The sequence below is a fragment of the Haliotis asinina genome, chromosome 2 (assembly GCF_037392515.1).
Source record: "Haliotis asinina isolate JCU_RB_2024 chromosome 2, JCU_Hal_asi_v2, whole genome shotgun sequence".
Lineage (NCBI taxonomy): Eukaryota > Metazoa > Mollusca > Gastropoda > Lepetellida > Haliotidae > Haliotis > Haliotis asinina.
Genome location: NC_090281.1, coordinates 68,503,029 through 68,791,386, shown reverse-complemented (window position 1 = coordinate 68,791,386; position 288,358 = coordinate 68,503,029). Strand labels below are relative to the sequence as shown.

Here is a 288,358-nt window from a genome sequence, read left to right as displayed (position 1 = left end):
TTGTACTCAACGTAGATGTGAATATTAAACTTACGCAGAGTGCCATGTTTCTTTCTTGGGACAGAGAGCATACAATCTCAGTATCTGGACATCAGTGTTCCATGTGTCTGCATGTCTTACACCATCAGCAGGTACATGATAATTTGTTAAACAACTTGTTTTTGTTATTTTATATCAATGCAAACTTAGATCATGAGTTGGTACGGGAAAACAATTGAGACAGATGTGAAAATTATTGACGAATTTTACTTGTAAGGCCTTGTAATTAGTAATTCATCGGTACAATTTTGGAGGAGACGGACTATAGAGGAGGTTCTGTATTACATCTTGTCCCATATAAAGTTATTGTGATTCTTAGTGAAAGATTGTTGTCACATCTTGCTCATTATAAAGCTTGCTTTTTTTAGTCCTTGTGAATATTTCCTATCACATCTGATACTATATTAAAGTATTGTGAGTACTTTTAGTCTGTACCCCAACAACATGTACCCCGGCGTTGCGTCTTCGATGAGAGTTTTCAGGGCATGAATGAACAATAAATGCAAGGTGTTTCCCATGCAATGAAATACCTGTCTCGGATGAGCCATTCCCCCGTCCGAAGAATTAATGATATGACTTAGGTTTTATCGTCCACCCTTTTGGTCATCTCCGAGGAAAGGACACGCATACACGCACGCACGCACGCACGCACGCACGCACGCACACACACACACACACACACACACACTGTAGCGGACACACAAGGCCACAAGACCAGTGAGTATTATTGGTCAAAGACCTTAAGAGAACCACAAATCTTTGGATTTGATTGCTTGTTTGTTTCTCATTTAACGCTGCACTCAGCAATATTTCAGCATATTCATATGGTGGTGGTCCTTAAATAATCGAGTCTGGACCAGACAATCACGTGATCAACGGCATGAACATCGATCTATACGATAGGGGTATCCTGGCATGTCTTGAACCCGTTAGTCGACTCGTGCGACAAGCTTGGGTTGCTGAACACCAATTCAACACAGACCCTTACGAACCTCAGTCCCGTGACAGCATATTTTCTTTACATCATACTCGTATCACTGGTAATACAATCTTCTGTATATGCTTGTAATTTAGAGAATGTCGTCTTTCAGATCGGTGTGCTACACGTAGTCTAATAATCGTTTTAGTTCTATCAGTTGTTTCAGGATTTTTTTTCTCCAAAATTACATGCTGGCAACCGAAAAGGATATAACGTTCTTTGTAAGGATGAGAATGTCGAAATGCAGTTTGATGTGTGTTATCGCTACGTTTTCTAGGTATCTGGAAAAGAATGAGAACGTTACTGACACTCGTGGTCATGCAAATAGCAAAGGTCATATGTATGCAGGAAAAGATGACGCCGTGAGCAATCTTAACTCGGGACATGAAATAGAATCCCATCTCTGTATGTTGGTGTTGTTCCAGACTAACTCTTTACTTTAGATTGAAGTCTCTTTAAGCGCCAGTGGGAGAAAACAGAAAATTACTTCCAATCTAACATCAGAAAAAGTACATTGGCCAGAAACTATCTACAACCGTGCTGTCTTTCATCAAACAATGGAATGGTAATCCTGGCAGGGCGATTCGTGCTTCTGGTACTGAGAGGACAACCACTAAGTGAAATAGGAACAAGCTAATGTCTTCATCCATTGAAAATACGGGTCGATAGTGTTAATATTTATGTTGTGAAAGAAGGATACTTTCTTTCTCGTCCTTTGCCTCTTTATACCATCAAATTGGCAAGGCCAGTAATGGCCTTCACTAATTCATATCGGCCGTTGGAGCTGCTGCATACCCAAGAGAGATAACTCAGATCACATCCCAACTGTGATCCCATTCCTACTGGTCTAAGCGTTTTATCTGTTAATCCAACCAATTTTCTTAAGTCTACTCCCGTCAGCCAACCTGGACAGCATATACGTTAATACATATGATTGGACAACGTGTGGATCTGCGACCTGGTGAATATGTGATTGATATATCATAGTCAGTAATCGGAACCAGATGTGATGATAACGAGTAATGGCCTTCCCAGCCACACGTTATGACCGAGTCTACATTCTAGACAGACTGATGCCTGATCTTGGTTAATCCGATAGGATGTTTGAGGTCACGGTTGGTATTTTATATATTGGGGGAAATAGATAGTTATCTCGGTACCACACCCTTGGAGCAATTCCCTACATTCCCGACAGATTGTTTTAGGCTAAATGGACTGGACTGAAATATTCTAGTGCAAACGAAGGATCCTTCATATATTGGATGGTAATTGATAGCCATGTCAATAACAAGTCCACATTCTTGACAGGTCTGTGGCTGTCTTCAGGGATAGAGTGTATGTCTAACGATGTCAACGTGACCTATCCCGTTTTAGTGTATATCCTCAACAGGTTGCGTGGTTTATATAACAAGGGATGGCTAAGGCAACAATCGAATTATCAAACATGTGTGTCGACAGGGCGGTGTGCGATTCTGGGATAAGATTACAGGTGGCAAAGCCCTTTTCACTTTCATAAGAAATCAGGTCTCGTGATCATGAGTCACTATCAATTAGAAATGAAACATGCAAGCCATCCTGGATAAAATTGTAGGTATGTTGTTTCTGTTTGTACCCAAAACACTTTGTCTCTCACGCGTGTTAAATATAGCATCAAACGGCTTTTTATTGTTCAATTAAACGAGTGTATCACTAAATGAACATCTCCTACGCTCGACCCAGATTTTCGAAGCTCTGTTAGCTATAAGACAGTCGTAAAGTAATGTTAGTATTAATGTTAATCTTATAGCTATGAGAGCTTCGAAAGTCCAATACCTGGTTCGTAAAGGTTATCACACCACAACGGAAGTTCAAAGAAAGTAACTTATATGGAGGTTCATCAATGTAAGCCTAGGTATAACAAGAAATAAACTGTCTTCACATAAATATTCACTTTCACCGATATATTCACCCCGCCTAACGGGGTAAGTGTACTACAACAAGTATGAACCCCCACTCAATGGGAGAGACACTGAACTGCAGAATAAGTACTGAGTTGTATTGATTAGTACATCGATGGGTCTAGACACAGGGGATACTGGATCATGACTGCACAACAGTACCCCACTGCGACTGTATGACCTCAATGACGAGATCACGTGTTCACTCAAGTGTATTGGAAAACAGATCGTAGATATCGGCGAACGCAAGCTCCGAGGTCTATGAATAATAAATGCCTTATTGTCATTTTTTGAATTGACATTCGATATCATTACTCGGCATGTGTCTGAAAAAAGTGCAGTTATTCACTCACTTTCACTTTCCATGTACATACTTGATTAAATCTGCAAAATCACACTGTTTTCAGTAGGGTCTTAAAATGGAATCATTAAGGAATTGGTTTGTCCGCCAACATTTGTATGATCTTTCCATTTTTCAGTTCACACAAGATACGGCAGGGGATTTTGTACCGTGTTGGGTTCGAACCCACCTGCGACCGGGTGTAAAAACCTTGGAGTCAGCTTTGTGTGCAGACTCTTTCAGTGTTGTCACAACCCCTAGTGTACAGCAAACAATCCTGTGCACTTAAAAGAACCCACGAATCCGTTGGTATATACTTGCAACGCAAATTGTACTAACGCGGCAATATGTTGTAACATACGTGCATACACCTAGTTGCGGGTAAAGCAACAGGTAGTAAACTTGGACAAAGTACTGTGACTATGTGCGCCTAGTCGCAGCAAGAGTTGTATACTCCCCAGGGAGTTGAGATTGATAATACGATGTGACGCTGAGACGGACATCCAATGATCGAGGAAAACAATCCAGCGCCTTCAGCAAGTCATAGTTCCATGGATATGTGCGCTTTATAAATTTCTTATAATAATAATATTATTATTATGTTTTACAGATTAAAACTGATATACACCAGAGAGGGCTCGGGTTATCCTGGCACAGTCAGGCTGGTAAGCTCATCATCAGCTCAGGGCCCTCGCTCCCTCTACACGCAGCCCAGACAGCGAATAGGACTTCTCCCAGGAAATACTGCCTTGTCGAACCAACCCAAGACCTTTTCGGAGAATATGAAGGCTCCCCTACACTGCAGCCTTCTGCATTACCCAGATTGTCAGAAGGGTTGTGCTCCCGGTGGAGAACCCGGGCACTCTCCTGATCTGCGGCCAAGAGATCAGGAGTACCAAACCGAGGGCACCGAGAACAATGGGGAGCCTAACGACAGTGTACTTGGGATACAAGCGACACATTTCAAAGGCGAGGTCCATATTTTTCATGCTTTTCCTGAATCTTGCCTATCACATTGCTGTCAAAAGGGACAGATAATTCAAGATATAAATAATTTCATTGGCTTTATCAAAAAGGACAAGATCAGGTTTAATGGCTGGAATTCGTCTCAGAGTACATATTGGCCTATTCCAGAGGTATTATTATTATTATTATTATTATTATTATTTTGCTCAAGATGAGACCTATGCCCAGCATAAGTTAGAGTGTGGGAGATGTTGGTGAAAACTGATACAATTTCGCTGCCTTGTACAATTTCTCGTGGATCTGGGACACATCATCCTTTTGGTGATTTCTTGATCAAATGTTGCCGGAACTCGTGCTCTTGAAATAAAAATTGAGACTGAGTGTCTTGTTTTTATTTCCATAGGGGTTAACATTTTGTATCTCCCTTTCGAGTGAGATCAAAGAAACAAAAACGTTTTATTCTTCAAAATCATTAATGTAATATTGATATAACCATGAAGCAAAACCCTAAATGATTTACTGTATGTAATATACTCAGTATACCAATAAACAGTGTATACAACCGTGTTTACTGTGAGTACAGGTTTGACGGGATTATGTCGCAACTTACTTTCGAAAGTCCTTGTATGGCATGTGTGTGTGTGTGCGTGCGTAATGTATCGCATATTGTAGTCTGGTTTGGGGCGGATATCTGCCAGATTGGTAAGGCAGATGCCAAATATTATATCCTGATGTTTTGATGTCATATTGTTGTAAGTATTCCACTTATGTTATCGAACAGTCTCTGTTTTCGAGGACCCTGTGAACAACTGTTTTACCCTTACAATCTCAGCTCACCAAAACATGTACAGGGTTTTCTAGCGCTCCATATAGTCACCTGGACACATCTTTTTGTGTCGAAAGCAGGGATTTCCTTGCTTATAGATGAAGGTGAAAGTGTTTAAATCTTTCAAACACGTACCGATATTTTCCATCAATAACAAAATCTCTGTAAGACAGCGCCGCATAAGCCGGTTTACCAACGTAGTGAAGGGGTCCACCTAACTGCTGCGACCGATTATTATATAACGACACAAAGGCAAGTCTGTAAATAAGAAAGGTACAGGTGAAAATGGATTTCTTTCCAGCATTAGTTATGTCACAAAGGTCATATTTTGATGTGTACTCAACTTCATAAAACCTGAAATCTTTTCAGAGATCGGACGTAAGGCTGGTTAAAAAACGTTTGACGATAAGCCCCATGAGGCTCTTTGACATGTTTATACACGTAGGCAGAGTATGGATGGTTGTGCATAGAAAGTTTGAACTGTATATATCTTGGTCTTGAGCTGCTGGAATGCTGTTCAGCATAAATGGAAAGCTGAAGTCATCTCTCTTGACGTTCAGTCTTGTGGATAGTGTTTTGTCAGTGTAAATCTTTCTGCTCTGCTTTCGTGTCGCCTTTATGGTCGTTAATGCAGGTAAATCGTGAAAGGAAGGAGAGTGACTATTTCATGGATATTAATCGTGATCAGGTCATTGATGTACTTACCATTACTATCACATTCCCCTCTATTTATCTTTAACAATGCATCATTATTTCCATTTTTTTCAAATCGTGTCCTGAACCAGTAAGTTATAATTATTCTCAACGGCCTTGCTTAGCGCCAAATACCCTACAGCTTGAAGAATGACGTTCGTCCTGAAATGTATCATAGCGGTTTAAAAATTTAAAAAATCAAATGATTCGCAGAATATAAACGATTTTTTTCATTTTTAAGTCCTTGAGATTTTGAGAATCCTCATTGAATTAATCGACCTGTTTTTTTCACTTTCTGTGAATATAAATACAGTCCTTATTTGATTGTTTTATGATTGACCTATAAGGAAAGGATTTGTTGCGCATATGATGAACTTTCAGCATTTAAATGACTGTGTATTCGTGGACATTTCCCAATGCGTATTACCGACATGACAGCCCTCTGAATAATAGAAATGCAAAATATTCGCTAGAATGTAGTAGTCCTTGCAACAACAGCTGAGTGATCTGTTGCAATTCTTTTATAGAATCCATTTTGAATTCAACAAACACCCAGATGGTATATCTGCATGATTTCCAAATGGTGGACATCTGGTTTATACTCACAAATCCGTGCACCGTTTTGGCAAAGTCTCTATGAAAAGCATATGAACAGCTGACATATCAGTTGTTGTTGGTCATGTTAACAGACAATATGACTGATGAATTTAAAAATAACATGTACCAGATACGTTTAAGAGATCCGAAACGTTTACGAAAGGATCATTATAAGGCTGTTAGTTTCGACACAATGACATTTTGCCAGTTACATGAATACTGAAGTTACAGTTCATTGACGTATGGGCTGCACACATAACCACATTTAACAGTACAAGCGTTCTTGTTTTACTGCAATAAACGGTAATCAAGTGGGTAACTATATATTTGAACTCTGTACTTTGAAAGTGGTTCCATTAAGCATTGCATTACATTTTCTGTCAAACAGTTCTTGTAGCTTTCTTCACCATAAATGTCATCTCTACATATAAATACAGACTGACTAGACTGTAATTACAAAACCTTCATGTAATAATATAGTACATAGATATCTCTTTAAGAGAGAGGAGAAAGGTCAATAGATTGTTAAAACCTTTAACTGTTACAGTAATACTAAGATATTACCTAAACTTTATCCAATTCTATTGTGCGGCGGGAATGGCCTTCGCTAATGCATAGAGAGTCGTGGTAATCAAAGGTCAGTTCCTAACTTCATGAAATTAAAAAAAAAAACCAAACTAACCTTGAGCAGAAAGTCATTTCCTTTTAACACATATAACCGTTAAATAATCACTGTGTCATGATACCTGCGTCTGACCTTTCTTATCACATGTACAAGATCTCGTCAACATGATACGTTAACTGTCTCCTCTCTGCAGCACCCTCCAAACTATTGAAAAAGCAGACAAAATGGCGACATCTTCATCTCAAAAACATTGATGAATGAGAAAGGACTACGGCCGCCATATTGTGATTTCCAGACACACTTCCGGTTTTACAGAAGCCCAAAGAGCGAGGAAAGCACAGTGGAGGCTCCTGTAACTCCGTCCTCATTATAAATTGTAAGTTCCGATTTTGATGGGATAATTGTGTTCTCACTAATCGGGGAAGCAGCAACCGTACACCGTCATCATGAAGTGAGTTTTACGGTCTCTGTCCGGAATAATGGAACGGAAAAATATACAGATCTTAAATTTCTCTTTTAATTTCACTGACACCACTTGCCATGTGAAGCAAAAGCATAAAGACGTATTTATGACAGGGTAGAATTATTCATTTCCAGATCAAGAACCACAAAAGCTAACATTCGATCGCAACTTCACTGACATGTCGTCTTAAATCCTTCTGAAGGCTTATGTTCCCAAGACTGGTGATTTGTAAACAGTCTGTGGCCAAAGGTTCATGCAACAGTTAAATGATGTCCTGTGTTTGTATGTCTTTCTTTAGTCACCCCTACAGTGTCACTTGGTCAGTACCAGTTGTAGGTAAGTGTAAATAACACCAAAGAGACACATTTTTGCGACACAAACCACCGACGTCAGTGTCTAATTCAGAACCAAAATGCAAATGTAGTTGTGTTGAAGCAGTTTGGATATTGATGATGAGGTGTTTCAGAATCTGTTTTCAGTATCTAGGCTGTACACAACCTTACTAGAGACTTCTGCCCAACCTCCAAAGTGTGTAATGTAGTGAAGGCACGTAACATCATCATTCAATCATCAGACGCTGTGGTACCAAAATGTCGCTAGAGACAGCAGAAGACTTTAGTCCAGATATTGAGGTATATGTTAATAACAGAAATCAATGCATATTTTGTGACAATGAAACAAGAAGAACAGCGGGAACTTAACCTACTATGTGCGATGGAAAATATACACCTTGTCACGGTTAAGAATTTACCGTGACAAACTATTTAACAAATCCCCTTGTAAACAAGCAAAACAGAACAAGACAAGTTGTTTACGTTCAAATAATATATTGTTAAACCAAAAGAGCGAGATATACAGAGTCACAAGTCAATATATCAATGCTGATTACAAATACATTTCAAGAGAGACAAAATCTAAGTCAGTGGGTCACAAAAATACAATACATCAAACTCACCAAAGTCTTGATGTGAGAGGGAACAGCTACGGCAAAATGTAAACAAAGCAATCGGTGCGACAGTAGATAATGTTGACAGGATTTCAAGTGGCAGAGAAGTAAATCCAGCAAATATAAATGAATGTCAGTGTGAGTGTCGCCCTCCACACGGCAACCAGCCTGTTTATATGAACTAAGCCACTTCCCGAAAGTTCGGGCACAAACTAACATCGTGAACACTGTAGAATGATCTCGAAGCAGTATTCCGGAAGTGAAACATTGAAAACTAGGAGCAGGTAAATTCCGGAATGCCAGAATGCAAAAAGTGTTGACCAGATATTAAAACGAAATGTGACCCATAATATTTAATACTGAATTAATAACAAAATACACAGGAAATACGTACTCGTAACAACCTGGAAACAGGATTTTACACACAAAAACTACATACATCGTCACCACAACATTAATTACAATCAACTACAGGAGCATTGAGTAACACTGGAAAGACTACAAGGAAGGGGGGATTAGGATGGCAGATACTCACTCCTCTATTGATTCACTTAAAATAGCTAATAAAAAGATGTCTATAGAGCTAACTGTAACAACCCTTACGGCATTCCTATTAGATCTTTATTTCAGTTAGGAGCTAATATAGGTCGACCCGTGAAGGTCCTGGGTTAGAATAGGCCCTCAGCAACCCATGCTTGCCACAAAAGGCGACTATGCTTGTCATAAGAGGCGACTAACGGGATCGAGTGGTCAGGCTCGCTGACTATGTTGACACATGACATCGGTTTCCAATTGAGGAGATCGATGCTCATGTTGTTGATCAGTGGATTGTCTGGGCAGACTCGATTATTTACAGACCGCCACCATATAGCTGGAATGTTACTGAGAGCGGCGTAAAACTAAACTCCCTCACTCACTCGCTAATATTGATCAGTTCAAGAAAGCAGATAATCCGTATTGTGAAGATGTATTTCAGGCATGGAAGAATACAGATCTTCCTTCAAAATTAATCCAGGTGATTTTCAGAAAATATTATTAGGGATTACCACCGGCTACCCTTTTGTTAATAATATCATTCTTGCTGGAAAACGGTTCATATATCTAGCCAATATAAACGAGAGAAAGCCTACGCTTCACAATTTTTTACGTGAGTTAAAAACATTTTATCAATCGAAAGATACGTAACCAGGAACTATAACAATTTCCAGCGAAAGTGGCCCAAGGAACTACATAGAATACTTTAATTGGCAGCCTTGTTTGTTTTAGAGGTGCAGTATATATTGCCCACTGCATGTATCATCTGTCGTAACTATGCCACTTATTACCCATTGTACCTGTTATGCTAATGTCATGTTGACTATACCTATATTACACCATATTACTACCTAACCGTCATGCAACCTGAATGTACCTTTTCATTCTGGGTGTGTTAAGAAGTAGTTTTCATGTTTCGAATATAGTTTACTTGAATATGTATGCATGAATACTGCCTTTATGAATGGAAATATACTATGCCAATATGGTGACAATATCCATGTACATCCATACTCCCATACAGTTACAGAGGTAACTACGTAACTGCCTCTCTGAAACTAATACTGTCTATATGCTATAGAAATATGCTATGCTAATATCGCTACAGCATCCTTGTACATCCATACTCTCCCACAACGCTAATAGCAATTGTGTAACCGCCTCTCTTAAATGAATACTGCTTATATGCTTGTGGTAATACACGATGCTATTATTGTTACAAGTCTCTTGTACATCCATATTCTCATGCAACGGAAGATGTAACTATACAACTGCCTCACTGAAATGAATACAATATTGAAAAACAAAAACAAAACACAACTATAGAAGCATCGAATAACAGTGATTACAAACACAACTATAATTTCACGGGTGGAAGACTGGGATATGATGTTAGAGCATGTCCTGAAGACTAAATAAGTCACAAAACATCTCCATCGTTAGACCTTCTTAAAATTCAACTCAACCCTGTTCATATTCTATCTACTTAAGCATTAACCACCTCAATTTTATCCCAGGCCATAAACAGATGAAAACGTATTACCGTTTGGTAATCTGTGTATTCCGGTGGTAATAGTGAATGAATGAATTTAGTTTTTCGCCGCACTTAGCAATATTCCAGCTGTATGGCGCCGGTCTGTAAATAGTCTGTAGTTGATTCACTGATCAACAACATGGACATCGATCTGCGCAATTGGGAGCCGATGACATGTGTCAACGAAGTCAGTGATCCAGTTAGTCGCCTCTTACGACAAGCATAGTCGTCTTTTGTGGCAAGCATGGGTCGCTGAAGACCTATTCTGTCCTGGATCCTCACTGGTCCAGGTGGTAATAGGTCTTGCGTCCCTTAGTGCAATGCCATCGATCGTAACCACAAGAGGTTTCGTATTCGATGCCATTGGCACTTGACCAAATATTTGTTAATTCATTATCATGTTTTCTTTCGCCTTTGTGGTTTGAAATCGGTACTCGTGGCTTAGATCAAGTGTTGCAGAAACCATTAGTTTGATTCGTTAAGAAGCCAGATGTGCGATGTCAAGGGGCACGTTTTTCACTCTTGAGAAACCCATAAAAAAACCTGTAAATTAGGAGTAACGTACAGCCAATCAGTTATAAAACGCCCCTGCCAACGTCAGTGAAGAGCACTCACACTGACTTGGTTGTCTAGCCGCCAGCTGAATGCAATACAATACAGTGTGATTACGCTTGTAAATTCTCTCACAATAACTCGTGTCAATACTCATCGTTAATAGTTAAGCTATGTTTGTTTTCATGTGCAGTTGTTACTAATGCCAAGCCTGGAGACTTGGAGAATACTGATGTTTTCGTAATTAATCACAGTCATTCACAGTCATACTTATGATTTAGTCAGAAACATATTAAGGATGCTCTCTAAACTAGTCAAAATCAGAACCATTTATTAACGGATTGTTATCTGAAGTAAGAATAGCCAAGGAACAAGCAATCGCAATTTCCCCTGGAGCTTGCCGGACAATTTTCTTTTATAACAAGAATTTCAGTCATTGCGTCACGACTCCATTTCACGTGTTAATTGTAGTTAGATCTGTTCATTTGACAACCGCAAGTACACACATATATGCAGAAATGACAGACAGCTTTTAGGCTTGGAGGGATTGACGTTGTGTTAACTTCCTCATTTGGCAACCGCCAGCGTTGTAATTGGACGGTAGTTACGAGGAGTACAAAAATCATCTATTTCACATGTGGCCCAGCAAAATGTAATTTGTAGAGGTGACATAACCACAGCAGATCAATAAGGTATCATTACTGAATATCATCAATTTTGCCACTTCAATCATTTCGCAGACAATCTCATTTCGCACTTACCTAAATGGCAACAGATGACAAACATTACACAAATGTGAGTTTGAACATGCATTCTGAATTTAGTTAAGGGCTTTTGGTATCTATCTGTTGTGAATTGAGGCTGGTCGGAAGTGTTGTGCTGTGCATGTGCAGGATTGATAAGTATTGAAGGCCACATTGTGCCTGTTGAATCAGCGTCACATATATTCCCGGGAATAACAACGAAGGTAAGGCAAGGGGCATTTTATAACTGAGGAAGATGCTTTCCAGATTCACGACAGTCATCCAATATCACCACCCAAACTAATGTGTGACACACACCGGTATAGATTCCCAACATGCGAAGTCCTCTTCTCGTGAATACATCTTGTAAATGACTTTCAAGTGGCGTACTATGCCCTCGTGTACAAGTTATACTTTCATGCCTGAAGTAGTTTGAAATGTGGACATACTCGATGATTAGTGGTACATAAATAACAAAATATCTATGTGGAAGAAACCGATACTGTTTACCATCTGCATGGTCTTAATACATATATGGCCTCATATGTATTGTTGTAGATGGGATAGAGACAAAGAGAGACTATATTAAGACAGCATTTAAATTTTGAAATATCAGAACTCATTAAATCTGTATCTAATCAAATCTAATCTATCTAATAGGTTAATTTTAAACAATATTGTCTCCCATGCCGCACGTTCACACAATCAGTGTACTTTCGTCGAATGTTGCTTTTGATAATGATAATGAAAAGAATTTGATCATATCATGGCTCGTCTCTGACTGATGAATCCCTTCCTCGGGAAGGAGTGGAAGTGAAGTTACCTGACTAAGAGAAGCCACTGACCAGTAGGGATTAGCCCTAGTCTTTAGTCCAAGATTTTGTTTCGACAAAACAAGATGACTCTGAAATTCGAAATAGGAGTGAGCTTCGGAAGACTTGAAGAAAAAAGAAACCCTGTAATTTGTAGCCTCATACATGATGGTTAGACTCAATACTGTGAATCGAGTAAATATATATATATTCTTATAATTTCTGAAAATAATTCACTATTCAAGCATATTCTTTGAAAGTGACCCAAAGATTCAAAACGATCTTCAAATTTTAATTTTTGACACCAAAAAATGCAAAAGACGTTGGAGGTTGAAACATGTCTAGATAACTTCAATGGCCATATTCATCTGTAATGGTCCAAGCGTTAGCCGAAACGAATACCTTTTATTTAGGGATTAGTATGCTTAGTGCCATATAGCTATAAATGAAAGTAATTGCCATTAATTGCCATCTGTTTCATGGAATAAAAAGGAACATTATGTCAGTGAGGAAAGATCAGCAAATTGCAGGTTTTGTGCAAGCATGCTGACCTCTAATGGATGTCAGACAGATGACATAAGCCCTTTTGTACTCAGTTGTATCGAGTTGTCAACTCGTCAGTGGATGTATTGTGCACAATCAGTATTGTTTGAATTCAGACGATGACACAATATGTGTCCACCATGTGAATCTTTAAAAAAAATGACAAATATTTGTTTCGTGAAGGAGATTTAGAACAAACAAACAGTACTTGGAATTCACTGTCTAAGTAACCAGCATTGCATTAAGAACATACAGGTCCTTCAGCGTCTTCAGTGAGTTTATCTGACTTGCGTGACTTGTTCACCTTAAAATCAACCATATTTTGTCAATTTACATCACGATTGTATGGTTTGCTTCATCTAAAAATGCAAAGTTTTGAGTTTAAGAATAATGTGTCTTTAATAGCTAGAAGTTGCTTCAGACATATAATCGTGGCTGAAAATATCCTAAAGAGGTTTGATGATGGATACAAAACAGTATTCATCGCGACATTCAAGCCGAAGAACATCTGCTGGAAGAGACGAATGATGATGATGATGATGATGATCATCATCATCATCATTAAATATTTAGAGGAGATTGCTATGTAGAATAAATCCCACGAACGCTCTGTTCTTAATGCATGCAAGATGATTTCTAAACTGAATCTGAAACGTCTCATCCAAAGGACGGGTTACACTTCCACAACCATGCCCCGTTAGAGTGGATTGTTGCTCATGTTTCCGATCACTGATTTGTGCGTAGTTGTTGATGATGTTGTGTGTGGTGTAACTTCACGCATGTGTTTTCATCTAGCATCTATAGTGAGGAAGGATGGAAGCAAGCAAGGAAGGAAGTACTGAATATTGGCTTGACACATTGAAGTGTTGATGACCGGTCCTGCTGTGTCTGGGTTCACACTGTATCTGAGTGCATATGACAGAATGGCTAAATCCCAAAGACAATATTCAGGTGTTAACGGAAACTAATAAAAGACATTTGTATAGTCTAATAAAGGTTTGCCGCTGTGTGATTCATTTTGTAGAACCTCGAAGTTTCGAATTGATTTCTGTGGACTTGCCGTTCATCTGGGATGCCCTGAATTTTCTTCCGTTAACATTACGGATATACGAAGTATTGATTATAAGATGGTAACATCTATTTAACTCAAAACTGAGAAAAGAAAGGACATCCACGCATAGTGTGTTTCTCATCTCTACTTCCATCAAGGTTACTCAGTAAACATACCCTGCAATTCCCATGCATGACGCTAGGTCTTATACATGAAATTAAGTGACGATGCAAGGAGCATCTAGATGTTGCTAAAGGATGACTAAACATTTTAGAACGATAACATACGCCCTTTTCATAATAGAGAAAACTATCGGAAGAGGATAATGATTGACATGAACATCCAGTTTACAGCAACATCACCATTTACCATAGCATTTGGTGTTTTTGCCTCATAAAGGATAAAACGTTCTACAAATTTACATAAACCTCACACGTCTACTCCTCATAAAGGATAAAACGTTCTACAAATTTACATAAACCTCACACGTCTACTCCTTTTTAATAACATACAGCCTATACTCGAAGTACGTAGTTTGGAATGTTACTGCGCGTATTGACGGTTCTCTATCCTTCCCTCTAACATGTTTGTGACGTCCATATCATTGTATGTAAGGAAAACAGATGTCTTTGTAAACGTGAACGATTTGCGGAAACCACTGGATACACGCATTGTGTGTCGGAATTAGGAGATGGCATGACCTTGGAAATGTTCATGTTATGGCGTCAGGTTGAATGATATTCCAGATATGGTGACAATTTAAAACGTTCCGGCCAAATGTTATCACTTCCGGATTTAATTATTTTTTGCTCGCTTCTCAGGACAAAAGAAACTTATGCCAGGCCACTATGAGGTTCCCAAATATCCATATCAATATCCGGCAACTCGTCTGACGTCCCTATTACAAAAAGCTGCTTCCGCCCTTGGCGTCAATAAGAGGGAAAGCACGAAACCTCACTCCTTCCTAACATATTGTAATCATATTGTAACAGTAGCATCGGATATCTAAGCTCGTGGATATCTACTGCATCTTTGGTGTCAGATATGATCCAGTTTCTCCAGCGAGAAAGTATACTGACTGCTTACTTGCCCTTTTGATCTGGGGAACAGTCTATTCGACATCTTCCTTTATAACAAAGGTACTATAGAAGATCAGGTTGTCTGCTACAGGTTACAACACCAAAAATAGTGTTTTCCCAATGGGTGTGTGGAGACGTGATGTGGATAAAACAGATATGCTTAACGGTTCTGTGCACACGACAGACTATGTTGAGTAAGCAGGAGAATGAAATGGTTCACATTAAAGTGTCCCGAGAGTTACTTGCCACAAAAACATCCCTTCTGTAATGTGTGAGTTCTAACATCAAAAAGCTTCTAAATGTTCACAGAGAACGTCTGGCAAGAGGATCATCTCTAACGCTGTGTAAGAGCATCACGACTCAACCACAGTTCAAAGAGTGTGATTTAGACAGAATAACATGCATAGAAGCCCAAGACTGTCCCGGACAAAGGACTGTCGTGATTTAATTATACTGTACATTAATTTACCGTCTGTCCGCCTTATTACCAAAGTGGAAAAGAGGCATGTGATCATCCACCATATTTTCAGTCAGTAGGAGAGATATCATACATGCTGTGAAGAGTGTGTCTTAAACAGCTAAAAATGTATTGATGTATGTGCCGAATCGTCTAGACACATGTGATCCCAGACATGTTAAAATCATGCTTGTATTGCTGTACGCTACTTCGATAGTTTGACTTAAATGGCTAAATCCAAAGTGTACAATCACCAGTATTGTACAACCGATTGTTACCATTAGTCTTGACATACGATTTCGAGTTTTTCTAATTCATCCCTCGAACAATTTTTTATGAACGGTTAAGTGTGTGTGAAATGAACGTTTCACTACGTTAAATTCACATAAATGATCGTTATTATTCGGTGTATTTCGTAAAATGTCGTGATCGTGAACATCGTCTTCATCCCCAGGCCGGGATTCATTCACCTCATAAGACGTTCTTCAGTCTTTGAGCGAGAGAGTGAGGTACAGTCAGATTTCAAATTACAAATGACATTAAATAAAATTCAATAAGAAATTGTTGACGAATGACAGGAAAACAGGTAGAATATCACAGAAACATTATTTTAAACTTTCTATCTTTGAAAAAAATGTATGTATCAGAATATAATATGAAGCGGACTGGCGATCGCCAGCAACAGGGACCACGAGGACTTGCAGTATCTTCTTACTTTCTCTTTCTGCAAGAGTCATTGTAGGATTTACATCATCCCTTCAGCCTTTGGCGATTGTACTCCGATTTAGCACAGATTTTCTCTCATTAACATTCTTGTAGGCTTAGATGGTCATTAATTCCAATTGGTTCAATGTTCATTAAATAATCCAGGGCCGTAGTTAACTTTTCTCCATAAGGGGCACTATCAACTTTTATAAGATTCTTTTGTCAATACTTTGATGCATAAACATTAATCTATAAAACAATTAATATTATATTGTAGGTGGGCAGCTGCCCACTGCCCCCTGGTCTACACACGGCCCAGATCAAGATCAAGCAAAACAGAAGCTGTGCAAAATGGTTTGAGAAGAACTTTCATCAAAATACTTGAAACTGATAGAGAAGCCTCCGTTTACATGCGACCTTAAATGTGATTTATTTTTGTCTTAGAGACGTTTCTTATACATTTACCCAATTACAGAACAAGGTGAGGTATAGCTGACTTCATTTTTAAGGCTTACTTGCACTGTCCTTGGACACACTTACCCAGGAACCGGTAGCTACTTTCTTTTCAGCTTTGGCAATATGCTCAACACTTATTTTGTCTGGCTATAGATTCTGTGAAACGTTATTTAATTGCTTCCCGAGGAACACTTCACTCCTAGTTTTACCCTTAACACCACTCGTAACATTATTTCCAGCATCACGCAAGCATCACTGTCGGCATCACAGCCATGTTACCCATGGCATCCATCAGATCCCCTTACCCGTTGTCCTGGTAACCTCACGCCAAATATGAACGAGCATCAAGTTGTTTCGAATATTGAAAAAATGGTTTTATGTAACAGTCCTAGGAACAACATTGAGTGAGTGACTCTAGTTTTACACTGCACTTAGCTATATTCCAGCTACATGGCGACGGTCTGGAAATAATCGAGTCTGTGCCGGAAAATCCAGTGATCAACAACATAAACATCGATCTGCGCAATTGGGAGTCGATGACATGTGTCAACCAAGTCAGCGAGCCTGGCCTCCAGATCTCGTAAGTCTCCCTTTACGACAAGCATAGTCGCCCTTTGTGGAAAGCATGGGTTGCTGAAGACCTGTTCCACCCCAGATCATCGCCCTCAACAAAATCAGGTGAATTAAAGACGTTTAATATTTACGATTTCCGTTATTGAAACATTTCGCTACGATCTTTATTACATTTCGTTACCCTGTGGATATTTATGAAACGAGCCCGGTCCACCAATGCAACTTGTTTGCTCACGAAATACTGACAAGAACATGCCATCACCAGCTCTTTAAAATAATATATGAGTTCATAATATAACGTTCTGAAGATTATGGATATTGGCCCCATGGGCACGTTCTCCACACTGTGTTTCTGATATTAAACAGTATATGATGTTCAGTGAAAACATAACGTGGACAAGAGACATCACGATTTGCTGTAATTGTTTGTGAGCTAACAAGGATTTAAATTGAACATGAATCATAAGTTATGTAGTCATCATAATGTTATGACGAACCCGCCATCCAAAAGAGCCACCGAATCAATTTAGTCAGTAGCTTTGTTTAGAGAAGACGAAATTAAATTCTCCGTGATATCGCAGTCAGTGACAAATCTACGTGTCTGATGAAACGTTCCTTCTGATAATTTGCTACTCGCGCAAGTGAAAATCTAGATGTGGCTATGTCTTTACTAGACTTGCTGAACATGTCATTGTGTTTGATAATTGTGCACACAGTCATGGGACTAAATATACTGTGCAACATTCTAAATGTCCTCATCACTTTTAAGCTACACGTCTTATTGCTATTACTCAGTTTTGTTCCCATGTAATGATCGTTGAAATGTGTTAGTTACGTATATGTTCCGCTTCAGACCGTTTATCATTGACCTTTAAGACCGCGAAAGGGAACATCATTCGAGGTGTGAAAAAGTGAGTCAAAGGAATGGACGTTATGTGAGCTGGAGCATGACACTTCATAGAGTGATGGTCACTAATCGAACAGCTGATGTCTGAAGTTTATCCACCGTGCTTCGCCCAACATCAGCAGTCAGCATCACGTTAGGCATTCCACCCACACCAAGTAGGTAGTCTGTGTGGTTCAAAGCCGTGTTAATGCACTTACTCAATTATTCGGAGAATCTATGCATTTTATAGCAATAATGCAATTATTTAAGAGCTGTGTATGAAAGAAGTGTTAATGTTTTAGACGCTAAGTAGGTTTCCGTGTACAATACCTGTATGTCACTAAACAATAAAATGGATCACAAGAGTACAAACAATCACCCCACCCAACACTCACAGTCTGTTTAGGTTTACAGGTGACAAAAATATGTCAAAAACACGGAAAAAACAAAAGTTGTTATTACCCCTACAAATGTGCAATCCGTGAAAAAACTGTTGTCTGTGAGGATGAAGACGATTGTTTCATATAGAAATTTGTCAAATCATACAGTTTTGACAATTTGAATTGTCAAATCAGAACCGGGAGCAACACAGATGTTGCACCCGCATTTGGGTGCAGTAGACAGACAATTCACAACCTCAGGACACTCCTGCTTCGAACAGGATCAAGAGCAGGGTCGCTCCGTGTGACGTGACAACGAGGGTACGTTGGAATACGCCTGCGTCGTCTTCGTAATCGATCTGTGACCGTTACTTTCACTAACTGAGAAATCATAAATGGTGGAGTGACACCACAGACAATAAGCAATCCTTTAGGACGAGCAGGCATTAGAACCCGGACACCATACACTGGACCCATTTTCACTCCTGTTAATCAAGTCAACGTTCTCTCTGGCAGCGATTTACCCAAAGACAATGGAACAGAGTAATCTTTAATGATGAATCACGTTTCATATCGCGTTTTGCCAACGGAAAAGTGAGGGTATGGGGTCGGAGAGAGGAACGACGTATTCACTGCTGCATTATTGAAGTTGACAGGTTCAGGGGTAGAAGCATCATGGTGTGGGGTGCCTTCATTGCAAATGGACGTACTCAACTCAAGATTGCTCAAGGCAACCTAACTATCAGAGAATACACAGATCAGATTCCCATCACCGTTCTCCTTCCTTTTAACAGGCAGCATGGTCCAGGTAATACGTTTCAGCATGATAAAGCTACACCTCACAGAGCGTTTTTAACTAGCCACTTCCTGCCAAATGCTGATGTTGACGTCATGGAGTGGACACCTCGCTCACCTGGCCTCAACCCAATCAAACACATCTGGGATGAATTGGGCAGGTGATTACGCATTCAAAAGATTTTCAACCACAGACGTTGCAGGATCTGGTACCTGATTCGGTGAACCAATGGCGGCGACTTTCGGTACGATTCTTTGTTCACGTCTTGAGGTCAATGAGGAGACGTTGTGCAGCGGTACTAGCGCCTGACGGGGGTCGCACACGATACTGACATAACTTTGTCTTTCATACCGATGTGATTTCCTTACCTGACAGTCACTATGTCTTACCCTCTTTATCGAGTAAACATGCTCTAGAGAGTAATATTGTGTGTATCGTTATCTGTGTAAATGCTGTCTTAAACGCAATTTAAGGTGAAATCATAATACCGGTGTCAAGTTTCTAATTTAGTTATTATACATTGACCCCACAGGGAGACCCCGCAATGGATTTCTGATTCAAACCGACATCGCCGCTCATTCCACTTACTGCAGAACAGAGATAAAAAAAATCAAAGAGAAACAATCCAGTAGCGAGATGAAGTGAAACCCTTTTGACTTGTAGTGTAAAGCCTCGTGTTTCTGCTGTCAAACCAACAAGCCTAGCGCCTGGTGTTGTGAACATGTTTGACACTAACGACTGACCTGATGTATGGAAATCATTTATCGTATTTTCATTACTACACTGGTTTGAAACCGGAATATAAGGCTTAAAATAGTCGTGACTTGTATTGGTCGGTTTGACAAAACAACATGGTCAAGGTTAAGCGAACCAGATTTACGTGTTGAGCAAACTGCCTTAAAATATCATACTTATATGTTAGCCGGCACACCGACTTGGGAAAGGTGCCACTGAAAGCTTACTATTGGCAAACAAGAGTGAGCATCGTGACTTTAATGACAAGTCACCGGTGGGACGTCCAGTTAGGTTACGTTAAACGTCGCTCAGTGACTCGGGATTCATATTCGCAGTTCATCATAATTCCAAACACGTTCATTAACATTTATGGCATTGCGGTATTCATTTGCTACAGGTAACATAATAGGACGTTTGGAATGTGTTGATATCTGGTGATAACTGAATATTCACCGCCATACTTCAGACAGAAACTACAGAAGGGTGCTCTCTGAGACCAAACGATAAAAACGGCAATACATGATTTGTTCAGCCACTTTCTAGCGTAGACATATCAACAGGGTTATAAATCTGCTTTACACAGCAGAAAGTACATACCTTTAAAAAACTGTCCATCTGACGACATGGTTTTGATGCGCACTCCTAAACGGGATTTGAAATGTTATGTTACAAGATGACAGATACGCGAACGAGAAAAGATCGCTTTAACGTGTGGTCTTGGACATAGTAATTTGTGGAAATGATACAACTCTGGCAGATCAGTAGGATATCATTATTGAATATTACCAACTATTGGCGTTGCAATCCTTTGGCGGGCGATTTTATTTCTCTGCGATGTAACTTGCCACAAATTTGAGCCGGAACATGCATTGAAGATACCTTTGAATTAACTAGAGGGTTTGGTCTGATGAATTGAGGAATAGAGACGGTTAGATGTGTTTTATCCTGCAAATACTATTGTGATTGCACATGCAGGTTGCAATGTGTTTTATAAGCAGCGTCAGATGATCTTTCATCCAAACTTCATACTATGGTGACTGAGGGGAGTATTGATTTCCCGCCTTCAATTAGAGGCGATAAAGCGAGACGTAAAAGTGCAAAAACTTTTCTATGTCACTTTTGTGAGTCGTTTTGTTATCCCGTTTTAACGCTTTGTTGCTTTTTTGCACATGTAATTCAACGCGAAAACGCGAAGTCCATACAACTCATCGAGGTCCGTTAAAGACCAGTGGTGGATTCAAATGTGTACACGAACTGAATCAGTTGCATGTCGCAGTAGGTAGCAGCGTACATGGAATATTCACTCACCAACTCACTCATCTATAATGCCCATCGCCCACCCAACAAAATTCTATGTATTTCGTTCGATTTCAAAACATTGTTGTTTTGATTCGCTTGTTGCTGAATGGTCACATTTATAAATTTTGTTTGCTCGGCCGGTAGTTTTGCACGGTAAATAGTGTATAAAGCATTAATTTTAATTAATGAATGGTAATTACTTTGTAAACGTTCAGGAAATAGTGTGTCAGAAAACATATTTTTGTGTGACAATCGTATTATTGTTTTTTCTAGGCGATATATACGTGAGTATGTTTTTACCAAACTCTCAAAACAATAATGACAGGGTCACCACACATTGTAACGCTGTGAGGACCGGAAACCAGTTCCTAGTGTATTACGTACTCATAGTAAATCATGTTTTTCAGAATGAATTATGCTATGTGCTGTCGTTTCGAGTCGTCATATGGTTATTCCTTTGGACACAAAGCACTGGTTAAGCCACATTCTGTAACAAAATAAATACAGGATTTACATTTCAAAGCTAAATCACATTCATTCGCTCAACAAGGCGTACTTCGTACTAGTCTCCCAATAACGATTTGTTGCAGTCAGTTTGTTTAGAAACATGTGATGTGGACAAACACGTCTCCTTATCATGTTCCTGACGTGTTTATTCCCGCAAAGTCTTGGATCTTTCTTGGCATTCTATGAATGTTGTCCTGCTGAAGATTCGTAGAAAGAGGGCGTTATCGTCACAAAAGACTAAAGGTCAACCCAAATCGAACAGCAAAGGGTATGAGTGTATTGTCCTTAAACCATAGCGTTGTCATTCAACCCCACGACCAATACATCTTCAAAACCTTTTGTAAGGTTGGTAGGTAGATATTGGCTTGACGTTCATCTCGATGTCGTCAGAAACTATCACGCCTATTAAGTAGTGCAAAGGGAACCAGGATTCATCTGAAAACATTAACCACCAATTGCAGCCTCAATACTAATTTCGACGTTGTGCAAACCAGTGACGTCTGCGGTCAGTATGAACTGGGGATTAACATCGTGTAGACGATGTACAGTTCAGCTCGTAACTCATTCTTCAGTAGTCTGATAAACACAGTATGATTCGCTGTTTGAACTCGATTTCATAGAGTCTGGTTTGGCATCATTTAATATTGTAGACTTGCTCATTTGGGATGCCCTGAATTGGGTCTTCCATTCTGGTATCATCAACTTCGAAGTTTCATTAACTGTATTTGCCATAAACGGGCACTTTATTTATACGTTTAAAGTTTTAAAGAAAGCTTTGGATTCATTTCTGTCAGCATTGTTAAGTGAATTCTTCTGACATGTTTTCTTAAGAAATGTGGTAATCCATATTCCAATTATATCTTTCGAAGAGTATTTTTAAAACTTTACATGAGAGCTATTTAAACCGATCCTGTTATGCTTCATTCATACGAATCGGTTCGTCTAATCTGAGTGCAGTCACAGCGTCTAATTTAGGAGTATCTGGTATATCATGCCGCTCCTCTCTATTTTGGTCCTTCTTAGTTTGTCACAGGCCACTAATCCTATTATTTCATTTCCATTGTCGATACTAGTATTTGAAAAATTGGTAATTTCGTTTATATGAGTACGTTTCTTCCCAACCACACAAATAGTTTGCTGATTGGTCTTAATTATAACTTAATTTTCTCGACTTAAAGAAATACCTATAAATTCTTTGTTCTTAAATGTGCAAATTCTCTGCAGATTCGTTCATGTTTTCGAATAACTGACTATACAAACATGGTTGGCTTGCGATCGTTTCTGTTGCCTTATTCACTTCAGTATTATTGTTCATTGCTCATTGATCGCGTGTGTCCTGTTAATGATGGCATAATTTACTTCTGTTCGAAAATGTGTTGATTTTGCATCCGTTTACAACTAGAAACCATCTCCTAACACTCCTGTTTCTTGTTCTGGTCACGAGACATGATGTCCAGGAATGGGAATCAGCAGGAATGGGAATCGTCAGATTAAACAAGGTTGATTCCATCATTTGACCAGAGCACCAGCTTGAAGGAAGAAGCAGAATGAAGGAATGAGTCGAATGGGTGTCGTATTATGCTCCTCATTCGAAGGTCAAGATCTCACACAAAATAACATCAATGGTGTTTGAAATGTATTTCTGTATTTCTAGGACACCCGCATCGCGCCAGAAAGACATGAGGAGGACTGATTGTGAATTACATCAAAACTTAAACACTTCTACTACTACTACTACTACTACTACTACTACTACTACTACTACTACTACTACTACTACTACTACTGTCGATTTTGCTTAAACAGTGGTTTGATTAATTTAGAATCATCTTGAACACAAACGCTTCAGCTGTACGGTAGAGCAGATCATTCCAACACTAACATATTCTGGACACACTTATTACGAAACATGATGTTATTGACAGCATTCAAATTCTCAAATACAATAAATCCCCTGAGACTGATAAGATTTGGCCAGAACGTTTTGAAAAGTCTTTACATATATTGTTACGAAAATCTAAATCTGTCCTGGGGGTAAAAAATAATGAATATTTTCAAAGAAAATGGCCATAGCTAAGTATATGAGTAGTACTTACTTTTCAGCAACCTATGAATATGTAAATGTTTGTGTTGGAAGCAGCATGACATCAACCTTGGTTTTAGGCAAGGTTGTCAAGCAATGTTTCACTTAACCAAGTTCTATTCCAATGCTTTGCTAATGAAAATTACACGAACACATTTACATTGGTGATGATGTTGTGTTGAGATCGGAAACCAGTTCTGTTTTTGTACGAAATCATATAGAAAAACTGTGTTACTTTACTCATTACTGTGTAATGAGAGGAAACTAACTGGATTAGTAGTAAACCATTAAGCAATTGATATAAAAGTGGAGATTTTACAAACTATTACGCAAATGAATATAAATATTAGGGTACCTAATTCAACATTCAGCTCGATTAGAGTTATGAGTCTCCACCTCGACAGTACTCTGTGTATATATTTTAGGTGAAGCCATTTGATGTGAAAATAGGCCAGCTATAAATTACTAAAGTTGTAGACGTATGGAGTTTACGTAAATATTTAAAATGTTGTATGTTCATAATACTTTGGCACTTCTTTGATGTTGAATATCTATATTGAAAATGACTCCATTGACGTTTCCAAAGGTGTCTTATGGCGTTAATGTTTTGTTCAACTGTTTTCCACGAAACATAAGTAAAATATAATTTTATGACGTCTTCCATGCACAGGTTGAAGGATGGGTATAGACAACATTCACGTCAATCTTAATTTTTATAAAGCGACGTAAAACCCAACTAACTTACTCTAAATAAATGTCTGCATCATTAAAAGCAAGTATGATATTACTGTAAAAGGTTTATGCATGCTATAGCACAACATTTACGTGTTCTTTACAGTATCATTTGATTCCAGTTGGTCGACATACCGGTGTGCCTGGGAACTGATCAATGAATATGTTCACTGAGTAACCTTAATATGATTGGAGATAAGAATCTGAAGCATATTCTTCTCCGATCCGCAGTTTTGAGTCACATATGTAACGTTATAATCAATACTTTGCTTGTCCATCATGTTGAAGAAAGACCGAATTCAAGGCATCCCAGATGAACGACAAGAGTACAATAGCGTCTGATTCATAACCTGGTTCTAAATCGAGTTCAAACAACACATATTGCTGTGGGAAATATGTCAAGTCAAGTCTCGGGTTAGATTGGAAATTGTCTTCATGCTGTTACTCTCCAGTTCATACTCTCTGCAGATCTCGATGCTTTGTACGACGTCCAAACTGGCTTGTTGTAGTTAATAGTTTCATATGAGTTCTGATTCCATTTGCACTACCATAAAAGGTGTGGTTGTGTCTGACGAAGTCATTATTAACGACAAACAAATGCCTACGCACGGTCTTATAAGGCTTTGGCGGTGGATTGCTTGTTGAGTTGGGGATGCGTCTCTGACTGACAGACAGTACGTTGATTCCCTTTGTTGGTCGTTTTCGTGGCCGTCAGAGTGTCAACGCTCACATATAACGTTCATATAATGCTACCAAAGAGCAAGACCTTCCCCGAATGAAGACGTCTGGGACATGATACAGAGACGTGTCTATCAACACCACATACCTCTGAACATGGCAGGGCGCTGCAATGTATAATCTGTTTTGATTTTGTTACACAGTGTGGTTTATTCAGTGTTTCAACTGCCTATGCTCCCTCTAATTTTTGCCACAGTTCGAAAGAGATATACTACGAATCCATACAACGGCACAAAACTCACACAAATATCGAAAGGATGAAAGATAACCTGACGCTGCTTCCAGACACACTGCAGCCTGCATGTGCAATCACAATAGTATTTGCATGATAAAACACATCTAATCATCTCTATTCCTCAATTCATCTAGTTAATTCAAAACTAGTTTTCAATGAATTTTCGGGCTCACATTTGTAACAAGTTATGTAACAGAGAAATAAAATCGCCTGCAAAATGATTGCAACGCCAATAGTTGGTAATATTCAATAATGATATCCTATTGATTTGCCAGTGTTGTGTCATTTCCACAAATTACATATTGCAAGGCCACACGTTAAAGCGAACTTTCCTCGTTCTCGCATCTTGTAACAAAACATTTCAAGTGACGTTTCGGCGTGGACAACAAATAGAATGTCAGGTGGACATTATTTTGAAGGTATTCCTGCAGTATAAAGCAACATTATAACCCTCTTGATATGTCTACGTTAGAAAGTGGTGAAGAGTAAATACCGTATTCCAGTTTTTGTATAGTTTGGGTTTAAGTGCGTTGAGTTTTACGCCGCAATCAGGGAGAGTCAAAAGAAGCACTGGCGTGTGATGTAGGAGTTGCTGGATTTATTCAACGTGTTTCGCGTCTAAAACGCCTGCGTCACTTTGGGATTTCCTCGGATCAGCTAACACGGATAAAACGGCGTTAATTATAAGATATAGACACTTAAACGGGTGAGTGAATGAGTTTAGTTTTATGCCGCACTCAGCAATATTCCAGTTAATTGACTGCGGTTTGTACATAGTCGAGTCTGTACTGGACAATCCAGTTATCAACAACATGAGCATCGATCTGCGCAATTGGGAACCGATGACATGTGTCAACCAAGTCACCCGACCACCCAAGCCTGACCACCCGATCCCGTAAGTCGTATAGTTTGGTCTCAGTGAACACCGTTATGGTTGCGTGAACATGGAATGTGACTCTCCCACTATAGTTATGGTTGCGTGAACTTGGAATGTGACTCTACCGGCTATAGTTATGGTTGCGTGAACATGGAATGTGACTCTCCCGGCAATAGTTATGGTTGCGTGAACATGGAATGTGACTCTCCCGGCAATAGTTATGGTTGCGTGAACATGGAAAGTATCTCTTTATTCAGATCACAACAGGTTTTATTTCTATAATCTGCACAATATAATATACTTATAGGTATATTATACATCATACCGTTACATAATATTTAATCTTAATCTGTAATGATATTAATAACGGTTTAGTTTTTGTTTCCGTGTGCACATTGGCACTATTTAGAATAACGTTTTTTCGGTAGTTTGCTCAACCCTACACCTAACCTGACCATCTTATGTTTTGGCGTATCAATCAAATAGAAGTCACAACCATTATAAGCCACATATTCAGATTTCAAACCACGGTGTTCTACTAGAAATTCGATGAATGATTTGCATTCATCAGGCCAGTCGTTAATGTCAAAGATGTTCACAGCACCAGGCGCTAGGCTTGTTGGCTTGACATCAGAAACACTAGGTGTTTTGTAATCCCACTGAGTCAAAAGGGTTTCATCTCTTCATCTCGCTACTGAATTGTTTCTCTTTGATTTGTATCCGCTGGCCTGCAGTAAGTGGAAAGAGCGAGTGCGCCGGTTTGAATTAGGAATCCATTACGGGGTCACTCGGTTGCTACGCTTTAGTCTTGAATGAAAACTTTTCATCTGATGTCATGAATTCCAATAAATTGACTGTATCTGAATTACGACATAATTACGTCGATGAATACCAGACTAGACGTTTAAAGAGTTCTGTCCCATGTATTTATGAAAAAACAAAAATCAGAATGTCCTACATTTCGATTGTGTGAGGCAGTTTCAGAGTAAGACACTTTGACAAGAATATTGACATATATTTGTCACCTGCAAACCTAAACAGACTGTGAGTGTTGAGTGGGGTGATTGTTTGTACTCTTGTGATCCATTTTATTGCTTAGTGATATATAGCTACTGTTCCCGATAACCCACTTAACGCCTAAAACATTAACACTGTTTTTGGAAACGGCTCCTAAATAATTATATTATTGCTATAGAATGCATAGATTCTCCGAATAATTGAGCAAGTGCATTAACACGGCTTTGAACCACACAGTATGATTGCTTGGTGTGGGTGGAATGCCTAACGTGATGCTGACTGCTGATGTTGGGCGGAGCACGGTGGATGAACTTCAGACATCAGCTGTTTCATCTGTGACCATCACTCTATGACACACTCTAGCCCACGCTGGAGTCCAATCTTTTGAATCACTCTTCGAATGATGTTCCCTTCGAGGGTCTAGAGTTCCACGATATCATATTTTTCGTGGTTTCAAGGTCTGAAGTTAAAGGTAAAATACATGTATATCTCAAACGGACCATGCACGTATCTAGCGCAGATCTGAACAAAACTGAGTGATACGAGTAAGACGTTTAGTTTACGTGACAAGGACATTTAAAATGTTGCACGTTATGCTTAAGCCAATTACTGTCTGCACATTTTATCAACAAAATGACATTTTCAGTACGACTAATAAAGAAATAACCACAACTAGATTTTCACTGGTGCGCATCGCAAATTGTCAGGAGTTTATGGAAAATTTAAGTTTACCACGGTTACCCAAGGTTTAGACTCACTTAAAACACTCACTGTATATTATGTATCTATATATGGTTACACGAACATGAATTTCTCAGGTAACCTTGGGGAAACAATTGCAAACTTTATGCACATTAATTGCACGAAGATCATAAATCAAATTGCTGAAAAGCATGTGCCAATTTCATGCATGTGATCTGCTGCGTTTTGATGTAACGTTTTGATAAGAATTCGCCATTTCATGTATAGAAAGTAACTGTTAAGAACATAGATTATTTTGCACAAATGTAGCATTGAAGAGCTGCCTCAAGTAAGTGGCTACATTTACACGAGTGAGTCTAAACATTTCATAGGTAGTATTTGGTCCCATGGTTCCCAGTATGGCGATTTACCTTCAGGGGCTAGTGTTTAGTCTGTTTTTATATTGTATTGTCCTGAGAGAAATTAAGTTGTAGAAATAGATGATAGTTCTAAATTTTGTCTATGCGAAATTCTAGGTGTTTTTACCATCCTTAGCCGGCAGGTTAACTGCATGTACCATTAATTTGTAACTTGTTTCAGTCATGATGAGGTGATTGAAATACTGCTGAGGTGACTGTGCATTTTAACTAACCCTCTCCCTCACAAACCAATGAACATCTTGAGATGTGAATGAATCCTGGTAACATTTCAAGACGATGGTAACAGTCAGGACACGAAATAGACAGAATAATAACGATCATTAACGAGAATTGCTAAGCACCAATCACATCGAGGTGAAACTTTCATTTCCGACACGTTTAAACCTTCCTAGTAATTAGATCAAATCGTGAATTAGAAAGAAAACTTTGATCGATTCGTGATTTGGAAAACAAACAAACAAACAAAAAACACTGTTAACAATACTCGTGATTGTACACACTGGATTTAGCCATTAAAGTCATACTGCCGGGGTAGTGTGCAGTAATGTAAGAATGATCTTAAAATGTCTGGTATGACATATGTCTAGACGATTCGGCACATATATCAATACAATTTAGGAGCTGCTTAATACACACTCTTCGCAGCATGTGTGGTATCTCTTCCATTGACTGAAAATATTGTAGATGGTCACATACCTCTTTCCCACTTTGGTAACAAAGCGGAAAGACTGATAATTATATCACGACAGTCCTTTGTCTGGGAAAGTCTTACGCTTCTATGCATGTTATTCTGTCTTATTCACAGCCTTTGAACTGTGGATGAGTCGTGATATTCTTACACAGCGTTAGAGATGATCCTCTTGCCAGACGTTCTCTGTGAACATTTAGAAGCTTTTTGATGTTAGAACTCACACATTACAGAAGGGATGTTTTTGTAGCAAGTAACTCTCGGGACACTTTATTGTGATCCATTTAGTTCTCCCTTTTACCCACAACATGGTCTGTCTTGTTGAAGAAACGTTAAACATATCTGTTTTATCCACACCCGGCTTCCACACACCCATTGGAAAGAACACAGTTTTTGTGTTGTGACGTCCAGCAGAACACTACATCTTAATTGGAGGCTTCAGTATTAAACACAGAATTATGTCGAATAGATTTGTTTCCATAAAGACAAGATTTGTTTTATGGATGACAACGTCTTTCTTTCTTCCATCCCTCTTCCTGCCTCTCGTTTACTTTCTAGCCACCTCTCCCTCATTATTTCCATCCCCTGTCTTTCTTGAATGACTTTCCTACTTCATATTAAATTGAGGTTCAAATGGTGTTTGAAGCAGACGGTGATGAAAATCGGCCAGTAGCAGGTGTTTTTACGTTATATTGTCATGGACATTTTTCTAACACCAAAGAGCTATTATCACGGTATTTACGACATGCAATCAGCATTTGATCACAGCCAAACTAAAGCTGTAGGTGTAGGACGCCAAAACCTTTGCCGAAAATTAGATTCCGTTAGGTTCCAAAATTGACTTTTGCAGTTTTATCGGCAGCTGTCTTTGTGGATCAAAGTTTATACAGCATGAAAATCTTCAGTTAAAGTCTTTCTAAACCGTGTTTCTACATCCATCTTATGGAACAATATTCATGGCGGAACTATTGTTAGACAGTAAATAACAATAACGACAAGCAATGACAACATCCATGATGATACCACTCTGGAGGATCGCAATGGTGATTATATCACACCTGATAATGTGTCTTGTTGTTTGACTGCAATGTTCTACCTGTGTAAAGACACACAATGGATCATGAGATACGATGAATTACATTCAACCGGGTCTCTGGGTTTGCTCACCGCATCTTCATTCAGCAAATAACGGTTGTACCGAACTGAAGTGATTACGCATTTTGATTGTCAGATCACGTTATGTGACTCACAACTGTGTTCTGTATCGTATTTAGTTGACAGTGGTTGCCCCGAACAAGCATGTGTTGAGGACCTACTTACTATTGTTATTTATAGCATCAGTCACCGTTTACCAGGTTTTAGAGTATCGTTATATCCCCTTTTTCGCTTTCAAGGAAACTTGAGTCCACCAATGGTGATCTCTAGAGAGCGATGTCCGAACCTGCCTTCCCTCCCCCTGTCTGCAAGGAAGGAATAATCAGTCTTTGGAACAGATTGATTTCATCGCCATTTGACCAGAGCATCAGTTGGAGACATTAGATTGATGGGGCGCACGGAGTGTGGATGTCTGGTGCATCCTCTTATACTCTGACAAGTTACCTGTGTAGTGCAGATAGAAGGGTTGCTGAAACAATGCAAAATGATGTTGGATTCGCATTTGATAAGTTAAATATTAAATATTAAATATAGATGGAACACAATAACGATTAAGAATATTACCAATCTCGGGACTTCCTTTGTCTCTATATGTATGATGCACATTTATTTATTCAGGTTATACTTCAGATGACCGAACAGGTGAACCCTGTTGATGTACATGTGTTTATTCAGGTTATACTTCAGATGACCGAACAGGTGAACCCTGTTGATGTACATGTGTTTATTCAGGTTATACTTCAGATGACCGAACAGGTGAACCCTGTTGATGTACATGTGTTTATTCAGGTTATACTTCAGATGACCGAACAGGTGAACCCTGTTGATGTACATGTGTTTATTCAGGTTATACTTCAGATGACCGAACAGGTGAACCCTGTTGATGTACATGTGTTTATTCAGGTTATACTTCAGATGACCGAACAGGTGAACCCTGTTGATGTACATGTGTTTATTCAGGTTATACTTCAGATGACCGAACAGGTGAACCCTGTTGATGTACATGTGTTTCCACAACCATGGTACGATTGCACCTTGGGAATACTTACAATGGAATATAACCCATGATCTCCAACAGTTTACCATAACAAACGATTATTAGCGTAAATCGTGATTAATTTGGAAAACATCTTATCAATCCTAGCATAAACTGCTTTTGTGTGATCTGATTTAGGACCTACGTAAATGTGAATCAATTCAACCCGGCACGCAAATGCTTTTTTCCGACAAAAGCATTGAAGAGTCAAATTTCTGGGTACCATACCGATTTCGATTCAGCTGAGTGGGTAGGCAAAATGATAAGTAAGATCATTTTATAAAAAAAAAACCCATCACAACACTGTTGCAAATCCAGACAGAACTTAACTGGCGATAATGAATCATTTAGGATGAAAACATATCAGAAGCGTATTGTCATATAGAATGCATGCGTCGTAAAACTAAACTCACTCACTCATATAGAATGATAACCAGCCTAGGAACCACATTTCCTCGCGTTCAGTGGATGTGCCACGAACCGCGTGCACTTTGAGGTGAGTAGTTAATAGAGTTTGTTCACATGAGATTACGACAGGAATTATTCGTAGTAGTTAAATTCGTTCCAGTTACTCCATAACAATTACCTACAAGACGAATCGTGTACCTGCGGGGAACAAGATCCAATATGGTAATCATTATTGTCACGCAACGGAAAAGTGATCTGGATTGATTTGCGCAACATAGTGTGTGACAGTGCGTGCTTGAGTATGGTACACCGTGCCATGGCTGGCAAGAACCTATGTTTATAAACAGCATTAAAGATTTATTATACAATCATAAATGGGCCATTTGAACTTCAATACTTAAAAAGAAATTGTAACCGTCCTTGAATTTCGATTTGCTTGAACAAGTCAAGACGTTCAGTACACTAAAGCCTAAATGCGTCTATTCGACACTGTGTATTTGCTTAGAAGATTGAAATAAATTGGTTGATGGGATTTCACCACACGATAGACGTGCTCCTTCGTTTCTTCTATCGGGGAAGGTCAGTGTATTCGGTGCATGGAAAATACATAAAATTATGTGATTGTAATACTTTTGATCTTGGGTCATCTCGAAACCCATCAGTCCTGACTAAAATAATAAATGATATGCATGTGCAAGAACACATAACCTCACACTTCTATAACAATATAAAATATACATGCACACATCATTATATAACCACATACTTATATAGAAATATTTAACTGTGTGTTTGTGTAACAATATGTAATCATATATGTATGCATGTATACAAAATCATTTGTTAAACCCTAAATACGCATGTTCATGTATGACAATATATAGCTACACTAAATAAGCATATACATCTATGACAACATATAACCATATACATGTATGACAATAAATAGCCATATGTGTCGGTTTCTCCTCATGACCATCTCCTAGTTCTCATTCTAAAGACGGTGACACACAGTTGTGTTTCAGTGGAGGTCAGATGAGAGTGGGTGTAGCAAAACGTTCATCACAGCCACGATGTTGTTGCGAAGACCACGTGTTTCTACTTAATATACTTTTTGGCATTAACACAGTTGACATATTCTCCGATATGCTTGCATCGCCGAAGTCCATTAACAAGAGTGAAAGTGCAATGGTGTGATATTTTACTCCGCTTTACAAGAGCTACCTACAGTAATCACACATGTATGGTCATCCTCTGAGAAACAGGGAATAATTGCAACATTGATTTCATATATACTACGATCCCGTATACCTAATCACACTTACTTTGCCTGATAAAACTCATCAAACCTGATCTGTTACACCATTTTCAAAATCACCACTAAATTTTCATCTTCAGGAATGTTTTTCACTACACTTTGCATCTCATGTTGGTTCAGTCCTGTCAAAAAACATCTCAGACTCTAGCTGATGCATTGCGCTTTAACGAAATGGAAAATTGATCATAATGGCGGGACGGTGTGCCATTGACCATATTTAATAATAAACCTTTGACAGCATTACTACTACTACTACTACTACTACTACTACTACTACTACTACTACTACTACTACTACTACTACGAATGCTACTACGAATACTACTTACATAAATACTACGAATACACTTACAACCAAATATAGTTTGGTTGTGTTTAAAAAATGTAAAAGGTCATGTATACTTTTTAGGAAAAATGTGTTTAAAAAAAAGGTCGCTGTTGGGTAGGAACTGTAACTATCATTAACAAACATCTTAACTATTTTGGGACGGTTTATTGCGAGGGCTGTATAAACGTAATTAAACTGTCCGAAGCTGCAACATCAAACTAGTAGCTAGACATTTCAGTCACTTTGAAAGTTCTTGATTGACAGTCTACCACACGCGAGTACTCTTTCCCAAATCGATCTGCTGTACTTTCACCTCAATTTACTGTTATTCAGTGTTACGCTCAAGGATGAGCAATTTCTCCCTTGACGCGGATCCTATTCTTTCCTTTGTGAATCGCCCAATGTTTCTAAAATACAAGAGCCGATTCTAAACCATTGTGGCGCAAAGAAAATACGATAATTGATTTACAAATATTAGGTCAGTCTTCAGTTGTCTTGACTGTCACAGTAATGGGCAGTGCGACTGTGTACTCTACACCATGAAACACGAGGCTTAGGAACGCCGGAATTCTTCTGAGACTTTGTGGTTTTATTTCGCCATCTCGCTAATGAATTGCTTCCTTCAGTTTACCTGCTGGCAGTCTTGAGAGTATTTCTGGAATCCTTTAATGCTTAGGTAGGAACAAGAGACTCGGAGAGCGCCGGTTTGAGTTAGAACCTGTGACTGAAAAGTATTAGACAGATGGTCGTTCCAGCATTTAATGCTATGTCTTGAATACGTCGTTCAACAATGCGGCTAGGAACTGTTTCTTGAAACTCGGACAAGGTGTCAGTATAGTGGTTTACAATATGAAATCATTGTGTCTTCAGTTACTCTGTATTTCCCAAGATACTACATATCCATACTGTTGTCCATTGGAGAAGCTGCTTTGAAAAACGAAAAAAAAAGAAAATCGGTAACACGAATCATGTACCAAACTGTCAATGCGGACGAAAGTAAAACTGGTTGACGATGAGGGTTTAATGGCCTTCGGGTTCAATAATGCCACGGCCTTGGTCCAACAATTATGAAACAAAATTCAAAAGATTTTTAATACGTTAATCACAATGACAGCTGGAAATGGAAATGACAGGGGGTGTAAGATAGCTGGCATCCATGACAAGAGAGTACACTTTCAATTATCTCATTATCAAACCTGGAACTGATAGCCGCACTCGTCCTGCTGCGGAGTCGGACATCCAAGGCCATGGACGTTCCGGTCAAACCGGAAGTTCGTCTGGAAGCAACAAGATGGTAGCGAAATTATTTCTTGCAAACAGACTGATGTTCTTGAGATGTGGAAATGGCTATTTCATTCACATTGGCAACAGACTAGACGATACTGTAGCCAGGAGGCGGACAAACTACTAACATATAGAGCGTTATCAAGACATGTTACAAGAAGTACCAAACACACTTTAGATATTCAGCAAGAGCAATGATCAGAAATGGATTTCAGTGAGGTTAAGAATTTTTGAAAATGGACGAAGTTTACTTAAGTATGTAAACATTATCTTTAGTTTTTAGGAAATACACCTTCACCCTTTCTGGGAACACTAGTGTTATCAGTGGTCAAGTTATTCACTCGGGATATTGGTTTCACTGCTGTTTTAACAGCCCAGTGGGTGTTTTTGAACAGATACGTGTGACGGTATGCCCTGACGTTTGATATTCGTAGGTCTGTCATAAATCTACTGTACCCCCAACATGAATTGGACATTTGTTTTAATTAAAAAGAGTGACTAGGTCAGGAACCTCTGTCAGTCCAACCAGTCGAGGTCTTCGCCTTTTTGTTACCTCGCATGCGGATGAATGGTATTAAACCTAGCCTGGAAACTGAACATATGTGTGAATAAATGTTTTCTGGTTTTTAGCTTTACCAGACTTCGTGGATATAACCTCGTTTCAAATGTATTATTTACAAATATCAACTCAGTAATACTTGCCAGAAAGGGTTGAAGATTCAGATAATGATATGTTTTTTCCAGAATAGGAGACCTTTCTGAACATCGGTGTATTCATATCCCACTATATATATGTTTCAAGCAACAGCACGCTAGTGATATCGTTGGCGGCTCAGTGACTGTATTTGTAAGTGTTATCTTGTAAATGTGATCTTCTAACTGGTATTTCAGAAGTTGGTGAGTAATAAGAAAGTAAGATACTTTAGGGAGAGCAACGTCATTATTGTATAATGTGCGCTACTTTTCGTAATAGTCACAATTATCCCCCATTCCTGAAAGCGTCTAGATCCTCTGCGTTAAATTAGAAAATGTTATTCATTGTATCTCTAATATGAAAATTGGAAGCTTTTTGTTTTTTTGACTTGTTACGTGTCATATGCTATATACGTCAACTCTCCCTTAACATGCTTCTGACAGCAAAGATGGCACATGCATGTACGCGTTCATAGGGTAGTTATTTAACGCTTTAAATTGCAAGACGAAGGGAGCGAAACTGTAGCATTATCACAATGTAATGTATTAATGGCAATACCCCAATAAAGATTAATAAATAATGATAACAACACGTCTTGTTACAGTTTGCAAATGCTGACTACATTACCAGGCAAGGTATATCATTGGCATAATCTGCATTCATAAAACAGTAAACAGGTTTGTCTGCCTTGTACTTGACATGGCCTACTGGAATCGCCAACAGAAAAACAGGAATATCCTTTTCGTTTCTTTCTAAGTCTAAATTATAAACACTTTCACACCTAGGAACATGAAGTTAGAAACGGATTCTGGATTCTGGATTCTGGATTCGAATCCCGAATCTGAATATTTTGTTCGGATTCGGAGTTATGAACAACAGTGTCAATATACATTATCTCACCCCTTCTAAGGTACTAGGGGCCGCCAGTAGACCTGGGTTTCGTAAAAACATGAACACCCAAACTAACATTTTCCCATATTTCAGCCTCAACTTACACTTTTCTTTATATTTTGTTCGGATTCGGGATTCAAATGCTCAAAGTTGAGGCTGAAATATGGTAAAATGTAGGTCTGGGTGTTCATGTTTGTAAGAGTATAATCCCGAATCTGAAAATAAAATATTGATAGATACATAGATAGATACACAGATACATAGATACATAGATAGACAGACAGATGCATAGATAGGTACACAGATACATAGATACAAAGAGACATACACATATACACAGATACATTTATGATACATAGATACTTACATAGATACATTCATAGATACCTACATTGATACATTCAAAGATACCTACATAGATACATTCATAGATACCTACATAGATACATTAATAGATACCTACATAGATAGATACATAGACAGATACGTAGATACAGAGATGCATACACAGACAGATATGTAGATACAGAGATGCATACATACACAGATACGTTCATACAGAGATGCATACATAGACAGATACGTAGATACAGAGATGCATACATAGATACGAGATGCATAGATACGTAGATACGAGATGCATACGTAGATACATGATACATACATACATGATACATGATACATATATGATACATACATACGTGCTACCTGATACATACGTGATACATACATACATGATACATACATACATACATACATACATACATACATACATACATACATACATACATACATACATACATACATACATACATACATACATACATACAACTTCAGGATTTAAATCTCGAATTCGAACAAAAAATTCAGATTCGGGATTCGAATCCCGAATCTGAATATTTTTCCAGATTCGGGATTCGAATCCCAAATCCCGAATCCCGAATCCCGAATCCCGAATCCGTTTCCAACTTCATCACCTACACAAGTGGTTGAGGGTTTGAAATAAACACAGATGGCAAACATTTCACAGCTGCTTTGACCCACATGCGAAACCCTGACCAACCATAACAATGAACCAGGAAAGGCTATACTATGAAATGTTGTGGTCCTCATTATAAAGAAGTTGACATCGATACAGACTTTCTTCCTTATGAACCGGGAAGTCATTATTGAAACATTCAGGTCAGTCCACGAAATCACCAAATGAAAACAACACTGTGCAGTTATCCAGTCACAACACGCATACAGCATAGCCCATGGGCAAAACACATAATGAGTCTTAGCACTAATTGGGTTACTTCCCCCGTAACTAGTTGGAGGCAAAACAGATTGTTTATGTCCCATGGAGAACCACTTGACCTTATATGATGATTCCTCTGCAACATCGACGTTATTGAGCATTATTCTGATCACGGCGCGATTCCATAAAGCAGACATTGCATTGTATGTTTTGTATCAGAGTTCACGGTATAGAAACCAGTGAAGGTCCCGGGGTAGAATAGGCCTTCAGCAACCCATGCTTGCCATAAAAGGTGATTATGCTTGTCGTAAGAGACGACTAACGGGATCGGGTGGTCAGACTAGCTGACTTGGTTGACACATGTCATCGGTTCCCCATTGCACAGATCGATGCTCATGTTGTTGATCACTGGATTGTCTGGTCCAGACTCGATTATTTACAGACCGTCGCCATATAGCTGGAATATTGCTAAGTGCGACGTAAAACTAAACTCACTCACTGACTCACGGTATAGAAGATATCATAAGATCATAAGGTGACTCGTTTAGCGTACACACTGCATATATAAGCATTATTCCTGTCAGATCACGTTTTCAGATATTGACCGTAAAAATATTCGAAATGTACAAGCATGACAATAAGAGTATACACCAAGTAGACAAGACCCATCACGTATCATGTTACCAAAAGAATCTCCTAAAACATTCACCAAACATTTAACATTTAATTACCTTTGTAAATGTAACACTTTACACTCGAGTTATATTTTAGATATATTTCATCATAGATGGTTGCAATGGAATAAACCGGACTAGACTGATAAAGGAGTAATGCATATTCAATATTGAAGTTAGGAGCATGTTTGAATGAAGGCTATTTTCCTATACGTTTATAGATGAAAGCAGATAAAGGTCCGCTTGTTGAGTATCTATCTAATATTTCGATGGTAATTGAAACTAATGGTAACTTGATAATTTCCTGAAGCTATTTGATATTACTACTGAAGCCATATGATATTGCTACTGTTAGATCCATAGGAAACTGACTGACATAAGAGCACATGATGATACACTAGGTTTTACAGACTTATCCCAGGAGCCAGTAATATGAGTTGTGCTGCGGATTTGCCTCCGAGAGTAAGCCCATTTCAGCATACACGTACGGGTGTACCCTTACTTTGAACTTCCAGTCACTTGTAATATACTATCAGAAATTCAGAAACTGACAATGTATCCACTGATAAGCCAGTCGATGTACATTGTTGTCAACTTTTCCCCTGAACTGCTGCCTGAACACGTCGCTGGTGTGAAAGTACGAGTGAACTACCCGTACGACAGAGATGCCAGCAACTGTTAGCTATGTGGTACTTTGTATGACAGAGACTTTGAGGAATGACAGTAATTATCAGTAACCTGCAGTATGGATGTGGGATGTGAACTAAAATTAACTGTAAAAAGACAAGTGGCATTACACATTGATTAAATGTTACGTTGCATGATAAGGCTAAAACGTACCATGTTGGATATAAAGAACCCGTTTAAATGAAATATTTGTAGATGCAACGAATGCAGTTGCTGCCGAGGAAGTACTAGCGTATTATATTTAGCATCATCCTCGATAGTTTCCAGTGTATATGTTCCGACTAATCTCCACTTTACCCTGGATGCATGAATAATTCTATTACCTCCCTTTGCTAGTCGCCGTAATAATCGAGCTTGCGGTCTCGGCCGCGAACGTTTGTTCGCAGTGCGACTCAGATTTAGGGAGGTATTGGGGTGGGGGAAGAGGAAAGCATACAGACATATTGACAAATCCGAAACTTCTTGTGTTGCCAAGTTGAATCCGTTAGATTGTTCAAGAAGCGAAGGTGGTTTTCAAGCCAGCCAAGGGAGGTAATAAAATCATCGGGCCGCACCGTAGATGCATCCTGGGTATAGTGGCGATTTATCGAAACATATTCCCTGCTGATTATCGAGGATGATTTATCATGTTTTATTCTTTGTAGGAGAAAGGTTCACTAATATTCCCTGATCGTACACAACTTAAATGACATTTCGAACACATTACGTGCTGACTATGAAGCTGTTACATGCGATAAAATCAACCACGAACTCACAACTCCTCTATCCCCCACAATAGCGACATTAAACATCACCCCCCAACACACATATACACGTAACAAAAATAAACAAATATAAAAATACAATAAATAAATAATAATAAAAAAATTAAATCAACCATAAGAAAGGATCCCAACCAAATCAAAAGCAAAAATATCAGCAACAAACAAAAGCAAACCAAAACAAAACAAATTAAAAAAAGAAAACGATCCAACACTACAAAGCGCAATACTACGTTCATACACATACAAATCCTAATGTTATCAGCATTTGGATTAGTCTCTCGGTCGGTCTGCATAACGGTATGTGGTCACAAATTCTCCATCATTTAAATGTCAGAATCGCAAGTGAAGAATAACCCGTGTGGTAATCTGCATGAGTGCTACAGCTTTACTGATCTTAACATTACAGTTTTACTGATCTTAACATTACAGTTTTACTGATCTTAACATTACAGTTTTGAAAATGGAACTTAATGCTCGACACATTTTTGTGAGTGAAAAAGGACACTTGGGATGGCGTAAATGACGTTGGGAAACATTTGTCCTTGGCATCTATGCCTTTGATGTTCTTGTTCACAAATGTTGGATGGACATGCCAGAAAACCTGGAGTAATCAATTTTGATAGCTTCCGTCTCCGATGCATACCAGCAATACAATGTCATCTCAAGCGATGAACATATGTACTTAAGAATGTTGTCATGAAAATTTAAACATCTTTGATTTAAACGCATTTTATTCAGTGAAGAGGTTAGGAGCAAGTTATGCAACGTAGCTAACTATCTCCCTAGAATTTATAACATCAGATATATACAACAACATACATGTAATATAGGAAGAAATATAATACAGAAATGGTACAGGCATGTATACACTTATAGTTATATACACATATGAAGATATTTACATCATTGATAGCTGTAAAATGTTTGAAATATGAATTCTTAGTTTAGGTCCTTGTTCCGATACAAAGATGTTATAGGTACTTACTACAAATGCATGACACTCCAACCTTTCACAATAGGAAAACTGTAATTGCAATGAGCCGCTTGGCTTCATGAAATATCGACCGCCGTAGAACAGCCTGGTCTCACGTCATTCACCTAAAGGAAACAAATGTGAACTGACTGAATTTTCATTGATAATATCTGTTTGAAAGTTTGTTATAAGACATTTAGGCGTCACTACTGGACACCGTCTGTGCCATAAAACAACCACTACTTGGATTCTGAGATCCAGTCAGCTAAGACAACACCATCCATAAAATATATCTGCGGTATTTCAACGTGGATACACTACTGACAAGCAGAAACCAGTCTGGCTTACAACGAACGTATCATACCATCAACTCACAACATGTAATCCAATCCAAGTGAACGTTTGGAACCCACACTCTCAGAGTCAGGCAACTAATCGCCAGCACACAAAGGGTGTGGATTCAAATCCCGGTTGGGACTCAACTAAAAATGCACCAGCATTTGTACTTTACTAAGAAAATGTAATCCCAAATAAAACATATGTTACGTTTGGCAACTGTCCAAATGGCACTGTGTAATCCAATGGGACTCAACTCAAGAAGTACTAAAATTTGAACTCTACTAAGGAAGTCTAATCCCAATGTACCCCGCTGCCATTGGCAACTCATTTTGTACTTTGTGGTAGTACTATTTATCTCAAATAACACTGAATCACGCATGATGCACGTAAATTACTGATGTTTTGCGAATGCAAATCTATAGAAGGGAGATAACTCTAAATCTGTTTTTCTTGTGTCGACAGGGAAATCTAGCGATGGCTACGAGAAGATTTGCCTCGCATCCCAATAAATAACTTTTGACAAAACGTTCAAATGTAGTCTCTGTAAATATTGAGAAGGGGAATTACACCGCGACGGCTTTACTAAGACAACACCTTAGGGAAAACCAGCAAGATGCAAGATTCGAATCGTTTAAATCACACAGGTTAACTAGAGTGCACGATGCAAAACCCATGCTTCAAACAATTTAAAATTAACAATGAGGAGTTCGGTAAGATAATTACGTTGTTCACTTGTCCCTCGGGGCCCATGGGTTGATGTACCCTCGGGCTCAGGGAACATAAACAAATATCGATGGTATATCAGCCCATTGTCCAATCGTGACCAGTGAACAACTTATGCTATTAATAATAACATATGTTACAACGTTCAGTCAGTTTAGTTTTAAAAATTCGAGCAATTTGAAATCAAACTACTGGCATTTTCCTACGATAATGACAGAGAGTCTTTCCATGTTTAGCTGAACCTGAAGACCGTCGCAGACAAAGGACGCAGCAAGACAGTACATGATCCTGAATACATGCTCCCAAAATAAGATCAACTGAGGCGCCTCACACGGAGCACGTATGTGTAACTGATTACAACAGTTTCTTGCTTAGGCTTTTCTAACAATATGTCTAAATTTAGAACACAAAGATTGTTTTTTTTCAACATAAAACATAGTTTTGGGCGCCGCGTTGGTGCCTTAAGGTTTTCTTGTGATTCTACTGTAATTAGGAACTAACTATAGCATCAGATTCTGTATCATTATGCGCCGACTGCAGCTTTTGGTACACTGCCGCTCACGTCACAAATACATTTAAACCAAACACAACATGACGATTTTATATTTCTGCCTTAAGTCCAGACCAAGTATTACTCTGAACATGTACATCACAATATAATGTAATAGTGCAATGATTTCAGAGAAGTCTTATTTATCGGGTGGTCAGGTTCGCTGACTTGGTTGACACATGTCATCGGTTCCCAATTGCGCAGATCGATGTTCATGTTGTTGATAACTGATTGTCTGGTACAGACTCGCTTATTTACAGACCGCAGCCATATAGCAGGAGTATTGCTGAGTGCGGCGTAAAACTAAACTCATTCACTCACCCGTTTGAGTGCCTATATTTCAACGCCGTTTCATCCGTGTCAGCTGATCCGAGGAAATCCCAAAGTGACTCAGTCGTTTTGGACGCGAAACACGTTGAATAAATGCAGCAACTCTTACATCACACACCAGTGCTTTTTTTGACTCCATCCTCTCCCCGAACCACGACATCTCATACCATAGCTGTAAACTTCTGTTGATATTGCCTGTGCATTAAAATACATCTCCTTCTCCAAAGGCATCTCCTTCAGAAACAACTCAAAGATGTCATCATCTCTCTTATCTCATAGGCTAATTGGCAGGTAGCCTATCGAGACAACGGAACGGATTACATGCCTGTCTTTGTAGGCTGCGCTAATCCGATTGCCACAAAAAATAGCAGCTGCCACATGCGTCTCTCATTCCTTAAATATCTGCTTCCCTTTCAAAGTCAGGAATAACTGTAGTCTCGGAAGCTTTGTCCGCTGGAAGTTAACAATATAAAACCAAATTTACCAGCTCAAATTATTCAAACATGCAAAACGTGAATGAGCGATTTCTTGTGTGTATCTGTGGATAGATTTTAGTGACCACCTTCAGTTGTTCACAGTGAAAAAGAGACAGACATTTGGTGTCATTATTGATTTTCATTCATCTGGTCAATGAAATTTAGGCAGTCTTTCAAGACTTTTTATGCTATATAATTGACCCATTCCTGCATGGGCACGCCCATTGGTGTGAGAGGAGATACATCGAAAATACCACGAAATGATTGATTGATAATATGATAATAAAACATATTTATTATAACGAAGTCAATGTTACAACACACCACACATGACAGATCTTGTTTCTTAACTTTGGTGACAAACATTATATAATAATCTTCTGTACAGGATAATGCCAGACGGGTTGCGGGAACGCTTCTTCCAGAAACCACAATACAGTGTATGACGCTGCAATTTCCTGCTGATAGGTTGCGTTGGATAACACATCATTCAGAAAAGATGTAAGATGTGTCCTAAACATTCTTTAGCGAACAGCAAGAAATCTCAATGCAATTTTATTTTACATTGGTTGCTGGTAAGTGGATAAATAAAAACCGGTCGTTGTGGTCGTTGTGTCAATTCCTACAGAGCGCGAAGAGGATATCACGGACAGATATCAAATACTCCAAAACACTGACACTTACCGATAATCAGCGAGAGTTACTTAAAGAACAAACATGTCTTTATGGCAACATCCAGCTTTATGTTCTCCTTCTCAGACACCTCTCAGTGTCTGCAGTGAAGATATCGAACATGTCACTTCATTAAACGACCTAAAGGAATACCTATCATCACAGAATGGGGTGGCACTATTTTCACAAGGATGCATTACTCTCCTAATGCCTGTAACCGGTTTTCCAATACACTTGAGATAATACTTTGGACTTATCCATTGAAGTAATACGCTAGCAGCAGGGTATGGCTATAGGGGTCTGACCTTAATGAAGCTTGTCTTATATACCATGAATCTGGAAACTTCAGGACATAGATCAATACAATCTACACGCTGACGGATGCTTTCTCTGCACAGCAGGTATCCCTGTTATTCAATGGCCACACGATAGATGAAGCATTTTTGATAGTACTCTGACCCTCTTTGACAATAATCGTTGAGACTGATCATTAAACCAAGACGGTCCTTTTTCTTGTTGAATCCTGGGCTTTCATTCGTGTTCTTAATCACACTCTTTGAACTTGGGTTGAGTCTAGATACTCTTCACGCATCAATGTTGATGGTGATCCTCAAGCCAGACGTTGTATGTGAACATTTAGAAGCTTTTTGATGTTGTATTTCACACATCGTGTGGAAGAAATGTTTCTGTGGGATATTAGGCTTTCATAATGTTGTCTATATGTTCTGATGCAATAGATTTACTTCTTTATCTATTTCATCAGCTGTTTATATTTACGGGCTTCTGCGTGGTGGGAGGAAGGCATTTCTTTCTTGACCCTGTCACATTTGCAAAGAAAATAAGTTTTGATTCGCAACAAAGATACATGCAGTATACGAGTGACAAATATTGCAAACAGTTACAGTTTCAGTAGGTGCTATATCTTATTCACATAATTTTGGACTGTTTTCCAGCATTCAGTCATGTGGAACGTGATAAACTTATGGCAAGGAAACCAGTCAAACATTAAAAAATGAACACAATGAATTGAGCCTCAGGTACCTCCGAGATTGGCTGGACTATTTACCCACTTGAAGACCGGACTAGGCATCCAGATTGATAGGGTACGAAGATGTAGTGTAGGTGTAGTGCTGTAATACCCAGAAGGAAGTTGTGTCCCTTTAGCAAACAAGACACCGGGAGTGTTGGTACGAGTTCCGACCCTGCCTACGTTTTTGTCTATGCTTTTGCCAGCTTCATATATAAGGTCAGTGGTGTCTCCAAAAGGCGGTTATCACTTTGGGTTATCATCCTATATCCCGTGATACAACAACTATCAGGGCTACTATAAGAGCTATTAAGCCAAAGCGAGTTCAACCCCACCCATTCACTTCAGATTTATATCCACACTGAAATGTTCAAATGTTCAATGGTTTTTTTTCACGCTTCGGTGTCTCATTTACCTCCAGCAGCGATCGGAATGATTCCATGATTCCAGAAAAGGAGAAAAGAAATGAAAGGAAACATTTAACAAATCTTAGATGTCTAATTGTGCCAGGAACTCTCACTGATACAGGAATTGCACATCAGAGTTTGGCGTTTTTGTAGCGAGGACCTCCTCCTATCTAATCCCCTTCCCAAATAGATAGTACCACTTTCATGTTTAAGAAGGACCCAGTTTTGCTAACGTGGAGTCGAACTAATCCTGTATGAAGTAATCACGAGGGCAACTCTAATCTGGAAGTCATCTGAACCTCATCTGCCACTTCAATTTTTTAGAAGTATCCTGGTTAGTGGAAGATTGAACTAAACTTGAGTCACCCAGGGGTAATCTGTAGTGGCCCATATCTTCTCCTACCCACGTGACATGACTGCCCCCTGTTGGCGAGGAGGGGAATCATCAATCAAACACGAACCTTGATTGGACCAGATTGATTTCATCGCCATTTGACCAGCGCGCCATCTCGAGGGAAGAGATTGATGAAAGAAATGGAGGGAAGAAAGGGGTGTCTGGTTCATCCTTCCCGCTTTGGCAAATTCTGAGATGACAAATGTGTGGGCATGTTTGTGTTTATGGAGTAGATTTATTCTAAGCTGCTTGTAATCATAAAAAGAGGTACAAATGATTTGATGATCATTTCTTCATGATCCCAGTGTCATAATGTGATACCACTTTGAGATCGATATCGTGTCTAGGGTTACCTCCCAATTAATTAGCTCTAGTATTTCTGATTAGTAAGCCACGGAAACAAATCGCAAGTGAAAATCAAACATATCCCAATACACATGTGTTAGTTTTTGAAATTTGCAGTATATATAAACAGTATGAAGCAGGTCTGGATCAAAGATAACTTTGTCAACTAACGCATTAGAAATAACGATCCCGAAATTAGCTCATTTGTCCTGATTTAAGATCCTATAGAGACACGTTAAACCAGGAACGCATGCACGTTTGCCTACTGGAACTGAAAGGTTTCCTGAGTACAATGCTGTTTCTGGTAAATAACAGAATTGGTTAATGAGAGGCTGGGTGGCTGGATGGGTGGTGACTGAGGGATATTATGATGGAGCGGTTTAGTGTTCTGGCGGATGTGTTCCAGGAGAGAGTGAAGGTGGTTGGCATCAATGGGAACTGAGGACATGGTTGCGTGATTGAATCATGGAGTACTGGTGCATGTTGACAGGCGAGTGAAACAACATCTTGAAATGTTTGTGAGGTATGGAAATGATCATATCCTGAAGATGTTTTGAAGAAATGTCCATGAGGGTTCAAGGATGAGAGAATAAGGATATTCATGTGTTGTGAATGTTTTCATGTGCTTTTGGTTCAGTATGATGTTTTAGGAAAGCTGCCAATTGTGCCAAAATGGACTGAATGCCCGGGTACAATGAAAATTGGTAACATGATTTTGCCTTTGATCTTGTTTCAAAGACGATAGGCGAATGTCGTCTGACCCTGTGACATCACTACATCCAACGTCTGACGTCACTACATCAGCCTAGCTTCACAGCTTAAGCTGATCGGTGCACATTGTTGCCATAGATTATTGCTCGATGCTACAATATTTACATTTTGAACACTACAAAGAATGTCCTTCAGTGTGAACATGACACCGTACTGATTCCCTCAACTATATATTGTAATTGTCCTATTATATATTAACGACCACGATCACCACTACCCGTATCAAACTGCAATAAACAGAACTTTCAAAACCAGGCAGGGCATGACTTGCATATCGTCTTTCTATGTATTAAGCCATACCAACCTTACAACAAGGCATGAATTATGCTATGACTATTATTGGCTGATCTATTGCGATGTTTACCTTGATTCAGCGAACCACATGAGGATTCCATATTAATGGATATACCTTTAAAGAGACCTTAACGTGGACGTCAGGGTATTTCAGCAATTTCCGTATTAATTAGTAAACAATGTTGTCTTTGTTATTGTTATTCTTTTCTGTCCTAAGATGCTCCGCCAAAAGGTTAAAGGCACCGGTAGTACTTAATCTTTACGTCATACAGAATTGACGTCACTATTATAGCCTGTGCCCTCGTAGTGAAACATAACGTGGTAGCCATTCCGAGTTATGACAGTTGCGATTGCCTAATAAGTTTCCTACAATGTAACCAACGACCCTGCTTCGTGGTTTGCAGTTGCGTCAGTTGGCTAAGATCCCTGACAGAAACATTAGGTTCAACGTCGTCGACAAAAACATATGCCTCATAACTTGACGTGACACGACAACTCGACTTTCCACAGTCCCATAGTGCAGCCAAGGAATCCAGATTACTGATCTAAGCTTATGCTAGAAGTCAAATTCAAGATTAATATTGTCCCACGGATTTACATGAACAAGTATAAAACTAAAAAGTGAGCCGTCAAAAATCATTTATTTTATCATTTGTTATTGGTAACTTGCACCCTAACGCAAGGAGGCCGACTCGTCGATAGCTCATCACATCTCTTAGCCCTGAACGAAGGTGGTTAACTATCAAAATTGTTTTCTGTTTGTTTTGTGCCTCAAATTAACCATCATTGGTCAGATCTGGCATCTCGGAAAAGAATTACTATTCGCTTTATCCTTGAACTATAACTTTCTCGTGATGCATGTTGTGGGAAATAGGCATAGTGTTTTTATGCTTGCTCTGGATAATGTCAATTACTTGTATGGAGGAAAGCTTGTTGTAGTGCAGGTCCAAGACCAATACTCCTTGAACATCTCAGAAAACTGGATCATCGTGAACCTGTTCTTTACCACAATTATCAGGTACCCCCTGCTTAACACAAATTGTATTATACTAACAATTGTTTAGCGTCGATACCCAGTTCAACTGCTCAATGTCGATCACAAATGCACATTGTATTTTCAATCTCAACTCATTGGACTTGGACACAGAGTCGCAGTACTTCGTCCAAGTTCACTGTACGCTTCTGTACCCAAGGCTAGATGTTTGCACGAATTCATGTGGCCACCATCTAGTCATCTACTAAATGAATTCGCGGGTTCTTTTAAGTGCACAGGGTTGTGTACTGCACACTAGGGGTTGTGATAACTCTGAAATAGGCTGCACACAAAGCTGACTCCAAGGTTTTTACACCCGTCACGGGTGGGCTCGATCCCGGCACCTCCAAACTCGCTGGATTATTAGCCTGGCGCCTCACCGATCATCAAAATGATATCAGTAAAATGTGAAACATTATGACCAGTCACCTAACCAAGGCGACGAGATCACGCAGTGAAAAGATGTTCCTATGTAAGACAGCACATTTCCCATGTCATGTGGGTCTTAGTGTCTATAATTGGCAGGTAGCTTATGAAGACAGTCACAAGCATTACTTGTCTGTCACTGACAATCCGCAGGCGCTGAAATGCTACACATATATCTGTAAGTACTTAGATGTTATCTTTTTGTCAGAGTGAACAGTTCCTATAATCACGACACACATTCTGTGGAAAAAGTCTGTACAGCAAAGTTCTCATTGTTAGAATTCAAACAAAATATACATATCACGTAGTTGGGTTTTGGAGAACTGTGACTGACGAGGGTTCAAAAGCATGTCTTTACAAGCGAACACCATAGGTTGATTCTTCCTACCTTGAATACAGATCAGCATAATGATTGCATTTGGGTTGTGAACATATGTGGTGCTGACTCAGTCTGTCAACCACAGAAGCAAGTTTCAAGTTGCATGATAAAACTCATCAAAACAACCCAGTTCCTTAACAAATGGGAACAACGCTTATTTATCCGATTATTACATTAAGATCTCTTGCACGTTGGATTAATGAGAAATGGAATAGTCTGCACAACGACTGCAGTGCCAGCAGCTGAATCGTGTCTTGTTTTCAAATTAGATATTTTTGTGTGGACATGAAGGATGTTTTCTCGCCCTCATAACCACCATCTTGTGCTAAGCGCTCGTTGTGGTTATTGCATTGTTCGTCTCTCACAGGAAAACAGCACAACAGCTCATCATGCAACGTGTCTTTATAAACTCCTATCTTCTAACAAGACATCGTTTACAACAGGATTATCTCCTACACGAGCGAGTTAACTTAATATGACCCCAATGCGTACACTTATTTTTCAGAAATTGTAAGTTGACTCCTCTGAATACATTTATTTTGAACAACAATGCAAAATCCATTTTCATACTTTCACTTGAAAGGAAAAACAAAACAAAACAAAACAAACAAACAAAAACAAACAAACAAACAAACAACAAAAAAAAAAAAAACAACAAAAAAACGGCCCTTGACCATTCTATCTTAAAATCGGGTTAATTTCTCGGTTACAAGTCGGAGTGGCGCAGCATTACACAATAGCAGCGAGGGATGAAATCTGGGGACATGTGAAGGAAGGTGAAAAAGGTACTCAGACTGGCAAGATGATGCGTTTATTTATATTTCATATTTTAAATTATATTGACTAATTGCAGTTCGTACGAATGCAATAGACAGAGTATTGTAGTTTACATTCTGGATATTCAACATCTAGATGTTGCTCCTGACTGAAGAATGACGATAATGATGACTGAAGTGTCCAATGAACCACTAACAACTAACTACTCGAAGTTTGATATCATGCATCTAAATAGAAACAGAACCAGAATTATGCCACTTTGACTTTAGGCTTAAACGATCTTAATGGAAATCTATTCTTTTTGACACACGAAGTTCAATCAATTGAAACTCTTTTATTGCACATAAGATAGTTCACACGATATATTTCCGTGCCAGGAACCATGTCTCATGTTCATTACTTCAACATGCATAATTCAGTGTCGTCTTTGGATGCTGTTAACATGTCCTAACACTGCTGCTATGCAAACCCAGAAAAATGTGTCCGTGCACAGCGAATTTTACACCCATGAACATTCCCATGGGCGCCAAGGCTGGTCTCTTTCTTGCTGATACATTCTTTTCTTCTTCGTGAATATGACTCGCTTTATCAACGCAAGGGAATTTGTCCAAGATGTTTCTGATATCGCTCTGTACCCAACAAAAAAACAATTCTTTCATCCTATTTACCAACTTGAAATAAGGACGATAGTAAAGAACCCTCGTCGTTTGAATATTTACATCAATGTCCAAAGACAACACTTTCTAAATGTCTGGTAATAAGGTAGAAGGCTTCAACTTTCCAGCTGTCAGTCTTCCCTTCATCTCGAGGTATATTCGTGCAGATCCATCCTCTCGTATCTTAATTTCTGGTAATACCCTTGGAGTTCGTCCGACCTTTGCTCAAAACTGTTTGATCACGGTTTCAACATCCTAAATCTCGATAAAGTTTTCACAAAAATGTAATCCCATGGGAAAACTAAACTCTTTGAACCTACATCACGTTTTTCACAGCAGTGATATGGAATTAGAAAGGGATAATCATGGTGCAATGCAGCTATGTAACACTGAGAACACAATTATCACATTACCAACATTGTCCTAATAGTTGTATCGATCTATCGATTTTTGGCAAGTTTAAGCCACCCATGTCAGCAAAGGCTTCAGTCAAACCGGAAGTTCGTCTGGAACTAACAAGATGGCGGCGGTATTCTTTTCTTGCCAAACGATCGATGTTTTTTTCAGAAGAGGAGTAGTTACTTGAGACCACCAGGCAAAAAGAGCTAAATGATACTGAAGACATAAGACGAACAACGACACATATGTGCTGAAAATATATTATTTCATAGCATAGATTTGTATACTCGGCGAATGCCACTGTACGTATTACATCGACAGTGTTGGGAACGTGTTACCTCAGCGGGATCTGAAGCTGCCCTTCAGTGATACTTTGACATTTGAACCTGAAGCTGCCCTTTAGTGATACTTTGACATTTGAACCAATGTGCGAATTAATCATTTCTCGCTTTTCAAGGGACGAATATGTTCCAAAATAAATATTTGATTTTGAAATGAAAGATGGGGTTGTTAAAGAGATGGGATTCGGGTAGTAATAATAATAGGTATCTATAAAGCCTTGTATCCATCAAAGTGCACATGACGTTCATTCAAACCACTTTATTCTAGGTATTGCTGTTAAGTTCAATATTATTTTGTTTAGAAACGAATAATGCAACGTTTAAAAATATGCCTGTTTCATGGGTCCATGGCATATCTATCACAAACCGAAAATTGTTAAGGTTTAATAATATAGATTCAAGGCTAAAAGATAGCATCAACGATAAGTCATTGATGGCACAGACATGTTTGATTATATTATATGTGAGAAAATTTAGAATACCGAAACTACTTTTTATCGTTTTCCCCAGTAGTGTGGAGGTAGTTTCTCCGATTGGAAGATCTGGATTGGCATCAGTTGACATGACTCATCTATGTTTGTGAAAGGAACTTTGGCCAACATTTCGAACTGACAAAATGTCAGTCTCCATGATATAGGAACAGGACGTGATTACATGCAGCCTCAACCATACGACCTTTCTTTTCAGTTCCAAATTACTGCCAGGTCACTTTGATGGCAGGTCATAAACTCTGACCATGACCTTTAGCCGCTATCAGATTCTGTGATGACTTTACAGAGATATATTGTGTCATTATCCAGTCATAACACACTAGCGGAACTTAGTGTCACGGCCGGACGGAAGAGATAAACAACGATGGCACTTTATTTACTGACCACAGGCCTGAGTGCTTCCGAAAGCCTGATTACCATCCATCAACTGAGGGATCAGTGAAAGCTGGCACAACCCTACCAAGTGTCAGAATGTAGATGATGTTGTTCTTGAACTACATGATTCAAAAGACTAAAGAAGCATTATGATGTTTACTGTTTGATACACAACTAGATATTTGGGAAACCTCCAATTCTGGTATTCTTAATCGCTTATCACGTCTTGGTCCATTATTCGCAAGATGGGTCATGCAAATACGATGTTTTGCACCAGCCCTCCCGTTGTAGAAGACTGAAGGACGAATGAAGTCTAATACATTATTTTCAGCAAGACCTCAAGGGTAGTACACAAACTTGCCTGGAACTGAACCTGGGGCGAGTACATGTGATCACGTGTAATATTTAATGTAAGAGGCACTGAAGATGCCACTGACGGGATCGGGTGGTCAAGACTGGTTGAAACATGTCAACGTACTCCAAATGCGCAAATCGATGCTCGGATGTTAATCACTGGATTGTCAGGTCTAGATACGATTATTTACAGACCGCCGTCATACAGCTGGCACATTAAAACAAACAAAGAAAGAATCAAGCAAAAACCATATTAGGAGGATTGCCCAGACTCTGAACCAGCCAATGATTGAGCACCATGTAACTACTCAATGCCACTGTCATATGCTAGTACTATCATCATTCACATGGGCATCTGTATTTCCTTACTGCTATTATGAGTGAGTGAGTGGGTTGTACGCCATTTCCGCAAATTTCTTGTAATACCATGGGAACCCTAAAAATGCTTTCATCAGTCAATACATTTACAAGTGTGTGAATGGCGGATGCTACTGGCAGATAAGGATATGGTTAACCCTTCACTCGAGATCTACTGTCATCCCTGAGTTTATGGCGGCGGTCTGTAAATAATCGAGTCTGGACCAGACAATCTAGTGATAAACAACATGAGCTTCGATCTGCGCAATTGGGAACCGATGACATGTGTCAACCAAGTCAATGATCCTGACCACCCGATCCTGTTAGTCGCCCCTTACGACAAGCAGTCACCTTTTATGGCAAGCATGGTTTGCTGAAGGCTTATTCTACCCCAGGACCTTCACGGGTAAGTATGTTAGTCGTAAAAGACCAAATGATGATATTTCACGAGGTTTCGTCTTTCGTCTCATTAAAATATTCCTCTATCCTCAACTCAGTCAGATAAACTTACACTTATCAGTCATTCTTTACATTGCTAAAATAATAGATTAAGCACATAAAGAAACTGTGCATACAAAAACATACAATCTAATATGGCTGCACATTTCCACTGCCACCGGAACACCATATCTGCACTGGTGAGATGCTACCAGAACATAAATGACGTCATTGATCGGCCACGTTCTGGCCGTCCACGTCTAACAACGCCTAGACAGGACAGATGGATAAGGGTGACCCATCTTCGCCACATGTTTCAGACCGCAGTGATGACTGCCCGGACCATCCCAGGACTTCACCGTATTCAACCCAACACAGTTGCACAACGTTTACGTCATCACTGGATCAGACCACGTCGTCCCGCCCTACGACCTATCCTGTCACAGCGACAAGCTCGCCGAATGTGGTGCCGAAATAATTTCCACAGACTCTTGTTTTGGTGGAGAAATGTTGTTTTTACTGATGAGTCCAGGTTTAATATTTCCCATAGTGATGGACGTCAACGTGCCTATAGACGCGTGGGAGAACGTTATGCATATGTCTGTGTCTTGGAGAGAAATCGCTTTGGTGGCGGTTCCGTGATGATTTGGAGTGGAAAAACAGCACAGCAAAGAACTCCTTTGGTGACTGTTCAGGGAAACGCAACTGGTGTGGGCTACAAGGATCAGATTCTTCGACCTGTGGCAATTCCTTTTCCGCAACATCTTGGCCCTAGGCTAACATTCCAACAGGACAATGCCCGCCCTCGTACGGCACCACAACGTTGTTACTGCCTTGGCCTGCAAATTTACCGGATTTCTACCCAACAGAGAGCATGTTTGGGACGAGATGCATCGACGTCTTCCTCATCCGCCAGATAACGTCCTTGACCTTCCAACAGAACTTGGGAGAATCTGGTGTGACATCCCCTTCCTTGCACGCTTGATAGGCTCTATGCGTCGTAGATGCACTGCTGTTTTCAATGCCGATGGTGGATAAACCCGCTGTTGAGCTTGTGACATGGTCGTTTGACCCCTGATCCGCTCGTGGACTCGTCACGTCATTGTGACTTTTCAGTTGAAATTCTCACCGACTTGTTATGGTCTCATGATCCCTCCATTAAAGTTTATATGTATCTTAGACATTGTTATCGTACTTATCGACTGGAATAATATTTTGACAATGCACAGATTCTTTATGTGCCTAGTATATTAATTAATACTTTTCTTAAACTCTACTTAAACTGATTCTCACCTCTTTCTCTACTCGTCCTAAGCATGGAAGCATGTGTTGTGCTCCGTTTCCAGCAGTCGTTGATCTTGGTACATGACATTTCTTTACAAAGGCCAACTTGAAAATATCCTGTTTGGATTCAGAATGTCAAACATTTATGTAATTGTCAGCAGTGAACCTGCTACCTGCCAATTTAGACCTGAATGTAGAATGCCACTTGTTATTAATTGTCACCAAAATGGTGCCGTTGGACACCGAATCTTAAGATTAAACTAATTAGTGTCACATTAGATTCAGTTTGATTTTAAAATCGAAATGTGAACTATGGCCAGGCATTAAGTAATGGAACAGTTATATTCTAACTGGCAGTTTGATTCGCAAATCAGCTGATGCCGTTGCATTAAATGACGGTAATGACCCGAATATTGCTTTGTGATCAAAACAAATAAATAAAATGTTTAGGTTGTTCACTTTCATTGTTTGCGTTTTGTGCGTCCGCAATTGTCTGATAAACTATAACTGGTAATCGAAAATGTTTTTTGTTTTCAAACAATGAAATACCCTGATGTTATTTACTAACTTTGAACATTATAACAAAAAGTTTCAAAAGCTGTAGAAGAAGTGAAACATTTAAAATGAAACGGACCGATGACAACCGGTTAGATTTAAGGATCCTTTATAGGCCAATTCCCTTATAAAGGCACCACATATGTACGTGGGTGTGTGAGTATGGTTTTACGCCGCTTTTAGCCATAATCCAGCAACATCACGTCTAAGGTCACCAACAATGGGCTTCGCACATTGTACTCATTTGGAGAATCAAACCCTGGCCTCCGGCTTGACGAGTTGACGCTTTAACCACTCCTGCCGTTATATACATGAACTACTCATATTCACACAATGATGTTGGAACACGAGGGGAATTAAATGTATAAGGTAACAGCTTGGGATGATTCTTTGTGTGCACCCAAAAACACGTCAACATTGCTATCGCTGATATCATATAGAAGATGTACTGACATATTATCAGATCCATATTTCCATTTAGAAAGTAGTCAAATGTACAGATTCTACTACTTTGGGGGGACTAAGTCCCATGGGAGTCCCGATCACACAGCGTGTGTACCCCTCTGACTTAAGGCGTTTTTTAAATAAAAACGTTCTTTTTGAAGATATCCTGGCGCCATTTGAAAGATATCCGCAGGCACTGACTATAACTTGAAGTCCACGATGTTTGTGTTTTCAGTTTGAAGCGTTCCTACAAGTACATCTTGATATCTGGAATGGCCTATGTTTATAGATGTGGCAGCAGGGTTGCAAAGAATATGGCAAACCATTGTTCCAAGATTTCACTGTCCGTTGGTGTTCTCGCTGGTCAAGATTGGTATACCGTTTCTGAGCTCTGCTCCACATCTGGAATCGAAATATTAGAGTAAACAGCATAAAAACATGTTATATTTGAAAAGTTAGATTGCTATACTATTAAAGATATGTACTTTCATTTTGTGGCAGGTGTGTGTAAGCGATTTGACACGAATGTGGGAGTAGAGATTCCCGATTGGTGTACCCGTAGTCATCCCAAACGACCAGCCACAGTTATGTCCATTAAGGAACTGTAATTCTACGGATCAGCATTTTGACAAACAAGTTTGATAAGACTGTCCTGGTAAGTTCCAAACTTTGCACTTGAACCTGTTTCAAATAAAAGAAAGACCCAAGTGTATATTTAGTTATTACCTGAAAACCCGAGCCAATAACACTGTAATTTCACGTAAACAACACCTATTCAGGAGACAAACTGAACACTCTCGACAGGAAGATTCTTACAGGGTTGCATTTGGGAGGCGTCACTTGGAGAGGGAATGGCTGCGATCCGTGAAGTTATCCTTCAGCAAAACCTGCGTGTTAGGTTCTCTGACCTGACTTGGTTTACATGTTAGCGCATTCCAATTGCTTAGATAGCGATGCACATGGTGCTAATCACTGCGTATTCAAACAATCAATCAACAAACAACCAAGAGATCCGTTGTCTTTCATGTACTAGTCATTTTGGTCTTGTTATTTTCAAAACCATAAAAGAATGAAAAAACCTGAAGTACCACTTTTGATTTGAAAGCCTATGAAGCTCTTGTCATATTTTGGTATGTTTTACGTGAACTTCAATGTTATTACTTTCTCACAAAAACAATATGTGGCTTCGTTTGGGTATAGAAGGGCCACCTGAGATCGTCGATAAAAAACGTTTACTTCGACTACGTCTAATACACGCGAGTCTTGTCGTAAAAACCTTTCTATTAATACGGCGATCACTGCACGGTATTTTCTATTTAAGAACATTTTTCATGTTGAATTGCTTATGAATAATTTACAAGATAATTAAAACAAAAATATAAAAGCACCGTTCTACAATAGATGACCCTCGAGAGCGCGAATCTGTTTCATGTTTACTCGCGAATGATTCTAATCAACTCCGCACTGTTTCTCCCCAAGTGAGAGAACGAGGCTATCGAAATAATTCACACATTTCACGAAGTCGACTACAACACATCTGAAGACAAAACACGATAAAACATGATCACAAGTTAACCTAATGGCTCCAGAGGCTGCACATACCACTCTATGGAGCAGAGCTCTTCTACCGGAAGCGATCAATGAGCCGGTTGTCTCCCCTGTGTAAATATTCTCGTCACTTCGATTCAGACGGATGTCGTCAGGATTCAGGTTAATAAACCACGACGGCATAAACGACAAGTTAAACTTGGAACGTGAGCTGTTCGCTATGAGTTCGTATAATGAGAACAGATCGATTCTTTCTCAATAGGAGCATATATTTAAAGGAAAACGGCAGATAATACCGGTATGTTAGTATTGGTACGTTTGCGCATAGAAAATGTGATATCCGGTTAATTTGTGAGACCGGAAACTAGTCATATCGCGCAGCTATTGTTTGACGCTTGATTTCATCCCGAATCGGAGACAAACTAGTACTGGTCTTAAAAAGACGACTGACTCAGAATGAAGTCCTCACACAACAATATCGATGACAGTGACCGAGCATATCGTTATTGAAGAATTAATCATCTACTTGGAACAATTGCATACTGTAGGATGGAAAGACGTGAGATGCTAGTCTAACTGTAATAATAATAATAATGAAAATAGACAGCAACAAATTAAACAACGACGACGACATATTGAAGATGACGACGACGACGATGTTGACGACGACGACGACGACGACGACGACGATGATGATGATGATCATGATGATCATGATGATGATCATGATGATGATGCCAGAATGATTCATCTGTTGTCTTCTGAATTAGCCTGTTCTGGGCCAGGATGTACTGACTGTTTGCCCCTTCTACCTGTCTAAATGTCAGTCTTTGTAATGTGAATTCACTTTCTTCGAATTTTGTTCGATCACCCCTTGATGATGCAATGTTGTTCTTCAACACCTGGAAGGTTACAATTACAGTGTCGAGGCCATGCGTCCGAGTTCCACATCGTACTACCACTTGGGCTAATGCTGATCCTGTAGGGTTTCACTAGCGTGTATTGAGTAAGTGATCCATCCATATCATGTCCATAGCTATTTAGCCCTTCACGCCCAATGGGACCTGATTTGGTCAGTAATTGAGCCTGGTTTCAATACCGGCTTTGATGTTATATATTTTCTTTAACGCCACTTTAAACCACGAGTTAGTCAAAGCACAGCCTGTTCCTAAGCGGGGAACATCCAGTGCGGCATAAGCTTCAAAAGATGTGACATTGTGTTTTGTAGGGCTTCCATTTCCCCCAGATCCTTTGCCAAAGTCGGATTAGGAACATATGAATGATATGAATGTATGTATGTGTAATCTTGACTGATTGGTATTGATAAATTTAGAGGTGCCTGGAAAACACGTTGCACTAGTGGTAAGTGTGATGATAATGTATGACAACGTTCATGAGCATTTTTCTTTATGACTTTTGTATACGCGAATGGCGTTTTTAGTGCAAGAAACAAATTTGGCAGTTCAATATATAAAAGTTTAGATTTGTACTTATTATGGCTTTTCGGGACCCTAAAATATATTCGACACAATCAGAAATTCTACATATCTAGTTGTAGACAGGGTAAAAATAGTTCTAAATACAAGGATATCGAAATTGACCGTGAGGTGAGTTCCACACATTCGGGAATTCTAGCTCGATCTAGACAGGGTAAAAATAGTGACACATATAAGGCAACCGACAGGGACCGGGAGATGAGTTCGGCTTTACCCCAACCAATTCACCCCAACCGAGTTCGAGACATTGGGGTTCGACTGTATGAATAAATAGTGAAGAATCGTTTGAATTCAACCAAAAATGTCCACTGGTATACCAAATGTATTCTCTCGTTAGTAGGCCATACAGACATCATCTGAAGAATTGTCCATGTTAAACTATTTCATGAAGAAAACCTAAGTGAAATCTTGATGACACAAATAAGCCCTACCGGTACATTAGAGGATCAAAACATGGCAGGGTAGAACAAAACATGATCCGTATTTGTATCAGTACATCTGATTATGTTCAAAGAACCTACGAACGGATTGTTTATTTCTTCAGTTCCCTGTAGGCCAAAATGTCCTCTTCATACCTCGCTCTTACTTCGTGTTGTTACCAATCCAAACCCTCTTACATCCCACAGCACTAGATACAGATTAAACATTTCACGGCGCCGGGAGGTGATGTATTCAAGGTCTAATATACAGCCAATTAACTTAATCAGTACTTCGTAAACTCTCTGTGAGTGGATCAATGCTTCTCCCATTCTATTTGTTTTGTCTATCTAAACATCTAAATCCATTTCATGGTGTTTATACAGTACATATGCTCGGCATACTTAATCTTGATTGTTTAGAGTCCTGTTTACACAGTGTTTCTATAAAGTGGGCATGATTAAACGCATTTACTATTGCGAGTAATATGACCTTTTGTGGTTTGAATGGAATAATATGTTCCCGACGAAGATCGCCAAAGGTAATCACAAACGTCAGTTACATTAACAAAGATATTTATTGCAGAGAGGTTTGTTCATTCCAACAAAGGCATACTCGTGCACGTCTGTACGTGATCATTTTCCTAACACATTTGCGGCGATGAGATGTTTCTAGCTGTACAACATTCACTACAGTCATTGATCTTAGAACCTCAAACGACTACTTCAGTTATTCCCCTTAGACCAATATATGGAGAGTAATTAACTCAGCAAGAAACTGACATCACACACGTCGATCAATATGAATCATTGAAGAAGCAGTTTGCGCGTAGAGAGGCGGGAGAAGTGTAGCGTCAGAACCAGTCAGAGACATCTCCCATCTTCCATCTCTCTGATTGGTCGGTTTCTCCCTGTGATGGCTCCAGATCTGGGCAACGTGCAAAGACGAATTGTGTCCTCCGCAACAAGCCCATGAAAACTAGTTACTCCTTCGGAGTGCATAGTGATTGAGATATTAAACAGTGGCTTGACTACATCGACAGAACTGAAAATCACCAACTAGCCTCATGCTTTAAGCGTTTTAATTGTTCTTCTAACCAAGTTGCAAAGTTTATTCTGTGTTCGGACAGCTCGGATACCTTGTCTTTAAGGACTTAGATGTTATTCCCCTGTAACACTTGGGATTGTGTGACCATATTGTGACCGTTTCACTCACTGATGCATGGATTAAAGTCGAAGGGAATGTCTAACGGTTTGCTGATGTTTGGTCGATGAGACCTCCAGATACTCGAGCCGTTATTCATGACCTGGATCATTTTAAACTTTTGTAAGGGGTATATTCGAGACAGGATTGTTATCAACGCGAGGATGTAAATCCTCTCTGAGCTTGTACAGTTCACTTCCGGGACATTTTGGGACGATGACCCACAGAATGCTGCCAGTGCCCCACCTCGACATCACATAATGGCAATAGGTTTGAAACATGGCGTCTTTTTACATTTTCTTCTTCTTCTTTACACGGAAAACATTCGCGAGGTTTTCGGTTCAGGGACAAGCTCTCACAAACCTTACCAAGTCCCTTACGTTCTGTCCCCGACCAAACTATCCTCGCTCTACACGGACGCCATCGATAAGATCTACTTAAACAAGCCATCCGGAACACATGAAGCTCATCCACGTCACCATCGTATGTTTAGTAACAAGTTTCACAGCGGGAAAATTAAAGATTGGAATATCCAGAAGGAGTTAGCAGCTGACGATGTTTTGTATATTGGTGGTTTGTTTGAACTGAGCGGAGCCACCAACGCTGAGAACGGTCTTTCCGAACTGCGAGCAGCACAGCTTGCTGTGAAACACATAAATGAGTATGGTGTTGTCCCCGGATTCAATTTGGAGCTACTTTATAAAGATACACAGGTAAGAAGGTCAACATATTATGCTATTTAAATGTTGATGTCGGTGATGTGGTGTGTCGCTGTAATCTTTGTGTATCCTGCTTGAATGATGGAAAGACAATGACTTTTCTTTAGTACTCTTAAATTCCTTGAAACATCACTAAGTGTCTTTTCTGCTCTTGTTGTCCTCGAAAACCGCGAAATGTCAACATATTTTTTCCATAGAAATCCGTGACCTATCTATTCGACCTGCACATTCACAGAAAACCATGGCGTGTCCATCTATTCATTTTTAATGACACAGGAACTCATTCGTGCGTCCTGTCGTTTTTATCGATTCTCCTGAGTCCTCAGTCCACTGACCTCAATGTCGACTATGACTTTCCGTATCTCGAAGTTATGGTTATGATAGAATTAGACAAGTGTGTCCACTTTAAAAGCATGTTTATCGATAAATATCTCCTATCTTTTGTCTGCAACCTACATACTTATATATCCTTTATCTAAGATGTTTCTACCCGATGGCCATCTATGTTATAATAAACGCTACCGGTACCAATTATCTACCATACATACCCATCCCTAGTACATCACCTGTGTATGGGGCTTTCTCTCGTCATGTCGTCATTCGATTCCCCACATGAGTACAATTGGAAAACTCCATTTCTGGTGTCCACCATTGGGACATTGCTGGAATTTTTCCAACAACGGCGTTTATCTACTCACTTAACAGTGTATCACTCAGCACCGATCTATACTCGCACACTCACATCTACACATGTTTTGTCAGTTACAAACAACAAACAGACAACACTTGCGCTTCCTTCTTCTCACCCATGGGGTCAACCAGACGCAAGGCGCTCTGAAAGGTCTTGGCAAGTATCATTGGTGTGTTGGTCTCACTTTACGAAGACATATACGACATGAATATTCCACCTCCAGCTTATTTCAGCTACAAGATGATTGTCAGGTGCGTCTAACACATATTTTAGTAACCACTGTCCACCTCGGACAATTTGAGAGGAGAACAAACGTAGCCAAATCCATTTTCATTACCAACAGACGTGAGCGTATGATCTTTGGACGGGAGGCTATCCATCTTGTTTAGTATGAAAGGAAACTGCCATTGCCCTCTTTGTATAGCTATCAGTGCTAATGCCGCAAATACTAACTAAATGGCCAAGCTTTTTGTCAATTACATGCTGTCTTCCATCTATGGCACGTAAAGGTCAGTTTCTGTAAGGAACGCTTCTTCTCAAGTGGGAACACTGCAACCGAGGTCAGGTGTTCAAGAAGCCTCTGAAAGCAATACCTTGATGTTCCCAACGATTGTGATTGACAAGTATGTCTCGAGAACACTAAGTGTTCATGTTTACGCTACGTGATGGCCGTCATCAACGTAAATTATACGTCATGGAACGTTATACTTTGCTCAGAGATTTGCATTAGCGTCAGGTAACAGCAACGTCTACAGACTCTCTGGTGGTGCGTGTGTTTGGTTTATAACTAACAACGTCATCTCACACGCAGACTGGGTTCTGTCTAGCTCAGTGTCAGCAATTCCAATGATTGGGCCAGTTAATGACGTCAGTTGTGTGCTTCCGCTTTAGAATATTGTATGGTCATACGACGTTATGACACATTCTTTGAATAATGATGGGATTGTTACTGATGACGTTATTCACTTACCACTTCCATGAAAATGACGTCAAAGGAGTGGGTAAGTGAAACAGGTGCCAGGTGAAAGGAACCCGTGCCAACGGGAGAACGTTTTAACCATTAAAGAAACTGCAAGACTGACGAGGAAGTGATGGCTTTATTCGCTTCTTATTCTTTCACAGAAAATAGATATCACGCCCATATGACAAAATGTAAATACATAATCGAACACCTTTATCACTTTATCATTTTGTCATAAACACATGATCGGACATTCACTGCATTGATTTTATTTGTCGTCATCATTGAGGAAACACTACTTTGATATCATGTCTGGACTACCGAAGCAAAATCATTATCGCTCTAAGGAAATGATTTACATCAGTAAGTAAGTTTACATCATCACTTCCTCGTCAGTACATTGAAATCATCACGTCCTCATCAGTCGGTCATTGTAACATCATCACTTCTTCGTCAGTACGTTGACGTCATCACTACCTCATCAGTCGGTCATTTTAACTGCACCACTTCCTCGTCAGTACGTTACTATCATCACTACCTCATCAGTCGGTCATTTTAACTGCACCACTTCCTCGTCAGTACGTTGTTATCATCACTACCCAATCAGCCGGGGATTTTAACATCATCACTTCCTCGTCAGAACGTTGACATCACATCACGTCCTCACCAGTCGGCCATTTTAGAAGCATCACTTCCTCGTCAGACAGTCATTGTACCATCACTCTCTTCGTCAGTCGGTCATTTAATGTTTATCACGTCCTCATCAGCTATATAAATCATCACGGCAACGTTGTATCTATGGTGACATCATGCATGCATTTAAATCATCACTTTACGAGCAAGCAAAGTAGACAAAATACAAAAGACTGTGAAAAATCCTTTTTCCAGTAGCTTCTTCGTGGACACGTCAACCTCACCTGTGAAGCCACCCACAAGCCAGACACGAAACAAAAACTCTACTCCCAACAACATGTGAGACGCCCTCACATCTTCACTCTTTGTTGGCATAACGTCTGTCTTTGTCTTCCCTCCTCAGCGTCACGTCGCACACTGCTGTCCATACATTGATTTTCACGTATGCCTCTTTATATGTAAACACCAGCTGATAATAGATCTGTTGACTGCTGTATGTTACGGTGCTGGTACTATATTTAAACACTGATAGACGTCTTAACGATCTCTCCCTGAAGAGAGTTTCTTTCCGAGAGGATTATTTTGAGAGATAATGGTTAGAAAAAGGATTTCGAACTTTTATTCCCAAGTGGTCTTTGACGGCAGTACATTGTGGGCACGTGAACCTAAGCTTCGTTTGTACAAGGATACATAAGTAAATTGTGAAAATATACTTACAGAGCAAAACATATTTTCCTGCAGGTTCGTCTTTGCATGATGTTACAGCGATTTTTCAAAATTGCGCGCTTAAACCATTTGATGTATTTAGTCAGCGGAAGAACCTCACATGGGAAGGTTAGAAAACAAATACAGATTATTTTGAAAGGTAAACAACAGTATTTGGGGGAGTGGAAAGCATATACAGAGTTGTCCTTGCCCCAATGTTATCACTGAGGGCAGAACGCACACAGGAAAAGCATATACAGAGTTGTCCTTGCGCCAAAGTTATCACTGAGGGCAGAACGCACACAGGAAAGAAGACAGGGAGGGAGGGAGCAGTGAGTCATTGAGCATTACGTCGAAATCACGCCCACAGTCATCGTAAGGCCAACGTCACGTCAACGTCACGGAACCTTGTGATGTCGTGTATACGTGTTAACACTATCTGATCTACGCCGGTGAGCCGTTTTGCTCATGATACAGAGTTTCATAGCGGCTTTATAAAACGATTTGAATGGCCTAAATGCGAACATTCCTTGTCACTGCTCTTACTAAATAACGAAATAAAACGCCGTGTACTACTGACGAAATAACCCCCCTTCGGATTTCGGTATAGGCCTGGTGCCTAGGACATGGTTGGAATATGTTGCCGAACTCTAAGCAATATTCCAGCAAGGGGAAATGGCTTCAAACATTGTACCCATATGGTGAAACGAACCGGGTTTTGGGTGTGACTAGCGAACACTTTTATCAAATAGACAACTGCGCCCCATAGTCCCGAATTAATCTTCATGAATGCAATTATTGACATGAGAATGGACCTCCAATTGTTGTTATATCCACTTGGTGTCAACCCCTTATTATTTGATTCCTCCAGATTTAATAAAAACTAAGACCTCTTAACCTTTTAGCTAATATAGCCAGCCCCATCCCATCATTATCTATGATATAATGAAACAAATGCATCTGGCATAATAAATAAGCGAAATCGTCTAGAATACCAATCCCGTTGATAACCCCCTATGTTATCAGTTAATGTGTCATCAATGTACCCGTGCACTTCGCAGACTGTAGGTTCTTATGATCTGCTCACAGTTATATTACTTTTTACATTTATTTCCATTGTGGATCGGTTTGATATATTGTAAGATATTGTAACAAACTTGCAGATATAGTTTATCACGCTTTGCTTGAAAGGCATAAAACGCTTAACAAAGTGTAATCTCAATAGTGATGAGGGGTTTGTGTTAAGCGTTACTAAAATACATTCCGAAATCAAAATAAGTACGAAAATGAGAATTTAATAGAAATATGCAAATTGTCTTGACATTCCATTAAAAAAGAACAAATTTGTTCTAACACCTTGATCTTCCATTTCAATCAGGTGCCATGGTATTTGTATTTACCGTAGTTACAGAGGATAACGGCGGACGGCATTATAAATTCCCATGAAACACCCGGTGTCAATGGAGCTCGCAGTGGTTTTTCTGACCTAGCATTTTATGAGTTAATTCTTAACGTTTGATAAGATGCCGATGCATATTGAGTGCAGAATGTAACTGTCTCCACGTCATTGATGTTGGAGATTCTAGCATGTAATGCGTTTGAGGACACCATGGTCGTATTGTTGGATTAATGCTATTACCGTCACAATACTGTGGCAGGTTACACATTACTTCCGCCCTGCTGCCTTGAAATGGTTATTTTTTACTGTTGTTAATGCCGACATTCGTACATTTATTACGTCTGGAGGCGCAATCATTTGTCAGTGATCAGGTATTTAAAGTAGATTTATCGATCAAACTAAATTTAGATAATTCGCCTGAAACTTCTTTGTCACTTGAACATGTAGAGCACATTTCACGGACTCATGTGTTCTTGTTGTATTGCGGCAATATGGCGATCGTCTTGGCAGTTGTCAGACATATTATGAAAGCGTTGTGTTTTTATATTACCTTATTCTGTCTAGAATTAATGGAATTGTACGGTTTTGCGGGCTGTTAATATTTATTGATGCGAACAGTATTATGTTGTTTGATATCAAGGGCCAATGGGGTAGCCTTGTGGTTAATGCCTTCCCTCGTCACGCCAAAGACCCGGATTCGATTCTCCATCGGGTACAATGTGTGAAGCCCATTTCTGGTGTCCCCCGCCGTGATATTGTTGGAATATCGCTAAAAGTAGCGTACCCAGCTCACTCACTGTTTGATATTAAGGGAAACAAAGAAGTGATATGAGTGACATTGACAGGAATGATCAAAACTCGAATTCGAGACTAGCGGACCACTGGTCAAGCTAAGTACATTATTGCAATCACTGTTTCATTGAAATGTGTTCGAATCAACGATGTTTTGCTTATTTCACTATCAACCATTTCCTTAAAGTCGACATATATATCTTCATTATATGTCCAGAATTTCAATGGTTAATTGTCTCCTGGATTTCTGGTGGAAATAGATAATTGTATTGGAGATACCTTGATTATTTACCCAAGGTCAAATGCATATAGGTCAAGGTCATCACGAGATCGTAATTCTCATGGGAATACTGTCGTAAATGTCAATAAAGAGTTCCTTGCTCGACTCTGATATATTTTGCTGCGCAATATCCCACAGTAAGTGCATTGGTCGATCGATCGATCTCTTTAACCACCTATACAATATTTTAGGACACACCAAGCAAACACGCTGTAATGGGTGTCAAGGATACGTGGTTTAACAATTGCCAATATCACATACACGAATGCGGATAAGATCTGTTAGTGGGATCCAACGCTAGTGCTGTCTTTGTAACATAGACCTTAAATATGGTCTTGTTATTTGAGCATCACTTGACATTTGATCCACGTGTCCTAAGCAGAGAGCAAAGAGGACAAAAAGCATATTGGAGAGTATAGTGTTTGAAGACGGTATCTTTCAAATCTGAAGGCCACGAATAACTACAGCAGTAGTTCGTAGACTACACGTATTGAACTGACATTGTTTTGTAAGTGATTTGATCAACTAGCATACTTTGGATAGTAACTGCATCTCACTCGTACCTGGATGAGTCAGAGAGGGCATTAGATCTATGTACCTATTACTCACAACGTGTTAGGGTGTCAATGACTTTTCAGTCCATCGATAAATCACCCAGTGACCATAGGTCAAGCTGAACTATCTGAAGTTACATTAGGTGCCATTTATTGAAATACGTAACAAATTGTATAATGCATTTACTTTTCATTTTACATTTGTAATTCAGATTATGCTTTGCATTCGCCCTGAAAACACTGATATCACAACAAATAATAATATGAGGTACTTTCCTCCCAATACATCGAAAGATATCGCCGGAACCTAGGACATGCCATTGCGACATGCAGTCATGGAAAGCTAGCATGATGGTAGAAAATCTAATAGACCGAACTATAGGCCCACTCTTCTAGCTGTTGTGTGGTAATCCGGAGTATAGTGGTGTATTTATAACAATACTATTACAATAGTACTATTGATGTTTAAACATTCCCTCCGAAACGTCGTAGTATTCACAATAAAGAAGTTGACATCCATAATTTTTCTTTGCTTATTTATTATAACACTACTAGCATATTATAAACAATGAGGTAAAACAACGTACACTCTTCAAAATTGGATGGCACAAAATTTATGGTCGTTATCAAAATTAACGTTATTTAGCTGAAAGCAATCGCCCCAAACACGACACACTTAATGTCCAAAACCACTATGATACCCATATCAAATAATTCACAATCATCTAACGATTTCTTGCGGTTATCTCTTTTTTTGCCACCATCAAACACCATGCTGCTTACCTTTGCCCAACTGTTATGTTTTTCATTCGACATGTATGATTAGTGTCTAAACATAATCCGAGTCCTCGATTCATAATTCGTTTCAGCTGTCGGTAACAATTTAGTAGATCTTGGACAACAAGTACTCTGAAATCAATAAACGTCATGCTTCTGTTAACTGTTAATCTGATGATATTTGTAATCGTTGCTGTAATGGTGCAAATCGTAATTGTTATTTTTGACAAAAACTAGATCAATGAAGATGTGGAATATGTTTAACGCGGTGTTAGATGGCAGTCGGAACTGACGTCGAACCACTGATCAAGTGATTGAAGACTAGGCTATTGTGGCAAAAGACAAATATTTGTCCCCAGGCTCACACAGCGATCATAGCGCCGGAACCAATCATTGCTACTTTAGCTCGACGTAACAACTTTTCTGAATTGTTTAGGTTTATAATCAAGTTTGATCATGCAATATATGAACCATTGCCCGGGAGACTATCTAAGTCTGGCAAGTCCTTGGTCTGCCAAATGCAATTGGTGACAGTCTCGGTTCATAAACCATGGCAAAATAGGCTGATCTGCAAAGAATTTTAACGTTTTCTGGATCGGCTCATCCAGAATTACTCATTCCTTAGTAATTTGTTTTAATTGTTTGGTGTATTTATATGTTGACATTGTTGGAGGTTACTGTTCATTGTGCCCAGAGTTGACGCGCACCTTTGTTTTTCATCCGTGCGAAGAGCAGGGAGAAATAGCGATAGGTGATTATAGTTCGACGTTTCTCATTACAGACATTATAGCGTCATATCACGGATGGGGCAACAAGAATGGATGCTATTCATTTCTCCGGCAGAGGAATACAAATTAGGTCTTAGAACGAATAATTGTAATCATGCAAATTTGAATCGACCAATGCAGCCTGTAAGGATTGAATTATTGACCAGATATACATGTAAATGATTTAATGTGAAACAGAGTGTATTTTATAAGTTGTTTACTGGTCACGAGGGGAACATGGGTTGCTGTAGCCTCGATGTTGGTGTATGTTCCCTGAACCCGACATGAACAACGTATTTATCTTACCGAACACCTGAATGTTAATTTTGAACTGTTTGAAGCATGGGTATTGGATCGTACACTTCAGCCAACCTGTATGAGTCAAACGATTCGAATGTTGCTCCCCGAAGGTATTGTCTTAGTAAAGTCGCCGCGGTGTAATTCCCCATCTAAATATTCACAGGGACTATATTTGAAAGTTTTGTCCAAATATATTTATTGGAATGCGAGGCAAATCTTTTCGTAGTCATGGCTAGATGTTGCAGAAGACACAAGAAAACCAGGTTTAGAGTTATCCCCCTTCCATCGAATTGCATTCGCAAAACTTCAGTAATTCCCGTGCATCATCCGTGATTCAGTGTAATTCGAGATAAAGAAGTACTACCACGAAGTACCGAATGAGTTACCATTGGCAGGGGTGAACATTGAAGTGTACCTCGCTTGTAAGTGGGGTACCTTGAATATGAGAGGAGAGCACTTAGGCAATCAGAAGACGAAATTTATGTGTGAGGTAAGATAAGGGCAAATATACGACGAACGTTATTTTGATAATGTCCTTGATAATGAAGCGTGTCCACCAACAGCAAACTTGTGAGGTCAACCTACGTAGTAAACGTTAAAGGTCCACCTTTGAGAATCGCTGTGAGGCAAACAACCTACGAACTTGTCAATTGAAAACAATAGCTGAAGATATACCAGCTCTTACTATATTGTTATAAGCACAAACAAAGCAACTCTAGACTAACTTACTGGCGCTGCTTCTTGGAAATACATATATTTGTCAGAGGCTCAGCGTTAGTCTATCGTGCACGGGTACTCGTCAATATGATGTTCATAGGTTTTGTGGTTCCAGGGAAGGTGGTTCACTGTTAACTAGCAGTATTGAGGTGATTTCAACGGCGTGACCATTAACCATTTGCAAGGAGACCCGGCCATTTTTCTATAGGCTTGGCAAGTGACGTCCTCTGCATGATAGATGGTCATTGAACCACAAGCAATATGACCCGCTTTGAAAGGCTTTAGACCAAAATACACTTAGAAGAGCGTGCGTCTTCAACATATTTAACACGAGGTCGTAACAATAGAATGTATAATACTATCACTGTGAACGAATGAAGTCAAGCGCTGCTGGGGATATCAGTTGACGGAACCTCATATTTCGCAGTATTCGTGCACGTGTGTTTAGCAATATTCAAGCAAAATTACGGGATGAAACACCGGAAATGCGGAATCGAACCCGGTGCTTCGGCGTGACGAGCAAAGGCTTTAACCTTTAAGCTGCCCCACCGCCCACCAGATGACTTGGTTGGTTTGCCGACGCTCTCAGCAATAATCCACCTGTATGGCGGCGATCGGTCGATAATAGAGTCTTGACCGGACAATCCAGTGATCAATACCATGAACATCGATCTATGCAGTTGAGATACGACGACGTGTGTCGACCATGTCAGCTAACCTGACCACTGATCCCGAGTCGCCTCTTATGGCAAGCATGGGCTGCTGAATACCAATTCTAACCGGATCTAGGCCACGACTAGATGAACATTTAGTTAATTTGTATCATCCTTAAAGCTGCAATGGTGGAGCGTTGTCGCACGCGTCAGATGAGGTCGACTCATCTCCTGTAGTGCTATCTACAGAGTGAATGCATCCATGCTTCCTAGCCAGTAATTAGATGCGTTATCAGAAGCAATGTCGTTACCAACGTCCCTATTACCCCCCACCTCAATACATCTTCCTGTCTCACACCCCTCACTTATGACCCCACCAAATGTCTTGTATCTTATGCCATGTCTCCCGACAAAATATCTGGAATCAATCTAAAAATCGTCAGCAGAAAAGATACCAGTCCCGTAACATCAGCTTTTGTTTCCATTGTGGACGTATTAGCTGCATAGAAACTCATTTGATTCCCTGGACAATGTATGATTATATACAATGGCTGTCCAGCCAAATATGCACCCATCCTTATCAGGAAATGATAACTAATTCTGTTTCAATACCAAGATGTGATTTATTTTCAATTCTCGCGAGATCTCATCTAAGTCTCGTGTCGTCGCGCGCCGATCCTAAGGCAATCGAGTGAAAAGATATCAGGGAAAAGTGTGATATCTCTATTATGGCAATAACTAACGGCTTTCTTTCCATCTCCCACTGCTCGCTCAGTTACACCGCGTCTGGGAGAGGGGAGGGGGGCAGATTTTATAACTTCACTTGAGTTGTATGGATTTAATCATAGTGTAGATTGAAATTAAAATTTCCCGGCGCTCTCAATATTTCTCTTGACTTTAGGGAAGTAGGATTGAATATTTGCACCGTATGTTTGTGCCATTGTCCTGAAGTATTATCCTGATGATGGAAGAAAAGCCACGGTTCATCCAATTCGCCGACACATGGACACAGGATATTCAGCAATTCCTCTGTGACACAAATTGAAGGGTTCAGATTCTTCATGACTATTATGTTTAGAATATATGCTTCTGCCTCGATCTATATTATTATCGTACCACAGCAATAAATTTAAGGGGCGGTGGGGTAGGCTTGTGGTTAAAGCGTTCGTTCGTGACGCCGGAGACCAGTGTTCGATTCCCCACATGGGTACAATGTGTGAAGCCCATTTCTTCTGTGTCCTTCGTTAAGATGCTGGGATATTGCTAAAGGAGGCGTAAAATCATACTCACTCAACTTGAAAGAACACACCGTATAGGTTCGAAGATAGCACTTACGAGTTTGAGCATTTGGTGACGTCATCTACCTGAACGGACCAGTTGTGTGACGACGTGAACACTGCACTGGTTTCCTTTGATCGGCTTACACATTTCTTTACAACCGATGCTAATTGCTGAAACTATTCTTCCGTTGGTGCATTGCTCTGTATCAACACACCCAGACGAAGTCCAATAAGCTAAAACGTGATCGCTTCCTATAAGATACCCTTTGAAGAAACAATCCACCATTTTTATAACCACAAAGACGTTATTATTCCTTACACCGATCCTTTAACAGATCAATAGAACTCTTCAGTCATACACTGGTCTGTTCTTGATTTACCAGCAAACGCCGCTTACCAAGCCCGCCAAAGGATTAAAACGGTTGGCTTCTGAGTGTTTCCGCCGTATACAATCTGAACAGTATGAAACGGATCCCCCATCATGTGATATGGGAGAACGGTTGATCAATATTTAGTGTCCGAGGATACAAGGACACTGCTCTCCAATACTGTTAACATCAAAGCCAGTGATTGAATTGGAAAACTCTCGGACGATTCTTTTTAGTTTACATGTGACTGCAGTCCTTGGGAACACTGGCATGTATAGGTGTTCCGACAAGGAATTGTCCCGTTATTTCTTTGTGGTGTTTAGTACCACTTTGGTACCTAACAGGCAGAGATACTCAATCAGTTTGCTTGGAATATAGTGATTGCAGACAGTTAGAAACTACGGGAAAAATTAACAATGCACATAAAATCTGGATTTGTTAAGATCATATAACGTTACTGTGCTGAAAACTGTCGCCGAACCAAATCAAGGGGAGCACCATCCATCAACAATTCTCCGTCTGTCAGACAGGGATGTATTCTTTAAGTTGCCTGTCTGTTTGTTTGTATTAAAACAGGTTGTGCAGGTAAGACAGAAACGGTGAGTTAAAATGTTAACTTCGTCGGCAGTAAGCAATACTCTGACTGAGGTATGAATAGGCAGGGAAAAAAGGATGGAGTTCAGATCAAGAGACTCAGGATCTCATGAAATCGTGGCATCAGTGTAGCTATCATGATTAGATACGGTGAAAAACTATGACGTCGGTGACCGACTGGCATGGGTTGCTTGTAATCGTAACCGATCACCATTGTGCTTTGGCGTACATTGACAGGAAAAATGTAGAATTGTTTTACCCATTCACGATGGCGAATTTCAGATCTGCCACACACACACACACTCGCGCGCGCGCGCGCACACACACACACACTTCATGCGAACTCAGTCACTCATAAGCAGGGTCATCCAGCAATAGCGGCAACTCTATAGACATTACTTCCAAAGGTGACGGTAGCTAGAAGTGCCCATGTACGTGAGAGCCATCCATGCCTGACTGTGTGGAAACACCATACTTCATCTCTTAAATGTTCTTTCTTCAAAGCCGGTTCACATACTGCGCTGACTCTTGTATCCACCAAATTGCCGATATACGTCTTGCCTTGGGGTATTATCATTAGCAATGGTAACACAGAACATGGTTCGTTAGTTCCTTAGTAGTTCATTTATTTTCACCGCGGAAGACAACTAGACCTGTTATATGCTTGACCACGTTGAAAGTCCAGTGTCATATAAACTGTTTATGAGTTGTAAATCGTGATTTGGAATTCAAAAATGATGCTTCTTCTTTGTCTGATATTGGTTATATTTGCGATGCTGTGCAAGTAGCAGAAGCCAATGGGCTATTCATATTGTGAAAACCTGCCGTCAGCACAGAGTTTCAGTCCTTATTTTTTAAACACTGGTTATCACCTTGTCTTTTAGATCACACTGATGCGTTTACAAAAAGGATTAAACGTTTACGATATCTATTAATCTTTCCTGAGCCGCCCGTCTAGATTTGAAATACACTTCAAATTCGGTGTCCTCCCATTACGCAGACAGGCAGTTCGCAGACGCCTTTAAACAACGACATTTACAGTTCAACGAACAGACTGGCTACTACCTGTTCTCCGCCCGCACACGTTATAATGGTACAGTCCACATAATAACGCCTCTCCCTCTCCCCGAAAAACTAAACATTTCAGTTTAACCTTTTGGTCTAACAGTAGTTGACATCATCATATTCTAAACATTGTCAAAAAGCCAACTAGAATAATTTGAGTATTTCAGAAATTAAAACCTCTACGTAATAGAACAATGAAAGTTTTTCTTCGGGGTTGACTGTGATACTCAACATAATCATGTATTCCAGCAGCAGTTCAAATGTGAAATAATATTCCCCTAGCTATCAGAAATTTGGACGCCATTGCATCATTTAAATCTTATGTTCACGTGACAAAAACATGTGCACCTAAATAATATTCATGTGGAATAAAGTACAATGTTTTCAACACAAGATTACTCCCCTGAAAGTTCATTGTATACTATCAAAAGATATATAAACAGTTACAATCTTTAGAAACTATTGTTAAAATTATAACACTGATTGGTATTAATCTTGTCTTACATGACAATACAGGCCTCGCATTTTCCGATTATTTTTATCTTTCTCAAACAATCGTTAACTTCTGTTGCACCTATCCTATCATTGGGAGAATAATGTCCTAGTCTGATAACTTATGCCACTTTTTTTGAATGAATAAATTGTTTCAGTAATTAAACACGATCACAACTCTCAGTGGTAAACCTGTTTATATTCAACAGTAACTGATGGTAAAGACAGATCATCATTGAATTGCAACAAATTCTAATTTACATACAAACAAAGTTCTCAGTAACGAACCTGACAGGTTCATTATAACGGTAGGTGTTACCATAATTAACTTCCTAGTTCAGTGTCTGTCAAATGGGTGTCTTTTAGTTGGGAAGTAATCTCAAATTCAACCCACCACAAAAAGCACAATCCATGTAAACACATGCCCCTCCATTAAACGTTCCAAATATGCACAGATCCAGTAATCAATAGGAGCACTTAACATCAAGGTCGAAATTCTGGAAATAATCTTTAGCGAGAAATACATTCATTGTTGTACACGTTTGCAAAACAAGCAGTTAGGGTCAAGTTAGTTTGTTCAAATATGCCGTACTAAAATAAATAAGAATCGATGGGTTGACGAGCCGGAGAGGTATTGTTAACAACCAACCCCCAGTGCCTTATGAGTGTTTTCTTAATGTCGAGATATAATCCATACAAGCGTTTCTCATAAGTCGAAATCTCAACAGAGATTGGATATTACAGCTACGAGCAGAAATTGCGCGACCGTTGCCGGAAATAAAGTGACATTATTGGAATTATTTCTAGGTTGTCCGAGATAATCCTCTGGCTGGTCCGGGCACCTTAATGATATCACATCCTTATGTTAGAGTGGATGAAAGCAGCATACGGGGTGTGCAGTCACTGTACGTGACGCATCTATAATTTACTACATCTACCGAGCCTGCCTGCCTGTACAGTTTCTCGCGGACAGTACACTTCAAGGTTTCTGTTGGTCAGTGGTGTAATCCATGACATCGCCTACAGACAAGAACTGTCGATATCTATATAGGGAAATTTTCTTTGATACTGCGAACTCCATACCCAATATTTGTTGTGATTTCCTCGACTTATGTCATTAACCTGATACAGTTAATTCCTACAGTGTATATGTTACACCCACTCTGTGCAACTGCCCATTGCGTGCATCGGGCAGGTCGTTTGCCCAATGTTTGTACACTTCGCAATACAGCATGCGCATTGCATGAAATGGACAAAGAATTACCTGCTCATGGCAAGAAATGGACAATAGTTTCGAATAAAACTGTTCAACCAGTTTGCTCATTTCTTCCTCTGCGATGTGTGTGTGTGTGTGTTTGTTTGCGTGTGTGTGAGCGTAACCTTGTGACCTTGTACTTGTGACCTTGAATTTGCCGTCTTTCTACCTCACTGTGAGAATTCCATCAGTGGAAACAAGGAAATACTGAGTCAAGAAATGGTATTCTTGGCATGGCATGTCCAGTCTACCATCATTTGAACCCAGTGACCCTAGGTTCATATAGGTTGGGTGGCTTTTTAGGCTGGTTGGCTGGTTGGCTGGTTGGTTGGTTGGTTGTCTGGTAAATTGGTTGGTCAACGCCACACTTGTTTAATATTCCAGCTATATGGCCCTGATCTGCAAAGTCTGGACCAGACGGAACGATCTTCGATCCACGCAACGGGGATACGATGACATGTATCAGCCAAGTCGGCGATCCTAACCACCCGATCCCGTTAGTTGCCTTTGACAACAATCTTGGGTTTTGAAAACCAGTTCTAACCCGTATCTTCACGGAGGAGGGCCAAAGAGCAGAACAATCAGATACGCAGTCATCCAAATAAACTGCAATGAACTTTAATGTGCTGGATCTTGTTCGTGTGTACAGTAACCTTACGCATCAGGGTGTGCTGTCGCGAGCAGTTTGTACCATTCTCTCACAGAAAATGACAGTACATAGCTTACTCTGGACTTCGCTTTCCAATTACAAACAAAACTAAAAATGGTAAAAGTCTATATAAACTGGATATAAGATTTTCACAGACAACCACATATATGACAGAGTGTTTCAAGCTCTAATGTGGGCCTCTGCGAAATAGTAAGAACGTGCAAGTGTGAGTATACAACACCGTGGACCTGTGGTAGTTCTGTTTCAATCCACCCAACAAAAAGTCATATCCCTTAGGAATGAATGTGTGAACTGGAATACCGATTTTAAGTGCTTTAAATGTTATTATTGTGTCACTGTCACTATATATCTTCAGATGGTTTAATGGCGCAGTGGGAGGCTCGATTTTTAACATCGAAAGCGGCTAAGACCTGCACTTGCTTACACTACTAATTACGCTTTTCTCTTTCACTGAATTGACAGCTGCGTCTCATAGCTGCCGAAACCCCGTGACTTTCCTTCCACGCTCAAGTAATTTGCGTAAAGATCTCATTTACTATATCATTTCCGCTATTTTATTTGCATTATTTATAGTTGTGTCCCTTAGAGATCAGGATCCGCTTCATTCGCGCTCCTTTGGTGCTATTTCTCTTTCCAACTGACATGCAGTGATAAATTGTTAGAATCGTCTTCAAACCCCCGTTCCCGGATCAGCCGTCAATAATATATACGTGTCGGGTTCTATGAACCATAACCATCCACTACTTCTACTGATCTGTCAATCACGAGATGCATCAGATATATGTACATTTCACACATAGATGACGATGGTGTTTATACTTATCATGATTGATGACGTCTAACCTGTCAACGATGTTGCTGAACGTTATATATTGATGAATTGCACTCCGATTGCATCTAAACAGACACGTCAAATGTAAACGTTGGTCAAAAGTCTGTTCAGCAGTTACCCTTTTCCATGGAACAGGGGACGGGAGTACGACCCAATGCTCGCCATGATCTCATATTAAGTACTGCATTCCTCAAAACTTGTGATCATAACTCAATATTGATCCACAAATCCTTTTTGTACTGAAGATACGCAAATATATTCATCTCATTATTGTTGCGATTGATACATATAAAATAACATTATGAATCCTATAAAGCTGTAAGGAGGGGAATTATCATTGACATGTTTTATGGCAAATGTCACATTTACCATAATTGTCTGTAACTTGTATTTCTCAACCGTATATCTGCCATTCCAAATTAGATAACTGAGTCATCCATATCTGTTCCACATTCTAAGAATGCCTTAGTACGATTTCATTACAGTCTCATCAAACCTCCCTCAGCAAGAGGCCGGATACTGCCCGGAGCAACCCCTTGTAACCCCTCTTCCATTTATGTGAGCAGCGCTCTGAACTGTATACTTACATTACAGGGGTACAGCCATGGGCCAGAGTTTTATATCTCCGGTTTAAGAGAGACACTTAAATGATCGCTCAATTTACAGAGGTCGATCATGGAAACATTTTCAGATTTCATTCAGTTTGATGTGTAAATTTACGGCCCAACATGAGTCGGGTCATTGTTTCTCCAAGTTATAAAGTTTCATTAACAATGATGCGTCGCGTTGAGGTCCACAGAGGTCCATTCTACACAAGCATCTAATCTGCTAATGTTCCAATCCTTCCGCTGAAGGTCAATGTCTATGTCAGACCTGACGATGAAAGACCTGAACCAATTTGGACTATACAATAATTTGGTCCCTGTTCGGAAATATGAAAACTTTAGTGAAATATTGTCAACTCGACATATCGTGTACAAGGATTTACGTTTACTATCCAGGGTTCGATACATAAAGCCACATTATTTTTTAAGTTACAATAAAGTCTAACGTCTATCGTAACAGACGAAGCCTTTGTGGATAGGACCCTTAACGTTATGGTCTCATTGTAGCAGATTATATATCTCGAAGAACCGATGACTCGATGCATTGTCAATGATCGACTTACGTCCATTACATGAAGTTTCAAAGCATAATAAAATGTCATTGTCGAAAAATACCCCATGAAACTATGAAGCAAACCGATACGGTTCACAGTGATGTTTTTTTATTAAAAATCTAACAGTGTTTTAGCGAGTGGGTTGATAAATAATGGAATATACGGTCGTTATACACGACCTTGTTGCCGTTTCCTAAAGCAATAGTGTGTTTGAAAGAACCATCTGCATCTGATGTACTATTCATTTATTCACAGTTATTTTTCACAGCTGATAATTTCCATAGGATCTGTAACGATAAACAGACTCTAACACAACATTATTTTGACAATGTTGGTGAACTCCGTTACCAGTGGAGGTAATTACAAGTAAACGTCCCACCTGTTACTCATGTCTCAACAAAATGTAATTGCTCATTTTCAAAAAGGAACGTTTAGAGCAATGAAGTGAATGCATATTCATGAAATGCCATCATTAATATTCTTTCCAACACAGGAGACCTGTCATCAATGGCGCAAAAGCCTTCATTCTGCTCGTTCTTGTAATTTGTTAGAATTAGGGAATCATCATGCAAACAGCATTAATCGCTTTGACGAATTGAACAAAAACGTATGTTCAAACAGAACTGTTTCAGCTAGTATTAAATGCCAATGAATTCGTGTAATAGTGTGTGTGATTCATTTCTGTTTCACAGGCAATACATAAATCGTTGTATTGCCGCAATGAATCCAATACGGTGTAAATGTTCACTCACTGGGTGGATCTCCAATCAGCAGTTAGCGTGAAACGTGTATGATAAAGATCATCCCTAAAAAAATAAAGCCCAAACAACAAAAGGCAAAAAACAAACGAACAAAACAAACAACAAAAGAACCCAAAATACAAACAAAACAAAACAAAACAAAACAACAACAAACAACCCCCCCAAAAAACAAAACAAAACAAAACAAAAACAAACAAAAAAAACCCCCAAAACAAAAACAAATCAAAACAACAACTCAATACATAAATGTCACTAAATATCTACCATGTGAAATATTGTATACGTTCACAATCTCGAACCAATAACTAAGCACACACTGATTGTAACACACGCCACGGTAAGCTTAGTTATGTAACTATCAGAGCTTTCAACAATTCTAATGAAGGTCTATGGTTTTCTAAATCACCCTTGCATTTACTTGATTGCTCTTTGTGACGAAAATACGCGAATCACGAACGCCAATTCCCGGTTCTCATATCCAAAAAATGTCCGTCAACCAACATACAACCGCTGATGCTAGCAATTTTTCACTTGCCGAAACTAGAGGTCCCAGCTATTATGCTTGACAACTGATGCTATGGGTGCCGTTGCTCTTCGGTGTTGTGTTCGATAACAAAGATTCCTTGTCACTAGTAACTCCGGATCTTAATGACTGCCGTTAAGCTAATGGTGTTGCTAACTTTAATATTGTTTCCGTTGTGAACAGAAAAGAAGACTGGTGTGTCTTGATTATGAATTGGCCAATTTGCTTTATGTGGTCTATGTTAATTGCCATCCATTATCTCATTAGAGACATGGAAATAAACGATGCTTCTATGCATGCTCGAGAGCTCATATGTTAGATATGTTATTTTGCCAACGCATAGATCGACGATGAATGCTGTGAATGTAATCGACCTAGGTATTAAATTCAGCTTTCACTTGATGCGAAATATTGATAATGAGTATTGGACGAAACGCGATGTCTTAACCCTTCTGAATCGCTGACGATACGGTGCGGAGTATTGGACCTGGCGTGGGTTTCAGTTATCTGAGAAAGGCACATGATGATGAATGTCCAAGGAATTTGTACTCTGGTGAAACCCAGAGGGCGCAGAGAAGGAATATATACCTTCAATCGCCAGCAGGGCCAATTCTCTGTTCGAAAGCAAGCTTCCTGCAAGCTTCCGGAACACAGCTCTCTGGACCAACACACGTACAAGAAGACATAACAGTTGTGGCATTATGATTTTCTACGAATGAAACATTGATGTAAATTATTATTAGTCTTGATTAGGTTAGTGCAAACCTCATCATCATTAAACACAATAAACACACTGTCAACGATCATAAAAACAGAGATGACCTTCAAAATGAATTGTGTTTCCTGTGTTCCAAATTGCTTTACTCTGAGAAAGTCATGATGGCCATCTGCTGTTGACGTTTCAGTGTCATCAATCACCCAGGTACAGGTAGAAAATACAGTGATCCGAATCCAGATTCTTTTCTGTTTGGTGATTTCAGACTTCATATAAATCGTCCGAGGACATGGGAAAATGTCACCGATGTTCACCCAACCTTTGTTTATGAAGCAATTAGTCGTTGAACTGATTACATGGAAGCCAGCATTGACCTTTGCCATTGTACATCCTTCTACCTACGCTATCGTTATAGCCTTTGAGTTGGTTGTTCACTATCACCCTGATCATCATGTACTTTTTATCGCAACGATTTGTTTCATCTCCTTAACTATGTGTGTACGGTGTCTTTGAAGTCTGTCAATTAGTGAATATATACATCGCTAATGTATCTTTGAAGGGTGCTCACAAAACCATGGTTTACAGGAAAGAACTTTTTTTCCTGAAGGTAGTCTATTTTGAGTCGTCGTCAACGTCTCCTGTGGTTTTGTATAATCAGTCGTTCTCTACTATTGCATTGTTACTTACAACACAGCATATTTCTCTACTCCATGTATTCATCCTGACAACGGGTATTGTTCTCTGCTCAGTGTCTTGTACCTTACACCACACTATCTCTACTATATGTATTCTACCTTAGGTAACAACAAGCTCAGTTTTCTGCTGCATGTACTTTTTCTTTCAGCACACATTGTTCTATATTACGTGAAATATACCTTACAAGAAGCATTGTTCTCTACTACATGAATACATCCTTACAAGCATTGTTCTCTCCCACATGTATTGTTCGTCAGATTTCACTGATCTCTGCTGCATGTATTTTGTCTTTCAGCACATACTGTTCTCTGCTACATGAATTCTTCCTTACATCAGGCATTGTTCTCTGCTGCATGTATTGTTAGTTAGGTTTCAACATGCATTGTTCTCTGTTGCATGTATTGTTAGGTTACAAGAAGCATTGTTCTCTACTGCATTTATTTGTTCTTTCACCACACATTGTTCTTTACTACATGAATACGTCCTTACCACAAGCATTGTTCTCTACTATATGAATTAATCCTTAAAAGAAGCATTGTTCTGTACTGTATGACTTAACCTTTACAACGAATTACCAAGTAATGTAACTTGTAACGTGCTGTGTTCCCTACAAAATGTTCCTTACAAAATGATCTGTTCCTAACAATGCGCCTTGTTGTTAAGAATATACAGTGTTTCTGGCGAAATACATTGAGCGTCAGTAGACATCATTATCGGCCAGCGTTTTAAATCCCCTAGCAGCAAACGGCTACGACAGTTCAAGTCAGCATGACCAGACAACGGCTGTTTTATGACTGATCTGCATATTACAATGCCAAATACTTGATCGGTCATTGGGGCGTTATGCCAAAAGACGTATTGAATACATTAATGGGGCTTATGCGTATGCGTTCAATTCGCAGGTGCATTATTACCATAATTAGCTGATTAAGCTAATTTACACCTAGTTAAACCATTTTAAACCATATCGGGAAACGCAGTCTTCCAGTGACACCAAGAAGTCGCCAGGACATCCATATGGACAGAGCTTCGTCTGTTGCTATGTAGTCTATTCGGAGAATTTTCGGTGATGATGTATGCAGCCTAACGTAATAGATAGTTCGACCACCATTCCTTCATGGCCTGCAACTGTGATATATGTAAGAATAACAAGACCCAAGAACATATTCACCATTTACTACAGGCTAGATGTCCACACTCAAATCAATCATCATTTAAAATGGAACAGCTCGCATTCATGGATAAGTCACTTAGAAATATATTTCAAGATTGGAGTCTGACAAGAGACGATTGCAATATAAGTCTGCAGGTTGAAAAATACAAAAGTTCATTTTACAAGAATGGACCGATTGTACAGAAATAGTTCTACATGTCATTGTCCATGCTGTTGACATTTTCCAACGTAAGCCAGAACCTTTTCGGATGAACACACGCCCATGCAACTCATGTACATTTAGAGACTTAATGAAAATTCTTTCAGAGAGTGCAGTTTCTCATAGAGCGAATGGGCAATGTGCAGGTTGCTGTTTTTGTGTGAGGCTATTTTGTACCAGTTTCCGTAATGGTGAAAAAGTTTATTGTATAAACTGTCATGGAAAATATTGATGGAACTTAGGTGTGGGTCCAAATCAATCAAACATGCCATACACAATAGAATTACTTGTATGTGGGTAGATTTTGATAGTTAGCTCTTCCTTCGGGGATTTATACAATGTGGGCATGTCAACAATACGGGTTTGGAAGAAGGCAGGAAAAATTGTGTGCTTTAAATATCGACCAGTATTTCCCTGTCAGCGATTGACTGTTGTAGCTTAATATCAGTTTGCTTTTGTTTTGCAAGCATGCCGTGTATACATCTGTGAAGTAGGATAGAGCTTCGGAAAAATAATGGATCTGGAAACGAAAATACGGTTGATGTTTGAACATTGCTTACAACAACATATCAACTTGGCAACTAAGTGAGTGAGGAGAATCGTACCTCGGAGTGAGGAACGAATGCTATATCAACTATCCGACCACCCCGAATTCGCCCTTTGTTGTGATTGGTATAATAACCTCAACACTGCATGTTCAGTTGTAACGCTTTAGACGATTAAAATCCCCGTTCCCCATCACATTTCATACCACAAGAGATAAGGACGAAAAACAATATATAAACAAACCACGTAAATTAACATACCGTATTCTTCTGGCAGTACTTGTTTCAAGATGCGCGATTAGTACCCAATTGGTTGATGTAGCAATATGTAGCATTAATCACACCAGCAAACGCCTTGTACGTTTATTTGATGAAGGTTTTATATCATTTTGTTGCAATTAAAGCAATATACACTTCCGAAAAAAATAGTTGTCTTTGAAGTATGGCCTATAACCAATAACCATGGATTTGAAGCGATAACTAACTACATGTTCAACCTTCCTCTTTTTTACAGAACTCTATTTTCCCGTTAGGTGGTGTTCGTGTGAAGTCTTATGAACACCGCCGTAGTTGGGAGTGGAGCTATTTTGGAATCAGTGGTAATAGATGGTAGGTCGTCACGCAACGGTAACAATTGCCGACATTATCACCGTGCACGGGAAATGTTCCTTGGTACATAGGCCTGGTGATTACCAGCTTGGCGGGAACCATCCAGTGTAGGAACAATCGCTCGTTCCACCAACATTTGAAGTAAGCACTGCCAACTCCGTTTTCTATGTGAGCGTAGTCACCACTGATTTGAACTCCGTCATTCGGGTTCGAGAGTTTTTTTTATCACGTTAATTAAAAAAAACCATTCGGTATCATTGCAATGCACATATTGCCTCTTTCTTCGAGAATAGTAACATAACATGACAAAACATCTGTACTTATTCCTCGATTCACGGTACCATTCACTGGAGAATAGTATAAACCTTACGTGATTGACATTACTTATATGCTTCAATGCTTCATTATCATAGAAACATGGGCTGGATATTTTTTATTTTATCAGTTCAACAGTAAAGTATGTTAAGAGGAACCAAAGCCGACATAAAACGCTGTAGCATCGCCACTTTGTAGGTGGTGGTAGTTTTCTGACGGCTTCTGTCATATCATTCTTAGGGATGCAGTGCAGGGATGCAGTGCAGAAATGACTGTTGCAGCTACTCTTGCGCTGGACTCGCAATATTCGCTTTCCATACATGCAAAAGAAACGTTGCTGGAGATTGTATTGTATCTCGTTAACCAAGCCATAGCTGCTGTGTTCAGGAGTAAACGATTGCCATTCAAGCCGGCAATTTATACCTGAATGCATACATAATGCACGTGCATCGCGATGTCAATGTTGTTTTAGTGAACTCTTCCTTTCAACAAACCAAAACATTTCTAATCTCAGTCTCAAACAATACTTTATTGTCCAAAACAGGCAATATGACCACGATTCGTGTTTCCTTACATAACATGACTTCCGGTGTATATAAAAATATAGATTAAAATACACGATTGACACTTAAATGTCGTTTCCAATGCTACGATGTTTCTTTTGCCTGTCGGTATGGTATATTTCGTACCAATATTACTTATATACTACACCATGGTGGACCAGGTACACACCGGTACACAATATCCATGAATTCATACATCACCAGACGACGTTAAATGACATTATCCCTAACCTGAAATGCACATTTTATACAGAAATGTGCACCAAAATATTTACGACAATTAGGCTTTCCTTATATTATCTGTCAATACTACATATGGTCAATAATCTTCATCCAAGTATCGCCGACATGGTATTCAAGGCACCAATCTTGGACACATTAGCCGTATCAGTTTATTGCCGGAAAATGTTCCACCACAGCGGGTATTTGATCTTCGTGCATCCTGTAGGCGCCTTCCGAGACCACATCTCTCTTGCTGACACCTGAAACGGACTCCTCTTGGGTACGTATCTAGTGCCTGGCGTCCCTGACTGATTTCCAGACCAAAGGCTACGGATGCAAGACAATTCCCTAAGTTCAACTCACACCGAGCAAAAGCGGAAGGGGGATCTCACGCGCCGCTAGAGGGCAGGTCAAATAGAAACTCAGGTATCTCTGTCGCCACAACGGACTCAAACTGTTCAAAATGGCGCCAGGGATCGACTTCTGACGTCACACCAACTTCCGTTTGACATCCTCGAAGGACAATGTACTATTAGCAAGAGGCTATTCGCAATGATTGCTGCTTCAAGTACTTGATTGATTATATTAATTATAAACTTTGTGACATTTGGATCCGCAGTGCACGTCCGGGTTCTTGATTACAAGGATTCATATTTTGGTTCAGTTCTTCCAGGCTCTTTAAGTGGGCTTAGCCATCTAACGAGCCTTCCTATTCTTTGACTTGAAATATCGATATCTTTACAGTTTAAGTTCAAGTACTGTTGTAGCGATATCTTTATACTGGCATTGTATATAGCAGAAAATGTGGATTCGAACCTCCTATGTTTTGATAAATTATCCCATAGGATACTTCCTTCGTAAGTGTATGTTGGAACTGTGCATTGCCAAATGAAACTCATCCGCACAGGTGACGTGTTAACGTATTTGATACTAAACTCCTTCTGTAAAGTACAGAGTACAGTGGTATTGTTAATGTTTAGTCCAATCCGGGATTCGAACCAACCCTCTCAGAGTCAAGTATCTATTCACAGCACATAACGTCAGCGTTCAAACGCAGTGCGCCTCCGCGTCTTCAACGAAAAAGTAAATCTCCACACAACTTCAGGATAAGAAATTACATTTCTAATATCTTTCCAAAAGTGAGATAATACTCCATACTCGGGCTCCATCAGGAATGGTTTTCTTTCCTAAATTACCTTCAAATGTAATGTGTGTATGTTAACCTTGCATTGTATGAGCCAGTAAAACCGTAACCTTAAATTCTAATTCTGACTCGTGTCAGTTTGACCATCATTTTTTTATTTCTGCTCGGATGGTTCATTGTGGAACACTTCCTGTTGATTATCGGTTTGAAAGTAAAACATCGAATGCAACTCCACAAGTCTCAATCAGAGCATCACGTCGCCATGTTAACATTATTCTGTTCACAGAACCTTGCTGTGATTCAGATATAACACACATCTCATAAATAAAAGCAATAAACCCCTCAATGTTCCCTGATCATAAGAAGTCCAAAGCCATTGTACCAGTCTGAATATATCATTACACGGCATGAAGACCCCGTGGACGTCTTATAAATAATCATTTCATTCGTTGATAGATACATCAGTTTCGTTAAAATGTGACAGCTTCTAAGTCTCACACTACAGTAAATATCTTTCACATGCTTGATAAAACCAAAAATATTAACACGTTTAGTACCTTAGATCAAGTTTGATAAGCATTCTGCTGCATCAATGTGTTATCTTGGAATTTGTCTTCAAATCGAATTCCATTTAGACACGTTTATTACGTTCAATTTTCAAAATCCTTATCACTAAATACATCACCGCTTCCACGTTTTGAGTCGCATTATACTTAATGCGTCTTTTTAATCAAAACTCATTCAGGAAGTCGTTCAGGAAAGTATGAGTTTCCGATTGCTGGCACTTTAATGACATTTAGCGTTATCTATGACCAAATATAATGTACTTTAACCATATGACGTACTCAATACATACATGGACTTATAAAACATAAACGAACCAGGCAATATAAACCGAAGCCCCCCAAATTTATTACAATAACGATATTGTCGACATAGCCTGAATTAGCCTGAATTGTCGGGTTATATCTTGGGAGATAAGTAGACAGGTTTATTTCACTACGGTAGTTACAGTTTAATGTAACATGTTTTTTAGAAACAATCCGAGTTTTTAACCGAAAAATACTTACCTACATATAACTCGCCAAGAGGTAATGAAAACACAACTTTATTCATGAGCTGTCACTCTCTCAATATCGTAAATTGTAATGCAAACTCCTCGCTCACTGCAAAACAACAACTATTCCAGAACATTTTAGGGTTGAGTCCCATCCCTGCCATCGTATCCAAATTGTGGAGATTGATGGTTATGACGCTGATCACTTGATTGTTTGGTTGAGACTTGATTATTTACAGACTGTCATCATACTGCTGGAATATTGAGAGTGGCGAAGAACAACCAACCCACTGTACATCCGCCACAGTATGCTGGTGCCAACCATTTCACACAACCAGAGGAATAAAATACGTTCTCCAAAGCAGATGTGTCGTGTTTTCAAAAGTGTCATCAATAAACATTCTTACACAAGAATGATCTCTTTATGACTACCATAGTGAGTCAGTCACATCTGCAATACATTCATATCGAGCACAGGATGGACGTCCAGATGGCCGGGTCAATATGGTTGGTCAGAGTTCGAGCGTTGCTAATGAATTATCTGTGGCGATTACAAGTGCTGGTCACAATGATCAATTTGCCGATCAGTTAAAGGTGATCACGAAGAAGCGTCAAATCGAGGAGGAGGTAAACACATAGATTGTCGTAGACTGTTACTGTCAACTTAGTCATTGATCTTGTCAATAGTTTTGGTGTGCATTTCTTTACATTGCATTAAACTGATTCTCGTGGATGTTCGAGGCGAGTATTGTGCTTGCTTGGCCATGGAAACTGTGAAACAAGTTCGCCAGTTTGTGTGTCATGTGAGACATCAATGTAGTGGAAAATGTACAAACGTTGAAATGTGTCGTTCGTAGGCTTATGAATGTCAATTTCTCTTTTCTAATTACTCTTTATGTTACTTTTTAAAGTAAATTTATGCATTATACACAAAGACTAAAATGAGAGGTATGAGGTTGGGAGGAGGGTAGCCTGTTGCGCCGCAGCTCATTTGTCGTGATATAATCTATTAATCCTGGGTTCGAATCCCGGCCTCATCGACATAGTTGTGATCGTTGGCTTCACCCAACCGAACAGCATGAAACTTAATACACTGCCTCCAGGTGACGTCAAAACAGGGCAACACAAAATGCAGTTTTGGTTTTTTGTCTGACACTCAAAAGTTTTACTGTTAAAATACATAAAACAACAGACTGTTTTTCTTTTCCTCAACTTCTTATCAGTCGCCCTAATTGTAGATAGTTCGGCCTACAATATACTCTTGACATACCATATCCTCCAGCACAGTCTCGTGTGGTTGATCCACGCTCATAAGTCACATGGAATTTGTGTGGAGAGCGGCCACAAGTAAAACATATCTGCTGTCCTAGTTGTTAAGCAGGGACATGACAACCGAAGGGCATCTTCATCCAACCAGTGCTGACGTTTCAAGCCTGCATCGCCTCTTCATTAGACCCAAGGATCCCCTGGGAATTGTAAATAATTCCCAGGCATTTGCAACTTGATATGTCAGCGTGATTGTTGATATTGCCTCTTCTGACCCAGACAAGGGACTACGGCATGTAATCTAATTACCAGATTCCTGTCGCCAAGTGTCTCATTCCACTGGACGTGCAACAGCTTCTGCTTCAGCCAATCATGGTCAGGCAACGCCAACATTTGATTTTCCTCATATGTGAAGATCTTGGTGATTGTATAACACTGACGGCATGAATCACACATGTCATCGATGTCAAAAAGCCCATATCTATGTAAAATAGTTTGTCGGGTTTAAATAATGAATGGTAGTAACGTTCCTACGGAGAATAAAGAATCCAAAGTCAAGGAATACAGAGTCCATTGCAGTCGGGTGAAACAGGCACGTTTTTATTGTCTCTTGGAAACATCTTCGTTTAGGGTTTGTTGGTGCTGGCAGGACAGACTGTTTGCTAATGTGGAATTTTTTTCATACCCACATCGCCATGCCTTTCTGAGATTATGGTCCCTTTTTAATTCAAGGGGTAATATACAGAGCAGTAGAGGAGTAAAATGATCACTCCATTAAGCGTTTGTTATTAATCTTGCTGATGGATTTTGCACTCGTTGAACATGTGAAGATTAATCGTCATAACGTACAAATATGAAACTGTAGCCATGAAACCCACAAGTGTGTTTGATATTGTTTATTTTATGTTATAAATATGGAAACTGGAAACTCAACAAATTGATTTAGCATGCTCAGCGATATCCGTGTGTGTTTGGTATATCATATGATGGTTCTGAAGAGAACATCCTCCAACGAAATGTTGCATAATGCACCAAAATTCAATATGTTTCATTTTAAAATGGAAACAAGTAAAAATCCCCATCATCAAGATATTATCTTGTACATTACTAGCACAGGTATTACGATGTTTAATTTTCTGATCGGAAAATTGGACACTTTTGCATAACAGCTCATCAATTCTACATTGAGGACAAAATAATGCATATGTCAAAGTCCGAAATACTTAATGGTAAAGGTGGATCCTATCATTAGTGAATGACTGTTTACTGTTCCACAGAGCCAATTATGACCATTCTGTTTCCGAAATACCTCGCCAGTATCGCTAATTGAGTTGTTGTCATCGCTTATACGTGTGCCCTCCCCGCCTTGCAAATATAGGACATCCGCCATGGTTGTATATGGTCGTAATCGCAGTCTATATGCCAGGGTTATTAGCAAGAGCTCCAGGGGAGCTTCATGCGACTGCAGTAAGTGGTGGAGGGGTGTTCATGTGAACTATGGAGTCAAGACGCCTCACTGTGGGGCATACGCTTCTATAGTGATGCAGTGTTTTGATGGTATTTTCAGAAAAAGTTGTAATTCATTTTGGACGCATTTGGGTGTTGTTGACATAGAAGACCCAAAATATACCAATTCTATCAGACTATCAATGGGTGTTATTTTGATGGGGCTGAATCACGAATAACACCCCCTTTATAGACCTTTCACGCTGCAGGGATGCATGTTAACAGCTTTAATGAGGTTCCAAAACAAGAGCTGAAGCTTGATATAGTTGATGACGTACAATAGTGACAGGTATGATGCACTTAAATAATTAGTACTCCCACCACTTCGCCCGACGCAACATATTTACTACAGCTTATTCATACTACAGTATCTATTTTGGATACTACTACGATTAGTTTGTACTATCTTCGGTCGCTCTCACTTCCACTTCAACTATGGCTACGGTTATAACCCTACTGCCTCAACATCTACAACATATTATAACCTTAGATTCTTCTATTAGTATCACTTCGGTAACAACAGCAGCAACAAGAACAACTACAATTAACACTATGTCCCCCCGAATTAGATAGGCAGTACCTCACCTCATCGTCCCCTTGCTCTTAATTCTTACTATAATTCATTCATTCAGTCATTCATTGTAAAATTCCGACTTATACAATAAACTGGCTGAAGTTCTGTTAAACACAACTGAAGTTGTACTGGGAACGAGCCAAGTCAATGTCTGCGTTGGAGCATGACGAGGCACACATTTATTAGTACAAATGGTAAAGATAGCAAGCAAGTGACCTATCCCTGTTGTAGAGTATCCCTTCTACTACCTAACAAAGTACTCTCCAACACATAATGCATTACGTAAGACATGTTTAACGAGATCGGGTGGTCACTGTCGCCGACTTGGTTTACACATGTCCTATTCCAGCTGCGGAGATCGATGCTACTACTACTACTACTACTACTACTACTACCGCCACCATTACAACTGCTACTACTACTAGCACAGCTACTACATCACTGTTGTTGGTTGCCGCTGAACGGCATTGTACTAATACTACGGCGTGACCGCTTGACGTCGAAGGATGCACTGCCTTGACTTTCACCACGTTGGACAGACTCACGTTGCTGACTAACTTGGAAGCAGCAGCAGGGCAAACCCATGATCAAAGGTTTCAGGCACGCCTAAGGGACGAATCGTTGATGCAAATTCGTCCGCGTTTGATGACAGTGCCAAATGTGCCCCTCGCTATTATCGCGTCTCCTACTAATTATGAACATTGCAATTTCAACAACAACAATATCAATTTTACCGACATGATTTATTGCCCACCTATTTTGTTGAATATAGTTTCAGTGTGGACTTAACTTTGTTTTGTGATTTTGACTGTCACTGGTAACTTGCCGTATTGGTTCTATGTGTTTTTTATTGTTCAAAGTTTGCTAAGCATAACGTTCTGGAGATACAATATAATCATAATGTATACAACCATCGCGAAACCCAAGGATGTAGAAAAGGCAATGTTTTTAATTAGGTGTCCAATGACGGAATCTTAGGACATCACTATCCGGGAGTTTGAAAATGTTTTAACCCAACCTCATGTTTCAAATGACCATCCAAATTAGAGTGTGGTCAACTACACAACAACTACGGTCCAGAAGAACAACATTCATGACCGTAAGGTGTAACTGCGTCTTTCTTTCTACGTCATGTCGCCACGTCCTGATCACAGCGGCATCAAACCGAACTCGCTTACTCCCTGGTGGAACGAGGGACCAAAGGTATTTTCGAATGAGACCTGTGAAGATCCGGGTTAGAACTGATCTTCAGCTACTCATGCTTGTCGTACGAAGCAACTAATGGGATCGAATGGTCAGACTCGCTTGGTTGATGCATGTTATGGTATTCCAACTGTCTGGTCCAGAATACTCTTGTGCGCGACCTTAACCAAAAACCAATACTACTGTGTGTAGACTGCCTTCTCCACTACAACCACTCACTGTGGTACCACCACTACCTTCTTAGCTACCACCATCGTCACCAGAAAAATACAAAAGAGTATTATAACATTCTCTAAATTGGGGTACAACTTACAACAAAAATGAACATGATAAAATCCGAGCCAAATCTCATGCAATGCCAATCTGGAGTCCCGATGAAGACCGATCTGTCCCGCTGTCTAACCACCAAATTGCACAGGGTCCATTATGTCTATCATTCACCCCTCGGATGCCCACCGTTAGCGTCAGTGCGAAATACGTCTGGTGATATAATGAAGTCGTCAGACAGGTGGGTTACGATGAGTTAATCACAAATATGTCAGTCATGATAAACTACCTTATACATGATCGATACATTCACAGAGTGACCACTTCATGGAATCCTACAGATTACACACAATACAATCGTTTTAACACTGTAACACGTACATGATTACTCCGAGTGTGAGCGCGAGAGCCTAATTACATGTCCGTGCGGAGTACATACAAGCTGACGTCCATGATTGATGACAAGTCAACTCTTTGGAAGGGCATTTTTTGGCATATACCTAAATCTCATCTGCAAGGTCTAGACGCTATCTTATCAAATATCGTTGAACCAGCAGTTATGTATGTTTGGCAAAAGCTCCCAGAGGAATCGTTGAGAGAAGGCCACTGGTTTTCAACATGATCTCAAACTTCTAAGCACTTACATACTACTTCTGTAGTTATGGTACGAAACAGTTTGACAAATGAGACTGTCCAATAACACCCTTATGGCTTATAATGACGTTGAGAATCCTAACCTACAGATCTCACATTGTATATACATTTGAACACTGTTTAGCTTAGATACTGATGAAAATGACAACAAACAAAAATAACTCATAAACATATTTTGAAGAAGGCGACAGTGATGTGAAAATGATGGTGGTAATAATGTTATCTTTTTATTAGTTAAAGGTTAGCATTGGCTTTGTTTCAATCATATAGCGACTGGTAATAATTATATATTTTTATTAGTTAAGGGTTAGCATTGGCTTTGTTTCAGTCATATAGCGACTGGTAATAATTACATCTTTTTATTAGTTAAAGGTTAGCATCGACTTTGTTTCAGTCATATAGCGACTGGTAATAATTACATCTTTTTATTAGTTAAAGGTTAGCATTGGCTTTATTTCAGTCATATAGCGACTGGTAATAAATATACTCTTACAATAGTACCGGAACCTGAACTTTCAGTTTGGATAGGAAATACATATAACAAACTTTTCAAAAACAGACTTCTTATGAACGCTTCTGTTTAATCATCTCAGGTAACACATAACACACGGGATGTACGTGCACAAAGCAGTAGCTCCTACTCGTGCACGGCCTGTCATTCTTGAGTTGTGAGTTTTAAAGTTTTCAAGAAGACCAATAAATCATTTAGACCACAATGAAAATCGTAAATTTACGTCACATACCAAACAGTTTTCAAGAACTATTACTACACAAGCAAATGTGGTCATAAAGAAGTGCAAGTGTTGATGCACACTCAAAACATTCATTATCATGATACCAACAATGATTAAATCCATTATATCTCCCACTCTTTTCAATGGTACAGTAAAAATGAGGTTCCCCAACATGTCTGAGGTTGCAGAAAGTAGGGGACACTGGATTTACTCGATTGATAAAATGCAAATGACGAAGCCAAGGAGGATGCGGATGGTTAAGAAAACTGAAGGGAAAATGTGACAATTTATTCCATTCCTTTGGAAACGTTTCATCTGTATGGATTTATGTGACTTTTTCCCATTTGCATTGGCTAGTGGTATGATTGCAAAATGAAATGTCCCTTACATTTTTTTAATAGTATCTAATGATTATGGAGTTGATATTGATGATAATCATCACCATCAAACACTGTGTACCATAAAACATTGTTTAATCGATCTCCGGGATAAGACCTGCTTCACTTCCCTTTTTGTGTAGAGATAACCTGGTTCTTGACAGCCTGAGGGGATTTATGGGTGATAACACACGATGCGTTTGCCATGTGACAGGATTTCCCTGTCGCCAGATTGTATCATCATTGCTGTATAAATATTTCATTCCAAGCGTCGTCATTTTCCGGCTTGATACCATTGTTATCGTGAATTGTGTCGTGATCTGGACATTGTTATGTACATAGTGCCGTGCCACGCTGAAATATTGGCAGATGTGTCTTACTGATATAGATTATTGCTGGGCCCACCTTCACGAATCGGTTTTAAATGAATGTCTGTGGTAGCGGGTTTACATGAATGGCTGTGGCTTTAAGAACTCTTTACTAGCACCAAAATCGGTTACGATTCTAGATTCATTCTAAAGTAAATTATGAACCTTTGTTTACCAGCACACTTCATGGAACAGCTTCTTCCCCATTGGCTGTGACATACGCACGTAGTTGACCGTTGTAGGGGATGAACGTAGTAGACCGCAGTTGACCGTACGTAGTTGAACGTAGACGTATTCAATCGCGTAGTCTAGCGTAGATCACTGTACGTCCATATGTCCATATGTTCAACCGCAGCAAACCCATAATTTGAAGATCCGGGTTAGAGATGATCTCAGCCACCCTTGTTTATCGTATGAGGCAACAAACGGGATCAGGTTGTCAGACTGGATGATTTGATGCACGCCACAATCCCAGTTCCTTAGATCGAAGCTGATGGTGTCAATCACTAGATCATCTGTTCTGGACTTGATTATTTACAGACTGCTGTCGTGAAGCTAGAGAACTGTCGAATGTTAAGTTAAACAACAAATACATAACCATAATACTCACTTGACCCACACTCATCCCTCTGTCAACCTATTATTTGCCCATATTCGATAACTAAGTTGAATCTGCTATCAGAAACTATCCAGGGTGTCGCCCGCACCCTTGGTATCATTCTGGAACACAACAGATCCTCAGTACAACTTGTATGTCGTGAGAGGCTATGCGACTTGGGGGTCAGGCTTTGTGACGAGGATAATTTCACGTCAGTGTTCTGGATGGCCTGAGTCAAGGTGTTAGGATTTAGGGTAGAGAGGATTGATAGACAGGTGTGTTTGTGTTGTCTAAATTATAATGGATCATACTTTCGGTGACGATGCCGAACCAACATATCGAAATTACATTAATTTTATTATGGCTCAGTCATATTGGTCACTGGAATCTAAACATAGCTCTGTTAGCTTTGTGCAGCAGTTTCATTATCATCCCGAGCTCGGCAATATTTGTCCTCGTGGCAGTTTTACACAGGTCAACAGTCCAAACTAAAGTCATGTCTCGTATACATGCAACACGAACAAGAACAATTTGAACAATTGATTTTACATTTGCCTTATCTTCCACGCTGCAGGGTGTGATGGATTGCCAGCTAATTAGGCCTTTGATCGTCTTTACTGTACAACTCCATTCGAAAATAACTTCCATCGACACCAATGATGTAGCTCTTTCCTGTTGTAAACGTTTTACCACACGGAGCGAACATAGTTTTGCAGATCACATTCTAGAGGACGTTTGCTTCGAATAGTAGTGTACTTCATGAAGCAGTGACCGAATTAGGATGTGTGATTAGATATTCTTCTTTTCTTTGAGGTTTACAAACACCCAATCATGAAGAATTGAAGACAGTTGGCATTTCGATCGCTATTTTTGCAATCCTGATTTCCCTAGGTGAGGACTTAATCAAATATCTTTATTGCGAACAAAGGTGCTGAATCTGCATTTATTGCATTTCATTAAAGAATTGGATTAACAAATGAAATTGATATTTTCGCTTGCTGTGTAATATTTACATATGCTACATTCAATTACAATAATTAGATTATGTTTTAGCAACGAACAAAACCTGACGTATATATAATTCAATATACCCATATATTTTGGGAACGAATGTCTTCAGTTTGCAAATACCAAATCTTATGTTCATAGATGTGTTGTAATATTTCATCCACATTGGTACGTTCATGAGGAAATAAAAATTCAAATCGCATAAACTTTTGTGAACCTAAAAAACTAGGGTCATAATGTAGATATATAATCTTATGTATTCGTGCAAAAGCCACAGTTACTAACACAAGTCAAACCCCTTCAATAATTTTTTTCTGAAACTTAAACACAATAGCCACAGTTTCTGGGGTCATGACACACATGTGTTTAAGTTGAATATCAAGGATCTTTGCTTCAGATGAAGGACATGTAAACATGCCGTCATGATACGCCCATTACCACTCACTGACGTATTGATCTCCTGACAAAGTCCGCTGGTGTAACTGTTCTGTGCCACACAGATCCTTTTGAAATATTTGTAAGCACTGAAATACCGCCTTATCGCCACACGTGTCCTTTATTTGGGTTTCCCTGGAAATTTTCGATGTGGCTTGTGAGCGCTAAAGGGCAAATACCATTGACAGAACATTCCCATAAAGGCTTGACAAACCGGATCTATCCGTTTACGATGACAGCTGGCAGTAGGCAAATTGTTTCAGAGTCAACTTAAGGTTTACTTGCCGAATCATACTCAATAAGGCTTTACGTGATAAGGAAAAAATAATACAGACAATCACGGCAATGCTTTGACTTTTAGGAAAGAAATGCATTTTAATTTGGAAAGGAGACCAACGACCATGATACTGTATCTGTTTTTGAGGATGATGTTTTGTCGATAAAATCGTATTTGGAGTTATTATCAACACTGTTTGCATTAGTGTAAAACATTACGATAGTGAGGTCTTGGTAGATATCGCAATGGAAATGCCCTTGTGTAAATGTCCTTGCATTGTTTACCGTTTGTTGTTTATGGGCTGGTTTGGGAGAATTGAGGAATGTTCTATTGATGGATTGTGGAGGTTAACTCATGAAATTCTTTGGGAATCACACGAATGCGGAAGAGGAAAACTCATGCAATCGTTTTGGAATCATACGAACGTGGAAGAGGAATTTTCTCTTTTCGGAATCACACGGAATCACACGAATGCGGAAGAGGAAAACCCATGCAATCGTTTCGGAATCACACGAATGCGGAAGAGGAACACTGTTTCCATGTATCTCATGCCTATTGATAATACAAATAGGGAGATGATGCATCTTGTCATTTTACTCTCAGACCGTGGGCAACTGGAAAGTCATCCTATCTCTATATTTTCAGTGTAAGAATTCTATTCCGTAAAATAATCTGGCAGAAAATGCCTCCAATATGGACTCGGTGTATGATACATATGTCAACTGTAGCTCATGTTTTTGAAGACTAACTGGCTCTTTGATGTCACATAAAATTAATTTACGTTGTAACATGTTCAAATATAGTTGTGCTATTTGTAGATCGAGGCTGTTTTGTCGTAATATAGTTCACTTTTACGTCCATTGAGATGATATTCACGCTGTAATTGGAGGATGAATGTAATTAGACAGCGACCAGTATCAACATGTAGATGAACACACGGACCTTGATATCCTAGATACAGACAATTCAGTTCTTATGGTATACGTAAGATCGCAAAGATGAGGAATAATTTGCAGTCGAGGCTATTAAACGCATTCGAGTTAATAAAAGTCAAATAGTCAAGGAGATGCGTTAAATATCAAACGAAAAGTAAATTATTTCACATTTTTTTATTACGTTAACGTGTGTATCTGTGACGTCACCGCAGTTTAACTTCGTTTCACTACACCGGGGCGTTGTATGACGATGTTAGAGGAACGTCACCGTAAGTTAGACGTAAAAATGTTCAGTATTTAGCACTTTAAGCGACAGACATCACCACATTTTATTCAAATAGATTAGTATTTAGTATTAAAACACAAGAACCCATATTTATGTAAATCTACACGTGTTGCGTAATGGACATAACATTTTCACAATATTTTCGCAATGGTTTACGTGAGTATTTTACAAGGTTTGTAAATGTCAAACGGTCAAATCCATTTTTTAAACGTTTAATTTCCTCTGGTAACCGTATTTCTAGCCAAAGCTGTCAAAACGACGAGAAATGTCTCAGTGTTCCTCCATAGTAAAGTATACATTTTTCATGGTTCTGAATACGTCACTAATGTTAGTGGTACCGCTCCCATTGTATCAGTATTGAAATATGGCTCATTGTGGCGCTAAATAACATTCACTCGCGTCACCTCACATGCAATAATCTTGTAAGGGTAAATTATACTGACTGTATCGATTTATCGGCACTTACGTCATGATAGACAAGCCATATTACGATAGGCACACCATTGGCTTAGTACACAATACAGGTATCTATTTTGTAATGAATCCTGGGTATCAATTGTTGCTTTTGGGAAAGGACGCTCAAACTACTAGTATCGTAGTAGTAACCAAGGTCAAGGTTAAGTAACATATACCTAGTAGGAAGCGTAAATACACAATGGTTTGTCAAAATATCTTTAAACAGGTGAATGTATCAAACACACATTTTCTTTAACAATATTATTATTCATTATTACCGAAAAACGAAATTACTGAAAAATATCCAACTTTTAGTCTAATGAACCTGTAACGTCGGTTCGCCGACTGCTTGTAGTATTGACCAGCGTGCTGACCACAAGCCAAACCAGGCTATTAACGTACGATGGCCAGTATCGATCTGGGAGTCGTGATTGGAAATTATCCTTGTCCATATCTTCACTACTCTCCATGCCCAAGGGACCAGATTTTACCAAGCATTTAATGAATTGGGATGACTTAATACGATCACATCTTTATATCCGTAGTCTTGGAGCCATGATATCCTCCACACACTTTCACGGACAAGAAAGTCAGAATAACCTCACAGGTTTTTGTATCAAGCAAGCAATACGCCACTTACATGATGATACACACCTTCACCAAATACACATACAAATATTACATAAACGTGTAATGGTAAGTATCTACCGACTCGCAAAATCAGTCGAAGTGGTATCTGATTTTGATGTTGATAGAGACAATCTATATCCCTGTAATTGGCAAACTTAGGTATCACTTTCACGGAGTCGCGGTCGTGGGAAACCATTGCTTTGATGTTAATGGCGATTAACGGCCACTAGATGACCACGATGTGTATAGTAGGAACACAGCATAGTTGCTTGTCTGCGAGACGGAATTCAAAAGGAAATAATACTTTGTACATCAAGACAGCCATATTTGTGGAAGGCATAGCCGGTGATGCTATATTAGCTGTACCTATTAGTCTCTGATAGAACGGCCTCATTGGGTGCCAGAAAGGTGCGAAATGGTCATGGATTCCGGAATTTATACACATCGGGATACGGTATAAATACTTATACACCTTTTCTCTAGCGGCTGGATGTTCGAGATTTAACGGTAAGACAGGGATTTATAGGTAGTTCATTTTAACACCTTGACAACGTTATAACGTGAATCTGTCTATAGACCATCATAGACTTGGTAAATGCTCCTTTCCAGTAATGGAAGGAGATAATGCACGTTCAGAGATGATAAACGGGTTATCCCAGACTTATTCAAACAGTAAACCGAACATTTTGTGATACGTCGCGCTGCCTTCATTTCGTTGTAGTGAATATGCTTACTGCCCAGACTGCCCCACGTAACATGACAAGAAAGAGATGTTTTATATGCTGAAAAACTGCTGTCTACCTTTCACAATTAAGCGGTGCAAAAAAGCATGTTTCCAAGAAGATTATACAGAGCCTGATGAGACACTTGCTGAAAGGTTGGGGATCGTTGAAATATCAAGATGGGCGTTTGCGCTTGCTTGGAGGACATGTCCACACTTGAGGCATCAGTAATCAAAAGGATGTCCAGTGAAAGTGTTCCTGTCCTTTCAGGTGAAAGGTGAAATGTCTTTGCATGTGTTGTGAAGGGGGCCTCTCATTTAGCAGGTTAAGCGAACACCTGATATGCGTCAGAGCGAACACCTGATATGCGTCAGATCTGGTAATGTCCTCCGCATGTCCATCAGTAAACATGGATCTACTGACGATGGAGGTTCCACTAGTTTCGTTTATGTCTATGAGCCATTAGAGGAAATAACTAAAGTAAGATTACCGAATAAGCTTAACGTTTAAATTTCGTCACTCCGAGAAGACAGTTAGACTCGTACGCGTAGAGAAACAGAACATCAAGGCAGGGGAGCACAACCAGAGCCCACTGGATGCCGTAACTGTGCCCGATGTCCCATCCTAAATGTTTACAGATATGTTTTCCATGATGAAATCTAACGTTCCAAATTCTTGTTTTCTCAAGAACCTTTGGTTTCAGTTTTGACCATTCAATTTTACTTCAAATACGTGAACACACAATATCAGTCATTAGTTTTTAAAGTTGGTACGACGATTTCAGGCTTGCTACAATGGCTGCATGATATTGATAGTCAGTGAGTTTGGTGGGTGGAAAGGAGCTTTGTTCAAAGGACATATGTTGATTACACTGCGCAATCGCTCTGCTGAATATAAAACTGGTTTGAAGTTATGAAGGACAAGAGATTGTTATAAGTATATTTCAGGTGTTCAACATATAATACGGCTCCTAAAATATCGTAACATAGAACATGTGTGTTTTATATGTGACATTTTATCACATTCATTCATTCACATTCCGCTCTGTCTTATTTGTGTTTACTGGACATTTGTAATGGCACAATTAGCAAAAAATGAACTTCAGGTACAAATATCACATCGCTGTAAAACAATATGGCCTACGTGTATCATTAATTTTTATGGGCTAAATCTATGTGAGTTACACATGAAAGTTAGACTTACAAAAATGATTTAATACAAAAGCCAACAAACAAACAAACAGGCTGATTATGCTGTTCTAACTTTCAACACATAACTATGATCGTCGAGTAACACATTACCATCCAATGTCCATTTCTTGTTTTATTTTCAGCAACCATCAAACTTTGCAGTTTATAATAAATATATTATTCGATTTGCTGGTGTCATGCAGGGTTGATGTCTTGCCCATGTGTCCTTAAGCTAACATTTCCAAGAAAAACATATTACCTCTATTATACCGTTGTAAATTCATATAATGCATATATACTCCTTCCATAGTTTCAGGATACGATGTATGCTTGAGAAAAACGTGTGTCTGCGCTTAATAAGTTCAGGTCTGCCTGGAGGTAATTTTATTCATGCAGTGTGTCTGCGTCTGCGTTCCAGCAGCATCTACTGAGTATATCTTAGGAACAAATCGCGTGTTGTCTTTGTCTTGTGCTTTCCCATTGCCTCTGGGGTAATAGGAACGTTTGCTGTAGGTTATGATATGAATGATTATTGTCATAGTGATAATGAAATACACACGGTCTAGATCTCGAAGCAGTGGCACCCAGTGGTTCCGTCTGCAGGGAATAATTGTGTGCTAATGTCTTCTATTTCTGTTCTGATGTTATTGTCTCAAAGAAGCAAATTCCTTCATCCTTTGAGTAGATAACTGGAATGTTACGAGAATTAGGAACTGATATCAGAAAGTGCATCAATATGTGCTTTGATAGTGTTATCGATGCAAAGCAAGCACACTAATCAAGGCAGTGTTGAGAGGTATCCAGAGAGTACGCACTGCAGGTCGTACTTCTGCTTGAAGAATTGTACAAATTTATAGACATAAAGTAATAAGTAAAGTAATAAGTAAAGATCAAAATATGTCACTGAGTGTGGGATGATTGAATATGGGTTCACGGCGCTTTTGGCAACATTCCACAATGTCACGATGGGGTAAACCAAACTATGAGAGTCACACATAATATAAATTGGTAGAATCGAACCAGGATCTTTCACGTAAGCAAAAGTCAGAATCTACTGGCCAGAGCAGGGAATGGTAACTGCGCATCGAGGAATTATAGTTTATCTGTCCCCTATGGATTCAATGCATGATTCCGAAACCTTTTGCGGGGTCTTCACGTTTTTCACCGAAGAGGGAAACTAACCACCATTTCTCATATTGAAGTACGTATTCTAGTTATCTTTACATTCGTTTCAAGATGGGAGGGTGCTTTAACTGTCAAAATATCATAGAAAATTATCTGAAATGGATTGGTGTTGTCGTGATGTAACGTTATCAATCTATGCCGTGACGAACTCTAGATAAAGTCATTTTCTATCGAATACAGCGTTCTGACATTAAGTCACATTCGGTGGAATAATTCAGTCCACGTCTAAATGCACAGATGCAAATGTCGGAAAGTCATTACACTCGATCGTTTAACCCTTGTGTGTAAAATTGCTGAAGTAATCCGTGGACCTCATGATGGGGATAACACTAAATATCTCTGCTCTTCTTATACAAACAATTTCGACTCAGTAATTACAGTCAACAGACATAACCGTAATGGCTGGAATATGTTGATTTCCCGAATAGAAGCAGGTCCATTAAATGGATAACATTAAATGGAATCAATTTGTATTTTTGAAAGACTGAAATCCATACAAATCCATGAATAAACGGTAAAACGGATATCCACAGTTCGTTCTAAAAATACAAAGACATAATCGTCTAAGTTCCAATACAAGTGACACATTTTTGTAATGCAAATATCACTAACGCTAACGACGAGTCTCAGGAAACACCCCGCACTAGTGCTTGAACGAGAGGTTTGGCTAGTGAAGAATAATAGTTATAACGAAGAATCAGTATCGTTTATAATAACTATGAAATCCTTCAAGACGTGCATTTATCACGAAGCATCCCGATACTTGTACGTCATCACTACAGGCGTGGCAACCCACACGAATCGGCCTGCATGTGACGACCACTTTGAGGTGTGTACGATGATTATCTTGGATGACTCCTACCTCGGCGTGTATGCGCGATTGCTATATCTAATAAGATTTTAGAAAGTTGACCAACAAATGGGCCATGCATCAAGCATAAAGGCTGCAACTAGGGACTCGATAAGCGAGACGAAAGTGCTCCTTTGTTTCAGAATGAGTAAATTGGTGTCGTTAAGTACTACACTCTGAACTTTACCTTAGCTGTATCATGTTGGTTTCTCAAAGACATGGGCAGCGGGGTAGCCTCGTTTTTGGCTTGTCATGCCGAAAACCCAGGTTCTATTCCCCACTTGTATAGAATGTATGAAGCCTCTTTCAGATTTCCCGGGCCGTGATAATGTTGGAACATTGTAAAAAGCGGAGTAAAACAATGCTCACATACGTTCGATGATAGCCTAGTGATTGATAGTACGAGCATCACTGGGAATCGACCCCTCTTTGGATTTCCGGGGCGTTCTTCGGAGCTAACGCTTTATCCACACGTCTATCGCACCGTCAATGGGTGTTAATAATAGGTTCTATCACCAAATTGCGTAGACCGATACTCATAATACTGATCACTGTTGAGACTCGACCGCCGCAAAATATCTGTAATACTGCTGACGGTGGAGTTAAGCAACAATTAAACAAACCCAACACGTCAGACCTTTAAATGTAAATACATTCTAGTCCTACAATGATTATTAATACACCCTTCACATACAATATAATACAATATAGTATGTACCTCAGTGTTGCCTGTATAAGTACGATTCTATTCCTCATTGTGTTTCTTTTTTGTTACTCTTTACATTTTCAAACAAAGAAACAGTGTCTTTGACAAGAAATGTAAACATCAATGAAAACTGAAGTCACGAAAAATGTGTCAGTGCAAATAGTTCCAATGGATACATGTATTTAATTGTCTCGTGTAGAGTGTTGGTGTTTTCGTTTTTGTGTTCTTCAGTCGCCCTCAAAGGTTTGTGCAGTGGCCATGACAAAAAAGTACCTTTGGATGAAAAGTGCTTGGGTTGGAATTAAAATCATAGGAAAAACACAAAGAAAACCTGTACAGAATCAGGACTTTGGTCCCAAGGCGCCAAGCATCTCTAGTAATTTTTAATTTGAAACAGGGAATGAGTGGAGGCAATATCGAATCGCACTAGAAGCACAGGCGGCAAAAGATCGCTGTCATTTTCTAATTTAAAGATCGATACTTCTCTTCGACAGTTATTATAGGTGAAGTCGTCGTGATCTCATTCTACTGGTATTCTTATCACGAGTTTTGCCACTCAGGGAAATCAGTGTATTTATTTAATTGCATCTGTATCGAGACAGAATGACCAATAAACTCCCCTAATGCACACCAAGCCCCCGAAAGGTTACTCAATACTTATTAGGTTATCGCAATATTGTTTCGCAAATTGGATGAAATGATACTTTCTTCCAGCACATACAGTCGTACTTCATGAGTAATCAACGCAGGAACCTCCCCAAAACAATTAATCAACAGAAGGATTCTGTAACAACCCTATATAGAAATCAAGTATAAGACATAAATTAATTTCTAGTCCTACCAGTGCAGTGTGCGATGCCATTGTGATGGCCCCTGTCCTTAAATCACGAGCTAATACTTCGCCATTAGAGTCAATGGTCCATTTAAAGCTGGACAAGGCGGCAGTATAACCAATTCCAGCTTTTAAAAGATGTCTGGTGTGTATGAATAGGGTCTGAACTAGGTACCACTTCCACGGACAAAGAACATTCTTTGATTGACCTAACATAGCAAAAGAGTTAATTTGATCCCCGATAATTTTGCCAGCAAGGAGAAGAGCTTTATTTGATTTGCTATCCAGGACAAGGTCGTTGAAACGTAAGGGCGCTACTCTATCACAGCGGATTGGAATGTGGCCAGTGTTCTTCCTGACAGATGAACAATAACCTTCTTATAGACCTATGAATGGACAAAAGGATGAAGGAAACTTGGGGTGGGGACTGACAACGGCAACTGTAGGTAGAAAGATTGGCTGTTTGGTTTCAAGTGTTTTTTAACACCAGAAATAGCCCAGCTGTATGACGACTGTCTGTAAATAATCGAGCCTGGACCAGACAGTCCAGTGATCAGTATCATGAACATCGACCTTGATATAAGATGACGTGTCAACCAAATCAGCCAGCCTGACTGCTGGATCCCGTTGGTCAGGTACAGTGGGACGAAGTTGACAGCAGATTCTGGGGTGACAGCAGATTCTGTCTCTGATACTGTTAATTATGTGCACAGCCTTGTATTTGGAAGTGCCTTACTTACACTGGCTTGCACATTATGGTAGCTCACCAGTAGTGCACATTGTCTCCGTGTAGTTTTTGCATAACGCTCAGCTAATGTAAAAACTATTGTCCTGCAGATGGTGTGTGAATGTGAATATAATGTTCCCAAATAACATGGTTGCTTGGAATATCTTGGATTGTGCGTCAATTCCATTGTGATTCTAGGCACTCAACGAGTGCTTTTGGTTATGCGCGAAGGTTTATGATTAATATTATACTTTGTAGAAGTTGATCAAATTATGTGTACGATTCTTAAGCGATTCTCTGCTGAAACAAAATTAGGAATAAGTGTACTTTGGGCTGCATACAATTAGGGATCTGTAATTATTAAATTACAGTTCTTGTGAAAGTTGGATCAACCAAGATCATGAACAGGAATGTACTGTAACTGTGTAGAAGAATATTCAGTTTAAGTCATCAGAACATAGACGTTAACTCTTTTAAATATATCTGTAAAAACCTATCCAGAAGATTAGGATTGCTCCTTAAAACGACGTTGTGTTGGATAGTGGTAACGTGGTAACTATGCCAACGGCACCATGCGTTGGTGACATATTCTACGATACGCCAGGGCCATGTGTGTTACATTGAAAAAATATTTTAATTTCACTTTTCAATGTTTTACAAGCATATTTAAGGCGTATTGACCAGACTGAACAAGTGGCCAGGTTCCTTACATCTGGCCCGTGGATTCGTTGAACAAAAAATACTAGGATAATTATTTTAGTCCGACACGATTGCATTGTATTCACCTCCATGAAGGGCCGGGGGACCCTTTCAAAGAACACGGTCGATTACTTTAAAGGAACATTTAAGTCTTTCAATACTTTTCCCCTGACACAATTAGTACAGATTTCGCGATCCGGCAAAGACCGTGCAATTCGATATGGTCATCTATTTAAAATGTGCCTGTTCAAAGAATGTATTTTATCTCGGAAGACGCTCTTCCTCCAGTCGGTAATTTGCCACGATTCAGACCGCTGTGCCCGTGGTTAGACCTGTGTTTGTAAAGGATCGCTTTTCACTGGCTTGTTCATCCCGGCAAGAGAGGTCTTTCTGATTGGACGATACGGTATGAACAAGATTGTTCCATGTCGTGTTAAGTCAACACTACTTGGGCACTCGTCTTTTGGAGTCAAAACCGTTTTCTTGAAGGTAAATGTTTACCAAAGCGACTGGTAAAATTTTGAAAGCACGAACGGCTGGTTTCATTTCTCTAAATCCTTTTTGGCTTTGACCAATTTCTCGACAACGTCATGTTCGTGGATGAAATGAGATGGCTATAGAATTTCTTATTGCCTCATGGTTACTTCCTACTAGGAGAATGTGACGAAACCTCAAGACGGTAGCTAAAGTACAAAAGCGAATATGACTTGTTCACTAATTTGATTCACAGGTACTGTCAAGCCTTTGGAATCGTCATCTTCTTAACGTCCACTCGGTGATGGAACACTGAACGGGTCAATCACCTTGAACATTTTGCCCTGCGCACAGTTACTTCCCTTGACCGTGTCAAGATCTCTTCGCCGTTTGTTCGAACCGATATTCGCCCCGATCCATACTCAGTATTTCATCAAGGTGATACACTTTAAAATACCATTCCTTGGCTGAATGAATTGAAGGAGTGACTGAATTAGCACTGACAGCAACTTCAAACACGCTAACCGGTTGTCATATTAAATAGATATATAAAGTCTGTTAGGATTCTGAGGTTTCAAATTAGATTAACTGTGCACGTGGTCTCGACAAATCTGCCTTCGTTACTTCGTCTGCAGGACACTCTGGCGCCACGGAACTATTTATGCTGCGAGAAACTTCCATATGTAGATGCATCTGTGTTGACCCAATGTTTCAAGGTGCTGCAAGATGCTGATTGCCTAGAGCTGCATCCCCTAGATAAACAGGATGAACCGGTCTTGGGTTCGAATTCCCTATTCGTGATCCAACACAATACTTCTATGTTTTCACTAAAATGACAGTATCAGGGAGCATCTTGTCATTTCAGTTCGCTACGAGTTGTGCTCCTTAGGGGTTCAAGAAGCTGGTGTTGATGTGTATGCACGCAGGTCTCTCAGCTGTCATCCCAGCAGGTGGTAAGACCTGCATTGCGTTCCTCCCAAGTCCTCAAACATACCGAGGTGTAGAGGGAACGTTTGTTCAACTCACACTATCATTAAAGTAATACACATTTACGATCACATGTCTTTGTGTCTCTAACCAGCAATAACTTTACACACCGTGATTAAATTGGAAACACAACTTATTCACTCGCCGACATGCCACTGGTGTTTAAGGATTCAGTATTCAACACAGGCATCCAGCCATCCCTTCAGGCCCATCACAACTTTAAATATCCTGCTTTAACGACAGTATTGTTCTTGACGCTGGCAAATTTCTGTTTGTTTGAAAACTTTGTAACTTTGTTGTTACTGAAAGAGAGTAAGGATATTTACGTGCGTCCCTGCCTTTTGAGTATAAGTGAATAATCTTGTTCCTCTGTGGAATCAGGTTTGGGTTTTGATGCACCTTCTCAGCAAAGCTAATGTAACTCACAGATTCAACGCATGTTATATTAGGGAGAACTATATGATGGAAGATGCTAGCTACAATAAAGTGAAACATCTTTTAAAGGAATAAAATAACCGACAGTGTGGAGACAAAAAGATTAATATTATGTTTGTTTGAAAGCTATATGAAGAAACGTAAGACGGCATATTGATGAACCAGGAAATTGGCATGGAACGTTTGTTGAGGTTTGTTGTGGGTAGTGCAAGCAGGGGAATATGTTCATGCATGTCCATGGCGTTCCCGCAGCCATAGAAACACATTCTGATTTAGCACCAAATGATGCCTGGAGACAGTTCTTTCTTTTGTTTACTCCCCTAATGTTTAGTGTCACTCTCAACAATATTCTAGCTAAATGGCAACGTGTTTGCTAATGTGAGCAAACGATTTGACGATAAACCATTTCATTGAGTGAGTGAATATTGTTTAATGTCGCATCAGCGATTTTGCAGCTATTTGTGGCGAGAGATCAGGTCACCAAAAGTGACCTAACCAAGACATTTGGTCGCCCTTTTCGACGCCCCTAGGTTGGTGAGAACCAAAACACAACCCGAAATTTCCTAACCTATCTCTTAGGTATCCCCGCTAGGACATTGTTTGCAATAACAACATGGTATTTCCTCACACATGCGTTCACCCAAATTCATTTACCAAACACCTGTGAACATCCTGGTTAGAACAGGCCTTCAACAACTCATCATTGTCACAAGTCATCTGATGCTTATTGGGCAGATCGATGGGTATGATGTCATGCAGTGGACTGTTTGGGCCAGACTCTAATATTTACAAACCGCTGGAAAATTGCTATGTTATTGAATGCTTGATATTTAATATGATATTTAAAATTTCTCATCTCTTTTGATAGAATTATGGCTTGATCTTAGCAGAAGATAATTAGTTTCCTTAAATTATGGAGGATGTCAATACGTCCCCTTGGGTCCTAGTCTCATTTTACCAAGACTGACCGCAATGAACAAACTGATGACCCTCAGCAATCGCCGCAGTGATTTGATTAGGAACAGAACACTTTAAAAACCATGATTCCAAGCTGAGGCATGAAGTCAGGTTTGATTTCAGAACCTAACGCCAATGCAGGTTTGCTTGGCAGTGTAACGAGGCAAGAGAGTTACCTCCCTTGACGAACTCTCCTTTGTTGGTGGGTGCCCTGTTGCGCGGACGAGCGCCCGTTCCGCTTGAATTAAATGTTGAGACATCAAAGCTGCATGTTTGCCAGTGATCTGGATCTCCTTGTGTTTGTACGACACAGGGCTTTGTCTCTTGTACAAACCAAACATTTCGTTCTTCGGGTGTGAAAGGCAGATGTTAAGTTTTGTTTCTGGTGATGCTGGAGAACACTATTACTTATAACACTTTTAACATCCCTTGCATTTTAAAAATGATACATAATCGTATTTGATTTCAGTTTGCGGTACAGATTTCGGAAAACATTCAAATCAACAATCTGAAAATGCATTTAATCGTCAAATCTTAAAGGCAGCGTACATAACACTTTTGAGCAACAGGTATACATCTAAGTTATGCAAATGAGGTGTAGATACCTGCATGCTAAGCCTGAAAATACGTCGATCTATCAACCATCACATACCGAAAGGGGCGGTTGGGTAGCCTAGTGGTTAAAGCGTTCGCTCGTCACGTGAAGACCAGGGTTCGATTCCCGACAACGGTAGAATGTGTGATGCCCATTTTCTGGTGTCCCCCGTCGTGATATTGCTGAAATATTGCTAAAAGCAATAAAAACTAAACTCACTCACTCGACCTTGAGAATGATTCAAGTGGAGTTAATGAATATGGTTTTACGCCTCTTTTAGCAATATTCCAGGAAGATCACTATGGGGTCACTAGAAAAGGGCTTCACACATAGTACCTATGTGAGGAATCGAACTTAGGTGTTCAGCGTGACGAGCGGTTGCTTTAACCACTAGACTACCCCACCGCCCGTGATGCTAGTGGCTTTCCCTTGCAGTTGTTTATGCAAACCTTTGTGAATGGTAGAGAAACTCTTTTTGGTGAACACCTGTGTCATCACTGATTGATCAGTGATCAATTCTTTTAGTTTTATGGCTCTTCCACCCAAGGATATATGCTCGTTGTATAAAAGGGAATGGTTTTATACGTACAGTTAATAAGCTGCGTGGATGAGGACGGTATTTCTTCGTATGAAAACGTTGGGATTAACAATTGCCCGGTTGTGTTGGGCAGAATGTGCTTTGTCCGAAGAATGTGCCTGGCACTAATTATTCAACGTTCACAGTATTTTTCATAGTAGGCATGTGGTATTGTATTATGGTGGATACAGATATTGGAGGATATTGCCTTTAGTAAGTAACTTCCGAACAATTGACATGTATTTTGTTCTAAAGCGGTAAAAAACACAATATCTATAAGATCACAGAAGAAATACCAAAAATATATTGCAAGAACCAAATGTTTCAAGGAATTCCATTAACACAGCGTAAGATGAATGTTTGTGTTTGGCCAACAATGAATTCCATACTATTGATTTAATAAAGTGATATTACACAAATTTAGTTGAATTATGTATTTATGAGATTTATATATTGAATATAATGTCATTGCATTGTGATTATAATAAGATGTCTTGCGTGAAAATTTAATAATTTAAAAACGATTGGTTTTCTTCAAAGATTGATTCCTTTTTATGAATACCCCCTGTATTAAACCGTCTGCGTGTAGTCTCAAAGAAATCGTGATTGATTACTTTCTCGACATGCATTTTTGAAAGACAGTCATGATATGGACAGATTATGAAAAAAAATGTAACCGAAGACACTGGCGCCGAAAGAAATATTAGTTTTCCTTCTTCAGGATTCTTACTCGCAAGTGCCCACTAATTTTGAGCCAATGCTTTGAAACAGTGGCAAGAGACAAATGTACGAGGCAATAATCTGCGAGGGGCATTTCGATCACGAGTGGAGGACGAGAGATGTTTTATTTATGTCGTTAATGTGCCATAACATACCACATCAAAGTTATATAATAACCACATTATGTGCATTGGCAATAAAACCGTTATTACAATAGCTCACGAACTGAAATATAACTGCAATAAATTAAGATGACCATTTTGGTTTTAAATGTTTGGTGAACCTTTCGTGGCCTTAAGATGCAAGTCGTTGCATTTGGGAACTATTTATATTACACCCTTGCAGTATAACAATATAAAAAGGTTTGGTAATGGATTCAATTTATTTCGTGCACAAGATGGCAACTAGCTAGTCTGAGCAGATTCTTTTATTTACCGAAAGTCAGGACATACATGGAATATTTAGTCCCCACTGACTAATACGTAAATTAGTAATGTACCCTTCAGTAATCATCATCATCGCCACCATCATCATCTCCAGCAGCAGCAGCAGCAGCAGCAGCAGCAGCAGCAGTAGTATCATCACAGCGTAAGCCTAAAAGTTTTTGACTGAATAGATAACCGATTGTCAGTCCTGATGATAACCGTTGCAGTCCATTGTATTATCGACTAATTATTGATTTAGCCAGTGTTTCATATTTTATTTCTGTTATGGAAAGTATCCTGCCGGTCCGTTATCTCATTCGCCCCATTGTTTCTATTATACAAAAGTGCCGGGTATTTACCCTGAGTTCTTTCATTAAAATGAAATCGGATTAACGACCTCGGTCCGTTCAGGATTTCCTGTTTGACGAAACAGACACAGCCTGCTATGAGGATCAAAGCAACGTCTGGCTCCTTTCATTCACATTACGAACAGCTGTCATGAGTGTTTCCAGAAGTATAGGGAAGTACATGTTGTGATGGATACGCCTGAGTTGTCGTATGACATGTATGTTTGAAGTTTGTACTAATTTAATGTGTGAGTGAGTGAGGTTAGTTTTACGCCGCATTCAGCAATATTCCCGCTATATGGCGGCGATCTGTACATAATCGACCCTGAACCAGACAATCCAGTGATCAACAACATGAGCATCGATCTGCGCAGTTGGGAACCGATGACATGTGTCAGCCAAGTCAGCGTGTCTGACCACCCGATCCCGTTAGTCGCCTCTTACGACAAGCACAGCCGCCTTTTATGGCAAGCATGGGTTGCTGACGGCCTATTCTACCCCAGGACCTTCACGGGTCTTGTACTAATTTAAAAGCTAAATGCCTATATAACATTTTCATGCAAAGGTACTATAAATTCTATGACATCCATGTTACATTTCGAAGATAGGTCCTTTACGTTTTAGTGTTTGGTAAATGTGAACAACGTATGTAGAAATACCGATATGATTCCATGACAGACAATGCTCATCAGTTTCAAAGCTGTTCGTGTCATTGATGTCAATGGTTTCAAGGTTTCTTATTTATTTGTTTACGATCCCACATCCGAAAGCTAATTTTGTTTATTTCATAAGCAAGTAGAAATGATACCTTGCAAGGATAGGAAAACCCCAATGGTTGCAAGAGTTCAACTGCTGTATGGTTCCCAAGGAGTTGATAATACGACGTGCCATTGAGATTGACATCCAATGATCGAGGGAAAGAGAAAGTGTCATTGAGAAGTTAAGCTGGATATCGGCGCTATGCAAATGGTACATAATACCTCGCCTTTGAAATGTCTCGCTTGTATCCCAAGTTCACTGTCGTCATACTCCCCATTTTTCTAGATGCCCTTGGTTTGCTACCTCCTGATCTCTTGGCGCAGATCAGGAGAGTGCCCGGGTTCTCCACCGGGAGCACAGCCCTTCTGACAATTTGGGTAACACAAAAGGCTCCAGTGCTGGGGAGCCTTCATATTCTCCGGAAAATTCTTGGTCGGTTCGACTAGGCAGTGTTTCCTGGGAGAAGTCACATTCGCTGTCTGAGCTGCGTGTACAGGGGGCGAAGGCCCTGAGCTGATGATGAGCTTTACTAGGCTGACTGTGCCAGGATCATCCGAACCCTCTCTGTTGCATTTCTATCTCAATCTGTAAAATAGTAATAATCATAGGGGTAGGTATTAATGCATGACCATAATACTTCCTGGCCTTAGAAGGATTAGTTTAATTTCTGTTGATTAACCAGTGTCCACGGTTTAAATGCCACTGGTCATGTCTGTCGAGAAACTTGCGGACATTATCAGCAAAGAATTGTTTACTGGAAACACGGAAATGACATGCCAAAATCCCACAGCCAAACCAGGGTCAACTACGAGTCAAGGCAAGTGGATGAAGAAGATGTGTTCTTTAAATTAGGGTTGAGAGCTTCTAGGACTATAGTCCTGGCCTATAGCCAAGCGCATGAGGTACATGCATGTGTACCCAAACTTAGGCAAGTGGTTTTGTTCAAACTTGCCTCTGTTCACGCAGCAGAAAACGGGTACCCAGTGGGATAAAAATGCGACTATAGCATGGAGATATGATTAGAGCAAAATATGAATCGAAAACCACGATCGTAGGTTTCTGACATACTAAGTTGACTAAGCACAGTATATTTCAGAAGGTCCAACCACTTGGTATAAAGCTGAATATAATTACTAAATGTCACATCCCTAATACATGTGTGTAATGTAAAGAGCAAATAATGACGGGAACTGTTCTCACATGTTTGACCATTTGATATATTAGATACATTATAGAACGTGTAGAACACAAAAGAACATCAAGTTTTGAGCTGAACCTTCTGACGGCAAGGCTTGGAAAACAACCTTTGATAGGTCTGTTTTTATTTGTAACGCATGTACACAATGATAACGATGACTAATTGTAGGCCTCAGCCTAAGTCAGGAAACCAAGGTGTAAACACGAAGTGCTTAATGGAACGGTGCTGCACTTGTGTAACTATAGCAACAATATGTTACTGTCTCTGTCAGTTTCACATCGATGCAAACTTCGATTAAATGTGTGACGGCGGGATAGCCTGGTGGTTAAAGCGTTTGCTCGTGAAGCCGAAGGCCCGGGTTCGATTCTCCACATGTGAGGCCCATTCCCACTGTCCACCGCCGTGACATTGCTGGAATGCTGCTAAAGGCGGGGTAAAAATAAACTTATTCAGACGAATAAAAGCCACAATCTCATATTTTGGTTGCGTACAAACTTTATTGCTCGCTTCTGTGACATCATCCACGACCTGACAAGAGAATTATGCAGTGTAGGTTATCTGGCTGATCCACCATGCTCACTGATCCTGGATAAAGAATCCTGTATATAGAATTGCCTATGAAACTATAACGTCACAAATGACGTCTTGAGGATGTATGTAACAAATCATCGTAAAGAGCATCCCTGATTCAATTCAGCTGCACAAAGCACATGCCAGTGAATCATTTGAAATCAGAAACCACCTTTGATACTCTATTTCAACAAGTCTGAGTGATTAACGTCAATCACACGCAATGATACCAAACGGGGGATTATTGTAAGGAAATTACGAATAAATAATGACATTTCAGTTATTGCAATGCTAATTTGGAAACATTAGATAAGAACGAAATACTACCAAACCTCAAAATACTTAATTAAACATGTCTGTCACGAGAAATACTTTCAACCGTAATCTACTTACTGTGAATGGGTCTAACAAACGACGGAAATACATCTTGAAATAAAATCCTTTTCCTACATACGCCCTTCTAAAACCCCGATATATCCATTCTTCGCAAGAACGGGATAATGATCACAGATGATATATTGCAGCACAAAAATAGATGGGACGTCCTTTCACATTTCCAAATGTCGCGTATCTTCATATGACAAGATGTTTCCTCCTGATAACATACAAGATTAATTTGTTACGCCGAAAAAAGGTGCGTTGCTAATAATCAATGACCAGCGAGTCAAGAATTCCCAAAAAGTGTTCACAGATTGTTTGCAGTGAAGAAAACGTATCAAAATGAGTCAACAAGGCCAGTGTTCCTTGTTGACATACAGTCTGACATGTTTCGCCAACCCAGCCGCCGTTCCGATGGGTCTCCAGTTATTGTAAAAACAGCCTGGTTATTATGGGAACATATGTATCACGTGAATCATCCAACACCACTGATATGTTGACTTTAGACAGTGCTATAAACGACGAAAAGTCCATCAAAGCCACAACTGACCAAAACTGGATTATCGCTACCTCAAATAAATATTTAGACGCCCAGGGCTCTTTCAGAGAACACAAGATTATGGTGGTGTTGAAGGATAAACATTTGCTTAGGAATGACCAGAACTGTGGAGGCACAAAAGAATCTCGACGATTTGATCATGAATCAGAAATGTTCTCACGGAGAAGAAGTCCTTCTCGGCTGTTATTTGACGGAGGAATCTAGCGAATGTCATCAGTGAGCCCGTGCAGCATCTCATCAACCAGAATGTGTTATTCACTTGACACTGAAGATTAGCGTCTGGGTTTGGTAGTAGCTTATTTGACCACTCTCTTGTATCGTCACCTTGCTCACCGAAAGTCTTCAATTCTTTGAAGTGCTCCTCGTTTAAACCTCTTACCATTCAAAGAGACGTCGTTACGGACCCTAAAAGCGCAACGGTTGCTGTCCACGGAATGCTTTAACATACACTTAGGTAAATTCTGTGATTAACGAATGAATGAAGTAGAATTTAGGGTGATCTGGACCACAAAAGGCCAGTTTTATTTATACTCCGTCTGATGTACAGGCTTCATGGACACTTTTTGTGGGATTAGTAATTCATTGATCATTAGTAATGTCCCTTTGATAGATAAAGACGTTACCGGCAGTAAGTTAGGGCTCAAGAAACCTTGCTCCTAACTGACATGGCTTCGTTGCAGGCTATTCCTTTTGATGTACTGCATTAGAGTAGCTCACATTTGACCTTCGAATTTTTTTCTTTTTATCCTGTCGTAGCATACATGTTGAACGAAAATGAGAGAATGTAAATTCCATGTAAAACTTCCTTTTCTTGAGGAGGTTTTGGCTGTGATACGTAACAAGTCAAAGCGATCACTATATTTTCATAATCATGTGAAATCTCTACTCAAGGCTGCATCTATTCTGACTGTAAAAAACTGAGACAACCTGTAATGATCCGGGTTAGAATTGATCCTCAGTAATCCACACTTGTAGCAAGAGGGACTAGCTGGATCAGGTGGTCAGGTTAGTTGACGTGGTTGATACATGGTCATCGTAACCCATTTGTGTAGATCGATTGGATCAATGGATTGTCCATTTGACGCCATGTGATTTCCCACTAGTATAACAATGTATTAACTGCTATCGCTAAATGATGGGTACTTTTGCTTCCCTTTTATGAATTATTTGTAGACACATGTACAGTGATGTTAATTTATAAAAAAATAAGCTAGTTACATTCATATTGAAAATATGCAATCCAATGATGATTCTGGGTTAACCTTAGGGTCACCTACAGCACGACGTAATGGATTGTATAGTCAGATTTCGTATCGTCAGAGGCTGAATGCATGCCACCCTGTACCTTAGTTGTGGATGGATGCACATCGCTCACACCACTGTCATATTGCTGAATGTGTTCTGGGGTCTCGGGTAAACAACAAACAAACAATGAAAATACACGTTGATCTATTGCATTTTTCATGAGTTATTGCATTACAATGAAGCTTCATTAGTGAGTGTGAAATGGTTCACGCTAGTGATCTGGACAATGGTCAGTGTATGACTGACTGTCTCTAAGGGATTAAGAAACTGTACATATCTTCTACTTTCGTTTTTTATTTACCGAAGCGCAAATTCAAATTAGGCAATTATTGTGAGGGTCTCTTTGAATGTTAGATTTGAAGTTAGAGATATGTCGTAGGTCTCTCGTTTCCTGGACCGTTTATCATGTGCCATTAAATAACTTCATACCGCATTGTTGTGTTTGAATAAAGTTTGCAAAACCAAAATCCACAATTCCAGCCGTTTTCTTTCTTGTCGACTACAATGTAAGCTGACTGACTTGTGTCATGTTACCTTCAACTCGATTTGTATCTGAACGTTCTTTGCGGTTCTTTCAACCATGATTACCTATGGAACATAAAACCATTCAGCGAGTGATAAGAGTTCCATGTTGATTCTATAAGGAAGTTACTTGTTTTTGTTTACCGCAACTCTCATAAAATATCCAGCTATAAAGGTGAGGTCTGCAAACATACCAATCTCGCGTTTCCAATTATTGATAAGGAAAATAAGAATCTCGCCCTCAATGTAAGCTGAAAGGCAATCCTTCGAACAACGAAGCCGGAATGGGCTTCTAGTTCATATTAATACAAGCAACGGTTACAGGAGACACATTAAATTACAAGCACATCACAAGGAGAACCGTCGTTTATTTCCGTGTTTCAACATACTAATTGTCGAAGGGCACACCACCCCAGTGGCCTAAGACTGCTGTGGGTTACATTGTTGGTGGCGCTGATTGGAAGCAGGGTAATAGATTTATCGTGTAATATGTCGATATGGAATTTTGGTGATCACAAATACTGTATAATTCATATTTACTTTGAGACATCATAAGGCGCTGTATCCCGTGTGTATGGTTAGTACACCTATCAGTCCGTAGTTAGAATTGGGCTTCAGCAACCATTACATATCGAAATAGTTGACAGTGGAGGTCGGGCTTGTTGACTTTGTTGCGTTTTGTAATCGGATCCTAATTGTGTCGATCAGAGCTTATGATATTAATCACTGAATTAGTATCGATTATTTGCGGACCGACGTCATATGGATGGTACATTGCGCCAAACTACAAACAAACAGTGACCCAAGATAACACGGTCATTACATGTGACTAAAGTGTCACCGGACTCTTTCCCCCGTGAAGCTGACTAAACGTCATTTAATGTCAACGTGAAGTGACTCGAACATTGCATCAAACTACAAACAAACAAATAGTGCATCTAGATACCATTTTGCATGTTTCATAAGCCGGAACCATACCCTTGGTCTTGTGTTTAAACTGCTATTGGAAGAATGTTCCTATTGACTAACTCATATAAATTGAAAATGGTTCAAAGCGACTCTGAAGCTAACTCAACGACTAACGTTATATGACATAGAGTGCTTATCAAGGTATGAAGACATCGCCTCGAGATCGCTTTCCCAACATGTCCTTATCTTATTCTGGGGATATTTGTTTTGGATAGTGATTAAGTTAAACCTTCGAACAATTGTCTTACTTTGGAGCCACGATCTCGCCAAACGACCCGAGTCGTTATCTCTTGGCATCTGTGGGACGTGAGAGAGTTGTTAGGCTGATCAATACATTGCTCCCACTGTAGATACGCAACACCTCATTCTCAGCCTGCATCAAACCTGATAGCGCACGACAAACTTGCAGTATAGTTCGTGTGATCGACGTGAAAAGGTCTGGTCGCTTGCTGTCCCAATTCCATCTTATGAAAATTCTTCGCATATCAAAGATATGTATCTCTGGAACTAGTTTTTGTCTGTGTCCTCTCCAGACCGCATCAGGTTTTCCAGATTTCCATGCAGAACAAGAGTTGGTGCCCACTGTACACGTACCAATATAGTCATTCTCATGTCAATGCACATGCGAAATCTCGACTAAAAACTGAAAGTCTTACTCAGCTAATGCGTTTAGACATCACTATCAATTAGTGATGATACCAGGTTTTGGAGGATGGTGGGTATATGGTTTGCTTGGGGTTTCATGCGTTACAAATGGAACTCAAAATAGCGAATTGCATTATTTACTGGTTTCAATGAAGCATTTTAATAGGTTTGTTTTATCTGTTTTACCCAGACACAGTTGAAGGTGTTTGGTTCTCTTGTACCCAGCAAGGGCGAATAATAACTCTCATAACACTTTCTGTTGGCGTCATTCTTGACTCGCTCATCAACTGAATCACCCATGTATTCATCTTGAAAGGAGAGGTGACTCTTAATACAATTTCTGTCGGCCAGAACCTTATTTTTGTACCCACAAGACAGATAGTCCCCGATACAATACTCTCTAGTTCTTACTTCAGGTCATTACCAAATTGTTGCCCAAATACCTCTAAGTCAAGCACTTCATGATATTACGGCCCTATCAATAAAGCCTCGCTGGGAAAATTACGATAAGGCGAAATGAAAAAAGCGAAAATTAACAAAAACAGGTATGAAAGAATAAAGAAACTTGGGTGCCTTACTAATCATCATCTTGATAATGAATATTACGAGCATCTGAAACCCGTGGAAACAATATACTGTCCCTATCAGTTCCACTAAGTCAGTAAACTGACGGGATGCAACGTCGACGTTTTGGTTAGAATTCCAAAACAATACGCGTGGAAATGCATTTGTGCCGGGATAGGGGATGGCATCAGAATTGAAGGTCACAGAATAAAAGAAGGTTGAGAGTGAATTCTTCAGATTGACAGTGAGAAATATCTGCTTTAATTATAGATTTGCGACATAATCTCGAACACTCCTTCGCAATAATAACTACTTTCCCGTGACAGATGTATACGGATCTTTACACAAGCATTTCAAATATTTATATGCCCCAAAGTTTAAATGCTCGACCAGACTTTTCAGCCATCAAAATTTCATTCGTTGCATTTATTACGTGATCTGTGTGTCACTCCAGCTGAGGCATGTATTAGATATAGTGTCAAAAGGAGATAAATATCACTGTAACGCTAGACATGGAACAAGGTGTATTGATTGAAAATACGATTAAATCAATAATTATGTTCTTTTATGATGTGTTTTCTTGAACCGTTTGGTCGGAAAAGATCATTTGCAGTTATCACTGAGTAACGCTTGGCCGATAGACGACCCTTTTTTGTATTCCTTTGGTCTCTAATTTCTTGTAAATTACAGACTTCTGACCAAAATGGCTTTCCTAAACCGTTTATTGCTCACCGGATCAATCTTTCACACTTTAATTTGTCTAATTTTCACTTTTCTATTATTTTTGCTTCAAACTACCGGAAATGACAAACTAATAACGCCAATTCAAGGAAAATTGCTTAAGTGAATTTGTAATGATTTTAAAGCATTTGAGGGGCATGCGCGATTCCAAGTGAGAGAATAATTTGTCTTCATCCGTGGCTTCAGATGGTGCACGCTGTTCTGCCGCTCCTGATAGTCAATCACCATGGAATTGCATTCCTAAAGCGGTTAGCGGATTAGCTGTCAAAGCATGTCTTATGATATTGATGAATGGTTATTTCAGTTATAAAAATACTAAAGTTTTAATGAACCGTAAATATCACAAAAAACACTCTCGTGACCCTACCATGTGACAGAGTTAAGATATTAATCTGCTTCTATATCATGTCAGTGACTGAATCTTACGAAGATTTCTTTCTCGAAATCTGTCTAAAATATGGTTGTGTCAAACATAGTTTATTCGAAATAGAAATGCATTGGGCTCAAGTTATCCAACCTAGGAACGCCCTCTCCGAGAAGTTGCATTTATATCATATTTACAATGTAAAAACATTGACAGCAGGGATTTGTTAGGGAGCTTGATACATCTATGTATATGTTCAAATAATAATTCATTTTCATTTTGTAATAGTGTAGCATGACCAAATAGCAATGAATCTAAATCTTTAATAGGTGTGCAATGTTTAACGACAGTATTTACATTTACAAACTAATCTTAACGCTGCACTGTATATAGAGAACTACTTTAAAGGTAATGCCGTACATTTTCACGAGAACAAGAAGCATCTTATCTTAAATTAATTCTCAATAAATCGTAATATAGCGGACTTGTACCTTAGTCATGGTGGCAACTACATCAGATCAAAGTGGTTAGGTTTTGAAACTATGATGCATGCAATTTTTTGAAGTGGTTTGTTTCACTGTTACGAAAAGATTTATATGTTTGCATTAATCTTTCTTAGAAAGCCACACTCTCTGAGTCAGGCACCTAATCACCAGCACACAAAGTAAGCCGACTAACCCACTAGTCGAAGTGGGAGAAGCGGTAGCTAAGCAGGTTAAGTGACTGACTTTATGTGCTGGTGTTTAGGGTTTGAATCCCGATTAGGACTCAACTCGATCCCAACCTACAACATGGGCTACAGTTGACCCCTTACTAAATGACACTGTGTATTCAAAACCTGTGCGTGTTCAAATGCCAGAGAACATATAAAGGGAGAACCAAATACACGTCATATCACACATGTACAGTTTCCACATTTAATCAGACCATGCTTGTCGTATGACGCGAAAGGAATCGGGTGGTCAGGTTTGCTGTCCTGGTTGACAATTAACAGAGCATTCCAATTGCGTAGATCAGTGCTGATGATGTCAATCACTGAACTGCCTAGCGCAGACAAAATTATATACAGCCAGTCGTCATATAGTGAGTGAGTATGGTTTTACGCCTCTTTTAGCAATATTACTTCACATATATACTGTACCCATGTGGGGAATCGAACCCGGGTCTTCGGCGTGACGAGCGAACGCTTTAACGACTTTGCTATCTCTCCTCCCCTCATATAGCTGGAGAATTGCTGAGTGCAGCATTTAACGATTCACACAAATCTTGGCATGGTCCGTTCTGAACATGTGTTGAATAAAATGTACTCACTGTTCCAGACCATGATCATATGAGAGATTTCTTCACATTACTTACTTATTCATGCGTTTTAATGCGTTTGACGGACCATAGCACAATAACAAGTGCAATATGTGTTTACATGAACTGATATGGAATCGTTTCTTACTTTAAGTAATATTTTTCACCAAACAGACATTATGCAATCCTATCTAGTCTTTTTAAAAACTCCTTTAAGTCATTATTTAAACAAGAACACAAATTATCCCCCCGTGACATAACCCATTACGAAATTCGTAATGTTTTAGACTTATTCGCCACGACGATGTTAACGCAGACCTAGTTTCGATTTTTGTACATAAGTGCTGTTAAAGTGGTAGCGTCTCCACGGTTTTAACACAACAAACATGTTTGAAATCGAAATTGGTTTTCCATTTCAACAAAACTCTGACTTCTACGACACAATCACAAACATCAATCAGAAAGTCCAGAGTGGAAGTGTTAGTATCGATCACCTTTAAATCAATAACATTAGTAAAGAGGCTTTCTCTGTCCATCTATCACGCCCTATGATTTACTGTTAGAAATCATGAAAATGATATCATTAGGGAATTTTTTGTCCAAAATGGAGATTATTATTATTATAGTAAGAGTTGCATAATCGTCTAATAGCCACAAAACATATCGACAGCGAGGTCAATATTTTGATTCTGAATGGGCTTAATAAACGGTGATTCCAGCAACCAGGGAATTAATCCCTTTTTGTGTGTGTCAACATCTAGTTCACGCTTGTATGCGTTCGTGCAAGTGAATTAAAACGTGCATAAGTAACTAGGTTTTTTAAAGAATACATGTGCATCACTTGAGAGCTATGTGGTTCTATCTCATTACTTGAATGCAGCGATTATGAATACGAAATTCTCCGTTGATAATTACAAACTCATTCATCGCCCAAAAGACTGATTACTTCGCCAAACATCATTTGCTTAAGTGTTCGACTTGAGGCTTGTGTTTGAACCTTGACATAATTATTCCTGACTCTTTTACCTGCCTATCGACTTCGACCTGTTTAAGTATTCAGTGATTTAGGTTACATTTTAAAATTATTCCGCAGTCGTTGCCTTTGAGATGTAGGGTGATGATACATTCTGAAAGATATATGTGACTTAAATGTTATATTGATGACATGTGTCACTCTTTACGTATTCAAACACATTCATTCATCACCTGACCTGTGAGTTCATCATGTATTAATGTATATGGCTATTGATCGACTCTGACCTTTGTTAAACTATAGTTTGATTAAAGTAAACAGTTGAATATTTGATATCTGTCGACAATATCATCCTGAAGCAAACTTGGCCATTCCGAACTCATGTCCATTGTCTTACTTATTACAGGGCATTAGGACGACTGTAAACCCAAAACCAAACTCGAACTCAAATCCAAAGCCCAAACCAAATTAACGATAACCCATAACCCAAACCTTAAATCAAAACCAAAACCAAAGCCCAAACAGAACTAAAACCCCGAAGTAGACCAAACAAGACCATAACCACCAAACCAATACCAAGCCCCTAAACCAACCCAAAACCGCGAACGAAAACCCAAACCCAGCTCACACATGCCCAAAACACCCCCCAACCCAACCAAGAACACAAACCAAACCAAACAAATCGATAATGCATAACTCAGAACTATAACCCCAAATCTACACTAAACCAATAACCCGAAGCGAACTGAGCCCAACACAGCCAAACCATTACTACAATCCAAAATCCAAATTAAAACCAAAACCAAGCCCCAAACCAAACCAAAACTACGAACCAAACTAAATGAAACCAAAACCCAACCCATCTATTTCCAACACAACCAAACAGCTGACTAAATACCTTTGTGTGTATATGAGTCTTGACCAGTCCCACCATGCTGACATCAGTCCACCACTAGCTGTGACCATTACATGGGATCTCTGACATCAGCAGTAATTTCCGATTCAGGCGGTAGTCGATCTAGCCTCGCTATGACGTGGAAGTGTCTAAATACCAACTCTGGTCAGATTCAATCAATGTTTATTGTAAGTAACTGCCCTGAAGCAATTGCCAGGGATTTTCTTGACTTTTACATGGCTTTTGACCTTCACAGATGTGTATTAGTTCGAACGGATGTGACTGGCTTGGCATTCTTCATCCAGATTTAAACCCATCAATATGTTATCCAAATAGCATATGGCACTCCGGAAGCCCGTAGTCATAGGGCTAAAGCAGAGACATTTAGTGTACCGAGTCGCCGCCCTTTGCTGTTCGAATCCAATATTCGCTCTCATCATATTCCACTATTTATAAGTGCAAAGTCTGTGTCCGTCTGTTTTGACAAAATGGTAATCCCCACGGCCTCACTTGACTTTCCTTGTTCAACATTTGACAGGTCATTGACTGGCAGTCAATACATTACTGCCCTTGTACTGAGATAGTTTTCTTGTCTCAAGAACAACATCTGTAAATTAGTTTGCTGGCCCAGTGGTTATCGTGGCAGCCACAAGGGATTCGAACAAATTCGAAACAGAAAAGAAACCAGGCCGGACAAGTCAGAAAGAAGTGTTTAATGCTTGTAATTTAAGTAATTGAAATTTGAGGGAATAGTTCCCGTCAACGACGAGAGCGTTTTGCATAGACAGGGGTACTGGTTAATGGCCTTGAAAAAAGCGGAGATATTTCCCATTTGCATGTTTCTTAACTGCACTTACCCCTTCTCTACTTGGTTGTATTTCCTTGCTTTGGTAAATTCCACAGCTTCAATGAACAAATTATAAGATATATTTCACCTATGACACGCAAACAAATATTAAATCACGAGGGTTTTTGATTTTGGTTATTAATAAAGCTGATTTTTATGTTTGAAATACCAAGGGTTATATGATTTGATTACGAATGGGAAAGTTAATTAATCTGCTGACGATCTCCACATCACTCAATGGAATATGACACTAATAAAATATGGTTTTGCATCCTTCAAAAAACGAATGTGAACTGGGAGCCGTTTTCAAAGGCTTTCGCGGTTTCACGTTGCCCTTGTTCCACATCACATCGAAAATATGTTTTCTGATGTTGATATCAATATCGTAATCCGAGATAGAATATTACCATCATCATCTGTATAATCATAAGTTACCTTACAGATATGACCACCAACGGCGCTATGATAAAACTATTCATAAACCTTTATCCGTACTATCAAATTGGCTCCACACCAGGTGTGCTCATAAAGCTAACAATGAATAGAAAGGCATTATTACTACATTGTTAGACTCTATGAGGTTATAGTCACATGACTTATCCCAGCGGTTACCCATTTTGTGTTGAGTGATCAAAAGCAGTTATGAACGAACTCACCTGCCAATGGTGAAACCACATGTATCACATGTGCTTCGAATTCGTTGTGTGCTAGGACTGAAGTCATGGAAACTCTCAGAAGTCAAGCTGCCACAAACGGTTACCTAGAAAAGGACTATGCGCCTAACATTGCGGATAAAAAGGCCTTTAAAAATTACTGCCTCTTTCTAAAAGGGCACTAACCGCCAGCTGACTTATGACATTTTCACAACATCATCTCACAAAAAACTAGATGCTGAACTACATTTGATGTTGAATGACTTTTCAACCATCTTGCACTTGAAAAATATCATGACCATTAACCCTAAAAGAAGAAAAAATATACGTAGCTCGTTTAAAGTCAATTCCAATCCCATGTAAATTATTTAAAATAAGCAAGGTGTATAACTGCAGCGTCTTACGTCACAGTTCTTACTAGTTTAATAAGCCAACCCTGCAGTTTGCAGTAACCTTGAAATCCAACTGAAAACGCTGTCGGTATCGATTTCTTAAAGGAGCTTAGAGCTACGAGAGATCTACGCAAGAGAAGTGAAGTCTCGGATGTATTCCTTGTCTGCTTATCCCGGTGCGTGACAAACACGTGGGTTAATGGGTTAAGTAAGCGACAATCACGCGTCATGATGCTGTGAGACGAATATAGCATTGATTTACACAATATACGGATTAATATTGTGAAAGAAAGCGCCTGAAATGTCCGTGGACTTTGAGTGAGTGAGTGGGTATGATTTTACGTTGCTTTTTAGCAATATTCCAGCAACATCACGACGGGGGACACCAGAAATGGGCTTTGCACATTGTACCCACATGGGGAATCGAACCCGGGTCTTCGGCGTGAAAAGCAAAGGTAATAACCCTGTGGAGGTTGATGCAAGAGGTGTTGCATATATATTATTATCATGTTTCTGTTGTTTTCCTGATAATTGTTCGGCCGAAATGTTAATCATGTCCATATTTCCGATGGCGTATGAGATGATAGAGCAGTTTCTTGAGATCTTGCCACTGAACGAATGCACTTACAGTATCACAAGGGCTAGATGTCTTTCATTAACCACAAACACATCGCACGTACCATTGAAAATCAACTGCTCACTGAACCTTCATAGATAGAATACCCATTGGTAGTTTTGTTCATCTGAAGAACGTCGAGCCACTGCGGCATGTAAATAATCGAACCTTGACCAAACAATCGGAATGATCATGAACATCGATCTACGCACCTGGGATGCGATCGCATTCATCAACTAAATCCATAGGTTTGGCCACCTGTTCCAGCTAGCTGCCTGTTACAAGCATGGCTTGTGGAAGGCCAGTTCTGAACCGTATCGTCAGGGCTGAAATGTACTTAGTATCCAATGGGTGGTGGGGTAGCCTAGTGGTTTAAGCGTTTGCACGTCGCAACGAAGGTCCGGGTTTGATTACCCATATGAGTACAATATGTGAAGCCTACACGTCTCTGGTCTTCCTCGTCTTAATATCGTTGAAATAATGGTATACGCGGCGTAAAACTATCCGGCCAATTCTGGTTCGGAGGATTGTATATTTGCCGGTAGACATGACAATGTTACTTTTCATAATGTTAGCTCTCGGAACATTGAACAAGGTACAAAGGATTACATAGGACCACACCTTTCACAAACAGCATGATTATACATCCGTCAACACAAAACAGAGACGATACCTATGCCCATTTCGTCACGCTACCATTGCAAAAGCGGGTGATGCGAATGGGTCGCTCTTGCACGAGCTTTTCGTTGCCCTGACACTACAAAAGCAGGCCAGGTGCGAGTCGTGCACGAGCTTTCTGTGGCTCTATCACTGCTAAAACAAGCGAGGTGCATGTCAAACACGAGTTTTGTCGTGACACTATCACGCCAAAGCAGACGAGGTCCATGCCGTACACGTGCTTTGCGTGGCACTAACACTACAAACTAGGTGAGGTCCTCTGTCGTGCATTAACTGTCCGTGCATGGCTCAATAACTGCAAACCTTCCGAGTCGTGCGTGAGTTTGTCCTACTATTTGCATCAATTAATTGCACAAACATAACCTTTGCTATAAAACTTCACATGGGGTTTCTTGTCTTCCTTCCTTTCTCACCAAATACCAAATTAAATTCTAATATCTTTACACCTTTAATCCTGAAATGATTAACAACCATATTGTATGCCAGAACACAGCTATCGTTATTCCGGCTGTATTTTTTCCCCAATAAACATTTCAAGTTAATCTTTTTTCGCAAAACTTCCTGTCCAGTTCAGCATCCAAACGTCATTACCCTTAGCTGTGCCCTTTATCGTTTCGAAGACCGTATATACCTTCGAGACCATTGTCACACAGAAAACATCCCCCATAATCCCAGACGCCAAAATAGATTAATCATTGCAATTTTCAAACTAGTCAAATGACGTCACGTGACTGGCACTGCTAGGGGCTCCATTTTGGCATGTGTTTGAACTGGTCAAGACAAAAGTCGTATAATTTCTGAACAAGCAAGTGTTAGGTTAGCTCCCAGGCGTTGCAAGAAGAAACACTGAACTAATCACATCAGTCGTCAAGCTCTCACGTCACGGGAACGCTTGTAATACATTTGGCAAATAAATTCGATTGGAATGGTGCTTCGTGTCGAGGTTTTCGTATTTGTGGTGAACCTCTTATGTAGACGGACTGATACCTCCTGTAATGGCGATGCGGTCTTTGTGATAAGGAAAAGCGGCCCGCAATTATTTTACTCGCGGCATTTACGATCGATTGCCTTTGGAAGTGTATCTACTCTATCTACACGTAGGGGCAACGCTTTTCCTTTGGACCGCCCAATAGGGAATCCCGGGGCAGAACAAGCACCATTTAGCCCTTCAAACATACACGGAATTTCAATAGTCACAAGTGTGAACAGATTGCTTGTACGTGGGCTCCGACGGAGTGGATTGTCGCTCATGATGTCAACTGCTAGGTAGCATTGACCAGATTTGATTATATACACGTAGTGAAAATGTGGCAGAAATATCTCATGTGGCTTAAAGGGAACAATCTCTCAGTTGGTCTAAGTTTTGTTTGTTTGTCTCACTCCGCAAAATTCCTGTTACATGGCTGCAATATGTAGCTTAGTAGGTTTAAATTTACGCCCGATTCAGCGATGTTCCAATTATATGGCGGCGGCGAACTGTATTAAAATAATCGAGTCTGGACCAGACAATCCAGTGCTAAACATCACAAGCATTAATCTACGCAGCTGGAATACGATGTCATGTTTCATCCAAGGCAGCGTTTCCGACCACCAGATTTCATAAGTCGTTTCTTACGCCAAGCGAGGGTTGCTGAAGATCTAATATCTCCGATTTTCAAGGTCTTTGGTCCAGGTCGTTCTTGGAATGGATGTTGGAGGGAGAATTGGCCTGATGTAATAGATCGAGAAAGTTTTCCTTCTCTACAGAGCAAGAACTATTTCAGAAGAGCGAGTGAATACGGTCTTACGCCGCTTCAGCAATATTTCAGCAACATTATAGCAGGGAACACCAGAAATGACCATTGCACCCATGTAGGGAACCAAACCCGAGTCTTCGGCTTGACGAGCGAGCACTTTGACCACTACACTAACCCACAGCCCAGCATTTCAGAGGAACAATGAATACGAACAAGAACAATTTCGTTACATAAACTGTTTCGTTAAACATACGAGCGGTGATATCAGTTGAGAATGTATAAGGATTAGTTTAAACAAACGCATGCAAATTTGTTTCTTCTACGCAATATTCTTAATAAGTAGATAACAAGAAATTGCAAATTAAAGAATTGATACATCAAGTATTGGACTGTGATTCAGGAAAAACCCTTTATGTATCTCTATTCAAATTTCTGCATTTCGTATTACTGAACAGCCAGTGCGGTCTCGTATGGCGTTTTAATATCTAGCTTTTCCACTTTAAGTGTTTGTGTGGTATGATCTCGAGTTTTAAAGTCAAAAGTTTTTCAAGAAGTTCAAGAAGACTACCGATTTGAGGACGATTCATCTCACATGTGTCCTGAGATTGATTACAACCCATCGTGTAATATCAATAAATAAGTATTTAAAAATTGTTCAAACCATGGTTGATTAAAGTTTTAACTTCCCATTTATCGGACAAGACAGATTTTCTCCTCAGATAAACATGGCAATTCATCACGAGGCATTCCCCTGCAGATGATTAGCTTTGTGATTTCACCACACAGCCAGCACAATCAGAAGACAAAAACATGGTCGGTGTTGTCCTTTGCAGCTCCCATCAGTTCTTATTACACAAAGTTGATGTATTATGGAAAACGAGATTTGAGTTCCCATTTGTCTGCAATTTCCAAGTGTTGTTGATCATGAAAACATGTTTACTGATGGTCTCGTTATAGCTTTCAGGAAAGTCGTATGAAGTTTTATGACTGGAAATGTTACTTTTAATATTCTTTAATGGCCTTTTCAACGAGCTGCTGAACAAAGTATCATCAATTGTATGTTTGTAATGAATCCTTCACCGTCCTTACACGCATCATATTTGCACACCAACGATACAGCTAATTGGAAGGATGGGTGCATTTTGTCAAAACAATATGTGCTTCATGATTGGAAGCATTTCGATTTAGGAATACTGGTTATTACTGTTGGTACCATATTACCAAATGATGTTTTAGTTTAAGTGTTGAATACGAGTGGCCTTAGCAATCATCTGTATCATATCACGGTGGAAGACACAAGAAATGGGCTTCACACATCGCCACTTGAGGTTACTCGAAGGGAGTTTCTGCACCCAAGGACACATTTAAAAAGACAATTAAATAGATATAATGACGTATTCGCTCTCCATATTTTCTACCATTTTTTTATAAACTAGCGAAGGGTGGTTTTATCCACGATTATCTGAGCTAATGTTTCTTTGCGATGTTCTGTATACGTTAATGAAAGTTTCCCATTGTTCCAGTGTGATCCTGGTATAGGAACCGATGCCTTCTATGACCTCATCTACAGGAACCCGAAGATGATAATGGTCATGGGGAGTGCCTGTACAGAGGTGACCAAGATACTAGCCGAAATAGTGCCTTACTGGAATCTCATTCTTGTAAGTATAATGAAAGTCTAACATGAAACACGTTCTTGAAAGGCACTTAGCAGTTGGACGAACATGAATACAAAAGACTTCTTTCTATTCTTCCCACGGAATTAATTCGTGCATCAGGTGAATGCTAAGTCAGTGCATGGAGTGAATATATATCGATAAAACTTGTTTACACAACGGAAAGTGGGAGAATATACAAAGATAACAATGTGCCATTAAAAACGTCGGGGATATTCCATATTACGAGCACACCACTAGCCAGTGCTAAAGCTGAGAAAGATGAAACATTTCCAAAAGAATGGAATAAATTGTCCCATTTGCCGTTTTGTTAATTTCTCTTCATTTTCATCTGCTTCCTCCTTGGCTTCATCATTTGCATGTTATCAGTCTTGTGAATCAAGTATCCCCTACGTTTATAATGGTATATGATGATGAAGGACCAAGAATTAGCTCTGGAGCGTCGTAAAATGAATTAAAAGACGTTGTACATGTTGTCCACACAAACACGTCATGTATTCACACAAAACAGTAAAAAACACTCACGCAGAGGCAACACCATCACATCGAGTAGATCAGTTATGATATTGTAATGCATCAAAAAAGTCACATGGACATCAAATAAATAATATGCACTAATGATGTACAAATTGTTATTACATTTTGGTTTTGTTTATCATATATCCATTATTATAATCTTCGTTATTCCAGTAGTTTAGTGTGGGCTGATTCTATTTCAGACTGAGAAACAACACTTATTAATATTTGTTTCAATAACCTGATTAAATATTATGTCTTTTTATCACGAGAAGCATCTGGAGATGCTTATAGTCAGAGTCCAGTTATAATGACTTATTAATGACGGGGTACACACTTGGGAAAATTATGGTATAGATGGAATCGACAACTACTAAAATCTCCTTTCCATGACGATTACAGTGGCTCCCAAATTTCCCATAGTGTTGTAAAAAACCCATAGTGTTACCGACGGCTCAGTGGTAAGACTCTAATTTTGCATTCGAGATTGCCTCTGAGCGAAGTTGTCATTATAATGACACTAGTAGAGCGAAATGACAACTTTCATATTGATTGCCTTAGAGGTTCTGAGACCAATGCATACTGAAGGAGAAAGGACCTTTAATCGTGTACATGTATTAGTAACAGAAAATGGTCATTTTGATGGCGGAGCGACGCGTTGAAGATGGATTATTTTAAATGCTGTATGCACGAGGCTCATTTATAATAAAAAAAACTAGAAGGTGGAGCAAGGTAAGATTTAAATGAACACTGCTGCGCTCAAATATTTCCAGTTAGATACCGACTGATGTCCTCACGATGTAGATCATTAACATTCTGATGGGAAGAATCTTAGACTTGGATGATGTCATCGTATTCACTTTAGGTAGATAAATACTCATGATGTTGAACACAGTCCGATCCCGACTGGATTATTCACCTACATGCTACATACATACAGTGTTCCCAGAAATTATTGAGAAAATCTTTGTTTTTTTCCTAATGATGCTAAGATTGGAAAAAGGGCTTTCACTATGCACTAAGCATACTAATTAAGGGACACAACTCTTGAAGGCTTAGAAGGCAGCTCATTACGTCAAGAGTTATCTCCCTTGTCTGAGCAGACGGCTTCCTGTGTTGACATGGCAGAATTTACAGCAAGAGAGAAAAGAAAGCTCATTCTAGATGATTTTGAAAGGAGTGAGGCTGATGCTAAAGTGTTAGCTTGTAGACATGGTATTCCTCTGTCTACAGTATACAGAACTTTGAAGAATATTCAAACAGGAACCGGGATAGAGCACAAAGCAGGGACAGGTCGGCCTAGGAAATTCAGTGTTGTAGATCGCCGAAGACTTGGGCAGATTGTGAGTAGGGGCAAATTGAAAAGTGTTGAGAACATCAGAAATGAAACGATTAGCAGAGGAAGTCCTCAGGTATGCAATGAAACAGTTAGGCAGGAATTACAGAGACTTAATTGGGTGAAAAAACGTGGAATTCCCTCGCCGTTGATGAAAGATGCACAAAAGGAAAACCGTTTAAACTGGTGTCGGGCTCATGAAAATCAAGATTGGGATAATGTTTTCTTTTCGGATGAAAGTTCTGTTTGGCTTTTCCCTAATTGTGTGAAAATTTGGACCAAAGATACTGTCAAACCTATCTACCAGCGACCAAGACATAGCCCGAAGTTTCACATGTGGGGTGGCATATCGGCTCGCGGAGTGACGCCATTGTGCGTTTTCACGGGAAACTTGACTAAAGAAAGATACGTTGACATTCTAAATGGTCACCTTCTTCCGACAGCACAAATATTGTATGAAGATGATTGGATTTTCCAGCATGATAATGACCCAAAACACACTGCGCGCTACACAAAACAGTGGTTGTCGGGCGAAAATGTTCATGTTTTAGACTGGCCCAGTTACAGCCCAGACCTAAACCCAATTAAGAATGCGTGGTTAGTCATGAAGGACAGAATAAACCAAAAGGGACTGAGAAATATTGAAGATATGAAGGCCGAGGTGGTCCAATATTGGGATACCCTGTCACACGATTACCTACAAACTTTGATGGGTAGTGTGCCTAGGCGTATTCAGGCATGCATTGCTGAGCGAGGAGGTCTAACAAAGTACTAAAACAAGACTGAGACTGTAAAAGGATGATGGTTTAACATGTTTATGTAAGTAAAACGCCAGAAGATAATAAACGTAATGAGTTACATGACGCAACATGATTCTCAATAATTTCTGGGAATACTATACAGTTGGAATATTGCTAATATCCGTCTAAAACATGACACCATACACATACACTGGTGTTACACGTTCCACACTTCTAAAACGTCCCCTTTTGGCAGCAATATGTAACGGGGCGGTGAGGTAGCCAAGTGGTTAATGTGTTCACTCGTCGCGATGAAGATCCGGCTTCCTTATGGACATTTGCAGGTGTGTGATGAAACTAAAGTGGCACTAGCTTGACAGACGCCTGACGGAACCAATACACGCCAGAAACGACACGCATACCTGAACAGATACCTAACTGAACAGTTTTTGTCATGCGTAACCCATGCTGGCAATCTTCTGACTTAACTTCACACATGTCATCGTATCCCAAGTGCTTTGGTCGATGGTAGTGGTGTGATTCCGGATTGCCTTGTTGCCATAGAGCTGGAATATTGCTGATTTCGGCGTAGAACAACAAACCATCTGATCAACTGAAACCGTCTGGAACTCCCACGTGCATGCATGGCGGATGGAAATGGTTGATACCTACATTAATATCATATTCCTATTTCTTCTGACAACATTCAGTGACACGCAGTTGTTACCGTTGTAACGATGCATGTGATAGGTTTAACTTACAAGGTCATTATAGCTGGAATCTTTGGCCTGTCAACAGTGGTGGTTGGTTTCTCCAACGTGTGATCGTCTAAGACATGCCTCGGAATTCGATCCTGAGTTAAGAATACGGATAAGAAACTGTAAGAAAACCAAATTTAAAAAACCCAAAAAGCAAAAATAACAACAACAAACCAACCAACCAAGCAAACAAACAACAAACGAAACACCAATTTAACAAACTCACCACGGAAATGGTGGTCACAAACCTATCACAGTATTTTGTTCAAGCTGAGAGGGTCGGCCACAAACGTACAATACTTAATGCTACAAAACCAAGTCGAGACATTAATCGTTCAAAGTCTGTGAAGAAATACAAGTAATGGAATTCCAGAGCTGTCATTTGCTTGTACCAAACAATGATTGCGTAAAGGCAAATCCAAACTAATTAGATTGAAAGCGTTAGGTAGACACGCTCCCCTGATGTGTGTTGTCGATTTCCTTTCAACACTCAATCTTTAATTTCAATCCTGACAAGGAATCAGCATTGCTATTGGCTTTGCAACAATCACTCCGTCTTGAGACTGTTGTGGAGGAGAAAATAATTGGGCGTTGACAGTAGGTCGCGAGAGGTCCTCGAGAGTCAAGTACTGACTTTCCACCACCTCCGTCAGCCGCGTCCAGAGTCCATTTTCACTGAGAACCAGGGTGTCCAATAGAGCATGTCTCGTATGAAATTCAGACACGAAAGGCAAAAACGCAGAATCCTCTCTGAACGACTTCAAAGGTGTGTATAAAAGCGTTTTGCAGCTTCGGCTTTTATGTTCGTTGAATTTTGCATTTAGACAACTTAATCGCATGAACCAAGAACCAATAAGCTAATGTTGACATGATGTGGATTTCATGTTCAAGTATAGTCACTCACCACTCTGCCGAGCCCAAGTATGTCAAGGAATTTTCAAGCTGGAAATCTAAGATCTGGCTCGAGTTACAAAACTGACACATCTCTTTGCTTGTACCACAATGTACACATGCGGAGTTATACGGTCCCCTTGCAGAACCACCAGCAAACAGCAGACGCTGGGGTTGTGATTGCCATTAACTAAAGTAGATCGGAGGGAAGGGATACACTTGATGAGTTCCCAACGCGTCTTTGAATAACTGCTTTGTTGTTAACAGATAACGTGACACGATTACAAAAATTGTAGTTAATAAGTCAGCATGCACTCTTAATAAAACGTCCAAAGAATAACATGTCATTTTAAATAGAATTTATTAAGTTAGTATAGCAGGAATTATTTCATGTAATACCAGTGGTAAAATGGTGAAAATCAACACGTCTAGAAGCAAAGAGTTTCCCAACACAACCGTAGCCATTATTGTTGTTTCTGTTTGCTGATACAAGATGGCGTCACAGTCAGTACTTTGCATTGGCAGTAATTACTGCTTGGCACGGACTGGATAAGTCGACGAAGTCGTTATTGCGGAATTCCTTCCCACTCTTTCTGCAATACAATGACCACTTGTGAAAGTGTTTGGGGCATATTTTGACGTTGACGCACACGTGCATCGAAATCATCTCATACGTGTTCTGGTTATCGAGAAGGGACAAAGAACCAAACTCACTAACTTTACCGAACTGATAATCGAGTGCAAGTAGTTAGAACTCAGTTCATGTTTCCTGTGCATTCAACGTCTTGTTTGCTTTCACCCGACTGCTCACGATGAAGTTATCAGTTACGTAAAACAACAGTCACTTCCTCATAATTCAGTGCCTATAATCTTTAATAGATCTTAGACTTATTCGGAAGTCAATCCTTATTATGTGAGTTGCCATAAGGATATGATCATTGAAAGAAACTGAACTGGAAATGTATAGATCTGTGCTCCCTGTTGGTTTCCTAAATTTGGTGTCACTTCAGCTGTACGTCATACTTAATTTGGGAATCTCCTAACAACAGAATCATGACGTCTTCTGTAGTGTGAGGCAGCAATAGCGTCAGTAATGTACAGAGTGCCGGTTCATCGTTACATTAAACCTCGTGGTTTCACTTAGATTACCCCTATTGTTTCAGCTGGTTGGTATTGAAAGGACAATGTATACTGACGGGCAAAAGAAACTTGTAAGGACAATGTATACTGACGGGCAAAAGAAACTTTCTGTTGCAAAATGTATCATAATTTTAACATATAATATCATTATCAAATGCAAATTTTTCCATCGTTATTGCCTCAAGCATGAGTTTGATTACCACAAACAACAGCGCACCCAAACACACACCTTGACAATTTTGAAAAACTACAAAATGCACGTATTGTGAATGTAAGGGTACAAGGCACATGCATGTACAGTATAAAACCACCCCACAGTGGCGAGGAGATCGCACTTCAACACAAAAACACTTAACAATGCCAGAAGAGCGAGAAAGGGCCATCGGAATGCTGCAGATAGGCACCATTATGGTTGCCGTTGCAAGAGCGTTCCACTGTTCTGTCGCTACCGCCAGGGACCTTAGTCGGTATTACCAACAGACTGGCCAGACCTCAGACAGACCAAGACGGATCGCCACCTGAGGCTATTGCACCTGAAAAACTGCTTCCTGATGGTGACGTCATAAGTGGCAACGGCTCTCGGTCACCCAATCAGTCGATGGACGGTCACAAGATGACTGCGTGCCCATGGTATCCGGGCTTATCCACCGTACCGAGGAATGCTGCTGACTGACTGACAGACACATCGTCATCTGCGGATGCAGTGGGCGACAAGAGTTAGACATTGGCAACTCCGTGACTGGCGCCGAGTTCTGTTTTCTGACGAAAGCAGATCTACAGGCGATGGAAGGGCTCGAGTATACAGGGGAAGAGGCGAAAGGACAGCTCGCTGCTGCGTCCAGGAAGCAGAGCCGTATGATGAGGACAGCGTTATGGGCGACATTTGCAGTGACAAAAAGACAGACTTGATGGTCATCAACACTAATCTGACCGGCAAGCGACACACTGACCAGGTTCCTCGACCGGCAGTTGTACCATTCCTTCAACAACGACAGGGGATATTGTCCCAATAGGACAATGCTCGCCCACACATTGCTGTAGTTGTGCAGAACTTTCCTCATGTCAACAACATCAACGTCCTTCCATGGCCTGCACGCTCTCCTGACATGATGCCAACTGAGCACTTGTGGGATCACCCCGATCGACAGATTGGACGGAGACAGAACCCACCACCTACAATTCAACAAATGGCTCAGTCACTTGTCGAAGAATGGAGGCGTACACCAGCTGACGTCATCAGATTCGCTATTAGTGCCTTCGAATCCCAGATTGCACGTTTGGACCGTTTGACCATGAAATCTCTATTTTGACCTCATGTCGACAAAATGTGTTTAATAAGTCAAAGTCTCTGTTAAAGCTGAAATTTTTGTACTGAACATGTGCCTATGCCATTGCTTAACAAACTACAACATACAATTTTCACATTGTTTTTGTCGTTTTTCAAAGCTATCAAATTGTACCATGGGAAAGTTTCTTTTGCCCGTCAGTTTGTATGAAATGTTTGGACGATCTGATATAGATGAAAGAGGGGAGGGGGTAAGCTTGGATTCATATGTGAAACAAAGCGCTACATGTATGAGTTCGTAGCTTCTGGGCCCCTTTGTTTCTTGTGTAAAACTCGTTCGTATGCTAATCCCCCAAAAGACATTGTTAGGAGACACTCAAAGACGTCCTGAAAACAGATCTCTGGTATGGGTGGTCAGCTTCTATGAAAGAAACAAATGCGTGTTTGGAAACAGTATCTGAAATTGCCAAATAATATATTCACTTTAATATCTCTCAAAGAGTTGAAGGTGGAGTTTTCAACAAGGGTAATATTCAATATTGAAAATATCACAGTACTAAAATTACGCATCCAAAAGTTTCCAGTCTTTTTACCATTACGTGTAAATGACAATATAGTCCTTCTACAAACCAACACAGACCTTAATAGATGAACATTCTTTATAATATCACTGAGGCTGGTTTAATAACCAACACGTCAGACCCTTTCAGAATCGGAGTTCAAACATTCTTTTCTGATGCCATCATTCAAGATAAAACATAAACTGATAACTGCTAGCAATATTATTTTATATGGTCTACACCGCCGTGTTAAGTAATAGAGGGGTTGTAAGATGCTAGTCCGCGAGAGGAGATCCAAGTGTAAGCATGTTACATTACAAGGTTTATTACATTTACCGCATGTAAAAGAGACACAGCTCAGTCAATAAAGAAACATGACACTGGAGGGGACGAGCTGTGCACATGTAATGACATCAGAGGCTCCGGAAATGGTAAGGTAGACGGCTGGGTTGGGTGGCCAGCCTCCAGCTGTGTCAGGGTGATGATGGTATGCTTCAGTAATAAGCAGAATGTGTGTCCGTATGTTGCAATGTGCATTTTATTTCCCTCCCAACAGTCACTGGAAGTGGGTCTCAGGTGAAACACAGATCTGAATCTCACTAGTTGAAGAGTGGGTCACACTTTGACATTTTTTTGACATTTCACCAGAAATTGGATTACAGCTTCTTGCGCCTGTGTTGAATATGGAGTTATTGGAATCTTGCATCATCGAGAGGACGTTGTGCAGCGGCAGCTATGTAAGATAACGTATTTTGGACTGTATGACACACAGAACAGGGAAGTAGCGGTTTTCAAGAGGGCCTGGTGTTCAATACAGCACGGATCATATGGCTAGGTTGTATGGCGGAGTAAAACACGATTCTAAATCTGACATCCAGCTTGCATACTGATATATTGTGTATTGTCCTGTATTCTCGGCGTACGATGACACGTTGTCAAGTAACGCCCCGGGGAAGATCACATGGCCTTGCTGTGGATCATTGCTTTGGATCCAAATTCAAGTCGAATTCCAGATTAACACAGAGCTGTTGGAGGGCACCGTCCTTGTACACAGCCGTATCCCACATCGTAAGCTTGTCGTTCACTACACGTGACAGGATCGGCTGTCTCAGTAAATCAGTTGCCACCATAAGTGAGATGAATTGAAATGGGATTTAACGTCGCACTTAAGAATATTTCGCTCATATCACGACGTGCATGCGTGGGTGTGTGTGGCTGCTTGTACTAAACTTAAGCTGATATTATGTTACTACAGAGTAGCTCACCGAGATACCATGCCGCAGTTAAGCATGAATGCCCCACTGAGATATAATGTACTGACTCCGAGCCGACCATTTGTAGGGTCCAACGAGCGACAGGCAGGGTCCAACGAATATCATAATTTAACCTCTTTTAGAATGACGGCGAGGTCATCGAATATTCCCCCTGTCCGGGTGGACACTCTAACCACTACACCACGGAAGCGATCGCTAACACCAAAACTTAAAATACGAATTGTAATTCTCACAACATCTGACGCTGTTAGGACATTTGTCATAATTGTGGATGACGGTACTGTCATCAGATCCTGTCACAGCAGGGAGACATAACACCACCCAGCAAGTTCCGGTAGAGATCACCAAGCACCAAACACATATACATCTAACGCTACCATGAACGACTACAGTGCAATGTAAAAACCATGCAGCAAAACAACATGGTTTAATGCTGCTTCTAGCAAAATGCCAGCAAAATCACGGCCGTTGAACAGACAGGGGCTTCACACGCTGAACTCGATTTTATGGAGCTGCATGTAAAATGTGAATGACACCCTCATCCACCCAATCCCTTACTAAAATTAATGTAGAAAGTAAGTGACCCCCTGTTAGCCACAAGTTATGAACGGCCCATTATGTGAAATATCGTTTCTTCCTGCATTTGATATTGGAACCATACCTGTACTTTGGGACTTAAGCATGCAGTGTTTCAACATATGTTGTGATCCCAGTATCGTCTTGTTAACTAGATATTCACGATCAAATGCAATCATTTAAGTGAATTTTGGTCCTTTGCCTGGCAGATCACATGTTCCTCTGACGTCATGGTCTGAGTATGAACTGCCATGTCTATTACTTCAAATTTGTTCCTTCACTTGATCAGTCTCGATATTGTGCAATTCTCTTGAGACGTTTGTTTGATGACAGTCTGGGCGTCTGTTCATGCGTGTTTATCCCATTACTGTATCCTTGGTGCAATGCAAGCAACACGATGCTTTCAAACCCAATCAAAGGCTGTTTGATTCTGTGTGATTTGTAGATATTTAATCTCGACATGTATCGTCTACCCCTTCTGAAATGAGTTTTCTAGTAAGTGTCAAAGTGCGCTGGAGAAGAGACGCCTTATTAACGATCGCGGCCAAAAACGGCGACGTTAGTCTTACCTTCAGAGACTGGAATGGAATATGCCCCTTTCATTGACCGGCGTGGTTTCATGTCTGAAAGTTATAATTGAAATTCCTCAATCCCGTAGTCCATGTTTTAATCCATTTCACTACACAGTGAAGACATCTGGGGAAAGTGTCACATTCTTGCAAAGATATCGACACGAACTGTCACCCCTGTCTAACGTTTTAACTGATTATTTTCTTTTTAAAACTTTTGAATGTTACAACCCCAATAACTAGAGATGTATAATTAAGATACACGGAACAGGTTTTAAACCTTTCGAGAATTATGAGCTTTTCCGTGATAAAAGTTTCACAATTCTCTGTACGTGTAAAACAAAATCACTTTATTCAATATAATAAGTTGAACAGTCACATAAAAAACAAGCTCTCAAAAACTTTTAAACGGACATTTTTCGCTCCTTGATCACTAATGTAATCCTGTAGTTGAAGTCTAAAACTTGAAAGCAGCAAGTTGACGAAAAACGACAGATCTCACGATCAGTCATTTAAATGCTTTCGATTAATTTTGAGACATATTTTTTTTCAGTTTCACCAACTGAGAAATTCTATTGGACCAGAAATTATCAGGATCAAACTTGTCGTCTTCAGCTCACGTTAAAAATATGACATTCAATCGGTATGAAAATGAGCCCAGAGAATCATTGAAAGTGTTTCACTATCATTTCAGCTGTTGACATCCTCAAAGAGAGTCCCCGTTAAACATAGTTTGACTGACAGAGAACGTGCACATATCTGATCTCCAACTTCTTCTTGAGGAATTAATTTTTTAATTAATTTAATTTTTTTATTGGACTTTTGATCTGACCCCTAAGAGTACACAAGTTGACAGACATGCGCTGTCCATGGTTGCCAAGCAGCCGTTGTGTATGAGAGTTATTCTTCCTTCATTTCCAGTTCAAGCGTCTAGACGTGACTTAGATATGGTAAATTTCCAATTAGTGTTTGAGAAATATAACTATAATTATGTGAATGACATACATCTATCGATCAAAACAGCGCAAAATACAAAGTAGATATTCTCAGAGAACCACATTCTTGAACTCAGGATTGAACCTTTTTGTAGCCGTCCCTTTCATTTCTTTGTTCCTTGTATGCCAACTGTGCCCGTGATTACTAGTTTTACTGGTTGAAGTGGCCAGCCATAGTATTTCGTTTTATAGGCAGGGTGTGATTTTTGCATCCTGCATCACCCACAGTGACAACATCGGAACTCCGGCGCCTCGTATCTCACCGGGAACCAATGGAACTCGCGAACAAGCTTGATCAGTAGAAAACATGTTACCGTGTCAATTCATCACATGAGTGTTAAAAAATGAAATGGTCCGGACCTGTGTTCAGATTAGTCAGTTCGATAAATCTGTCAAGAGAATTCGGCATGGTTTTTTGATAGATTTTCTCAAATGAGAATCGAATGATGTTATTTATCTGTTTGAACCCGGATGTTAACGTTAAAGGTTCCATATACGTTTCTCCTAGGCGCATTCCATGTTAGTGTGCATTGGTGCAGAAAAGCCGATCGAACGCTTTTTAAATTCAAATAACGTGACTTACACAATAGAGCTTTTCGAATCAACCGACCGATTATGAATGAATCACTAAAGCACACGCTTGGTATTGGCGGTGGAAGTATGCTAATATTGCTTCGAGAGTAACGTATACACGTTCAGCGATGAAATGATCCTATGGGCTAACGTTCGTTGGTGAACGCTTGACTTTATTACAATAATGCATTTTGCTGCATAACTGCCATGAGTTACACGAGTGAAGCTTTTAATATCAGGCAGAGTGCCATACAACATTCTTTACTTCTGTTTTTTCACGTTTTTGTAAGTTTGTTAAAAACAACTTCATTATTTGTCTTGGAGTTGTTTGAAACTTTATAATTCAAGTTGAAAACTTGAAAATGGTGGGTTTATGTACACTTACGATGTAGTATGTTCAGCATGCTTGTCTGTTATGGGGGTAATCAAGATTTCACAAACTTTGTGACTGCAGACGAATGGTGTACTAATTTATTTTATGTTACATGTAACCAATAATGTGTCCAACAAAGTGACACGTGAAGATCAGGTTTAGGACTGATCTTCAGCAAACCATGATTGTCGTAAGAGGCGACTAACGGGATCAGGTGGTCAGACTCACTGACCTGGTTCACACATGCCATCTTGTCCATATTGCGTCGATCCGTGCTCATGCTGTTTATCACTAGATTGTTTGGTTTAGAGTCGATGTTTTAAAGACCGCCATATCGCTGGAGTGTGGAGTGAAACAAAACTCACTCAGTCTAACAAAGTGATATCATTGTCGGTGAACTAAAACTGTACATTGTGTTAACACTATGAAGCACTTGATCTGTTGTAGATATCCCACGCTGCCACGTCTCCTGCTCTGAGCGAAAGAGAGAAATATAACACGTTCTTCCGCCTTGCGCCAGGGGATTCTTCTCTCAATCCTGCTCGGCGCATGCTCATTCAATACTTCCGGTGGAATACAGTCGCTACACTGTACGAAGATAAAGAAATATATTCACTTGTAAGTTAGTAGAAACAGCTTGATTTTATAATATCCATATCCCATTATCAAAGGGAGAAAATTTTGGTTGAACAACATTAACATATTTTTGAACGAGATGGAACTTGAAACATTTTCAGTTATAAATCACAGTGCCATTAGGTACTAAATCATAACTGTTTACATTATCACTGATAACAAGAATAATGCTGTTCATTCATTTTGGTGCCGTGGGGTAGCATAGTGGTTAAAGCGTTCGCTCATCACGCCAAAGATCCGGGTTTGATTCCCCTTATAGGCACAATGTGTGAAGCGCAAATATCCCGTTGTTATAAGACTGGAATATTCCCAAAAAATCGAAAAATGTAACTCACTCGCTCACTCAGCAGTAGACGCTCATGTCCACGTTTTCACTTATAGCATTACCGATTATGACTTGTAGTATAACGAATTATTACTTGTTGCATCTTGCAGTGTAACAGATTATCAGGGCGGATAGTTGTTTTCTTTGAATTGATCAAAGTATCAACGTGACACTGGTGAACTTTGAACGTGATGTATTCAAAAGAATGTGGAGACGAGGTGTCATGGTGTTGTTCTGTCCCTGAAGTAGACGCTGGGTACACATGTCCGTACAAATGAAAATGCAAATGATACGCAAAGGAAGCACAGTTTGGATAGAAAGGTAACATGAGATAGTGTCTCTCTGAAACGTCGGCAATAATAATTATCATCGAACTATCTATCTGGAAATAACTGAACGGATGAATTGGGTTTTACGGTTTGAGCACTATTCTAGTCATGGCGGGGGACACCAGAAATGAGCTTCACACATTGTCCCCTTTTGCAGAATTGAACCCGAATCTTCCGCGCAGTATGCCAATGATTAAGCCTTAACCACGTTATTGAGCAAAGGTGAATGAAATCAAACTTGCTGGGACTGTTGGTGAGAGCATTTTCCCTATTTAACATAATCTCATTTAACTTAAAACGCAACATACCTCATTCTGCGATCCACAATGTGTTTCTTTTTCATGTCGATTGGTCATTCAAAAGTGAAACAGAAACCTTCCCACTAAACAAATGAGATAAAAAAAACGAACCTAAGCAAAATAATAAAAACATTTTCTTATACGGTAACGTGCTCAGTGAGACAAACACATTACCTAGTTCACATTAAGAAACACGTGAGGTCTTAACTTGATAATCTCCTGCAATGTATCACTAAGAATATTTTGACGTATGGCATTAACGAATCATATTTAACAAGAACGTCACGATGGGTAATGAGTGGGCTTTTGTATGTCGCATCTTAGTATCAGATACATTTGATGGCCATACACGTAGAGCTGATCTTGTTAGCCAGACATCTTTAGCGTTTAGAGATAGTTCTCATCTATCAAGTGCTAACTGACATGAGATTAGTAAAGATAATCGTGAGAAATTCGTTTGCTTCCAATTAGCCGGACAACATGGTCATCCCGTGGTGGTGACCACTCGGACACCGTTGCTTGTTAGGCCGCAAGGTGATTTGCCGATGATGCATGCTTATTGGGAGATATTTACATCAAAGGTGATGCCCTGAAATCTCAATGACCTGAACCGCAAAGGGTCGAACAGGTTCACACTAAAAACTTATTACCATTCAGCTAATTGGTTCAATAAACATACATGTACGTCCAAAACACTACCCGTCCGATGCTATTTGAAAATATCTCAGTTCTGGCACTAAGACGAACATGACACAATGGACATTTAGCTCGATCGTGTGTGTATGAAAGGAGCTGGGGCGGTTAAGATGTTTTTAGCAGCTTATCTGTAAAACGTTTGTCAATTTTTGCGTAGAATCCGGGTATCTAGGTTAAGTACGGTTTTAAACAGAAGAATCCTGCCTCTAAAAGACAATACATTCTGATATCAAATAACACTTGACAGTGACACGAGAAGGCTCATGTGGGCTCTGGCTGTGGTGTCTGATGGTGCAAGACACTGTTACAGTAATTGTGTGATGCCTTGGTTTTAACGCATGTTGACAATGTCAGCGTTACCGCATGGCATATGGCAGCTTTATATGAATAGAAAGACAAGAGTGACTGAGGCCTTGGATGTATGACACATTGCTGAAACTATACAGCCATGACTTCAAAAGACAATGACTGCCAAGTCCATGATCTGTTTGAATCGGTTCCAGTCGACTCTCTTCGCTGTCATAAATCCGCCTAGTGGATAGAATCACTTAATCCCATAGCAGAAATGGAAATATCTTATACGGGAACTAGCATACAGATAGGTACTTCGGGTATGATCGGAGAGATTTCATGAGCTTGAAAAACTGAATGTGATAAATAACTGTCAGTTAAAACATAAATATACACCTCTGCTACTGATCCATTCATCAAGTATCCCAGGGCTCCGATCCACATCGTAACGATACGATGTGTCGTAACTCTATAGTTTATCATAGGTTTACGAATATCGTAGCAAAACGTTACGATCTGTCATAACTCTATAGTTTATCATAGGTTTACGAATATCGTTACATAACGTTACGATCTGTCGTAAATCTACAGTTTATCAGAGGTTTGCGAATGTCGTAGCACTTCGACTCAGGTCATTGTACCATGTCCCAGTCTGCGCTAGTGTAACTCAAGTCAAGACAAGCCTTTAATTATCTATAGGCAATAGTCCCGTATACAACAAATATACAGTTTAATATTCATTTACACATATATACAATAGCAAGGTTTGAGTTTACAACATATGGTTATAATGATACAGTACATGGAGACATCATACAAACATTTATATCTAAACGCATTTGCAAGTATTTTGGTTCTCTTAGTTCATGTGCATGATGTAAATATGTACATAGTTTTCTGAGAGGTGTTCCGTCATTAGTAGTTAATAGCAATTTGAACTTAGGAATTTGACAATGTACAAATGGTAAATATTTGGATCTAAGGGCAATATAGTCAAGCAAATAAAATGTGGTGCTCAGTTTCTACATAATGGACGAATGCGTTCCTTTACAAGTATATTTTGCCATCTACCTTCATTATACTTTCATCTTAGCAATCCACATCTAAATTTAACGAGTATTTTAGGGAGTTTTCTGTTGACAATGCAGGCTAACTCGGATTCGCTTATCGTAATTGTCAAAATCCTATTTCAGTCAATTAGATACGTATTTCGTAAGCATTATCATACGGTTAAGAGATGAATCTATGTCAATTTATACTGCCTAGGAGCTGACACTGAAGGTCTTTTAGAATCCGAGACAAACACGAACACCGTTGAAATGTTGACCCAGCGAGTCTTAGCGTAGGGATTGTCAACATGTTAGCATGGAATGTGTTTTGTCGACTTAAGCCTGGAGAAAGCTAAATCAATTACAAATCACTTCTTCATCACCTTGGGTTTGTTTTCCAGGCAATGGACGATATTGGGGACGTGTTCGACAACCACAACATCTCCACCGTCGCTGCTCTGTCCTTCACGTCCAAGAACGAAGTGCCTCAAAAAATGAAGAGGTTAAAAGTAGGTTTCATTGCTTTGGCTGTTTGCTGACAATACAGTTAAGGGATTCAATGTGAGGCGGCAATTGAAAAACATAGAAAATTGGTCAGTGACAATACAGAATGACACGATCATACAATACATTACTGCCATATCTAACGTAAGCCTCTCACAGGGTCACTGACATACAGTGAATGAGTGAGTGAATTTAGTGTTATGCCGCACTCAGAAATATTCCAGCTATATGGCGGCGTTCTGTTAATGATCGGGCCTGGACCGGACAATCCGGGGATCAATAGCATGAACATCGATCTAATCAATGATGGCGTGGGATATGATGGCGTGTCAACCAAGTCAGCGAAACTGACCACGCGATCCCTCTAATTACGACGTGCATGGGTTGCTGAAGACCTTTTCTAATCCAGATCGTCGCCGGTACACTGACATACAGAATACATACACGGAATACAAACGGACATAATGTCTTACAACATGGCTACGGCCATTGAAAGGACGAAATGCATTATGCATGCAAAACAATGTTGACAATGTACATCTTGTTGGCAATGTACATGCAGAGTATCAGTTTCATACAAACTGTTACAGTCATGGCTTATGTCTTTTCCTCAAAAGAAGGCCCATAATACAAAGAGGTCAATAATGCACAAAGGTCAGTAAAACACAGAGGTCTGAAAAGCACAGAGGTCAATAATATACACACTGTCCTTGTCAAGCCAAAATATTTTTGAATACTCCTGTCAGTGTTTTACGAGGCGAGTGCCACAGAAAAATCTCAGTGTTATACATATTCCAAAATCATACCAATATTTTCTTCGAAAAGGTCTTCAAACATAAACTTGACAATGTCAGTCAAAGAAAATCGTCGAGTGAGAAGTAAAACACTGTTCTCTATCTAAAAACGGGTCCCGCTGCTGCATTAATTTAAGAACCGCCACGTCGTTTTCAAGTATTTGAAAGCACTTCAAATATTTTCCACCAAATCACTGTTTACTATCACATATATGTGATACAAAATACGTAATAATACACATAGAATTTCTTTTAGACTTAGACTCTAAATATGGCGATCCATCCATTGTATCAGCTATCAGTCTACATAGTACATTATTACCTATCTCTTCATAACTTGTGTTTGGCACAAATAATGATCAGACCGACATAACGTCCCAATCAGACAGAATCAGTTTGATTTGTACTGAAACTTTCTGAAACTGAGATTTTACCAGACTGAAAATAAGTGGAGAATGTTTTGCCGCCTTATTATTACTAATCCGCCCATTGATGAATCATCCCAGCATCCCTAATCAGTGGACCCGAAGGGTATTAAAGATGTATTTATGTATCTGAAAAGAAACCTACCTTGATAAGCTCCTTATTGAAATGTATGTATAGAACCACCGCACTACACGTCTCTTTGTATGATTATTCCTGTAACCTGTAATGCAAATAAACTTGTCACTTGTTAAAGCAGAGATTTGTTTATGTGCTCTTCATATGAATACCTGTAAAGAATGTGATAAATGTGTCTGACGGTTTCAGACACTAGACGTCCGGATCTTGATCGGAGGATTTTCGCAGGCTTCTGCGAGGCAAGTGTTCTGTGAGGTTTGTCTTGGTTTACAAAGATATCAGTACTTTCTAATATGCACCACCCCTTCCTCTGTGGGACATGTTCACAGTTTACCAGAGCTGAGTGAGTGAGTGAGTGAGTGAATGAGTTATGTTGAAGACCGGTTTTAACATTTAGTGGTATTATGTCGTGTCAGTATAGAAAAGGACATTACGCATGTTTAACAGTTTATGGAACGTAAGAGTACTTGAACACATGGTACCAGTTTGGGAAGATCTGGGAATCTAAACCAGCGACTAGCAGATACTGGAACTGCTGCGCAATGTAACCCTGTCTAGCCTATTATAGCGGCCGTGGAGTTGTGTATCCTGGCGACAGATGAACACGTGTACAATATAATTAGAATAAATTTGTATCATGGAAGAAATCTATGAACAAATTGCCTTAAGAATGTCTTGTCTAGATATACCAGGGTTAGCTTCTAGATGCTCAAATGATACAAGATTAAAGCACGTCTCTCGTTCTCCGAGTATCTAGCCGTGTCCGGCTGCTTATGGATATACAAAGGACTGAAGGTTTTATGCCGCACTGAGCAATATATATTCCGGCTATGACCTCTGAATAACTGGTTGTTCAGGCACGCAAAATGTTGATTATATGGGGAGAAAGCACAGCTGCGAACCATGACACAAACAGCCACCCTTTTCGACCAACCAATCCTCAGTCTACTTCTTCTAGTAATTATACACACTGGATACAAATCTGTAAGTGTATTGGTTGTGTCACACTACGTCAACTTTTTTACTGGTTGTTTTTTCTTTAACCGAGGGGCAAAAGAAACTCACGCTTCACGCATAACTTATTAGTTTTAAATCCCTTGGGAAGTATTTTGCCCCATATTGAGCATTTGCGATGCCGCTACCTCTTTGTTGAATGTTGACATAATTGAGAAATATGGAACAGCTGAAAAATTAAATAATTTTTGGCTTCAATAATTACATGAGTCTTATATTCTTTATTAAAGTACGATAGATAATATTTTACTACAAACAGTAATATCAGTTTACGTGTGATGAGAAAGTCAGGGACATCAGAAATCGGCTTCACTCTTTGCACATAAAGTTAACCCCACTCCTAGTAAAAATAAGCGAAGATGACCAAGTTTGCAATTTTGCAGAAATATACAGAAATAAACGTATATTTTTCTTGATGCAGGCCTACAAGCTTGGTATGTACGGTCACCGCTACGTGTGGCTTCTCGTCGGGAGCTTCCTAGACACCTGGTGGAACAGCACCGACATCAGCGGCTGCACACGACAACAACTACGGGAAGCGGCGGAGGGATACATCATCGTGTCCAGTCTCAACAACCTCATGGGGGATACCATGTCTGTGGCTAATCTGGTAGGAACGCACCTCTCATAACAATGTCTGATTCGGAAGTTCATCCACAATATAACCGTGAATATGTACATGCATGGTGGTGTTGGTGTAGAAACGCCCCACCCTTTGAATTATTCCAGCATTGTATGATCCCAAGGTCAATGCTGTCAGATTCACCATTGTATATGGTGAGTTTGGTTTGGTACTTCCTGTACATTTCATTGACGTTGGGAGAGTTCCCAGGAGTACAGGCCTTCTGAATGCAGGAGGCTGCAGTGTTTCTGAGTCTCCGTAGTGTGTTGACCAGACAGCGCTTCCAGGGATAAGTCCAATTCGTTGTCTGGGCTGCGTTTTAGGGGCAAGGCCCAGAGCTGATGACTAACCTAACCACTGTGACTGTGCCCTCTTTGTGCATTTTCAATCGATAATAATGGCGATGTGAAAAATGACAAAACTAGCTGCTTGTTTGTTCCGGGCCGGACATCTCCGAAATGACTTCATTCGCATGACAATCGTATCCTTCGGGACACCCAATTACAAATGAAAGGCCTCATCTCCATCTTCAGCTGAGAACTGGGTTAAGGGCAAACGGAATCCACTAAAGACAATAAGCGGATGGTTTGTGCAATTGATTAGTCTTAATGAAGCAGTGGATGTAGCAAACTTTATCATAGATTCCTGATATCCGATAAGGCCTCCACCGCGAGATGTTCCTCTAGTTGTTCAAGAGCATCCTTCAGTGCTGCTCAATTGGTCTCCTGTAACATTCGCGTCATCACGCATCGGTTGGTGTATACATTACAATCTAACGCGCATCTATGATTTCCCTCAGGCTTTGAGGTCCGCTTCCTCGTTCCCCTGTCCTCGGTGGGGACTATTTCTTCTGCTGCCTGAAATGTCTCCCGTTTTCATGCTACGTGAAACAACAAGAAGTAGAATCACGGCGTGAAATATCGAAGTGACTGATGTAAACTATGAAACGGAAGATGACTCGAACAGTTCCCTGCGCACTTGCACGCGTGTGATGTTCAAACACTTCAGGTTTCATTCGATAAGGACAGCAGAGCGCATGTCTTCACTTGGAAGATAGAAATTAATATTAAGGTGATATTTGAAACTCGGCTGATAATGCTTTTAGGGCGCCGATAGTGCGGCGTCCACACTTATTTGCAAAGATAAAACGTTTAGGGGGCTATAGGGAGGAAGTGGAAACATATATTTGAACCTGGAGAAGTCTAGACTTGCTTTATTTAGGGCTTTAGCATTGCTGGGAGGTGTAGGCAGTAGGGTCATAACAGCTGAATGAATAACTACTTTAATTTTGATATTCTCCATAAACCAAGAATATCCAGGCACATTGATTGCTCACGGCGCTACTAATAGCAATATCCCGGGTCATAGGACACTATAGTACAATCTGCTACTTTTTCAACTCCCTGAGGATTATACAACCATTCTGCCTGTTAGGCGCAATTAACTATAAAACTCACATTGTCAGCACATCCTCACGGGTACCCATTTTACAGCTGGGTGAACTGAGACAATTTGGATCTAAGTATCTTGTCCAAGGATACTGCGCATCTCGGGACCCGGACTTAGGTGCCTCCAGCGAACTTGGGTCTCAAGCGTGATAGGCAGACGCCTTACCACAGCACTGTTGCTCCCCCGCCTAAGTCTCAATAGCGTATTATGATCGTTTCGCACAGAGTATTATGATGCCATTTCACCATATTTCCCCACGTGCACTATTCGCAACTGTTTGACGGTGTTTCTAGACAACAGGGGACTTTCAGCGCGAGTACTGGGAGAACAACGGATCTGCGCCGATGAGTATGTATGCCAGTACCACTTACGACACCATGTGGACGATAGCGTTAACACTGAGGGCGACGCTTGAACGCGCCGACACAGGCAACAGCAGCCTCCCCGACCTCAGACAGCTCAACTACTCCGACATGGGCCCGGTGAAGGACGCCTTCATGAAAACCATTGACGACCTTGGCTTTGTCGGAGTCTCGGTAGGTTTTCGTATGGGCGCGTATGTGTACGTGTGTATATAAATGTGTACCCTGTTTGTTTCATGAATATTTTCTAATCAATAATTGCGATGATAAAAGCTGTTTTTTCCCCGGACAGTCATCTTACAGATGACTTCCTTCGCATAACAATCGTATCCTTCGGGATACCCAATCACAAAAGAAAGGCCTCATCTCATCTTCAGCTGAAAACTGGGGTAAGGTCAAGACGAATCCACTAAAGACACTAAGCGGAAGGTTTGTGCAAGTGATTAGTCTTAATAAAGCAGTGGATGTAGCAAACTTTATCACTGATTCCTGATATCTGGTAATACCTCCACTATGTGTGTATGCTATTTGAATAAAAAATAATCAATCGATATTTCATACGAGTATCATATTTGTTTTGGTCCTTATTTTAGAAGTGTTTCCAGACTGTTTCTACCTTATAACGTTCAAATAGCCGTTTTGTTTGGTCAAATCAACTTTTCCACAATATTCTTTCTTTTGGCCGACTGTTATATGTGGCTGTGGTCGTGGTTGCAGGCTTGATATGTTACGCGAGGATACTTACGTGGAGCTGGGTGTGAACAATAAACACAGAATGCGGAGGTTTACGCCACTTTAAAAAAAACCCAATAACAATCCAACAGTATCACGGCAGGGGACAGGAGAAATGGGCTTCACACATCATACCCATGTGGGCAACCGTCTTCTGCATGACGTGCGAACGCTTTAACCACTGGGCTATCTCTCGCCCGTACAATGAGGCATTTTATGTCGAATTTAATGTGAATCTTTATTGGAATTTTAATGTGAATACTCGCGTGTATTCGATCAGTCAATATGTCACGTCAAAGATCAGACTTTATATATTCCTACAAAACCACTTTTTTCTTTTGAAATATACACCAAGAGCCCAACGTGCTCATCAATACAACTTGACGTAGCCCGACCTCCTGCATTGCTGGACATTTAATCAGTGTGAGCACTCAACCCTATCTCAAAGAATAACCAAATGATCATAAGATTCATGTTTTTTTGCAAATTGATCAAAACAATTATTATCTTATGGAAATCGCTCTTGCAAAAGCCGACTATATATCAAGGATACCTTTCTTCAACAAAAAGTAAAATCCAGACAAGCGTGCATTATTTTGCGTGCAAATAAAAACATCTGAGAAATGAAAGCCATTGTTAGCATGTTCTTCAGCCGTGTTATCAGCGCATGTCTGCGCCGGTGAATAAGATCGCATATACCATTCCATACTTTTTTTAACAACTATCTTTTTATCTCGCAGGGCCCCGTCTCCTTCAAAGGATCCGACAGAGAGAGTATAGCAGTCATCTATCAAAACCAAGGTAATTGTCAATACCAATGATATCAAACCCATGCCATTACAGGAGAAGTGTGTTATGCAATAGCGACTTGTGTTTTACGATGAAATCATCTGAACAGAACACCGCGCAGGAACTGAACGTTGCAGTTAAGTATTCCAGTGCGCTGCAAGTTTGCCAGTGGATAATAGATTAGGTTCAAACTGACCCAGAAGTATTGAAAAACATCTTTATTGTGCTCTCTTGGGCGCTTTTCACTCATTCGTTCATCCTCCATGCATCCCTAATCTTCATTTTGTATATGTACATGCGAGTGGGTGAGTGAGTTGATTTATACGCCGCTTTAAGCAATATTCCAGGAATGTCATGGCAAGGGACATCAGAAATGGGCTTCACACGTTGTACCCATGTGGGGAATCGGAACCGGGTCTTCGGCGTGATGAGCAAACGCTTTAACCACTAGGCTACCCCACCGCCCTCTATGTACAGGTACTTGCATATGTAAGGTATGCAGTCTACAGTGAGATTCTGGCAAACAGACGAACTAAAATAGCTTACAAAAAGCGTATGCTCGTCGGTACCTTTAACTTAGACAAAGGAATATGAATGGAACCACGTGTTTCCGTTGCGTAACAGTCTTGTTCTTTTTTTCACTTTTTTGTCAATGTACTTTTAGTACTGCAACCAGCGTTCTTTTCAGGCTATATATATTTTAATATTGTTGTGAAATGAAATTTCTTTGCATGTTGTTTAGCACTTTGAACAATATTCCACCTGTATGGCAGTCGTTTGCAAGTGTTGATTTACTGGATGCGTTTAGAAAACTGTAGATGTGTTTTTGTTTCTTGTAGCCCCTCCGTGGGTGACACTATCAGCTGTTTTATGTACCATCTACGCGATATACGGCACGTTTGGAACTACACTGGTCATGAAGCTCTTTGTGTGTCATTCTCTTCTCATTTATGTGGTAGGCTGGTTTGTTATTTAACGCCGCACTCAGCAGTATGTCAGCTATATGGCGGTGGTCTGTATGTAATCGAGTCTGGACCAGACATTCCAGTGATCAATAGCATGAGCATCAATCTACGTAACTCGGATGACATGTCTCAACCAAGTCAGCAACTCTGACCACCCGATGCCCTTAGTCGCCTCTTACAAGCACGCGGGCCTGAAGATCACTTGTAACCCGGATAATCTGTAAGTGGTAGAGTCTCTAAAATCTGTTTACTGTTATGATACGTCAATCCCATATGCACATTTTCTTTCATCACATCCGAGGGGCTGTGGGGTAGTCTAGTGGTTAAAGCGTTGACTCGTCACGCCGAAGACCAGGGTTCGATTCTCCCCATGGGTGCAATGTGTGAAGCCGATTTCTGGTGTCCTCGTCGTGATATTGCTGGAACACTGCTAAAAGGTAAAAGCATATTTACTCACTCACTCTCACTCATTCATCACATTCGAATTACGTCTATTCGATACATGAGCGATTCCATGGGTCTCGTAAATGTAAGTGACTTTGATGTACAGTAATTCGGTGGTATTATTGCGTGTTAATGTAGCTGACGTGATAATAAACCTTCAACCTCATTTGCTGTATAAATCATACAGTCATAATAGTTTAATGGCTCTGTTCAGCATTCTCATATCCTAAAGGCAACAGAAATGAAACTGTTTTTTAATACTCGAAGAAATTCCAGTGTATTTAGCGCTTGAAAAGAAACACGAAGCGGCCATTTTCGTATACTCAAAGGCAAATAGATCATTTTAAGATGAATCTGTTGGTTCTCGGTAGAAATGTCTTCTTTCTTCATTCGAAAAAGTCATCAAAGGTTGTGTGGGTTAACGACAAAACAAAACAATTGGACGTCTCATCTGTTTCGTGTTTAAAACTGACAACGAACAGCACGACAGGATATAAACATGACTGTATACTGCTAATACTGGCTAATTATGTAAGCAGGAAAATTGATTTGACGGGTTTCCAGTAACAATGCATAAAGAGCGAAATGTGATTCTAAAGACATAGGTGGCCAGTTATTTTGTGACATGGAATGTTTTATGGAAGAAAAATTAGTTCTACAATTCCATTCCTTGTGTAAGCGCTAAATTGAATTACAGTGAATCACGAGGTATTTCCATTTCGAATATTAATACACCACAAAGGACTTGTCATGACGTCACTATTGCATATGTCGTTTGAATTCGTTCTTGTCCTTGTACGAGCGACACGCACTACTGTCAATACGGCCTTCTGGTCTCGCGAGACCTCTACTTGCAATACGAAGCTGGTTTGGGGGACCTTTGCGCGAGCCAGCGTGCGATATGCGAGACGGGGCTCAGCTCATTTCCGGTACCAGATTTCCGGTGGCAAATGCATATTCAAGAACAAGTTCTGTTTCCATATTGCACAACCGCCAAATATGGCCTCACTAGACCGGACCAAGTGTACAACCATACATGCCTGCCACAGCTGTTGACATTCGTAATAGCTGGCTAATTTGGCGTGGTTAGATCGGAAATTTGTTAGTGCTCCAGGATTCTCGGTTCCTTACTTTCTGACTACCTTGAGATAATTCTAAAAGGCATGAAATGTTGTTTGTGACCGGAAGTGCTAAACAACGTGGGGTCTCGCGAAGTGCCGTGACCTACTTACGATCCCTATTTAGGTCTGTCGTAACCACGTGACTATCCAGTGATGTAGGGAGCAAAAATGGCCTTCAGAATGTTGAGTCCAAACCTGTTAACTTAAACAGGTGAAAGCACTTGGGTAGAAACCCCAGGCATACTTCATAGCCTAATGGCGAGACCGTTGGTGCACGTGTGTGTCACGTGTCTGTTTTGGGGCAGCCCTAGCTCGAAGTATCGGAAGCTTAAATCCACATAACCATACACTGATCAGGTGGTAGGTGGACCTCCAAAGTAACGAGAGGAGAGGTTTAACGACGCAAATTACAAATGCAACATCCTTGATACAAAATGAATATATATCATGAACTAATATTGTCTTCGCCTTCACATGTTGGAGTTTACAGATCAGTGTGTTACAAACTGATTAGTCATAACGGCATACAAGAAGTACAGCCTCCTACTTAAATGAACTTAACATGCGAAACATTGACCCGGTTATCTAATACGGAAGGTTGGGGTTTGGAGGTGGGGATAACTTTTTCATCTAGATCTTACATGTAATAGACAAACAAAAATACCAGGTAGTCAGGTGAAGCCTTTTATCATGAAGGAACTTCAGATATTTCATATTTCCCTGTTTCCACGGCAAGACTTTGATTCATAAATGGTGTGTTTTTACGACCATATTTCCAAAACAAAGAGGCATTTGTTTTTGAAACTTTGCACACTGTTGTCATTGTCACCTTATGTCTATTCCTATTTATTAAGTTAATGGACATCTATATTTAATTTTTCCGTGGCTACAATATTTACCTTAAATCTGTCTCAGTGTTGTGTTTGTCCGATTGGCATTCTGTCATTGAACTTTACAAAATAGTGTCTTTTGCTTGTTCTTTCCGATTTTTGTGTTAACTGAAACACGACTGTATTTGTTATAATAACTGTACATGACATTTCCAGTTTATTCAATGTTATATTCATGCAGTTGTAACAAATTATTATGTTTTGTAGCAAATGTGTATCGAACGTTAAAAAATGACATGACATACAAAAGGCAAAGATCTGAACACCAGTCGTTTTGTTTTGACAGCTGAATAACTACTCCTTGATAGAAGTGGGCAGATTATATAGCAATACCCTCATCAAGCTGGACAGATTACAAGCGCAGGACTTTCTGCAATAATCAGAAAAGTTGTTCTTTCGAATTAGCGAAGGGGACTGCCTATCTGATGATACCCCATATATTGCATCTGATGATTTCTCTTGTATCTGTCATGCCATTACAAATTAAATATAGTACTATGGAAGAATGGGGTTGTGCCAAACTCCCTCTTAGTAGTATGTTTAAACACGCTGAGGATGAAATAGTTTGGGATTATCTTTGTAAGTGTTTGTTTCAGACGGTAACTTTACACGTGTGGCAGTTTTGGAACCCAACAGCGACGAGCTGGACTTTAACTGCAATCAGTGCCGAGACATCAACTGGCAAGGTTAGTACAAGCGACGCACTGTTCGTATACTTTCACAGACGTCTCCAAGGTTAGTAGAAGCTAAGTACCGGTCGTAAATGGTCACGTTAGTTCAAGGTACGCATTGTTCGTAGACTGTCCCAGATGTTTGCAAGGTTACCATGAGCTACGCACTATTCGTACACTGTCATAGGCGTTTTCAAGGTTAGTAGAGGCTTCGCGCTGTATTCAGACTGTCACAGCTCGTAGACGGTCACACACATATTCTAGGTTAGTACAAACTCCACACATTTCCAAAACTGACAGACTTTTTAATCAACCTTATCTTCAAACCAAAAGGGAATGCAAAAACAAGGCCGATGGAGGTGGATTTTATGCCTGTATTTTTAATATTACATTAATGTTGCTACACGCTCTGAAGTATCTATGTCATACAGGGAGATAGGTTGTACACTATATCAAGCTATGTTTATTCTTCTATTTATGGATACTCATATGACGTCATTACTTTTACGCATCGATCTCCAATGACATATACAACAAACAATTGCGTAGTCTCTCGCTCAGCAATTGACTGATTGGGTGCATTGCGTGAGTAAAGTCATTACGTTGCCACTCTTCAGGGGATGATTCTAATTAAATCTATTGCCTTCTTTGGAAAGAATACATGCAGGCGCAAAGGCCAGTGACTGATCCAGTGATTGTGTGAAACAGTGCTGCTTTGCTTACCAAAACAGGCTTTCCTTGAAACTAATCATTGCACAGTCGCTGTGGGCAAAACTTACGTCTGAGACCGAATCTTAATGTATCGTCTTTAAATAATTTTAGAGATTTGACACTTCACTGGTCTAATCATCAACATCAAGATGCTCCTATGCAGTTGTTTCCCTTTTCGATAGTGATAATGAACAATATGTAGAATTACAAAAGTTTCATTATCAACACTTTTCCCCATGATTGATGCTTTAAATTTGCATAATTTAGATTTCCCTCTTGCACCAAAACCCACTCAATGTTAAAAGCGACTTAAAGCCCCAAGTTACTCATTTTGTGAGTGCCAGAAGTTGCTGAAATTGGCTATGTCAACCTTTATCTGGACTTCTCTGTCTTGCCACAGGTGGTCGTGTACCACGGGACAAGAAGATTGTGTGGCTGAGCCAGAAGACCATTGATCCATTGTTCTTCTACGTGTCTTGCGTGCTTTGTGGCTTTGGGGTCATAGCCGCCATTTTGTTTCTCACGTTTAATCTACATCACAGGAAACTCCGGTAAGTAGGAAACGTTTCTCGTGCCCTATGCGACCCAAGCGACAGTGGCGCTATAGGTTGGTGTTCCTGAAACGGAACATAAACCTGTGATTGTTGTCTCGAATCTGGAACGTGTATAACCTCCAACGTTTCCGCCACATTAAAGTGAAACGATGAAGCATAACGGGTATACTATTCAAATCGGTATATAATACAACTCCCACATTCATGCATGGTGCACTGAAACGCAGTTTTTCATATTACGCATGTGTTGAATGTTCCGAAATCTACACATAATTAAAGGGTTTATTACGACGTCAGTCCCCATTGTCCCCAACAACATGGCCTTGTTTGGTTCCTGGAAGCTTCCAGCAGTGTTTGAACCATCTGTAAGTAAGATTGCTACTCTAAAACATGTTTCACGCAATTGCTTTTAAATTTATTTAAGGCTTTGTGATATGTTTGTAGACATAGCAGCTGGTGTCACCGTAAATTTTAACTCTCAGCTGTGACGATACCACTATGGAACTAAACTCATACTGAAAGTGCTACAAACAACATTCAAAGGTTTTCCATTCATCTGTTCACCAAATACTTTCTTTGAAATTCTATTGATTTCTGTATTAAAACAAAATATCTTCATAATTGTCCTGATCTTCCTAAAACTTGAAAAACCGTCAGCTCAACGTCACATTTTATAATCGGCCTAATGGACACATTGCAAAACGTTCAATTACATTTTACAACTGACTCGTATGTTTGTCTAGAACGCCATTAATAAAACTCAAACAAAATGATTTGTTAAAGAAGAGCATGATAATCTGTCATAGGGAAACATTCGGTGCGGATGTTCCTATCTGATTAATGAAAACTGGCAAAGCTGATTGAATGGAAACCTCTCTTTCTTTGTTTTTTCGCACGTCAGTGTCAGGCCAACGCCATGTCACACTCCACTGCTGCTAAGCTAAAACAATTGCGAAATAAAAGTGATTTTACTGATCGGATTGAAACATGTACGTGTTTAAATTACAATGATTGATACCTCTTCTTCACTCTATCGCCCATAAACACACAGTATAATCATCTTCACGCATCTTGTCTGTTCATTAAACATCAACGCTGTGGGCCCAAAAAGCGAAACAGTTACTTGACGTAGTGATTAACTTTGTGAAAGAAGACGATCTTCGTTCGCGGTTTTGTTACATGCTGGCCTTCAACGGCAGAACCGAATAATTTCAAATTACATTCTGTTAAAAACAGGATCAAAGAAATTAGAGATGCCCTTATTATGTTGGAATCGAGTTTTCCATGGATGTGACTAACCATTATTCTTACGCTGGTCTGAAGGTATGTACGCTGGGCGATAGCGCCGCGTTATGGATTATTCTTCATTAGAGATGCAATTCTCAGGTCTCTCTGTAATCAAATCACTATAGGCTTAACAGACCCGAAGAACGTGATTTCCCACAACGCAAAACAATTGTGTTAACTACCATCCGAGTTTTGTAGTTGAAAAAGGAGTATTTTCAAATCACTTCTCAAAATCACACGCATATGAAATCAAATTGATGAGACGGCGTTTGGCGCTATGAGAACTGTTCTTTGATTGAATTGGCCATGTTAAAGGATATAATTCTCTCGAGAATACTCGCATAGGAACCTTTCTTATACAATGTTTATATTAGCATCTGACAATGTTGACTAAGATGAGATATTAGATAGTTTAGACTCCGACCTAGCACGCCTTGCACGTGCACAATCGACATGAGGTCAGCAAGACCCGTTGAGAGTTCTTGGAGGACTTGATAAGGCTGATCATTATCACAGCGCTTGACGAACCATCTTTCCTCCATGCGGTGCACACTTTTCAAAAGAAAGAACATTAATCATATTTAGTTGCATCCATTGCTGACATTTTCAAATTACCTTTTTGAAAGCCTTAGTTCTTATGATTAATGGCGGACTTGCACGCATTTTGAAACTGACTGAAACTGTCCCTTAGGGTATATGTTGCAAAGAACAGAAAACACGAATAATCTCCGACGTGTCTGGTACCATGGTCAGGGCCGTTGGTTTTAATTATCTAGAAATATGCTAGCATGTCAAAAACGTCTTTTGTCTGGAATTCACTGTTGTTACATTTCTTCTCAGAGCTAATTGAAGTGTATGGATCTGAAAGCTTTAACTCTCAATACATTTGGATATAGCTCTGATTTTGAAAAAGTCACAGGCGTCATAACCAAACGCCCGTATAACAACTCACGATGGAAGGTAGCAATGTCGGCGAGACGTGTGCACTGTGGTGAAAAGCAACGACGGGAGGGACAAACGTTACACGTATAAATTAATAATTCTAAATTAATGCAGTGTATGGTAATGACTGATAGTGGTTGGGAACAGGTGCGTTAAATACAGTATTAGCGACAAATCAAGAAGACCTTTTCACACCCTTTGATAGTTCGGAAGTACTGATAACCACAATTAAGCGTCGTGAGCGTAATGCAGTGGAGTTGGGGCAAAATGGAAGGTAGCCATTAAAACTCCACTTTTGATTTTGAATGTTGTTTGAATTAATTTTGTCATTTGGTGTGTCGTTATAGGCGGATTCAGTGTGTGTGTGTGTGTGTGTGTGTGTGTGTGTGTTTGTGTGTTTGTGTGTGTGTGTGTGTGTGGAAGGGGGGGGGGGGCTTCTATCCTGATTTTTTTTAAAGACCATTGAAACTCGGGTGAAAATGATTTGTGCCTCCCTCTTTCTCACTTTCTCAAAAATGTTGCCGCCCATGTTTTTGCATATTTTCTACACACGAATTGGGCACCATTCTCACCTCATTGTCACAGGACCATTGTGATTTCCGGATAGCATAACTACCCGGTGTGTCATGCCTGTTCTGCCGACTGTGGGGATCGGGTTTAACAATGGCGACTGAGCATGGATACTGCCTGGACACTAGAAAGGAAAACAATGGGAGTGATCACATCGCTGTACCTTTAACACAGAATGAAGGATACCGCGTTTTCATTTCCCGATCCACCTGAAGCCGATATAGATGGATATTATGAGAATACAAAATATACTTTTATTTTATTTTGAGGATCGCTAATGACTAGTATATGACAAAATGGCGTCTGTCTCACGACTGGATTTTTGAAATCAGTTAAACGTATTCCGGCAAGCTTAGAACTGCTAAAAAAATGGTTAATGATATTTAATTTGAGTGTGCAAACGATTCAATGTACAAAATAGTTTAAGCAAAGCAGTGAAAGTCAGTAAAATAAATGTGCACATAGGGAACTCAGAAACAGCTGATCGAACGGTTTTCGAACTCTGGGCTCTGCATGCCTCATATTATGACGTCATACGAATGTTAGCGATACAGCGTCTCAGCGGAGAGTTTGGTGGTTACCGTAGCGGCGGGTAATATTTCTTTCAGTTGATACTTGACAAAGCTTCATTGACCAATTAAAGTATTTTACATGGAGGTAAGATAGTGATGTATATGATCATGTGGTCCTGTTTCCAGTTACATCAAGTTGTCCAGCCCCAAACTTAACAACGTGGCGGTGGTCGGCTGCATCCTCGTCTACTCTGCCGTCATCCTCCTCGGCATGGACGACGCCACCCTGGACTGGCACATTTTTCCCTTTGTGTGTACGGTACGTTCCGACTGTAGTCCCCTATCTTCCCTTTCCGTGAACCCGGTATGATGTCGATTTCGTTTCCCCTTATGTGTAAGGTGTGTCACAAGTGTTTATATTACTTTTCATTGAAATCTAAAATACCCAGTTAGTACTGACGTTCAGTCATCCATTCTTGTCGTGAGACGCGACTAAAGGGATCGAGTGGTCAGACTCGAATATCCCTCGAATATTGCTAAGTGCCCAATTAAACAAAAAAAGTCAATCAATCTTTGCGTAACATATGTTATATTTGGGATTTCACTTTCTTAGTAAAGTACAAATTCTAGTACTTTTTTTCGGTTGAGTCCCATCCGGGATTCGAACCCGCACCCTCAAAGTCAGGCACCTAATCGCCAGCACACAAAGTCAGCCGCCTAGCCCGCTCAGCCACCGCGACTTCCACAAAAATGAAAGTCGGACAACTGCTCGTCTAGACTGCGTACTTTGTGTACCCCTCTGATGAGTGTAAATTGGCACGGCTCCCACGGCCGAAAGCTATGATTACACGATGCCATTTAGAAAGTGGTCAAATGTAACATATGTCATATTTGGGATTTCACTTTCTTAGTAAAGTACAAATTCTAGTACTTTTTTTCGGTTGAGTCCCATCCGGGATTCGAACCCGCACCCTCAGAGTCAGGTACCTAATCGCCAGCACACAAAGTCAGCCGCCTAGCCCGCTCAGCCACCGCGACTTCCACAAAAATGAAAGTCGGACAACTGCTCGTCTAGACTGCGTACTTTATGTACCCCTCTGATGAGTGTAAATTGGCATGGCTCCCACGGCCGAAAGCTATGATTACACGATGCCATTTAGAAAGTGGTCAAATGTAACATATGTCATATTTGGGATTTCACTTTCTTAGTAAAGTACAAATTCTAGTACTTTTTTTCGGTTGAGTCCCATCCGGGATTCGAACCCGCACCCTCAGAGTCAGGCACCTAATCGCCAGCACACAAAGTCAGCCGCCTAGCCCGCTCAGCCACCGCGACTTCCACAAAAATGAAAGTCGGACAACTGCTAGTCTAGACTGCGTACTTTGTGTACCCCTCTGATGAGTGTAAATTGGCACTAAGAAAGTGAAATCACAAATATGACATATGTTACATTTGACCACTTTCTAAATGGCATCGTGTAATCAATCTTTGCGTGTACGTACATCTTAAACTTGTCAGGTATTAACGCCTCTCATCCCCGCCATATCACTCGTCACTTTCGTAGCAGAACCTCAGCTGTCTACCTGCTCTTCCTTCTTCTATGTATTGGTCATCATAACTGGATTTACATGTATGACAACATGAAGGTACTTCAGCTGCTCCTACCTGCTAACTGTATATATCTTTGTACGATGAACTGCTCAAAATGACGAGTCAGTTATGACAAGGTGACTATACTGAGCAGCAAAAGAAACGAAAGCTTCGAAAAAAGAGAAATCTCATAAAAGTAAGCTTTCAAATTTAAAAACTTGTGAAAAAACAGTTGCGTTAATTTTGCTGTTCAGTTTAGATGATTTTATTGGAAAGGTCTGAAGGTTACAATTTAGAGAAAGTAGTTACAAGAAGAATTACTGAATACACCATCATAACCTTAGAGTGACATCACTGACTCCATCGACGTGTACGTGTATGCGAGACACGCCAGATGCTTCACTGCCAACGGAAGTCCATTCTCATATATCATTGTACAAACTCCTCCACACTGTCTGCCATGAGTTATCCATCTCTGTATATAGTCCAATTATGATGTCAGGTCTACAGCTGACATGTCATGATACCCCGGCAGGGGACACTGTGCCCATCGTCTCGATGTGTGTCAATATGTATGTACGCCTACATTAGTCTACATGATTGTCCAAGTCTCTCTAGTCTGCAGCTGATTATCTGTCTGAGATGTATCTGGAAATGTACTTGGCAATCTGTTCATTTAAGTTTTTGGATCATTCATGAACTTAACGTCAGATCGAGTAGGTGCCTGTCACGAAGTCGTTACTCAATTGTCTGTTATTGAGTTTGGTGTATATTTAAGTGTCACGTGTATGTAAATGTATCATATGTCTATTAAAACTGACGCATGGTTTCTCATTGGGATAGCACTATGACATGTAAAATTCCGAAAGAATGAATGGTGTCCTTAAGGAATTTCGTAGATGGTTCTCTTTCTTAAAGATTTTGATTTTGTGAATCCGTTTGCGCTGGGAAGTTTTTTTATCAGTATTAGTGTTGAAAATCAAATTCTAATTTACCCCATGGCGGTGTGTGGCGATACTGTTGTTTGTGTGTGTGTACGACACTGTGTATGTAGCTGTGGGGATTCACGGTTTAGAGATGAGCCGGTTAATGAATGCAGGGATCTAGTGATTCTGTATTAACGGGAATGTTTTTGGTACCATCGCGATGTCCACATTCTTGGCTTCCTAATGCCAAATTTCTTACAGGCATTACTCATGTAAGCATGATTATGTATAGTTAGGTAACATCGTACAAACGTACGCGCCTCAATTAAGTTCAGTTAAGTTATTATCTTATTGAAATGCACCCCGTGTAGATTTTCATCCGACTCTTTAATACATTATTGGTATTCATTTGACAATACCTGTGAACATCCGGGTCACTGCTCTTCAGCAACCGATGCAACGCAAGAGGCGACTAAAGGGGTCGGGTGATTAGTGTCGTTGACCTGGATGACATGCGTCATCATATCCCATTTGCGTAAATGGATGCTCTTGCTGTTGATCACTGGATTGTATGCTCTAGATCCTATACTTTACAACAGACCGTGGCCATATAGTTGGACTATTGTTAAGTGCGGCTATAAAAATAAACACACACACACAAAAATAAATAAATCCGTGTGACTTTTCCTGGTTTCTCTGAAGAACCACTCTACTAAACTACTTTAGTCAGTGCACGGAGATGCGCTTTCAAACCGCGACGTCGAAGCTCGAAGCGTGCAACGTTGACAGTCGGTAATTGAAGCGTACGTATAAATCTCAACTATATCGTCCATGCATCAATTTATGACTTCTTTATCACGCCAGTCAACAATGGCGATGAGTTTATAAACTACACCAATAGCATGTCTAGACCAATATCGGTCCACGTCCAATTAATGTCAGCTACTTGTCAACACTGCCGTTCCATGTCGTTCCGTATAAAACAAAGTAAACACTCACACAAGTGAAAGGGACAAAATATTTGCACTTTGGTATGTTTTGTTTATTCATAGTCTGGCGGTGATACTGTCAGATTATACATTCACACTTGCCCGAATATGGCACTTTGTGGTTTCTGGTGTTAGAAGTGACAATTTTTACAACGCCTTTATGTGAACGTTACCGCCAGAGTGTTTGATGTAGGGATTTCTGGACTAAATAACTGAATTCTCCAAAGGACGCGTCATTGAATTGCAATAATTTGTGTTAAGTTGTCAGGCGGTAGTCCACTGTAAAAGGTAATATAAATAATTTATGACATACATTCACGGTTGTATTGGCCTGTCTTTGATTCGCATGAGAAACACGACCTCGTTTATGGCGCAATGTAAATAGCGGTCATGTTTCTTAGGATTCGAGGAAAAAGAACATAGGTGATGGTTTATAGTCAGAGTTAATTAAACAGATCAATGTGTACTACTCAATCAAATGTGAAACAAAACAAGCTTGAATTGCGTAATTTTAGTCATTAAATCACCTCACCTATTAACACTGCATAAATATTTGCAGGTTTGGTTCGACATCTGGGTATGGTACTAATCATGTAGACTTGCCTCCCTTAGTTGTGTCAGGATCTGTCCGTCGAGTGCATGGATCTGGTCTTTCAGAATAGAACCGTGATCTTTGGTTCACATCTAAGATGCACACATGGAACAGGAAACACTCGGGACACTCATGACATACGTCAAATGACTGAATTTTTTGTAATCTTTCAGTTTAGTCCGAATAGTCTTTGGCAGACAAAAAGAACATGACATCCATGAAGAACTGATTCTCCATTATAAAACACAGATTAGATTAACGTTGCCATTTACATATTTCTGTTTTCAGACACGAGCGTTTCTCCTAGCTGCTGGATTTTCCCTGGCCTTTGGTGCCATGTTCGCCAAGACCTACAGAGTACATCAGATCTTCACAAGAGCCAACAGTGGACTCGTCAAGAGCAAGGTAAAGCTTTAATTACACCTGACATTGTCGAGCGTCAGACACGACTTCGACAAGACAAGTCTCACTGACTGTGATGATTGAGGTATTTTGGTTCATAACTTGTCAAGGTTGTCACACCAACAGACTAAATTTATAATAGATGAAGGTTGAACCGACCCATATTTATACTGTGTTACTCACGCGAATTGTCTCCGAAGGACATGGCCTCTGGTTCCTCATGTTTAAGGTGCAGTGTAGTATCCTAGTGTTTAACGTTCGCTCGTCACGCCGAAGACCTGGGTTCGATTCCTCACATGGGTATAATGTGTGAAGCGTATTTCTAGTGTACCCCGTGACATTTCTGGGATATTACTAAAAGCGGCATAAAACTAAACTCACTCACTCCTCGTGTTAAAATTTCATTACCTCACTGATTGAAATAGGGCTCGGATGTTGATTTCGATGAGAACAGCCAATGGTTCACCTGGTCCATAGCCTTATACTTGTATGCCATGGTGAATTTGCGAAACCTTTGTGGCATAAAACATTATACATTCGCACCATTTGTCTTTAAGTCTTGGTTATTTTGAAAGGTGTGTGTGTGGGGGTGGTGGGAGGTGGTGGTGGGATTACTGTAGAGGTGATACTCTGTGCAACCTGATCCATAAAACATAGGGTTGAACGGACAATATCAGGTCGTCGGAAGTGAATATTCGACTTCTATTCCCAGTGATGAGTAGACATATTCTTGGTGTATCTCACCGATGTTTCTCACCATAATCTTGATAATGAAACGATAAAACAGATAGATTCAGCGTCATAATCACTTACAAAAACAATTGCAGAACTTTAACATGTAATTTGAAGTTCGGTGTTTCGAGAAGTTTATTTTTCAAAATATGTTGTTTTTTAAACACGTTTTTGCACGTGAAGATTGAGGTATTAAGAAGACAACGTTGCCTTTGTTGTAGTGTTAATGTTATTGCAAATGGAATATTGAGCATTTTGTATGTTTCAGCTGCTTCAAGACAAACACCTGCTGTTCATTATTGGAGCCCTTCTTATAGTTGATTCGGCGGTTGTATTTGTTTGGGTGCTGGTGGATCCCATGGAGCGGCGCATCACTAACCTCACACAGGAGGTATGTGCCCTTCAACCATTTTCGTTTGTTTGTTGTCTGTTGCCTCAGATTTTTACGCAAAATTCTCTATGGCGGTGATCTGTAATTAATCGAGTCTGGGGCTGACAATCCAGTGATCAATAGCATGATCATCGATCTACCCTATTGGCAACCGATGACACGTGTCAACCACGTCAGCAAGCATGACCACCCGACCTCGCTAGTCTCCTTGTACGACAAGCATGAGTTACTGAAGATCAATTCTAACCCAGATCTTCACAGATCGTCTATCAACCGACTCTCACACTATAGGGGCAGGTCGTGAATGGAATGTTTGTTATATATTCTGTACTGGGTTGAGTTGTCAATAGCCGATTGTTCTACAAGGTCATATCAAGTCCGACTTCACTTACTACTTGTCATGACAAGCGTTTTTTCCTGATATTCCTCTTTTGCCGGTACCGTAATCAGATCTATGTACATGCTGTTTCAGATGATACCAAATACTCAATGTCTACGTTTCTTTGAACACATATAAGTCGAATAAACAACCATTATTCGTGTTGCATCGTTTGTGTGTTTTATGGAACGTTCAACAAAGGTCATTAATCAACCCCATTTTTAATATCAAACCCTCATTGACCTTTCTGTACTTGGACAAAAGCATGATGTCAGCTCAACTGTACCAATACAGCATGCTGGCTTAAAGATCGTTGCTCAGCTTACAATGCACATCAGGAATGATCTCAATGAATCGATATTTCCCGTCTGAAAGGGTGAAGGAGCATTGACGGAGATTACCGATATATTCATCGGGACATGCACGTTCTTACATAATGTGGACAAAACGTAATGTTTACGATGTGGAGAACATGTTCTGTCCATTTAGGCTCCGAGTACCAGACACTGAGATCTTCCATTAATCTGACCACGTAGAGTTATCATTATACAAGCACAGCTCCCTTCCCAGACATAGCGATCTCTTCTTTCAAACCTTCTGAACCGTCAGTTCTATAACTGTAACCTTAAGTCCATTTTTGTATTAGCCAAACCTTGGGCGTATTCCCAACTGCAACCTTAGCACTACACTCATGATAAATCTGTGATAAAGAAATATAATGTTTAACTTAGCGCCAATATCGTTTTGTGGAACAGAGACCTGGTTTTCTTAATTATATTATGAACGCTCTGTCTGAATGCAATAGTATAGACGACAATATGTTTACTGACATTTGTGTCTGTTGACTCTGCCTGTTAAAATATTCTGCTTTGGTCTCTGCATTTGTAAGCACAAATATCTGCACTTTCAATGAAAATCGAAAGAAAAGCACTCTATCGAATGTAACCTAAGAACATGCTTGCTGTAAAAGTGTGGATTACGCATACAGGTATGTGCATTGAGCTCCATAATAATATAATAACATGAACGTGCGGTTTTTTAACTTTCAGTTTGTAGATTAGTGGTATTGTGTTCATCGCATGTCGTGATGGTCGGAATCGGAATAATCACATATTGCCGGTTGGACGAGCAACCAAACAAGAGTCAAGCACTCACAATCTAGTATGTAATGCCAAGTATTATATAACAGGTAATCGAAGTTTCAATACCCCGGGGGTTCTTACAGTCCAAGTTCTTGAGTATATTAGAACATGAAAGACACATTACCCGTGTAACGGTATCTGAGGCGAAGTGTGAACGCCATGAAAATACAATTCGATGTCTTCATCTTGAGAACAATGCCGATACTGACACCATTTTTCTGTCCATTGACCTGTAGACAGCGTGGGGTATTGTCTAGAACACCGTCTAACATCACCATTCACACCACCAGGTGCTGATGAGAGGCAGATGCCTCACAAGAGAGTTTCAAAACACTTTTTACTCTAACCGTGTTTGCTCAGCCTCGGCTTGAGATTTAATCAGCACTGAAACGCCAAGAGTTGAATCCTACAAATTGATTTCAGTTTGGCTTCCGACTCTTGGTGCCTCCGATTAGAGGTCCATTACGTCAAGGGCTCACTCCTAGGTCGCTCAGAGTTGGAAGATGGAATTGTGTCAACATCCTTATTTCGTTTTAGATTTTTTGCCAATAAAGCCAATTTAGAAATCTAAATGACCTTCTTGGACATGAAAGCCCACATCGTGGGATCCACGTGCTTGGCCCGAATGCAGGCAGTGATGACCAGATCACTCAATGGCCATTACAAACAAAACGCTCCTTTAGACCCTCGGGATGAGCTTGGGAAACCAACTCCAATATTTGTGTAGAAATGCCTTCTACTAGACGAAAAGGCCACGATTATAAATATCAACACCTGGCAAATTGGCCCAATGGCTTCCGTTGGTTGTCTTTCTGCTTTCTTTGATAAGAAAGAACATTGCTCTTGTAACAGAGTAGTATCAGACGAGGGTTTCGTCCAGGAGGGATAGTTAGAATGTAATATTATATTATAATACGTCCACATGATGTTACATTTCGGGTCTTCTGCGTGCGAAGGAAGGCAGTACTATGGATATTTAGCTCATTATCAATCCGTACGTGACATTTCTTTGAAAGGCCTGATAGTAATGATAAGAAAGAAACGCTCATTAGACAAGCTCGCCAGGCATCAACATTTTATTACATTAATTCACAAATCTGTATATCTTGAAAAAAGCCCCGAGAATCGGATGGTTACAATGGTTGCAGGTTCATTGTCTTATTGGGATGAATGGTCGTCCCGGAGGAATTCGTTACATTTGGGTGGGTATTATTGGTGTACTGCACCCACAACCACTCGTGGTAGCCGTAAAGCGATCTACAGTAGCTATCGTAGAGTCGAAAACATACGGGATGGACAGGCTCTTTGACATTGATGTATGGCATCTGCTTGATGTTGATGAAGTCAACCCCGGAACCGTTGGTTTATTTTTGACCCCTGTCATATAGCGGGGATGTTGTTGAGGGCTGCGTTACAAATCGCTGAAAAGAGCACCACAATAATATACAAGTTAACCTAACGACCGGGTGACCTCTACCACGGTGTAGGTGTGGCAGAAAATTGTGTTTCTGGGTTCGAATCCTCATCATGTTTCCAGGTTAATCAGAACAGGGCTCGTAGGTTTCATGTAAAAATACGTCTAATGATTGCATTATTTCACCCAACATGAAGCTAGCAATTTATGATAAAAAATCAAATTGTTATTCATTCACTATTACGATCTGGTATTTAGTCTGTCCTCGTATAGATATTAAAGGCAAATGAAAGACACGGCCCGCTCAGCGAGGTGAGTGACACACGACAATTGCGAGCATGTTGTCAAGTATAGAGTTCCGAACACTTTGCAGCTGAAAGGGACGCAGTTCAAATCACAAAATATTCCACAAAACAGAATGCAAAACGGGTTTTTGTTTCAGTCACATACCCCAGTCGTAGCTAATTCCTGAAGATTGTACAAACAGAATAACGAAAACCTGATTTAGGCCTTCATACTCATGGAAACAAATAAGGGAACATATGGAAGTTCACCGACAGTGCAATAGATACCTTGCGAAGAAACCTGGAAAGAATAAAGGAAATCTTATGTTCCCTTGTTTGCTTCCAAGAGTGTATATCTCAAAAACAGAATAGAATAACGTTCACCGACTGATGTTCCAGGCATCCCAGGATGATGAAGATCTCCTGTATCTCCACCAGCTGACGACGTGTCACTCCCACCACCTGGAGAAGTGGATGGGTGGATTCTACGCATACAAGGGCTTGCTTCTCATTTTCGGGGTGTATATGGCTTGGGAGACCCGGAATGTCAAGATACCCGCCCTCAACGACTCGCAGTACATCGGCATGAACGTGTACAACGTCGTCATGATGAGCATCAGCGTCGTTGTGCTATCCAACATCCTCTACAACCAGCCCACACTCGCCTATGCCATGGAGTCGTCGCTCATGTTTCTCTCCACGACAGTAACGTTGTGCTTGCTCTTTGTACCCAAGGTGAGGCCCCGGACCCTTGGGGGTAGTCTGCCAGAAAATGATTTTATAATAACATGCAAATTTTCAAAAGTGTATATAACGTAAATGAGTCTCATGTGAAGTCTGAAAATACAAAACGGACAGTGACAGTAGCAATGAGTGTTTAGTATTGGGGAAGCCAGTTTGAGCGACTGAGGGCCCCCTCTGCTATGGCCATTTCGGAGTTTTGTTTCAAACGCTCTTCAAAATAAAATTTCTTAAATGCATCTTTATATTTGTTTAGTTTCCCTCATTATCGTAACTGGGTCGCATTCCAATACAATCCATCAATTACCATGGTTGTGTTGCGGATATACAAAGGACGGAAATTTATTTTCCTGAAATTCCAAAGTTCAATTGCATCAAAACGGCTGTTCCAAATAAGGGATATGTCATTGCATGGGATATTTATCCAGTAATATGAAGGAATAGGGTAGTTTTTAACATTTGAATTGGCGTATTTACGATCTACATGCACCAAATATATCGGCTGAAGAATATGCAAGTGCTTTTATGATCCCTTGAAAGATCATCATTGTTTTCGGAGCTTGTTTGATACACAGTATTTTCTTGACAGCATAATCTGACCATCTCAAAATACGGTGAGTGTCAGTGAGCTGACCACCGCATTTCATCAGCAAATGATATAGATGTGTGTTTTCCTGTGTTATCAGATCTATGTGATCGTGTCGTCAAAAGGCAATCCGGTGATCGCGTCCTCCGGGATCCTCGTGGAGGCCAACACAAGGCGGTTCGTGTTTGACGACCGGAAGGAGATTTACTACCGGGCGGAAGTACAGAATCGGGTGTACAAACGGGAGATGATAGAGGTAAACACTTGGTCCGACCTGTCTGTGTTGTAGTCTCGTCTGATGAATATTTACCGACAACACACTAACCCAATTCCATGTGCGCTTGGTTTTATTGGGCGATGGGTAATCCATATGAGACTTAGATTTTGAGAAAGACGATTGTGTCAGGGGAATTCTGAGTCAGCTGGAGTGTACTTTTGGTAGTTGGAGTGTACTTTTGGTAGTTGGAGTGTACTTTTGGTAGTGTATCAGTAACCATTGATAAAGCATTGGTAGAAAATACTTCAGTTGGCTCTAGCTCCCAAATTATTCCCTCGAAAGACAGCACTAAAAATACCGTAATCATTCAGTGACCCCCAGTTATATCACTGAATACCTCTCAAAAAACAATCACGCTCAAGGAAAAAGACTATGAAAATAATTACATGACATCCAAAAAGTTGAAACAACCTCAACCTTCCTCTATAGATCTTGCTCTATTCATCGGTGGACATTAAGACCTATAATTTCATTCTTACTGTAAGTATAATTTTATGCATTTTTCTGCAGTATCCCAGCAATGTCGCAACGGGGGACACCAGAAATAGGCTGCACAATTTTACCCGTATGGGGAATTGAACCGGGTCTTCGGAGTGACAAGCGACCTCTTTAACCACTAGGCTACCCCACCGCTCCTCTATCACTATGCGATCGCTTGATTCTAAGATTTCCTGTGTTCAGTCGTCCCGTTTAAATGCTAATCAGACAGCGCGTATTAGAAACTATCTTGGGCGATGATCGTTGTCCAGTAATGGAAGATGATATGTACGTGACTCACCGTGAACCCCTCAACCAAAACCATCCCGTTATGTGTATCCTGCCCGGGGCATTGCAGTCTTACATAGCTCTGGTATTTGACAGTAGGTCAGTGAATCTATATTTGACAGCCTTTTATCTTCTCAGGTTACCCTAAGAGCGAAATCAGAAATATAATTCACATACTCGGCATTAGCCTTCAATGGTTTCGTCTTATTTTCCTTCCAGCTTCCACCCAATGGCTGTCCACAGCAGGGTAATTAATCTGTCACGTCAACAACTTGTAATTTGATTTGCGTTTATCTAATGCTTCTTTCGAATGTCGTAGGAATGGTGCGGTGATAATGAATTTTTCAAGTTGAGTAATATGTCGGCTATTTTCAAGTGATCAGTTTCAGAATGGTTCAAGATGTTTCAAGATACTGTAAGCATTCAGACGTTAACGAAAGATTTTAAAGCTCGTGCGCTGAAGTAAGTATTGCGCTATTGTGGGTCCTCATTAAATAGAGTTCTGGTGTCACACGCAGTGATGTTGCTGGAATATTGCTAAAGTGGCGTAAAACTATACGCACTCACACGTTAAATGGAATTCTTGCAGAATAGGTATCAAGTTTACCATAGTTCGAAACAAGCAAACTGTTGATATTATATCAAGGAGACGAATACCTCGGTACCCTAACTGATATGTCAAGGAGACGAATACCTCGGTACCCTAACTGATATGTCAAGGAGACGAATAACTCGGTACCCCAACGGATATGTCAAGGAGAGGAATAACTCGGTACCCTAACTGATATGTCAAGGAGAGGAAAAACTCGGTACCCCAACTGATATGTCAAGGATATGATGTTTGACCTTTTGAAAGGCTCTTCTTTTCGTTGCAAATTTAGTTACTAAAGATTCCAATGGTTTCTCGGGTCCACTTCCGTAATCCTTTTGGTAAAATGGCGAAAAATATTCGTCAAACTTAGCAACATCTGTAAAATAACAGTAATAAAAGAACTAGAGGAAAGAGTAAGATCGCTTTGGCCAATTCCATTATTGGGAAATCGTACGAATCACTTGACCACAACGCACTCCCAGAGTCAACAAAATAGGGCGATATTCAACTAGATTTCGGTGTGTACATATCATATGTCGTCATAATAGTTGGACAATTGGGCAATGGAACTTTTGCTTATTGTACTGTAAACACCATCCCCATCTGAGGACTCGAACCTGCTACGGAGTTACAAGGGAACACTTTGACCATCAGACAAACCAAATAAGTTCCAAAGAAATTAGGAGAACATATTCATTCACTAACTGTTTATGAACACAAGGTACCGTGGTCTTAATCCTTTAATGTCAGATCGTTATTATTTTCTACGTATGACATCTGATTAAACTCCCAGACAGAGTTGATGGATGGTCAGTGCGCTGTCCGCCCACCATGCTCCATTGTCTGACCAGAGACCTGGATGACCTTGACTAAGCTTAATGGGATGACCTCGTACTTATTTTTGCACACATTGGAATAAGACATTTCCATTAACTTTGCGACGTTTAGTTATCTATTACATATGGCCTTTATATATTGGTTCAACCAATACGGCATAGACAAATATCGATATGTTAGTTTGTTGGTTTCCTCCTGTCCGTTTTGCACGACAGTGGCTCGTGTTGTACGTCAGTAATGGAACACTACAGAAAGGGTATTTAAATCTACTTCAGTTCGGTATATATATAGTATATATACTAGAGGTACTGCAGTTCGGGGTATGTATATATATATATATATATGTGTGTGTGTGTGTGTGTGTGTGTGTGTGTGTGTGTGTGTGTGTGCGTGTGTGTGTGACATAAAGGTTTTGTTGACCAAAGTTAACTTAAATAATGAAAAACACCTCATAGCCAGATAATACCCAGTCCCTATGTAATCGGTTGATTCCCTTTGGGGAATGAAAACGACCCCGAAACGTATTGAGGAAATGGTGCCATCGGTATTGTCTGTGTTCTCATTTCCTAGCGGCCCTTATTACACACTGATAGACGAAAGAAAGCAGAACAAGTTTATTTTTTATGTAATTGAAAATCGAAAGAACATTTGTTGAATTTGATGATGTTGTTTTAGCCATCACTCACTACTGCAAAAGTTTGAAAAATGTAATCTGTGGCTTGGAATATTTTGTGCAAAAATAAATTGGTTCAGTGAAGTAAGATATGATTTGCAGCCAAACGACCCCTACCATATTTGAAAATCGTAAAGAAGGAAATTAATAGATTTTCGAAAATGAAATGTCTGAAATCCTCATCGTTAGTTTTCAAATATGTTTTAATAAGTTTTAAACCAAGCTATATGTAAACAATACTCAGTGTTGAATAAGTCCAAGCATAATTCAATTTATGGCGTAATATTTATAATTTAATGTGGTTTCCGGCTTTCTTTTCATTAATACTCTCAACACCTTAACAGACTGGGAAACGTTAGTTTTCACATCCTAAACACAAGACACTTCAGCTGAACTTTAAACCAAGCTCATTTCTATATTGCCGCTCATTCAACAGATCGACCACCCCTGAAGCTAGTTATGAAAATCACCGAAAACATCTTGGATGGCCAAGCTAGCCAAATTGACAAAGTGAACTTCTTTCTAAAAGAGTGTTTTACGTTTTCTTCAACCTCCACTTGGGATTTGCTGATGAAACGAAATCAAGGCGTCAAAATCAGCTTATTCTGTCGGCACTGTGGTCTCCTCCCGATAACAGATGTGTGGGTAAACGAGTCATTTTTAGGTATTTATTTTCTCGTAAGCAGTTTGCATGTAATAAAATAACTAAAACTACTAAAATTAATGAATATCTTCATGGGCAGTGTCACCGGCATTCAGATTCTCATATAATGCGACATAAATTCATTTTAAGGCCTTTGGAGAGTGATATGACTGAGGATTCCTTATAAGAATTCAAACTGAACTGAACTGTTCGTTAAGCATGACAAAGTGGACATGTGGTGGACAATAGATCTCTATTTACCTTCACCAGGCAACAAGTTGGCGGATTCCTGTGTTATTTAACGCCGTACTCAGCAATATTCTATCTGTAGCAGCCTGTATATAATAGGCCACACAATTCAGTGATCAAAGACATGAGGATCGACACTTTGGCATACGTATCGATTTTGGGATATATTGAGATGTGTTAACCAAGCTAACAGAATCTGACCACCCGATTCTCTTACAACAAGCATGTGTTGCTAATTCTAACCGGGATCTCCACGGGTATCCTGGGAGGTGAGACTATCAATACAAGGCCTTTGGTGGAATGACACAGTCAATAATCTGACAGTATGAGTACCCCGAAAGCATACTATGCAATAAGACTGTTGTGATTATTGATAGTAGTCGCGATCACAGTCGCAGTCGCAGTCCAAGTCGTACCCGTCGCGTAGTCGTAGTTGCAGACGTTGTCGTAGTAAAAAGACGGCACAAAAATTCGGATCTCTACACATTTTTCAGAAAGGGATACCGCTCTTTAGTGAAAACAAAAATTCCTAAACTCTCAGCTTGACGGGAATCTGCTTTATCGCGTATATCATGCTATTAGTATGAGCGAAAAAAGAGAGTACATATTTTCTGCAAAGCCTTACCGGCAGCAAGATTGCAAGGTACGTTTTAATATTCGGATTTCTTTTTTTTTTAAAAAAAAAAACAAACCCAAAACAAACAAACAAACAAAACTCGCAGGTCATAGGACTGTCTGACTGAATTGAACTCTTGCGATATTCAGCGCCACCATAATTTTCTCAGTCTTGAGGCGGGAATTACTCATCTATAATTCCCGGAAAATCCGGGGTTATCGTTTGAGTCGAGCCGACCCCGTCTGCTCCACTCTCATCACATGCCCTGGAGACATTGGAGCTGTTGAGAGCTTGCTCCTGGTATTTCTGGAAAGGAACAACCCGGTTATAAATAATCCGAATATCAAAGTTGGTCAGCGCAATGACACTGGAATCCGACCGAGAGAGTTGAAAGCGGTCAGTGCTGAAGATTCAGGAGACCGATCTTGTTGTGCTTAAAGTTAACTTGTTACCGGGAATAAATGGCCACATATGAGGAAGGATTGTAACTTGAGTCTCGTTATTGTTTTCATTGATACTCTTCCCATTCCACTGGCAGTGTCAGAACAGAGTAAGAGAGCTTCAGTTGAACATGTATGAGGGAATCAGATTGCCCTGGTATTGTTGGACAGGATGAATTCTGATCAATTCTGCTGAACGTTAGTCATTTTCGCAGAATAAATGTGTCGTATTTAGCCATTTCTAGTTTTTAAATGCACAAGAAGTGAAAATATCATGTTTCTCTATTAGCATTGCCGATGTCCATATTGGAGGCATAATACCCTCCAAGCATTATTGATAACGGTCTATTCTATATGATAACTTGAGGATATCTGGAATTGATTGCTTTGCGATGAGTGCCACCGGTTGGAACACGATTCACTTATCTGTTAGAAAACGCTTGCATCATTACTCTTCAAAAGTGAGTACTAACACACGTGCTTCTGATACCATCGAAATTGTACAATATACACAATCTGGTTTTATCCGATTGTACCTGGAATTACGGAATGGTTTAGTCGCCCTTGGCTGGTAAAATGTGTATGAATACGTCGAGACGATGCAATTTCGTTGTCCTGGCAGAACCAGGTTAATGTGCAATTCATAATAAAAACACCACAATACGCTTGTCTCGAACTATCGCTCAATCGAAGTGCATTTTGTGATCGCGCTGTTATAGTTTGTTCATCTGACAAAGACGTCTTTTTCACAAAGACAGTCACTCGCCGTCGATGTGCCCCAGTGGTGCACAAGATATGAAACCTGTATCATTGAAAACTGGAACTTGAGGGAACCACTCACTCACTTAACTGTTGGTGTCGCGATTTTGTTGGAATATTGCTAAATGTGAGTGAGTTCTGGCAATGCGCCGTATAAACAATACCACGGCTGGCGACGCCACAAATGGTCTTCATGCACTGTAAAGTCCTTAGCGTACCGATCGGATACTTTAACCATTATGCTATTCCATTAGGCACGAGACAGTGGCGTCTTCAAAATGATGTCATGATGTCCCGTGAATTTCTGAAGCGTGGTTTCTGTGGCCTAGTTCAAACTGTTGGTGTTTCAGCTGGAGCAGGAACTAATGCGACTGGAGCGCTTGTTGGAGATGCCGATGGAGCCCTACCCACGTCTCACAGAAGAGCTGCTGTATCTGTTGCCCGAGACAGCCGTGGACGGTACCCCCGATACACGTCGACGGAGGGCGGATTTACTCAGGTGAGATAACACAGTGATGTCACTGAGAATGACAAGGACACCGCAACAGAGTTTTGTAGCCTTTTGATAACAGCTTTATCCTCATCTAAAAAGGGTAGCATAACCATTTTAGGGACAACGCTTGAATTAGCGTTGCGATATTTCTAAAACTTTCATCATCTTTCGCAAAATTACATTTTGTTATGTAGAGTCAAGTTAGGCCGGTTTTGACGAATTCTGTCGAACCTGAATACCTGTAATGTAAAACTGCATAATACAAATGATGAAACATATCATTCTGAGAGGAAGGGTGTTAGTTTATACGGATGTAATGTTATGATACGTTTCTCTAACTGATCCGACACTAAGAAACGTGCAGATGTTTTACACCAACCTCTGTGCAGCTTTATGATAAAATACTTACTGGCAGAAGTAACGATCAAGGCTATGGAAGTTCGAATACGGTAATTCATTGTTGAAGATATTACTGAACTTAGCGGTATGCATTCTACTATATCTCTACCCGTTCCCTTAATTGTTCGAATGAGTATATGCGTTGTCTGTATTTATGCTTCCAGTGGCTGTTCAATATCAGATGGGGGATCTGTGTCGTGTGAAATTGAAGAGAATCCAGAGGTTACTGCTGCCGTTAAACAGGAGGAAATGTTGCAGCCAGTGGAAAAACGTAACAGTTTCGACAGAGGTGAATCAGCGCTCAAGAAAATATGCAGGATAAGTCGAAGTCTCAGTATTGGTCCTGCTAATTGTCTTAAACCTAGGCTCAACCTCCCGAAGCCTTTGTCTCCTTGCTCGAAGAGATCCAATATTCTTCAAGGAGTTTCAAATGCATCGCCTGAAAGTCCTTGTTTGCAGTCATATCCGAAAAGACGAAGCGACAGTGCAATAGAACTACGAACAGAAAAACCTGCAGCTGCTTTGTCATTCAGAGATATTCAGTGTGTACAATCCTTCAAAAATAATTTACAGCTGAAAACTTCAGAAAATACGCTTGTGCCAAAATCTCCCAGAAATATGCGTCGCTTGAAGAACAATACAAGAACCAAGCCATCGATTATAGAGGAGAATGAGGACTATTTAGAGGAGTGTCCGTTTTCTACAGGTGCTACTTTATTTATACCGAGTAAATCTAATAATCAAAACAACTCAGCAAATATCAATCGTTCGCATTTAAATAATCCTCTCATTGACATTGACAGCGATGATGTTTCATTGCAAAATCAAAATGGCGCCCGGTCACGTGATGTGGACTCGGCTTTTGTAAAAAACCGTTCCCTCTCGAAGCTGAAAAGTACAAAGACGATTATTGAGCACGAGAGGCGAGTGCGTATTCGCAGATTACAAACAGACTTAGTCAAAATTCAGAAGGAATTGCAGGACTTAGATGAACTTGAGTATGAAGTTTCCCAAGTGTGACTGTGTGTGTAATGTGCTTTATATGTGTGCCGTGCAACTTCTTAATTATATTTATAAGGACACTGATGCGTTGTGTTTTATATTATGCAGAAGGATATTTCATCAGAGTTGTCATTTTTACACATGTTGAAATCAGATTGTTTCTTTTTGTTTTGACGAACACCGATTAGGATACACTCAATCATACATGTAAAATCGGTTTGGAAAACGGATCACTAATAAATTCATACATCTGACATCAACAAGACTATCGGATCATTTGGTCATAATCTAACGTCGATTAGCCAAGGAATCGATCATACATCTAACATCTATTGGGCAAACGGATAATTTATTTATATGTCTAACATCGATTCATCCACGATATCTCCAGGGCATACGTTCCGATGAATCTCAACTATACACTGGATGCATCTGCGGAGCGGCCCGATGAATTTATGACCTCCCTTAGTTGGCGTTTTAGCCAGTCAGGTGTCTATGCTGGGAAGTTGAGCTTTGCAATTACCTAATCGGTTAAACTTGACTACACAAGCCATGCTGAAGTTCTCTGAAAGAGGTAGAAGGCGTTCTTGCATATGTGATTGTAAAGTTTCGGACTTTTGTCTGTATCGTTTCCCCAAAATCTGAGTCGCACTGCCAACAAACCTTCGCAGCTGCGACCGTTATCTTTGTGGACACTGACAGGCTTGGCGGCTTAGCTAATTGGTTACAGTCAGCAAATGGAGGTAATAAAACTATTGGGCCGACACGTAGATGCATCCGGGGTATAGTGGAGATTTATAGAAACGTACACCCTGGAGATACCTAGGATGATATCAATTAGTCAATAATTGAGCATCGACAGGCAGACGAATCACTCACTAATACGTCATCATGTATCAATCGGATCACTCAATCATTATGTAATATCGATTAGCTAAACGGATTACTCAGTCATTATGAAATATCGATTAGGCACACGGATCACTCAATCATTATGTGATATCGATTAGCCAAACGGATCACTGAGTCATTATGAAATATCGATTAGCCAAACGGATCACTGAGTCATTATGAAATATCGATTAGGCAAACCGATCACTGAGTCATTATGTATCATTTGATATCGATTTTGGAAACGGATCACTCATTCAAAAATCTTGGATAGGCGAACAGATCACTGAATCATATTCTAACATCAGTTGACTTAAGGATCACTCATTCAAAATCAAACACCCATTTGACTATCTAATCTATTCCATCTAGCATCCGTGCAGTAAAGTAGCGGCCAAACGAAGCGCCACCAAAGAAAAACGACAGTAAATTGTCAAAATAATTGTCAATCTGTTTGAAAATAGCTAAAACACTAATCTCGAACACAACATGTCTATTCCCAGTGAAGATATGCTCTTGCATTTCGTATTTTGTGAAGAAAACACGAATTTACACGAATAAAACGGAAACTATGCACAAAGTTACCCCTCAGCGAATTAGGGTATAAAAGGTAACCAAGTTTATTCTAATACATCATTTTAATCGATTGACAACGAGGAACATGCCTCGGGTAACACCAGAGTAGAGGGAGAGAGCAGTCGGTATGTAACTGTGATAGTATGCTAGAGTGATAGACTGAATGTCTTTACCCATCATGAAAACCGGCATTTACGGGTGTTGTGCTTGAGGAACCGATACGTCACCGTCACGTCATCAAGCGCCAACAGTATTAGACACCCAGTCAGCAGACAGAGTGTGACCTGACGACTCCGCATTCATGGTCTCTGTGTCGCTCGACCTTTCTAGGGCATGACGTTGACGTGCCAACACGTGAAAGACTGAGATAAACCAGGACTGTCCCACACTGGCAGCAGCGAAACTGGCGACGAGTGAACTTCGGTGAAGAGAGCAAGCTCCAGCTCTTCAAGATCTGTCCCCAGTCAAGCACCTTTGGGAATAACTGGGCCGTCGTATTCAGAAACGACAAAATAGCCTCTGACGAGGAACGCTTTGGCAGCTGCCCTGCTAAAGGAGTGGCATCGGATCCCCTATCAAGACGTCAGAAGACTCAGCTACTCAGCTCGACGCAGGGTTCGGGCCTGCATCGGTGCTAGAGTCGGCCACACCAGGCATTGAACAATATGTGCTGCCTAGAAAGTTGCAAATGCACCCAGTCGATTCTGCATTGAGATCGAATACTGGATAATGCACCCCAGTGTCATTCGTGTGATCTAAGATCACTACAGGATGTTCAGCTTGATCTGAGCTACTCTACATATGCATGACCCTGGAGGTCAAGTGGCACAAACGGCTGGTCGAGTTAACTTCATTAAATTGGGGAGCAGAGAATGTTGTTATTGTTGCGTTCGTACGAAACATGCATTCATGGATTCATTACAGAACGAGCCCCAGAAACCAACTCTTCTGAAAAAACAATCATTTCATGTTTTAATTCAGTTGTTTTTACAGTCATAAGTTATCTAGTTTGGTTTACTAACTTTACAACATAAATACAGTTACTTTCATAATCCGATTCAGTGTTGCTATTTTCTTCCAAGAAGCCCGAATAGGAAACAGTAAACCTTCTGTAGCTAATTGTTTTAAAAAGTTAGGACATTACTGACGATTTCTTGACACTGAGATTTCAAATGACGACCATGTCTCGGCTGTTCGAACATGTTGACAATCAGTTGACAAAGGCACACCCCTTCACAATAATAGACCCAACCAGTTGTGACATGACCGCGCAATGCATTAGTATCAACTTGATCAGGTCAAACTGAACAAACTGTAGCAGCGTCGTTTTTCTTCTTGTTCTCCGTTAAATAATATTGCTGAATTATTGATTTATGCAATGAAACATTTAATGTTACCATATTTAGCTTTAATTTTGTTTTAGACCTGAAAAATATTTGGTGGCATTTCTTTTGGACTCTTTTTGGAGTTTATGTACTACTGGAACTGAAACCTTTGCCTGGATGTATGCCACCCAATGTCAGCTGTACAATACCGAAATCAACATTGTAAACTGAACACATTAACACAGTAGCTCATCTTAGTACAATCAATGAACATACCGCCTTGAACAGTTGGTTCTCTTTCCGGACGCTTTCTCATGATCTTGTTCTCATGATCCACGTCACCAATCACCACTCTCTTAGCGTGTAACGGAGTATGTTAGATGTCCTTCAATATAGTTTCAATTGATAGATACCTCGTTAGTAGATTTAACCACATTTGGACACTCGGTTTAACACGTAACACTCATTGCAACGTGTGACTGGTGAGTATGGAGTTTAGGACTATTTAAGTAGTATGACAGCGGGGGGCACTAGAAATGGGCTCCATGCATTATGCCATATGGGGGTATCGAACCAGGGTCTTCGGCGTGACGAGCGAACGTGGCTATCCCACTGCCCCATTACAATATATAGACAACTGTTCCAGGTGTTAGGGAATAGCCAGCGTTTAAAGATTATTGTATCCGCGGGGGATGTGGGGTGGGGTAGGGGGTGGTGGCTAGATTAATATCGCATGGTCTACCCCTGATATAACAAACCCTGACGTCTTTTCAGTTTGGCATTCCCGAAGATCTGTATGAGTGAGTGAGTGAGTGAGTTTAGTTTTACGTCGGTCTTAGAAATATCTCAGCAGTATGACGGTGGGTACGCCAGGAATGGGCTTCACACATGTGGGGATTCGAACCCGGGTTTTTAGCGTGACGAGCGAACGCTTTAACCACTAAGCTGCCGCACCGCTTCTCTTTAAGAACATGAAGAAGCAAATTAGATCGTTATAACCAACCGTTCTCTCAAACTGATTTAGGACATCCTTGCATGAGTAATTGGATAAGATCCCCATTGTAGCACCTTCGTCAAGATCACAACGCACCTCCTAATGCGAGTAGTCCTGGCACTAGGGGCTAAACCATTAATAAACACTATTTCCTTCGACTTTGGGTAAACTGGCGTTCCCGAACTTCAACTGGTTTATCATTACTAAGACTGATAAATAGATGCTTTGTCCCGGTGACGGGGATGTCCTTCCATTGCTAGAATAATTTACATTTAAGTAATGAAGCGGTCAAGAAATCAAAATCAGCTTAGTTACAGTTCTGGGGAACTGGTCAGTTTCCCCACTGTCATACCGAGGGTCATGCCAGGAACACGTCGCTCTCCCAACACTGACCAACCCAAACCAACTCATTGATTGAATTAATTGCAAGAATGATCCTGAAAAGTATCATTTGTCAGCTGCGGCGGCATTATTGACAACCCAGATTTGTATCCCCATGGGCGTGAAGATGCGATTATCTCCCTTTGTTGTGGAACTCTCTTCTGAAGAGGCGAAAATACTGATTCTGTAATTACTGTCCACAATTAATAGAAGAGGACGCGGCAGAGGTGAGACCATCCTGAATGTCGTTGTAACAAAAGAGAAAACGGCTTCATAACAGGTTTGCATAACTAACACTTGGCCTAATTATTTGACACTAGGTCAACAGATACGTGTTTATTAGTCACATGGCTGACATGTTTGACCTACTTTGAAACCAGTGACTGGGTACGGAGTTGGTTCAGCATACGACGAAGCAGAACATGAAGTTGTAAACAACTGAATCATACATCCAGTTGAAGATGTAGGTTCGATTTTACTGTAGAACCTGTTAGATTTAAGAATGTACAAAGTTTATAAAAAATGAATCGGCATTAAGTGTACAAGCAACTATGTCGTTTCAGATTAAAAAGGGAAGGCAACAATGTGTTTGTGGCACGAAAAAGATATTCATCTGTCTAAAACATAACGACTTTTAAAGATTTACACTTTACTTTTGTCTGTAGAATTAAAATATTCCGAATGGACAGAGGGGTAATCTAACGGTTAAAGTGTCCGCTCGTCACGCTGAAGAACTGTGTTCGATTCCTCAAATGGGTGCAATGTGTGAAGCATACTTCTGGCGTACTCCGCCGTAATATTTCTGGAATAATGCTTAAAGCCTCACTCACTCATTCACTCACTCACTCACTCACTCATTCACTCACTCACTCGCTCACTCAAAGAGCCCGAATCCCAACGCCTCTGATGAAAATATCAAAGCAGTCATGAGACCGCATTTTGCAATATAACTGTCAGTGATATTACAATGGAGGTTAATGCAAGCAAAATATTCAGATACGTACGTGTGTATAACTGAATATGGTTCATTCTACTAGTGCGGTTATAAAACAACAATATGAAATGTACTTAACAGGTTGATCAGATTACTTGGCTTTGTCCATAACATCTGAAGTGTTTTCTCACATATATCATACGACAGCTAGACAGGAACACGAGGCGTGATGACTCTCGCTTTTGTTACTATCGTATATCTTTCCCAGAAAATTTAATCAAGATGATTGCTATCTTGACAAGTCGTATTTAAGGATGGAGCAAATTTATTTATACGAATCAGTTTATGCTTCTGTGCGTTCATTACATGAAACTTGATGCATCTTTACGCTGTCGGTGATCCTCGATGATGTACACAAACGCACACACTGTATTCTAGGTATGGTTATCTGTTTCAGAACGTTTAAATACGTGGGAGACGGTTCAGTCTAGAACTCCTGCAAACAAACAATCAATCAGCTCTCATCGGGTTTTGTTTTACTTTGTTTCCCAAACAGAACGGAACTAATTGTTCTTAAAAACTTCAAAATCGCGTCGCTTTTCTTGATTGGAGGGTATTTTTTGCTGGTTGAAAGCAAACGTCGAGTTCAAGTGATTTCGAGTTCAACTAACTGTTCTTTTAAAACTTTGCCCACGCTAAACACAATTATGCAAAGTATCATTTTTGAGTGGGTGAGTTTTGTTTTACGCCACACTCAGCAAAATTCCAGCTATATGGCGGAAAAGTATAACTACTGTAACAAAAAATAAACAACAAAAAAAACCCAAGAAATATAAAGGAAGTCTACCTAAAATAGGTATTAGGCGTTTAAGGTGCTGATTATGGGTTCTTCCTGACTGAGGGACAGGCCATCTTTATGCATGACAGTACACCACTCTTAGGAAGAAGATGTAAAATGTTGTTTTACAGCGCAGTCAGCAATATAAAACTGTAAATGATCGAGTCAAAACTAGCTAGACCTACGGTTGATGTAATGAGCAAAGACACCCGTTCAGCCAGTAACAGGGCATTAGCTGCCAAACACCCTCTCGATTAGGATCATGCACACTGGTCCCAAAACTGAACTCACGAAGATGCTCTAGAGGCTCTAGATGCTAAGGTAGTTCCGAAGAGTTGCGTCATTTTGGATCTAGAGTCGATCATCTTAACGAGGTCCCAAGGGGTACATCACATGACCGCACAGATGATACAGCTGAGGCCCATGGTACAATGTACATAAAGACTTGTTTGGTAAGCCAGAATTGTCCTTATCTTTCTACGGTATAAAATCAGACGCAGACCGTTCGTTCAGATGTAATCCCAGTGGATTATGTACAAGGAAAGTACATTTCACCTTCAAGCAAGGAGCTTGAATTTCTAAACGTTCCAGAGAAAGTTTGTGCAAATATTCAGTTGTACAAACTGATGTTGTATACGGACAATTGTCAAAACATCATTGATATTTACAGGTAAGATGATGACACTTATTATCACGGAGTGAGGTAATGCTGAATCGTTTTGTAGCTCTACATATCGCCATGCTGCAGACCCACGGTAGTAAACTGTGACAACACAACCTTATGCATAATACAATCACTACAATTGTTTATCATCATTTTATCTACAACCATGTTCTCACAGTATGTATAATTCAGTTTTGACAGTCTTTTCTGACCTACACGCCGCTGCCGTTCCAATGTTGATACCAACACCGGCTAAATGACAGCCCTCGTTGAGACAACAGTCCGTAGTATTTTCCAATTCAGACATCAGTCCTTGTAGAAAATTAGGCCCGAGACAGTTTATTAGTATCTCCCGGACACGAAGCTTGGCGTTAATGGTCGATTTTGTCACAATACGACATCCCCCAGTCCTGTATGGAGACATCATTAAGCAAGTCAGTGGCGTTGATTTTCCCGCAAAATTAACGTGAGTTGGCCACGAAATGTCGGCTGTACAACGGCGCGAGCGCTTCCTCAATGTCAATACTCCTAAGCTGGTACTTTAATTGAAAGAAAATTTGGAAGGATATCGGTGGATTTTGATCCATTGGTCCAAGGCTTACTGGGTGGAGAAGAGCTTAACTGGTGTTAGTAGCAATCTCTTTAATGATTGCAGGATATATTGTGATTCCTTAGAGCACAGAGCCCGAACAGAGGCTTGTTTTGCGCCTGCCTGGCTTCGGACCAAGGTTCGAGAAAGAAGTTTCAAAAACTTTCTTTTTTTGCTTCGAGAAGTAGGTTAATTGCTTGACTGTAGACAAAGCTGCTGTTTTTTGTTGAATCAATCGTATCTCAAAAGCCCACTTCTACAGACACGGTACATCACAATGCATGGGCTAAACATCAGGCATACACTCAGAGGACATCAGATAAAAAGGTTATACGTGTAATTGATGGTCTCGTTTAATCTCGTCAGATTCGTCAGATTCCCCGAGTACGCAGTTAATAAATCATCAGTACGACCCGCCCAACACATCTTTCCGTTCATATGATATGTAGTCTGTATGTCTAAAGTCGGACCATTTCAATATATGACATGATACCTTTGGCCCTATGACTGGCGAATCATTATTCAGATACCAGGGTTTAAGCACTTCTATTCCTGTACACGAGTTGTATATGAAAATATTGACAACAGCCAGTAAAACATATTTTGCAATTGTAGATAGTATAGATAGATTTGTGAAAACCTGGCGAGACTACTTATTTACGTGTTATGAAGTTACATATGCAAGTTCTAAATTATTTGTGGACTCATGAGATTTACACATGGTGATAACACGTCCTAGAATGGCCAATCGGTGACTTCTGTTTACCCCAAGGTGCTTAAAGAAGCGTGGTCCTGCGTTTCGTACAGGCTGTCTCAAGCGCAAGCAATCGTTGGGCCTCTTGTAATTTGTAATTTATAAAATAATGACACTTGCTTGGGTTTCATGATTTTTATCGTTGGTTCGATTCCTAGCGCGGTCTCAGCTATGGTGTGGTATCACCAAACCAATTCGGGTGGGGTCAAATGAAGCGATCCACTTACTACCTTCGTGACACTTTTTCTCCCCAACAAGTTAACCTCATTCACCTGAGCTATCTAATGTAGAACTGTCATGTGACCCACTGTAAACTCCTTTGTTCTTGGCACATGCATAAACAGGTATAACACATGTTAATGAAAAAAGGCTATCAAGGTAGCAAATACTCAGTGATTAAGTGATTGTTATAAAGATATGCAAATAATATTGTCACACTTTCTCCTGTCTCCCGTGAAGACTCGTTAGAATTTGTCTTCAGCAGCCCATACCTGTCGTAAGAGGAGACTAACGGGATCGGGTGGTCAGTCTCGCTGACTGGGTTGACGCATGTGACTGTATCCCAAATGCATAGATCGATCTGGTCCAGAGTCGATCATTTCCAGACCGCCGCCATGTACCTGGAATATTGTTGAGTGCGACATTAACCAACCAACCAACCAACCAACCAACCAACCAACCATCCAATCAATCAACAAACCAACCACGTCTCGGCGTCTGCCTTCCGAGACGGTCACTGTGGATAAATACGATGTTATATCACGGACATTCCGGAAACAAATGTGGATGAGTTTCTACCCTGCAGTCAATCTAAGCCGCCATCTTACCAGAGGCGCCGCTACAGAGGAAGACAGACGCTGGTCTCAAGCCAGAAAAAAATCGGCTCGTTCTCGCTATCACATGACAGGCGGAATTAAACATAGTGATTGAAAATGTCTATTTCCCCTCGTTGATGGGAATTACGGTGGTTCTGGAGGGGCATGTCTGACTCAAGACAGCCTTATGAATAACTAGTCTAATTGCCCACCAAATACAGGTAACGTATAAATAATGACGAGTGTTGACTGGGAGGTAGTATATCCTGCTGAAAATAGTATCGCCTTGGTCTGGTAATCGCGGGTTATCTCCCTTGGGTAATTTGTCTGCCATCTTGTTTCCCTGGGGCTGTATTCCCGTCTATGAATGTTTTCAGACGTTTATGGCCTTTCTCGTCCTTTATCGTGTGTTTCAGACACTACATGGAAACGATCCTCTGACCTCTTTACCATCGGGTCAATTTCTTGTCAAACTTTGATACTTGCCAATGGGTAAGCAAACCATCTGACCAAGCAACCAAAGGACACGTTCTGACGCACATCATTCGTTCCAGTTGATCATGTTACCACAAGATCCCATTATTTCGGCAACCCCTTGAACACGTTACCTCTACAATAAGCTGATTGGCGTGATCTTCACACTACTGGACTCTTTCGCCCAGGCAGCAACATAAGCCCCTATTACTTTGGAACAACTTCGATTCTTTAACACAAACACCCTAGAGAGCTGCAACCCGGAAACACTCCCACCAAATACTCAGAAATCGTGTTATTCTGACTACACTAAGACCGGGTTAGATCCGAGTTAGAATTGATCTTCAGTAACCCGTGCGTGTCGAAAGTGGCGACAAACGGAATCGGGTGGTCATACTCGCTGTGGATGACGGATGTCACCGTATCATAGTTACGTAGATCGATGTTCACGATGCCAGTCATGGGATTGTCTGGTCTAGTATCGATCATTTACATACGGCATATAGCTACGAAAGAAACAAAGAAAGGAACCAATTCATGACACTCTTTGACGACTAATGCGTGTAACCTCCTAACAATTTACTCAGATCGTTCCAAAACACAAGAGATAGGAAACTATTTCAGTCAAATCTGGCATTATCGATGGAAATTCGTGATGATAGATGTGCAACAAGTGGCAGTGGTTTCTGACCGAATTGGGATTCAGGGAATAGGAATCAATGGTGCAGTTTCCTCTATATAGAGATCTGCGTACGATTCTTTAAGCTTGCTAACTGTACTAAAAACTTTTTGTTTTCGAAAATAGCTGGAATCGTAAGTAACTATACTCAAGGTCACGTCTGTCCGTTGTCATGTAAACTTCCTGGGGTGAAAATATTGATTTAATTTGATCTCAAGCCAGTTAAAGGGGGTCGCTCACGGTATGCTCATATAAAAGTGCATACGGTGACTGATACATGAATCTCCATAGATGCATCTTCACCCGGAAGGTGTACCTAGAAATAGAAAACGTATTGATTTTATCAGGTCTCATTTAAGGATATTTTCGATATCCAGGTTAACACCTCAAGCAATACTCCATGGTTATATTGGTCAGCGGTTATATCGCATGCCACCTCTGTTTCATTCAAGTTATTTCGAACGTTTCGAGACTGACATAGTTGACCCGTGCTGGGGGCAAGCCACACCCAACTCTATTCATGAATGAGGTACACGTGTCATTGCCCCGAGCTTTGGTCCATGGTTATTTTTAAAAGTGATCACATCGCGGTTCTTCATTTCACAGTAAAGACTGCTCAAGCCTCAAGCTGCGGTCCAGGAATACATTCATTAACTCCCGTACACCATAGCAATGACTCGCAAATGACAAGATATTTCCGTGAAGACCTCTTTGGTCCAAAGGATTTGCGAAAAATATTATATTTGCAGAACAAATCACCCTGGTATTCATACGAATGTAATTTATAACAAGCCATTTCAGGTGCTGCCTGTTTTGAGAATTGCAACGACTCACAATAAGTAATCATACCCACCGATAAACCCATTCAGTATATCATTAGGAAACCTTTTTGAATATTTCAACATTTCCTGATGCTAATATAATTCAAAACCCAACAAACATATGTTTTCCGTTTTACTGGACTTTCCAGACATTCATGTGTGTTTGAACATCCTGCAAGTCGAAATTTTACATTTTATTGAAAGACAAAGTGCGTCTCAGTCACTTCAACGTCTGATGTATGGCATGACCTTTCCCCCGTAACTGAACTATGTCATTTCCATTGGGTCAAAAAGGGTCCTTATCAACACTGTGCCCCAGGCAAGAAGACGTGAGGTATTTCACGAAGAAGTTATTAACTACCCCGTCCTCACGTGTTAGATTTGTCTACTGTGTGATCATTCTGCAAAACATCAAAATGTGGTTTACCAGATTATTTCAGTAATGTCGGGACATGCATGTTCGTATGTGTGGATGTTTGGGCTAGTCCAGAATTACGCAGTGCGACATGGTCGGTGCTATGGTCTCATTGAACTTCAATGTCATGGGTGTTGTTGTTTTTCTTCTTCTAGGAACGTGTCACCTCTTTCGAAATATAACCAAGACCTTTTGTCTTTCTATCTGAAAATACAGCACTCGTTTGTCCACAAGGAACAGTCTGAGTGTGTCATCGCCATGTGTATTTCGTTGATGTATTGGTCATTTTGGCGCTGATATATGAGGCTGGCTGGTTGGTTGGATGTATAAGGCTGCACTCAGTAATATTACAGCTAAATGGTGACGCTCTGTGAAAACATGAATCTGGACAAGACAATCCAGAGATCAACAGCATGAGTATCTATCCACACAGTTGGGATCCGATGACATTAGTCAACCAGCTCCGCCAGCCTGACCACCCGATCCCGTTAGTTGATTCTGAGGACAAACATGGGCTGCTGAAAATCAATTCTAACCCGGATCTTCACGAGTCGGTTTTGATATGGAAGAAGTGGAGTAACTCAGTTGTTAATCGTTCGTTGTGTATTCCGTGTTCAGGGGTGAAAAATCCAGGAGTAAACTTAAATCAATCAGTAATCATGATTTTGAAGCCATGATTTCTTGTCACCAGGAATTGTAATGCATTGCCACTCGTTCTTACGTCTGATCCCCATCTGTAGTGAGTGACAGATGCAGACAGAGTAGGCCCAGAGGTCCAAAGGTTGGTAGAGAAGGTTGCCGGATGTTCAGACAGAGCACCATTCACAGTCGAGTATTCCCTTCGTATTTTAATCGAGTACTCGTGCTTCACTCTTCCACAGAACCAGATCACGTCCCAGATAAACCAGACTGGGAGATTGTCTTGATATGTTGAAGAAAAATATTTAATCTGCTGCGCCTTTTTTTCAACAAATGAGACGACTTCGTATCCAGTCTCCCTGTCGGGTCTCATTATCGGTGATGGATTAAGTCTCCTGATCACGTTTAATCAGCGGACGCCAAGGGTTCAATTCCTTTGCTCTTCGCCCACTTCCACCACCCGAGATTGAAACATGGCGTCAAACTTTGGAATCCTAAACAAATTACCTTTTCTAATGTACACGCCCGTGTTTATTTCGCATCTATCATCCCTTAGGGAGCTACAAACATCAAACAGAACATGTACGGAATATGCGACCGCCTTTATAGCTGTGTTTCTGCTAGAAGGGGATCGACAGGGAATCTTATGTAACATTATGACAAGATTTGATGATGGACACCGAGGCAAACACACTATTTGGCCAAATCTATTCAGTCAACGTTAAGGTTTAGTTACCTCGACAAGCAGCTCGTCTACATTCTTGTGGTTAATGATCACAGGGTGACATATGTATGATGGGACATCGAGCTGTATTACTTCATTACCACGGCACCATGGCATCGTCAACTGGCGACGGGGGCCCCATCAGATTGATGAAATGATGGATGAAACTCAGAAATGATGAATACGTTTTCCTGCAAAGTGACGATAAGAATAGAGGAAATCAATGACGCCATTAATCTTGTTGGCGTCATACTTACATCTGCCTGTGCAGATGAATGAGAATTATCAAATGTCTTTTGATGGTGAACAGATGTATGGGTTTTAGATGTAAACGAGTTTATATATATCTGACGAACAAATGTAAGTGCCTGATGTAAACCGGATTATTCATAATACATTTTCATGTAACCCGTGAAGGTACGGGTTAGAATATCGGCCTTCCGTAACCCATGCTTGTCGTAAGAGAAGACTAACGGGATCAGGTGGTCAGGCTAGATGGCTTCGTTGATAGATGTCATCGTATCCCATTTGTATAGATCGGGCCCATGCTGTTGATCACTGGATTGTCTGGTTCAAGCTGGATTATTTACAGACCGTCACCATATAGCTGGAATATTGTTGACTGACTGCGGCGTAAAACGTAACTCACTCACTCACATTTTCGTATTAATTAATGAGCACTGGATGTCATAATTGGGACACAACTGGGCTATTGAAACATACATTTCCAACCACTAATATCTTACAAAGTTTAGGTGGGGTGAAAAGGGTGTTAATGTCCCACGTACTGTCACTCCATGGGGAGGGCCCATGGACAGCCTCGTGGCTGAAACATGTTGTAACTTAACGCAAAACGCTTCGATTCGATTCCACATAAGGCTACCATGTTTGAATCCAGGTTTTTATGTCGCCCGCCATGCTCTAGTTGGACTATTGCTGAGAATTTTGCAAAATTTGATACCTCAGTCGTCTGGAGGTTTTTCTTCCTGGACGAAGCTAAGTAACAAAGTTATATTTTGCAGTGAGTTTCCTTTCCGCCGCTATTTAGGAATTTGTAAGACGCACAAACAAGCTACGTGCATGTATATATGGACTCTATGTATAAATGACAGCTAAGACGACTTTGACAACACATTTTTCTGACTACTTTTAATCACTTCCATGTTTTCGATTTCATCTGATTTCTTTATACGGGACGAAAATCCTTGTTTAGCGCGCAACCTCATCAGTCAAGTCAGCGAAAATACATTTGGACATTTCCACAATGGGAAAAAACAGGTAGGTGCTATGTACAATGGCTTTTCAAAGGCGTTTAGACGCCAAGGCTGCTTTGATGTTTTTGGTTTCCATTTTTAATCAATGTCATTTGGCGTAGAATAACAAATTCAAAGAACTTTTCTCGATCCGTTAATTAATTCTGTCTGGGGAATACAACTGAGAAGGCATCACCATATATTTTGGGTACAGTGATGGACGGTGTTGACAAACGGTCGATAGTCCAACACATCCTACTGGACAGGTCAAACAAAACAATAACTTTATGTTTGTCTTTCAGGGCATTGGTTCAGGGCAACACAGCCGAATTGGCCCGAGTTAAACAGTTTTTGTTTAGGAGATAAAATGGCGATGGACCAGCCTTCTTCAAGGATACACATTCGATTGCTACGTGTGGTGATATTAACAACCTTTTTATTAGGCCGGACAGAAAATAGCCTTGTGGTTCCGATTACAGCAATTCTAAAATCAGAATAGGTGGGTTACGTGGGTTTAAATGTTGATTAGCAACGTAGATAAATGCTCACAATAAACAAACATATATTGTAACATTGAAATCTGTGTACTGTCTCCCCTTAACATCACCAACCCGTAATGATGCGTGCTCGAATCGATCTACAACCTATGCTTGTCGTGAGAGGCGTGAGAATCGGGTGGTCAGGCTCGCCAGCATAGTTGACACATGGCATCGTATCCCATGTGCGTTGACCGATGTTCATGCAATTGACCACTGTTGTCTGGTCCAAATTTTATTATTTACATACAGTCTCCATATAGCTGGAATGTTGCTGCTTGCGGCGTTAAAGAATAAACTAAACTAAACTTGAAATCACTACGATGAACAGTTTATTTTGGCGTGTACTGTTTTGGAAGGACTCATAACAATAATCCTTACCTTTTTAGATTTTCTTTGGAAATGCAACAAAGACTACTTGATTTTCCCTGGTAGGCATTGTTAACAATCCGAAAGCTAAAACCTACAGCAGTTGAACTTATATTTTATTAAACCACATTTGTAATATTTTAAATTGTCTGGGAAAATGCGTCTGAAATGCCACACCAGAACACATGAGTCTATACTGTGTTTTTATATGAGTTTACGAGTTTATGGTACCGCGTCCACGACCACTATCATCCGTTCCAACGTTGTCGTCTTCACTGGCACCATTGTCAACATTCCTTCAGACGATCGGTAGGCAGCTGTGCTCGCAGTAAAATTATTTCGCAAAACTGAGTCCTCGCACCACATTATGGAGCTACGTTCACAAACACAGACGAAAAGTGCTGTTGTAGGAGTTTTAGAGCAATGGTGAGACAGGTCATTGGGAAAATGGCAGTGCAAATGTCAGTCGAGCTAATTAACAGTAAAAAACCCCAACTGGGTAATCGGACCCACAAGTTATTTAATGTTAGGCTTTACAACGAATGCGACCTTTCGATTTCGGTCGATAGATACCATCATCACATCGGCTGATTACGGGTTTAGTGTCCACGGCGTAACGTCACATTGAATTATCTCCCTTGTTCTACTGATGACGGATCCGACAGTAAGGTACATTGCTTTCGTATCCAAATGCATACAATACTATCCTTGGTTTACTGTGTGCAGTTCAAGGGATGTGGGTTCCAATCACTGAATGACCCAAAAGAGCAATTTATCACGTAAAAGCAGATCAGCATTTACATGTGTGGACGGGGTGAGACTGAAATATCGGAGCATTTGACACGAAGGTCAGACAGGGAAGATGCAAAATGTCTCACTTGGGGACAGCGTTGTTTATGTCAACCTAGGCTCGTATTGTACATTAAATTGTACACAAGGATCCGGCAGGTATGGTAGCCCAGTGGTTACAGCGTTCGCTCGTCATGCCAAAAATTCGGATTCGGTTCTCTCATAGGGATAATGTGTGAAGCCCATTTCTGGTATCCACCGCCGTGATATTGCTGGAATATTGCTTCATATAATAAGACCATACTCACTTATTCACACAGGTCCAGTAATTGACTGATTTGATTACATCAAAGTAATGCTTCCCAGAACGCGTAGGGCAGTAGACTAGCCGGTCAATTGATTCATCTTCGTGGTATGCCTTGGTTCAGTTGGATGGCCCACATATGGGTATATGAGCAGAATAGGAACCTGCTGCCTAGCACACGTGTACTAGAAATAATCATGTTGCTTTCAAATCTTACAGCACAATGCAAACTGAGGGGGAAAAGAAAGCTTACCGATATTTTTAATATAATAGAAAACTGAAGGGAAATTGAAATGACAAATGTTTTACAAATTTGATATGACTTTTGGTAAACCTGGAATTGAATTGGAATTGAAAAACAAAATCATGTTCGCCGCCAATGCCTATTTTATATCAGAAATGCAGTTTTCTTCCTTTGTTATACGGGTGATGGCAACATCTCATCTGTTGCTATCTAAACATCGAAGAATGCGCATTAAATAGTGAAATCAGTGATAAATAGGTTTCGTACAGTTGTGAAGAGTTGAAATTTGCCACTATACGAAACATTAAAGACCAAACGTTACAGGGGGATGTATTCAGAGTAATCATAGAGGAACTCTCTTGATGCACGGGGACACATTCGTTGAGATGACACATCACTGAGATCTTCGTTGAAATGACAGATCACGGAAACATTCGTTGAGGTGAGACATCACTGAGACATTCGTTAAGGTGAGACATCACTGAGACATTCATTGAGATGACACACTATGGTAATGTAATTCATTACAGGAACTTCCACTCAGATAAAAACAGGAAGTATATGGTCGCATTTCGCTTTGCAGGTTTGAATCATTTGGGTCATTTGGGATCTGACTTTGTCAAAACTATGCGTGTGCTTGCTTGATTTCAACAAAATAGTAATTTAAACGTTTGGCACCTCCTTCATTTCGGGTCATCACATTCCGTATTATCATTTATACAATACCAAACTAGCACTTATTCACAGGGAAAGTTAACTGAATTATACTTTACCCTTTGGTTTCAGTGACCAAAGCTCTGTTTTCTCAGAGCTTCGCTTTCAAACAACGCTAATGGTTACGCGCGACCAAACGGACCACTAAAACAACCTACAGAAAGATGAAACAGATGTCGTCTGTTGATGATGAGCTGCAGATAAAGTGATCATGGCGGGAAGACTTGATGTCGTCTGGTACCGATTCCAGGCGAGACAATAGGTAGCAGACGAGACTAAATCTTGGAGGATCAACTGACTTGAGAGCACAATGGTTTATGGCCCCAATGAGATCAAATTGTCTCCGATCATTGCCCAGTGAAGCATCGGATGAGAGAGCCACTTACTGTGTAAGACGATACGCATGCGGCAGCTCCTATGAAAGTGTAAGTTCACCTTGGATGTGTTTCGAGGCCTGTACAGTAGGACAAAAGTGAGAGTGGGTTGGAGTGATTGGGCTGGAGTGAGTGCGTGAGTAACTGCGTAAGTGCGTAAGTGAGTGCAGGCATGCGCGAGTGAGTGAGTGGACCTTTCTCGCTGAAACAGAGAATGGCTAAGAGGATGGCCAAATGATAGGTTGAGCGAATAAGAGAGGGGCTGACTTTGGTTTACAGCTGGGAAGAGAATATCAGTTATATTACTTACGGAGTGCCAATTCTATCTGGGAGAGAAGGGCTAAGGGTGGTTCGAACGCTTCGCATTTCAAAGACATTCATAACTTAGTTGAATTTCAAGGTTCGGATTTGCACCCTCAGGATCACTACAATGGTGAAATATGCATTAATACTGTCTTGAAGAAAGCTTCGTGAAAACGTTCATGAAGACAAGTGTATTTCATTTAACTCCGTAAAGTAGTTAATAGATCTTTAGTTTGAGTGATGGAGTTCAAGAGAGAGAGAGAGAGAGAGAGAGAGAGAGAGAGAGAGAGAGAGAGAGAGAGAGAGAGAGAGAGAGACGGTCAACGGCTGAAACCACCCTGGGAATAAACTGTTACCGAATGAGTTTCTCAATCTGAGTGCTCATGACGTATACAAGGAGCATGGAATTAAACAGAACTGATTATCTGAAGCCTTTGGATCCAGGCTTGTCAGATACGGCAACGTTACTTCCTTAAAGCAACCGAGATTTTCTCAAACAACATTCGGTGCTCGTTATCAATGAGAGATTACTGAGGTTCAATCACTTTACTTGAAAATCGAAAAGCAATTTTCGCATTATCGAACATGTCTTCTGGCTACAAGTATTTTGTTAAGAATTAGTGCCAAATTTTAAACAACCGTGTGCGTGAATGCGTCTTCTGTATAAATATTGAAACCCATTCATTTTACAATTAGTTGGTTTATGAAGGTTAAGTTGGGTTTGTTTAATAATGGAGTGATTTCGTGTAGCAGTAAAATGTTTTTATAGAAAATATGTTACGTCAATGTTATGGTTATGAACACGTGAGTGCGTTTTGCATCACGTCCAGATGGACAGTATTTCCTTGTATCACTGAAGTAGAACGACAGATCGACGAGAAGCATGTCTCAGATGTCAACCACTTTGAAGAGAGTAACGAAAACCAGGCGAAAGGTACGCCCCGTGTATCATATATTTAAGAGAGTTTAGTTTTACGCTGCACTGGAATACAGCTATGTGGTAGCGGTCTGTAAATACCCGAGTCTGGACCAGACAAACCAGTGGTCATCCACATGACCATTTATCTAAGTATGTGAGATGCGATGACGGAGGGTCCGCTGCTACATCCACATTCACAGGAATGTGAAACGGTCACCTGTTTCTTTTAAAAACGAAAATAAAACACAACTAAACAAGAAGCAAAAGCATCAACAACAAAACACGTGAGGGATCGGTTTTATTGCCATCAAAGCGCAAAAACATACCACATCTTACAACACACCATCTACACGATCTATCTGTTTCTGTCCCGGCTGTGCCATTGTGTTCAAGCTGAGTCAATGGCATGTCATGTGGCACTGTTTCCGAGACAGTTTGGTCAATGAACCAAGGTGGCTGCAGATATCAGATTATATATATGAATAATTATTTCCGCTACCTCGGGCAATGTGTATTTGGCCAATTTGACAGATTCGATCGAAACCTGCTTGATGTTTTTATTTCTTCAGACTTATGTTGGTCTGTTAACATAGCCCTTTTGGCCGACAGTAGATGACTTCGTTATTTTAAGGCTTAATTTGCAACTATTTATATTACGTTAGCTGAAAAAACACAAATGCACTCATAAAAGAAGGAAAACCATATCACATTGTAAGCAAAGACTTTGCAACGATGGATATAACTGGGCATATATGGATGTTCAGAAAAACTGTCCCAGTTCATGAAATTAAAATGTATTTGTAAGTGTACAATTCCCCAGTCATTTCATTCAATTACTTCGAAAGTTTCGAGGCTGACTTGGCTGACCCATGCTGGATGCAGTATACCCCTAACTCTATTCTTGAATGTACTATACGTCATTTTCCCGAGCTTCAGTCAACAGTTATATTCCAGCTACATGTCGGCGGTCAGTAAATAATCGAGTCTGGACCAAATAACCTAGCGATGAGCATCGACTTGGGATACAAGTGGACTACGATGACATGTGCCAACCAGGTCAGCCAGCCTGACCATCCGATCCTCTTGTCGCCTCGAACAACAAGCATAGGTTGTTGAAGATCAATTCTAACGCGGATCTTCACGGGTCGGGTTTGACAAGAAGGAAGTGGAGTAACCCATTTTATTGATCATTCCGTGGTCAGGGTTGAGTATTCCATTGGAGCGGTTAAACAAGCTCATGAACATGATCTTGAAGCCATGTGTAAAACTTCTTGTCTGTCAGGGAACCATGGTACATTACTACTGTTCGTTACGTCTGGTCATTAATTGTTGTGAGATACAGAAAGGTGGGCTCGGATGTCCTTGGTGGTTTGGTAGAGAAGGATGGCGGGAGTTTAGAGGGAGCGCCATTCACAGTCGAATATTCCCTTCGTATTTTAATCGAGTACTCGTGCTTCTCTCCTCCACAGAACCAGATCACGTCCCAGATAAACCAGACTTGGAGATTGTCTTGATATGTTGAAGAAAAATATTTAATCTGCTGCGCCCTTTTTTTTCAATAAATGAGGCGACTTCGTATCCAGTCTCCCTGTCGGGTCTCATTATCGGTGATGGATTAAGTCTCCTGATCACATTTAATCAGCGGACGCCAAGGGTTCAATTCCTTTGCTCTTCGCCCACTTCCACCACCCGAGATTGAAACATGGCGTCAAACTTTGGAATCCTAAACAAATTACCTTTTCTAATGAACAAGCCCGTGTTTATTTCGCATCTATCATCCCCAAGGGAGCTAAAAACATCAAACAGAACATGTACGGAATATGCGACCGCCTTTATAGCTGTGTTTCTGCTAGAAGGGGATCGACAGGGAGTCTTATGTAACATTATGACGAGGATCGATGATTGATGCAAACACGCTGTTTGGCCAAATCTATTCCGTCAACGTTAAGGTTTAGTTACCTCGACAAGCAGTGAATCTATATTCATATGGTTAATGATCCCAGGGTGACATATGTATGATGGGACATCGAGCTGTATCACTTTGTTACACTGGCACCACGACATCGTCAACTGGCGACGGAGGCCCCATCAGATTGATGAAATGGTGGATGCAAGTGACGATAGCAGTAGAGGAAATTTGATGACGTCATCTATCTTCTCGACGTCACACTTACGTGGGCCCGTGCAGTTAGGCGAGACTGAAAACTATTTAAATATTTAATATGATATTGATGATATATAGATATGCGGATTTAAAAGAAAATATAATTATAATTCAAGTGTAAATACATCAGTTTATATATCGGAAGCATAAATTTACATACCTGATATAAAATCTAGTGTTCATAATACATTTAATGATCACAACTATGATGCCACATACGAGAACCAACTGGGGTATTGGAACTAACATTTGGCGTCACTAATATCTTACAGTTTCACTTTATTCACACCGATAATCAACTTTCTGTCACTCCACGGGCAATGGTTCCATTCCACATTAGAGTTTTATGTTTGAATCTTAGTTTTGATGTCGTCAGTCGTGAGTTTGCTGGAGCATTTTGGGGAATTTTACAAAATCATTGATACTTCTATCGCCTATTGTTATTTAGGTAGAAGGAACAGCTCCGAAACAAAGTTATATTTTCCAAGGAACTGCAATTTACTGCGTTTTTGTGGACGTGTGGACTCTGTGTCTGAAGGAGAGCAAAGTCGACTTCAGGAAAACATTTTACTGTGTAATTTTAATTACTTTAATGTTTTGGATTTCATCTGATTTCCTTATGCGGGACGAAAATCCTTGTTTAGTTCCAACCCTATCAGTCAAGTCGGCAAAAACACATTTGGACATAGCCACAATGGTCTAAAGTGCACATAGGTGCTATGTACAATGGCTTTTCAGAGGCGTTTAGACGCCAAGGCTGCTTTGATGTTTTTGGTTTCCATTTTTAATCAATGTCATTTGGCGTAGAATAACAAATTCAAAGAACTTTTCTCGATCCGTTAATTAATTCTGTCTGGGGAATACAACTGAGAAGGCATCACCACATATTTTGGGTACAGTGATGGACGGTGTTGACAAACGGTCGATGGTCCAACACATCCTACTGGACAGGTCAAACAAAACATTAACTTTAAGATCGTTCAGGACAACACAACCGAAGTGCACTGAAATATAACACCAGAAGCAGGTGTCCGACTATTTACGGCATGTGAAGAACAATAGTGCATAGTGTTGGAATGCACTTTCGACACCCTTACTTCGTTAACCATGTACTGTATTAGGTTTCTCCTCACAAAAACACCAACAAAAAAAACAAACCACAAAAAACAAAACAACAAAAAAACACACACACACACAAAAAAACACACACATGCACACGCACATGCACATGCACATGCACACACACACACACACACACACACACACACACACACACACACGAAAAACAACAACACCATAACAAAACGAATTCTAGCACCACAGTATGGGGCGATCGGAACGTTGTTCACAGACGGACGAAAAGAGCAGTTATGTGAGTTTCACTGCAATCGGTAGGCTGGCGATCGACAAAATGGCGGTGCTAAGGTTAATCGAGTTAATTAACAGTAAAAACACCCAAATGAAGCACCGTTTACGGGCTTGGTTGAGTAGTCGGATCCACAAGTCGTTTAACATTAGGCCTTACAATGAATGCCACGTTTCGGTTCGATACCATCATGATGTTTGATAACGGTGTTAGTGTCTGCACGGTAATGTCACATTCATAAATAACTTAATGGTTCATCCATAGAATTATCCCCCCTTGTCCCACTAATGAACTAGCCAACAGTAAGATTAAAGTGTTTCGTATGCAAAAACATATTTCAAGAATGTCCTTACTTTTCTATTTGCAGTTCAGGGAAGTGCGTTCAAATGATTGAATGACCCAAAGGAGCAATCCATTTTTTCTTATCGTAGGACTATTTCAGCCTGCACATTTCTGGATTGGGTGACATTGAAATCTCGGAGCATTTGAAACTAAGGTCAGAGACAGAAAATACAATATGCTCACTCGGGGACAGCGTTAAACCGATTCTTGGAGAATGTGAAACCAGTTTCAACAGTTAACTGTTTATGTCAACCTAGGGTCAAATGGTTAGGGAGGGTGGACTGAAAGTCATCAAATTCGGGTCATATGGTAGCGTACGAACCATGGTTCGTTGCGAAACCCTACAACACATTCAAGGTATATTCTAGATAACAATTAGGGTTGTGGACATGCTAGACAGTTCATGCATAGTTTGCCTTGCTAGGATTTAATTGCCCCATACATTATGTATGTATTAGCAGGCTGTGAACCAGGCATATGTGGACGGAACCATCGTAAGAATGGAGGGAAATATGAGGTTTGTACAAACAACACAATGCAAACCGAAGAACAAAGAAAAGTATACCGATATTTTTAAAGTAATTAAAAATTGAAGGGAAATTGAAATAACAGTTAAAATATGTATTTTTAACCATTTCTCATTCATATAACAGTTTGTTTATGCAGTTTGGGCTGAGTAAAACTCACCGACGAGACGACAGAAGTAAGTAATGAACTTGCATCATGATGACCCTGTCATATTTATGCTGTATATTTGTAAAATAAAGTACGTTTATTGATTTTTCAAATGAAGAGTATCCGAAATACAAACGATCAGTTGTGCGTTATGCGCAAACGTGATTACATTCCATGAGAAAATGCAGCAGATCCATCAGAAGCATCGCAAGTACACAACGGATCGTGATGGAATCTGATGTTATGCTATGGAGGGCCATGTCACCAATTATTTTTCAAATGAATTCAGGTTTTTGCGAACAGGTTACTGTATAAATAATGACGAAATGGAATTACTAATGTTGAGATTTCTGGCCTGTTTGACCCTAAAGCTGTCGATCACTGGACAAACTAGACTGGCCAAATATACTCAGATAGTCTACAGGTTTTTGTTCATACGGGTTACGACATTTGTAGATTGTTTAGGACTCTTCGTCGGTAATGAATTTGGAACTGAAAACAATTTTTTTGCTGCAAATGTTTATCATATCAGGAAATGCTGTTTTCTTCCTGTATTATTCAGGTGATAGTCATGCAACAGTTCATCTGCTACTGTATACACATTCAAGAATGCGCATTAAATGGTGAAATCAGTGATAAACTAGTTTGGTAGGTTGACTCAATATTGAAACACGTTCGTTGATCACGGGAGGATTCGTTTCATGAAACTTTGAGCATATACTCAAATGAAACCTGGAGGGAACAATCGTTGAAGTCACAAATCATGGAAACATGGAAGTGATACACTTGAGAAATATTCGTTGAGATATCACGAACCTGTCGTTGAAATTAGATATCACGAGCCATCCGTTGAGATGAGACATTGTTGAGACATTCACTGAGACGAAATATCCCAAAACATTCGTTGAGATGAGACATCACGGAAATATTTGTTGAGTTGTAAAGATTACAGTAATATTTACACAGATAAAAAGATGGGAGAAGGGCGTAGGGGATGAGGGGGTTGAGGTGATACACCGAGGAAATGCATAGAGATGAGACTATGCATCAAAATTCGTTTACATGAAACATAACGAGAGCATTCGTTGAAATAGTTCTTCATGGGAACATTCGTTGAGGTGATGCAGTTGTGGGTGCGATCCTTGCGAGGGGACGTCGCGGGAAATGCACTGAGATGAGACAGTTAGTCACCAAAAAGTTCACAATTGATCAGTAAAGGAAACGTCAGCTGAGAAAAGTACACAAAACAATTTCTTCCTCTCCACTGTCTACACGAGAGATCGATTCCATGTGCATTATTAACCCCACAACACTCCAACACAGTATGACCCACAGCAGTTGACGAGGAGAACGGCACTCTATTCCATGATCAGAGTTCATGACTGAAGGAGAACTTGTGCTTTATTAGATAAACCCCAGCCAAGAGCAACTCTAATTCATATCCAAAGGGAGACAGCAATGCCGTTGGGGATATCAGCTCTATTCTCTCTCACAAGGGTGTAGCAGTCGTGGCACACCGTTGTCCCATACATCACAATCTCGACGTCGAGGCACCGCGGGAAGTCATGGAGCCGTATCACGGCAAAGATCGAAGGAAAAGTAGTTCTGTAAAGATGCGTTTGGGCTATGTGTTTCAGATATATGCATAACACAAAAAGAAGCACGTAATAATACTATATTTTCTTTTCTCCACTGTTGTTGGATAGACCGGTGGATATTCGCCATCAAGAAGGATTCGGGTGCCATATGGAAACGGAGATGGGTCCTATTAATTGCCATCATCGTCATGTTGTAAATGACTTGAACAAGAATAAAGACATTATTTTTCGGAGCACGGCTGATATATTTGAGTGAGGCGCTGCATTTCACTTTGCAGATATGCGTCATTTGGCTCAATTGATTGTGTGTTCGAGTACCGGCTATGGTTCTGTACCCATGCCTGCTGGTTTCCACAAAAGGGTAAATGCTTGACACCTTCTTCACGTCATCATTGTCCGTAGTATCATTTTATACAGTGACAAGTAACTGTTGTATAAATGGCCAGGTTACTGAAATTACCCTCCTCCTTTAGTTCCAGGCCTAAAATAGCTGTTTTCTCTGATCTTCGCTTTCGGACACCGCTAGTGGTTACGGGCGGCCAAACGGACCACTGAAACAATCCACCCAAGATGAAGCGGAAGTCGTCTGTTGATGATGAGCTGCAGATAAGGTGATCGTGGCGGGAAGACTTGATGTCGTCTGGTACCGATTCCAAGCTAGACAAAAGGCAACAGAAGAGGCTAAATCTTGTAAGGTCAACTGACTTGAGAGCACAATACTTTATGGCCCCCATGAGATCAAATTGTCTCCGATCATTGTCCAGTAAAGCATCTGATAAGGGAACCACTTACTGTGAAGGACGATATGCATGCGGCACTCATAAAGTATATTTGTAACTGCAATGTGTTTCAAGGCATGTCCAACAGAAGAACGTGAGTGAGTGAGTGTGTGTGTGTGTGTGTGTGTGTGTGTAAGAGAGAGAGAGAGAGAGTGCATGCATGTGTGAGTGATTGTGTGGACTTTAGGTTGAGTGAAACAGAAAGGCTGAGAAGTTGGCTAAGTGAGTGAGTGAGTGAATGAGTGAGTGAGTGCGCTTTAGAATGAAGGCCGGGCGGGACAACTTAGGAATGGCCAGCGAGTGAGTGAGTGAGTGAGTGAGTGATAAATATAAAGGGGATATTGTACCACATTACTCATTCTTGAATGGGATTAACAGGTGTGAAAACTCGGTGGCCACTCCGGCATAAATCATTGTTTCAACGAGGCAATTACATTTTCGCGGGTATTGTCACTTCGAACACTGATGCATTGTCGCATAGGTATTGTTTATCATCTCATCTGGTATGCTGGTCTTTTCAGGCATGTTGATGAATTCATATTATGGCTCACATGTCTTACACTGTCATTATTGTATGTATATAGTATATGTCCGGTTTCGTCTCTATTCACCTTCAACCCATATAGCATACAAAAACAATGTAGGCTTATTGGGATTGGAAAATGCACCCCAATACTGTTTAATTAATCTTGCACGACGTGAATCCACTAAGAAGTTACAACTGTGTTATAATGAAACGGATGGGAATAATGCATAAGCCTTTTAAATTGTAAAAGCTATAATGAAACACGGTCAAATTCACACTGTAAAATACTCGGTTGTCTGGTACTTATAGGCTTTAAACAGGGGAAAACGACATCATTTAAAGAAAGTCGATATTAAATGATATAACGATGGTTTTTAATCTTATTCAACTAAGATAATTCTGGTAGCAAAACAAAAATATCAGATCAGTTGATCACGCTAAGTACTTATTACTTGGAATAAACACGAAACTACCACTCACGCAGCAGTATTATTACTTATACTCTCTAATTTTGTTAACTTAAGATAATTCTGGTAGTGAAATAAAAAAAATTCTGCCAGAAACTTCTGCAGGAAAAACAATTCTGCCAGAAATTTCTGTAGAGAAAACAATTCTGCCAGAAATTTCTGCAGACATGCATTTTCAGAGCCAATTTGTGAGCTTATTAACACATGAACACACTGGCACATGAACTTTTCGTGTTCATCTCCTCGAGATCTTTCCAATGATATATAATATGTCTTTGTAGCTTGCTCCCTTCTGTATGTCAAGTTAGGACTCGCTGGCCATTCTTAAGTTGTCCCGCCCGACCTTAACGGGTGAAGCCGAGATAGCTTGAGAGGTTTGCTAGGCGGTTGAATGATTGAGGGATTGACTATGGGTTAACACAATTAGGAACAGAATTTGAATTATATCACGCTGTGTTAGTTGAATGTGACAGAGAAGGGAGGGGAAGGGGCCGAAAGGTTCTCGTTCCGAAGACATGTATAATTTCAGTAATAAAATAAAATTTTCAGGATCTACCTTAAGGATCTTCGTTCCCACTTTTTTTTAGAAATGTTCGTGAAAATGCTTATGGAAAGAACACGAGGTTATTTCAGTTACAAATATATCACGACTCTTTAGTATGAGTAAGAGGGGTCACATGATGACCCTCAACGGTAGTTGCAGAGAAAGATCGACGTACTGAGTGAGCCAGTGGTCAGCGGCCTCAAGTAAAGCCACTGTAAAGCATAACCTGTCCAAATTCCCAATACGATGACATAGCCAGCTGACACATCCACGTCCTAACACGCAGCAGAAGCACGTCATTGGGATGCCTAGGTAATAGGACGCACAAGTGCTTTTAAAGGTCACATACAACCAAACAATCAAACATAATTAAAACATAGTTATCACTTATTCATGATTCAAATCAAAACTGCAATATTTTTTACTTGGGTTAACCTCCTTCGAAACGAAGCAGCCGCGATACCGAACCCAGTCAGAGCCAGTGGGTGTGCACTGAAGTGTAGCGGAGTCTTCTCATTGGCCACTTGATCTTTTGCCGATACGCTTAGCCGGCTCTTTGATTACGGCTTACAAGTCCGATAGGTGTTAATTCAAATTGAGTGTGGTCAATGAGTGAAGTTGTGCATTGCATATTGCCATTAGCAGACAGGCAGGCAGACATGTAGGTGTCAATAAACCAGACATTGAGTTTTGTTTTTGTTTATGTAACGTGTAGATTATTTACTTGTTTTTGTGCACTAGCAAGATTAGACTACTGCTCTCGACCTCATAATCCAGGCAGGCATACTGTTTCAAGCTCCGCGAAACAGTTCACTGCACATGCGTTATGAGCGCAGCATAGCTGTAGTAACCACTTTCCCCCCAGCCTTGGGGGAAAATTAGTGAATCGTTTGAACTCCAATTTCGCAGTTTCTTTTAAAAACCTTTATAGGTTGAATTGGCATTTTTGATGATTTGTTTCGATAAGTGCATACCGAAAGGTATCAGAATCTGCAAAGTTGTGTTTTACGTGGCGTGTGACCTTTAACATAAGGCCTTACAATGAATGCGACGTTTCGATTTCAGTCGATAGATACTATCATCACATCGGCTGATAACAATGTTAGTGTCTGCAAAGTAACACTCATACATAAAGAAGTGGTGTCTCCATGGAATTATCAACCTTGTTCTACTGATGACCCAGCCACCACTAAGATTACGCGTTTTTCGTAAATTGCAAATACATCTCCAAACGTGTCCTTTGTTCACTGTGTGCAGTTCAAGGAAGTGCATTCGGATGATTGAAAGACCCAAATGTGCAAATATTCATTCCATAAAACTATTTCAGCATGCACATTTCTGGAAGCTGTGAAAATACCACGCAAGTGTTTCTTTAGATTTGGGAACAGATGGTAATCACTTGGTGCCAGGTCTGGAGAGTAGGGGGGATGCGGCAAGATTTCGTACCCACATTCCTGGACAGCAGCGGCTGCAATGCGAGAGGTGTGTACTGGAGCATTGTCTTGATGTAGAAGAATACCACGTCTGATCTTGCCCCGGCGCTTCTCCTTGATTGACTGTCGCACTTGCCTCAACAAGTTAGCGCAATATTCCCCATTCATTGTTCTTTCTTTTGGTAAGTAATCTATGTGGATGACGCCTTTGCTATCCCAGAAGACTGTCGCCATTACCTTCTGCACTGAGCTGGAGGTTTTGAACTTTTTGGTCCTGGGAGAAGTGACATGTTTCCATTCCATTGCTCTCAGGATCATAGTGGTGGATCCAGGTTTCATCACAGGTTACTAGCCTAAAGTGAAAATCTTATGGATTCTTGTTGTATCTGGTTAGCATGGAGTTGCTTATGGTGACCCTTGTTTGCTTCATTTCATCTGTAAGCATTCTTGGCACCCATCTTGGGCACACCTTAGACATGACGAGATGTTCATGAAGAATTGTCTCGATGGATCCGTGTGAAATGCCTGTGGTCTCCTCTAATTCGTGGAGTGTGATTCGACGATTTTCCAGCACAAGTCTATGCACACTGTCAATGTTTTCCTGACTAGTGTTTGTTGTTGGGCGACCTGGATGGGGGTCATCTTCAAGACTCTCTCTACCATGCTTAAATTCATTGACCCATCGTTTGATGGTAGTAGATGAAGGGGAAGACTTCCCATAAACTGCTGAAAGCCTACCTTCAATGTTCTTCGCCGAGTTTCCTTCAAGAACTAAAAAGTTAATTACTGCTCTATACTCAATTTTATTCATTTTCACTTCCGTGAGGGGGGGTCTCTTTCTGTCAATGTGAGCTGTTCAATAACTTCTGAGAGTAGGATACCAAAACTTATATATCACATCAGCTCCACCCCAAGGTTCAATGGCATACTATATGCTCAAGGCTCAAAACTTACTGACATCCCCTCGTAGTTTGCACAAACAGCACAACACAAATTGAGGGGCAAAAGAAAGTATTCCTACATTTTTAAAAATAATTGAAAGGACAGTTATGTATGTTTAACCGTCTCTTATACATATATCAGTTTGTTGAATGCAGTCGTGGCTGAACAAAAACTCCCTGGTTTAGTGACGACTAATGTAAGTAATGAACTTGCATCTTGGTGACCCTGTCATAATTATGCTGTGTATTTGGAAAATAAAGTACATTATTGATTTTTCAAAGATAAACTATCTGCACTACACATGATCAGTTGTATGATATGTAAACAAAAAATGATTACATTCCAAGAGATGATATAGCAGATCGATCCCAAGCATTGCGAGTACAAATTGTCAACAGATCGCGATGGGGTTTGATAAAATACTCTGGATGGTCTTGAACAGAGGGTCACTCTACCTTTTTTCGAATAGGTTAGAATATAAGTACTGATGAAATGGGATTATTAATTATAAGATAGCTGACTTGTATGCCCGTAAAGCCATCGATTACGCGATATACATGACTGGTCTTATTAAGTTGTCCTCGGACAATCTGCACTCCTTCATACAGGCTGAGACGTTTTACAAATGTGTTAGGACTTTGTCATCGGTATCGAATATGAAGTTAAATAAAATGTCTGTTATAGGAAATGCTGTTGTTCTCTTCCTGTGTTATACAGGTGATTGCCATGAGATAAGGCATCACTGAGACATTCATTGAGGTGAGACATCACTGAGACATTCATTGAGGTGAGACATCACTGAGACATTCGCTGAGATGAGACATCACTGAGACATCACTGGCACATTCGATGATTGAGACATTCGTTCAGGTGAAATATCACTGAAACAGTAAGGTGAGGCATCACTGAGCCATTCTCTGAGATGAGACATGGAATGGTCGAAGGGAATTGAATTGGAATTGAATTGGAATTGACAGCACAAATTTTGTTCGCCGCAAATGCCTATTTTATATCAGTTTTGTTCCAGTGTTATTCAAGTGATGGCAATATATTTCATCCACTGCTTTCTACATTTTCAGGAATACGCAATTAATGATAATATCAGTGATAAATAGTTTTCGTAAGGTTGTGAAGAGTTGAAATTTGCCTGTAGACAAAACATTAAAGATCAAACATTACAGGGCATGCACGTATGACACATTTGTTGAGATTAAGCGTGACGGAAACATTCGTTGAGATGAGACATCACTGAGACCTTCGTTGAGATAAGACGTCACTGAGACATTCTTTAAGGTGAGACGTCACTGAGACAATCGTTGAAATGAGACATCGCTGAGATATTCGTTGAAATGAGACGTCTCTAAGACGCTCGTTGAGATGACACATTGCGGAAACATGCGTTGAGATGAATCATTACCGGAACATCCAATCAGATAGAACACGGATGGAAACTTCATTGAGGTAATACGTTGGGGCAAATTCGTTGACATGAAACTAGGAGGAAACATTCATTGATAACTCATCACGGGAAAGGGTTCATCAGGGGAATATTCGTTCAGGTGATACACTGCGGATGCATTAGTTGAGAGGAGAAATGCGCGGAGATGAGAATGTTAGTCACCAAACGTTCACAGTTGCTCCAGAAAGGAAGCGTGTCACATTATTCATTCCAAGTCAGCTGAGAAAAGTACACAAAACAATTTCTTCCTCTCCACTGTCTACTCGAGAGATCGATTCAATGTGCATTATTAACCCCACAACACTCCAACTCAGTATGACCCACAGCAGTTGACGAGGAGAACGGCACTCTATTCCATGATCAGAGTTCATGACTGAAGGAGATCTTGTGCTTTATTAGATAAACTCCAGCCAAGAGCAACCCTTATTCATATCCGACGGGAGACAGCAATGCCGTTGGGGATATTAGTTCTATTCTCTCTCACTAGGCTGTAGCAGTCCATGGCACACCGTTGTCCCATACATTACCATCTCGACGACAAGGCACCGCGGGATGACATGGAGACTCTTGACGGAAAAGTAGTTCTGGAACGACGCCTTTGGGCTACCTGTTCTGGGTATTTACATAAACACATACTGAAACAAAGTGGATTGTTTTTTTCCTCTTCTGGTGTTTGTTAGTCCAGTGGTTAAAGTGTTTCCTGTCAAGAAGAATTCGGTTCCCATATGGACCGTTATTCGTCATCATCGTCAGTCGTCATACTGTTATCAGCTCAATCTGGTAAAGACAGCTTATTCGCAGCACGGTTGGCCCAGTTGCGTTCTAGCGATTCGCCAACGCTATACCCGTGTTTGTTGGTTTCAACAAAGTGGTAAAAGCTTGACAACGCCATCATATTCCGTAGTATCATTTTACACAACTACACTTGTTACGCACAATAATAATAATTATTACTGTTTCAGTTACCATCCTCAGATCTCAGATCTTTCCCTTCAAACACCGCTGATGACGGTTACGCGCGACCAAACGGGCCACTAAAACAATCTACCCAAGATGAAACAGATGTCGTCTGTTGATGATGAGCTGCAGATAAGGTGATCGTGGCGGGAAGACTTGATGTTGTCTGGTACCGATTCCAAGCGAGACAATAGGCAGCAGACGAGGCTAAATCTGGAGGATCAACTGACTTGAGAGCACAATGGTTTATGGCCCCCATGAGATCAAATTGTCTCCGATCATTGCCCAGTGAAGCATCTGATGAGAGAGCCACTTACTGTGAAGGACGATATGCATGCGGCAGCCGATAAAGCGCATGTTAGACTTTGATGTGTTTCAAGGCATGTCCTACAGAACAACACATAGTGAGTGGGATTGAGTGAGTAAGTGAGTGAATGAGTGTGTACGTGCGATCGAGTGGATCAATGAAACAGGGAGAGAGGTTGGCTAGTTGATTGACTGAGTGAATAAATGAGGGACTGACTTTAGTTTTCCACAGTTACAAAAGGTATTTCAGTTATATCACGATGTGTAAATTGCATCTGGCAGAGAAAGGGGAAGACATTAGTAACTTCGGTGCATTTGAAGCTTTCGGGTATCAACAGTAGGATCTGCATTGCCACTGTCTTGTAAAAAGGGTGGTGAAAATGTTTGTGGAAAGAACATTAGGTTACTTCAATTGCGAAGATACTCCACAGTATGACTAAGAGGGGTCAATTAATGACCCTTTACGGAAGATGCAGAGAAAGATCGAAATACAGAGTGAGCCAATGGTCAAGAACTGAACTGTGCCCAACTGCCTCGTATTTCTGCAGAGTCGACGAAAACCACAGCCTTAGTGGCTGGCGTTTACGATCTCCCGGCTTGATACCATATAATTCCCCGTAAACCACTCTGGGAACAATCTGCTACCAAATGATTTTCTCAGTTTGACATATAAAGCAAACATGGAATTAAACAGAACTGATTATCTGAAGCCTTTGGATCCAACGTTCATGAAGACAAGTGTATTTCATTTAACTCCGTAAAGTAGTTAATAGATCTTTAGTTTGAGTGATGGAGAGAGAGAGAGAGAGAGAGAGAGAGAGAGAGAGAGAGAGAGAGAGAGAGAGAGAGAGAGAGAGAGAGAGAGAGAGAGAGACGGTCAACGGCTGAAACCACCCTGGGAATAAACTGTTACCGAATGAGTTTCTCAATCTGAGTGCTCATGACGTATACAAGGAGCATAGAATTAAACAGAACTGATTATCTGAAGCCTTTGGATCCAACGTTCATGAAGACAAGTGTATTTCATTTAACTCCGTAAAGTAGTTAATAGATCTTTAGTTTGAGTGATGGAGAGAGAGAGAGAGAGAGAGAGAGAGAGAGAGAGAGAGAGAGAGACGGTCAACGGCTGAAACCACCCTGGGAATAAACTGTTACCGAATGAGTTTCTCAATCTGAGTGCTCATGACGTATACAAGGAGCATAGAATTAAACAGAACTGATTATCTGAAGCCTTTGGATCCAACGTTCATGAAGACAAGTGTATTTCATTTAACTCCGTAAAGTAGTTAATAGATCTTTAGTTTGAGTGATGGAGTTCAAGAGAGAGAGAGAGAGAGAGAGAGAGAGAGAGAGAGAGAGAGAGAGAGAGAGAGACGGTCAACGGCTGAAACCACCCTGGGAATAAACTGTTACCGAATGAGTTTCTCAATCTGAGTGCTCATGACGTATACAAGGAGCATAGAATTAAACAGAACTGATTATCTGAAGCCTTTGGATCCAACGTTCATGAAGACAAGTGTATTTCATTTAACTCCGTAAAGTAGTTAATAGATCTTTAGTTTGAGTGATGGAGTTCAAGAGAGAGAGAGAGAGAGAGAGAGAGAGAGAGAGAGAGAGAGAGAGACGGTCAACGGCTGAAACCACCCTGGGAATAAACTGTTACCGAATGAGTTTCTCAATCTGAGTGCTCATGACGTATACAAGGAGCATAGAATTAAACAGAACTGATTATCTGAAGCCTTTGGATCCAACGTTCATGAAGACAAGTGTATTTCATTTAACTCCGTAAAGTAGTTAATAGATCTTTAGTTTGAGTGATGGAGTTCAAGAGAGAGAGAGAGAGAGAGAGAGAGAGAGAGAGAGAGAGAGAGACGGTCAACGGCTGAAACCACCCTGGGAATAAACTGTTACCGAATGAGTTTCTCAATCTGAGTGCTCATGACGTATACAAGGAGCATAGAATTAAACAGAACTGATTATCTGAAGCCTTTGGATCCAACGTTCATGAAGACAAGTGTGTTTAATTTAACTCCGTAAAGTAGTTAATAGATCTTTAGTTTGAGTGATGGAGTTCAAGAGAGAGAGAGAGAGAGAGAGAGAGAGAGAGAGAGAGAGAGAGAGAGAGAGAGAGAGACGGTCAACGGCTGAAACCACCCTGGGAATAAACTGTTACCGAATGAGTTTCTCAATCTGAGTGCTCATGACGTATACAAGGAGCATAGAATTAAACAGAACTGATTATCTGAAGCCTTTGGATCCAACGTTCATGAAGACAAGTGTATTTCATTTAACTCCGTAAAGTAGTTAATAGATCTTTAGTTTGAGTGATGGAGTTCAAGAGAGAGAGAGAGAGAGAGAGAGAGAGAGAGAGAGAGAGAGAGAGAGAGACGGTCAACGGCTGAAACCACCCTGGGAATAAACTGTTACCGAATGAGTTTCTCAATCTGAGTGCTCATGACGTATACAAGGAGCATAGAATTAAACAGAACTGATTATCTGAAGCCTTTGGATCCAACGTTCATGAAGACAAGTGTATTTCATTTAACTCCGTAAAGTAGTTAATAGATCTTTAGTTTGAGTGATGGAGTTCAAGAGAGAGAGAGAGAGAGAGAGAGAGAGAGAGAGAGAGAGAGAGAGAGAGAGAGAGAGAGAGACGGTCAACGGCTGAAACCACCCTGGGAATAAACTGTTACCGAATGAGTTTCTCAATCTGAGTGCTCATGACGTATACAAGGAGCATAGAATTAAACAGAACTGATTATCTGAAGCCTTTGGATCCAACGTTCATGAAGACAAGTGTATTTCATTTAACTCCGTAAAGTAGTTAATAGATCTTTAGTTTGAGTGATGGAGTTCAAGAGAGAGAGAGAGAGAGAGAGAGAGAGAGAGAGAGAGAGAGAGAGAGAGAGAGACGGTCAACGGCTGAAACCACCCTGGGAATAAACTGTTACCGAATGAGTTTCTCAATCTGAGTGCTCATGACGTATACAAGGAGCATAGAATTAAACAGAACTGATTATCTGAAGCCTTTGGATCCAACGTTCATGAAGACAAGTGTATTTCATTTAACTCCGTAAAGTAGTTAATAGATCTTTAGTTTGAGTGATGGAGTTCAAGAGAGAGAGAGAGAGAGAGAGAGAGAGAGAGAGAGAGAGAGAGAGACGGTCAACGGCTGAAACCACCCTGGGAATAAACTGTTACCGAATGAGTTTCTCAATCTGAGTGCTCATGACGTATACAAGGAGCATAGAATTAAACAGAACTGATTATCTGAAGCCTTTGGATCCAACGTTCATGAAGACAAGTGTATTTCATTTAACTCCGTAAAGTAGTTAATAGATCTTTAGTTTGAGTGATGGAGTTCAAGAGAGAGAGAGAGAGAGAGAGAGAGAGAGAGAGAGAGAGAGACGGTCAACGGCTGAAACCACCCTGGGAATAAACTGTTACCGAATGAGTTTCTCAATCTGAGTGCTCATGACGTATACAAGGAGCATAGAATTAAACAGAACTGATTATCTGAAGCCTTTGGATCCAACGTTCATGAAGACAAGTGTATTTCATTTAACTCCGTAAAGTAGTTAATAGATCTTTAGTTTGAGTGATGGAGTTCAAGAGAGAGAGAGAGAGAGAGAGAGAGAGAGAGAGAGAGAGAGAGAGACGGTCAACGGCTGAAACCACCCTGGGAATAAACTGTTACCGAATGAGTTTCTCAATCTGAGTGCTCATGACGTATACAAGGAGCATAGAATTAAACAGAACTGATTATCTGAAGCCTTTGGATCCAACGTTCATGAAGACAAGTGTATTTCATTTAACTCCGTAAAGTAGTTAATAGATCTTTAGTTTGAGTGATGGAGTTCAAGAGAGAGAGAGAGAGAGAGAGAGAGAGAGAGAGAGAGACGGTCAACGGCTGAAACCACCCTGGGAATAAACTGTTACCGAATGAGTTTCTCAATCTGAGTGCTCATGACGTATACAAGGAGCATAGAATTAAACAGAACTGATTATCTGAAGCCTTTGGATCCAACGTTCATGAAGACAAGTGTATTTCATTTAACTCCGTAAAGTAGTTAATAGATCTTTAGTTTGAGTGATGGAGTTCAAGAGAGAGAGAGAGAGAGAGAGAGAGAGAGAGAGAGAGAGAGAGAGAGACGGTCAACGGCTGAAACCACCCTGGGAATAAACTGTTACCGAATGAGTTTCTCAATCTGAGTGCTCATGACGTATACAAGGAGCATAGAATTAAACAGAACTGATTATCTGAAGCCTTTGGATCCAACGTTCATGAAGACAAGTGTATTTCATTTAACTCCGTAAAGTAGTTAATAGATCTTTAGTTTGAGTGATGGAGTTCAAGAGAGAGAGAGAGAGAGAGAGAGAGAGAGAGAGAGAGAGAGAGAGAGAGACGGTCAACGGCTGAAACCACCCTGGGAATAAACTGTTACCGAATGAGTTTCTCAATCTGAGTGCTCATGACGTATACAAGGAGCATAGAATTAAACAGAACTGATTATCTGAAGCCTTTGGATCCAACGTTCATGAAGACAAGTGTATTTCATTTAACTCCGTAAAGTAGTTAATAGATCTTTAGTTTGAGTGATGGAGTTCAAGAGAGAGAGAGAGAGAGAGAGAGAGAGAGAGAGAGAGAGAGAGACGGTCAACGGCTGAAACCACCCTGGGAATAAACTGTTACCGAATGAGTTTCTCAATCTGAGTGCTCATGACGTATACAAGGAGCATAGAATTAAACAGAACTGATTATCTGAAGCCTTTGGATCCAACGTTCATGAAGACAAGTGTATTTCATTTAACTCCGTAAAGTAGTTAATAGATCTTTAGTTTGAGTGATGGAGTTCAAGAGAGAGAGAGAGAGAGAGAGAGAGAGAGAGAGAGAGAGACGGTCAACGGCTGAAACCACCCTGGGAATAAACTGTTACCGAATGAGTTTCTCAATCTGAGTGCTCATGACGTATACAAGGAGCATAGAATTAAACAGAACTGATTATCTGAAGCCTTTGGATCCAACGTTCATGAAGACAAGTGTATTTCATTTAACTCCGTAAAGTAGTTAATAGATCTTTAGTTTGAGTGATGGAGTTCAAGAGAGAGAGAGAGAGAGAGAGAGAGAGAGAGAGAGAGAGAGAGAGAGACGGTCAACGGCTGAAACCACCCTGGGAATAAACTGTTACCGAATGAGTTTCTCAATCTGAGTGCTCATGACGTATACAAGGAGCATAGAATTAAACAGAACTGATTATCTGAAGCCTTTGGATCCAACGTTCATGAAGACAAGTGTATTTCATTTAACTCCGTAAAGTAGTTAATAGATCTTTAGTTTGAGTGATGGAGTTCAAGAGAGAGAGAGAGAGAGAGAGAGAGAGAGAGAGAGACGGTCAACGGCTGAAACCACCCTGGGAATAAACTGTTACCGAATGAGTTTCTCAATCTGAGTGCTCATGACGTATACAAGGAGCATAGAATTAAACAGAACTGATTATCTGAAGCCTTTGGATCCAACGTTCATGAAGACAAGTGTATTTCATTTAACTCCGTAAAGTAGTTAATAGATCTTTAGTTTGAGTGATGGAGTTCAAGAGAGAGAGAGAGAGAGAGAGAGAGAGAGAGAGAGAGAGACGGTCAACGGCTGAAACCACCCTGGGAATAAACTGTTACCGAATGAGTTTCTCAATCTGAGTGCTCATGACGTATACAAGGAGCATAGAATTAAACAGAACTGATTATCTGAAGCCTTTGGATCCAACGTTCATGAAGACAAGTGTATTTCATTTAACTCCGTAAAGTAGTTAATAGATCTTTAGTTTGAGTGATGGAGTTCAAGAGAGAGAGAGAGAGAGAGAGAGAGAGAGAGAGAGAGAGACGGTCAACGGCTGAAACCACCCTGGGAATAAACTGTTACCGAATGAGTTTCTCAATCTGAGTGCTCATGACGTATACAAGGAGCATAGAATTAAACAGAACTGATTATCTGAAGCCTTTGGATCCAGGCTTGTCAGATACGGCAATATTACTTCCTTAAAGCAACCGAGATTTTCTCAAACAACATTCGGTTCTCGTCATCAATGAGAGATTACTGAGGTTCAATCACTTTACTTGAAAATCGAAAAGCAATTTTCGCATTATCGAACATGTCTTCTGGCTACAAGTATTTTGTTAAGAATTAGTGCCAAATTTTAAACAACCATGTGCGTGAATGGGTCTTCTGTATAAATATTGAAACCCATTCATTTTACAATTAGTTGGTTTGTGAGGGTTAAGTTGGTTTTGTTTAACAATGGAGTGATTTCGTGTAGCAGTAAAGTGTTTTTTTATAGAAAATATGTTACGTCAATGTTATGGTTATGAACACGTGAGTGTGTTTGGCATCACGCCCAGATGGACAGTATTTCCTTGTATCACTGAAGTGGAATGACAGATCGACGAGAGGCATGTCTCAGATGTCAACCACTAAGGTTAAAAGTGCGAATTTTGAAAGTTAAGAATGGGTTTAGTTTTACGCCCCACAGCAATACAACTATATAGCCGATATATCTGTAAATAGCCGAGGCTGGACCAGACAATCCAGTGATCAACATCGACCTACGCCATTGGGATGCGATGGCAGCTGATGCATGCACAGCATAAACGTGTCTGGTGTCACTCAATGCACTTTAGTTAGATAACCTTGTAATCGTTAGAACTACGCTGGAATGTCACCCCACCCATGTCACCATGCAACAACAAAAACAACCCCTCCCTTCACCCATCCACCCTCAAACAATAAACAGAAAATACCAAACCATAAAGAAATACACAAAAGATAATAATACGGCTTTGTAAACTTTCTATCAAAATTTTTTGTTCCGACCAGGTGAGCCATAATGGAACAGTTCGTTTCGTTCGTTATCTTTCACGTAAACATGAGTATGGTCAACAAAGAGCCTGTAAAATCTCCTACAGGTTCATGATGACGGTACTGTCTCGCAAACCCTGGATACAATGACATGTTTCAAGCGAGCTACTGGGCATGGCAACCTGATCTGGGTAGTCGCTGAGAAGCTCGTCTAATCAGAATCCTCATGGGATTAAACTTCCTTCCATCCTTCAACATACCCACAGGGTTACTCACTCACTCAGGCGATTCACCATGCGTAGGTTTTAAAAACTGTGTTACTTGGTTTCCCTTCCTCCATGATTCCTGGTGTACTGTCGCCAATCAACGCCAGTAAGTTCTTTCATGCCTGTCATCTGCACAGAGAGAACTAACATGGCCACGACTGTCGTTATTGCCGCTTTCAGTGTTTCCATCCAGGAGTGAGTGAGTGAGTTTAGTTTTACGCCGCAATATTCCAGCTATATGGCGGCGGTCTGTAAATAATCGAGTTTGGACCAGATAATCCAGTGATCAACAACATGACCATTGATCTGCGCAACTGGGAACCGATGACATGTGCCAAGCAAGTCAGCGAACCTGACCACCCGATCCCGTTATTCGCCTCTTACGACAAGCGCAGACGCCTCTTATGGTTGCTGAAGGCCTCTCCTACCCCGGGACCTTCACGGGTCTCCATCCAGATTTGCAGCACAATATCTGACACAATGTTACCTTCAACACCTGCAGTTTTGAACGTAACAATTAGTCGAGCAGCATTAATCATTTTAGTTCGTTGAACGTGATTTATGGTCTTAAAAAAGGCGTCTCTGCAGCCTCAATAAACCGCTGGTACACAATTCTGCCAATAGTTGCACCGGAAAGGTAACTTTAACGGCAGATGATGAAGTCTTGAAACGTGTTTTAGTCATCCTCGGAAAAGGAAAGCGCCTAACATTACTGACAGAGACGTTTGAACAGATAGAAAACTGGGGGTACACCCCTGTTCCAGCTACTGTATTGTCACTTCCAGGCTCTGTAATAATTGATCAGGTATCACAATGTTAACAACAGCACTGGGTAGAATCATTTCACTCTGTCAACTTGCGAGGCATAACAGAGATTTTACGAGAGCTTCGATTTCTCGAGCGCAAACTGATGATTACATTAGACGATCTCATTTCACTCGGGTGTGAGTACATATTTAACGGTTAGATCACCATTTATACCACATCACCACTTAATAACAGAGGGTCGGCAACTGACACAGGTCTTCATACATTCACCTGTGACGGTAATGATGTCATATTCCTTTTGAATACACGTCGGAGCGTAGTCGCTGTTGGAGACTACTTTGGTGTTGTGTTGGGTCAGCATGGACATTTAGATTGTTAGTTGGTGATGTTGGATATTATGTCAGTGGGAGATTGTGTCATTTTTGGTGAGGATGGAGATTATGTGATTTTGGTGAGGATGGAGATTATGTCATTTTGGTGAGGTTGGAGATGATGTCAGTTGGTGATGTTAGGGAGTATGTCAGAGAGGTTGGATTTGGTGAGGTTGAAGATATGTCAGATGGTGAGGTTGGAGATGATTTCAGTTGGCCAGGTTACTTTTTGCTGCTTCATCTTCATGACACAAACAGCAACTGTTTATTGCATTGATTCCACTTATGGGCACAGTGTGTGAAGCCCATTTGTTGCATCTTTAATGTTGATGGAATAATGCTAAAGCGACGTAAAACTAAACTCATTCACAGCAATAAAGCACGATCAGCAGATCCTGGTGAGAGTAAATGACACAATTATGTAATATGAATACGGGAATTTACAATAATTTATTCTTGAAATGAAGTAAACACACAGAGAGTTGAAATGCATGGTAGAAGCTCCGACATCCGTATGGCGAATAAGTGTAAGGCTGGATTCGAATCAGGTAAGATAATTCAACCCTGAACGTTTCTTGCATGCCTTTAAATCCGCCTGAGAGGTGACTCCAAAGCCCCTGGTCGAACAACCGACCCAAATCAGGAAAGTGAAGACAAGCCCACACTCGGTACCTACCGTCACTAACGGTAACAGTCAATAGAAACAGTTACTGATGAATGAACTTCAGCATCTCTTGGACACATCATTATGCTCAGTCATTTTGATCAATGGTGTTTCCTCAGGTTTAGTGACAACTTCCCCTTCGTGATGTTCGTGTTTGTTTATTTTGGCGTGACTTAATGAGGTAGTTCTTGCATATATTTCACATCTGATGATGAAATTAACATACAACAGGTGAGACATACATAACAGTGAGAAGATCGGGGTTAGAATCTTCAGTAACCCACGCTTGTCGTAAGAGGCGACCAAAGGGATTAGGCGGTCAGACTCGATGACTTGTTTGACACGTACCGCCGTATCGCCATTGCGTAGATCGATGTTCATGCTGTTGATCACTGGATTTTCTGGACCAGGCCCGATTATTCACAGACCGCCGCCATACATCTGGAATATCGCTTACTGTGCAGTAAAACTAAACTCACCCACTCACTCGCTCATCTTTCCTTTTTACAAAATAAGTATCTCCGCAGTAGCGCTGATTTTTGCCCGGCTCTCAGTATTAAAATTTTTAAAGAAAACACAGGTTCGCTAAATGAAATTGTGTACACATTCTTTTAAGTGTAAAACGGGTACTTTCATTTGTGTGAGTTCAATGACGTTCTTTGTTACCTTGCCTAACCTAATCATCATCAAGGTTGATCCTTGATGCGCGTCCTGGAGGTTTTGAGCTCGTTCAGGTAAGCTTAAACTCCGGTGAGTAGAGCGTAAAATGAGTAACGTGCTTTTATATAGAAATGCTTCGTTACGTTTTGAAATAGCGCTAATATCCAAACAGCGTAGGAAAGACGGACATCACACAATGCTTCCATACCATAAGTATATGATAAATTGCCAAATATTTTCACTTTCAAGTTTATTTAACTTACTTGGCTTTTTTTTCAAAATGAAATGAGTTCACTGTATAATCTCTTCAAAGGACGAGATCATTGATCCAGTTGGCACAAAGCGTTTAGTCACAGAATCGCATTTAACACAGAATCGCTATTTCGGTACTTGTGAAAATTAAGACATCGATTGTTTTTATATACAACCAATTGGAATTTTCGTCGATTCAATATAAGGTTCCTTAATTTGATTCAGTCAAGTTCACTTAAAGCTAACGTCAGTCGCAGCCAAGTCCCAGACTAATCGCCGCAGCTGGAAACCCGGCCAGATTAAAACACGGACTCTGAAAGGTTTAGATTGCAGTTGACACCCCAGACTAATTTTAGTGGAGGAGAACAGCGGAATGTGCGTTAATCGGATAAGTAACTGCTCCCGAACCAGCCGAGCGACACATATCTGTCATCAGCTTACAGCGGCCAATACCACCGTAGATGTAACACTCTGCTAGGTTGGACATTAAAGGGGGTCTCCGACCCTCGGGTTGGCAATACACGATTGTAGATCCAGAAATTGAAAAAGAAACCGGATGATACTGAACTTTTCTCGAGTATTTAAACGACTGAGTGAGTGTGGTTTTACGCCACCTTTAACGCTATTCAGCAATTCCATGGCAGGGGACTTTGGTCCAGATTTGGGCTTCACACGTTTTATCCACGTGGTGAATCGAACCCGGGTCTGACGAGGAACAATTCAATCTGTTGGTTGTCCTACCGCCCCTTTTTTTAATCGATGTACTCTTGATAGATTGTAACACTTAGATATGAGCATCTTGGATCTTGGATACAAGAATTAAGTGTTATCAAACCAGAAACAAAGTGTTTTAAGTTAAGTCAATCATTCGGGGTCTGCTAATACCCCGGTTTCGTTTCTGTCTAAGATATTCGGAGGATTTGTGAACCCAAACTTCAGAATTCACATTGTGAGTATGCTTTTTTTTAACTTGTTAGTTTCCCGTCCCGTTTATATTATGCATGATTCCAGTTTTGATTTTTTAAAGAAACCATTTTTTTCAACATTTGCAGATGTGAATAGATTCTGTATAAATAATGCACGCTTTGGTGGTTCTGTCAATGGGTGTATTTAGCTTTGGCTGAATTGATGACTACCTTTCGTCATATACACACAACAGAATGCCTGCACATTACATTTTCTGAAATACTCGGAACTGGGGTTACTGGAGTTACCTCCCGTCCATTGCCTCCGACCTCACGAAATTACAATGAGTCGCCGACAGACAAACTAGAAAATTGAAGACTTTATCAAATGAAAAGTATTTTTTGCAAGCTGAGTAGATTGAGTAAAATATATTTAGGAATGTGTAACATCGTTCTAACCATTACAGCGGATGACGCCTGGAATGAAATAGCTTACCCCCTGTGAAAGTCGGTCCAGTATTTGTGCTGCTGCCACTTTAACCATTGTCTTCACGTCAATCCTATAAGAACACAGACGTTTCATGGAACTAATGTGTCATATTTGTGACATTTGAGGGTATAATCATGTTGATAAGAATAGGATCAGTTTCGTTATCTAATGTGTTCTCACTGTGAATATGACTGTTCACTCATTGTCAGTATTATAGTTACTTTCACGGCACGCCGTAAATAGGTGTTGTCAAATTTGTTTCCAATGAATTTTGGAGGTATTATATATCGCAACATGTTATGACGACGTATCTCTTACATTTTAAATGAATGAGGATGGTCTTACGTCAGTTGTAGCATATGCCATCTTGTGGAGGGTGGCTTTTTATACTGTAGCCTCGATGGGAATAGATTCTGGACCTTCGTCACGATGACGATATTGCAGCACGGTCACAACGGGGGATACCAGAAATGGATATTACACATTGTATCCACCTAGGAATCGAACCCAGACCTTCGGCGTGACCAGCGAACGCTTTAAGCACACGGTTACCCCGCCGCCCCATATTATACCTCGGGATACAATGAAATGAAATGAAATTAAATGCGTTCTAAGCACATGATTACGTGTAGACAAAGTGTTACGTCGACGTCATAATCATGTTCACCAACTATCATTAATATGAGAATAGATCTCCATGGTAACTGTCACAGCTGCAGAGATAGAGCCAAAGACTGTGTAGTACCCCTGTCGTCATAGCAACATTACCTGCTTGACTTCAGGGCAGGTACGACGTGGATGGCTAATGCTTATTTCATAAAGTGTAAGTGTCACTGTGACCCAAAACTGACCTGAAGAGATTCACAAAAAGCGACCACGTTTTGGAGTATCTTGGGCGGTAAATCTAACAAGCTCGTTATGGTAGATTTGTTGAAGAAGTCTCTAACGTGTGTTTTTTTTTAATTCATGGACTTCGAGCAGACATGTTATTCTCGTATTTCAGGGCCAATTTCCAATATTGATCGAGTCTGTAATTACTTTTTTGCTTTTCATTCCATTTTTTTGTTACAGTATAATTATGGCAGCCAGAAGATATAGGGTTTACAGGTTTGAATATTTACAACTGGAATTGCTCATGAATGTGAACACGCTGAACAGTTTGAAGTACAAATGGTTCACGTTGCCGTCACCTGTGCTCGTGACAACGCTGTGAACAAGTAGAGGCATACCGGGATGAGAGAATGGTCATCGCCCTGAACGTTGCATCATAATGAGACAGATACTGCACTCCGTGAAGTACCGGGGCATTTGCGTGGACTGCGTGGCTGAACATATATCTACTTACCTTACCACACACATAAATAACGTTTTCTGATTGGCTGAGCCAATCAATGCACCCCGCTTACAAGCGATGATATGTCGTCCCGTGGGACTTCGTTTGGTACTTTGTATTAGTAGTGTTTTGGAGGTTGCCTAACTCTGGTATTCCTTATTCCGATCCAAAACTCATGGTCCAAACGGTCCAAAATTAACATTGAGGTGTTCGTTGAGATAAATTCATTGGTCACTGGTCCCTCGAGGCTCATGGGTTGATGTACGCTCTATGTTTGTTTATATTCCCTATAGTCGCCCTCGTGACCAGTTATGATATAGTGTCTACTTAGCGTGCATGTGCATGTATTTCACACACACGCAGTAGTCCTGTAACAATGGGGCAGGTTTGACCTGACCTACCATTATTTCACACTCTCTCCCAACGGAAGAGATTACGAATAAGTATGATATGTTTGATGGATAGATATATGATGCACATGCACTCCATTGCCATATACGCTATCTAATCAGATTTTAACAAGTTCTATTACATCCAAAACTAACAAAAACTAGAACCTGAAGCTTTTTATCATGATCAAATATGCTCAACGTTTGCATCAGTCAGTAGTTCGAGGTCGCTGCCATTCCTGTAAACCCTATCATTATCAGACACAAGAGAATACAGTAAAAGAGAATTTAACTCAAGTCTAGTAGGACTTGACAAATCCTGATGACCTCAGCTTTGAAACTAAACACTAACCTGATTTCATAATTTTTATCTATTTTCTAAGACATGATTATTTAGGTACTGGATGCTCAAGGACGTGTATAATAACGTCATCTCTCTGTAACAGTCATCATGTTATATTTTTGGTCTCATTTCTGGCATGACCATATCATAATTCAGCTGCTCATTGTACAGGCAGGATCCGCTGACCATTATTTCTGCAGCTAAGCCAAATGTCGGTGGTACTAAAATCACAAGACTTCATTAGGCTCAGTGTCATATGTTACATAAATCACTCTAATGCAATGGTTTATAGACAGTTGTCATGCAGTGCAAATACCAAGTATTGACGTCGCATTTCGTCGTAATGTCGTTACTGTCGCATTTCATACTGGCTGCGTTGAAAAGTTGAAAAATACCTGACTGTGATAAGTAATCCATTCATATCGTTTCATGTCTGGGTTTGAGGATATTTCATCGACTGCGTTGAAATTTTCCTGGCAGAAAAAACACATTGCCATGTTTGGTGGAGGTTTAGAATAAACCAGCAAGAATGGTTTACAAGATGGTGACACTAAAGTACTTAATACTTAATACTTAATACCGACCTCAGGGATGTGGTTTGGCGTTCATTTTCAGTTGAGTAATGCTTTGATATCATGTTTTGCCGATCCATCTTTTTAACTCGTCAGGATCTTGGTATAATGACACATTCAAATGAGAATATAATCTTCTTATGCATTTCCTGATAATTACATACAAGTGAACTTCCTAAATTGGGGCAATAATGAGATTCTAATCCTCGTCATTATGAACATGATCAGCTCATAATGAGGAGTTCGTAAGAAACTCGTACTGCATGCCAACACAAAAGCAGTTATTTGGCTAGATTTCACCAAGCCATTTTTCAAACCATATCTCATTGCGTTTACGTTCATGTCGTATGTTGTTGAACGTCTTGAGTATTGAATTAAACGATTGTCCCCACCTGTTTATGGCGATTTGTAAGAAGTGAATGAGTGAGTATAGGTTTACGTCTCAATCAGCGTTGTTCCAGCTAAATAATCAGGTCTGGACCAGAATATCCAGTGATCAGCAGTATGAGAATCGATCTACGCAATTTGGAACCGATGTCATCTGTTAACCAAGGCAGCGAGTCTGACCACCCGACCCTTCTAGCCGCTTTTTACTACAAGCATTACTGCAGATCAGTTCTAACGCGGATCTTCACGGGTCTCGCTTTGCATTTAATTTAACAATATTTTTCATATCAAGACTGATGATGAAATGAATTGTTGTGAATACGTGAGCATGTTGATGTCTTTGGCTCCTTTTGTGAAATGGAGCCACAAGATTGAAATGAACAACGGCGGTTGCCATATCTTGAACAGTTTGCTTTTACATTACAATATGTAGATCGGCATCGACAAGCGAAACCCAGGTGACTGCTGAATATTCGTGGCTGAGTCTCGCAGTGACAGTTTTGTCAAAGAGCAAAGTGTTCGTAAATCATAGGGGACCCTCTCATACAAGGTTATCATGGCAAACCACATTTGCTCTATTCTGACATATTATTCATACTGTGATACATTATTTGATTTGATTTCATACTTGAAGGAAATCAAAAGTGACACTAATTCTTGCATCGGATTTCATCAACGTCCGTTGCTACATCTGACTACTGTGTATTGGATGGAAAGATATGTGTGACGCTAAATCATTGCTGGGTTCTCAACAGCTGTTTTGTGTATTGGATGTGCAGTAATAAGTGACACAAAACCATTTCTATGGTCTCAATATTGACGTTTGAACATTACATGGATAGATATGTGTGACACACAAAATCATTGCTGGGTTCTCAGTAGCTGACGTTTTTGTACTGTGACACTAAATCATCCCTGGGTTCTCAACAGCTGTTTTTGTGTATTGACTGGGCAACAATGTATGGAACAAAATCATTTCTGGGATCTCAATAGCTGACTTTTGTGTATAGGGTGGACAGTACTGTGTGATGGTGTATCATCTTTGGACACCGCGAATTCATTGCTCAGTTGCCAATGGCTGTCTTGCGGACAAGATGTCGATTCTCCACAGATTGTCTTTGAATATTACCCAAACTACATTTTTTAAATCGTCATGACCGTCACCTTCGCCATATGGATACGAATAATCACATTTTCGTTCTGTCCATTGAAGTTCCTGCACTCTCACTGGTTCAACGCGCGTTACTGCATGCCATTTCTCAATGACTAATAATCTACGTCTACGAAAGCAAACTACTTTGACCACTGTGGTTTATCAGAGAATCCCGTCAATTCCCATTTTGTCCATCCGTATCATTCGTGCACAGGGCAATGTAACTGTGTCCACATATTCTGGATCGCAATAGCCACCTCTCGATACCTGGTACTGGGCAGGAATGATGCTACATACCCTTGAGGCATGTTTCTCGATTCTCACATGAGTTAGAAATGACACGTGTTGTTATCATGGAAGTTTCTGAGTAGAGTTTTTTTCAACTGTGTCCACCCGTCTTCATGAAACCAGGGTTTGAATATAGCAGTAACTGACAGGATTGTCTGGTCAGTAACACAGCGGTAACACAGCGGGAAAACTCGCAGAGCGCTGAGAAACCAACAAATATTCACGACATCGGGTTTTCTTCTGTGACAGACTGGAGATACGTGTGTACTGTATTGCAGGTATTACCTAAGGCTGATCTGTGGCTTTTTCTAGATCACAGAAAACACTCTTTCACGGTTTCTATTTCTTTTCTTCTAAATTCCAAGCTAAAACCTCATGATTGAACGTTCAGTTCGAAAGCAGGAACCCAGAGAAATGTTTATACACCTATGCATCGTTGTATGGACGAAGAACCGGAAGAAGACGAGTTGCTTCCCTTTGATAAATGTTTCGGTAGGGCAAGACGGTGCGTTGACATATTTTATTTCCCTATAATATGTAATAAGACAAATGAGAATTTAGGTTAGTTTTTTATCTCCATGAAAATATATTTCCATCAGACACTCATAAACACCCATAAAAAAAGACTGACTAATTCAGTTCAAATAAGTTAACCTTACTGACAGACATATACATCAAATCCACTGCCAAAACCAGTCAGGGTTAGGAAATGGATTATCGTATATTATCGACACAGCTACTGTACACAGACAAACACTGCTTAAATGATATATACTTAGTCAAACCTTTTGGAATGTACTGACATGAGCTGGAACCCTGCGACACTCAGTCACTAATCATACTTGAATAAACATCCGTACACTTCTTCAATTTATCTTTTGAAGCAATTTATATGTTTCTTAAATATTAAGCCATCAGCCATGTACATAAATTTACTTTAATACAAATATTCTATCATGGGAGGTTTCCTTATCAGACTTCTCAGACTAATTGATGAAAGGAGGTTCATGAATGATTTAGGAAGTATGACGTATCGAGTGACTGATCATGAGCGAGTTAGGTTTTGAGGCCAGATCAGTTTTTGTCGAGGGAAAATCAGTTAAATCATGAGGGATCACCTGCTTAAATTAGAGTGTTTGGTCAATCCCGCGTTGAATAGTACACACGTCTGGTGAGCAAGTTTGAGTATTTGAATTCTAAGCATTAGTTCATGTGAATGTTGCGTTTAGATGTATCCCGTTTAGCATTTAATCTTCAGCATGTTTAATTCTTCAGCATGTTTAGCTCTTAAATGTCCATATGTTATGTTGCTTACAGAGAAGTTATTCTATGCCGATTTTTTTTGTGTAGATGGGACGAAGATGGGGCTCGGAGCTCGCCATGTAAAACAGCTGACTGTGACATTGTGACGTTGTGACACTGTGACGTTGCTCATGCTATAATTCTCTGTTTAAGCAGGACGTTTGCGGTACACACACCAAGCTGGCATCTACTCCTTCCCCATAACATGAAATAAAAAAATAAAAAAAATAACAAGAAGGGAAGAAAGACAGAAAGAAAATAAGAAAAAAAAACACCACAAAAACCGCCGCAGAAGACGTTCGGTTGTCAGCCTGGGAGAGGGGTTTGGGGAAAGGTATTTTGTCAAATTAATACATCACTTTATCTCTCGCCATCAGTTCTCATTTCCAAGTTGTTCATTTCCAGAGGACATTTCTACACTGAGGTCTATTCCACATCTCGTCTGCAGCCAATAATTCTTGTGACTTAAGTTCAATATGGCGGCCATAGAACTGTCTCTCGACCTGACTTTCCACCTTCAGTTAGGACAGGACTTCATTTGTTACTTCATTGATTCTGTGTCGTCTGGCTAGTCCCGCTCACGTCGATCGTGTATTACGTCCCTGTACAGCTCCACTACTGTCGCAATTCATGTCGAGAAAACTGTATCCATGTTTAACAAATTTGCAAAGATCAAATGGTAAGGACTTCGACAAGTCTGTGTCCATTTATGTGGTACAGTTTGAGTTTGTGTATTTGATGGTGTTGACGAGATGAGGACAGGTTTAGCGCCGTCTTTAAGTACTCTCTCTCTCTCTCTCTCTCTCTCTCTCTCTCTCTCTCTCACACACACACACTCACACACTTCAAGTCATTGTGTGTTCATGTGTTCGTGTGTGTTCACATCTGAGTGCGTTTATATGTGTGTTCGCGTGTTAGTGAGAGAGAATGAGTTTTTGCACGTGTGTATGTGTGTGAGAACGTGTGTTCACTTGAGTGTTCGTTTGAATTTGCGTGTGCGATCAACCGTGTGTGTGTATGTGTGTGTGCGTGTGTGTGTGAGAGAGAGAGAAAGAGAGAGAAAATGTGTCTTCAGGTTTGTGCTCGTGTATGTGTGGGAGCGTGTGTGTGCACGGATGCGTGGATTACAGAATGTGTGTGTGTGTGTGTGTGTGTGTGTTCGCGTGAGTGTGGTCGTGTGTAAAAGTTCGGTTTTACAGTGTTGTTATCACACTGAGATACCATTCAAAACTTGACACAGTCTCCGATTTAGTCAAGTCTTTTCTTTAACGCCGTAATACCAAGGTAGATACAAGTGCCATCTTTTACCCTCTTTTCATATGACATTAGCTGGAATCCAACTATCGACGTTCAGCTGTAGAACGAAGCTGGTGAATGTGTGAAAGTATCTTTACTCCGATGTAGCGATATACCAGCCATATACACACATGGAGCCTGACACAAACTGTGACTGCTTGGATTCAATAAAACTTTAAAGAAACATATTATTGAAAAACTTATATTTTGCAATCTGATGTAATCTTTACTTTGTTTATCATGTTTTCAATAGGACCACAAATTGTGCGTGCGTGCTGTCAGAGTTTACTGTTTAGAGATGCATTTTGCCCAATAAACGAAAGTAATCTCTCTTTGATTTGGTAATTAACAGCCGTTTCATTCCCTTTCATTGTCCATGTGGTGAGCCAGGTGTGTCCTTGTGGAACAGCTTGAGAATGTCCTTTTCTCGGATTGTTTCACACTGATTTCTAACATCATGGTCGTTGCCAAAAAAGCAATAACACTAACACTGACTATGGCAATATGCCGACCAAGTGATATAAAAATTACGAGTATGATAATCAACAATGCAACAGTTATAAATAAATAAATAAATAAATAAATAAATAAATAAATAAATAAATAAATAAATAAATAAATAAATAAATAAATAAATAAATAAATAAATAATTTATTGATTCATAATTTTTATGTTGGGATATGTAATGAAGTGAACTATGAAAAAGTCATGGGTCAGTATTACCATACAGATATGCACACACATATAATGTTCAGTTATTTCATGCATGCACGCTTCTGATAAACTGGACTGAAAATAAACTATATGGACAAAGAAAGGGACGAAAGTAAATAATACGGTAACAGTCAACCAACCTAGGGTTCTTCTGGAGCAGAGCAGTAATTTGACTGTTACTTGAATATCACACTTTAAACTGACGTACTTTGTCCTGCTTTGATCAGTTAAAATGCTTCGGTTATTGACATGATGGCGTCAAAGGTATCATGACATCAGGAGATAATTGGATAAATTTTGTTTCGGATAATTCGTATATCCGTATTTCAACTGTTTTTAAGCATTACGAAAGCTAATTCAAGCAATTATTCCATATTCAGAAATAAGAGATAGATTCAACACAGATATAGCTTCATACATCGAAACGGCGTCCTAATGAAGTGAAGAAGTTTATGCGTATTCATGACCTTGTCTCCAAAAGTACATAAGTCTATAATTATACACATTTTCAGTGCGCATGAACAGTGAAATGATTATTTGCATATAATACAAAATTAATATGATTGGTAGAGTTCCCTTCAAACAGATTCCTGGATTTTGAAGTATTCTAACTTTTGCGGAAACATTAAGAAATTCACGTTTTATGTGTGGGATGTGTATAAAAATAACAGTATTTTCAGTTTTATCATACGTATACTGCTGTACATTTACACAAAATATGGACAATAGTGGGTCTCTATTCGCAGTTCGTTTCAAATGTACAGCTCTGGTTCAAGAACAGTCTTGAAAGCACAATAGTGATGTAGAAATGATGATGAGCGTAATTTACTTTGCCATATTTGATACGGAATCCTTACATATCCTGAAACATTGCACAAAACATGTACTATCTCCACAATTTTGGGATCCCTACATATGAAAAAAACCCATTCGAACAAGATACGAACATGTGACACCCAACTGACACCACCATGGTCTTCACTTAAGCGTTAAATAACACGCTTCATTTCCGTATTCAATAGCCTTGTCCAGTATTTACTATGATATAATGATATGATATACCAAGTTCAGCGGTACTAGATACACAATCGACTGAGATCATCATATAATGTATTAAAGGCACAATGTCACATATTTTCGACAATGCCGTGGTCTATATTTAATTTATAAATACAGTTTCAGACATTTCTGTAGTTTGGAGGTCTAATGGCCATGGTATTACTGTCAGAACCGTCAAGGTGCAGTTCTTGCCAGCCAATGCAACATCGACCATGGCACCGTCCGTGCCTTCAAAGCCCGATATCGACGTTACCTGCTGAAATCCCTTGTGTTTCGCATCAAAGCCAGTTCAACTGTTGATGAACTTGCTGAGCCAATCACAGCGTTGACTGCAGTACACTGGAGTTCTGCGGCCTGGCAGGAAGTCACCACTGCAGCAATTGAGAAATGTTTTGCATCTTGTGGGTTTCAGTAAAATTCATCTCTTGTTGATGAGGAGGAAGATGACGACGATGATGACAACGTCCCATTTGCTGAACGCATCTCAAATATCGCCAAAGGTATTACAGTACCAAGGCTTTGTTTCCCGCGACAAATGGAGACCGAAGAAACAGTAAGTGGAAGGAGGAGCAATTGTCTGACGAAGATGATGTCGATCCCGATCTCAGTTGTCCCTCCGAGTTGTGCTTGATATGCCCAAAGGACATCAGATACTTAGCTTCGACAAGCGAAGTAAGGCTACTCCAACACCGTCAAACCTTGGTGACAGTGGCTGAGAACATCTCTTGAGACGAAGTCAAAGAAACAGCTAGCTGAAACTGAAACTTACTGACTTTTTCACCTTATGAATTATTACACGGGCGTATGTGTTGTATTTTTCTAATGTTATCTTTACTGAGGAATAAATAACACGATGATTATCAACAAGTTGTTCAGTCGTATTTTACGGCGCACGGAAGATCATTCTCAGGATGAAAGGGGAAAAAGTTCTATAAACTGGAACGCCTGCTTTATCGGCATTATTTCCCAGTCCCAACGCCCAAAAGGCCTTCCACTGTATTGCACGTCCTTCAGCTTTCCATTGATGCAATAACATACTTATTATCTTACCTCATATATACATGTCGCTGTCTGATTGGCTGCGTGCTCTTCTATTATTTTCAATGCACATGCACCCCGTGTACAGGCGAAGTGTATTGCAATACACCCCTCTGCCAATAGCAGCTCATTCGGTACTGCGTGGTAGCTATCTCGCATAACATTGCATCATTCATGATGCACGGAAATCGCATCACTGCTTCGTTAAAGGTCACATGCAACGTAAAACACAGCTTCGCAGATTGTGGTACCTTTCGGTATGCACTTACCGAAACAAATCACAAAACATGCCAATTCAACCTATAAAGTTGAGACAAACGCGATGAAAAAAAGCCCGTGAAATCGGGAGTTCAAACGTTTCACTAAATTCCCCCCAGCGCTGGGGGAAAAACTGGTTTCAACAGCTATGCTGCTCTGCGCCCATTACGCATGCGCAGTTAATAGGTTCGCGGTGCTTGAAACAGTATGCATGCCCAGCGTCTGAGGTCGTGATCAGTAATCTAATCTTGGTTGTGTACACAAACAAGTAAATAATCTACTCGTTACGTAAAACAACTTGTTGATTGTGGTAAAACACTGTCTCGGTGTCTGGTTTATTTACACCTATATGTCTGCCTGCCTGTCTGCTAAAGACAGCATGCAATACACAGCTTCAATCATTGACCACGTGCAATTTGAACTTAACACCTATCAGACTATATGACATAAAGAAAATAAGTTGATTTATGACTCGCGCACCCGAGTCCCGTGTCTGCCACATTATCTAATTAGGCACGTGTGATACACATATGTTTTTATGTCTGTGGGTTGCAAACAAACTACATTCATTGTTTTCGGATGACTGAATCTGACGGAACTGGTGCAAACTCTTGTCAGTTTCAAGTCCTGCTTTGTACTTGGACGAATGACAGATTCCAGCCACACAGTAGTTTACCATCTCTACTGACATGATGTTTTACTGGATCGAGCGCATATTCAGAGAACATGTATTTTCTAAACCCAACATCTCTATATACATTCTTCATGGATAACGACTTCTTTTCGTGTATATGATTTTGTTTTGACAACAGTATATGAATCCATACTGAAACGACGCATCAAGTACACAAAAAGAAGTTGTTATCCATAAAGAATCTTACTTTCTTGTGACTGGCTATACTTCTAAAATGCCCATCAAACAGATCATCTTTCTGTACACACAATGAACCTTCAGCATATCAGCAAATGAAACAGCCAATCGGAAGCCGTCGTTAAACTTGAGTACATATCCACCCGCTATGACTGGGTTCGGTCTCCCGAGGGCTTCGTTTCGTGGGAAGTAAGCCCAAGTACAAAATATTGCACTTTTGAATCGCCATTGTACGCTTATAATTGTGTTTATTTTATGGTTTTTTTAAAGCAGCAATGTATATTATATGTCATGAATAAGTGATAAATGTGTTTTAATTATGTTTGATTTTTTGGTTGCATGTGACCTTTAAGATCCATTTCTTTCAAATCCCGGAGGCAGACAGGTTCAAATGCTGATTATATAGTTTGTGTGGATATTTTTCTTGCTTTTTCAAGTCATTCAAGTCACTCAAATAAAATTAAACAATTACGTGTAACGTCAAAACACAATATCGTCGTGGGACGGTGACATGATGAGTTTCCAATTGAATTAAGGGCTATCAGATCAATCATGTGTTTTAGCATGCTAAAGGGTGTTCCAAGCGATGTTAAACCCAGCGCTGCAGGCCGCTCAAACTCACTCATTAACTCACTCATTCACTCACTCACTCATGTAGCAGCAGACATGCCAAATCAATGTAACAGGAGTTATACATAGAAAAACCATGGACATGTTACGTTAGAGTAGCAACGGACATGTCAAATCAGTGGACATGATCAGCAGATATACTCCGGAGAGCAGCTCGCATGATCAGTGAGAGTATACCTAGCATGCTTAATAGAACTATTGATATGCTCGTACAAGCTACAGGCATAGTGTGTGACTGAGTGAGTGAGTGAGTGGGGCTAATGTTATGTAGATTTGGCTGAAGTCCAGCTGTACAACGGACGACACAAGAAACTGACACACATTGTACTCATGTGGGCAATCGAAACCGTGTCTTCAACGTGACAAACGAATGATTTAATCACAAGGTTACCTGCGCAGGTATGTATAATGACAACAGCAGCAGGGAGTTCAGAGAGCAGCCGGCATTACCAGGTAGACTAACAGCAGACATGCTGAGAGAACAAGTACTCACTGGGTCAGTTGGCATGTCCTGATAGAGGACAGCAGAGTGAAAACAGACATGCTCAGTGAATCAACGGACATGACCAGATAGAGTAACAACAGACATGCTCAGTGAATCAACGGACATGACCAGATAGAGTAACAACAGACATGCTCAGTGAATCAACGGACATGACCAGATAGAGTAACATCAGACATGCTCAGAAACGTAGCGGACAGGATCAGACATGCCCAGTGAAGCAGAGGACATGCCCAGTGGAGCAGTTGATATGCTCAGCGGACATGACCAGATAAAATACCGACATACTCAGAAAACAATAACTACTGCCGGAGATACATCTAGGAGTGACTCTCGGCGTGGTAGCTCGAAAAGCGGGCATCTATTTAACGTGACAAGCAAGTGACGTCATATTAGAGATTATGACGTCACAATATCACACAGGCTGACTATCCGACATGTTTCAGAAACTGGTACTGGCCTGCCAGGTGGCTGGACCCTCCACCGACTCATGATTAATTGAAAAAACTTGTCAAAACATCCAGTCGTTTTCATGACGCGAGGATCCAAAATGTGTCTCAACATAAAAGATAAGGTTTGCTTCTTGGATTCTTCTTAACACTTTAACAATACTTGCAGCTGCGCAGAAATATATTTTACTTTACAGAAGCTGATACTTTCAAATGCCATGCTGTTCACTACTACGTCACTGATTTCAGAAAAAAATGAACTTAGTCAAGATGCATTGTCAGTATAATTCATTCAAATTAAAGAAACGTTTAAATATCGCTGGAGGAATTGAAAATGTTACTCCGTCACTTACACAACAGAGTCCAATTCAAATTTTTATTGCGTGCGAAAACATCGATTAATTTTTAAGCACATGATCAACAACATAAAAGACGGTTTAAACTTACCTTTCATCACGGATACAAAAACACAGTAAATATTTTGATTATATTACTTACATGAAAGGACTCTGACCTTTTACATTCCTAGGCTTAATTCTGCTACTAGATGCTTTTTGTTTGAAAAGATCAAAGGAATTTCCATTATTACATTGCTAAAGAAACAGAATGGTGAGAGAGACTTGGTAAAATATAGCCACAAGTTTCAGTGTTAAGCCGCCTTATCGAGCACTTATCGAAGGGATTACAAAACATACTGACAGCCGAAAATAGTATACAATCTTAAAACCAATTCTAATTGCTGAAACTGACTGAACCACTTGCAGAATGTAGTTAGATACAACAATATACTTAACCGAGCGTGACAACTATCAAATGCAAGTGTCATATGCAAGGAGGAGTGATGTTTACCTGTCCGGACCATATGCATAACTGAATGGATAATGTGATTGAATTGATATACTATCCAAAAAAGAAATGCATAGACGAGAAATCTGTTGCGAAAATGTTACATTTTCACACATGTGTACTGGTCCACAAATAGACTTAAGTGCATGACATTGTACACTAGTTTAGAAGAAGGTAATGTATGTACAACCAAGTTGATACTAACGGAGACGTTGAACGCGGTGGTGACGACGTAGCACGACCCCGACGTCAGGTTTCCTGGCTGTCACACCAATCTCTTTCAACCAGTTCCGTACAGTTTGGCCGGATATCCTCTCACGCCCAGACACCCTGGCAGTACGCTCATGCAACTTTAGTACCCGGATGTATTGATCTTGGGTTGCAGTGATAACCGTGGTCTGCACGTACGGGGTTAATGAATGAATGAATGAATGAATAAATGGGTTAGTGGGTGAGTGTATGGATGGAAGTTTCAACCAAAACTAATGAAACGATAGAGACAATTATAGAATCAGACAGGACTGTGCCAGGTATAACAAAACAGCTTGTCTATAACAGCCCTCTCACCAGGTCGAGAGCCGACAAACATTACAAGAAGGTAATGTGTATCAGAACGTTCTGGCACACACGGTGGCCATCGCTGACAGAATAATGCCAGACCATGTTTGAGATGGAATGGAGGCGAGATGGAGACATGACATAGATAGTATCGTCGTTTGGGTGATCTCAAGGCGTGTCGCCCCGCGTGCGATGTTAAGCCATGCAGAAGTGACGACGTCATTCCTTTGGGTGGACACTGTCAACCATACGAATCGGATAGCCTCCATTAATCTTTTTGTGGAAGCTGAGATGTGCAGTGACGAAGCCCAGCGTCATCCTATCGTCAGGTAGCTGACAGAGAGTACCATATTGATCACAAGAACCCACACAACACTAAACAACTATCATATCAGTACATTACCTTGGGCGACAGGCCTTCAGGACACTGTCCACATTCAGTATCTCGGCGATAATCTTGACTGACGTATTCGACCAAAACCTTCGATCAACACACAAACGCTGATTAATGCTATGAGCGAGAATGGTAATGTTTACTGCCTGAGACAAATTCTTCCGCAAAGTTCCCTTCTCAGTCGTCACTGATCATGGATTTGAGACTCAAATTCGAACACATCTAGCTGGTGTCACTGTCGCTGAGTATGAAGAGGTTTGCCTAAATAAACTTAACATCATTGTTCCTTTTATCACAGATTTTCATTTTATCACTCGATTTCATTATAACTACGCAATCCGTCATCATTTCATCAATCATAACTGGTCAGTTCACCATTGCTCCTTGCATCGTAGTTGTTCATTTCATCATTGTTCTTTTATCATTGTCGTTCATTTCTCCTCTGTTCCTTTCAGCATATTTGTTGTTTTCACCATCGTTCTTTCATGATAGCTGTTCATTTCTTCCTTCTCTTTTCCTGTCATCATTGTTGTTTATTTCATCATTATTCCTTTTGATCATAGTTGCTCATTTCATCACTGTTCTTTTATGATATGATATGATATGATATGATATGATATGATATGATATGATATGATATAGGATATTTATATAGCGCACATATCCACGCACTAGTGCATGCTCAAGGCGCTGGTATTTTTCCCTCGATCACTATGTCAATCTCAACAGCACATCGTATTTCAGTCTCAACTCCCTGGGGAGTATACAACTCTTGCTGCCACTAGGCGCGCAGAGTTTCGTATGGCTCTCTCATCCAGTTGACAGCTGGGTGGACTGGGACACATAGTCACAGCACTTTGTCCAAGTTTACTGCACGTTGCTGTACTCGCAACTAGATGTATGCACATGTTCATGTGGCCACCATCTGGTCATATACCAACGGATTCGTGGGTTCTTGTAAGTGCACACGGTTGCGTACTGTACACATTGTCATTATCATTGGTGTTCATTCAATCATTGTCCCTTTCAACATAACTGTTCTCTTTATCATGTCCTTCAATTCATCATTGTGTTCCTTTCATCATAGTTGTTCATTTCATGAGTGCTCGTTTCGTCGTACGTGTTCATTTCATCTGCTCATTTTATCACTGTTCTTTCATCACTCTAGTTCATTCTCTCTCATTGTTCATTTCATCGCAGATGTTTCTTATATCATAGCTCATCTTGTTACTCTTATCACTATTGTTTTTCATTTGTTTTGGATTTTTAAAAGAATATCTATCTACCACATAGAGAGCGGAATGTATTTGGTCTCGAAGCTTGTTTAACTTGTTCACTGTCATGGCCTTGTTTTAGAATATAACTTCATAAACCTTTTTGACTAACAGCTGCGGTCTACATCTCATGACTTGTGCAATGGGATTTTCTACATGTCTCATTATTAATTCTGTAACAGATTAAGTTACGAAGCCAAGTGGTAACAGTTGGCATGGTAATTAACAGATGTCACGGGCCGGAACGGGAATTGCAACAGTATATAGGAATATATTGCAAGAAATTTGCTAATATACTTATTTAGAGGTTTTTTCTCCAAGTCACTTGATGTTTTGAGGAATGTGTTACGTTTTTGGCAATCGCATCCGTTTTGTAACATTGGCAGATTTGAAATACACATACATATATAGCTGCACATTAGCAAAACATAATTCAATGTTTGATGAAAAATGTACGCATCCTTCTGTTGCGTGTAGTTTACTTAATAAGAGTCACGTGTAGGTTGTTGATAATATGGAGGTATGGATGCGTCAAAAGATCAAGAGACGGATTTAAACTTATGGACCTGGTTGGTATGTACCGTACAACCTCTTTTATACGGACACTTTAGTGTGGAAACCATGGATTCCCGACCATTGCACTTGGGAATATATACACAAATTAATGTAGACATTAATCTACACGATTTCAGTTTGATAGGGAACGAATTAACAGATCTCGAATTGAAAACCATTATCTGGCCGTCACAGTGACACGTACATGTACATGTTTGAGACTGGAACATAAGAAAGAGTGGTAAATCTAGGGCCGAAAGAGTGACCCAAGCAAGTGTATCAAGCAAGATAATCACCCTCGAGAGCCATTGTAACCCGTCAATACCCATTTGTATCTGTTCGGGACTGGGATTCTATTTGCTTCGCCAACCCCGTTTATGTGACTGCATGTGGTGTGGTGTGGTGTGGTGTGGTGTGGTGTGGTGTGGTGTGGTGTGGTGTGGTGTGTGTGTGTGTGTGTGTGTGTGTGTGATTGAAGTGTGCTGTGAGTGATCTGCGTGTGGTGTGTAGTGTGTCTATGTTGCATGTGTATGGAGTATTAAATATAGATCGGATTCCAAAACTCTTCAATTATCAGTCAGAAACATATTTCTACATATTTTCCAATTAGAATAGTCTTCTTCACGAGACCTTTCTCGGAGGTAATTAATATGCAGCCAGATCGCCTCTTTACGACGTGTGCTCCTCCTTAAAACACAGCGACAGTCAATCCGTTCTTGAGATCACCCAGCGTGAAATATGAACAAGTGTTTCACGTGATTCTTTAAGGATGGTAATTAAGATATCGTGAGTTCAGCTTAACAAAAATGATGCTGCGAGTAAATAATGCCCTATGTTGGTAATGAATATGCATGTTTAAAACTGAACAGCTATATTTCGGGTTTTCAGTAATCAACACGAAACGTCCCTTAACACGAACACAGATGGCAAACTACGCCGACCGGTTTCTGAGCAGACAGTCTTCAATGAACAACTTAATGAAATTCGAACGGAATCGTTGTACCCAGCCATGCAAAGAAGCACTTCGTCAGACCCCAACATCCCTGGATAATATAACAGACGGGCCCGATTGACGAGAGACGCTGCTATTGCCAAGCTGTAGATATTACAGATTTTAGAACGCTCTTCTTTCTAAAAAAAACCCAGAAAAAACAACATTTTGCTAAATGCAAACAGATTATACAAGCGATGTAGTGATCAGCTTGCAAAGAACTGTATTTTGTGCTTGATGGCTAATTGTGGTATAACATGATGTAGGTTTTTCAAGACTCTTGGCATCAACCATATGGCTCGTTTCTCTGTCATTAATATATATGAAGTATAGTTGTGTCCCTGGTCTAATGTCTACAAAGTCAATGTCTAGACTGCCTAAATTGTTACTAGAACCAGATTACAGACCGTTGTCCCTTGGTAATGCAAGTACCTAGTTATTACCATGTGGACGCTGATAATCCTATTCCATCATTCCTGAGGCAAATGTTTCTTCTGCATGGTACCTATCAAAGGAAGCTGTATGGATAACCGAGGTCTTCATCACTACGTGCTTGATAGACAGTGCCCACCGTGCATTATTTTGTTTAGAGAGTATGGAAGATTGGGTTAGCTTTTTTGTGAATAGATAACCTTGAGTGACTAACAAAGCGGCTGTTTACGAGACGAACGATGGTTCATAAACCAAGGTTTTACATAAGCCGATTCTGGGATTAGAATCCAACTTAAGCGTATACTGCAACACTCAAGGGAAGCAACTTTACACAGTGAATTACGGATCTTCAGACAATGGGGCAACACGTGAACCACTCACAGTCTTTGAAATATTCTTATTAATGAGAGTGGTTCCACTCAGCGTTCAAAAACACTCTACTAATATCATGGCGGCGGACCCTAGAAATGGGCTTCAGACACTGCATAAATGACATCAAACCCGGATGTCCAGCTTGATCCCACTACCCCACAATACCAAAAGAATTGATAGAAGCACACTACCATCCACATGAAATACAAAGGCTTCAGACGGACGAATACGTCGTCTTCGTCTCTATCTTTTTCATTGTAATAACCTGTGGTGATCCAGGTTAGAAATGGCTTGTCGGTAAAGGCGGCTAACGGCATCGGGTGGTCAAGCTCGGTGACCTCCAAGTTAGGCAGAACGATCCCTATGATGCTTATCACTGGATTATCTGGTCCAAACTCGATAATTTACGGACCGTACAGGTGGAATATTGCTGGGCGCAGCGTTGAACAACAAACAACACCAATCGTTGAATGTTGCACTCATCGCGCCATAGACAAACCCAGCAGGCATTTTCACCTGGGTAGCATCAGGTCAACACGAAGTTGACCACAAGGGTCAAGGAGACGACAGCTTGGCTTTAAATTTCAATATACATGTTACGCCCTGCGAGTAGATTGCGATCTGATTTCCTGGTAGTTCTATTTTATCAGTTCACATATGGACAGCATCAATATTGCAGCCTGAAGGGTAAGGCTGTGTGTTTATGAGTTCAGATTTCAGAGTTGAGTTATGTCACGGCTGCCATAACGACCTCTGTTACGTACGTAATTCCAACGGCTTCAGGATTCCACGCAATACACGAAACATCAATTATTTTCATAGTCGTAGGTACAAGGCTATGGTAATATAATACAGCAACGGCGTAGAAAATCGAAGGATATCTAAGCACTTGAATTTTTGTCAATGATTTTACCTTGTATTTTTTTAAAAAAATAATCGTGCATCCATTAGGGGCACATCGATTCTTCTCGTCTAGCTTTCCTTGAGATTGATCTGACTGCAGTGTGATGATTATGCCCTTTTTCGGAAAAGAATGATCATGTTTCTTACATCATTCAGATCTTTTCTCAAGCCTAGAGCTATGGAATATTTTGTGCGTAAAATTTTGCTTACTGTGTGAAATTACCTTAAAACGTGGAAAAGAGCATAATTTCCTTTACTTTCTAGGCACGTTTAATGTTATAAACGAAACCAAATTGGTAAATAGAGGGGCTTATCGCTACAGATATCGCCCAAGTTGTCGTATCATGACAAGAATAGAACGTACTGTACAAGGAACACGTGTCTTCGTAGCACAAGACGATGGCGTCATCAGCTATCTATCGTTTCCGATTCCTACGCTTGTCTTTGAATATTACACAGATGTTCGATTGGTCACAATCCTGGCGGACACGTGAAGATCTTGGCTGGAATAGGTCAACAACCCATGCTTGTAAGAGATGACTATAATAGGGACGGGTGGTTAGGCTCTCTGACTGCAGACACACGTTATACTATCCCAGATGCATATATAGATGCTCATGGTGTTGATCACTGGATTGTCTGATCCAGACTCGATTATTTACGGACCGCCGCCATACAGCTGGAATACTACTGATTGTGAGGTTACGCAACAAACTTGTTTCAATGTGAGACTGTCGGCTAGATACGAAGGCTGTGGCCGTTGTCTCGAATATGATTTACATGAAACTTAGTTGGTATTGTACTGGAGTGAGTGTACCGTAATTTTCACTCACTGACTCGAGGCAAAGTAGGCTCCTTAGGTTGTACCCTCTCTTGCGAAGATGGATCAGTTGAATACACCATCTACATATATTCTATGACGGTATAAACTCCTGTTCAAATGATGTTTGATTTTGGATCAATGTAATATATGCTAGCTAGGTGAAATGGGATACCACTTCAAGCACTAACCTGTTCTAAATGTAACCATGAGAAATGTGTTCAAATGCCACATGTTTCTTGAAGAACAAATTTGTATACGACTGTATCATGCCCATAATAGACCAATCATCATATAAAGCTGCATGTTTGAAATATGAACCCATGGTTGTGTAAATGTGGAATTATATCCAAAATGGGAAAATGCCAATTCCGCATCTGACACCTCCGTAAGAGAAACGTTTTGAGTGAAGAGACGCTGTAGGGTGCCTTGGGAAATCCACGTGCACATAAAGTGTGACGTCACTATATTTTTTTGGTATCCACTGGTTCTCCAGTGGTAGTAAATAAGTCTAAAAAATGATTGTGTAGACGAAAAGTATTTCATTATCAGAATATGCAAAATCCCAGAGGCCGAAGAAAAAAATATGATTTTCAACGCAGCTCTGGTCTTACACCTTTGAAGGATTCCGGCTTTGAGCCACGAATGTTTTAGATTCGTTCGTTTTTTTTCGCTTTCAAAGGTTAACGCTAATCTGTTTAAGTGCTTTACATGTTTGCCCTCAATACCTCGAACACTGTTTATAATCTACTTACGAGGAAAAAAGAAAGCCATCATTAATACCGTTTTATACATTAGTGTGAGTAAACTCAAGGCTGATTTCACACCTTTCAAGTAACTTCTCCTGGAACGTCATCCAGAGACCTATATCTATCGCGGCTTCAATTGCAAAACTAGCATCATAACCATTAATCATTATAAGAAGAAACACGCGATTACACCGACTGGCCTCGTCTTTGATATGAATCCGATATACCCTGATTATATGAAAACACTTTGATGATGGAGTTTACATGGCGTTACAAATCGCCCACAGCAGGCATTACGTTGAAACGGCATGCACAATGAAGACCCCAATCCAGTAATGCGCATGCCACCAAATGAAGCCTTTGTGATTGGCTAATGCCTGTCGTTATTTCCGAAGAACTGCATCCTGTTCAGACTGATAATGAAAAGTTGCTTCATGCGCTTGACTCTCCTAAGCAGCTCGAGTTTCCCATCCGTAATATATTTATCAATGATGCCATCCTCGGGGACACGGCTCTTTGGATGTGACTGATGGTATGCCCCCCTCCCCGCCCCCTCGCGCTTTCGCAAGGTTTCCATAAGAGGCAAGACCATACGCAGCGTTGGAATCCTGCAAAGATTTAATTATAAACGATAATGAAGTCCCTGTTGGTCTTTAATGGGAACTGTTTAGTGTCAACATGCTTCACCAGAGCGAGGATATGCAAATTTAGTCAAGTTCACAGATTTTATTACCCAAATGTCCTGTTTCTTTTATGACGCTTTTTGAGAACGAATAGTTTGCAGAGACGTATAAACAGCAGCATATTTCCATTGTCATTTGGATGGAAAAAGGACAAAAAGCGAATCTGACAGATGTCTGGAGCACATGTTGCACGTCACAGAAGTTTGTCACAGAGCATCGTGTCACTGTCAGCCTGGTTACTGTCACGCAAATTACTGTCACATTGTTTGTTGTCGTGTTAAAAGAGGTCTGGACGTTACTTTGCAGCATTGCCAAACTACCAAAAACACAGCTATCAATGGGGTTGTTCCGATGGTTCTCCGTGACTTATCTTTCGTCAGAATGCTATTCCCCCAGTATTTACTGTTGCTATTTGTCATAGCACTATGATCATGCTACGTAATATGTATACTGCACTCTCCAAATATCAGATCTCACACTTTACTGTATCGTACTTAATCAAAATATCAGACGTCGCCCTTCTCTGCATCGTACTTCATCAAAATATCAATGGCTTGTGTTATTTGTCATTCCACCACGAAGCCCATTGTTCACTGCCTCAGATTCTTTGTGACAATACCACGGAACCATTATTCACTGCTTAACGTTTTTTTCATAATACTACGTCCAAACTTGACACTGCCCGTAGCTGATGTCCCTACCCTGATTCTACGGTCATTTGTAAGTTGTTCATTCTACCATCACAACGGCTTTAAAACAGTCAACCCTAATTACTCTGGTAACTCTTTGTGAGGCGTTGTCGATTGAGAATAATGCATTTCATTTCTAAATGGCGCGTATAACTATCAAGTCTGGTCGATGTGTCGTTTGTGTCCTGGTGACTGTGTAAACTACTCCCCCTTCGGCTTAATGCATTATTTATAAAGGAGGACAGGGGTCTGGGTGTAAACCGAAATGGCCGCTGGGTGCAGTCTAGACCTTCTGTCACTGATAGTTTATTGCAGCCTATCTCACCGAACCAAACAACACCACAGAATTGTCAGAAAGTGTTTCACTTGCGGGTTTATTTTGAAATTGCAACAATGGAGTGGCAGATTTGGTTTTAACTGTGCTATGCGCAAACGTTATGATTTTTCACAAGAGCTTAGGATCAAGAAAAGGAATCACGCATAATTCTGTTGTGTTAAAGAGCGCGGGGAACAGAAATGTTGGGTGAAGATATTGGTATCCATACACACAGAGATGCGTATGAAGACTCTGGACAGTCCTTTCGTGCAATTAATATCCTCGATGAGGACAAGCCCTTTGGGTACACCGAGGTATAAATGGTGAAGCACACCTCGCTGTCTTGGAGGATCAACTCGGACAACAAATACGGGTTACTGAGAGACAGTCTGCATTGGTATCCTCACAATAATATCAGAGCTGACGACTCTAACATCTCTGTCCTGCAGGATCAGCTGGGAGAAAAAATAGAGATCACTTGGAGATATTGTGCATTGGTATCCATTGTGGAGCAAGGTTTGACAACTCGACTGACAAACCTACAGAGATCAAAGACATACACTAAACTCCCACAGAGGCAGAGAATAATTTAATTAGTAAGTAAGTGTCGGAATACAATCTGAATTGTTATGGTCACACGCCTGCCAACCAAACTGTAGGTTGAGTAATGTTACATCAATCGATCTGATATTTTATATGTCCAAACAAAATTGCAAGACCAAATGACCATTCATATATCCAGCTTGCATCTAAGCAAATAACAGTGTATGAAGCACAGTCACGTTATTCGTTCCATCCTCACAACATGAAGAGCAGTTGTAATGCTGGCTCCTATTCTCCAATAACTGTTCCATTTCTCCTTTGATCTTTTTGTCATGATTCTGCCTTCTCAATCAATAGTCATGTCCAAGCGTAGGAACCGTTTCAAAAACAATAGTACATATTGTTTAGCATTAAATATTTTTCAAAATAAGGCGGCAGTGTTCAAATAACACGAACGCAAGCCTTGTACTTTTGTAACCTTTTCTTAAACCGTCGAGAAACTGTGTGACTTTAACACTACATATCATCTTGAAATATTTTTCTCTGTCTTACGTAGCACATTTGACCTGTTTCTTTTCAGTAATAGCAGATTTGGGGTTTGTCAAATATGTCTGTAATTCACCATAACACCTCTAGAGAAGCAAAAACCGAACTTCACACGTGATGTCCTTCTCGAGAATACATTCGCGACCATCGGCGTAAAAACGGTTTCTCCACCGCCCGTTGACATTTTAGCTGCGGTTGTGCTTCAGATATTTATGACTTTCACGTTGGATTCAGGTAACTATATATGTTGATAGTGCAATAAATAAGTAACGAAAAAATATGGTCTTCAGCTAATGACGCCATAGAAAAAAACCAAGTGAAAGCCGAAACATACCCCAGAGACGACCAGCTTGATTTATGATGGCACTGAAATCAGAATCCCACCCTAGTGTATTTGGGAACGCCATATATATTCTTAATATGAGTCTTTAGAAAAGTCTTTGAGTGCATCGAATGTTTTGGAGAGTATCATAAACGGAATAACTACTATTCACACATATATATTATGCAACACTTTATTGTCTACCAGTGTTTTATATGGATCATATAGAGGGTTGACCTTAAATACATTCAAAGACCCCTCTATCGAAGTAACAGTGTTTCGACTTAACCGAAATGATAATCCACAGGTACAAGGCTTCTAATTCATGACAACGTAAGTTCGATACTAGCGTGTTTGACTGTATGATGGAGTACGTTGCGAATTATTATTCCACAGAAATTCCTCGGAAGTTCTCATACTTGTTGCTGGCATGTGTGTTTTCCATTTGTGTGGAAGTCCTCCTCCTGCTGGTCTGAAGCGTTCACCTCAGTACCAGAGATATTGTATGATACTTGACAGACAGGTCTCGTCCAGTTTGGAAACAGGTAGACATTTCATCGCGTCAAATCTGGTGAACATTGGTCATCTATTTGTATCAGTGCCACAGCCATTCATTCCAAGCACGACAACAGCGCAAACTTCAGAACAGTTTATACAAACTTTGCCGTTTTCGTAAGAGCCGTCTGATGTTGTGACTATTGAATAGCCCCTGGTTGGTTGTGTCGAACCAAGACTCACCGATGTTTACAAATCGCTCAAGAAAAGAAACTGGGTCTTCTTCAAAACGACACATATCTTCATGAAAAAAGATGAACATGGGGTGTTGCTGATCAGTAGTCAAAAGTGTTGGTAGATAGCGATATAGACATCTGTCCGGCTCATGTCTAACTTCACATTTCAACTCTCCTGAGCATATGGGAGAATCCTGCTGGATTGGCAATATAACGTGATGTGGCAACGATCATCCACAATAAATGTATTTTATAAACATTCTCCGTATTGGTTGTTCTGATCTTGTGGCAGATGATCTTTGAGGCAAAATCTGTGGAACCGAATACAAAATCATCTAGTTTATAATGTCAGGTTTGGCGCATGTGTACCTTTGTTGCAATGAAAATATTACTCAAAGAGCGACAATGCTACGTAGTGACATGGAGATACATAACCAAAGGATAGCATGGTAGCTTTACCGCACATTTGGTGAAGTGCCACACGTTTTGCTTGTTTTCGTAATATCTCGCCTATAATTGAATAATTATCCTCAGGAGATGTCATCATTTCTGCATTTAAGCAGTTTCAGTTTAATGTGTTTGAAGACATAACTGTAGGTAGTACACATTTTCTTTCACAAAGCAACCTTTACTAAGGTTAACCTTAACACCCATTCTTTAACATTGCACTAAGGTTACCTTAGTGACTTAGTATCACCTTAGTGCTTTGTGAAAAGTCATTTTGATGGCTGCGGAAATGTGCTGGACATTGTAGTCTGTATATATGGAGCCCACTGTTCGTTGTACATGCAAATGTGAAGGGTGCATTGATCGCCCTTCCTCGTTGGCTCAGAACCTTTCGTCAATGGATTCTATGTGGCAATCCAATCACCCATGAGTTAATGTTTCGAATGCATCCAACATTACTCCATTCCAAGTCCACATGTTCCATTCCAGCATTCATTCATGAACCAACCATTCACGATTAATCCTTATTCATTTTCATTCTTGCACTAAACTAGCCCCCACGCTACCCCATTGTCTTAGCCAAATCTTCCGTTTAGTTTGCTGCTTCAAAGTCTTCCTTTAGTCTGCTTACATCTCTTCCGCTAACGACTGCTTCCAATTCTTTCCTTTAGCCTGCTGCTTCAAAATCTTCCTGTAGCCTGCTTTCATCTCTTCCGCTAACGACTGCTTCCCATTCTTTCCTTTAGCCAACTACTTCAAACTCCTCTTTTAGTCTGCTTACATATCTTCCTTTAGTCTGCTTACATCTCCTCCTTTAGTCTGCTTACACTTCCTTCTTTAGCTCGCTCACAAGTCTTTTAATCTTTCCTCACACATAAATGTTGCATTCTGATTGGCTGAGTGCTTTTAGGTGTCTTACAAGTGAGTAACATTTCTATGTAACCCGCTGGGAACGCCAAAGTCATTTGGTACTTCGTGGTAGTAATTCTTTATCTCGAATAACATTGAATCACGTATGAATTTCTGAAATTACCGATGTTTCCCGAATGCAAATCGACGGAGAGGAGATAACTCTGGAGGGGGTTTTGTCGTCCATGTTGTTTCGAGCCTCAAACAATTTAAAATCAACATAGAGGTGTTCGGGTAGATAAATCCGTTGTTCACTGGTTCCTCGGACTCAAGGACCATTGACAAACATCGATAGTACAACAACCAATGGACCCTGTGAGACCAGTGAATAACGTATATTCTAACCTACTTACATCTTTTCATCTAGTCCTCATGTATCCCATCTCCTCAATGAATTCCAACTCATATAAACTATTTCTAACTTATCTCTCGACCTGTTATTTTATAATCTCAAAACCGGCTTGTACCGCTTAATGACCTACTCTCATAGTATTGTGTCTGCTAACCGGCTGGTGTCTGGCCTTATAACCGACATGTATCTGACCTGCTTGTATCCCACATATATCCTGCTTGTATCCTATCTGACACTCTACTTGTGTATTCGTGAGCCTCTGTTTAATGCCCAAGCCTGTATGTACTTCCTCTAGTATCCTCCTTGTAGAACAACTCATAACCTACTTGTATCCAAGCCTGCTTGCACCATATATATTAGCCTGATTGCTTTTCGTCTGTGAACCCGCTTGTGTCTCTCTTCTCAACCTGTTTGTATCTCGTGTCTCAGGCTGCTAGTATCCCGTCTATTAACCTGCTCGTATATCGTCTCAGTGCCTGTCACTAAAGGTTCATGTAGCAATTCCAGCGAGCGTACTTACGGCTAGCCTGCATGTAATGGCATCAGACGATTAACGGTTATCAAGATAAATGGCAAGCTAGACGTTTATTGAGTGTGATATTAGTGCTGAATTTCCCAACGTGTTTCTGGAGAAGCAGCTGCTGTACAACCAAACCAGAACAAGACATTGTAATACCATTCTGCGAAACGACACAACATATGATATACGTTGAGATAGCGTAATTGCAGAAATGAGTGTACAACGCAATTCCCGCCACCCGGGGATCCGACGTAGTCAACTAACGAAGCTTTAAACAAGCTTGGGGATAAAGGTTAGCGGATCGGAACCTGATATCCTCCCCAACAAGCTTGATTCCGGAGCAGACGAAACTGGTCTGGCGGTTCAAATGCATTCTTGAATTATTCATGGCTGCTTTAATCCAATTTTAATCAATCGAGTGGAAACATTCTAATTTGGAAGGAACCAAGTTGATGATTAAATACCACAATACCTCTATCGTATGCGCCATCTTGGACGCAGGGAGAAAAATAAAAGAAGGTGTAGAAAAATGGTGAAAAGCCAGACTTACAGATTCGTTATATACGTCAGGGTCGCGAGACGGTTTTATCGTATTGGCACACGTGGAATTATTCATACCGCTTGTGATATGTCATACGTCGTTGTAATGCTTGTACAATATTGAGAGTGAAGATTCATCGTTATTCAGTTGTACATAGGCAATGTCACGCAATGTTTTACGTCGATAGCACAAATTCATGGTAACGTTATTATTGATTGAAAGCATATCTCGTCATTTACGATGCAGTGACGTCACGCTTTTCCACGACAACCGAGACAACCATCTGCAGACGTCACGACCTCTGTCTGTGTGGAAGACCTCGATGAATTTTGGACCATGAATACCGTGACCCTTGCATGCAGACAAAGGGACATAAAACATTTCAATTTCTTAAAACATTTTTAAATACGTTAAGATTATGACCACTTCTCTTGAATATTTTCATTTTAGATTTTGATGTCTAGCAGGTTATGGATATTTTTGCATGGAATGTTTCTAGCAATGACTGATTAGTGCTATCTCCTATCATCGTGTCAACAAAGGTTCACAATGATTTAATTGTATCATAAAGTTCACAGATCTTAAACTGTATATCATGTTTTGAATACTGTTACTGATGAGGTGAATATTTCCTGTGCACTACCTCTCAAGATCCGCGCAAATAAGGTCAAGAAGTTGTTACTCCTTGTATTGACACTTTGCCTAAATCGTGAAAAACACATTACCTAGCATTCACAACACGTTTACTTGTTTGTCCCCGATGTGTGGGTTGTTGTGTAAACGAACCTAAGATATTTTACCTATGATATTTTAAGTGAGTAAAAGTAGTCTCAAACTTATTCCAAGAAATACATTATATTTATAAACAGATAAGCATCAGTGTTATCATTTTCTGACGTCACTGTTTTGAAGATTAGATGAAGATAAATCGGGATATGTACACGTTCGTATCAAATTCTTAATAATGCAAACCATGCTTTGGTTCTTGTGACATCACTACGTGAAGATATTGCAACTGTATCACTAACAGTTGAGACAAGATCAAAGCTCAGGACACAACATATGACACCATCCAGATGGTTTTGTACTATATCACCTGATCAGTGTAGATCAATCTTGTCGTGAGAAATATTATATTTACTGTTCTTTGAGAAGGCTGGTTGCAATTCTGTAGAAGCCTTACCCATCCAAATGGGAAGCTATTTTGTCATCATTAGCGCAAATAGACGGTGTGATGTAGTCAAAATATGGTTAAAAGTATTTGTTTCATTACCGACCAGAAAGACTATTTTTCGGAAACAGACGTCAGTAAATCTTTTAGACACTGTTTAAACTAAAGCCATGAAATATTGACGTATTGTAATATACGAAATGGATGTACGTTGTGAAATGCCCAACCTGGAATCCAAATCTTCCTTAGCCTTTTATCAATATGCTACGAGTACTGAGGACAGAAAGAGTGGTTTCTCGTGATTGATTACTTAACAAGGGTTGTGTTTGAGAAGAGGCTGCTATGGCATATCGATAACATATAGTCTACGATTGATCAAGATTTCCGATATTCAAACCACCGATAGATGAGAGGTCCAACTGTTACATTTTCAATGAAGACTCATCGCATGAAAGCACAAAATATCTATTCTTTAAATAATCATATGCTGATAGGTCATTTTGATACAATTTACTCTCTTCTTTAATATTAAAGCTTTGGGAATATGAAATTGAATTTATACGTCTAAAATATGGATTTATTCGATATCCTGTCTCGGCCTTTCACAAAAACACTGATTGCATCGCCTTGTCTATTAAATCAATCTTTACTAAATCAAATTAGATTTTAAAAAAGTCGATGGAAGATCTTGGCAACTAGAAACTGAAAGTTGTAATTTTAGCTTTATTGTCTACTATACAATAAAGTACGTGTATGTACGTGTATAACTGGAAACTACAATATGAATTTTTAAATCAAAGATCTGCGGCTGCAAAGTAAGTAATTTGCCCAAATGTCCTTGGGTGCCGTTGCAGTTCAGTTAAATGACGTTTGAATTTAAAAGAGATATCCCAAAGCTTCAAATCCACCCAAATTAAATATGACTGTGGGCATATTTTTAGAAAGAAAACACATGCTGGATTGAGTAGTGTAAAACATCATTTCATTTGGTCTAACATGAACATTTAGAACCAAGTAACCTAAAACTTAACCAAACTTCAAGTGACTAAAGGTGACCTTTTTCGCATGCAGGGTTACGAATTTATTATGCACTCAAGCAGGAATCAGATCGGAAATCTGATGCACGTGTATTTCGTAAATTCACATGGAAACAAACATGAATTAAGTCTTTGGTGCTTGGCACCAGAGTAACTATAAAAAAGAGGATCTAAATACTCGAGTCTCGTCCAAACAAGTCAGTGAGCATCGATCCAGGTAATTGGGAAACGATAACATGCTTCATATCTGAGTACTTTCATACATATGGTCCTGAGACGATATGGTTAGGTCGGGCGACGTTTCAGGTCCGACGGGTAAACAAACACAAGAGAACAAACTTCTTTGACAAAAGTGAGGTAATTGTTGCATTTCAGAAGGTTGAGGCGCTCAACCCTCAACTAAATCTCGCAGGCAATACTTGAGTGTTCTTCCTGGAATGAGACCTGCGGATTATTATGACACTGGATTCTTACAATTAACTGATGGGTTAAAAGCATGATTCCCCCATAGGATGCATTAGCAGTGTAGTATTGCAAAATCTCAAGATCAGCAACGAAACAATGACACACTTTGTTGACATGGTTAAAGGTGAAGTTCAAGCAATCACAAAGAGGGGTTGAGTTGAGTTTCGAGCAACACTATAATAAATCTCAACAGTATTCACGTATAATGGTAATGATCTGAGTTTAATATGTGATTCTGGTATCAGTCTCTTCTGTCAGTCTGGAAGTTGATCTGTGATTCCCGGCTATAATGATATTAATAATCGTAATGATATAGCCACCTTAAATATCTCTGAACTGCACACCGTAGGGATATTCTCTAAGCGCAAAGAACACGCTGGACATTATGGTGACAATGGTTAATGCCACCACTCTCAGAATGAGATATCCCGCTGTCAATCCTTTATTCTAGTCTGTGCTTGTTGTTAAGTCTCTGATACTCGTGTGCGATGTTGATCTGTGACTGCCCTTCTGCCATAGAATGTCATCACAGTCTTAGGTATCGAGCTGTGACTACCTTGTGTTATGTCAGTCTGTAGTTTCCGTCTACAATAATAATCTGTTGTAACTGTTGTAAATATAGGTCTGTACTGCCAACCATGATTGCAATCGGTGGCTTGTGTCTTCTGTGTCAGTCCCAGCTGTGATATCAATCTATCAGAGCGATGCCGTTGCCGTTCTCCGTCGTATGTGTCAATCTGTAACTCCTGTTAGTCTGTGGTATAGTCTGACGTCTGCACCTGTGACAGCCATCCACTGTATTAACCTCCGAATCCCGTATGTGATGTCAATCTGTAACTGCCGTCTGCGATGCCATTCTGTTATTGTAGTCTTCGGTATCAATCCGTTTACAATGTCAATCTCTTACTCCAGTCTGTGATTGCCGTTAGTGATGTCTCTTCCTCTACTCCCCCATGTCAGTCTCTATCGATTCTCTAGTTCTCCAAATTGTTGATTCCTGTCTCCGGAGACTGTTTGTACCATTGTCTCTATTTAAGGGCATTGTTTATCTCGAACACGTCACGTTATAGTCCATACTGTCATATTCCAGAAACCTCATGTCACGTATACACACATCTTCAAAATGGTGTTACGAAATGATTCCTATGTTATTTTCTCAGTCTTTGTGGTCTCATACTTTTAACCTAAACTAACCTGAGTCACCTCTTGACAGATTCACTTTAGGAAATACCCATGTGTGCTCGGCAGGTTCGATAATATCCATACATCAAATAAAAGATTTCAATAAAAGGACACCCAAAACAACATGGGTTATCAGGAAAGAAAGATAAAATAAATCAATATTCATGCTTTGTATTTCCATTAGGAGTTAACAGTCTGGTAAATACTTCGAAAATAATCTCAGTACCCGAAATGTAATCTAGAAGCGTCAATGGAGCAGCGTCCATGCGCTACCTTCATATAATACTCCCAAACTATACTGAATGTGCCGTCGACAGGATTGTGGTATTTACATGTTTGATCCAGAGGGATAGCACTTGTAATTACCAGCCTGTTCAACGACTCCCGCAATCTGGAAGTTTTTAAGGCATGTTCTATCTGATTCCATTAATACCGATGTATATCTTCGCCTCTCAAGCTCACTTGCTCTCTTTGGGAGTATCGGCCGCCAGATTACATCATTGAACTGCCAATAAAACTTTCAAATGGATGTAAGAACGAGCTGGTATATCTCTGCCCATTTTATATGCGATCCCTTGGCGAAATCAGAATCACCCCAACCCTTCGAGTCCCGGTCGAAAAAGTAAGTGCATTTAATGAATGCTCCCAAAAAAGGCGGAAGTGACGATAAGTCAACCGCCATGTTGGATGATCGACAGTCGCTCCTGATAACATCTTAGGGTTGGGTTTCTTTATATTTCCTCTACCTTACTGAGCTGTCTCGTTCGTGGGGACTTTTGAATTATTGATGCAAATAGCCGCTTCTGTGGCACTGGTGGATAATCAACTCTCTTTCTTCATGTCAATTTCTTTCCCGCTGCATTGCGCCATCACAGAACAACATAGGAAGCCTCGTCAGTTTTAAATCCATTTCTTGATTTTTCTTCTTCTGACTGGGTAACATGTTACGCTGTCATTATCAGCTTGCTTATTATTGACAACATCAGTATCATTGTTACTTCAGAAAAGATATCAGTAATGATAATTAACAGTCAGGATGTAAAAATATCCGAATCTAAGACGAGAAGACAACGTTAAAGTTTTTGATTGAGCAACGACTGTTACAAGTTTTCGAACCAGGTACTTTTCCTTTGTGAAAACTTAGACGAATATTAATGATTATTACCTAATCAGATGACAACATGACGTCTTCATATACGTCATCCACGACTTCGGCGTTGTCCCTAAAGACCTATTGTTCGCTAATGGATAAAACACGATATTGCGTACTCAGATTTCTTCGGTACCCTTAAGAGCCGTGAAATTAGGCAATTTATCATCCACTGCGGACATCATCTTGAGATTTCAAACTTTCACGATTTCATGTCGCGTGTTTTAGCGCACTGTGGGGTGCTATTATTAGGGGTTGTCAGTGTGCTTTTCTATCAGTGTCGAGTATGAAAATAGTAATACTATGCATTATTCATTGTATGCAGAGTCAGTAAGTAGTGCAAGTTTAATGTACGTACTTGCATCATTTGTAAGACACATTGATATATGCACGTGAGTTCGATTTTATTTAGGTAGCGGCATAAATCTAAAACATATGAAAGAAATTCTATAGATTATTTATGTACTTGTCGGAAGCATATTCACATTTTATTCGAACTTCCTTATGATATTTTACATATTGTGCATATGGGCCTAATACACACGCACGCACGCACGCACGCACGCACGCACGCACTCACACAAAAGAAACAATTCGGAATGATCGTGAACGTAGGCCTGTCAATGGGAAGGCAGTTGCCAGCATTTTAAACAGTATTTAGTACAGCGTTGAGAACATCAGTCATACACACATGTTAAGAACCAGTCGATCACAAGAACAAGCACGAGTGCTAGAAGGGAATACACAGAATAGCAATCAACAGTTTATCAATCATCCGCGCATAACAGTTACAGATGGACGTCAATCTCATTCGTGAAGAAAACTGCAGAGCTCTGGAAGGAACGGTTCTTGGCATCTACAGCAGTCTAACTGGTCCATAGCTTATTAACTTTTTACAGAGCAGTTATTGCTCTAGGGTAAAGCTAGATCTCATTGCTTCGGTAAAATTCTCAGCGTACCAAGGTTTGGGTAGAAAGAAGGACTCATTATAAATGACAACACCAAATTTGACGTAGGCGACAAGTGTAATCAGAGATTCAAATAATTCATCAACTGCTAATGTACATGTGGAGAGGATCCTGAAAGATCGAAGGTGAGTGACTGATGCTTAACTACTTTGGTTACATCTTGATCCAATTGTTGAAGGTCGCAATATTATTACCATCCAACAGTAAGGGTGCTGAACAGAATCATATGTGGTGTCAAGTTCAGTCTCTGGCTCGCCAAAGCGACGCAATTCTGTACAACCAACATTATCACTTCCTATTACAAAAAGAGCTATCTGTAGAAGTGAAATTTCCATGTTGTATAAAAAGGTCATATATTATTCAAATAATAGATATGCACAGATGTTACATCAATGTTCGGCTCTAGGGTCAGTTGTTTGAGGGTCATACATACGATAAAATTTTCAAAAAAGAAACGCATGAGCTTATTTTAGAGGAATTCAATGGGCTAGTTTGAGGGCAATTATTTCATGTAATGTCAGCGGTAAAACGGTGACCATTCACACGTCTAGGGACAAAGATTTTTATTCACCAACTCAGCAGCAGCCTGTATTGTTTACTTGAGTCCACAAGATGGCGCCAAAGTCAGTAGGTTGTATGGCCACCATTGGCAGCAATTACTTCTCGGCACCGTCTCGGCAACGTCTCGGCAACGTCTCGGCACAGGCTGGATAAGTCGACGAAGTCACTCTTGTGGAAATCTTCCCCACTCTTTCTGCAATACGGCGGCCATTTGTTGAAGTGTCTGGGGCGTGTTTTAACGTTATCTGACACGTCGATCCAGTTGTTCTCATCGCCTTCCCTTTGTGTGTTTTCTTATTGACAACATCAGTAACATTGTTACTTCAGAAAAGATGTCAGTAAAGATAATTAACAGTCAGGATGTGAAAATATCTAAATCTAAGACGTCGATCCAGTTCTTCCCATCGCGTTCCCTTTGCTTATTTTCTTGGTGATTTGGGGGGGGGGGGGATATTTTCTCAAACGCTTCTAAAACAAGGGGACAAGAAACTGTTAAAATTGCCACTTTTTGGCACCGAAGCTGTTTGCTATCATACGTAGCAGAAGTTTTGGAAAAAAAGTAGCAAAAAAAGTAGTCCTGTTTTAAATACTTGCCATCACTATTCTCAAAATCGTATATGCGTTTCTTTGTTTGAAGAGTGTAGGTACAGATGTTACATCAAATGTTCGGCACAGCGGTTAGTAGTTTGATGGCTGTATATTTAATAGCTACATCACGACATTCTCTATATGGCCAAGCCTGAACCAGTCACCCCGTGACTTGAAACATGATGTGCGGTTCAGGTGGTCTGGCACCAATATAGTCATTCAGATAGATCAATGCGTGTCATGCATGGAACAACATGAACAATGAGTCATCGGACCCCCATGGCGGTCGACTGAATAACATGAAAGTAGGATGTGCATTAACAAATAAAAACGTGCAGTCGATTATACGATTCTGTTTGAATCATGAGAATAGATGTTTCATTTGTATTTCAAATTGTTATGACACACGATGAAATTCCCTTCAATTGTTTTACAGAAACAATGAAGTAGAAATAGAAGGGACCTGTGAGACCTCCTTGTCTGTTTCAGATTTAGGTTCATATATACTTAGAGATTAATAAAAATATAAATAACATAGTGTAATATTACATCCGACATTAACTGGTGAAACCGATTTCCACTGTTTTAACGGAGAACCAGAAATGCAGGGGACGATTGAGACCGCCTTGTCTCTTCATATTTAGATCCACGCTTAGGGATTAATAATAACAGAAAGAAACATTACATGGGGTATCAGGTGGTAAAATTCCATTCTATCGTTTTACCAAACCGAACTAGAAATACAGGGGAACAGTGAGGCCGCCTTGTCATTTTCCTATTTAGATCCACACTTACAGATTAATGAATAAAGAGTTACACAGAAATCTAGATATCAAGAAGACCATCTATCTATCTAGAACAGGGTTATCGGGTGGCCTGTTTCGCAAACTCGGTTTGCTCGTGTATGCCAATTGCAAAGATCGATGTTCGTGCTGTTGATCAATGGATTGTCTGGCCCATCCATGATTATTTACAGACCACTGATGAGTGCGGCGTTGAGCAACAAGAGCATGATCGCTAGGACAATATTCAATAGATATCCTATGTTGTGAGACGGTTACTGAAACCGAACGTTAACGACACCAAGAAGTTTGCTTTGACGACTGGATACAGTTTCCAGGTGGACCAGGCATAGACATCCCGAGCTACTGATTGGAAATATATTCATGGTCATATGTTGTCGGTTTGGATAATCTCAGCGGAAACATTTGCACAGAATGATACGTTCAGTTTCTGTGTTTGTGATCAATGATTAAAGACATCTAATCTATACCCCCCGAGAGGCAGGTGGTGGTTTGTCGGTTTCCCTCCAAACACATGTATTTTTAATAAACACACACGTATGCTGACATGAACTTTGGACTAATGGGAGATTTATTTGCCTGGTCACTCTCGCTGGACATTGCACCATCTGCTCCCAGACACTGAATTGATTTTTGTGAACGAAGTCTGAACGTATGATTCTCTTAAAGGCTTTGGGATTACGCCCAAAGGAGGACAAGAAGTAATGTTTGAAGTTGTCTAACTGTTTAGCATGTTTACGATCTCCAAGACTGTAAATATGAAAACACACGCCATGCTTAAATTGCATGACCTTGAAGACTAGCTATTGACCTTTCGTTTCGCTTTTGAAAACACTTCCTGGTTTTCGTATCCACCCATGCACACAGCTCTAAGGCACCGCTTTCGTCGGCCGCCATAAGCGTGCTAAATGGCGTTTAAGAACAAAATATTTTTTCAGTAATCTACAAAAAATGCCAGACGCTAATTCAGTTCGTGTTCTTTACAAGGGTGTAAGTTCAAAGTTTCTTTCACTATTTTCCAATGGATGATTTGTCTCCAGGCACGAGAACCGATTTACTGTTCTGGCTGTTTGGTGAAAGTTTGAAAAGCAGTATTTGCAGAACAAACACTCGTATTGACATATTATTATTTCGTTTCGGGCGACTTAGTCGAGGCTGACACTTGTACGGGTATCCCGAGGCGCCGTCGATCAATCAGTGTCTTCGTGAGGCTCAACACAGCGGGGTACTCCCAAATGTCAATACTCAAATTTTACATTTACCAAAACACAAGTACTGTGACCTTTATTATTTGCAACAGTGTCTCTTATACCGACACCTCATATAAATACACGTGCTAAGGTCAACACTTTAAACCTGCTTCTGTTCATGATATGAGCTTGGACCTTAGGCAAATTTGAAGAGAATATGAACATTCCAGAGTCGTAGAATATGAAGTACAATACATAGCTTTGAGGTAATACAAAGTTAAGTGAATCAGCAATAGTACAGCATTAATATTGACCTCCTAATCGCATGGTGCTATGTTTGGACTAATCCCGGCGCACGGAAAATACGTATGTGCAGGTAGGTCACCCTAACATCGGCGATGCCTTCAATTAACCTATCATTGCTCGTGAAAATGATACAAAGATTGCGAAAGCTTCATTTACAGACTTACTTGATACTAGTGCAATGTCTACAGAGTTTGTGTTAAAACATCACTCACCAAATTTGTGTCGCTTGATATACTTCCAATGTTAAAAGATTCAATACATATCAGACGTTTCAACGTGATGTTGTGTATTGTCAGCAAACATACCTGAACAGTAGAGCAGCTTGAAATCACGCGTGGCAAATGTCTTGGCATCTGTTTGTGTGATTATGTGACGGAAGCAGACAGGCTAGAGGCACGTACAATGTCAGGGCGTGTGATAGGGGCTAGCTTGGGCTGGGTGGGCGTGGTACTACCACGACGTTGACACAACTTACAGAGACACAACTACATCATGTAATTAATATTTAACAGACTAAAACTAGTGAAATGAATCAGGTGACAGCAACCGTTTCAGTATTCAAAGACCAGAGGCGAGTGATTGTAATTTCACGAATCATTGGGGAATCATTTTCAGACTACATCAATAGTTATAAGGAAATTAAACAGGTTTGCTCACACGAAAGGTACTCAGACGTCCTCTGAACACTTGCACGTTTTCGACCAAAACCGAAACAAAATGTATCAAATTATAACACTCAGGTCGGGGAATGCAGGAAGCATGTCTTTGCCACAGGCTTACTTTCATGAAAATAAGTGAATTTAGACCCGTTGTGAAAACCTCAGCACGAAACTGCTGAGTGGACTTTTTTCCATTCATTGTTTTCCTCATCATATTAAACATAAAAACCTTACAAATGTAGTAAATAACAACAAAAACTCTGTTTTCGGGTTATAAAGACAGCTGAACGTTCAGGGAAGAGGAACAGAGCCGACATCGCACCTGCTTCTAAAGATATTTTGTTCTTGAGGTGTGAGTGAGTGAGTGAGTACGGAATTACGCTGTTTTTGAGCAATATTCCAGCAATACAACGGAGGGGGACACCCAAAATGGTTTTCACACACTGTACCCCATGTGGGAATCGAACCGTGGTCTTCAGCGAACGCTTTATCCACCACCCCACCACCCCTCTTTGAGGTGTGTGTATCAGCAGGATCAGACTTCAGAAAAATGTATTTATCAGTTGTCAGTTTAAGTGTGAGGTAATAGACGTACATTAAAATCCATGGATCAAGGATCACTATCAGGCCGTCGATCTCTAGGTATCTGATAAACCGATGAATATTCACATATATTCACTGCATTAAACATAACCAAATGATGTATTTCAACCAGTCAGTTTTAGCATACCGCAACAAATCGTTGACACTTCTCATGAATATGACAAAAGGTATTCCCATCCACGCTGACAGCAAGTCACGACATGCATTATATGCACGTGATGCACGAATGTGTGCGTGTGTAGCCCTGGCATGATCAAATAAACGGGCCCAACATGACTGCCTTGTTTATTGAACGAATGTTTATTCTGAACGATGGTCTTTAAAAACTTTTAAAGCTTTTATTGTAAAACGTTCTTAGGCTCTCGTATGTTTTCACATGCGGCTCCTGAAAAGAGCTTCCATTATTGTACTGCACATTGCATTAATATTTAGGTTCCCGGTTTAATAGTTAAGAAATTAAATCGGGGATACCTTTTCAACTTCAAATGAACGTTGGGGACGGGATGACCCAGTTGTCTACTGCGGTCCAATTTTCTTTACAGAGTTACGTCCAGCTGGCGCGCCAGGATTTGATTATCGCAGGTTGAAGCGTCTGATTTGACTGTTGACTGTGATCCTTTGTTTCGCTTCTTCTTACGGCGTTTCTTGAGAGGGAAATGAGGATTCGTGACTCTAGTTGTAGAAAGTAGATAAGGCGCAATCACTCACTCTCACTCTCACTCTCACTCTCACTCTCACTAACACTAACACTAACACTCACACACCCTCACACTCACACTCACACTCACGCTCACGCTCACACTCACACTCACACTCACACTCACACTCACACTCACACTCACACTCACACTCACACTCATACTCACACTCACACTCACACACACGCCTGCATGCCCACCCGCCCATTCATCCACCCACATTCCCACTCACTCATTCCCTCACTCACAGATTCATCATCTTGTCAGATCAAGGATCAGGTTCGGAGGCAAACTCGCCAAGGGACACCATACCATAATGATAGAGGCAGTTCAATACAACCATTTACTTCTCTGAAAGCCAGTTCTTCAAACATGTGCAAATGTAGTTGTAATGAACTGCATCAAGGACTCCAGAAATGCCAACAAAGAAACGTCTCTGAGAACGTCATGGCATCATTTGAAATATAAGACTCTGCAAAAATGTCGCGGGTCATATTTGCACACTTTTAGAAACGTGCAGAAAAACATACTCTCGTCACTAGTTTGGATTGACAGGCAAACACTGTTTCAAACTTAGAAATAGACTTAAACCTACTCTAAGCTTTATACAGTTATTGATATTTTTCTGTTTTTCTATTCATCCATAATCCATTTCGTTCCTTTCAGACTCATCGACGCAGGAGATGGTTCTCCGATGTATGTACGTATGTATGTATGTATGCGTGTGTGTGTGTGTGTGTGTGTGTGTGTGTGTGTGTGTATGTATTCCGATCGTTTTATTCATCAAAACAACTACTGTCTTTATGTTGAATTTCTTCATTTAAGATGAAACCTATGCTTGATGACATTATCTCAAGGGTGTGTGATATATTCTTTTGAAGTCCGCACATGCACTTTTTTATTCTGACATAAAACAGTCAGGCAATCGAGCGCAGACTTCAGTTATAGAATAAGTAGCATCTCAAAGTCTGTCCAAAATTGTGTTAAAAGAAAGCTCTTTCATATAGAGCGGAAGCCTTCGTGTTATGTGTTGTAATTCCGATCTGTTGGGAAAATGTATTAGTGAATTATGAATCAACGAGGTGAAGAATATTCTATTGTGAATTTATTAGATTACTGTGACAGTTATGCGGACAAGCGTATGTTCAACAACTCCTCCGTAGCGTGACCCATGTAAATATATTCATTAGAGACAATTTCAGTGGTCGATCGCGTGGACGTAATTGTGTCTAAGTGACGCGTGCTTTGACAGAAATGAGTCAAAATAAATTGTGCGACGAGTATAATATATTCCTTGCTGAAAGTTTACGATAACGAATTGTTTACTCATTCTTAGACACATCCATGCATGCGACGGTAGAGATACAACGAATCGTGGACTATGACCTTTATCCCAAAGACACTGTTTCCACCCGTGCAACTAACGCAAGTGCTTTTATTACTACAGCTACTAATGCCACTTCCAAAGTCATAGCTGCTTACTTTTTACACCCATCGAACCATCCACGAGGGTTGTGTGACAATAATGTCTTAAAATAGACAATAATATTATTCCCAAAAATAGTAATCTAGACCTTTGCAGTCGTATATTGTTATGATTAATATTTATTTCAAATTTGCTGAAGAAATGAATATTTCAGAAAATTCTCAATGCACTCATTACCTAAAATACACAAGGGGTGACACTCGCGATCCCTGAAACCTGACCGTAAACCGGACAACCAGACTATTGTGACGTGCGTTTCAAACAAATCATAGTACTGTCCTCATCCGTCTGGCCGCTCTTCGGTAAATATAGGCAGTTTCCGTAAATCTGTTGGCATAATGTAAACAATAACAATTTTCAACACCGACACAAAAAGACTTTGTCCCCTACGATTCGAAATCCTTTCGAAAGGATGTCATAGCAGCACAAAGAAAATACGTGGAAAGAAACATAAAGAGGTGGAAAATAACGAGATGCTGAATCAGTCGATATGGTTCAACAACTTTTTCGGAATTGGAAACCAAACAGTCTTTATTTCAAACTGGTATGAGGGAGGAATACACTTTGTATATGATTTGCTTGATCCTGATAATATGGACTTGAACACAATGGATATTCGATATTATAATTAATTTCTTAAGATACCAATGTATGATATCCTCTGTGAGGAAATTTCGTAAGAGGAACAATTTTTCCCCTATAAAGTCCAGGCAGTTTAATAGGATTCACTTTGATGTATTTCAACTGCAAAGTAAAGTACAGTGGAGGGAACAAAAGTATTTTACACTTCACTGTTTGACGCAACTAGATATCTCCAAAATGTTGGAACATGTTCTATTTAATGGCACACAGATGTACAAACAGTAGTGACCTCATAAGGTTGCATTACAAAATAACTTATGGAATAGTACCAGCCTTATCTTATACAAGATTGGACGAAAACATTCCATCCTGTGTACTTTTAGTGGTAGAGAAGCTGAAACATGTCATGCATCTGTTTTGCGAGTGTAGCCGTGTAAGAGAACATCTGACCACTTGGTTGAAAATTGCTGCAGGAGAAAGTACATTTAACGCAGAAAACATACTTTTAGGATTTCAAGGAAAACACAATAACCCACTAAATGTTATGCGTCTAATAACAAAACAAGTGATTGTAAACCAATGTATGTATAAAAGCATTCACTTTAAGCACGCCCAAAGAGAAATTATATAATACTACGAAGCCACCAGATATAAAGCTTCTTCAACTTGATCTAAGAGCAAATATTTCTCCTCTTGGTCATCCTTTCATAAATTATTTCAAACAAAACCAGACTAAACTATATTTTCATGACCGGATGAAAATTAAAATGCCCATTGTAACCGAAACGCATATACATTTCCTACTTGTGAATGTTCTCCCTTTGCACACCATGAACAAATCACAATACCTCTCTGTAACCGTCTTTTCAGAGGAGACCAAAATTATGTGTACTTTTATACATACGACTGTATTAGTCATGTGCAGAGTGCCGGAATATTAAGAATGCCTGCCTGTAAACCCATCCATCCATTTTCAGTTGAAAGAGGAAATATGTAGATATGTATGTGCATATGCATATGTATGTATAAATGTATGTATGCGAGTGAATATATGCATATCATTGTACTATATACGTTGTATGCTGGAAATAAACTAAAATGGTTTTTACCACATTATATGATTAATGATAAATAGATCTCATACATTTGAAACACATAATTTATTAATTCAGCAACGTGTTTTTAACAATCCATGTGTTCAAATAATGAATATAATCAAGAAGAATTTATTTATTTATTTATTTATTTATTTATTTATTTATTTATTTATTTATTTATTTATTTATTTATTTATTTATTTATTTATTTATTTATTTATTTATTTATTTGGATTTGACATATATCACTTCTATGTAACACCCATGTCTATTCTTCCATTTTGCACAGCGGTGACCATGGTGATGAAATAGGCGTTATGGCCATGGTATTACAACATCGGGGTGAGGCCTGTTTCTGCTGGATATGAAAAATCACATAACTATGGTACATATAAAGCTGTATGTGCAACATTCCCCACCCCAGTCCAAAACTACACCATGACAGCAGTAGGCTGTCAAATTATCATTGTGTTTAAAAGGTGAAACAGAATATGAGCAAGTTGTACAGCCAGTGTAGACCATTAGGGGACACTGGTCAAGCAGTCTGTGTTTATTCAAATACAGAAGTAGTGCTAATGCGAGGGTCAGTTGTGAAATAGGAAAAGCAGGTAGATAAATTGAATACAATGAGCAGAAAGGTAAAACAATGACCTACAACAGAATGCTTTGTGAAAAACGTAAGGCTTAACTGAACCGCCCGTTAAAAAAGTCTGTCTGCCCGGTTTTCGATCAGGTTTCTGGGATCGCGAGTGTCACCCGTTGTGTATTTTAGGTAATGAGTGTGGAGGTGGAATTCTCTGAAAAATGCATTTCGTCACCGATTTCGTTCAAATTTGAAATATATCATAGTCATAACAGTATACGATTGCAAAAGTCTAGATTTCTATTTCTTTAATCATATTAATTTACAACAATAACATTTGCAGCGATCACTTTTTTTATCATGCTTTGATCTTACTTTCAGAAATGAAATTTGCATCTCTCAATCTTTCTTTGATCGTGCTACAACACTATTTTTCGCGTCGATCGCTCTCTCTCTTTGATCATAGTTACAAGAATAACGTTTGAAGCGATCATCCTTTCTTCGATCAGGCCTACAACATTTGCAACGATCACTCTCGGTCCGACCATGCTGTCAACATTTTAAACCATCATTGTTTTATCATACAGCAATACCATTCGCAACGATCACTCTTTCTTTGATCTTACCTACAGCAATAAAATTTGCATTGATCGCCCTGTCTTCTATTGTCACTGGCTCTTTCACAAACAAATCAGCAACATAATAACATTAGGCCTTAGAAGAACACATGTGCTAAACAAGTAGGAATTCAAAAATTTATTATCACAGTTTGCAACGATCACTTTTTCTTTGACCATACAGTAATAACATTTGCACCAATTACATTTCCTTGATCATACAGTAATAACATTTGCACCAATTACATTTCCTTGATCATACAGCAATAACATTTGCACCAATTATATTTCCTTGATCATACAGCAATAACATTTGCACCAATTACATTTCCTTGATCATACAGCAATAACATTTGCACCAATTACATTTCCTTGATCATACAGCAATAACATTTGCACCAATTACATTTCCTTGATCATACAGCAATAACATTTGCACCAATTACATTTCCTTGACCATACAGCAATAACATTTGCACCAATTACATTTCCTTGACCATACAGCAATAACATTTGCACCAATTACATTTCCTTGACCATACAGCAATAACATTTGCACCAATTACATTTCCTTGACCATACAGCAATAACATTTGCACCAATTACATTTCCTTGATCATACAGCAATAACATTTGCACCAATTACATTTCCTTGATCATACAGCAATAACATTTGCACCAATTACATTTCCTTGATCATACAGCAATAACATTTGCACCAATTACATTTCCTTGATCATACAGCAATAACATTTGCACCAATTACATTTCCTTGATCATACAGCAATAACATTTGCACCAATTACATTTCCTTGATCATACAGCAATAATATTTGCACCAATTACATTTCCTTGATCATACAGCAATAATATTTACAACGATCGATTTTACTTTGACCATACAGCAATAACATTTGCACCAATTACATTTCCTTGATCATACAGCAATAATATTTACAACGATCGATTTTACTTTGATCATAGTTCCAGAATAACCTTTGTATCGACCATCGTTTCATCGATCATACTTACAACAATAATGATCGCCTGACTTCTATTGACATTACCTCTTTGACAAACAAACAAACAACATTATGACACACAGCCTTAGATGAGCCCATATGCTAAAACAACAGGAATGTCGAATATATCATCAGCTTTGAAAAGTGTTCGAGACCTCTGACTCCAGTTAACAAGTACATAAAACCATAATCGAACCATGAAATTCGAATCATCAAAACACTGATAAACTAAAACAAACATTACAAGATCTGCATGATGTCCTGCTGTTATGACGCCATTACTCAGACCATATCTCACCATGTTTGAGATTCAACCTAAGAAAAGAACTAGAATCTGCACTTTACTGTAAAAGTGTAATTCCAAATATAACATATGTCGCATTTAGCCTTATTTCCAAACGGCATCATGCATTCAACGTTTTCGGCTTTAGGATAGGTGGCAGTTTTACTTGTCAGCTGTACACAATACATGATCTAATTAATCTACCAGTTGCCTGACGTCCCTTATGCGTAAGCCACGGGGGCTGAGTGGGTTAGGTCGCTGACTTTGTGTGCTGGCGATCAGGAGCTTGACTGTGAGAGAGGGTTCAAATCCCTGATAAAACATTACTTAACAAAAGCAACAGAGGACTTTATTGAGAAACTGTCATCTCAAACATAACACGTGTTACGTTTATTTAGAATGGTTGATTGTCAAAATGTATCATCAGATTTCCTACGTGGCTGTCCGGTTAAGTGGTCGCACACATATGTCCGTATTGTAACGGTAATGTTTTAGACGAATACGTAGAGTAACAATCATTCACGCACTCATATCGTAATACACAGCTTAACGCTGACAACAAAGAAACCCCATTACACGTTCAATAACGAATTCCACGTGATACTAACCTTAAACTCTCAATCATCGTATGTATGATATTGTGCATTACTGTCAAGCATCAACATCTGTCAGTACCCCACCAAACAACCATAGAACGCGATCTCATCAAACATGATATAAGTGAGAAACTTGTATATCATTGTCTTGAGGCCTATTGTTTCGCTTTCTCGCGTTCTATCTCGCAGTTTTTCTGCAGTAATGATCTCTCTCAATTGATTAACCCTCTAGCCAATTGCTAATTTTCGCGATATTGTTGTCTCTTTTTCGCACGATTTTTTTTCTCGTGATAAAAGCTTGATAACAATACTTGGCCTGGAGAATGCAATCTATTGGGTCCCAGCTGTTTCATTACAATGCCTAACTCCCCTGTGCCAATTGCTAACGATCTTGAAAACTTCGATTGTACTTTGTTTTGTATGTTTGTGTTAAGAAATCTTTACAGTCTAATCGGAAATGCATGTCAGTGGCAGGTTGTCCATTCTGAGAGAATTAAACATGGATGTTAAACACAAGTGGAGAAAATAGTTATTCCATTCTAATCGTGCAAAGTAAAGAATAAATTGCATGCACGTTTAGATTAAGAATTCAGTGTGTGTTGGTTCAATAATTAATGACTCCTGACAAGCAAGAGATCATCACAAGGGAGAACTCTTTAAATATATATGAAAGTTGTTGAAGTTTAAGTTCATCAACATGGTAAACATGCCTAAATGTAATTTCAGTCATCTATCGATTTTCATGGAACTAGTAGATTCTATTTGTAAGATCAAAATACATAAACTACCTGATATCGAACAATTCAACTTCTAGTAAATTGACGAACTTTGTCAGTGTGTATCTAGCCTGAGGGTATTTATATGAGTGGTTGAATTTCAGCATAACCAGTAGTGTCAGTTCCAACAACGAGTACGTCAGGAATAGTGCGACGTATTGTGTCAGTGTGATATGTCATATTGTGCCTTTGTGATATGTCACTGATTTGTGCCGTATTGGTTCTATGATATATTGCGTATTGTGATTATATAGTGTACTGTATCTACATAAAATAGTGTAGTGTGTCTCTGTGATATGGTGAATTGTATCACTGTTAAATGGTGTATTATGTCACTGGGATATGATGTATTGTGTCAGTGGGACATGGCGAATAGTGTCACTTTAATGTTAAGTATTGTGTCACTTGATATGGCGCATTTTGTCGCTGTGGTGTTAAGGATTGTGTCACTGTGATATGGCGCATTGTGTCACTGTGATGTTAAATATTGTGTCACCTTGATATGGTGTATTGTGTCACTATAGTATGTCATATTGTTTCACTGCGATACTGACTATTGTTAAGTGTTGTGTCAGTGTGATATGGCGCATTGTGCTTCTGTGATGTGGCATATTGTGTCTCTGATACGACGTATTGCGTCACTTTGTTATGCCGTATTGTGTCGCTGAGATATCGCGCATTGTGTGGAGATGTGGCCATGCCGTGTTACAGAGTATCATATCACTAGGATACAGATACACGAATCACTGAGATTTATCATCAATGATCTGTTCTGTGGCAATATATGAGGAATCTCATAAACGGTACCAATACCAAATTTCCTTTTATTACGACCCTTGGTCAAACCAGCATAAAAGATCCACATGTTCTCGTGATACTTTATATCAAACTGCGCAAATGTGAAAACAAAAATAACCTACGAAACATCCAAATTCTTCATGAAATGATACGAAGAGCGTACTCACAATCGAACGCTCGCATACAACATCGACGCAAACAAATGGATGTCGTAATTATCTAATTGCTTCTGGTTGCATCCATGTATTACTGTTTTTTATCATGTTGTGTCACCGCGTCCACGTGCTATACAATGTCCTGAGAATCCCCTGGGGACTCGGCTTACAAGATCTACACAAAGTCGGGGTGGATATCCATTACGGCATGTTATCTCGTTACTCTCGCTAATATCGTTACTTGAAGTTCACCATTACATTAGGATCATTTGTAACCGGCCCGAAACAGGGTCATCTGCGGAGACATTATAATTCATTTTGGTAAAGAAAGTTAATCTTGTTTTAAGTAAGGAGATCATTTTCAGCCACTGACTTCGAGAAAGTTTTTTTTCGAGAAATCATCAATGTTTCATAATTACCTTTCAGTAAGAGCGTTGAGTCCTTTACTCAATTTGCAGAGATTGCGTTTTTCCGTATTCTGAGCACGACAAAAGTCTCGTTTTTGTATGAAAAGTGATACTTTAGAGAAACATATGCTCTCCCAGAAATCTATAGGGACAGTCCCTACTTGAAGCCGGCTGAAGGATCCTTAATAAGGCTGATTTTCCAACTCCGGTTTGACATTTTGAAATCAATACGAGAAGTTTTAAAAAAAGAGACAAAAAGGATGAAATGCCGGAGGCAGGAAAGTGTATCTTCTTTATCTTCTTCCTTGGAATACGGACGCTGAAACCATCGGGTCCTACATTGGTGTGACTGACAGTCTCATTTGTGATCCATTTCACTGTAGCGGCCATTTTTGTCTTCTCTTTCTGGTTCTGTGAGTGACGTCGACTTTCCATCCACGCTGAAATTATCGATCAGATATTTTGTTTTGATTTCGTTTTACCGAGAGTAATAACAAAAGACCCGGCAAGCGATACAGATGGTATTCTAGGGGCTCCAGAACCACGGAAGTAAGAATCCAAACGACACAATTACGATCTTTCTGATCACAATCTGGAACGCGATCTTTCATCCGATTATTTACCCATATTAATCAATGTTATGAATAGGATGCAGGCTTTGAGAAAGATGCTGTCTTGAAAATCTCAACGATTAGAGATCGAGACGACACACGCCGCAAAATGAACGTGTCAGTCATTGTAACTCCTACAAGATGTCTAATGATTTGTTGTAATTTAGAGATTCTCAGATGAGGCTTTTCAATTGGTGCTTTATCAAGAGAATAATTATTTTAAATATGTTTTGTTTTATTCACGTATGGCATCAAGTAGAGCTTTGGAATCCCAACTAAAATGAATGAATTTTGTTTTGCGCCGGTTTAGGAGACATCACCCTTGGTTATCTGGAGTGAAAATGGCGTTTCAGTCATTGAGATTTACCTGTATCTCACGTGTATCCCCTTCTCGGGATACTCCTTTGGTGACCAGCCTTGTTCAAGGGTTTTCTTTTTTCATTTCCATTCATTCATTCATTCATTCATTCATTCATTCATTCATTCATTCATTCATTCATTCATTCATTCATTCATTCATTCATTCATACATACGAGACTCTGGACCACAGTTTCCATTGATTTACGCATTTGGGATACGAGGTCACGCACATCAATCAAGTACATCGAGCCTGACCATCCGATCCCGTTAGTCGCCTCTTAAGACAAGCATGGGATACCGAAGATCAATTTTAACCCGGAACTTCACGGGTAGTCATGTCATGATGATGATTATGATGATGATGATGATGTACTACGAAAGTTATTGAAACACAAACAAGTGCAAGTGGGAGCGATAAATGCTGCCCAAATGATACGACGAGGAAGGATGTTGCACACAGACAATACTACAGATTTGTCTACCCTTAGATCATAGCGTCACCGGCATCACAGTGGACACAACTCGCTGATGACTTGTGTTCTGATGATACAATTACCCCCGTAAGACTGCCGCAAATGGCATCTGTCCTTCTTTATTGTTTAACTAGAATTCTGTGATAAATGGAATCTGTTCAGCGCCATGTGTACACAGATCTATAATATTATACAAAGAGGTTAATGAAGAATGGAAATATGCTCTTAAGGCCATTTGCTGTATGTAGACCCCATGATCTGTTATTGATTATATGTAATGTGATATCCCACAGCCTTGAGAAACTCATTATGTCTTCATGGAATATAGATCAGAAATACATTTGTGCGAAGCCGATATCTTCTGTATATTAATGTATATTATGTGCTCTTTATTTGGGGGCTGAGGAAATACAATTAAAGGCTGTTTGGTTTGTCAGCTGGGAAAGGGGGATATTGTCGTACATAACTTTACGGAACTCGTATAGTGACACGAAGGCATGTGTGTGTGTGTGTGTGTTTGTGTGTGTGTGTGTGTTTGTGTGTGTGTGTGTTTGTGTGTGTGTGTTTGTGTGTGTGTGCGCGCACGTATAACACCACTGACGCCCCCATACATACTTACTGCTATGTAGATCTGTTTCTCCTACAAGTAGTAATATCGGATCCATCATCCATCATCCATGAACTGGCTATAAATTGGTTATAAGGGAAGGGGTGGAAGAAGGGAATTATATCCAACCCTGTGTTGAAAGGCTTCCTGTGATGCCAGTTAATGTTTCATGTTAATGTTTCATGTTAATGTTTCATGCTAATGTTTCATGTTGATGGTTAAATGATGCATGTGGCACGAGAGAGAATTTTACGCACAGTGCCAACCCTACCTTATCTTGTTTGGTGTTGATCAACATCATAAATCTGAAGGTCTGACATACTCCTTCCTCTTGTACCATGTCGAACCTGTATGAACAGTGTCCTGCATACCTATACCTAGGATTCGACCTGGTACTCCCGGAAATATTTATGTATTTTGACCTTGCTACTTACTCTGTCACAGAGGATGTCAGTTAATAACGAAACGCCTTTAAGGTCATGGTTTACGAACATCTCAAACTCGTACTTTTTGAAAATGTAAGAAATGTTTTGAATTTAAATGCCGTTTGTTTCTGATGGGTTCAATTTCACAAAGATCTCAAACTGAAATGTTCAACTGAATCGCAATGATTTCCTAAAACAAGCACCTTACGCATGTTCTGGTGGGTGTACGCGGGAGACTGTGATGAGGTAATGCGTCGGTCAAGGCTACTTTGGTATTGCTACGTGTATATAGTAGACGAAAGCATAAACAGCCCCCACTACGACATGTTTTCCTTGATATTGAAGCTTTCGATCACCAGCTGAGAGCCCCGGGTCCTACTTTCCATCACCTCCATTACCTGGGGCCGTCACTGTCAAGTAAAACACCTCGGTCGTGTATTATGCCACACTTAGGGACCAACCACTTGCTTTTTGATGTTCTAAAGCATTAATCAAGCCCCATTTTTTATCCTGAAAAACATGTAAAGACTCGCATTGTTGGTTTGGCCTTTTTCCTGAACACAACGTCCGCAGAGTTTGTTTCCAAGAACACAACTGACAACTTGCTGACGTTGGAGTAGGTAAGGTTTTTAAAACATAGAATTATGATGATCTGAAAAAAACTACCCCCAGCGCTTTATCTCATCCTCATGTCCCTAACCCTACCTTCCCTCGCCCACACACACCTTCCTCTGACCCTCACGATATGATAATATGGCAACTATTATACACAAGAGTGGAATGAGAAAAAATATCAAATTAAGTCCAAGCGTTCGTACCTGAAACAATTTATTTGTTTCAGACATGCTCCCTCTTGCTCGTCTTTTTACCAGGTATTTCCAGGGACAACAAAGAAGTAGTTACTGATTTGCGTTTTTTAACCTGTCGTGATGTTCATCAACTCCTACTGAAAACACAATTCACACATTATCATCATCATCATCACCATCATCATCAACATCATCATCATCATCATCATCACCATCATCATCATCATCGTCATCACCATCATCATAACCGCCACCAGCGTCGTCATATCCACCGCCATGACCATCAATCGTCGTCTTCGTCGTGAGACTATGCTTGTCGTAAGAGGCGATTGGCGGGTTCCAGTGGTCAGACTCGCTGACTTGGTTCACACATTCATCAATTCCCATTTGCGCAGATCGATGCTTCATCATCATCACCATCATCATCAACATCATCATCATCATCATCATCATCATCATCATCACGACATGACCACCCGTGAAGATCCGGGTATCAGTTACCTTCAGTAACCCATACTTGGCTTAAGAGGCAATTTACTGGATCAGGCCGTCAGGCTCACTGACTTGGTCACCACATGTCATTGTATCTCAGCTGCATAGATCAACGTACTGTAAACAGTAACAACATGACACTGATGCCTTACAGAAAAGACGCCTACCTGGGATGATTGAAAGACAAGAGGCTGGCAACAAAATCCAATACGATGTAAAGAAATATGAGCGAAAATAACCAAAACCAATTTTCTTCCCGAAACGAAATACAAGGCAATAATTCTGAGCCCGGTATCAGGTTCCGATGTGCATTAGAAATCATCTTCTCTGCTTAACTTGTATTAGCTCCATAATTCTGGTTACACTGGCTTTTACATGTGAAACTGTACAAACCATTTAGCCACGAAACAATACACCAGGCACAATATGACAAAGGCCAATTTGTACGGGAAGAAATTGCCTGGATTGTATTTTTCTGACATGCAATCAATCGAATTAGAACTCATTATCTTACAATTTCCCTGTGGATTTGATAACGGTGAGATCAACGGGATTCTTGGCGGCGTTAATAGGAGTCATATATTATGCAGTGACCTGTAGCTGACCAAGGCGAGTTCGAGGTGACCCTTGGACAACAGGTTGTGGATGTAGGTACGACTAGAGAAAGTATAACACAGCTTATTTTTCATGATTTATAATTCGTATCCTGTAATTTCCGACGAAACACAATTGTTTATTTACTATGTACGATAATTACTAATACACCTATGACGTTTCAGCTGTGTCTTTATGTTACCACGAATGACAGTTTTATGTCAGAGCGAGAATCAGTGCATTTAGTTTTATGCCGCTTTTAGCAATATTCCAGGGGACACCAGAAATGAGCCTCACTCATTCTATCCACGTAGGGAATAGATACTGGGTCTTCGGCGTGACGAACGAACACTTTCACCACTTGACTATACTACCGCCCACAGAGAGAATCACCGACCACTGGGTAGTCTATTAGTATTCACCGTTTATCTTTAAGGCCCTGGGCCTAGAGTGTCGAAGCTCTCTTAGCGTTAAGATAATCGTAAGTGCCATACATTAACATTAATTTACGACTGTCTTAGCGGTAAGAGAGAATCTAGGCCCTGCTCCATTCCCGTATTAGGGTACAATATGTTAGTAGTCTACCCATGTTCTAAACACCACTCTACTTGAATGGATAAATGGTATGACTGACCTTTGATTTTGACAATCCTTGGTTTTAACGCTTAGTTTTTATTTGGCATATATGTGTATCGTAATTGTTAATTGTCATGATATGTTTGATGACGTTGAACGTTAAACCTATTATTCTGCGGTTTGAAGAGCTGAGACAGAGCAGTGATCAAATGTCTAGTGATAAGGCGTTGTGCACAGAACAGAAGAATTGTGTTCGCAACAATATCACAGCCTAATACACCCAAAATCGTTTTCACGGGTGCCTATGTGGTTAACTGAACCTGAACTTAGCTAACAAGCTAACACTTTGCTCACTCTGCTATCATGTTCTCCCCACGGTTTGATGTTAGTAGACCGATCGCTTGGTAAGGGACGTTCGGGAGACGTTGCTTTGTAAGGAAAACCATTAGCAGCTTAATTTGATCGCTAAACTGTGAACTAGCAGACAAGTGGCGTTTCAATGACTCGATTCAGACACAAAGTACACCGTTACATGATCAGAGCGCATGTTCTCCCATTATTGAGTGTACTCAATAGTGACGTATGGCCTGCTCAACGAAATTGTTGCCAGTGGTGGATTCTGGTTTGAAACCTAACTATAACGTTTAAAAGAGTCAGTACTTTAGCGAACAGTAAGCATATAAGACGTATTACTAGACCCAGGGCAAGACGGCTTCCCCCTCTCACTCCCCCCATTCGCCCCCCTTCCCCCCTATATCTCCCCACCTCCTGACTCCCTGGCCGAAAAGCCACAGAGGTACATGGGAGTATTGAGACACAGATGCTTTGATCTCCTCCCTTTACGTCTACTGCGGTTTTGTTCTTTGATGATTTTTTCCCCACCATTCTGATCGATATGTTTTATTTTATTGAAACAAACCAGTGCCTTCCACAGACATGTTATTGTGAATTTTGTCGCGACCGCCAAATTCACAGGACAGGGATTGTTCAAGAAACGATAAATGCGTTGCGTTCATATTTTGTGCACAGACACATGAGGGAATTTAGAAGTTCATAAACTGATAAAATTTTCTGTCTTGAGTAGGCATTAACATGTATATTGTAGGGTTCCTAAAAAAATCTACATTTGTATGAGGCGTAAACCGAATACAAATGGATGCTTTCCATGCTGCTGCAACAGGGGATGGCAGGTGGCATTTAATTTACGGTTATAACGTTGGATCTTAATTCTTTGAAGTTCGACTACTACTACTACTACTACTACTACTACTGCTGCTGCTGCTGCTGCCGCCACCACCACTACTACTTCTACTTCCTCTACTACTACTACTGCACTTTCATCTACTACTACTACCATTACACCTTCCTCTACTACTACTACTACTACTACTACTACTACTACTACTACTACTACTACTACTACTACTACCACCATTACACCTTCCTCTACTACTAATACTACTACACTTCCTCTAATACAACTCCCTCTACTACTACTACACCTTCCTCTGCTACTACTACACCTTCCTCTACTACTACTACTACTACTACTACTACTACTACATCTTCCTCTACTACTACTATTACTTTTGGTGCTACTACTACTACTACAACTGACAGTTTGCACTTGAGTCTGCTGTAACCCTATCTGTGAAATATGCAATACCAATCACATCAACGATATATACAGTATATATCACCTACCTACTCCACCTACAACCCACCCATATCTCCACACGACCTCCGTCATTTACTTACAAACCACATCCACCCAGACGCAGATCAATCCTGGCCATTCTTCTCTGCAGGAACACCATCCTTCATCAAACGCTAATCACAACACAGTTATATTCTGAGGACAAAGGCCATTGATTCACGTCTAGTGAGCATGTCCTGCCATTGTGCAGCAATCAGCGTGTCATTGATAGTGTCTAAACTCACGCTCATCCGTAACCCCTGACCTTGGAGGAGGTCAATGGCGACTGGACACGCTTCAGACTGGACCGGTGTCGATAAAACTATCGGTGCTGCCTTCATTTGTACATAATGCTTGTAAATTATTGACAAGGATGTGGAGATGGTTCTTTAATAACGGTGCACGGTTGGTGAGAGATTCCAAATAAATATCGATGCTGCGATAGGTTGTATGAACTATGCATGTGTGAATGTGAGCATGTGACATCTGTCTGAACCGCTGTTGATATGTTTATGTCCTAGGAGTTTAATTATGTATGTAAGCGGACGTCACACGTGGATGAATTTGTGGCCTTTTGCCTGAGTGGATGTGGTAGTGGTTGTGTCAGATCAAGCGCGTTTGCGTGTGTGACGGTGCATAAGTGATATTTGCTTCTGTCTATGTTCTTTTCGTCATTTCATTCTTATTTCCATATTTTTGGTTTGTGATGGTGTGGGGGATGTGTGGTTTTTGTTGTTGTCGTTTTGTTCTCCGTCTTTATTACAATGTTGCATTTCACAGTATCTGTCCTGATGTATATTGCACACAATATTCCCAGTATCTTTTTGGAAGATACTTTGTAGCCATTCTAACGGCACAAGTTGTGGAACGTTTATGGTAAAAGAATGTTGACCGTTTAACCTTGCTTCAAACGCGCATCCTTTATAATTTGCAAAATCTGAAACTAATTGTTCTAATTTCGCCGTGTAACTGGAAAGAAAGAACGTGTCTTGTGTAATTGATTTAAGAAATGGCCACTGAGGGATTCCTAAAATAAAATATAATTTTTGTTAATAGTTTATGAGTTATGAAAAATGATATAGAATATTTTTCAGTCAATAACATATTTGCAAATGCATTGTGGATAGTCTTCCTGTACATGTATTTCTTCCTATTGACGTAAAACTTGTATCGGTTGCAAATTGTTTGAGCATTGTCGATATCTTTGATGTTTAATTCCATAATGCGTCGTGCGTTCCGTCAATATTTTCTGTAGTTATTTCCAGCTAATAAACAAAGCCATCAAAAGCCGATAAAAGAAAAATAAAATAAATGGAAAACGAAATTCTAGTTATCAATTCCAGAGTTCTAATTATTTCACACTTTGTGCACAGATAACCAAAAGCTGTAATTACACGTAATGCTGAAACAAAATGAATTCTTTTACCTCGACCTCCCTGATTGGATCGCACATCAAGCAAATTATGAACATCTTTAATTAAAATGTGCCACACTAAATTCGACAGGGAATCACTCAGTCATGAAAATAATTTTAATATAGTTGACTCAGAAGCGATCCCATCATGCAGCTGGATCGTATTTTTAAATATGACGTATCCTCTTGCTCGCAAATGGCTGTTGAATGAAGATCTAATGCCATTAATGTTCGTGCAAGGAAGTCTCCCGTCAACTTCGGTGATGGCAATAACTCCTTGAAAATATCAAATAACACAAATAACAGAGGACGAGGACAGTAAATTGAACGCTTCGGCTTGTTCCAAATAAATCTGAGGACAATCCCCTGTTTTTTCTTTGTTTGACGATTATATGGTTGTAGATTTATATCATCCTTTATAAGGTTAATATTAAGCCTGACGCCGACATTCCTCTGAAGTCATTTGTTAAACGTGATTAATTTCTGCAGTCGGTTACTACTCCTTCTCCTTGTTCGATTTGAATAATAGTTAAAGTAACAAGCACGGGTGTATGACTGAAGAGATCACGTTTGGATCGAAATGGTGAATTCGAACCCTCGATTAGCGGATCCTGCTGCCAGGACAAGAACGTACACCCTTGCCTCTCCAACACGAGGGTCTCGGTGATACGGATGCGCTATGCACATTTGCGTCCCTTGTGAATGGCAGGGAACTATGTTCGTGGCTTCGAATTACGGTTCTGTCTGGGTTTGTCTGCGCCATAAATGAACCGTGGCTGTTACTAAATTGATCAACATCTTAAATTCACTCCCTTCCTTCAGCTTCATCTTCAGCCGAAGATCAACGGACCAGCGAAGGTCCGGGTGGTCAGCATCTGGTGGGCAGCATCTGGTGGTCAGGCTTACTGACTCGGTTGATACATGCCCTCGTATCCCAAATGATGCTCATGCTCTTTACCACTGGAGTGTCTGTTCCAGAATCGTTTCTTTTTTACAGACAATCGCCATATAGCTGGAATATTGCTGTGTGCGGCGTAAAACAACAACCAAGCTACCTGGATGTCTCAGGAGTCTCAGTGTTGGAGCTGCTATAAATCTACCTAAGGACTTCAATCGAATTAATGACCTCCCAGTGCAGGGCACGATATTATACTCTTCAAATAAAGTAGGGGAACTTTACTTTCAGTGTACGATTGTCGAAATTGTGAGATATACAGATGCAAGACAATTATCTGAAAAATGGTCTACAGTGATTTATCGGCCTGCATGAAAAACATCAAGATTCATAATGACACCCCATGCACGTGTAGGAGGCTCCCACGTTGTGCACGTGGTTCCCATGCATTGTGTTTGCGTGTGGTGATAACGTGAAATGATGCTGCATACACAAGATGAATGTCATAGTAACGTTCCTCAATGTATTTCCTTTGTACCATTCTTCAAAGTTCTCCCTACTTTTTTAAAGAAAATATTTTGTATATTTGTATTTTCATCAATTCAACCATACAGGTAACCTTCAAACGCTTTGGTGTGAACCATTTTCACACAATAGGAATATGACTACTCTCAAGACTTGACGTTCGTAATCGACTGCTATCGTTCCAGTTGGTCTTTGTTTCCACGTCTACCTACAGTGGCTACTGCCTATACATACCTATCTTCACAAGTCGTACAAGATCTCTGTATTTGCACACAGCGGGATCACATGTCTAATTGCATCTATCTTTCTCATTTTCTCCGAAAAGTATTACCACAGAAAATTAAGCCCTGTGGCATGTGTACATATATGATAACCATCACAGCATGCAACCTTCTCAGCACTGAAACAACACACTCAGCACCCGCAACGAATAACAGTAATAAAACCAGGACTACTCCACTTCTGAAATGTTCAGTGAAGGGCAAGGAATTCTACTATCCCAAGGGGCGAACAAAATGAACATAGTACTAAAGACATACATATAAATAATATAGAGTTCATAAATAATGGACTGAAATAGCTGACGCGCAATATATTAGACAACAAAGAGACCTCTGAAGTTAACTATATTACCATTGTAAACGCCCGAGATGAATTTCATTTAAGGCATGTATTTCACTTTTTTCCTGGTCATAGTTTTAAGCGATTATTTTCAATTCGTCTTTGATAAATCTCAGGAGGAATGTTTTTATATTGGAAAATAGAAAAAAACGAATATTGCCGATTGGCGCTTGAATGGATATTACCATGACGTTTAATGACCAGCTTGTAGCAGCACGAGAAAGACATTTTTTTCCGATTGGCTGACTGAAGTCACGTGCTTCTTTTGTGACTCAGGGTTTTTGATTTTATATTTCTTAATCATGTTTTGAGATTTGACAGATTTGGAATTTCAAAACTTGAAATGTTCGCTCAAAACAAAAGATGAAAAAAATATAAAATTCTTTTGGGTCATATCTTTGGCAAGCCTTCAAATCAACCTAAACAAATTAGAAATCCTCATTCAAAGTCTCAAGTCAAGTTTCTTATCATGGGATACATTAAAACAATAGCCGCAATAGTCATTCCCTAACATTTTAAAGAAATAGTATCAGTTACAGTGTATTTGCTCCGTCAGTATCAAAATCAAAATTCATTTTACGAAAACAAATAGCGGATATATTTTTATCAAAAACCTTTCTGCAATTTAAATATTTTGAGAACGATGTATGCATAAAATTTACTTTTTGAAACTTTAGAACATAGCATAGGTTATTATGGTACAATGTCAACGCAAACAGACATGAACTTGAAGCAGGGGTGTCCGTTTAGTCATTAAACCCGCAGCTTTTGGAACAAAAAATGCTTCCACAAATTCATTTATTCAAACTTAATCAATGAAGGTCTATTTTGGATCATTTGGTCCCGTTGCATTAATTTACTTGTTAGAATCCATATTGCCTGCGTTCGTGTAGTTTTCTTGCTAATAATTCGAAAACAACTCTTAGAAATCGTTTCGATCGGCCTTCTTTCAACTCAGTTCACAGAAGGGTCTTTGGCTTCAAGAACGGGGGTCGTGGCTGCTCTATGATATCAATTTCCCGCAAATTGTTTAAAAAGATGAAATCAAAATTAATACATTTGGCATTACCATGAATTATTCCGTATGGATTGAAGCCGATTTTCCATCCAAAGCGGCTGTACCAGCTCGAAGCAGCTTGCAGTATCTATTATGCACTCGTTCCTGCGTCGATCTTTGATGCAGCTTTTGTAGTTATGGATTCCAGGGCTATTGCTTATTTAACCCGTTGACTGACGACTCCCATGCAAAGATGAAATTCTCTAACAAATCTCTTCAAATTCAAACGAAGAATGCCTCCTTTCCACTCTCATTTAATAACGAAAAAGTGACTCACTGTTTTCTGAATACAACCTCCGAGAACTGCGAACACAGCAAATTAGACATTTTATTGGCAATAATAAGTGTCTGGATACGAATTCCTGGAGTAAACGCTAACTTGTGACACGGTGAGTGCCTCATTGGTGTAGCCCGGTACTGTATGAAGATGTTGTCTCATAAAACACGGAGCGGAATATGTTGACGGAACGAAAGCGAGTGACTCATTTCGTTTTTGCCTTTATGACTTTTGAATTTCCCTATTGAGGACAAAAAGCAATTTGAGGCCACCAATAAAGTAATAATAGTGGTCTTTCATGGGTGTTTTACTTCCACTATACAATAGATTCCATTCACCTTCAGATCATCAGTCCCTACCCAGAGGCACACAGCCCTATCAAGATGGCTTTGTTTGGTCCAGTTACATTTAAGACTCTGTCGCACCAATTCCCTTACTTTTATGGGGGTTTTATGCATGCAGTTGGTCCCTCGTCTGCCAGCGCTAGCGTGAGTACTGTACTCCAGCTTCCCGAAAGTAGAGATTGCATTGCCCACATTGGAATCTATAATATATGTTACTTGGCGACACGTCGAGTCTTAATCGACGTTAAGGCGTTAAAATGACGTGCCGTGTGGATTGATGACGTTGTCGGATGGAGTTAATGTTTGTCCGCGTCGTTACTGTTGTATCGTAAGTCTGGTATTGGCTGCTTGTAGTTCAGGTTTAATGTGAAGTTAGTGCTTCCTGATTTTAGTATGTCGTAATATATTTTGTATGAGAGGTGTTATTTTCATGCGTCATTGGTTGAAGCCCTTGTTTGTATGTTTTGTACGTTTTCATTTCTTAAAACTGTAGTATGAACGTTGTATATTCTAGCAATAGTGTGCGACGGTGTGAATTCCACAAACACTATCTGACGTGTATGTTCTAGCTGTAGTATCTGACGGTTTATGTTCTAGCAATAGCATGTGGCGGTGTGCATTCTATATGTACTATCTGACGGTGTATGTTCTATCAGTAGTGTCTGACGGTGTATGCTCTAGCAATAGTATGTGGCTGTGTGCATTATATACTCGCTATCTGACGGTATATGTTCTATTAGTAGTGTCTGACGGTGTATGTTCTATCAGTAGTGTCTGACGGTGTGTGTTCTATCAGTAGTGTGTGACGGTGTACGTTCTATCAGTAATATCTGACGGTGTATGTTTTAGCAGAACCACAAAACCAGACAAAGTCAAACCAGAGAGTCTGGGAGAAAAAAAAACAAGCGCCAGGGCCTGAAATATTTACCTGAGGTACTGAAAATTGATAAATGTACTTTTCACCCTCATTTTAAAGCCATCCGTGCGCAGTTAACAGAAGGAAAAACAACAGAATACGAGTGAGATTTTTGCAACGTTTTCGGGTATTCCCAAAGAACATCTAGGCGAGACTCAAGACGGCTCTGTGTCCACCAGACTATAAACCTCTTAAGGATAAATTACTGCCTCTTAACGTCAACGATGGTTACTAACAATGGCTTAGTACCGACCACTTACATTACATACAGTCTGGGCAAGTCTTTCGCTTAATGGAATTTCTTTTCAATAGTAATTGTGATGAAGTCTTGAAGGAATACAAGAAAACGGTAACTTTCCATAACGGGAGTGTTTGATCCTTCTTGTCTCCTGCTCATTACAACGTACACACACGACGTAATGTCATATGAAACAAAGAGGATCACAGAGGTTAAAAGTAATGTCTGAAGTCATTGAGGATGTTCTAAAACCGGCGCGGTGGATGAATGGTGACATGGCATTTTCCTCAGACAGTGTTCGACCAAGTGAACAAACTTTTCTACACGTGCGTATACATGTTTACATAATATGGACATTATCTGGATCATTTATCCAGATTGCTTAATTAATTGTTATGATGTATCGATTACCGAATCGTGGTCGTGAACTTTTACCACAACGCTTATCTTATTATATATCGATTGCTTTATCGTTTTGCGATATCGCTTTCTGGACGTCGAGAGTACAGCAATCGCTTTCGTTATGTCTCGATCGCAAAAAAGCAAGTATGATATTGCATTAGCAGGAACATGCATGCGACATAACACTATTCATAGGTTGTACGCCATTATCCAAATCACAGACAGAAAAATGGACATTTAGACACAGAAGATAAATGCGAGTGTCACAAGTGATTTCACGACCGCCTGGACCAAAAGGCCATTAAATCGGTGCTTCTTGACGATAGTATGATGATCGCAAAGGTTCACTTGAAGTATACATTACAGCCTAGGTTCGCATGACGTGAAGCATATCTAGCGCAGAGATTCGCACAAAGAATTAATTACCGCTCAGGGACCACTTGCACTAAGCGATCTTAGCGCTACGACGATCTTATGCCTATGTTACAGTATAGGAGTTACAATCATTGCAGCGCTAAGATCGTTTTGTGCAAGGGGGGCCAGGTTTGCACAAAGAAGTAATAACTGCAGAGTGTGGATTAATTACCACACACGTTCGCACGAAGTATACGTTACCGCAGAGATTCTCACGAAGTATACGTTACCGCAGAGATTATCACGAAGTATACGTTACCGCACAGATTATCACGAAGTATACGTTACCACACAGATTCTCACGAAGTATACGTTACCGCACAGATTCTCACGAAGTATACGCTACCGCACTGATTATCACGAAGTATACGTTGCCACACGGATTCTCACGAAGTATAAGATACCGCACGGATTCTCACGAAGTATACGTTACCGCACGGATTATCACGGAATATTAATTACATAAAGTATACATGAGCCTACAGGTAAACGACATGTATCACGACAGATGTCAGCATATATGTATTACCACAGACGTACATACATTACGTTATCATGATAAACAAATGTGTGTTCACACTGTTCTCGACTGCAGCTCCTCCACACTCCGTTTATCACAAGAACATACGCCTGTTTGAGCATCCCAAAGTGTCACGTTTTAGGAGAATCATCGAAAAATTACGAGGGTTATTGACAAGACCCCAGTACAGAACCACATAGAAAGACTTGACTTAAACACATTAGAGTGATTTATTTTTTAACATAATCCATTCCTTATTAATAATTCTGCCAGCGATATTGGATGGAATTTGTCCCTGGTTCACTGAAGTCCTTCTCTTGATGGCTGATTTGTGCAGTGGAGCATTGTCCTGATGGAAGAGCTCACCTTAGCCCAGTGTCCCAAGTCTCGTAGTCTTATTAACATCCCTTAATTGCCTTATGAGTGCTGCATACTGTGCTCTGTTTGTTGTCAGGTCTTGTGGAAGAGGCTTCGTCATGATAATACCCTCGCCATCCCAAAAGGATTCCAGAAGCTTTCCAGATGATGAGACACACGTTGCCTTACGTTACTTACATACTAACTTTCTTCTTTGTTGTTATGAATGGCGTTAGCGCTGTGGTTACAGTGTCCTCCCGTAAAACCGTGTGCTCCGAGCGTGGGTATAATGTTTGAAACCCATTTTTCGTCCCCTTAAGTGTTATTGCTGGAATAGTCGAAAACACTATATCTTTCTATGAGGCACAGATGACTTGAGATACTTGTAATGAGGAAGTGACCTGTATTGCTGTTATGTGTGGTCTCAACACTTCCGCTGTTGTTACATAATTCTAAGAGCAATAAGTGCAATGGATATCAATCAACCTTATTGAAATTAGTGCTCATTTATCAATTAATTTTCTTATAAGAAATGTCAAAATTGTTGTTATATTCTACATTGTTATGATGAATGCTAACCTGGAGACGACTAGATATTTACTGTCTTTCATTAAGTTCTCAAAAGTAGATATGGTCACACCGAAATGCATCATTATAATAATGCAAGAAGAGGACAGACGCATTTTAAGAATTAATAAATGCCCGCATTAATTTCATGATTTACAGCACATAGATCCCCTGTTCTAGTCGTTGCATGACACGTTCTGGGTCAGCGTCAAACAGAACTGGATTATCAAGAGATATATTGCACCTTGTGTTTAGATGATTAGAAACTTTTGATCCCAACTGCCTTCAATACAACAGTCTCTGTGCCAGTTGAATGCACACTCTTTGTGGTCTTTGTCATATCGGGATTCACGTGAAGTATTGGAGTCGTTTGTGAAGTCCAGGACAGGGGCAGTCCTATACGCTTCCCTGTCGCATCTGAACTCTGCGACCCACCTCTGCACCGTCTTATGGTGAGTAAAATCCTTCCCTGGTCTGCGACTGGTTGGCTGTACCGTCATCCGATATCAGGAAAACATGTAGGCAACAAAGTTAAGATATATACTTATGCAACCTGTGGAGGTGGCGGGTGTAATCAGTTGCTAACCGCTCCCGAGACATCCAGTAACTGACTGTTTTGGATCCATTCGTTAGTAATTGTCATCACGTTGTCACCTTTCACCTAGGAGAATCTGTTTCGTAGGATAATAGAGACTGGATATGTTCTAGCGTTGACGTTTTAAGGTGTACCTATATCTTCAAGACTCGAGAAACTTTGTCCAGAGCCTTTTTCGAAACTGCATGTGTCTCAAGATTACCCACTTTGCAAAGGTCAGAGCAGACTTGTCAGTGCGAAACAATTTTTTTTTTGTGCGAATATGTCTCTTGGCACCCTGTAAAGTCCATAAAAATATATCTTTATGTAACAAAAACTCATTGTCTCTGAAGCTTCAGAGCTCATCAATCATCGTTAGACCAAGTTGTACGTGTATGCACTGATACAACTATTGCGTTAGGTTTGCATCACAATGCTGGCGTCAAGCCCCCGACTCGTTCAATAATAAGTAGAATCTTCAGTAACTCGATCTATCGCCTTAAACCACGAAACGTCATGGTATCGACAACAGCCCACTTCGTTATTCACCATTGTTTATCTCTTCATGTAATCGTATTGAGCAGTAGGATAGTGGTTGTTGAAGCGATCGCTCCACATACAAATAACCCAGCTTCCATGGATTCTGCACTTGGGTACAATGTGTGGAGTTTATTCTTGGGATCACACGTATAGATGTTGCTGGAATATTGATATTACCGGCGTGAAACTATCCTTTTCACTCAAACAGTCGATGGATGATCAGTCGATATATCTGATTTCATACAGAATACTTATATGTCGTTTTTTTTTACGTCCTGGTAGTACTGGGAAACCTTCATCACTCTCTGCAAATTTAAAATGTTTCGGCATAAAACAGCCATATACAAACGACATTGTAACCGGCTTTACTGTTACAACAAAACTCGTTTGTTTTGTTTTGAAGCATCTATTAATATTGAGCTTAGGAAATGGAACTCGATAATCCTGAATTATTGTCTGCAGCTGTTTCATGGTAACATGGGTAATCGCGTTCATGTACTGTTATTTTGTCTGCATCTCTATTATATACCTGATGACGTAAAAACCGTGTCCATGTATGGGAGTGCGAAAGTCTATTTTTACAACGCTTTTGGCAATATTCCATCAACATCATGGCAGGTGGACACCAGAAATGGGCTTCACACATTGTACCCATGTAAAGAATCGAACCCGGGTCTTCGGCGTGACAATGAATCACAAGGCAACCCCACTGGCCCGTCAAGAAGGACAGTCTCCCTTTAACAGACTTTCACATGGGACTGCTGGTAACGGACATTATTTAAACTAGATCAACTCCATGTAAGTGTTACGGGTATATCTGTGTATATGTCAGTAAATACGCCTGGTGCTTACATTTCCGGGTTTGTACGCAAGTTGGATGTGCAGTCAGCATATAACACACTATCCCTAGCTTCTGACTACCCAGTTTATAGATGATAGCTCAGTGTACACGCATAAACTATCCTTTGAACGCAAGCTAAAATATTTGACAAGGAAAGTAAATGTTAGCAGCGCCCCTGATATAAATCGTTATCTCTTAGGTTGACTCCTAATTAAGACTATAAATTCAAATTATCACGGATGATGAATTGTGTGCAAAACATTTGTCACAATTAAGTGACTTATTATCACTAACGTGTCTGAAATATGTGAACTTTTGACAATTCAAGAGCGTCGCTATCTTTCTTTTATCGGTCATACAATATTTCAGCCATGTGCCCACGTCACCGCTCACTCCAACGTTGGCTCGGCACCAGCAGCCAGATGACACGACGGAGGCCGCTGTCTCAGTCAATGGAACTGTTCAACTTTTAATTCTTTGCCTTTCAGTCCAACTGTCATACCGCGATCTCTCAAATGAAGGTCAGGGGCTTTAGATCTCTCAACTCGTAAAACTGCAGACATATAAAGAAGCTGAGCATCAAATGGGCTGTACATAATATGTCAACATCACTGCCGAATTACTTTTGGTCCATAAACAGTCGGGACGGTTTCTTCCGATTAAATATCAATCACGATCCACAGAATGTTCGTTGTATTGTAGTTAGAGTTACCTACCTTTTTGTAATATAATACGGAAAAAGGACAGGCCGATATAGAAACGTGAACGCGTATTTCTACCCCCAAATACAGCAAAATCTCCAAATTGCACCAGATCGTGTCATTAGTTTCACCGGTGTTCCCGTACGCTGTTTTAAAAGAGCATGGCTAGCATGGCTGACCAATTACGAAACTGCTTGTCCCAAGATGATAGTCGGAGTGCTCCAAATCAAAAGCAAAAACATGTTCATTATGATTTAGGCGATTATCTACACCCAGCTGTGATTACTGGAATTATGCAATTACCTATCCTGTGTTGCAGCATTTGGGAGAGAAACCTAACAAGCATCATTAGTTTTCATTATCCACCAGAATGCTTCAACAACACTAACTTATTCGGATAAGAATTTTATTTTAATTGCGAATATTGAACTATTTTGCATTTTTTCATTGATTTGTGTCAATATTCCGTGTATTAGTCCGCCAGTGGAAATGCTTAAGCTCTGCCACGACGGCCTGCAAAGGAACGAATCCGGATCTGGCAAACATGTGACTGATAGTAGCACGCTGCCATGAGGTGGAATTTTACAATTCAAGTACCACCTTACGTAATTGTTTTACGATTCACAATAAACCGCTGTCAGATTCGCAATAAATCGTTGTCAGGGACAAAGTAATCGAAAGATAAGAAGGAAGTGAGGAAAGTGATCTGACGTTAGACAGCTCTTGTGTGAGCTCTGAAAATGTTAGCGTGACCGTAGGCTATTGCACAATCGGTCATTCTATATCTGCTACTCTGCTCACAAAACATATAGGGGAGATGTCGCCCTGCACATTTATATTCAAGCTATGCTCACTCATGATCTGTCTTGAACAGACATCCAGACAGGGGTGAGCAGACTCACAATCTAATCGAGGCACCTCCAATTACACAGCTACGTCAGAACAGAGACTTACAAACTGACATGACACAGACAGTGCACGAAGGTCAGACACGTGCACAAACCACCAATCAATCATGCATTCGAGCATGCATCCACTCATGCATACGCGAACGCACGTTCTTTTGAAAAAAAGACGTAAGCATTTTGCGCTCGGATGGACGAAGAGACCAGACAAAGAACAAAGCTACTGTTAAACCAGTTAAGCATGAAAGGTTTAGACAAGCACTTATAAACTCACTAATGAATCTGTCCCATTTTCACAAGCATACGGCTTCACGTGCGCTGTTCACACGAGTTCACAAAGACACAGACACATACGCACTTGCGAGAACACTCATTGGTATCAGCATTAAATACACGTTTACAGTAATAACACGTGTTCTCAAAGTGGCTTTCTCGACGGGTCAGTATAAGTAGATACATATTAAGGCTAATGTCGACAAGCACAAGACCCATGAAAATCCGGGATAGCATTAGTCTTCAGCAAGCTGTGCTTGTCGTAAGAGGCTGTTGACGAGATCTGGTGGTCAGGCTACCTGACTTAGTTGACACATGTCATCGTACCCCAGTTGGAGTAGACCGATGCTCATGCTGTTGATCACTGGGTTGTCTGTTCCACACTCGATTATTTGCAGACCGCCGCAATATAGCTGGATTATAGCTGAGTGCGGCGTTAAACAACAAACCGACCAACGAAAAGCACAAGGGTCATATCAGGTATTAATTCATAACAAAATAGTTCAGGCTTGGTTGGTGCAGGCCATTTGCTCCTAAATGCGTTGGCTGATGCTCTTGATGTCAATCACTTTTTCAGAATGGTGATTTACAAATCATCATCAAATACCTGAGTGCTGCTTTAAAGAGACAAACAAACAACGAAACAAAATACGCAGTTGAAACTTTGTTTATAACTGCTAACTTTGTAACTGACAATCATGCATGTATGAACCTTTGTTGTGAGTTTTATTGTCCATCTTAATTTTCTTCCAAATATATTTCTAACTTTAACATGCTGTCATTTTCAAGCTTATTTCAATTCAAGTTCCAGCAAGAAAACATCCTCGGTATTTGAGACTTCAGTGCCGTTGATTGAAACATGCTGGCCATGTGCAAAACATTATCAGAATTCATCAAATAGAAAGAGCTTTTCGACAGAAAAGAGGAATTTTATGTTTTATTAGAATTCGATTAACTTTCAAACAAATTGGATGCAAAAAAATTAAAAGAATAGTAATTGTAAAAACGTACAAAAGATTTACATAATCATAACTCGAGCAATAACATTTGCTCCAAGCATCACTGCTATTTAACAGCTTTTAGTCACGAAGTTTACAAATTCGCTGCGCAGGAAAATAATAATGAGAAATTGATCAACCCTATTTAGAGAGGCGCGTGGTTTCTTTGAGAAAACCTGATACGGAAAAGAACGCCACGATGCGAACGTCATTGATCAGCTTGTCTATTGCAAGACGCAAGCGTGATCAATCTTCATCAAACCTGTCAGTGATATGTACAAGGCGCTCTGTTGTTCATTTCACCGTGGTCCAGCTACGATAGCACCTCGTCTTACTAACTCGGTTAATAATGTAATACCTAAACACTGCTGTAGAGCAGCGGGGGCAACGAAAGACACATTGTCTATCAATAATACGCACATGTTGCACCAGGCTGTTGATCTCATGTGTGTTCGGGTAATTATTGCTTTTTGAATAGTTAAAACGTCACAGTCACGTCAGTGACATCTCTTCCTATTGCCACTTCTCATCACCACTGCTCCAGTCTAGCCTCCAGCGTCTTACCAGCTTCTCTTTATACAGTATACTTTAAAGTACGCGGCTTTTAAACCCGCCTCCGTTCAGCATCAATGCTTTAGCATGCGCTTCTCAAATGAACTGTCAACAGTAATGAAAAGCATGTAGACGACATCTAAAGCTTGATAACTATCTGGTAGTTTATACTAACGTCTTTAGTTAAAACAAAAACCGCAAGAACCTTTCTACTGCTCTCGATGGGAGAACGAAATGAAATTGATCCTGATTCACGAGTACTTACTGGGAATGCTTTAGAGAGGATTCTAATCTGAAACCGCATGCACATGGCCACCACAGACCTTGAGCTACAACAACATGTATGTTGGATTTTCAAGGCAGTTACGACAGTCTGT

General features: G+C 40.1%; 1 protein-coding gene across 1 annotated transcript; it reads left to right on the top strand.

The window, feature by feature from the left end:
* The first annotated feature begins 60,034 nt into the window (after positions 1-60,034).
* LOC137272821 (gamma-aminobutyric acid type B receptor subunit 2-like) lies at positions 60,035-177,487 on the top strand. Its single transcript, XM_067805226.1, has 17 exons — positions 60,035-61,010; positions 128,672-128,809; positions 140,858-141,028; positions 144,437-144,544; positions 146,084-146,149; positions 147,330-147,518; positions 149,273-149,515; positions 150,814-150,874; positions 154,879-154,968; positions 156,065-156,215; positions 159,716-159,848; positions 163,916-164,032; positions 165,030-165,152; positions 168,771-169,106; positions 169,799-169,954; positions 175,900-176,048; positions 176,606-177,487. The coding sequence occupies exons 1-17, from the start codon at positions 60,558-60,560 to the stop codon at positions 177,459-177,461; spliced, it is 3,540 nt and encodes a 1,179-aa protein (XP_067661327.1). The 5' UTR covers positions 60,035-60,557; the 3' UTR covers positions 177,462-177,487.
* Positions 177,488-288,358: the final 110,871 nt, after the last annotated feature.

Excerpts from the sequence above, each read along its gene's own strand:
- LOC137272821 (XM_067805226.1), top strand. The coding sequence starts at position 60,558 with ATGGCAATAGGTTTGAAACATGGCGTCTTTTTACATTTTCTTCTTCTT. Across the intron at positions 141,029-144,436 it reads ATAAAGAAATATATTCACTT|GCAATGGACGATATTGGGGA; the intron begins GTAAGTTAGTAG and ends TTTGTTTTCCAG. Across the intron at positions 176,049-176,605 it reads CGGAGGGCGGATTTACTCAG|TGGCTGTTCAATATCAGATG; the intron begins GTGAGATAACAC and ends TTATGCTTCCAG.